Source organism: Narcine bancroftii, chromosome 10 (genome assembly GCF_036971445.1).
Source record: "Narcine bancroftii isolate sNarBan1 chromosome 10, sNarBan1.hap1, whole genome shotgun sequence".
Classification (NCBI taxonomy): domain Eukaryota; kingdom Metazoa; phylum Chordata; class Chondrichthyes; order Torpediniformes; family Narcinidae; genus Narcine; species Narcine bancroftii.
This window is the reverse complement of record NC_091478.1, coordinates 75,523,475-75,811,832: the sequence shown is the minus strand read 5'-3', so window position 1 is coordinate 75,811,832 and position 288,358 is coordinate 75,523,475. Positions and strand designations below refer to the sequence as shown.

Genomic DNA, 288,358 nt, shown 5'->3' with positions numbered 1-288,358 from the left:
TAGAGGTGCTGATGTGCTTTCTTCAAGATGACATTTGTGTGTTAGGTCCAGGATGGACCTCCGCAATAGTGACTTCCAGGAATTTAAATTTGTTCACTCTCTCCACTTCTGATTACTGGATCATATACCTCTGGTTTTCCCTTCCTGATGTCTACAATCAGCTCCTTGATGTTGGTGACATTGAGTGTGAGGTTGTTGTTAGTTCATCATTCAGCCATGTTTTCAGTCTCCCTCAATACTGACTCATTTCCCCTTTTTATACAACCCACTACCGTGCTATCTTCAGCGAATTTATAGATGTTGTTGTACCGAGCCACTCAGTCATAGGTGTGAAGTGAGTAGAGCAGGGGGCTAAGAACACAGCCCTATGGTGCTCTGGTACTGATGGAGATTGTGGAGGAGATGTTCTTACCAATCCTCCATGATTGTGGTCTAGAGGTGAGGATATCCAGGATCTAGTTACACAGTGGAGTATTAAAGCCCAGGTCTTAAAGTTTGCTGATCAGTTTTGAGGGGAAGACGGAATTGAATGCCAAACTATAGTTGATAAAGAGCATCCTGATGAATGCATCTTTACTGTCCAGGTGTTCCAGGGCTTTATGTACAGCCAGTGAGATGGCATCTGCCATAAACCTGTTGTCATGGTAGGCAAATTGGAATGGTTCTATGTCACCACTCAGACAGGAGCTGATATGCTTCAACACTAGCCTGTCAAAACTCGGAGGTTGTTTAGGCAGGTTACCACACTCTTCTTGGGCACAGGTATTATTGGGATGTGTTTGAGACAGGTGGGTACTACACCCTGCCTGAGTGAGATGCTGAAGTTATCCCTGAATACATAGGCAAGTTGTTCAGCACAGGTTTACAGTATTTGGCTGGGTGTTCCATCTGGACCAGATGCTTTTCTTGAATTCACTGTCCTAAAGGCAGTCCACACGTCATCCTCAGATAATGACAGTAGAGGATCATCAGAGAATATGGGGGGTGTGCTGTCGTTCTTCCTTGACTGTTGGTCAATTCTGGTGCAGAAGGTATTGAGTTTATCTGGGAGTGAAGTTATAGTTTTGTGCCATAAATCATCTGAAGTGCTCCCTTGAACCCCGCCCCTCCCCCCCCCCCCCCCATTGATTTAAATCCACATGATGATGCTGAACCGAGGCTCTATCATTAAGGGAACAAATTTAACTTGCGTTTATTTGTTCACATTTAGTGTGTCGATATTATTAATGGGATTGTGCACAGGTGAAGCTTGCATTGCCCTTTCAGTAACTCTCCACCTTCTTTGGTTATTCTTGATGAGTCCATCTTGATTTGTGGTCATTTATACCATGGCAGCAAGTCTCTGCTTGGAAATCTGATGCTGCTTTTTATTTCTTATTTCCAAAGGCTTTTGACCATATTCTGGCAGCTGTCGAAGATGTTGTAGGTCACCATGGTTACCATTATTGGAGAGACAAGTGAGTAAAAAGACAAGCAGACACATCTACATTAATTTCCATTCAATTAGGAAATTGCATTCAAGTAAGGAAGGCTAACTGTATGAAACTTTTTAATGATAAATTATTCTTTCAGGGAGTTCTCTTGTAATTCTGTAATGCCTTTGATTCAATATTTTCACCATAACGTCATTATTTCTCTGTTAGACTTTTTCAGTTACTTGTTGCTGTGATACCCACATTGAAAGTGTTTGTAAAGATTTCTGATTGTTTATTTCTATTTCTCATTTATGAAAGAAAAGAAAATTAAAAATGATAGCTAAAGTAGTGCTACTAAATATTTGTTAATAATACAGCTAATGTCTTAAGAAATAAGCTATATTAAAACAGCCTGTTTGTTTGTTTGTTATTAGAAACTGTCTATTCAGGAATAATTTTATTAGAAAATGTGTTGTTGAGTCGAGGAAAACTATCTTTAATCAATGATTGAATTTTAACATGAGCAACTGGCACTTAGCAACAGCACCAAAAACATTTTTACAACCTGTCCACATACTTCCCACTCTGCCATTACTCTCAAACCAGGGGCCCATCCTGTTTCCGTTAGATGTCTACAGGAGCATACCAGAGTCAGCATGAGGCATATCAAAAGGTGAGGTGTCAACTTGCTAAATATCAAAACCGTCATGCTACCAAGCAAAATGAAGTGATCCCAAACCAACAAACTAGTCCAAAGCTCTGTCACATCTTGTTCTGGATGGAGAGGAACAGTTATTTAACTGACGAGAAGAGGAGCCTCCAGGAATATCCCAATTCTCAATCGCAGTGAGTCCCAGAATACTGCCAAAAGCAAGATAATGAGAAATGAACGATCTGTCTTGGTTTTCACCTGCGATTCCCACTAAGGGCGCCAGGGTTAGAGTAGCGGTTAGATCAATACTGTTATTGTGTCAGCAATCAGGACCGAGGGTCGAATCCTGTGCTGTCTGTAAGAAGTTTGTATGTTCTCACTGTGTTTGTCTGTTCTCCCTGGGGGCTTTGGTTTCCTCCCACCCTGGGGTTGTAGGTCAATTGGGAGTAATTGGGCAGCAGGGGCTTGTAGACTGAAAGGGCCTGTTATCATGCTGTATGTCTAAAATTAAAAAAAATTGCAGAGCCAGTGTTCAACCAATTCAAATCACTCGGCGTGACATTAAGAAACAGGCAGGAGCTGTGACTAGAACAAAGGCTGAGTGAGCTTCTATTTGTTGTACTGACAACCTACTCTCTAGTTATACTAGTGCAGTCACTGGAATCTTCACAGGAATGTAGAAGAGCACCCAGGAATGTCCAATTCACAAAAGGCAGGACAAAGCCAAAACAGTTTGCTCTCAATCATCAGAAAAATGTTGGAAGATGTCATCAAGAAGGTTATCAAATGGCACTTACTCACCAACTATCTACTCACTGTGCCCATTTTGGCATTTAAACAAGGAAGTCTGAAGATGCTGGGGTCAAGTGGACCACGCAAATGTGATGGAGAAACTTAGCAGGTCATGCAGCATCTACAGACTAACCAACTTTTCAAGCCTGATCCCTTCATTAGGTTTAACCAAAAACAGGCAAGCACGTGAAATAAAAGGTGAGGGGGGAGGGGTAGAGGAGAGGAGGGAGGCGGAGGCAGGCAAAGGAGTGTAGGTGAACTGGTAAGTAGATGAATACAGCATGGTGTTACAAGTCCAGAGGACTCCAAAACCCAGCAGCAATAGATATGCACCACGACAAAGGGTTACTTAAACAAAAGTTGCTTTTAATTATCTTTGAACATGAAAATAGAATCAAACTTTAACTTATCTCTATTGACTCATTTAACCTACTTAACCCCCTTCTAATTCTAAGCGCATGTGTGTGTAATGTGTGTGTAAGTTCAGCAAAGTTCTTTGGTACACAGTCCAATCTCACTGGGTTGCAGGCAATTCTTGTACTGTGCACAGAAGTTAACATGAATGAAGTTCACCAGGCTTTGGTGCTTAACGGGTAAATGGTTACCACTCAGAAGGGTTCTTGTTGGTTTTCAGAAAGAGAGTTTTTCTTGTTCCAGGACATCCACAACTGATTCCTTTTTAATCAGTCACCTCAGTGCCTTGCTGATGAAACTTGCCCCCTTCAGGGTTCTCCAGATGATAACCTCTTTCTTTCAGTCACCACAGAGTTCCTTTCTGTTTCTCCTATTCCAAGGGAAACACCGGATAGCCAGTCCTCTCCTTTGACCAGGCCGTCTTCCAGAGCTTGCCAGCTTGTCCCTCTGGAACCAATGTCTGTGTCTCTCTCCTCTCTCTCTCTCTCTCTCTCTCACTCCCTCCAACTCTGAGCAAAGCCTGTATCTTTCTCCTCTCTGCCTGCAAAGAACAAATAGAAGCTCACGCAGCCTTTGTTCTAGTCACAGCTCCTGCCTGTTTCTTAATGTCACGCCGAGTGATTTGAATTGGTTGAACACTGGCTCTGCAATTTTTTTTAATTTTAGACATACAGCATGATAACAGGCCCTTTCAGTCTACAACAGGCAGTAGCAGCTTTGTTTTCCAGACAAAGCTGCTACTGCCTGTTGTTCCATTTGTTGCCTTTTCCAAATAACAGTCCATCTGGGTCTCTGAGCTCTCTTGCAAAAGCTCCTGCAAAAATTCTGTTTTAAAGTGTTTGTGTGTGACCTGCTCTAACAAACCTTTTCCAATTAATCTCCCAAACACCTCTATACACTCTATCACAATGGGACCAGGCCATTTTGGCCCATGAGTCCGTCACACCCAATTTACCCCCAATTAAAATGGAGATCTGCATTCAAAATTTTGAAAAATAGTTATAGGAATAGCGAATTTCCAGGTTATCTTCTAACAAAACTATAGATTTTGGACTTGTTCATATTTGTTTGGATGGTAACAAAGGTGACCTTGCTATTCAAGAAATTGAAAACATGTTTTTAAAAAAATGCCTAAAATGAAATGTCAAAATACAGGGTATTAAGGATTTTGAAGGGAAGTAATGTTTTAAGTACAGTCTGCACTGGGGTATTTTGCGGATGTGACTAGTAGAATAAATAAGCAGGATCCAGTGGGCTTTTGGAAAGCTTGTATTTTCATCCCTCAGAGGAAATTAGTCAATGTGATTAGAGCAACAGAATATGGGCCATATGCTGATTTTCCTCTATTAATCCGAATTAAATAATTTAAGAAATGCTCAAGCTTATTAGTGAGCAGAGGCTGTTTCTGATTTTCTAGTGCAAGCATCATCTCAATAAACCCTGATTTCTGTCTGTTAATTCATCAGCTGACCTCATCAGTATTGCTGTGCACAGAGCATCTGTTTAATATCATGAGGATACTCATACCTAAGCTACTCAATACTCCAGTATTTTAGTGAGTCTAACAGTAGTTCATGGGCAAACGCCTATCGTCACAATTGCTCCACAGCAGCTGTAATCTCACTGGCTCTCCTGTCAGCTCTGGATCACCTTGAAAACAGCAACTCATGCATACGGCTGCTCTCCATCAACTGCAGCTTGGCCTTCAATACCATAATTCCCTCAGGAAGCTACAAACTCTAGGCCTCTGTACCCATCTCTGCAACTGGATCCTTGACTTTCTCATCGGAACACCAGTCAGTATGAATTGGAAACAGCGTCTCCTCCTCAATGATTATCAACACAGGCACACCCCAAGGATGCATGCTTAGCCCACTGCTGTGCTCATCATACACCCATGACTGTGTGGCCAGACACAATTTCAATGCCATCTGCAAGTTTGCCGATGTCGGCAGAATCACCAACAGCAAGGAGGTGGTTTACAGGAGGGAGAAGGATCAGCTCTTTGAACAACAACAACTCGATGTTGGCAAAACCAAGGAGATAATTGTGGACTTCAGGAGGAAGTCAGGGGAGCAAGACTCAGTCCTCCATTGATGGCTCAGTAGAGGAGAAGGTCAAGAACTTCAAATTCCTGGGTGTCAACATCTCCAAGTATCTGTCCTGGAGCCTCCATATTGATGCAATCACAAAGCAGGCTCGCCAGTGACTATACTTTGTGAGGTGTCTGAGGAGATTTGGTATGTCACTAAAAACTCTCAAATCTTCCACAGGTGTACCGCAAAGAGTATTCTGGCTGGTTACATCGCTGTCTGGTATGGAGGCACCAACTCTCAGGACAAGAATAAACTCGAGGGTCGTTAACTCAGCCTGTGACATCACAGGCACCAGACATCTACATGAGGTGGTGTCTTAAAAGAAGTAGCCTCGATCTTCAAAGACCCCTCACCACCCTCTTCACTCTGCTACCACCGGGAAAAAGGTGCAGGAGCCTAAAGGCAAACACTCAGTGGCACAAGGACAGCTTCTTCCCCGCTGCCCTCAGATTTCTGAATAATCGATGGCCTCACTTTTCATGCTCTACTATTTTAATTTTTTTAATATTCTTGTTGTAAGATGGTTTATAATATGAAGGTTTGCACTGTGATGCTGCCACAGAACACTGAATTTCGTGACTTGTTCATGACAATAAATTCTAATTCTGAATGACTATTCTACCTTACAACAGTAGATGGCGCTGAAAAGCTTCTTGACCATGAAAGAGGATAATGATGGTAATCAGCTTTAACTCATAAGTGGACATTTTATTTTCTATATTACATTAACATTTTCCAATTGAACTATAAATGAAGTACATTTTTGTGCCTTTCTATTTTATTTGCATTTCCAGCTGAATTTGTTTTTTTTTTAATTATTATTTCAAGTTCAAGTTTATTGACACATATACCAAGAGGCAGTGAGAATGTTTGTTTGGTGAGCATGTCACATGGACATCCCATACGTAGTACAATGAGTAAGACATATTGCAGAAGTACAAAGTTACAGAGAGATAAGTTGGTACCGAGCAAACGCAGCATATTTCTACTCATAATCAGTTCATTCAGGTGCATGAGGCATTTAAGTGTGTGGAGCATTTAATGGAATTTAAATGTTTCCCCTCACTAAAAAAAGTATGAACCAATTTGATTGTGTTTGGACAAGTGTTAAATATTGGGGTGAAAGGAAAATATAAATCTCTGGTTTCTTCCAGTCTGTTGGAAGTCTGTGTCAGTAAAATATGATCACAATTACTTTTCAATATTAAATTATGATTGGATGTGAATTGTATGATTTGTAAATGGTTTAATTTGTGGTCAGCCTAATATTAGAGATTGGTGTGAAGGCAGATTCAAGTGTCTGATATTATCACAAGGTGGAAAAATGGCCACGTATGTCTTCTTCAGCAAAAGCATATCCCACTAATTACTGTCCAGTCATTCTACTGTCAGTGATCAACAATGGGTTCTGCTCACAGTGTCATGAACAGTGCGATCAGATGGTACTTAATCTACCATAATATACTGCCTGTTGTTGGCACTACTTTCATCCAGATCTAATCCCAGATGTAAATTCTTGTGTTTAAGTGAGATTGACTGCCTTTGATTTCAAGACTTGATTTGATTGACTATCGCCTCAAGGCATTTGGTAAAATTGCAATCAGTGGGCATCAAGGAAATACTTCAGCAGCTGGTCATACCTTGTACAGAGGAAGATGGTGGTGTGGTTGGTGTAGATCAATAATCCCAGCTCTGGAACCACCACAGGAGTTCTTCAGGCAAGGTTCCTTAGCCCAAACATGCTCAGTGCCTTTAGCAATGACCTTCTTCCCTTCACAAGGTCAGATGTGAGGGTGATCACTGACAATTGCATAATGTTCAAATTCATTTGCAACTCATCAAAAAAATGAAGTAGCCCATACCTGCATTGCAGCAAGATGCACGGCATTCAGGCGTGGGCTGATCAGGGGCAAGCAACGTGTATGCAGGTGAGGTGGCAATCAGTGACCATCTCCAACAAGGTGGAGGATAACCACTTCGCTGCTCGTCACTTCCCTGGCCAAGTGCAGCTCCATCAATGGTCAAGAAACTTGATATGAAGCATTTGATTGGTACCCATTCCACCATCCTGACAAACATTTCCTCTACCAGCAGTGCTTCCCAGCTGTAGGGTACACCATAAATGGAATGCATTGCTTTTATTCAGCTACTCTAACAGCTCCTCCCCAACTAGTGACTGCGGCCATGTAGAAGGAAAAGGAATTGCAGGAAGATTTAGAACGTTGGAAAGAATTATCGCTAGCTTTGATAGGGAGGGCAAATTGCATTAAAATGCATGTCTTCCCAAGGATACAATACTTATTTCAATCATTGCCAATTCCCTTAACAGAGAAATTCTTTAATGAACTAAAGAAAATAATAAGGAAATTCTTGTGGAAAGGGGGGAAACTGAGGGTAACTTTAGATAAATTAACAGAGAGGTATAACCAAGGTGGTTTGCAGTTACCAAACTTTAAAAATTATTGTAGAGCCGCACAATTAAGGTATTTATCAGATTTTTACCAGACAAGGGAAAAACCAGACCGGACTAAGATAGAACTAGATAAAATAGGGGAGAAGGTACCGGAACATATACTTTATAAGTGGGATGAAATATAAAAGCTCACCATTTACTTAATACATGGAAGAAGATCCACATAGAAAGGAAAAAGAACAATTACCAAATACCAAAATTATTATTGATGCAAAATCCACTAATCCCTTTTACAATAGATAACCTTTCCTTTAGAGAATGGGAGAGAAAAGGAATCAAAAGAATAGAAAATTATTTTTTGAGAAACAATTTATTAACATTTGAACAGTTGAAGTACAAATATGGAATAACTCATGGTACAATGTTTGCATACCATCATTTGAAAGCTTATTTAAAGGATAAATTGGGAAACAGATTGAGATTACCTGAAGGAAGCAGCTTTGAATATGTGATTACAGGCACAATGATAATTAAAAGATTTATAACAAATATGTACATTAAGCTGCAAGATAAGGAAAATGATGAAATAAACTATAAACCTAAACAGAAGTGGGAAAAGGATTTAAACATAAAGATAAAAAATGAAGCATGGGAAAAGTTATGTTCTGGAACTATGAAGAATACAATAAACACAAGTGGCGCATGATACAGTATAATTGGTTACACAGGGTATATATCACTCCTCAAAAATTAAAAAAATGGGATTCAACATTATCAGATAGGTGTTTTTGATGTAAGAAGGAAATGGAATCAACAGTACATGCAATTTGGGCATTTACGAAAGTGAATACATTTTGGGAAGAACTAAATCAGATATTAAATAAAATTGCAAAAATTAACATACCAAAAATCCAGAGATCTTTCTTTTAAGTAACATAAGAGGTAAAAAAGTAGGCCTCAAATTGGATAAAGCGCAAAAAAAATGTATAATGTCAACTTGGAAAATGGAAGAGAGCATGAGTATACACCAATGGCACATGGAAATTAATAAATGTATTCCATTGGAAAAATTAACATATTTAAAAAACGAAGTCACAATGTTTGAACAAATTTGGGAACCATACATGGAACATAGCAGAGAGAGCTTGTCAAGGACCTCCATCACCTAAAATGAAAATGATAAGAAGACAAAACGACTAGATTCAGTGTGTAACAAATAGATGATGCATTTTCCTTTTTTATTTTCCTTTGTTTGAAGATATTTTTTTATGGTTTTATTGTATATGTTGATTATTAATGGGTTTTGGAGGGGGGTGCGAAGAGGGGAGGAAGGGAAAGGGGGGAAAAAGGGAGAAAATGCCACTGTGTAAATTTAATGAGAAACGTTTGTACATATTTTGGTTGATATGGTTCATAGTGTGAAAAATAAAAAATTATATAAAAAAAAACAAATATTTATCCATCTCTTTCTGAAAATTTCTGTTGAACCTGTTCCTCTGTCCCATACAAGCAGGTTAATTCCAAATAATCCTAACATTACATGAGAAAAAAAGTCATTTCCATCTCCATTTCATTCATTTGCAAATTACCTTCAATATATATCCAATGTATAGCACCACAAGGCTGCATACTTAGCCCCCTGCTCTACTCACGTTACATCTACGACTGTGTGGCTCGGTACAACCATAACACTATCTACAAATTCACTGATGATACCACGGTTGTGGGTTGTAGAAAAGGGGTGAAGATTCAGCAGACAGGAGGGAGATTGAAAACGTGGCCGAATGGTGCACCAACAACAACCTTGCACTCAATATCACCAAAACCAAGGAGCTGATTGTTGACTTCAGGAAGGAAAAACCAGAGATGTATTATCCAATGATCATTGGGGGATCAGAGGTGGAGAGGGTGAGCAAATGTAAGTACTTGGGAGTCACTATCTCGAAGGAACTTTCCTGGACCCAACACACCAATGGCATTGTGAAGAAAGCATGTCAGCACCTCTACTTCCTCAGGAGTTTGCGGACGTTTGGTATGACTCCGGAAATCCTGGCAAATTTCTACAGATGTGTAGTGGAAAATGTGTTGACCGGCTGCATCACAGTCTGAGGACACCAATACCCCTGAGCGTAAAGCCCTGCAAAAGATGGTGGACACAGCTCAGGACATCACAGGCAAAACCTTCCCCACTATGGAGAACACCTACAAGGAAATCTGCCATCAGAGGGCAGCAGCAATGATCAAAGACCCATACCACCCAGCACACACTCTGTTCTCATTGCTGCCATCAGGAAAGAGGTCTAGGTGCCACAAGACTCACACCACTAGGTTCAGGAACAGTTGCTGCCCCTCCACCATCAGACTCCTCAACAACAAACTCAATCAGGGACTCATTTAAGGACAAGTAAAACACAAAGGTACTCAGATGTCATGGTGAAGTAAAAATACAATGCTGGAGAAACTCAGCTTTATAAAGCAAAAATAAAGATACATAACCAACTTTTCAGGCTTGAGACCTTTATGAAGGTAAAGAAAAATGTCAGCAGGCGCCCAAACAAAATGGTAAGGGGGGAGGGGTAGGGGGATGAGCACGGTCCCAAAAGCAGGATAAGGGAGGGAGGGCACACCAGCAAGCAGGGGGATGGGTGAATGGCTCTGTGAATGGAGAACTGGAGGAAAGAAGTCAGAGGGAAAGGGAAGGGAGGGGGAATGAAGAGTAAGCCATCAGAAACCGGATATGTCGATGTTTATGGCATCCTGCTGGAGAGTGCCCAGACGGAATATTCTGTGTTGTTCCTCCAATTTAAGGGTTGACCACCTGGTCTATCTCCAGCAACATTCTCTTGCCTTCTTTGTCTCCATCTTAGGAGATAAGATTTCCACTGACATTTCCGTACCTTGATGAAGGGCTCAAGCTGGAAACATTGGATATACATCTTTAACTTTGCACATAAAGTACATTGTTTGACCTACTGAGTTTTTCCAGCATCGTGTTTTTACTCGTTTAAGGACTCTTGCTTTTGCATTTTATTGATTATTTTCTCTCTGTATTGCACAATTTGTTTACATTTCTTTCTTTGTTTACATGTGTATGTTGTGTACAGTTTTTTTTGCACTACCGATAAGTAGAAATTCTGCCTGGCCCGCAAGTAAAAGAATCTCAGGGTTGTATATGATGTCATGTATGTACTCTGATAATAAAGCTGAAATCTAGTTACTAAGTTGTCTGTCAGTCTAAACAGTTTCTCTGTAAATATTCTCTCACAGCCCTTCTTCATAAAGTTTATTGCAGAGGCATGCTGTTAACAGGCCCAATCACTTGATCATCACTTTGTTATTTCTGGCATCTTGCTCTGTGATCAGTTCCTGTACGGTGGGTGGGATGCCGGTATTTATCACCCATCCTTAACTTCATCCTTAACTGTTCCTTCTTGAATTACTTTAGTTCTGGTGAAGTTTTCCTTACATTGTAACTAAATGCATATCAAAAATATCTGAAGGTTTGTAAAGCACTTTGGGAGGACCTGATATCATAGTTGCTTTAGGTAAATGAAAATAAATTAAAACAGCATCTACACTTTGATATGAAGGAATGTTTATTTAAATACCACTGGGCCTACCAGGCGATGGATCAGCATTTTTGGTGCACAAGAGAGTTTCGGTGAAGGAATTTTGAAGTTGGATATAGTGTGCCCCAGATAATGAATGTGGGTTGCCTGAGTTGAATTTCAAAATCAGCGTCAATGCTCCAAACTTTGTTAATTTTCCACTCCATTAGGAATTGTTTTAAAGCGAACATAAGAAAATATTGCAAATATGCTCCTAAGTTGAGTTTAAGTCATGATAGAGATGTTGTCAGATAAATAAACACGTGGATAAAAAGGAGTTTATGTAATAAGCTGCATGTTTTGGTAAGTGTCCCTGTTCTCACTATTATCCACACCAGACTGAGCAGCTGGGATGGAGGCTGGTGTAAACTACTTCACACTCACACCTAAAGAAGGTGCACTTATCATTTGACCAAGTCAAGAAAACTGGCATATTGCAGCATCTTCAATTTTAAATTTGTTTCTGATTTATTGTAAATCATGAAATGTTTAATTGCTGTTGAGTTAAGCACAACTTAACATATTCCTATCCTCAAGATTACTGCAGATTCCTCTTGACCTTGCTGCATACAGCAGTTCAAGTGTGTGAAGTAAATGTAAATGAATAGGAAGGGAAAGCAAAAGGTTCAATTATTTCATCAATTATTTTATCAATAGCTAGATGAAATATAACTCTATAACAATTCTTAGAGCTGTTTGGAAATAAAGGAATTGAATGACTCCAGCCATTCTGGCTATTTTTACATGTCTAATTGGACTCATTTCTTTCAAAGGATGTCAGAGGTGGGTAAGGGCAGGGGACTTCAGGGCAACTTGAAAGTCAGATTGGAGCTACTTGGCTTCAGGAAAATGTGAAGTGTGTGGTAGCCTGATCCAGTGGCGTACTTTGACCCGGCCCTCTGCCGTTCTCTATCCGGCTTCCCTTTAAGGCTGTACTCAAGCACAAGTAGCCATGACTCCATTTTTCTCTTCCAACAGCATTTCTTTGGGTGACCACTGCATCCATTATTCTTGCAGGTGGGAACACTTCGACAAGAAGTACCTGAGGCAGATGCTGATGCGAAAGTCGGCCTATAAGATCAAGGATGATATTTGGGATGTTTACCACAAGTTGAATCTCCGTGATGCCATCAGCTTTGCTGACCAGGTTTGGAAAAATATAGTAATGGCCCTGATAATTATAAACAAAACATCTGCTAGGAATTATTTGGCCTGGAGCACTCTCAGGTGAGAGTGGAGGATTAAGTCCCTCCAATATTGATATGGAATTTATGATGCAGAAATAGACCACTGGTCCATAGAGTTCTTGTTGTCTTTGTGTTCAGCAAAAGTTTTGTTCAGCAAAAGTTCAGAATCAGAATTTATTGTCATGAAGATGTCACGAAATTTGTTGTTTTGTGGCAGTGTCACAGTGCAAAGATTCATATAAACCACCTACTTCCAAAAATAAATAAAAATATTACTCGAAAAGTCAAAGTAAGGCAGCGTCTTAGGTTCATTGATCATTCAGGAATCTGATGGCAGCGGGGAAGAAGCTGTCCTTGTGCCATTGAGTGCTCATCTTTAGCTGTACCTTTTTCCCAATGGTAGCAGAGTGAAGAGGGCATGGTCTGGGTGGTGGGGTCCTTGAGGATAGAAGCTGCTTTTTAAAGTTATCACCTTTTGTAGATGTCCTCGATGGAGTGATGTTGCAGGCCCAATTAACAACCCTCTGGATTTTATTCTTGTCCTGAGATTTGGCACCTCCATACCAAACAGTGATGCAACCAGCCAGGATGCTCTCCACAGCACACACCTGTAGAAGTTTTCAGTTTACGGTGACATAGTGAGTCTCCGCAGACACCTCACAAAGTATAGCCGCTGAGGAGCCTTCTTTGTGATTGCATCGACATGGAGGTTCCAGGACAGATCCTAGGTGATGTTGAACCCAGGAATTTGAAGTTCTTGACCCTCTCCACTACTGAGCCATCGATGAGGACTGGGTTGTGTCCTGACTTCCTCCTGATTTTTTTCTGCACCTCCTGTTTATTGCTAATGTGTTCATCGCAAGTGTCCAGCAATGTGTTAATGCTATTTAACACCAGCCTCTCCATGTACTTAGGACATCCACATCTAATCATTCTCTGTAGAAGGAATGACCAACATGTTTGCAGAATACATTTAAACTCCACCCTGGCCTGTCAGAGCAAGCACAAAATCGAGGTCAATGCCTCTTCTTTAAAGGGGCTACAACCAGGAGGTTTTCATAGCATGTTGTTGTCATCTGCTCTGCCGTGCTTCTTCAGGAAGCACATTGGGTAAGTTCTCTCAACTCAAGAGGAACAATGGGGAAGGAGGGGCTTTTCCCCATGCAGACCAGACCTGATTTTGCTTGTTTTATTCATCATAGTGAAAGCACGAAGGCAGAGTCAGAGACATGAGATCTACAATCCAGTTCATAATATAACACTGATGAGTAATGTGCAGGGGATAGCTTAGTTTTTGGTCCAAAGTCAATTGCAATAAAATCCCTGTTATCCAGAATTCAAGCAAACAGCAATCTCAAGCAACAGTAAAAAAAAATCATGGTAAATAAATAGGTAAAAAATACTGAAGTTTAAAATCAGCATGTTTTGCCTTTAGTTCTCCATTCACACAACACAGCCTCAAGCATCTGGAAAAATTCACATCTGGCATCTACCAATCCCCATAGGTGCCAGATACCAGAGGTTTTACTGCATACAGTATTCAGTTCCACTCATAACTCTTCAGCAAACAAAGCAGCCTGTGTTCCTGCAGGCATCAAAACCTGGAAAGCATTCAGGGAAGGTCAATGCCACACGAGAGTCAGAGAGTGGCCATGTCCTTCGAGAATTTCTCGCCATTGCACAATAAACATAACACCAAATCCCCCAGCTTCAATGTTCTAAGAACATTGGTTCAGTTTATTGTTTAGTCAATCACATAAATACCCCAACCACCAAAACTTTTGTCGATTTGGCAGCTCATTCACTTCCTGACAGTCAAAGCTTTTTCATTATTGATGAGACCCAGGTGAAGGATGTAATGAAATCTTTTCCACTTGCCTGGAAGAATCCAGGTCTAATAACTCTCAAAAAGCATAATACCATCTCGTCAAAACTGAATGCTCAATTGGGACCCCCATCCACCTGAATTCTTTTTTTTAAAATTTTTTATTTTTCACACCATAAATCACGTTAGCCATGATATACACTTTTTCTTTTTCACACATATACAGTGACTTTTTCTCCCCCCCCCTCCCTCCTCCCAAGCCACCCCCCCACCCCCCCCCCCCCTCATCCATTTTAGGTATACAATCTAGGTTGCATTAAGCCAGTCAGACAATGTTGTCATTCAACAAAAATACACCAGAAATTCTACTGAGTCCACCTGAATTCTTTATCACTTGTCCAAACTGGCAGTTACGAGGTAGAAGTAAAAAACGAAAGTCTGCAGACACCATGGTTGAAGTAAAAACACAAAGCTGGAGAAACTCAGCAGGTCAATCAGTGTCCTTTATGTAGCAAAGATAAAGATACATAACCAACATTTCAGGCTTGAGACCTTCATCAAGGTATGGAAAAATGTAGGCAGGTCCCCTACCAACATCTTGCTCATACCTTGATGAAGGACTCAAGCCCAAAACATCGGTTATGTACCTTTATCTGTGCCTTATAAAGTACACTGTTTGACAAACTGAGATTCACCAGCATTGTGTTTTTACAGTTATGAGGCAGGAGGGTTTAGTATTTTTTTTGGAAGGAATATATAGGTTGGCACAATATCAAGAGCCAAAAGACCTGTACTCTGCTGTGTTCTAATTGAAGGAGTGAGTTTTGACAATCATGACATGAGCTCTAGAGGGAGACATTTCCCACAGAATGAAACCACATCTGCGAGCTGTTTCTGGCTCCCTTGCTGATCAACTTTGGCCCCATCATCAATGAACCATTTCAAACACAGTAGACAAAGAAAATCTTTGATGTAGTAAAGGGTTGGGTTTGGTCAGCTTTACTAGGAATTCATTACCTGCTCTAGGCCAAAATAAACTTTTAGCAGACAAACTTACCTAATTTGATTTCTTTCTGAGACAACATAGCAATAATCTATGAAAAGAGAAATGTTCACATGAGGCAAATTCACATGAGATAGAATCTGAAAATTCAAAGCACGTTTCCATGCAAAGTATGATCCAAAAGTAGAGTTTTCAGTAATGTCTTTGAAGTGGGTTCCACAGGCACAGCTGTCTAATGTCTCCTGGCTTTCCTGAATTGACTGAAAAGACCTACTAATTATTGTAGGAATGGTTTGTCGTATCTAACAAAAATTAAATTGCATCCATACACACGTCCAATCCATTCTCTTGGTGGGATAATTAAGCTATAGGATCAAGGATCACTTTTGTTCCTTGTTGATTAAGTTTATTTTCCACACTTATTAGACAATGGTCACATGACTACAAGTGCATCTAGCAATTGTGAGTGGAAATGGAATGTTAGCTTTAATTGCAAGACAATTTGAGTACAAGTGCAGAAAGGAAGTCTTATGCAGTGCTTTGGTCAGACTGCACCTGGAGTATGTTACCCTGTTTTAGTCTTCTTATCTAGAAAGGATGTACTTGTCAAAGAGGGAGTGCAGCAGTCCAGCATTAGTAGCTTTGCCATAAGAAGCGATTGCATAGATTAGGCCTACATTCTCCATAAAGGATAAGTGGTGTGGCAAAGTCCAGCGGACTTGCACATTGCATGGCAATAGAGGCAGGTCCATCCTTCGCATCACCTGAGACAGGTAGAACTCAGAAGCTGGACGATCTGGCGGGACTGATAGCAGACTGGCCAGCTCCTCCAGACTCCTGATGGAGATGGTAAAGGATGCACAGCTGTGTAACACCTTCAGCAGCCCTGCAGGTGGAACACAGCTGCAGTCCACCTGGTCAAGATCGGATGGCTCAACCTGGTCCTGGATACATTTTGTCTTCACGTCAAAGGCATCATAGTCAAAATCATCAACGTTATGGAGGAAGTCTAGAAGGTAGACAGGCGAACTTGGAGGCTGAACATAAAGTTGCAGACACCAGGGAATGTAAGGGAACGAAAGAAGGAGTACGCTGGTTGGAGAACCATGAAACCTTTCTTTGACTCGCCAATTAACTAGTGGAAAGTGACCAAGGAGAACATCAATGTGTTTTTTAATCAAGAGGAGACCAAAACAGGTCAGCCTGAAACCTGTTGGTCCTTCTGTACATGTAAATGTTAGTTAGGGAATGCTGTCAACTGGCACATTCCAGGCTGTGGGAATACATGCTGAGGGATGCTTGGTGCAGCCAAGATGAGGGCACCATTGGGAAGGACCACAGTCAGGAGTCCGCGCATTATTGGGCATTGAGGGGCTGAGACCGAATGCAAGCGCCTCGAAAAAGAGAGGGGTGTGTAATGACAAGGGACCACAGTGGGGGCAATGGTGTAAATAGAAATAAGTGTAACAATGTACAGTGATGGAAATGTTTGCATACAAAAATAAGAGTGTGATGAAGCTTCCAACAGTTTTCCTTTTATAAATAATGTATTGTGAATTGAATCTATTTTTGTTTTAAAATGGATTAGGGCTGCATTCTTTGAGTGTAGAAGATTGAAAGGAGATCTTATTATTGAACCTTAGATAAATCTTACAAAGTTCAACTCACTGGGTGTAGGGAGGACCTGTCCCCTTGCGGCAGAGTCTAAAACCACGGGTCACAATCTCAGAATGAGGGATAGATTGTTTCCAAGTGAGATGAGCAGAGATCTCTTAAAGAAGAAGGAATGCTGCATTTTGACAAAATCTTGTTGGCTGAGTTCATTCAGAACAGACATTTATTATTTTCTGGATATTAGAGGTACAGTTGGATATGGGGATAGGGCCAAAAAATGATGAATGACAAAACTGACTCAACTCCTGCTGCTAGAACTTTTTATGATGTATTATCAGGACAGTTGTTCCCAAATGTGAACCATGCATTTGATCATTAGTGTCTATGATCCGCACTGCCCAGTGACACCTGTTTCTTACACTGTCACTTCAGATTCTGGTTTATTGTCCGAGTACATGCATGACATCACATACAACCCTGAGATTCTTTCTCCTGCAGGTGAGGCAGAATTACCACTTATTGGTAGTGCAAAATAAAACTGTACACATGCAAACAAATAAAGAAATGTAAACAAACGTGCAAGACTGAGAGATAAAAAAACAATAAAGTACAAAAGTAAGTGTCCTTATCTAAGAACCTGATTGAGTTTGTTGTTGAGGAGTCTGATGATGGAGGGGTAGCAGCTGTTCCTGAACCTGGTGGTGCTAGTCTTGGGTTACCTATATCTCTTTCCTAATGGCAGCAGCCAGGGAACAGTGCATGTACCGTGTGGTGTGGATCCTTGATGATTGCTGCTGATGTTCTCAATGGTGGGGAGAGTTTTGCCTGCATGTCTTGGGCCTTATTCAGGGCTTTATGCTGAAGGATATTGGTGACCCCATACCGAGGCAGCCAGTCAGCACACTTTCCACATAGGTGTATCTAGCCACATGCCCTGGCTGCCTCTTGAAGGGGGGTACAACTGTCCTCGCCTCGCTGGCCCAATATCATCTCCCGAGCCCAACTGACAAAAGAACTTTGAGGTATGGGCGACAGAAGATCTTTAATGAGACATTTGGTTTTCTGATGGAAATCAAGCCAGTATTAGACAAGTTGAACTGATTTGTAAACGGGCGATCCAAAGAGACCTACAAAACTTATCAACTCATCTCATTGTAAAGCTAATTCTTGCCTTGAATCAACAAGCTGTGTGGAGGGATCCTCTGTGATTGTGCAGCTCTTCACGTGCTTTGTGAAGCACATTAATTTGTACACATTTGTTAGAAATAGAAGTACCTTAACAGAAATTGCTCGAGACAAAAATTGAGAACAAAGAACATTCATTTTACAACAATGCAAAGTTGGGTGCTTCCCCTTACCCTGGGAATACACACATACACTGGGGCTCACCCAACTTTTATACAGTGAATTTCAGTATAGAAATACCCTCCCCCTTACATTCTTCTGCCTCCTGGATGGGTTTGGCATTAGGCAATCCTTCCTGCCTAAGTGCAGTTTCTATGAACTTGGAGGACCCAGGGGTATCCTGTAGGTGTCTCATCATGTAATTATCATCACAACCTTGCCCTTGTCCCCATTCACACCTTTCAGACTCTCAGAGCTACAGTCTCTTCATATGCAGAGTTCGCTAATCCTGTCTAGGTTTACTAATTAAATATGCATAACTTGATAAATCTGTGTAAGGCTTACAAATTATATATGTAGAACTTGGTACTTCTGTCTAGGGCTAGGAGACCCTTATCTCACCCAGACTACCTCTACTTCCTACATTCTATTATTCCTTGCCTCTCCTTTTCTTATTAATACGGTGGGCTCACTGATCCTGTCGAAAGGACTAGAAGGTTCTTATCTTACATAGGTTGACTCTGCTTCCTGCATCCTAATTTCCATGCTTAGCCTGTTCATACTGGTTTAATTCATCACTCCATGTGTCTGTACTAGTTTTCCCATCTTTCATATTTTCATGTCAAGTTTACTCATCTCTCACACATTTGTAAATACAATTGTCATCACGTTCGTCTATTTTATAAAATAAAATGTTTCTTTAGTTTGGCAAGAGAGCAACTGAATACATGACTATTCTTAAAAGGCTATTAATGGCAGATTGTCTCAAAAAGCCAATGTCCAGGGTTAAACAGCAAATCTACTTATTGCCTGCTAGACTTCATTTATTGCTGCTACTCAAAAGCAGAATATTAAAGAAGAGGGCAGGTCAAACCTGTTGTGAACAGAATTTGCCTGACTTTAGTTAATTAAAGTTGTAAGTTAAGGGTGCTGTGGCAATGTTCAGTTCATATTAAGTTAATTTATATCATGGCATAGTTTTAATTTTTTTGACAAATATATTGTTTTACCTTCCTCTCCCTCCCTCGGCCCCCTCTCTGAACCCCATTTCTCCCCCTAACTCCACCCTCTCCCTTCCCTGCCTCCTTCCCCTCTTCCTGTCCCCCACTTGTACCCATCTCCCATCCTCACCACCTCCTTGCCCCCCTCACTTTTCCCCCCACCGAACTCCCCTTCCCCCTCTCCCCCACTCATAGCATGAGAGACCAGCAGGAATCCCACCCTCTCTCCATCTACTTGACAGACCCCTGGGAAGGGGGGTGGGAATGGAATCCCAGATACCATGTCTCCCGGGCCAGACACGGGGTCACTCCTGTTCCTGGACTGGGAGCACACAAGACAGTAGCCCCGGAAAGTTTTCTGGAAGTGCGGAGCTCCCACTTAAGTGGACAGGAGTGCGCCCAGAGCCCAAGCGAGTGATGCAGAGCCAAAGCCGCCCAGAGACAGCATGTCGGTAAGGCGAGACCTACCCGGGCGTGTCCCCACCGCTGACTGCTCTCCTTGAATTCCGCAAAAGATGGATTAAATATTGACTTAGCATTGGCTGCGATCCAGGCAAATAACACGAGCCAGTGCTGTACTCCACATCCAACAGCCCAGTGCCCAGAATGTGCTGCACCTTCAAGTTGCCCTGTGTAACCAAATACAGTGGTTAGGTCAGCTATGAAATTAATCAGTCGACACTGATTTATATTACTACTCCCAGTGGCTCAGAGCAAGAGTCATCACCGATTGCAGATTCTGCCATGAAAAGAAAAGAATATGTATGGGGGTGAGGAATAACCAGAAAAAAAGTCTACCAGTTCGTTCGGCTGCAAAACTTGAAGCATAAAACTACTTTCAAGCCTGTCTTCCATGAGAATGACAATTCCTGAAAATGTAAATAGCTTTAAATAATGTAGTATAAACGCAACACTGGAGAAACTCAGCAGGTCAAACAATGTACTTTACATAGTAAAGATAAAGATACATGACCAACCTTTCAGGCTTGAGGCGTTCATCAAGGTGACCATCAAATAACGTAGTTAGTGTGTGCACATGCTTTTACCCAATGATTTAAGTACAATTATTTTGTTGGTTGGTTCGCCATACAGTGACAAAACCTGGCCATTACAAACAGATAGATGCCAACCATGGTATGTGGTGGACAAGAAGGGTCTTGGGAAAAGTCAAACGCCTGTGAAGTTCTCATAATTAAATTGTTGTGTATCGTAATGATACAAATGCAGTTTTAAATGCCTGAGTCACTGAATTTTTCAGACTGATTTTGGGACGAATTGGTAGGTGGTGGCTGTTCATACAGTCAGTGTCAAAACTCAAGCTTGATATGGGAGTAGATGGCACAGCCTTCTAACAGGGATGTGTTGCCGATGAAAAAATAGATGCAGCAATGCTCTGAGCAAAGAGTAGGCCTTTTTATAGTTTTTCTAAAAAAAAAAGCAAATGTAAAGGTGGATATTCTCCGTCTTCACTTAACTTACCTTTGTTGAAAGCTCTGAGGGCAGATTCAGGAGGTGAACTCTCATCAGTCTAAGGGTCCTCCTTTGTGAAGGCTGCGAAGGAGTGGGCTGATGACATTGCAATGATGTCATCAGCCTGTGATCCAGGAGTGGAATTTTTAAAATCCCTTATGCCGTAATATAGCTAATTACGTGGCACAGGAGATCTGCCTGAGTCCTAAAACTCCTTGAACAGATCTCCACCAGAGCTCTTACTTGCTCTTCGGTCGACATTTTGGGTATAGGCTGTTTTCCCTTCTTGGCGCGTATGGATGGTGTCACAGTGACAGGCGGCGCTACTGCACCACTCGCTCTGCCTCCCTGAGCTCTGGAAGACAGCTCCCGACACTGTTCAGTAAGAAAACAATGCTAGGTCAGCATTATAGGCCTTCTAAAAAAAGGTAAATTCAACTTTTTTTCTTTTCGTTCAAGGTGACGTTGCACCATAAAAAAGCCTAGTGAGAAGAACTTAGGCATATGAATAATGACAAATATCTAAAATTTAAATTAAATTAAATTAAATGTAGACATACAGCACTGTAACAGGCCCTTCTATCCCATGAGCCGGAACCCCTAAATACCCCAGTTAACCTACAACCCCCATTCGTTTTGAAAGGTGGGAGTGAAGGATTAGGGTAAGTTTTCATGGGGGTGGAGGGGTGTGGCACAATTTCAGTGGTCGCCATAGGCACTATTTTCCCTAGAAACACCACTGGATGTGTCAGAACATTGTACCATTTGACACATTCCAAAAATTTGAGTTTGCAATCCTTGCTGCCATTTGGATAGGATCAAGATCCCTTCTGGTCTCCTAGATGCATTTAAAACCCCACCACTCTACTTGGAAGAAAAATAATTAACTATGATATCTTAAACAATATTTATCACTCAAACAACACCAAAGCTGAATATCTTGTTATGGCCATAATGATCTGTGTGGAAGCTTGATACACACATATCAGCAGCTGTGTTTTTTCTACATTACAATTGTGACAACAGATGCACTTAATTAGCTGTAAAGGATGTGTTGAGGTCATGAAAGATTCTATGTTGATTCTTTCTGTATAGTGGATGAGACTCAGGGATTCAACAGTGGTGTCCCCTGTGAGCTGAAGTTGATTGCCTTATATGTTCCAAAGATAGGCCATAAAACGCGAGAGATTAAGGCAGGGACAAACCATTAAAAATGTTTTATGCCAGAGAACTATGAATATACAGAACAGTTATGATGCCAATTAAAATTCCAATCCTACTAATACCCCTGTTGCATTTACAAGATATCATTTGACTCACAGTAGAGACCACAGTGAATATTTTGACCCACAGACCTTCAATGCAGTATTAATACATTCACTGATTGTCATAGAATTCAATGTTTTTCCTTCCACATTTGGGAATGTTTCTAATGCCAATATTTGAACATAATTTTACTTATGATGATCTCATCAAATGACTGAGATGATTATCCCATGCCTCATCACAGACTTAATGAAAGATGAGCTTTCTACAGTTGCAAGGGGGCATATAGTTTTCAAGTCACTTGTAAATCAAATTTCTCTTGATCTTTTTTTCTCTCTGGGGGTGGTATGAGCTCACTTTGTTTAACTTCACTAACAATTGAAGGTCTGAGGTCCATTGTTATCGCAGGTGTGTATTGCCACTGTATCCACAGTTTCTAGCATTCACTGCTTGCACAGACAGATATAAGAGTTGATTTCATATAGCTGTGCTTACCTCAAGCCTGAGTTCATGCAGACAACTCGGCAGCCTTTGGGCTATGGGCTACGCCTCAAACATTTTCTGTTGAGCAGTCGGCAAACAAAGCTGTTAAAAGTTGTTTCATGTCCACACAGTGTGTGTGTGCACTCACGCAAACTGTGCAGGAATAGTTAATTATCCACAACCCATGCTCTGTTCTGTGAAATAGAAACAGGAGAGGGCCATTCAATCCCTTCCAACTGTTCTGCCATTTGAAACAATTGTGGCTGATCTTTTACCTCAGTGTCTTATTCTTGCTGTACCCTTGACTCCCTTATATATATTTGTTTTTAATTTTTTAAAAATTAGACTTACAGCACGGTAACAGGTCATTTCAGCCCACGAACCCATGCTGCCCAATTTACTCCCAATTAAAGAGTTGTTTTGCGAGCAGAGTTACATGTTATTTCTAGCATTTGTAGAGCCATAAAGAGCATAATTTGCAGAGTATATAAATGCAAGCACGGTTGTGGGGTTCATTCAGGAGCCTGATGGTTGCAAGGAAGAAACTGTCTTTAAGCCTGTTAGTGTGTTCTTTCTCCCCAATGGGAGAGCGCCTGGGGTGTGGTGGGCTCTTCATTATGCTTCCCACCTTTCCTAGGCAGCGGGAGATGTAAATGGAGTCCATAGAGGAGAGGGAAGTTTGGCTTGTGTTCTGAGCTTGAACAGTGAACAGAGCAGCTCCGGCAGCATGCTGTGAACTATCCAGCTTGTGTGCTTTTGATGTTGCAATTGTAGAAGTTATTAAGGGAGGGTATGGGGGTCACATTCTAAACATCCTTAGTCTTCTGAGAAAGTAGAGGTGTCGATGCATTTTCTTAACTGTCAGATCAGTGAAGTTGTTTATTCCTAAGAACTCAAGGGAAGGCAGAACCTCCCAGGCTTTTCACACCGTGTCCAAATTCCCTATAATTTGTCCTCCCTGGCAATTTATGGGGTCCTACCCCCAGCAATGATGTAGTGAGGGAAGCATTATGCACTCACAGGAAGTCCTATCAAAAGTCAAAAGACTGTGTGTGGGACACACACACACACACCCACACACACACACACACACACACACACACACACACTGACAAGCTTAAATGCTGAAATGACCACATGATGATGCAACATAAAGGCGTTGATGTCACGTTGCTTTCCCTGCTCTGCCTTTTTCTGATTCAGACCTCAGGGAGAGAGTGGCCTGGGGAAATTACCCAAGTTCACGGCCCTACCTAAGGTTCTTGGGAGGGCCTGGAATTGCCATTTTGCACAGCAGTGTGAAAAGGACTAATGATTATCCCCTTTTTCTTATTGACATTAAAAAAACGAAGTTTTCTTGACACCATGCCACTAGATTTCAATCTATTTCCTGTATTCCATCTCATCGTTATTTGATACCTAGCCCACTACAGTGGTGTTTTTGACAAATCTAAAAGAGTTGAAATGGTATTTAGCTGGACAGTCATGGGTATAGAGGGATTACAGTAGGGGAGTGAGTGGCTTCAGGTGAAGAAACTCCATCTCATTCCAGTCCTAAATGGGTAACTCTCACTTTGACCCTGTGAACTTTGATTTTAGGCACCCGAGCTGAACAAATATCATCCCTTCTCAAGATTCCAGCATCTGTCCCTACCATCCTTGAATCTACTGCATTGACCCCTGTAAGAAGTTTGTTCATGCCAATGAGAAAACCCATATGTCTCAATGGGACTTTTATATTCTTTCATATCAGATTTCACAGTACTACGTTACTCAGTTACATTCACTTCTGCTGGGGTCGAGGAATTCATCATAAGGGAGTTTATCCAGTATATATGGCATATAATAAAACTGGAAATCATTGCAGTCACGTCTCAGCTAAGTCCTCCCTGACACCTATTTGTACTTAACTTTGCATCTGGATTTGAAGATCTGCCGGCGGTTTTCACTCGAGTCCAGGGCACTGAGGGGAATTGTGGGACTATGAAGCTGTGTCTCGGATGAAATGAATGCCTCAATACAAATATAAAGATGGCCCATTAGGCTGCAGCTCAAACTTGCTAGTGTGCAGGAGCACCGAGTCCGGTACAGCTGTGACCTGATCGATGTTCAGTATCTGATATCACACTTAAAGGCCTGCTTACATAAAAGGAGGTCTAATTTTCTAGTGATCACACAGTCTCTTCTATCACTTTGGGGATACTACAGTGATTTCTTGATGCTTCAGAAACCTGTCCTTTTTTTTGAATATTTTATTTATAATTTTCCACTCATTATCAACAATATCAACATTATTTACATTTGGTATTGTTAATTCCATATAATCTTCTCATGGTTTAAGTATTTCTTTTTATCTCCTCCCCCCAAACATTGAACACTTAACACGCAACTAATTATACATACAGTAACTAAAACACATACAACAAAAGGTATGAAACTTATATTTGGGGATTTATGGATTTGTTGCATCACAGCAGCCAGCACACAGGCTGCTTACCTTTTTCCACAACTCTCCCTGGTTAGAATAGGATGGACCCTATCCACCCCCTCACCAATGGAGGGGCAAATTAGGAGGGCAGGGCAGGGTGGCGAGGTACGGCGGTCCACCCTATAATGGCTCCCCTTTGTAGTTCAAGTAAGGCTGCCAGACCATCAAAAAAGTACTGTATTGCTTCCTTAGGTTGTAAGTAATTTTCTCCAGGGGACCCAGCTCTGCATTTCTGTGTTCCAATGTTCAATATTCAGGCAGGAGTCGGACTTCCAAGCAACTGCTATGCATTTCCTGGCCACCTCCAATGCGATCATGACAAATTGGATTTGGAATTTTGACAGCTTAATTTAAGCCTTACGTTCATTATATTTCCCAACAGGAAAAACTTTGGATCCTGTGGGAATTCTTTACCTATGTTTATTTTTTCCAGGCCCAATTCCACACAAAAGCACATGTCCAGGTTGCATACACAAAAGTCCCTGTCTCAATGTCACATATAAAACATTGATCTGATAATTCAGGTTTAGATCTGTTCAGTTTTTGCTGAGTCAGGTACAGCTGGAGCAGAAAATTGTATTGCACGTTGATGACTGCAGTCATGCTGATCCGACACAAATCAGTCCAGCACCATTCATCAATCATTATTCCTAAATCTGACTCCCACCTCTGCCTCGACTTGCCAAGGCCTGATTTGGGACCTTCCATTTGGAGCAAGAAATACATTACTGAAATGCACTTCTGCGTGCTCCCCCTTCGAATCATGGCCTCTATGACACTGCACACTGGTAGGGCCATAGCTGGACCTAATTTGTCCTGTAGAAAAGATCTTATCTGAAGATAGCAGTGAAACATCTTATTTGATAAGTTATACTTTCTCCTAAGTTGCTCAAACAACATTAGCCACGCCTGCTTGTAACTGTCCTCTATGTACCTGATGCCATACGATGCCAAGTGTCCAGGATCTTGTACCCACCATCAATGGTATTAATCTATTTGGAGTCGGGGGGTGTTTTTGGAAACAGCCAAACTTTGGTTCCTACATATTGGTTAATTTTGTTCCACATGAGGATTATTTGTTTTAAAATGGGGCTGCCTTTTTTTTTCTGATAGCAATTTAGCATCCCATTTATAAATAAAATCCTCTGCTACCTGCTCTCCTATTATGTTCAAGTCAATTTGTGCCCAGGATGGTACACCTTCCCCCTTGAAGAGGGAGGCAATGTATCTTGACTGCGCTGAGTAATAATATATTTTAAAGTCTGGCATTCACAATCCACCCAGACTATAATCCCAGGTCAATTTTTCCATAGAGACCCTAGCTATCTTTCCTTTGTGCAGGAATCTCCTCACTCCCGCAAGTAAATTCTTGAAGAATTCCCAGGGCAATGCCACAGCCAGTGTCTGAAAGAGGTACTGGAGCCCTGGCAACACATACATCTTTTACAATTAACCCTGCCCACTAGGGTAATAGGCAAGGACATCCATCTATTTAAATCTTTCTGGATTTTCCCAAGCAAGGGACAATAATTTAACTTGTATAAATTACTCTTTATTATCTATTCTAACTCCTAAATATTTGATCCTATTTTGCGGTCACTTTAGTTGACTATTTTCTTGACATTGACTGTAATCCCCCTTCGTATTTGGCATGATTTTGCATTTATCCCAATTGATCTCCCCATAGTTCTCCAGAGTGGAGAGCAACTTGGGCAATGAGTTTGCTGGGTCTGTCAGATATATCAGAACATCAACAGCAAATAAATTGATTTTATGCTCTTCCTGGCCTTTCCTGAATCCTTTAATGTCTGGATCCTGGTGAATGATCTTGACTAATGGCTCCATGGCTAGTACAAACGGAGCTGGAGGTAGCAGGTCACCCTGCCTACTTGGTCTCGTCAAAGGGAAGGCTGGGAAAATTTGTCCATTGGTCACAACTTTATCCTTGGGTGCATGGTTGACCGCCCTTATCCAATTTATAAAAGTCGACCTTAGCCCCAAATTTCCCAGCACTTTAAATAAAAAGTCCCACTCCAATTTGTCAAATATCTTTTCTGCAACCAGAGCCACAGCTAAGCCCCTTTCATCCCTGTTTTGTGCCAGATGCGTAACACTCAACAATCTGCCAATGTTATCTGCCACTTGTCTCTTCTGCACAAAGCTCACTTGGTCCTTATTTATTAGCTTTGGCAAATGTTCTGCCAATCTATTTGCCAGAGCTTTGGCCAGTATTTTTAAATCTGTGTTTAACAGAGAAAAAGGTCTATAAGAAGATGGCATTTGTGGATATGGTGCGCTGTCGGTCAGAAGCAAACACACAAAACCAAAGACTGTACAACAGGCTTTATTCGACGTAAACTTCCACAGAGCCAACTGTGAGATTGTGTTGCTGTGAGCTCTGAGAGTGAAAGGGCCGGCTCAGGCTTATATCCCGGAGGGTTATTGATACCTGACTGGGTGGGGCTTGGTCCATTCAGGTCGGCTGATTGACAGCGGCCAGGTGTTGTCTTGCCCCCATGCTCTTCTGCAGGTACAGAGGTTGCCCCTGGAGTAGGCCAGTGGTGTACCACCACAATGGATTCTTGTCTTTTTTAAGTATTGTCGTAATCATTGCTGTCGATAAAGCTACCTGTATACTGTATCCTACTTGTCTGGCATTTCTGTTGTTAATAATAGGGGTAAATGGTCGGAGAGGAGCCTTGCAGTGTACTCAGCCTCCATGATCCTACCCTCTATATGGGCTGAAGCCAGAAAAAATCTATTCTAGAATAGAAGGAACAGTCCCTCTCCCAGGAATGGTTCGGCCTCCATACATATATCAGATTCAGTTCCTTCAATGGTAGCCCTCGCCACTTTCGTTTTAGTTATTTTTTTAGTCAATTTATCTAAGACAGAGTCCAGACAAAAGTTTAAGTCCCCCTCAACCAAAATGTTCTCCCTTTCCTCTGCCAATTTTAGGAAGGCATCCTGTATAATTTTTTTGTTGTCAGAGTTGGGGGCATAAATGTTCACTAAGGTCAGGGTTCTGAATATATCTGACAGTGTACCATTACAAATCTCCCTGCTTTATCTGTGGCCACATGCTGCACTCTCACCGGAACTTTTTTTGCCTATCAAGATTTCCACCCTCCCCCCCCCCTTGCCTTTGAGCTGAATGAGGAGGCAATTACCTGACCCCTCTTTACTCATCCCCTCTTTAGCTTTTGGTGCTCCTGCTCCATCAGATGCCTTTCCTGGAGAAAGGCCAGATCTGCCCCCATTTTTCTAATATGTGCCAAGACTCTCGGAAATCTGTTCTTGATGTTGGGGTGAAAGAAATAGAATTGGAAAAATACGTACATTGGTCTGTTCTGAGAGTTTAAACCCTTATTGCACCAAAGGTTAATGAATGTGAATGAATATCACATAAATTACAGGAAGTCATGTCCAAAAGCATGAATTCTGAAATAGTGGATCATTCCTCCTGCCGTGGTTAAGCAGAACATTCTAAATTAAGTCTTGATGAATACTTGAGCCAACATGTCAAAATCACACGTTTTATGAATTAAACACATGGCCCTTTATTCAAAAATTACTTATTTCCCAATGCATTCTCTCATAAGGTTGTTATGTTTTTGCCCCATTATTGAGATTTTGAAACCTTATCCCTCAGATTTTACTCTTTGAAAGCCTGTATGGCCATGACACATTGATGACCTTTAGTGTTCACAGATGGTGATGTCATTCACGGGAAGTAATTCAGTTGTAATTCAGTATTATCCAACAATGGGCGGTAGCTCAGAGTGACTGATAGCGCTGGGAAGTAAAGGCAGGAAAAGCTTTGTGCTCTTTTCAGAATGGTGATCAACAAAGATCTTAATCAACATTTAAAACATGTACATGTATATATTTCATAAAGGATAGATTGTATTAACTTATTGCCTTTTACTCCAAGAGCACAGATAAATATTTGATCTGCTTCTATTTACAGTGTCACCCTAGTGTATATTGGATTTGCCAGTTAGAGGATTGCTGTAGATTCTTAATTCAATAGCATTTGAACTGTTTCATACTTAGAAATTAGGCAAGTTAGTGAAGTTTTTCACTAGTTATTTAAAATCTTCTTTATTCACCGACACTTCCATTTTCTCCAGTATTTGGTGTTTTGTTAAATGCGTTCTTCCTTTCACAATATAACAGAAGATCCATATTATCTGAACAATTGTGAGCTGAAAAAAAAACAACTTCCTCTAACCCGTAGTGCACAAAACCTGCAAATCTGACTTGTGGAGTCCCCAAGGAGACTGATTATAACAGATTCCAGAAAGCCATGTGTCACCTTTCTTGCTGAATAAATATTAAGTAACTTGTTTTCCTTCAGTCTTCATACTCTGTACATTTCACCCATGCCCACGGTTTGCTTCAATACTTTATGTCCCGAGTCACTGATTTATCATTCCCAAAACCCAAAATTTGATTGTCCAAGTTTTCTGTAGTCCTTGGATTTTGTTTATTTTCTGTAATCTGCTGTGCCATACTGTTAGTAGCTTCTGCCCAAGCTCGGAAATCTATCTTAATTTATTTCTCTCTACGGTTAAGAAGATTCTTAAAGTTTGATCAAACTTTTGGTGACTTGAGTACCAATCTCCTATTCAACTCATTATCAAACTTTGCTTGATTATGTTCCTGTGAAGCATCCAAAAACAGTTATAAATTATGTATTTCTGTGCTCAGACTGTCAAGAATGATTCATTATTACATGGAAAGAGGCCATTCAGCCCATCATACTTTAGTACCATCTACTGGGCCTTTCCATTTATTCCTGCACATTTTTTTCCCCATCTTATTAAAATAACCACTTGAAAGCCACAGTGGAAGTTGTATCCATCACCTCTGTAGACAGTGCATTCCAGATTCTTTCAGAATCAGAATTTATTGTCAATTGTCTTTCAGCTTATATCGCCCTTAACGTCCTTCCCCTTGATCTTTAGTTCTCCATCCTTCATTACAAGGAACAATCTCACACTACCTCTTTGTCTCCGCCCCTCATCTCTACTTCTGTTAAATCTTTCCTAAACATCTTCTCCAGAGAAAACTGTTCTGACCCCTCTAATCTAGCCTTCCAATTGTAGCCCCTCATGCCAGGAATGACATTATATTTCAAAGTCTTGCTGTTGGAGGCCTGATCCTTTAATACCTTCCACACCTCTGTGAAATACTTTTGCCTGAATTCTCTTCTTAATTAGACGGGAGAAAGGATTATGGTTGCTTGGTTTGGACAATGTGCCCTTCTGCCCCTTTCCACCTCACCCCACTGGTAACTTTTATTAATTTTCTTTTGATGATGGCATTTATAACCTTGCTGAGAACCAGTTCATCCTTTGAAAATTGAATGAACTACAACATTGTGAATTTTGTTATTTGGGGTCAACATTTAACTGCCAAACCATTTAGACCACCCATATTGAAACATAAAATAACTGAATTAAAACTGTACAGCATATGGATAAACATAGGGTGGGTTTGTGTAGACAGGTGACGGGATTCAGTCATATCCCATAGGTTATAAACTATGAGTCATCAAACCGCACATGTCTCTCAGAGTAATTTGTGCAACTCCTGAATCCTGTCAACCACATGAACTTTTATTGAAAATTTTCAGTTGACCACAGATGGAGAAAATCCCTACTGAAGAAAGAGTGACAGAAAACTGGCTCATTTCAGCTGAATTCAGACTTTTTTTTGGAGACATATGAGACTGTAGATGCTGGAATCTGGAGCAAAAAAATACCCAAACTGCTGAAGGAACTCAAGTCAAAGATGTTTCAATCAAAGGTAGACTTTATTCACAATAAATATTTACAAAATGAAAATGCTCAAAGTCTCTCTCCAACCTGTCCACACATTTCCATCACTGTACAATGTTACCAACACTCTCTGTTCACACCATTACCACCACTGTGGCACCTTGTTGTTACTCCCCCCTCTTGTTTCAGGGACTTCCTCTCCTCTCAGACTCAGTCCCTCAGCCTCCCAATAACAGGACTCTAGACTGTGTCCTTCTCCACAGCGACCTTGTGTTGGCTGTGCCAAGCCTCAGTGCATCCCTCGGTAAATAATCCTACAGACTGGAATGTGCCAGTTGGCAGCATTCCTTCACCAACATTTCCATGTGCAGAAAGACAAACAAATTTAAGGCAGACCAAAGTGCATCTCTCACCGAGTTGTTGGTCTTCTAGCAGTTCTAGATGTCTGAATCCAAGTGTGTCCATGGGAACAGCCCATAGATCAGAGGTCCTCTGTCATACTGCTGTTGGGGATGAACCTTCTCCACACACTCTTAGCAAATTTGCATTCTGCAAAGAGGTGGGTCACGGTCTCCACTCCAATGCATTCATCTTGGGGACAATGTGCATTGTGAGTAATGTTCCTGTGGTACTGGAAGGATCTGACCAGCAGGCACCTCTCACCCCCAGCCACACCAATTCCAGCTCTTGTTTGTGAGTGCTAACAATGAGGCATTTCACCAGATGACCTGGACAGTCTGCTCAGGGAACCACCTCACTATGTCCATCAAGTCCTCATCTCTCTGTTTCTGCAGGGCGTTTCTTGGTGACCGCTGCCTGATGGACTTGTAATCAAAAGGAATTGGTCTGGAAAATCTTTTCCATGAAAGATAGGTGGTGTGGCAAAGTCCAGCTGACTGGGACATTGCATGGCATTGGGGCCAGAGCCATCCTTCACAACATCTGGGACAGGTTGAACCTCAGCACAGAGTGGAACTTGGTGTCTTCAGACTTTGGTTCCATGCATAGCCTCATGCAGCCACATGCGAAGGTGGTCATCAGATGAGGGCCACGTTGGGTACGTTCTGGCCCCCATTGTACATGGTGACCCTTCAGACACTTTCTATCTTGGATCTCTTTATGAACCAGAAAACTGCTCTGGTATCTGCCAGGGCAGAGGTGCAGAGGGATGGGTTACTCTGTACTACATACAGAAGTACCAAGAGCACCTCTCATCTGATGACCAGGTTCTTCTCTGTTATTGAGAGGGAGTGTTGTGCCTGCACACCCAATTTATGGTGGACCTTTGCAATCCACTCCAACCAATTTTTGATGCATGCCTCAGGTCCTCCTAACTAGATCCCCAGTACTTTCAGGTAGTCAGATCCGTCTGTGGACCAGTCGGGCTAGTTACTAAAGAGCATTGCCTCGCTCTTCTTCCAGTTCACCTGGTGCAAATGCTTTCAGGTGGAGACGCCACATCAGGACTGGATATTTAAGGGGGAATTGCCAGTATAAAGAAATATTGGGGGGGGGGGGGAAGGGGGTGGGAGAGGGAGAGGAGACAGGAATTCGGAAGTGATAGATGGATCCTGGAGAGGTTGATGGGCAGATGGAGCTAGCTGTGGGAGGGAAGAGTGGAGGTAGGACAAAAACCAGGAGGTGACAAATGGAGAAAACAAAAAACTGTTAGATCATGAAAACTGATAAGAAATTGTGATAAATTGTTGTGAGTGAGAAAACAGATTCAGTGGGTCTCAAAAGAAAGGACTCTGAACACAGTCTAGTAGTCTATAATTTTAATTACAGATGCACATGGAAAAATTGTAATGGGAATAAAACACACATGTGCACAATTTATAGAGGATGACCATGGGAAAATTATAACAGATAAAATTATACACACACACACACACACACACACACACACACACACATTCTCACTCTGAACTAGGTACATACAATCAAGTAAAGCAATTTGATATCCACTACCCCTTGACTCATTGCAGGTACTACTCTGTGTTACTAAGGACACTATCTAAAACATTCCCAACCCTATAACAGTGTACATCTTACCAACGATTTCTCCAGCACCATTCCACGAAACTCGGCCTGGAGTGAAGCAGGGTGATCTCTCAAAGAGGGCAAAGAGAAAGAACCAAACACACATGGCACCCTTAATAGTGCTTGGGGGTGCAGCCCAGGTAATTTACAGGGACCTAAGGTCATATACAAAGGTACTTAAAGGGGTCAATGATGCGGTGCACACTGATGGGTGTGGTGGGGCCAAACATGGATTGACAGGTGGTGTGTCTTCCGACCAGGTAGTGGGCAGTGCTGTCACGTGACAGCCACAACCCTCCACAATACATGAGTGGAAGCAGATAAGGGAGGAATGATGTTCAGGTGGGGACAGTAGATAGAGGTGAAAAGGTGTGGATGATGGATGATAAAATGTTCTTCTTGTTTGACAAGCCAAGAAACAAAATTCTGGGAGAGTTTATTACCATGAGCCTTTACTTTTAGCTGAAGTCGCAGTTGATGGGTAAAGAAGGTAAAGATGTAGCATGAATGTACCCTAATTAGAATTCAATCATTTTAAACATAGAAAGGAAATGGATAAAAAAATCAGCAACTGGAGCTGTTACGTTTGACACTTACAGAATTCATAGATATTTTATTCTGATAATTTCCAAATAAACATTCTGCTTCTCCAAATCTCCACAACTACCTTCTGTTACTCATTAACTTAGCAGTGTCACCCACATTTTTCATTTATTTTCTTCTGGTGTCTATAATTTGGAGGATTGTGTGCAGAAATGATATCAATAAGGTAGAAAGAGTGCAGAGAAGATTTACTAGGATGTTGCCTAGACTTCAGGAACTGAGTTACAGGGAAAGGTTAAACAGGTTAGGAGTTTATTCCCTGGAGCGTAGAAGAATGAGGGGAATAGAGAGAGTAAATGTAGGTCGGCTTTTTCCACTGAGGGTAGGTGAGATACAAACCAGAGGACATGGGTTAAGTTTAGGGGGAACTTCTTCACCCAGAGAGTGGTGGGTGTGTAAAATGAGCTGCTAGCTGAAGTGGTGAATGCAGGCTCAATTTCAACATTTAAGAAGAATTTGGACAGGTACATGGATTCAAGGAATATGGAAGACCATGGAATGGGTGCAAGTCAGTGGGATGAGGCAGAAAAATGGTTCGGCGCGGATTAGGAAGGCTGTAATGTTCTATGGTTCTATAAGGTCATAGTTCTTTCTTTGTGTTCTCTCCTTTCTGCCTTGAACAGGAGCCTCCAGGACAAATTGGTCTAAATTCCAGTCAAGGGAATAATGTCAACCATGTGATGCTGACAGAGAAATTACATTGGGCTCACAAGGGTGCCAAATTCACAATTGGTGTGGTTCAACCCAGATATGGTGGAAAATGTGATTTAGATTGATTTAAGTCAAATTTCCATTACACAAAACAAGAAAAACAATTCAGTTTTTAAGTATTTCTGTTGTATTTACTATTTTTCAATCAAATATAGAAAAAGGCATTGTTTGTGCCACACAAATTAACATTGTTAATTTTGATCTCATTGATTTCACATGTTACATACTTACTTATAGAAAAATAACAAGTATTGGCGGTTAGCTGCCATTTTATATGTATAAACATCCTCAGTGCATTCAAGCAACGAGGACACAATGTCACTACTGATCCATTGCTCAAGTTCACTGAGGTAAATTGGCCTCACTTTACAAAAATGTAAGCAAGCGCCCATGTCCGAGAGCCAGGAATATGCAAAGATGAGCTAAACTGGATGTCTGAAAGAAAATCATGAATGGATGGATGGGGGTGAGGGGGGTGGCGGTGGTGATGGGTGCAGTGTGACAATGTTAACATAGCAGTTAGCATAACACTATTACAGCGCTAGTGACCCAGTTCAAATCCAGCATTGTCTGTACATTCTCCCCGTGAGTACGTGGGCTTTCTCCAGGTTTTCCGGAAAAGTGGGGTTGTAGGTTATTGGGCCAATATGCTATTGGGCCAAAATTGGCTTCTACTGTGTTGTACATAAAATTTAAAATTAAAATTTGTGCTCGGGCACTCAGGCAAAGCACTTGTGTTTCTAGCAAGAACAGGATGTACTAGGTGTTTGAAATTCTGTTCCATTGATATCAACAGAACCAAAATTCAGAAGCAAGGCACATTTAGGCTGAGTGACTGAGAAAGTCTATTTTCTTCTATCTGGGAGGTAGATTTGCTCAAAACTAAGTGCTGGGTTAATCTACAGCTGTTGCTCTTATAAAGTCCAAGTTCATGTTTGTTTATTGTGATTTATACCAGTGATAATGTTTTGTGAGCATTCTTGCAACATCCCATACATCGTACAGCAAGTAAGTAACAGAACAGAATGCAGTTACAGAAAGAAATCAATTCGTTCAGAGCATAGGTAACATAATTTTACTGTTAAATATTACTGTTTATCCACCAAATAATTAACAGAGAACTGGAGAGAGGAAATGTTGCCATTCAGGAAGATTTCGGTAAGGTGTTGGATGTAAACACATAGAGACCAAGTTTTATTAACAAACCAGATAGCAATTCAATCAAACTCAATAACTGTAGGTGGAATTGTTTAGGGATGTGAGAGTGGACTTCAAATGCCCAAGAAGGGAGACCTGCAAAGTAGAATAATTGGACAATGAGAGAGGTAGGAGCTGAGAAAAGAAAATGGAAGTCCATAAGTCTGGTGGGGTAGCTGATTGTCCAGATCTTGAAAAACACACCAAAATGCTGGAGGAACTCAGCCCAGTGTTTTAGCATCCATAGGAGACCAAGATATATTGCCGACATTTCAGGCCTGAGCCCTTCTTCAAGGAATAAGCAAAGAATGGCCAGATCTTTAAACCTTGTCAAATATGATTACAGCCCTCTTGAAAATCATGTTTCTTAACATTCAGTCACCAGCAGTTCAAATGAAAAGTTATTTTCTGTTTTAAATTTTAATGGGTGTTTTTCTTCAGTCTGAAACAAAGGTATATTTTACTCTGAGACAAGTGTAACACTGTACTCCATGACAAGTTTTAAAAGTATATTTCCAAAATACATTTTTAATATTAGTTGTCGAGTGGATTTTGGGCTTCTTCAAATAATTTTATTCAAGTCTAACTTCTGAAAGATCATGTATTTTAAGTTAACTGCATACATCCTTGCCTACCTTCCACAAGAGAGCCAGTTGTTAGCACATTGAAAACCTTATTGTTTGAAGATGATTGTCAGCACCGCCCTGGGGAATGGGATCTTTCAAAGCTGTGATCAGCATAATTTTTTGTCATTGTAAATAATAAGGCTGTGCTGGTTTAGCCCATCTGCGAACAACAGTGTAAGGTAAAGTGATACTCTGCAGCTAGACACCTTTAATCCCCAATCATTTCTTAACAACTGACAACTCCTCTCAGTATTTTTTTATTTTAATGTAAATTACTTACAATAAAAAATCATTTTAATGGCATTTGAAGTAGTCCAACTGCTGAACTCTAGAAGTAGAGTCCTATTTTATTTTCTTTGCTAAAATTAGTTCTTTGGAAAATCCTGGAATGAAGCCATTTCCATGTTATTTATATTATCACTGAATACACCTTTATGGTAGAAATAAATATCATATCTACATGATATAGCTCAATATCTTCAAGAAACAATTGCAAGAATGGCATGTTATGATAATAGATAATTATACAGTTTCTTTGTATGAAAATTCTTGGATCTAATAGTCACACTCTTATATTGAAACATTGTACCACACAACATATCATGAGTTATCAGGGCTAATATGGTGCTTTTTTGTACAGCTGAGGGTAGTCAGAATGATATTGACTGCTCACAGTTCCGATGCATTATTGACAAAATTTAACATGGCAGGGAGGTGGGACATACACAGAAGACAGCAGATGCTGGAATCCAAAGCCAAACACAATCTGCTGGACAAACTCAGCAGGTCAAATTCAAAGTTCAGATTTATTACTTACATGACATCACATACATCTCTGAGATTCTTTTTCCTGTGAGCAAGGCAGGATCACTGGGAGAAAGAGAATGGTCAACATTGGAGGCCGGAACCATTCATCAGGACTTGGAGAGGCTGTTAAAAATGAGTACTGAGATTGAGCCCAAGGATGAAAGGAAAAGATAAGTGAAGATGTTGCAAAATGTCTTTCACTCTCCTTTACAAATTGTATTTTTTTCCCTTTATTATAATTGTATTTTTTCCCTTTATTATATTGCCCTGAATTATGGCATTTACCATTTGCTCATTGCTGTTCCAAGTGATGTCACTACCATAGCTCAATACTAGTTCAGACAATATGAAAAAAAATTAAGAGTATGGTATGCTGGTAACTGGCTATGAAGAGTGAAAATATGATTATTATTCTTTTGTATTTTCTTTCACAATTTTATGACCTGAACTACATGATAAGTGTCTAAGAAACATGCACATTTAAAGCAACAATAAAATAACACATCTGGTAGAGTGTGGTCAATAGTCCTGCTGCCAGTCACAATTATTGTGAGAGGTAAAGAGGCAAGTAAGAAAATTAGGCTCCAGAAGAGAACAGAGATATGAAACTGGAGCCGTGGCATATATCCATGACACACATGCTCTAATGGGTAATGCTATTAGCAGATGTTGGCTGAATCTCAGTATAATGTTAAGCTGATGGAAACATGAAACGTCTGCCTTTATATGATGCCTTGCCACATCTGAAAAGCGCTTTACATCCAGTTAATTATGCTGAAGGGCAGTGACCATTGTGATGCTTTTATTTTAAGTTCATGAATAGCAGGCAGGATTTGTATAAGGAACTGGAACGTTAAGCTTTTATGTTTATCTTACCTCCTCCCACAATGTATATACATACACATACTAATCAAATAGAATTCTACACTATTCAGAGCTGCTTTGAAAGTACAATTAGACCCCAATCAGATTCAATGTAAAATTAATCTTGATATATATCGTCTCTTTGCATTGTCAATAATTTAGGCATTAATTAGTAAACATACACAGCCATACAATGAAACAGGAACTTTAACATGCAGATGTATAATTAAGTTGTTTTACTCATGCTCTGGTCTTTACATGATAACTCTGTTCTAGAAAATGTTCTAAAAACAACTTATGTGCTCCTTTGCCTGTGCATCCTGCCCCACAGAATAAATCAGCTTTCATCTGCTGGGAACTCACATGCTTGGACTCAGCAAACGGAGTCAGGCAGCACTGGGAGGGTGTCTGAAAATTCTCCTTCTGTTTTCTGGGAGAGGTCCAGGAAGTCTGGGCAAGCTGCAGGCTTCAGCTGAATTGGTTGAAACCAGGGATATGGAAACTGTTGAAGTGGTAGAGAGCATTCAAAGTGGTATGGATGGAAATGGGAAAGGACAAGACTAGGGAAATAAGGATAGAATCTGCGAGAAAGAAATATGTTCAGTGGGGCTAGAGATATAGCCCTCAGCAAATGTTGTAGTGCCATCTATTTCTCAAACAACCCAATCTTTCCCCTTCTCATAACCCTCCATTTTTCTTACATACAAGTACATACACTACTGAATATAGAAGCCTTTTCAATGTCCCTGTAGTACCAGCCTTCAACACCACCCCCTGTTATCCTTTCCAGGTACTCACCACTCCCTGCAAAACAGCTTAGCCCTAAACTTTCCTCCACTCACCTTAAATAGATGTCCTCAAGTATTGGCTATTGCCACCCTGGCAAAAAAAGTTTTGGCTGTCAATGCCCTCTATGCCTCTCATAATCTTAAACACCTCTGAAAAAAACCTCCTTTTATTCTCCATCATTACAAAAAGAAAAGCCAGAGCTCGTTCATCCTTTCCATTTAAGACATGCTCTTCAATCCAGGCAACTTCCTTGTAAATCTCCTCTGCGCCCTCTCCAAAGCATCTACATTCTTCCTGAAATGAGATGACGAAAACAGAACATAATACTCCAAGTGTGGTCTAACCAGAGCTTTATAGATCTGCAACATTTCCTTGTGGTTCTTGAACTCAACACCCAACTAACAAAGGCCAATACAACATACTGTTTCTTGACCACTCTCTCAACTTGCGCATCAACTTTGAGGGATCTATGGACTTGGACCACAAGATCCCTCTGTTCTTCCACACTACTAAGAATTCTACCATTATCCATGTACTCGGCATTCAGGTTTGATCTCCAAAAATATATCGCATCACATTTTTCCATATTGTCCATCTGCCACTTCTCCACCCTACTCTGCATCCTGTCTAAATCCTGTAATAACCTATAACAAGCTTCTACACTAGCCATAGAACCTCCAACCTTTATGTTATCTGCAAACTTACTCATCCATCCAGTTCTTCTTCCAAGTCATTTGTAAAAATCACAAAGGGCAGTAGTCCATGAACAGATCCCTGCGAAACACACTAGTCTCTGACCTCCAGGCCAAATACATTCCATCTACTACCAACCTCTTGCCTTTTGCAGCCACATTAACATGGATCCCATGCCTCATGACTTTCTGGATGAGTTTACCATCAGGAACCTTGTCAAATGCCTTACTAAAACTCATATACACCACATTTCACTGCTCTACTTTCATTAATTTGTTTTCTCACCTCCTTTAAAATGCATTTAGGCTCTCAGGCACAACTTGCCACTCACAAAGCCATGCTGTCTATCCTTAATAAGACTATGCTTCTCCAAAAAATCAAAAATCCTAACACCAAGAATTCTGTCTAACAGTTTGCCCACCACTGAGATAGGGCTCACTGGTCTATAATTTCCAGGATTCTCCCTATTACTTTTCTTAAACAAGGAAACCACATTTTCCATTCTCCAGTCCTCTCATGCCACACCTGTGGGCAGGATGAGATAAAGACCCATCATCAATGCCCTAGAAATCTCTTCCTGCATTTCTGATAGAAACCTGGGATATACCTTGTCTGGTCTTGGGTCATCTGTCCTAATGTTTTTCAGAAGCTCCAACACTACCTCTTTCTTAACCTCAACATGCTCCAACACATTAGCCTCTTCTGCACTGACTTCATATTTATTAAGGTTCCTGCCATGCATTCTTCTGCTATCCTCACTGGTGTGTGTGTCAGGCAGAAATCCAGAGATTACAACCCATGAAGTCCTGCTTTTTAGCTTCCTTCCTATCTCCCCATAATGATACTTCAGGAGCTCATTCCTTTTCTTTTAGTTGTTGGTACCTGTTTGTGCCGTGGCTTCTGGCAGCTCACTTTCCCTCTCAAGAATGCACTGACCTTGGCATCTGGGAGGCAACATACCATCTGGGAGTCAATCACCTCTATTCAATTTCCTGCCTGTTCCCCTAACCATTCAGTCCCCTATCAATGTCATTCTCTTCTACTCATTGCCCTCCTCTCCCCTCCCCCACCTTCCTTTCTGAGCCACAGAGCCAGATGGTGCTGGAGACCAAGCTTCTGTGACTTTTCCCCGGTAACTCATTTGCTCCCCCTCACCCCTCCCAAAAGTATCCAAAGCAGTATACATGAGGGAAACAGGCACATGGGTACCTTAGACTGCCTGTTCTCTTTCCCTCTCCTGACAAGAATCCAACTGCCTGATTTCTATCTCTCCCCCCCCCCTCCCACCTCCTGTATGAACCAGAGTTCATCCAACTCCATTACACTAACACAATCTGTAAGAAATTGCAGCAAGGTGAAGCATTAGGGACACTGGAGGTCTCCTTAATTTCCCACATCCTGCAAGTAGAGCATACCACTGCCCCAACTACCGTTCCAACTGCTCAATTTATACAATAAGAAAAAATAGAGACTTTATCTGACTTCACCTTAGTCATTGGTCACTGTAGCCTTGCAAAGCAACGATCTGTCCTGTTTGTGTTTTTTGACAGAAGGTAGAGTGGGCTGTGTGATGCTACAGGGTTGGAAAACGAGGAATCGAAGATATCCTGTGAAAATGAGATCCACAACTACATGGGGGACAATGGTCTGATGTTTGGTTGTCATGTTGTGGAAAAAAGAGAGATGTGAGGGTGTGCTGAGAAGATGACATTCTTAGAGATCAGGGTGCAGCCAGTTCAGAGTAGCTAGGTTAAAGTGATAGAAGGGTGTAGAAAAATTTGAAGTGGTCAAGATCCATCAGGTATTGGATATCGTAATTCATGATGTGACACTCTAATGAGGGAAAATTTCTAATCTTGGATATAAAGTAAATTGGGTTAAAAGTGAGATATTACCTATATCTGATGAGGATTATTCAGATTGTATGCAAATTACTAAATTTAAATGGTCAGAGAAGATTAAATACTTAGGTGTAATTATTGATAAGGAGTTGAAGAATTTGTATGGTTTAAATTATTTACCTTTGTTAAACAAGATTAAGTCTGACTTAAATCAATGGAAGGATCTACCATTGACATTAATTGGTCAAGAAAATTGTATTAAAATGAATATATATCCACGTATTTAGTATTTGTTTCAATCAATTCCGAGTCTGGTACCAGGGAAATTTTAAAAAGAATTAAATAAAATGATACGTTCTTGGTTTGACCATCACTCAGAATCTCATCAGAAACAACAAGTGTGCAGAAATACAAGATCCAAACGGGATCTGTTTCCACCTGCATTGAATTCGTCCATCATTATTGAATGAAGATCTACCGGGACCAATGCCTGAAGAGGGTGCACAAAATCAGTGAACCGGTGCTGACTCGAAAGGCCAACATGGCCTGTTTCTGCTCCGTAAATTGTTATATGGTTATATGGATAGAGCAAAGTAAAGAATAGTGACGACAACTTCCCAAGTTGGTGAAAACTGGTACTGGGATTTCATTGTTATTTACAGGGTACAATTTTCAGAAAGGTGAGCACAGGTCACTTGCCTAAAATTTTGCCTGAAAAGGCTAGTATACTGTACCTCAAAGGAGAACAGATTTGTTTCTTTTCTTTCCTCACACCCTCTCTCAAATGTTTGACGGGTATGTAGTGTTCCATTATAAGCTCAGCTAAATTCTTCATATGGCTGAACACTGAATTATTTTAATTCATAGAAAGTGTAATTAAAGACTAAATCTATAGTGGATGTTCAAACATAACATTTTCCTAACAGTTCCTGAATTAGGAACAAGAACTATAAATGATTTATTTGCTCCTTCAATAATACATAAAAACAACAAATGCTTGAACTGTTCAACAGATCAGGCAGCATGTGTGGAGAGAGAAACAAGAATTAATGTTTCAGGTTAAAGACCTTTCATTAGAACTTTTATACTATTTATTCCTCTTCCCAGTTCAAACCCTGGTCTTTTTATTCATGATGATTTCAAAATTCCAGTTGAATAAGACCCAAAATCAAATTTTTCTGCTCTGATCCATACAAATTCTTTTCAACAAGTCTTTATTTTGAACTATTTGCTTTCTGTCTGTGGATAAGTGCGCTGTCTGTTAGAGAAGTGAGCGATTCAAATTGGGAAGGTAATACTAAGGTTGCCTCCTGATATTCAAAGGGTGCAAATTATTTCCTTATTTTTAACTTTGAGAGGAGTAAATATATTTTGCAGCTTTTCATATTAAGTGTAACTTTTTTTTTAAAGGGAGGACACATGTCATCAGGAAAATTCTCATTTGCATCTATGCCAAGTAGAACATCATTCTCTGAAACATCCGTAACAAACCTCCTGTGAGTACCAGTCATGATGTTTGCATGAATTTCTTTAATTCAGAGCTGGAGCCATGTCTGCACGGGGACAGTTTAGGCATTCAGTCTTTAGCCTGAAACATATTTCTATCTTTGGCCACGGCAGGCAAAAGGAGGGTGATATAAACATCCTCAGTCAGTATTTGAGATGAGGTTGCCAACAAAGGTTATATAATGGGTCAGATTTTCTCTAAGACTTATTTATATTTAGGAAAATTTCTGCACAGAAAATACATTGACACATTTTTTATTCTCAGGTTTATTTGAGGGCATACTAAAAGCATATAGAATATTAAATATGTGGTGCAGCATTGACCAGAACTTAAGAATCAGAATCAGAATTTATTGTCAGGAACAAGTCATGAAATTCGGTGTTCGATGGGGTTTGTTGTTCATGTGATGCTGCGATTGAGTTACTTATGTCTGTTACAAGCAATATCAACACAGAGACAGGGTCTAATGCTTCATTATAAAAATAAGAATTTATTTATTGCTATCAGATTTATTGATTTTTTTTCCATCATGACCATGTAAAGTGTTGGCTTGTGATTCAGAGCTGAAGGCATTAAGAAAACTGCCTGATTCTGCAGTGTTATTTTTCCATAACTTGGTGTAAACAGGTTTAATGCATTGCTGATCCTGCTGGTGATCAGCACATCTGCACCTTCAACATTTGTTGCACATTCCAGATTTGTGGTTTCTGAAATGGAAACTGGAAATTAATACCAATAGATAGGATGTGTACATGGTGTTTGTTAATGTCTCAATACTGATTTGAGCAGCTAACCTTTAATGGAAGGAAGGAAGAATAGATTTCACTATCTTTTGTCCTGTTTTTCATTCAAGTCACTCTTAGACCTGCCTTTGGTGCAGTAATATTTTTGTCATTGCAAACTGAACCAAATATAAAATGGAGAAATAACTATTGCGTGGAGGACATATATCATTTTGTGCCTTTTTATTTCTTAAATGTTTTATTACATCTATAATTTCAGCATTCTCCTTAGGTTGAGAAATAGGGAACAAAGGGTTGGGATAAACGGGTCATTTTCTGGATGGCAGGATGTGACGAGTGGGGTCCCACAGGGGTCGGTGTTGGGCCCTCAGTTGTTTATCATTTATGTAAATGATTTGGATGAGGGGATTAATAACTACATACGCAGATTCGCAGATGACACTAAACTGGGTGGTCGTGTAAAGAGTGAGGAGGATGTCAGGAAATTGCAAGGGGACTTGGACAGTTTAGGGGAGTGGGTGGAAAGATGGCAGATGAAGTTTAATGTGAGTAAATGCGAGGTTGTCCATTTTGGAGGCAGAAACAAGAGAGCAGAATATTATTAAAATGGTGTTAAGCTAGGGAGTGGGGTAATGCAAAGGGATCTGGGCCTACTTGTTCACCAGTCATTGAAAACTAGCATGCAGGTTCAGCAAGCGGTAAAGAAGGTGAATGGTATGTTGGCTTTCATAAAGTGGGGATTGGAGTATAGGAGTAGAGAACCCCTCCTGCAGTTGTACAGGGCCCTGGTGAGACCTTACCTGGAGTATTGAGTGCAGTTCTGGTCCCCATATTTAAGAAAGGACATACTTGCTATAGAGGGAGTTTACAAGGTTAGTTCCCGGGATGGCAGGATTATCATACGCGGATAGGTTAGGAAGACTTGGATTATATGCAAGTTTAGAAGGATGAGGGGAGATATGATTGAGGTATTTAGGATTATCAAAGGGCATGACAGGGTGAAATCAGAGCACATGTTCCCAATGATGGGTGAGACTAGGACTAGAGGGCATAGTTTAAGAATACAGAGAAGGCCATTTAACACAGAAATGAGGAGAATTTTTTTTACCCAGAGAGTTGTGGGTCTGTGGAATGCATTGCCACAGAGTGTAGTGGAGGCGGATTCATTGGATAGATTTAAGAGAGAGTTGGATAAGCCTCTTGTGGGTAGGTGTAGAGCTCGTCGAAAGAACCAAAGACTTGTTGATCCAAACCAAGGCTTTTATTAGCAAAAGACCGGAGCTCTTCACAGGTGGCCGACCAGTCCGGAATGATCCGACCTGGCTAGGGACACAACCCTTTAAGGCCCAAACAATAGGTGTGGCTTAGCTCTCAGCCAATCGCTGTAAGCACAGTCTAGATACAGTAACTATATACACTATGTACATTGGTGATAGATCTGTACTATCACAGTAGGGAAGTTAAGGGAAGTATGGGGATAAGGCTGGGATTGGTTATTGAAAAGGAAAGATCAGCTATGATCTGATAAATGGTGGTTCTGGCTCAAAGGGCTAATTGGCCTTATCCAGCACCTATTGTCTATTGTCTAAAGAAGTTGATTTGCCTCCTTTCGAGTTGAGAGAAGTTAAAGATGCCTGTGCCTGATTTCATTTCATTTGAAATGATCGTTCGACACAGACAATTTGAAACAGTGGACCTCCTTATAGAATGTTTAAATTGGATTATTTAAAATTATTATAATAAATTACTTTGCATTACGTAATGTCCATTTTATTCTATCCGCAGTTTTTTTTTGCTTCTGCTTCCTCCAGGCTATTTTTGAACTCTGACTTTCATTCATGAAGTTGTTGGTAGAGTTAAGAATCCCTAGTCAACTGGGCTACAAAATATATTTAAAAAGTGACAATATATTTCAATAAAAGGATATTTGGAATTTATTTTTGTGCATTCATTTTGTTTGTTTTAATATATCAGGAGGGAAAGTGGCAGTGCAGTGTGTCTAGACTTGCAAGTAATTGACACAGTTAGGAGTGGCAGAGATCGGGAAGACACAGTGATGCACCATGTCTTAAGAGAGAACCTCTACAAGCCAAGGAGAAGGGTAAGGCATATTTATATCGTACTGAGAAACAGATACATCTAACCCAAATATAGTAGAATGGATCGGGTCTGAACCATGGTCAGTTAGCTGGTTGCACCAGAGCATGATGAGGGTGCACAATCGGCCTAAACATCCCAAAAAGACGAGGAGAAAAATGATTTAAAATTTGTTCTTGTCATAACTCTGTGTTAGGCCATGCTGAACATGTATTGAAAATTATTTTTTTCTTTCACATACGAATACAATGTGCAACTGTGTAAATGTGTCCAAATATATCAACTCAAATGTCATATTGTTGAAATTTAAGACTCGAATTCTTTAATCTGCTGATAGCGTGACTCAGACGAATGCCAATGTTTTTAGCCATTTTTAAAGGTTTACCCTTTTGTTTATGAGATAAAATGAAAGGAAATGTATCTCATTATATGAACCCAGAGTGTGTGAAAAAGCTGGACATACAGATTCAATTACTGACTACAGTTGATGCACTTTGACAGTTATTAACTTCTTATACTGTCGGCACTCTGTGTGTGTGATTTTATTATGATTGATGTCTGCTCCATGCTGCACCAGTACCAGGGAAATTACAGTCGGCATTTCGTTGCTCAAGGCGATCAAGAAAGGCAAGAAAGAGAAGTTTTCCAACGAAACATGAGAAGTCGTCTTGAGTCATTCAAATCCACCAAACACAATGTCTACCCTTCAAAGAACAAATGTAGACATAAAAAAGAGCACAAATGTCAGAAAAAGGCAAGTTGTATTTATATTTTAAGGCCATGGTACGTTTTCACCGTTTGTTGTTACCGGAAAAATAATCCACATGAAAGGGGTTTGACTTTAAAATTTTCCTGCTCCACAGACATATTTGCTTTCAGTGATAAGTTGAATCCTGTATAAGAGTGCTTCAGGCAGAAAAAAAATTGTGAAAGCCCCTTCTACATCAGATTCCATTTTAGTTCAATGTTGTTGGAGCCATATATTCAAGACATTCTCCTCCTCCGTACCTGCATTATATATCAATAGCAAAAGTGCACTCTGTGAAGGTCTAATCAACTTTTGGGTGTATATTTATAATTCAATTCATATTTTATAATCCAAAAATAGTCAATTGGCAACTTTCTATATACAAAAGCAAAGCAGCCACCAAGTATCTTTTACAAACTTTAGAAGACTTTGTTTATGTTTTCAGTCCACTTACTTCTGATCAAAGTCTTTGAGCAGAATGGGGCCAGACATAGAAAATTTTAGTCATGCATTGCCTGAGAGAAAATAATGTTAACCTTTCACCCCTTTTAATTTTGTGAACAATGGTCAACTCTATCAAGGCAGACTAATTCCTCTTTTTAACTCATTTTGTGCCATCATTGAAGAAAATTTGTAGCATAGTGGTTAGCGCGACACTATTACAGCGCCAGTGATCCAGTCCGGCACTGTCTGTAAGGAGTTTGTACGTTCTCCCCATGACTGCGTGGGTTTTCCCCGGGGGTCTACTTTCCTCCCACTGTTTGAATACATACCAGGGGTGTAGGACAATATGCTGTATGTCTAAATTTTTAAAAATCTCAAATAACTCACTGATGGGGAACTTGTACAATCACTTGGATTTACATACCATCTGATACTGATTTCAGTGGAGACTAAAAATGGGCAGGACTTAAAAATTATTCATTTTATAGTTGATGACTTAGGCTAAAGATGTCTATAAGTCTTAATTCTGGTGTTTTCCTTTATACTTGGGCAATTGACTACATTTATATTGCATCTGAATGACTTGTATTCCCTCTGAAATGTGCATGGTAAGTCTGGCACTCTATTCCTTCTCCACTTTACTTGTGCTTTGTGCCATTGGAAGCTTTGGCTAATGGTCCTGGAATTTGATGGACACATTCAGCACTAACCTCTTTCACCACAGAATGTGCAACACCTCACATGAACAGATGTAACATCAATGTGAAATTGGGTTCTTTTAACCAAAGTGCGTATAAATTACAAAAATGAATAGCCTTATGCTCCCAATTTTAATGGTAAGTAGTTGAGTTTTAAAAAATCAACAATCTGCCTAATTTTGTGTTCATGCTGAATTTATTGTGTGCTTTTATGTGGTTTTCAACAGAGAAATGCTGAAGGTGCTAATGGCCAAGTACCTAACGATAAGTTGCGGCAAAATGTGAACTGGCATGACACAAGTAAGTCAGAGATTAATTAATTTATTCACAATTTAAAAGGACATTTGTTCCCTACTCATGATCTTTTTGTTTTGTGAAATTCAAGATATTATATGTTGAAATTTTTTTCTAAAAAATTCTCATGATGAGATTAGATGATCAATCAATTCACCTTCATTAAATGGCACCAATGAACAGGGAGGTGACCATGAATTAGAATATATCCATATATTCAGTGCACTCCATAATGTTTGGGGGAAAAAGACACTTTTTTCCTTTATTTGCATCTGTGCTCCACAGTTTTACATTTATAATCAAACATTTCACATGTAATTAAAGTGCACATTCCAGACTTTATTCAAGGTTATTTGTATACATTTTACAGGACCATTTAAAAATTACAGCACTTTTTATACATAGTTCCCTAATTTCAGGGCACCCTAATGTCTGGGACATTTGGCTTCACATATATTTGTGAGTATTCAGGTATGTCTAAATTGCTTCATTGGTGCAGGTATAAAAGAGCTAGGCTTGCTTCTAAGCTTTTGACCACCTCTGGAGTCTGTAGATCCCATTTTTCAACGCGAGGACCTGAGTTTTGCCAATAAAGTCAAGGAACCATTATGAGGCTGAAAAACAAGAATAAAACAATAAGAGACATCGCCCAAACGTTAGGATTACCAAAATCAACAGTTTGAAAGAAGAAAAAACGTACTAATGAGCTGAGTAATCACAAATGGATTGGTGGGCCAAGGAAGACCACCAGTGCTGATGACAGAAGAATTCTCATCAAAATGAAGAAAAATCCCCGAATGTATGTGATCAGAAACACTCTTCAGGAGGTAGTTGTGGATTTGTCAATGATAATGTGCTTAAATTGGAATGATACAGAGAAGATTAACATGGTCCCTGCATAAGGATGATACTATGCTCAGAAGACTTCATAAACAGAAATACAGAGGCTGCACTGGAAGATGCAAACCACTAGTTAGCCCAGAAAGGATGGCCAGATTACAGTTTGTCAAGAAATATTTGAAAAAGCCTGCAAAATTCTGGAAAAAGGCTGTGTGGACAGACGAGATCAAGATTTTCCTGTATCAGAGTGATGGCAAGAGCAAAGTGTGGAGGTGTAAACCTCCAAGATCCAAAGCATTCCACCTTTGCTATGGTTTGCATCTGGCAGTCTAGCCTCTAAATTTCTGTTCATGAAGTCTTTTCTGGTATCCTGCGCCAGTCCTCATCTTCCCTGGAATGGCTAATCATGGGTGCTGCCAATCGTGGGCACTGCCATCTTGGAAGCAGACCCCGCGGTAGCAGAATTTTTAAATAAAACCATTGTCAGTTCCATTAATATGCTGTTTAAGGCCTGTGCAGAGCTGATGGAAGTCACACTGGCGGTTGGATCTTGCAGGAGCACTGTGTCTCTGCTCCCTGTTCTCTGTCGATCTGTACCAACAGCACTGTAGTTACGGCAGCTCCAGCAAGACTGCCATTTTTTCAGTACAGGTATGTGCCGCTTAACGTCCACGATATGCTCTGAGAAATTGGGCGTTACACAAAGTGGATGTTGAGCGAACACCATATTATATACCTAGCAAAAATATATGGGATACTGTAGTGTACCTGAAAGCTTTTTATTTGTCAGTGTGGGGATCGACATCGGGGCTGTGGTGAGAGAGAGGGGCAGTGGGTTCAATGTGGGAACTGGCACAGGGTTGTGGGCAGAGAGCAGGGCAGTGAGACAAGTGTGGGGATTGTTACTGAGCTGTAGGCAGAGAGTAGGGCAGTGGGATCAGTTTGGGGACTGACACGGGGCTTTCGGGAGAGAGAGTGGGGCAGTGGGATCAGTGTGGAGACCAACATTGGGCTGTGGGGAGAACACAGGGCAATGGGATCAGTGTGGGGACTGATACGGAGCTGTGGGGAGAGCGTGGGGCATTCGGATCAGTTTGGGTATATAGTTTCCTATAGTTTTGATCACTTTTTCGAAATTGCTGCGGATTTGCTTGCAGTAACTGAATAATTATGGAACCACGGATGTATATGCCATCTTTCATTGCCTGAACAGACATTTAGCGGCACATACCTGTATTCCAGATGTGCTCTCATTTGTGCCCTGTAAAGATGTAATAAAACTTACCTACTCCATGCCCTTCACAGTAGAAGTCAATAGTGCATTAGACTTTTCAATGACCTGATGCACCATATTGCGCTTCATTTACTAAGATACACAAATCTCTACATATCACAGAACTTTGTAGACTCATTTTATTTAAATAATTTTCTTTTTTTAAAATTAATCCTTCCAAAGTGGATATCCCCATATTTTCCACCATGAAACTGCATCTGCTAACTTCTTTCCCACTCACTTAACCTGTCTCTATTTCTCTTAAATGACTTTGAGCCCCCTTACAACTTTCCAACGCACCTATTTTATATCAACTCCTACACACTCAGTCACTTTTCCAAAACATCAATATTGATTGCTCAACTTATAGATATTTCGCTGTTATGAAGTACTATAAAAACATGATGTGGTAAAAGAAAAGGATATTAGCCAGAAGATGAAGGATGTCGGATCAAATATGACAGTAGGGGAACATTAAAAAAATGATCAGTCCAATATATAAGAACATAAGAAACAGGAGCAAGAATTGGCCATCTGGCCTGTCAAGCCTACTCCACCATTCAATAAGATCATGGCTAATCAGGCCATGGGTTTAGGTCACCAACCTGCCATTTTCTCTTACCCATTAATTACCCTACTATGCAAAAGTCCATCTAACTATGTCTTAAATATATTTAATGAGACACCCTCTACTGCTTTCTTGTCAGAAAATTCCATAGATTCACCACCATTTAGGAGAAGCACTTCTTCCTCATGTCCATCTTAAATCTACCACCCTTCCCCCCACCCCCCCCCCCCCCGCCACAAATTTTGAGTCTATGTTCACTGGTTCTAGTCTCATCTACCATTGGAAACAACTTTTCTGCCTCTCATATCCATCCCTTTGATAGCTTTCTGTTTCTATAAGATCTCCTCTCATTCTTCTGAACTTCAGTGAATATATTCAATTTGTCCTCATAGGCTAAGCTCTTCATCTCTGGAATCAACCTGGTGATCCTCCAATGCACCGCTTCCAAAGCCAGTACATCCTTTCTAAAGTAAGGAGACCAGAACTGCATGCAGTATTCCAGGTGCGGCCTCACCAGTACCCTGTACAGTTGTAGCAGAATCTCCCTGCTTAAACTCAATACCTCCAGCTTGGGAAATGTGAATTTAGATTTTGAGTTATGAATCTTAATATCATTAAGGTGTCAGCAACTATAGATGTTTGAAAATATAGCAATGTCAATGTAGCCAAAATGATCATTATCAGGCATACTTTCACCTCAGAGTTTGTTCTTGATTAGTACCATCAAATGCGCAATATAGATGTCAATGGAATTGAATACCAAAATTAAAGACCAAAGCTCATTTGCAACTAAATTACGAGTAATTGAGGTTGAATGCCTTTCCCCCACTTCCTTTCAAATAGTGTTTTGAATATTGGACAGATTGAAACCCATCATTCAACACTCAGATTAACATTACCAAAAGTGGAAAAGACTATTATAGGAAGGACACTCATTTTGGCTTACAATAGAACTAATGATTTCTTTCTATTGGCTTTAGTTCCGGTTTTTGTAGAAGTTGATTCAGAAGATGAGGAAAAGGAGCACACTGTGAAGGTAAAAGAGCAGGAGAATGATGAAGGCATTACATTCATGGCACGCACAGTGGATGGGAACTTAGAAGAAAGAAAAATTTCAGGTACTGAATGGACTTATAAACCAAATTAGACCCAGCCCTGATATTTACAAGCAGGATCTGAGAAAGACCAGAATGGGTGAAGAATTCACCAAAGTTGGGTCTGGAGATCTTGGCAAATTATCTTTTTTTTTACATGCTTTCTTTTCCCCCAGCAAGCAACCAAGAGACACCCTAGATGGTGGCTGCTAGGCAGCTGATAACTGTCATAAAGGGAAAGTCATCCTGCAAGTCGTTGGTGGTGAGAAGAGAGAGTGGCCTTTGGGGCTGTTAAGAAGAAACAGTGAGGCTGTAATGATCAAAGCAGTCTTATGGCCCACAGAAGCTGCTGGAAATGTTACATATTTTGTGGAAGTGGCATTTCCTGCAAACTTTTCCCCACAGCATCTCCTAAGAACTGGGAAATCCATGCAGTAGGAATGAACTTTAAACCAAGTTTCCAATTGCATTGTGTAAGAGCCCAATAAAAATGCACGTCTCAAGAGTAAGACATTAAGACAGTATGTTTACCACTTCCAAATGAAATATAGCAGACTCAACCTCAACTGGTTAGAGTCACATTCTCCAAAACTCCAGTTGTTGTGGCCCTTTAATAAGGGAGTGATACCATGAACAATTTCTGATGGTGATAAATTAAAATCTGCCAAACATAGGAACAGGGAGATTCGTGTAATTTGTCTTTGCTGAGAAGGTGTTCATAACAAAAAGAGAAAATGTTGGAGCAATATTAAAGGGAAAATAAGAAAGCAAAGAGAGAGTAAAAATACCACCAGCAGACAATATCAAAGTTTGAAATACTCTAATTTCTTACATGTATAAAGAGCAAGATGCAGTAAGTACCAAAAACAGTAGCAAAATGTGTAAAGGTAGACAATGAATACTTTACAACTGTCTTTCGGAAATATAAATATCTTGTTGTAGTTAAAGAGGAAGAGTATGAGGTATTGGATGGGATAAACATAACAAAATAGGAAGTTTTAAGGGATTTAGCTCCTTTAGAAGTAGACAGACTTCCAGCCTTAATATATTCCAGGATGTTAAAAGGAGCAAAGGAGAAAATTACAGAGGATCTCTGTGATTTTCAATCATCCCTGATGACAGAAGAGTGGACATTATACCATTGTAAAAATGAGAAAAAGAGATGAACAAAGTAATCCAGGCCAGATAGTTTAACTTCTGTGGTGGGAAGGTTATTAGAATAATTTGTTAGGAACAAAATAAAACTTATTTCGGAAAGATATAGGTTAACCAAAGACGTACAGAATGGATTTGTTAAATGAAAGTTGCATCGTAATACATGGAATTAATTTTTTGATGAAGTAGCAAAAAAGAATAATGAGGATAATTTGTCCAAAATAATCTCTTAAATTTTAACTAGAAGTTTTGGCAAAGTCCAAGAGGGCAGGTTGGTCAAAAGCCGAAAGGCACATGGCATCTAAGGGAGAGCGGTAAATTGGATCCAGAACTGACTTAATTGTAGGAAACAAGTATGACAGGTTTAGGTTTTTTGTGACCGGATGGCTGTTATAATTCGAGTTCCACAAGGCCTGGTGCTTTATCCCTTGCTGGATGTTCTGCAGATATTACTGATTTAGACTTAAGTGCAAGAATTGTGATAAACATGTTTACAATAAAACAAAAATGGCAATGTCTGACGGGAGGAAAAGTTCAAATTGGAGGATTATTACATGACAATAAAAGAACTTTGAATCATTTGAAACCTAGAAAATCTAGTCATTTGGTAAAGAGGAGGAACTTGTTTTCCTTGGCAAAATGGACAACAAGCAGAGGGCTTTGTCAGCAAGGTTTGTGTGAGATGAAGATTTTTGTTCTCATTTTCTGAAAGGATAATAAACTCCATCACTTTCATTGAGTATGGGCTTGATTACTTGAAGGATTCTGGCCTGCAGGGTAACTGCTGAAACGCTGAATGGGTGGGATTAAGGAGACTAGCTGTTTTTTGATGAGCATAAGACACAATCGAATGAATGCACTACCTCTGTGTCATACATTTTCTGTGATGCTGTGAGTACTAAATTACATCAAAAAGGCAATCCTTTGCCTTCAGGGAGTCAGAGGCAATCACACTAAATGACTCAAATGATGTATTAATTTATCCATCAGAATTTTTGGCGTAATCAACAAGATGGTGTAATGAACCTTGTGGGGTGGGATTGGAGAGATTTCTATTTGTGCCAGATGTTCCAATATAAATCTGTTACTTCCGAAAGCAGTTACAATTTCTGATAAACCATAACTATTTTCACCAGGATCCCATTCAGAATGAATACATCTGCCTCAGCCCAGTGCTCCACTCCCTAATGTGAAAATAGTGATTTTTATTTCTAACTCAGCCACACTTGAGAGATCAGTTGACTTTTGTAAGTCTTCATTTGTAGAGTTGATCCACATGGTGCATACAGGTAACTTGGAAAGTTTAAGGCAGAATTTCCTGCCCTATAGCAATTATGTTTCTTCATTAAATTGTAATTTTGCTATAAGCTATAATTAAACACCATATTCCCATCTGCAGCAATATAAAGTTCAAAATGTTGGTGACAGCAACAAATAACCATCTCAAAGTCTGATGATTCACCCATGTTCAACAATGTGCAAAGAAGACTGAAGTATCAGTCACAAGGTGCAATTAAAACACTTCAGTTTTGAACTTAAATGCTGCCTGTGGGGTTAATTCTGTGAGCAGAGACTAAGTTGTAATTGATTTTTTTTTTACAAATCTCTTGGATTTATACGAGTGCAGTGGCCAAGAAATTGCACTCTGTATTTCTATTGATTCATCACTGTATGTGCTTCCAATATTCCCCTCAGATCATGAGGTCAAGTCACAAATATAACTTTTACATTGTGGCTATTTAGTTAGAATTCTGGCACATAGAGGGTGAGCAGATCATTCCTCATGTCGAAACTACAATCCAAACCCAAAGCACATTTCTTGGCATACCCCCAACCTTCAACCTGAACCATTTAAAGGGATCATTGATTTTGTATACTGTGTTGGCCATCGGTTCAAAGGATGGTTGTGTGAGAAGTGTGGAATTTGATATTGTCAGAACAAGTGAGTTCCAAGACTCTTCAGAGACGGTGATCATTGACTTTTGGTCTCCGTGATTGTTACTGCACCTATGTCCTCCTTTGAATATAGTGGCCCTTTCTCCGAATCTTAAATAAAAGGAAAGGGGAACCTTCCAGAGATGGATGTGGAGGATCCTGAGCAGGGTGTTCAATTTACAACATCATCTCATGCTGGTCATCTAGGCCTTCTATCATCCTACCACCAAACCAGACCAGCATGGTGACAAGGACCTTCTTTTGTCCTGATAGAATGGATAATTTGAATTTCAACAAGGCTAGTCTCAATAAAAATAGCCATGGAACGACTGAATAGTCATGAAAAACTCATGTAAGGAAGTATGTGATTCCAGATCGTAGGTGCTTTGTCAATACTGGCATTGTCAGTGATGTTCACCTCCTGAGAACAAATAAATAAATGAAACTGTTGTGCAACAAAGGAGGCAGCTTTACAAACAAAGATAGGATTCTCCATCAGTATCCAGAGATGCCACCCTCAACACAATAATGTTATGGAGTTGGCCACCAGATACAGGGTGATGCTTTGGTCTCCAAATGGAGTCAACCAGGACTTCCCATGCCAGTGGGATGGGCTTCTGATCTGCTCATAAACCCATAGGCATGGTTGGAATTGGTGCCAGCACCCTCTGTGCAACCTCACACAGGCCTGACAGCCACTGTGCATTGAAAAGCCAAGGACTGAAGTTATGGGAAATGCACAGTAAAAACACAAAATGTTGGAAATACACAGAAAATGGAGGGAGGGAATGAGTACTTCTCATGTGTCCTTTTGAGTGGTAGCTGCCTCCTTCATTGTAATTTTGCTACATTGTGCTTTCTTGCATTTATTCATCACAGGAGGTAGAAATTGCACTCCAGGTTGGCTATATGTCAGACTGGCTGTTGATTTGAAGGGCTGAGACCTCTCGAGAGTGCGGTAAATTTTAGATTATGAGTGGAGCCCTCAGGTATATTGGCACAAAATTTTGGAAACTGGTCCAGTAACTTACACCAACTGACCAGCTGGGGGTTCTTGGCTGCTGAAGGGGAGAAGATATAAGGGGAGGGTCATAACGAAGAGAGAGGAAGCTATTAAGACCTGCATTAGAAAAGAAGGAATGGGTGTGAGCATTTCATCTTCTGCAATACCTCTGCTGCTTTTGAAGACCACAGACCATGGTGGATACTAAAATAATCAGCTAGATAATTTAAGAAATGCTCATACTCTGATCTGAGGGGAGTGAGCTGTTGAACCCATGCTCATCACCCATCAGTTAGATGTTACTGGTGCTAGTTAGGTAATGCCTTCTCCAGTCTGTTGCAGTTGAGCAACTGGCAGTGTGTGAAAGCTGGGCAATATGAACGTGAGATTTGAAGGAAACCTAAGCATGTAGAATTGGTGAAATGGGTGGGGTTATGATATCTGAATGTTAGGTCCCAGATTTAATAGATGGAGATTGATGGGAGGCAGGTGATGCCGGTGTATTGAATGTTAGATCGGTGGTTTAGCTTTTAGAAAATGGGAACTGGTTATGTTTACACAATCCATGACTATATTTGTGAATGCTACTCCATGCACATGTTTGAATCGTTGTTCCTGGTATTGACCTTACCAACACCTCTTCCTCTCATCACTTAACCATGTCTCCAGAGAGCAACTTAGTCTTGTGTAGTCAGAGGACTTTTCTTTCCAAGACCTCCAGAACTACAACTGAAGGTAAGGTTTCCCCCTCTCTCCTGTGATCTGCCATGGCTTCCAGAAAGTTTCCAAATGTATCAAATGACTTGCCCCATCAGTTGTAGCCACATTGTACCTCTATTTTTGGATATGAAGGTGTAGCTTTAATCATTTTTGCAAGTCATTTGCTGGTAGCACATATTTAATTTGACCACTTGGCTGCATGCAAAGATAATGAATCTAACTAAATCTTGATTATGAGTTTGTGTAAGTTATGTGCCATATCAAAAAGGCACAGGTTAATCAAGCTTCCTTATTCCACTTCTTGGCCATCAATTAAATTTTTTTTGTTTTAAATCAAACATTAGGTTTCGCATTTTCTTTTCTGGTGTTAAACTCCATTGAGGATAATTCAAATCTTGTTTTAGTTACTAGCCAAATCAGTGATGGCACAGAATCGGAGATTTGCAAGAAGGATCCACCTTGGAAATTTCAAAATGATGAACCCATCCTTTCTCAGCTAGTGCGGCCGGGTTACGATCATCTCCACGAGATCAGAACTAATTCAGCAGACTCGCAATTGTCCACTGAAGCAAACGACCAACAACAAACAAATCAACAGTAAATAATGCAATTATCGATTCCATTATCTCTACCTTCTTTCTTTTCCTCAGTTTGGGATACTTACACTTTCCTTTGAGAACTCTTAAGATACAAGATGCATTAGTCTAAGCCAATATTAATGTATAAAAATCAGAAAATCTTTGCATTTCTTTGCTAATTTTTAAGTAGGCTATTGAAGGAAAATGTAATTTAATTCGGAGAGAAATTGAATCTGATATTGCACACACAGATTCCTCAAAAATCCTGCTTGTGATATAGAACTGTAAATGAAGATATTTTTACTAAATTGAAAACCTCTCTGGACTTACTAATAGTTTGTACACTGGTCTCGTGAGAAAGTATGCACTTATTGTGCTTTTAAAAACAGCCTTATTTAAAAACTATTTTGAACATGTAAAGGTTTAATAATGTACAAGCTACAGTAATGATGATATGTATAATGACAAAGTAAATTATTTTGGGGTGTGATTTGCCACAAAAAAATGGGTAAAATTGCTAGTTGGTGTGAGATCCTTTGCAAGATAGTCCCAGATTCCTTGTTGAAGTTGCAGAAATATAATGAAAGTCCAGTACAAAATTGTAATGTAAAAGTGCAAAAGTAATCACATGGAAATATCGCAATACATAAATAAATGCAACCACATAGAGTGCACTATTTGCAAATATTTTTTATTTCCCTGGAGTCTATTGCAGCCTCAAAGGGAAAAATAATCTACAGAGATCCTCATGGTAATGAATGAGATCAATGTCACACAACAGCAGGTACCTTTCTTGAATGACACAGCTGAGGCAGAGGATAGTACTAATGGAAATAAGAGGAATGAACAGATCTAACAGGGTGTATAAAAGTGCAAGCAGGAGTTAGTGGACTTGTCAGGAAGATTCCCACAGAGGCAACACAAGGGAGGGAAAGAAGAATGGAGTATGCCATCATGGATTAAGGCAATAAGAGTGGGAAGGTGACAGACTGAAACAAAAAATGTGAACTGAGGGATAATGGGAGCCAGAGTGAGCCAAGGAATGAAATGTGATAGCGTGGAGAAAGAGTGAATTTAGAGGTGAAAGGTAGGAGTGTGGCCTGAGTGGTGAGGTAAACCAGAGTGAACCAAGTATTGAAGGGTTCTAGTTTGTGGCTTAAGAGCACCTGGAGAATAAATCTATCTAACTGTATGAACCAAACCAGTTCCTTTAAGACAATTTATAATAATATTCAGTAACTACTTGCAGGGTATATTCCTCATGTGAGGCAATTTCTTTTCAAGAATATTAGAAATAAAAATCTTCAGAACTTTGGAAGCATACAATATTTTGCAGCAGTTCATGGTTTGAGTTAGGACATTTGTATGAGCAAGTGCATTCCCATATCAGAAGTTTATACTCATGTTGTTTTTAATCAGTTTCTTGAAGCGGTTGGTGATCAGCTTCTGTGTTTAGAGCATGTGTGGATCGCAAAAGCTGCTGATGCCAACCATCTCTGCTGATTTACTTTAGTCTGTGTTCGGTGTGGAGTATTTAATCGGGAATGCTAAATACAATGCACTGCTTAGTATGTGAATGAAACAGTGTCAGCTATGAGTGATAAAAAGGCTTTTATTTTAAAAAGTTGTCATAGTGAGTTGAGTTTTGAGAATAAATTGGAGAATTTGGAATGATGAATACATGAAGGAATGAAACAGCTCCTCAGCATCATGGAGTGACGTGAAGTGATGGCCAGATTATAGATGAACAAGCAACATGATTGCCACTAACTTTATTCTTTATTAATTCATTCATTGTGTGTAAAAGTACTTAAGATAATTCAGAGTGATTTGTGTTTAAATTATGGATGCAACATTTTGCAGAGGGCAACTTGCTTGTTCAATGGATACAACATTTATAAAATAATGACTGCAGTTTTTAATTTACTGCTTTTGAAATTCGAGCAAAGTGCAAGCGAAAGTTGTGATTCCCTGACCTTAAAATGATCCTTGTAACATTCCTTGTTAGAGAGTCGAACTATGTGTGTAGTTTATGAGAAATCTGATGATGGAACGTTCTGACTGTCAGTGTGGTGGCATTTTGTAACAGGTGGAATACATTTCAGCTCAACCTTTTGATTGCAGCAAGTGCAATGGGATAGCAAGCAACCAGGCTCCTGTATGATGGGCTCTATTGTTTTAAGCTATTTAACAATGAAAAGGAATCAGAAGATTGGCTGGAACGAGAAGAGGGTGAAATAATAATGACTAATAAAGACAAAGAACAGAAAAATGTATTTAGAGTGGGGGCAGAAAGAGACAATGGAAAAAAAAATCTTAAAAAGCACTAGCAATACTGCCTGCAGAAAAGAGACTCAGTAGTTCCACTGCTCTCGTTCAAGGAGAGGCAAGCATTGCAGAAACATTAATCTTCATATTAAAATGGTTTGCAAATCATTAAATACTAGCCTTAATTTCTATGGATTGTTTATTGGGTAAGTATTGCGCGAGTACAACAATACTCTGATCTTATGAGAAAGTTTGGGGTAATCTGCTGTTTAAGTAATAGTAAACTGGTGCAAATAGCCCAGCAATTTCTGGCAGATTTGTAACTTCCCCTCTCCATAAATTGATGGATGGTTTATTCATAAATATAAAAGTAAGGATGTAATGCTGAGGTGTTGATCAGACTACACTTGGAGAATCGTAAGCAAATTTGAGCTAATTTTTAAGCAAGAATATGATGCAAGGAATGAAAAAATTAATTTATGAGGAGGGTTTGGTGACTCTGGGCCTGTATCCACCAGTGTTTAGAAGAGTGTGAGGGGATCTCATTGAAACATGACAAATATTGAAAGGCCTGGATGTTTCCAATAGTGAGTGAATCTATGTCAGGAGGGTACAGACTCAGAGTAAAAGGACGTCCTTTTTGAACAGAGATGAGGAGACATTTCTTCAGAGGGTGGTAAATCTGTGGAATGTGTTGCCACATACCTCTGTGGAGGCCAAGTCATTGGGCATACTTAAATTGTAAGTTAATAGCTTCTCGAACAGTAAGATTGTCAAAGGTTACAGCGAGAATGCAGGGAAATAGGGTTGAGAGAAAAATTATATAAATGACAGAGCAGACTCGATGTGCTGCATGGCCTAATTCTGCTCCTTCATGTTGTATTTTATCATTAAGAGCACAGGATCATTAAAGATTCTTATTATTGAAATAATTACTGAAGAAGCTTTGAATTAACTATTTTCAGGTATATTTTCTGACTATTCTTAGTACTGGTAACAACTTATTCTCTTACAATCTTGCAGCATGATAATGGTCTCTCCAGAGTCTGGCTTGCTAAATTTTAACTTGCTTCAAGTTGTCTTGAACTCTACAACTGTTAATTTTCATCTTACTTGCACCTTGTATTGCTTTCACTCTCATGTTATGCATTTATTTCAAGTTTATAGTAAACAACTGTTTTGAAAATATATTCTTTAGGATACTTATCCATACCTTTTTAAATGTTCTTAAAATGCACTGTTTTAAACTTGCACATCTCAGGTAATTCTGAATATCTTCAAAGCCCAAGCATTATTCCATTATCTCCTACTTCTGCTGAGAAAGAGCTTCCCTGGAAAGGAGACGCAAGCAATCTTGCAGCCTGTGTGTCTTCAGAAACGACCAAGATTGTGCCAGTCGACTTAAAATATGCCTGGGAGCACAGCATGTCATCGCTTGAGAGTTTGGACTCACCCACTCTGTCTGAAGTAATGTTTCAGCCAAGGTCCTTGAACTTTATGCTGGAACAACACACGTCTTCAGCTGCTCTGCCAAGGCAATGCGTCCATTTCCAGTTTCCTGATGATTTTACGGCTGGTGAAAGGAGTGCTGATGAGGACACCACTGAGTTGATTCAGCAGCAGGAGCTGCAGCCACTTATGTCAGCTGATGGTGATAGCAAACCAGTTCTGTCAGCTGGGTTTCTAAGTTCCAAATGGTCTGCATCATTCCACAGACCTTCCTATGTCTCAGCACTGAAATCTTTGGTTACCTCAACACAATACACCACTAAACAATCTGAGAAGTCTGGGAATAAACAGACAGAACTTTAATTTTGTTTCATGCAAGAAAGGTGAATATAAGTAGATGATGACATTTTTGGTGTCATAAATCAGTGAATATGTGCTTTGATGTACTGGAGAATCTTCAGCCAATTTGAGCCTATTAATTATGTAGAAATGTTAGAAAATTAATATATTGTATTATATTTATGTGATCAAAGTTTGTAAGAAAATGAAAATATTCGATCTTCAGATTTGAATGCTGCCTGGAGGTTTCCTTCACATGGTTAACCAGGATGCAGAATAGTTCACAGTTCTGCTTGACTCCTTTCGGGACCATGGTGTGTAGAGGGAGGAGGTTTATATAACGGACTGTCAAGGAATGAGACAGATAGAAAAGAGCTACTAATTTACAGTGGAAGGATGTGGAAGATTGTTTTTTGCCCATCAGACCTCGGTACAAGGAGATTGGTTTGATTTATGTTTTGGATGAAAACCTGTGTAAAATTGAAAAAGTGAGGAGATTGTTCTTAGAAAGTATGGAATTGTTCTTCTGTTGGCCCATTTTGGTAATGAACAGTATGGAAGTAAATAATGAGTCTGCACCACAAAAAGGTATTGGTTCCTTTTAATGGTTGAATGTAATGAAACTTCTAATTCCCTTATAAACTGAGCATAGCATAATACCAGAGTTCTACCTATTTAATAGATACTGAAGAAGAAATTTATTGACAGTGGGAAAACAACAACGTAGGTTGGTGCCCAAAAATAGCAAATGGAATTCAATCCAAGGAAATCTGAGGTAATGCATTTTTAAAGGCAAGAGTATGTACCATAAATCCATAGAAAGATCATCATTCTGAAATAAGTAAAACATGAAAGTTTGCAACACTGTGGTTGAAGTAAAAACACAATGCTGGAGACACTGAGCAGGTCAAACAATGTCCTTTTTATAGCATAGATAAAGATATGTAACTGACATTTCAAGCTTGAACCCTTCATCAAGATATAAGCAAAATGTAGGCAGGTATGTGAAGATAAAGATAAACCAACGTTTCGGGCTTGAGCCCTCATCAAGGTATGGTAAAATGTCGGCAGGCATCTAACAGGAAGGGCTCGAGTCTGAAAGATTGGTTATGCATCTTTATCTTTGCTGCATAAAGGACACCGTTTGACCAGCTGAGTTTCTCCAGCATCGTTTTTATCATTCTGAAATAGTTAATTGGTCTTCCTCTGTATGGAATTTGCATGACCTACATCTCACACTTGTGTGTATTTTATTCAGATTTTCAACATCTGCAGCATTTTGCTTCAGGATACAACTATTATTTGATTTATAAAAAGCAAACATTCCTGGAAAATGCTTTATTAATCAAGATTAAATCAATTGGAAAGGCTGATTAAAATATGTTATGGATATTTTGATACCTTTCTAAGAATGGAAAGTGGTGTGCTGTGGGTTATACATATATATATTTTTTAAAACACATAGGTTTGTAAATTAATGAAATGTACCACAAAGAGTTAACAGCATTACAGGGAAAATCATAAATTAAGTATTTGTACCCTAAGGAATATCTGTACTAAGAATTGTAAAAGAACAGAGTGAATGCCCATAAATCCATGAAGATAGATATAATGATCAAAATGGCACATAGGATGCCTGCTTTTATTGGCTGTGGTACTGAACATGTGTGTGCAGTTAATGCTGAAGTTGTATAAAATACCCAGTCTGCCCCGCCATTCGTATCATGGCTGATGCAATTTTCCTTTCAACTCCAGCTTTCTCCCCATAAGCTTTGATCCCCTTACTAATCAAGAAGCTATCAAGCTTTGCTTTAAATCTGCCCAATAACAGCCTCCACAGCCATCTGTGGCAATGAACTCCACATGTTCACTAATTTCTGGCTGAAGAAATTTCTCTACTCTGTTCTAAAGTGACATCATAAACATTTTTAATTCACAGCTGACTTTATGTGAACATGCCACATAGATGGATGAAGCTGAATTTGATCACTATAAGGTATGAGGTTCTTTCTTTTTTCCGCCAACCATTCATCCCAGCATTCTGTTGACCTCCTAGGCATCACCATCTGAAAATGTTTATGAAATATTGTTTTCACATTCACCAGGGAGAGATTGAAAAGAGATCTAAATGTGAAAAGAAGAGAAAATGAATAATTATTGATCGTGTCCCTGAAGAAAGGGCAAGATGTTATATGAAGTTAAATGTCTATAGTTAGACAGCTGAGGATTCAAAGAAGTTTTAGAATTCAGACTGCTATTTGTCCTGCAGGATGAGAAGATGTGAGGAATATTGTACAGGGCCCTGGTGAGACCTCACCTGGAATATTGCATCCAGTTCTGGTCCCCAAATTTGAGGAAGGACATACTTGCTATAGAGGGAGTGCAGCGCAGATTTACAAGGTTAGTTCCCGGGATGGCAGGATTGATATATGCTGAAAGGTTAGAAAGACTGGGCTTATATGCGATGGAGTTTAGAAGGATGAGGGGAGACATGATTGAGACATGTTCCCAATGTTGGGAGAGACTAGGACTAGAGGGCATAGTTTAAGAATACAGGGAAGGCCCTTTAAGACAGATATGAGGAGAAATTGTTTTACCCAGACAAGTGTGGATCTGTGGAATGCTTTGCCGCAGAGGGTGGTAGGGGCAGATTCGCTGGATATGTTCAAAAGTAAGTTAGATAAGGCTCTTGTGGGCAGGGGAGTTGAGGGTTATGGGGATAAGGCTGGGAATAGGTACCGATAGTGAATGATCAGCCACGATTTGAAAAATGGCGGTGCTGGCTCGACGGGCCAATTGGCCTACTCCAGCACCTACTGTCTATTGCCTATAATTAGGCTGAGGTGGTAGGATTCATCTGCATTTTGAGAAACATGTAAATCTGTTATCTCCTGATTTGGTAAGTTGCTTGTGGCATTATTTCCAAGAATGTGGGATGACATTTTTCGATCACTTCTGTAGCAATTTCCAATCATGACCTCCTTTAAAGTTCTCTCCCCACCCCACCACAGTAAGGTAAATTAGCCAGAGCAGCCTGGCTCTATATTCTCTGTACCTTCTGATGTGTAGCCAATTCCAGAATGGCCTGCCTTGTATATCCCTTTAACTAGAGGTGACAAGATAGTAATTGGTGAACAAATAATACATTAATGGAATCAAGTTAAACAGCTAATAATAAATCTATGGGTTTCAGATTCCTATGCTGCCAATCCCCTTGCTTCGAATGAACTGGCAAATTAAAATTAAGGTTCATGGCTGTAAAAAAAATCTTTTGTTCTGTGCATGAACTTGCATTCAGACACATAGAGACTGCTCCTGTGTTTCACCAGATGTGCTGCTCAAGTGTGCCATTAGGGATATCCCCTGCCTTCAAGCAGCTAGGCAATAAAACTGCTTTGAAATATGAAAACATCTGGATGAATTGCTGCAGAAAGAAGTAATTGAGGGAATCATGCCCAGGTATGCAGAAATATCTTCTTGTGGTTGCAGACAAAAATCTAGAATTTAATTCAGTGAGTAAAATTTACTTTGTTTATGAATATTGATATAAAAATCTGTGCCTTCATTTTAGAAGAAATTCTCTGTAATTTTCTCTGAAACTGAATGTGTTTAACAGCAACATTGGTATTTATTGAATCCATGCATTATTTATTTAACTATATTGATAAAATTTCAAGTATATGCCGTGCTTAAATATTGGTAAATTTGGTTTATTTATTCATTTACATAGAATATACAGTATAGTTTATTGACAATTTATTAATAATGTGATATTTATTACCTTTGGTCTGTCTAAAGAAGGAAAATACAGTTATGTTAATTTACAGTAAATTAAACATTGATAATAGTCATTTTTGAACTTCCTTTGTTCACATGAACATAAGAAACTGAAGCGAGTAGGTTGATTGCAACCTTGATCCATCTTCACCATTGGACATGATTATTGCTCTCAATAATCTTCCTGCTCTGTGCCCATATCCCTTGGAGTTTTCACCATTCTATCTCCAAGTGCTCTGTTGTAGAGAATTCCAGATATTAACTACCATTTGAGAGAAGAAATTCTTTCTCATCATTTTAAATAGAGAGTAATTATTGTCAAACAAGGTGTCCTAATGCTGGACTCTCCTACTTAGGGAAACATTCCCTTTCAATATGATAGCTTCTCATTCTTCGATATCTCAAATTGCTTAATCTTTCTTTATATATCAGCCACTTCATCCCAAGAAACAAGTGGCTCAGAACTGCCTCCAATGTAAGCACATCCTTTCTTAAACCGAGGCTAGATTATCTACATAGTATTCCAAATTCAGGTTTATCAGCATCAAAGGGCCCTTACTTTTCTATTTCATGGTCCTTGCAATATCAGCCTTCCTAATTATTTGTTGGCCAACAATTCAATTAGCTTCCTAATTATCTGTTTATTATATTATTGTGTTTTGTGTACTGGGCCCCTCTGATCCCAATGTATATCAACAGTGTGTAGTCTCACTTCATGTACATATACAGTAAAACTCCAATAATTTATCATTGATTAGTTTGGAAATCCTGGACTCGCTGTTTGTCCGGAATGTGAGCTGGGATCTAGAGTGCAAGCCAAGTGGATGGGCAAAGACAGTACTTGTACATCACCTGTTCCCTTTAACCTCATTGAGTAAATTGAAAGAAACATGTTAGTATATCATATAAAAATTGAAATAGTGTTCAGGGTTTAACGAGAGCAATGTTGATACATTGGAAAACCTGCTAGATTGGCAGAATCTCAAGGGTGATGGTTGACACATCATGATTGCAGTTTTACTGTAAAATGTGTTTACATTTCTTCTTTCCAAAGTTACTGGCCCTCACATTTTCCCACATTTTATCCCATCTGTAAACTGCTCACCCATTCACTCAATTTATCTTTATCCTTCTGTGATTTCAGGTTCTTTGTTTCAATCTTTTTAACTTGCTAACCATCTATTTTATCATTATCAGCAAATTTGCTGCCCTCCACTCACTCTCTTCTTCCTGCTCATCAATATAGATTAGAACTAGTTGCAGTCCAGGCAATGGTCTGTGAGGTGGAAATGGTCCCAGTGTGAAGATGATCCATTTCTTGTTTTTATTAGTTAACCACGTTTTCATCCTTGCCAACAAATTACCCTCCAACCCTGTGTGCTCTTATCGAGTGTGGTAACCTTTAAATAGCACCTTATTAAATTCTACATTGAAAGTGTAGTTTACTGCCAACTACAATTTATAGTTTTCTTCATAATGGGTCTTATGGTGGAAGAGAAACAAGGCAGAAAACCGACCCTGCCATGACCTGATCCATATTCTTCTAGGATGTAATACAGAATTCTAGGGGAATATTGATCATCATCCAGAGCCTATGACTGCTCTGCTACAAAGGTCATTTGTGGTATAACCTACAGGCTACAGTTTCAACATAGTGGGTTAATAGTCAAAAAACCTAGAAGCTCTTGAGCTCGTCTGCTCCCATTGTTTTTATTTTTGGCTTTAAATTGGACTGAGATCATTTTTGAGTTCTGGATGGAAAGAGATTAGCCCTCTGCATCCCTGTGGTCTCCTATGTCTGGGTCAGTGGCAATAAAAGCAGGAAGTGGAAAAATTGATCCTGTTTGTCTGAAGCTCAGAGGTTTGGCTCACACATGAATATTTTATCAGACTTCCAAAATCCTTGCAGGAACTCCAGTGGTGTATCTAGGGATACGCCTATGACAAGCACTGAAATTGCACCCCCACCCCCACTTCAGTAAACCTTATTTACTTCAACCCTTCACCCTGCAACCATCCCTTGCCTTTCCATGCCATCCCCTCCACCTTCCCTACCTGAACTCACTGCTGTAGAACCCTAATATAGTCATATCTAATGTTGTGTTGGATATATTGAGATATTGGAAAACAATCTATACCTTAAAAAACACAACAGTTGTTTCAATTAAAAATAACCCTCTGCCTACTTCAAAGGCCAGCATTAGATGAAAGAAAGCAGCGAGTGGTGTTCCCTGGGCTGGAGTGGAGTGGCCAAAGTTAAATGTGTTGAGTGGCTGTCACTGTCCCTGCTGGTGCCCTGTCTTACATTCGCTGGAAAGGTAACTCTCAGCGCTGAGCACCCGGTGGGAGAGAAGCAGGAAGATGCTGAAACCCACACTCAAACATCCTTCAGTGCACACCCTCTTCAGCTCTGTCTCCAAGACAAACAGCTCAGCTTCACTCACTCCGGCTGAGACAGGAAGGCACCAGGTAGGCCTGCCAACTGTCAAAATTTAAAAAAAACACGAGGAATAACTGGAGAAGCAAGTTAGTGCGGCTGCCTCCCTCCGGTTGTCAGCTCACGTCCAGACTGAGAGAGCCATCGTCTGGGAATTGCAGTCACCATTCACACAGTAGTATCCCCGTGGGCTGATGGACACACACCCCTTCTTCCTTTCTCCCTTCCTCTCAGCACTGGCCACCAACAGCTCCATCCAAGGGAGAAGAGAGGCATTCATCTGGTCTCATAATTCCCAGTGATTCTTTTTCTTGTGTGATAGCTGCTTTATAGTAAAAGTACTAACTCCAATTATTCTCTTGCTGGTCTGAAAAGTATTCTGTTTGAAATAAATGAGATAAAAAGTGTTGAGGGAGTCGGGCTTGGGACAGGAGTGGGGGTGGGGAGGTGAATAATTTCCAGGCTCTGCCGGTGCATGCGCGCCACAAAGTTCTAACTTTCAGCCACTTGCTTGTCGAGCTCACTGTGTACACTGCGTAGAACTTATTTTTTTACATCATTGTTAAAGGAGGATTGGTGCTTAAGCCCTCATGCCTCAGAGAATGCTCGGTGCTGGATTTAATTGGAAGCCTCAGCAGAACGTGTGCAGGATTCGGTGGGTGAACTGGCACCTCCGAGGCACAGATGGGTCAAGGGAACTGACATTCAGCAGCAGAGGGTGTAAACAAAGCCTACATTCATGCTCACTCCTGCTCCTAAATAGCACATATGAGCTTGTTTTTAAACTCTTATGAGGATTGGTGGGCAAGGACAGTGGCGCCCCCCCTTCAAGTGGCACCCAAGGCACGTCCCCTGGCTGCCATACCCTAGATACGCCTATGAAGCACTCATTGTCCAGAAACTCTACAAATTATTCCATGACATTGAGAATGAGTTTATCCTTTCAGCAGAGATAAGATACTGTGTTGGAACGGAAGTTGAATGGAATTGAACTATTAACTACACTAATAATACTAGTTAATAATTGAATGCTAAACAAGAATTCCAGATAAAAGTATTAAATCTACTCTTCAACTGAATTTAATGGGCTCATTCTTAATACTGACTTCAGATGCAGTCTCAGATCATTGCCAATTTACTACAGGTTGTTATGGAGGAATTAGGTGTATGAAGATTACAAAGTTCTTTCTGAATTAGTTCCAGATACAGTTCTGCCATTTTTACTACAAAACAATGTAACCATAGATCTTCTTAAAGAATATTTCTTTCGGCTGTAATCACAAAATTGTCTCTGAATAGAATCTTTGGATTGTAAAAACACTTACTGGCAATAAAAATGAATTTAATTATATTTTGGTTCCTGTAGAGATCAACATCCAAATATTATTTAACTGCAGATAGCAATTTTAATTAGTGCAAGCAAATTTTAAAATTGTCATATTCAATAAGAAATGGTATATTGTCTCAGCTAATCTAACCTTAATTATGAGATGTATGGGGGGGCATGGCCATGTGAAGGACTTAGGACAGACCATGAAAAGTATCAAAAAGACGATTAAAATCTCAAAATCAAGAATTTTTTTCACCAAAAATGGATTAAGCAAGTACCAAGAGATCAAGGCAGCAAAAAACAAAAGTGGAGGAAGTTTATACTCAGCCAGGAACATCAAGCGAAAGCCTGAAAGGGAGTAGCGTAAGAGTGGCCTTGAAACTGGTGGACCCCGGCAGAGCTGGGGAATTGGAACAAGAACTAAACATTATCCTTGAGAAAATGGATGATTTGGGTAATTGATTTGCAGGTGTCGAAACTATAATGAGAGTCATGTCTGAGAGGATGACTGAAATTAAAGAAATCATTGAAAATTTAATGCAAAGAATGACCCAAGTAGAAATGGAATTGGTAAATACCCAAGACAAGCTAAAAGCTATTGAAAAAGATACGAAGAAATGGGAGGTGGTCAGACAAGGCCCGGCTGAGTCCTTGATAGAATTACAGTACAACTCCAATTATCCAAAATTGGATTTTCCAAAATCCTCAGTTATCTGATTTTTTTTTTAATTGTATAAATGAGGATATTGGAAACATCAGAAATCCTCATTTATCCAAAATTTTTCAGAGCGAACTTAATGGGGACATTGGGCTCCTGGCGGCAGCAGTAGTGGATTTCAGGCTTCTGGGCAGAAGCAGGGCCCTTGGACTCCAGGTGTGAGTGGGACCTCGGTGGGGAATTGTCAGTGATCAGTAGTGGCCAGTATTTTTTTTGTGAGAATTAAACATTTAATTCTTTAAAAACTTACCTTGTTGTTTATTGTTGTTTAAACACTGTTACGAGTGATTTGCTGTTGATACTGGGCTGTTTTTAAAAAATGACCAGTTCTCTGAAAAAAGCATTTTATCTGAATAGGCCTGGTCTCTACTGTTTCGAGCCCAGAGGACCCAAAAACACAGCAGCAATAGATATTCACTAAGACATATGGTTACTTAAACAAAAGTTTCTTTTAATTATCCTTAAACATGAAAACAGAATCACACTTTAACCTATCACTATTGACTTAATTAACCCAACTTAACCCCCTTCTAATTCTAAGTGCACGTATATGTAATGTGTGTGTAAGTTCAGAAAAGTTATTTGATTCACAGTCCAATCTCACTTCTCACTCCTCCAAGTTCACTGGTATCAGGCAATTCTTATACTGTGCACAGAATTTAACATTTATGAATTTCACCAGGATTTGGTGCTTGAAAGGTAAATGGTTACCACTCAGGAAGGTTCTTGTCAGTTTTCAGAGAAAAATTTGTTGCTCAGTGTCTTGCTGAAGAAACTTGTCCCATCAGGGTTTTCCAGATGATAACCTCTTTCTTTCAGGTCATCACAGAGTTCCTTTTCTGTTTCCCTTATCTCAGATAAAACACCATACAGCCAGCCATCTCCTCTTGTAAGGACCACAAAGGCTTTGAACTAAGAACTCACAATCCATCTTCAAAATGGGGTTTTCCCACAAGCTTGCCAGCTTGTCCTGTTCCAGTCCCAGTTGCTGCTGCTGAACTGTAGAACTGTATTCTCCCCCTCTCTTTCACTCACTCAGAGAAAACCACATAACCCTTTTAGAACAGCAAACTGCATTCTGACAAACTATGGCACCGGACCCAGTCTTCCCGAGTTTGCTCATCTGTTGCTTTCCAAAGCAGTAATCCATTACCCCACAGCATGTCCAATTAACATCTACTTGTGAAGTCCATCAGCAAAGCAGTTACCATTGTCTTTACAAAGGCACTGGGAGCCTGGACAGTCTGGCTTGAGCCAAGCTCTTGCATTTTAAATGAGATCAGTGTCAAGTGTTTGTATTTGTTTCTGACCTACACTAAAAAAAACCCCACAATTTATCTCCTTTTAAAACATACCTATATATAATAAAAAAATTAACATAATCCATCACAGCAGGATATTACCAAAATATTAATAAGGATAACAGGGGTGGCCTTCATGGGTGACCTGTTGCTTTATCTTTTGGGTAACTTTATTGAAATAAGCAATAAATTAACTAAATTCCAAATTTCATTTATTAAAATAGCCTTAGCAGTGTGTAAGAAATGTATTGCAATTACTTGGAAATCCGACTCTCCTCTACATACAGCACGATGAACTAAAGAGATGAATAGTTGCATACCTGTAGAAAAATTACATATAACTTAAAGAACAAATATGACATATTTGTATCATATAGGGGCCCAATTATAACTACAATAATAAAAAGGACAATAACTGATGCTGCTATAGTATAAATACTAGTGACTTCTCCATAGAGAATTTTTTTCATGGTTAACATAAATGTGAGCCCAGATGGTGTGTGGAAAAATAAAGGGAGTGGGAGGGGTTGCTTTTTTTGTATATTTTGTAAGAAAAAGTTTTACACACACACACACACACACACACACACACACACACTTTGATATTGGAGAGCTTTCTATGAAAAAAAAAACAAAAAAAATATTTTTAAAAAATTATGAGATGTATTTGATTTCCATTTTTGTAAACGGAAACTCACCCATAAAAACACCAGTATATTTTGCATTAATAGAATAAATATTTGTATGTCTGCAGATCAGCCCCAGTTATAAAACCTGTCCTTTTGATTACTTTGGTTATGCAAGTTCTTTGGCTGAAAGGAAAATTTGTAGTTCTGTGTAACTTTTCATAGATGTGAGCTTTCTCTGTGGAGGTAAAGGTTAAACAAGCCCAGGATACTTAAACTGAGTAGATTAATATTTATTAGTGATTTAACTATCCAGCAAATTGCAGATGGTAAATCTCATGCATCTCAGTTCTGTGACTTTTACCTAACCCAATTTTATTTTTCAACTCCTCCCCACCAGCCCACCAGTCATTGAGTCAGGGAGCATGGACCAGGCCCTTCAAGTCAAATTGTCTATTCTTACCAAGTTGGCATTGTGGTATTTGGTCTGTATACTTGAGAATTCTTTCAATCCATATATGCGCACAAGTGTCCTTCTCAAGGGAAAGTAGGGTTGGGAAATAAATACATTTTTAAAAGGTAGCCTGGATATGTGAAACCTGAATTCATCTGAAGCCTGAGATAAAATTTGCAGCAAAGTGATGCAGGAGGGAAAGCCATTATTTCACAGCTCCAACAACCAAGGTTCAAACCTGATATTTGTGTGCTATTTGCAGTTTCACTCAATGACGGCATGAGTTTCCTAGGGTGCTCCAGTTTCCTCTCACATCATATGCCAAAGACACCTAATGTAGATCAGTGAAAAGAAAATCAATGAAAAGTTGATGGGCATGTAGAGAAAATGGATTACAGGGAAATAAGTTTGTGAATAGAATTGTGGTCATTGCTCTAGAACAGGTGTAGCTGAATGGCCTCCTTCTAAATGTTACATGAAAAATAAGACTTAAAACCTCCTAATTGTGCCTGATGTACATACAGACAAATCCAGTGGGATTTTCCAAGTCAGAAATTCATTGTTTTGCTGACAGTATTACTCTCTCAATCATTTCACCTTGTTCTATCAAACTAACAAATTCTTATGCAAAACATAGTAAAAGCCCAGGTTTATAAATAACTGATGTGAAATGCAGTGAATCACTTGCACTATACCAAGAAATCAATGATGTCATATCACATGGTGTATATCCCTGGGTCCTGGAAAGTAATTTGCAATGACAGCCTTCCTCTTAGGATGTACCATTTCATCACCATCACTGCCAAATTCACGCAACACTGTGAAAAGTTAAGCCATCTGATTAAGTCCAAAAATAACAGCTGAGACAATATTTCAATCTGATTCACATATTTGCTTCAGGATACTTCATAGATCCGAAGAACTTTTTAATTATCCCTTGTAAATTGCTCTGAGGTATCTTGCACTAAATTTCATTGCATATACATTATTACATTCCTATTTCACGGTTACTTTTAAAATCATCCTATCTCTTGCAATACAGTTGACATTCAGATATTGAATTTCTTTTTAGACATACAGCATGGTAACAGGCCCTTTCAGCCCACGAGCCCATGCCGCTGAATTACACCCAATTAACCAACACCCCCGGTCCATTTTTTTTAAAGGTGGAAGACAACTAGATCACTCAGAAGAAATCTACGCAAACACAGGGAGAACGTACAAACTCCTGACTGACAGCACGGGATTCAAACCCCAGTCCTGATTGCTGGTGCTGTAACAGCATTGCGCTAACTGTATTGCTACCCATGCCTCCCCAATTATCAATTAATATAAACTTTTAATTTAATTCACTTGACACAAGACATCAATGTCCAGACAAAACATGAAAAGATATTCCACATCCATTTTCTCCAGGCCCTTGTCCAACTCCCCTAACTTTCCCATTGATGATGTTTCCTTTTTGGACTAGATGTTATACAGATATTCTAGTTTGAACAATAATAGAGCAGTCTGTAAAAGCAGCAAACATACCACAAAGTCAAATACACTCCCCATCCCAATAGATCTCTGTTATGAATTTATGACAAGCCTGTAGATTGGATTGTGTGACACATGACCCCTGGAGCAGAGGCAGAATATAATGTGTAATATTGCACTGCTTTCATCACAGGACAATAAATTGAATCGTGAATCCTCCTGGGTAGTTTGGCATGAATGTTGGGTTTTCCAAGTTTAGGTAAACCTACCCCAATCCAATTTCATCTGTCCTTTGGACAGGGCATTTCGAGATAAGATGTAAACAAATGTAACACATTTTCTGGCATCAGAGTTCCAGCCAACATTTCCCCATGTACAGTGCCCATGTCTAGATGGAACATGGATTTTAAGGCATTTAAGTCATGGCTTATGTTTTTCTCTCTCACTACAATAATTAACAAACCGAATAGCTCAGTACAGAAATGAAAATTGGAGTACTCACAAGGAAATCAATATTTGATCACTGCTGCCAGACTCATTTTTTTATGCTGCATTTTGTCCACAGTTCTCACCTTAATGATCACATTGTTGAACTTGTACTTTAAAATAACTTGTGGATTATCAGGCCAGCCCACAACGTGGAGGGTACCCAGATGCACAAGAGAACATTATGTCTTCTCCCCGTTTTCAAGCTTTCTCACCTCCATGCCATTTTTTTTAATGTTAGTGCACAGTGTAAGCCATGGAGACTGTTTGGCTTGGAAGTAAACACAGCTATGAACCTGGCAAGCAGCTGCCACCCAGCATCATACAGGTGAAGTTTTAATATATGCTTCAGGGGAAAACCAAGCCTACTTATTTTAAGCTGCTTTTCACCAATTTCCTGTTTTTTGTAAGACCATAGACCCATAGTCTAATTAAATGCTGGTTGTGTATCTATTTTAATGCATTAAATAAGGGTAAACTTCAACATTCAGTCGTGTATGTCTTATAATTCCGGTCAATAACCTTGTTTAAAAAAGGTCATGGGGAGAATCCATGGAAATATAGACCAGTGTGCCTTACATCAGTAGTGGACAAACTGTTGGAGAGGATTCATAAGGACAGGATTTACGAGCATTTCGAGAAGAACAATATTCTCAAGGATAGTCACCATGGCTTTGTGAGGGGTAGGGTGCCTCACAAACCAAACTGAGTATTCTGAGGAGGTAACAAAAGATATTGATAAAGATAGGATGGTAGATGTGGTGTCTTTAGATTTTAGTAAGGCATTTGATGATTTCCCCATAGAAGATTTGTTCAGAAAGTCAAGAGGCATGGGATCCATGGAACCTTGGCTGTGTGGATTCAGAATTGGCTTGCCTATAGAAAGCAGAGAGTAATGAAGGTGTATGGGATGCATTCTGCCTGGAGGACAGTGGCTAGTGAAGTTCTGCAGGGATCTGTTCTAGGACCCCTGCACCTTGTGATTTTTATAAATGTCCTGGACGAAGATATAAATGGATGGGTTAGTAAATCTGCGGGTGATACGAGGGTTGGAGGAGTTATGAATAGTATTGAAGGTTGTCATAGGTTACAACAGGATATAGGTAGGATGTAGAGTTGGATGGAAAAGTGGGAGATGGAGTTCAATCTGGCTAAGTGTAGGGTGATGCATTTTGGAAGGTCAAACTTGAAGACAATACATAGTTAATGGGAGGATACTTTATAGTGTGGAAGAACAGGGATGTTGGGGTCCAAATCCATAACTCTGTCAAATCACAAACAGGTTGATAAGATAGTTAAGAAGAAGTCCTTTAGTATATTAGGGTTCATTAGTCAAGGGATTGAGTTTGGCAGTCATGAGGTAATATTGCAGCTCTAGTAATCTCTGGTGAGAGCACACAGAATATTGAGGTGTTTGGGAGATAAATTGGGAAAGGTTTGTTAGAGAAGATCACATCACTAAAACACAAAATTTTTGCAAGAATGCTCAGACTCATGATGGACTGCAAAAGGCAACAAATGTAACAACAGACAGTTAAGCACCAAAGCCTGGTGAACTTTATTAATGTTAACTTTTGAGCACAGTACAAGAATTGTCTGCCACCAGTGAGATTGGACTGTGAACCAAAGAACTTTGCTGACTTACACAAACATTACACACGTGTGCGCTTAGCATTTGAGGGGGGTTAAGTAGGTTAAGTGAGTTAATAGAGGTAAATTAAAGTTTGATTCTATTTTCATGTTTAAAGTTATTTAAAAGCAACATTTATTTAAGTAACCCTTTGTCGTGGTGCTTATCTATTGCTGCTGGGTTTTGGGATCCTCTGGACCCATAATAGAGGTCAGTTCTGGTTACCAAATTATAGAAAAGATATGGAATTATGGAATGGGTGCAGAGGAGATTTACCAGGATGCTTCCTGGATTGGAAAATGTCTTATGAGGCAAGATTAGCAGAGCTGCGGCTTTTTTCCCTGGAGCAAAGAAGGATAAGAGGTGGGGTGGCCATTTTCAAATGACCAAAATAGGGAGGACATGCAGGGTCTCACCGGTGGAGGGAGGGGGTGCGGGTGCCTTACCTGCCATGAACCTTTGTGTACTGCTGTCACACCCCCCTCCCAATTATCATAGTTATAAAACAGTGTCATATTACATGAAATATTTTTGCCTGCTGCAAGGTAGACAGATTTACCATCGGCAGGAATTGCCTAAGCGCAATGAGAGAGAGAGAGAAGCAAAAGAGAGTCCCCCCCCCCCCAAGTCACCAAGCACCTGTAGATTCATCTCCAGCACTTCTGCAGTCCCCACACAGAGTCCAGTCCAAACCTCCAACACAGTCAGTAACACTCTAGTGCCCTCGGCACCTCCTCGCATCCCGGTTCTGATACCTAGTACCCCTTAACCCAGTTTGAGCCAGACTCCAGCAGTCCGCAGCCTAGCATGAGTCTCCCAACAGCAGTCTCCAGCAGCCCACAGCTTTCTCACCTCAAATCGCCAACAGCCCGCCGCATGCATTGATTCCTCAGCTGCAGAGCCCCCTCACTGGTCTGCCGCTGTGGGTGGCGCTGCCGGAGCTACTGCGATGGCAGTACTGCTGCTGGTGAGACCTGCGGGGACAAGGAATGGAGGTGCAGTGCTCCCATGGGGTTCAGCTGTCTAGTTGAATACTGTCGACTCCGCATGGGTTTATTCGAGATCTGTGCCCAAGATGGCGGTGCCTATTAATCGACAACAGCCACTAAGGGCTGCAGACTCTGAGGAAGCAGAGGACTTGAGCAGGGCACCAGAGGACAGGAAGATCACCCTCCCATCTGAGAGGAAGAAGAAGAAGAGACAATTCGCATGATCTGCAAATACTGATAAAAAGTCTTGTTTTTATAACAAGTGTTTCTCTTTAAGCATTTCAAAAGTTTCTGAAACATTAGGGACATTTAAGAGACTCTTAGACAGGCACGTGGATGGATATAAAATAGAAGGTGACAGGGTAGGGAGGGCTTAGTTTTAATTTGGTATGTATATGTGGGTCAGCACACCATCGAGGGCTGAAGGGTCTGTACCGTGCTAGATTATTCAATGTTACTAATAAGTATTCCCAAGTTTAAGACGCAGTTTGCCAAAATGGAGAACATGTGTGGATAATATGAGTTTAGTGTCACGATGTGTGGGAGTCGAGGACAGATGCAGTGGGGTGGATACGGGTTGACGTCGCGATGTGTGGGAGTCGGGGACAGATGCAGCGGGGTGGATACGGGTTGACGTCGCGATGTGTGGGAGTCGGGGACAGATGGTGCGGGGTGGATACGGGTTGACGTCGCGATGTGTGGGAGTCGGGGACAGATGCAGCGGGGTGGATACGGGTTGACGTCGCGATGTGTGGGAGTCAGGGACAGATGGTGCGGGGTGGATACGGGTTGACGTCGCGATGTGTGGGAGTCGAGGACAGATGCAGCGGGGTGGATACGGCTTGACGTCGCGATGTGTGGGAGTCGAGGACAGATGCAGCGGGGTGGATACGGCTTGACGTCGCGATGTGTGGGAGTCGAGGACAGATGCAGCGGGGTGGATACGGCTTGACGTCGCGATGTGTGGGAGTCGAGGACAGATGCAGCGGGGTGGATACGGCTTGACGTCGCGATGTGTGGGAGTCGGGGACAGATGGAGCGGGGTGGATACGGGTTGACGTCGCGATGTGTGGGAGTCGGGGACAGATGGAGCAGGGTGGATGGGAGTCGAGGACAGATGCAGCGGGGTGGATACGGGTTGACGTCGCGATGTGTGGGAGTCGAGGACAGATGCAGCGGGGTGGATACGGCTTGACGTCGCGATGTGTGGGAGTCGAGGACAGATGCAGCGGGGTGGATACGGGTTGACATCGCGATGTGTGGGAGTCGGGGACAGATGGAGCGGGGTGGATACGGCTTGACGTCGCGATGTGTGGGAGTCGAGGACAGATGGAGCGGGATGGATACGGCTTGACGTCGCGATGTGTGGGAGTCGGGGACAGATGGAGCGGGGTGGATACGGCTTGACGTTGCGATGTGTGGGAGTCGGGGACAGATGGAGCGGGGTGGATACGGGTTGACGTCGCGATGTGTGGGAGTCGGGGACAGATGCAGCGGGGTGGATACGGGTTGACGTCGCGATGTGTGGGAGTCGGGGACAGATGCAGCGGGGTGGATACGGGTTGACGTCGCGATGTGTGGGAGTCGGGGACAGATGGAGCGGGGTGGATACGGGTTGATGTCGCGATGTGTGGGAGTCGGGGACAGATGCAGCGGGGTGGATACGGGTTGACGTCGCGATGTGTGGGAGTCGGGGACAGATGGAGCGGGGTGGATACGGGTTGACGTCGCGATGTGTGGGAGTCGGGGACAGATGCAGCGGGGTGGATACGGGTTGACGTCGCGATGTGTGGGAGTCGGGGACAGATGGAGCGGGGTGGATACGGGTTGACGTCGCGATGTGTGGATGTCGGGGACAGATGCAGCGGGGTGGATACGGCTTGACGTCGCGATGTGTGGGAGTCGAGGACAGATGGAGCGGGGTGGATACGGGTTGACGTCGCGATGTGTGGGAGTCGGGGACAGATGCAGCGGGGTGGATACGGCTTGACGTCGCGATGTGTGGGAGTCGAGGACAGATGGAGCGGGGTGGATACGGGTTGACGTCGCGATGTGTGGGAGTCGGGGACAGATGCAGCGGGGTGGATACGGGTTGACGTCGCGATGTGTGGGAGTCGGGGACAGATGCAGCGGGGTGGATACGGGTTGACGTCGCGATGTGTGGGAGTCGGGGACAGATGCAGCGGGGTGGATACGGCTTGACGTCGCGATGTGTGGGAGTCGAGGACAGATGGAGCGGGGTGGATACGGGTTGACGTCGCGATGTGTGGGAGTCGGGGACAGATGCAGCGGGGTGGATACGGGTTGACGTCGCGATGTGTGGGAGTCGGGGACTGATGGAGCGGGGTGGATACGGCTTGACGTCGCGATGTGTGGGAGTCGAGGACAGATGGAGCGGGGTGGATACGGCTTGACGTCGCGATGTGTGGGAGTCGGGGACAGATTGAGCGGGGTGGATACGGGTTGACGTCGCGATGTGTGGGAGTCGGGGACAGATGCAGCGGGGTGGATACGGGTTGACGTCGCGATGTGTGGGAGTCGGGGACAGATGCAGCGGGGTGGATACGGGTTGACGTCGCGATGTGTGGGAGTCGGGGACAGATGCAGCGGGGTGGATACGGCTTGACGTCGCGATGTGTGGGAGTCGAGGACAGATGGAGCGGGGTGGATACGGGTTGACGTCGCGATGTGTGGGAGTCGGGGACAGATGCAGCGGGGTGGATACGGCTTGACGTCGCGATGTGTGGGAGTCGAGGACAGATGGAGCGGGGTGGATACGGGTTGACGTCGCGATGTGTGGGAGTCGGGGACAGATGCAGCGGGGTGGATACGGGTTGACGTCGCGATGTGTGGGAGTCGGGGACAGATGCAGCGGGGTGGATACGGGTTGACGTCGCGATGTGTGGGAGTCGGGGACAGATGCAGCGGGGTGGATACGGCTTGACGTCGCGATGTGTGGGAGTCGAGGACAGATGGAGCGGGGTGGATACGGGTTGACGTCGCGATGTGTGGGAGTCGGGGACAGATGCAGCGGGGTGGATACGGGTTGACGTCGCGATGTGTGGGAGTCGGGGACTGATGGAGCGGGGTGGATACGGCTTGACGTCGCGATGTGTGGGAGTCGAGGACAGATGGAGCGGGGTGGATACGGCTTGACGTCGCGATGTGTGGGAGTCGGGGTCAGATGGAGCGGGGTGGATACGGGTTGACGTCGCGATGTGTGGGAGTCGGGGACAGATGGAGCGGGGTGGATACGGGTTGACGTCGCGATGTGTGGGAGTCGGGGACAGATGCAGCGGGGTGGATACGGGTTGACGTCGCGATGTGTGGGAGTCGAGGACAGATGGAGCGGGGTGGATACGGGTTGACGTCGCGATGTGTGGGAGTCGGGGACAGATGCAGCGGGTGGATACGGGTTGACGTCGCGATGTGTGGGAGTCGGGGACAGATGCAGCGGGGTGGATACGGGTTGACGTCGCGATGTGTGGGAGTCGGGGACAGATGGAGCGGGGTGGATACGGGTTGACGTCGCGATGTGTGGGAGTCGGGGACAGATGCAGCGGGGTGGATACGGGTTGACGTCGCGATGTGTGGGAGTCGGGGACAGATGGAGCGGGGTGGATACGGGTTGACGTCGCGATGTGTGGGAGTCGGGGACAGATGCAGCGGGGTGGATACGGGTTGACGTCGCGATGTGTGGGAGTCGGGGACAGATGCAGCGGGGTGGATACGGGTTGACGTCGCGATGTGTGGGAGTCGGGGACAGATGGAGCGGGGTGGATACGGGTTGACCTCGCGATGTGTGGGAGTCGGGGACAGATGCAGCGGGTTGGATACGGGTTGACGTCGCGATGTGTGGGAGTCGGGGACAGATGGAGCGGGGTGGATACGGGTTGACGTCGCGATGTGTGGGAGTCGGGGACAGATGCAGCGGGGTGGATACGGGTTGACGTCGCGATGTGTGGGAGTCGGGGACAGATGGAGCGGGGTGGATACGGGTTGACGTCGCGATGTGTGGGAGTCGGGGACAGATGCAGCGGGGTGGATACGGCTTGACGTCGCGATGTGTGGGAGTCGAGGACAGATGGAGCGGGGTGGATACGGGTTGACGTCGCGATGTGTGGGAGTCGGGGACAGATGCAGCGGTGTGGATACGGCTTGACGTCGCGATGTGTGGGAGTCGAGGACAGATGGAGCGGGGTGGATACGTGTTGACGTCGCGATGTGTGGGAGTCGGGGACAGATGCAGCGGGGTGGATACGGGTTGACGTCGCGATGTGTGGGAGTCGGGGACAGATGCAGCGGGGTGGATACGGGTTGACGTCGCGATGTGTGGGAGTCGTGGACAGATGGAGCGGGGTGGATACGGGTTGACGTCGCGATGTGTGGGAGTCGGGGACAGATGCAGCGGGGTGGATACGGGTTGACGTCGCGATGTGTGGGAGTTGGGGACAGATGGAGCGGGGTGGATACGGGTTGACGTCGCGATGTGTGGGAGTCGGGGACAGATGCAGCGGGGTGGATACGGGTTGACGTCGCGATGTGTGGGAGTCGGGGACAGATGGAGCGGGGTGGATACGGGTTGACGTCGCGATGTGTGGATGTCGGGGACAGATGCAGCGGGGTGGATACGGCTTGACGTCGCGATGTGTGGGAGTCGAGGACAGATGGAGCGGGGTGGATACGGGTTGACGTCGCGATGTGTGGGAGTCGGGGACAGATGCAGCGGGGTGGATACGGCTTGACGTCGCGATGTGTGGGAGTCGAGGACAGATGGAGCGGGGTGGATACGGGTTGACGTCGCGATGTGTGGGAGTCGGGGACAGATGCAGCGGGGTGGATACGGGTTGACGTCGCGATGTGTGGGAGTCGGGGACAGATGCAGCGGGGTGGATACGGGTTGACGTCGCGATGTGTGGGAGTCGGGGACAGATGCAGCGGGGTGGATACGGCTTGACGTCGCGATGTGTGGGAGTCGAGGACAGATGGAGCGGGGTGGATACGGGTTGACGTCGCGATGTGTGGGAGTCGGGGACAGATGCAGCGGGGTGGATACGGGTTGACGTCGCGATGTGTGGGAGTCGGGGACTGATGGAGCGGGGTGGATACGGCTTGACGTCGCGATGTGTGGGAGTCGAGGACAGATGGAGCGGGGTGGATACGGCTTGACGTCGCGATGTGTGGGAGTCGGGGACAGATGGAGCGGGGTGGATACGGGTTGACGTCGCGATGTGTGGGAGTCGGGGACAGATGCAGCGGGGTGGATACGGGTTGACGTCGCGATGTGTGGGAGTCGGGGACAGATGCAGCGGGGTGGATACGGGTTGACGTCGCGATGTGTGGGAGTCGGGGACAGATGCAGCGGGGTGGATACGGCTTGACGTCGCGATGTGTGGGAGTCGAGGACAGATGGAGCGGGGTGGATACGGGTTGACGTCGCGATGTGTGGGAGTCGGGGACAGATGCAGCGGGGTGGATACGGCTTGACGTCGCGATGTGTGGGAGTCGAGGACAGATGGAGCGGGGTGGATACGGGTTGACGTCGCGATGTGTGGGAGTCGGGGACAGATGCAGCGGGGTGGATACGGGTTGACGTCGCGATGTGTGGGAGTCGGGGACAGATGCAGCGGGGTGGATACGGGTTGACGTCGCGATGTGTGGGAGTCGGGGACAGATGCAGCGGGGTGGATACGGGTTGACGTCGCGATGTGTGGGAGTCGGGGACAGATGCAGCGGGGTGGATACGGGTTGACGTCGCGATGTGTGGGAGTCGGGGACAGATGCAGCGGGGTGGATACGGCTTGACGTCGCGATGTGTGGGAGTCGAGGACAGATGGAGCGGGGTGGATACGGGTTGACGTCGCGATGTGTGGGAGTCGGGGACAGATGCAGCGGGGTGGATACGGGTTGACGTCGCGATGTGTGGGAGTCGGGGACTGATGGAGCGGGGTGGATACGGCTTGACGTCGCGATGTGTGGGAGTCGAGGACAGATGGAGCGGGGTGGATACGGCTTGACGTCGCGATGTGTGGGAGTCGGGGTCAGATGGAGCGGGGTGGATACGGGTTGACGTCGCGATGTGTGGGAGTCGGGGACAGATGGAGCGGGGTGGATACGGGTTGACGTCGCGATGTGTGGGAGTCGGGGACAGATGCAGCGGGGTGGATACGGGTTGACGTCGCGATGTGTGGGAGTCGAGGACAGATGGAGCGGGGTGGATACGGGTTGACGTCGCGATGTGTGGGAGTCGGGGACAGATGCAGCGGGTGGATACGGGTTGACGTCGCGATGTGTGGGAGTCGGGGACAGATGCAGCGGGGTGGATACGGGTTGACGTCGCGATGTGTGGGAGTCGGGGACAGATGGAGCGGGGTGGATACGGGTTGACGTCGCGATGTGTGGGAGTCGGGGACAGATGCAGCGGGGTGGATACGGGTTGACGTCGCGATGTGTGGGAGTCGGGGACAGATGGAGCGGGGTGGATACGGGTTGACGTCGCGATGTGTGGGAGTCGGGGACAGATGCAGCGGGGTGGATACGGGTTGACGTCGCGATGTGTGGGAGTCGGGGACAGATGCAGCGGGGTGGATACGGGTTGACGTCGCGATGTGTGGGAGTCGGGGACAGATGGAGCGGGGTGGATACGGGTTGACCTCGCGATGTGTGGGAGTCGGGGACAGATGCAGCGGGTTGGATACGGGTTGACGTCGCGATGTGTGGGAGTCGGGGACAGATGGAGCGGGGTGGATACGGGTTGACGTCGCGATGTGTGGGAGTCGGGGACAGATGCAGCGGGGTGGATACGGGTTGACGTCGCGATGTGTGGGAGTCGGGGACAGATGGAGCGGGGTGGATACGGGTTGACGTCGCGATGTGTGGGAGTCGGGGACAGATGCAGCGGGGTGGATACGGCTTGACGTCGCGATGTGTGGGAGTCGAGGACAGATGGAGCAGGGTGGATACGGGTTGACGTCGCGATGTGTGGGAGTCGGGGACAGATGCAGCGGTGTGGATACGGCTTGACGTCGCGATGTGTGGGAGTCGAGGACAGATGGAGCGGGGTGGATACGTGTTGACGTCGCGATGTGTGGGAGTCGGGGACAGATGCAGCGGGGTGGATACGGGTTGACGTCGCGATGTGTGGGAGTCGGGGACAGATGCAGCGGGGTGGATACGGGTTGACGTCGCGATGTGTGGGAGTCGTGGACAGATGGAGCGGGGTGGATACGGGTTGACGTCGCGATGTGTGGGAGTCGGGGACAGATGCAGCGGGGTGGATACGGGTTGACGTCGCGATGTGTGGGAGTTGGGGACAGATGGAGCGGGGTGGATACGGGTTGACGTCGCGATGTGTGGGAGTCGGGGACAGATGCAGCGGGGTGGATACGGGTTGACGTCGCGATGTGTGGGAGTCGGGGACAGATGGAGCGGGGTGGATACGGGTTGACGTCGCGATGTGTGGATGTCGGGGACAGATGCAGCGGGGTGGATACGGCTTGACGTCGCGATGTGTGGGAGTCGAGGACAGATGGAGCGGGGTGGATACGGGTTGACGTCGCGATGTGTGGGAGTCGGGGACAGATGCAGCGGGGTGGATACGGCTTGACGTCGCGATGTGTGGGAGTCGAGGACAGATGGAGCGGGGTGGATACGGGTTGACGTCGCGATGTGTGGGAGTCGGGGACAGATGCAGCGGGGTGGATACGGGTTGACGTCGCGATGTGTGGGAGTCGGGGACAGATGCAGCGGGGTGGATACGGGTTGACGTCGCGATGTGTGGGAGTCGGGGACAGATGCAGCGGGGTGGATACGGGTTGACGTCGCGATGTGTGGGAGTCGGGGACAGATGGAGCGGGGTGGATACGGGTTGACGTCGCGATGTGTGGGAGTCGGGGACAGATGCAGCGGGGTGGATACGGGTTGACGTCGCGATGTGTGGGAGTCGGGGACAGATGGAGCGGGGTGGATACGGGTTGACGTCGCGATGTGTGGGAGTCGGGGACAGATGCAGCGGGGTGGATACGGCTTGACGTCGCGATGTGTGGGAGTCGAGGACAGATGGAGCGGGGTGGATACGGGTTGACGTCGCGATGTGTGGGAGTCGGGGACAGATGCAGCGGTGTGGATACGGCTTGACGTCGCGATGTGTGGGAGTCGAGGACAGATGGAGCGGGGTGGATACGTGTTGACGTCGCGATGTGTGGGAGTCGGGGACAGATGCAGCGGGGTGGATACGGGTTGACGTCGCGATGTGTGGGAGTCGGGGACAGATGCAGCGGGGTGGATACGGGTTGACGTCGCGATGTGTGGGAGTCGTGGACAGATGGAGCGGGGTGGATACGGGTTGACGTCGCGATGTGTGGGAGTCGGGGACAGATGCAGCGGGGTGGATACGGGTTGACGTCGCGATGTGTGGGAGTTGGGGACAGATGGAGCGGGGTGGATACGGGTTGACGTCGCGATGTGTGGGAGTCGGGGACAGATGCAGCGGGGTGGATACGGGTTGACGTCGCGATGTGTGGGAGTCGGGGACAGATGGAGCGGGGTGGATACGGGTTGACGTCGCGATGTGTGGATGTCGGGGACAGATGCAGCGGGGTGGATACGGCTTGACGTCGCGATGTGTGGGAGTCGAGGACAGATGGAGCGGGGTGGATACGGGTTGACGTCGCGATGTGTGGGAGTCGGGGACAGATGCAGCGGGGTGGATACGGCTTGACGTCGCGATGTGTGGGAGTCGAGGACAGATGGAGCGGGGTGGATACGGGTTGACGTCGCGATGTGTGGGAGTCGGGGACAGATGCAGCGGGGTGGATACGGGTTGACGTCGCGATGTGTGGGAGTCGGGGACAGATGCAGCGGGGTGGATACGGGTTGACGTCGCGATGTGTGGGAGTCGGGGACAGATGCAGCGGGGTGGATACGGCTTGACGTCGCGATGTGTGGGAGTCGAGGACAGATGGAGCGGGGTGGATACGGGTTGACGTCGCGATGTGTGGGAGTCGGGGACAGATGCAGCGGGGTGGATACGGGTTGACGTCGCGATGTGTGGGAGTCGGGGACTGATGGAGCGGGGTGGATACGGCTTGACGTCGCGATGTGTGGGAGTCGAGGACAGATGGAGCGGGGTGGATACGGCTTGACGTCGCGATGTGTGGGAGTCGGGGACAGATGGAGCGGGGTGGATACGGGTTGACGTCGCGATGTGTGGGAGTCGGGGACAGATGCAGCGGGGTGGATACGGGTTGACGTCGCGATGTGTGGGAGTCGGGGACAGATGCAGCGGGGTGGATACGGGTTGACGTCGCGATGTGTGGGAGTCGGGGACAGATGCAGCGGGGTGGATACGGCTTGACGTCGCGATGTGTGGGAGTCGAGGACAGATGGAGCGGGGTGGATACGGGTTGACGTCGCGATGTGTGGGAGTCGGGGACAGATGCAGCGGGGTGGATACGGCTTGACGTCGCGATGTGTGGGAGTCGAGGACAGATGGAGCGGGGTGGATACGGGTTGACGTCGCGATGTGTGGGAGTCGGGGACAGATGCAGCGGGGTGGATACGGGTTGACGTCGCGATGTGTGGGAGTCGGGGACAGATGCAGCGGGGTGGATACGGGTTGACGTCGCGATGTGTGGGAGTCGGGGACAGATGCAGCGGGGTGGATACGGGTTGACGTCGCGATGTGTGGGAGTCGGGGACAGATGCAGCGGGGTGGATACGGGTTGACGTCGCGATGTGTGGGAGTCGGGGACAGATGCAGCGGGGTGGATACGGCTTGACGTCGCGATGTGTGGGAGTCGAGGACAGATGGAGCGGGGTGGATACGGGTTGACGTCGCGATGTGTGGGAGTCGGGGACAGATGCAGCGGGGTGGATACGGGTTGACGTCGCGATGTGTGGGAGTCGGGGACTGATGGAGCGGGGTGGATACGGCTTGACGTCGCGATGTGTGGGAGTCGAGGACAGATGGAGCGGGGTGGATACGGCTTGACGTCGCGATGTGTGGGAGTCGGGGTCAGATGGAGCGGGGTGGATACGGGTTGACGTCGCGATGTGTGGGAGTCGGGGACAGATGGAGCGGGGTGGATACGGGTTGACGTCGCGATGTGTGGGAGTCGGGGACAGATGCAGCGGGGTGGATACGGGTTGACGTCGCGATGTGTGGGAGTCGAGGACAGATGGAGCGGGGTGGATACGGGTTGACGTCGCGATGTGTGGGAGTCGGGGACAGATGCAGCGGGTGGATACGGGTTGACGTCGCGATGTGTGGGAGTCGGGGACAGATGCAGCGGGGTGGATACGGGTTGACGTCGCGATGTGTGGGAGTCGGGGACAGATGGAGCGGGGTGGATACGGGTTGACGTCGCGATGTGTGGGAGTCGGGGACAGATGCAGCGGGGTGGATACGGGTTGACGTCGCGATGTGTGGGAGTCGGGGACAGATGGAGCGGGGTGGATACGGGTTGACGTCGCGATGTGTGGGAGTCGGGGACAGATGCAGCGGGGTGGATACGGGTTGACGTCGCGATGTGTGGGAGTCGGGGACAGATGCAGCGGGGTGGATACGGGTTGACGTCGCGATGTGTGGGAGTCGGGGACAGATGGAGCGGGGTGGATACGGGTTGACCTCGCGATGTGTGGGAGTCGGGGACAGATGCAGCGGGTTGGATACGGGTTGACGTCGCGATGTGTGGGAGTCGGGGACAGATGGAGCGGGGTGGATACGGGTTGACGTCGCGATGTGTGGGAGTCGGGGACAGATGCAGCGGGGTGGATACGGGTTGACGTCGCGATGTGTGGGAGTCGGGGACAGATGGAGCGGGGTGGATACGGGTTGACGTCGCGATGTGTGGGAGTCGGGGACAGATGCAGCGGGGTGGATACGGCTTGACGTCGCGATGTGTGGGAGTCGAGGACAGATGGAGCAGGGTGGATACGGGTTGACGTCGCGATGTGTGGGAGTCGGGGACAGATGCAGCGGTGTGGATACGGCTTGACGTCGCGATGTGTGGGAGTCGAGGACAGATGGAGCGGGGTGGATACGTGTTGACGTCGCGATGTGTGGGAGTCGGGGACAGATGCAGCGGGGTGGATACGGGTTGACGTCGCGATGTGTGGGAGTCGGGGACAGATGCAGCGGGGTGGATACGGGTTGACGTCGCGATGTGTGGGAGTCGTGGACAGATGGAGCGGGGTGGATACGGGTTGACGTCGCGATGTGTGGGAGTCGGGGACAGATGCAGCGGGGTGGATACGGGTTGACGTCGCGATGTGTGGGAGTTGGGGACAGATGGAGCGGGGTGGATACGGGTTGACGTCGCGATGTGTGGGAGTCGGGGACAGATGCAGCGGGGTGGATACGGGTTGACGTCGCGATGTGTGGGAGTCGGGGACAGATGGAGCGGGGTGGATACGGGTTGACGTCGCGATGTGTGGATGTCGGGGACAGATGCAGCGGGGTGGATACGGCTTGACGTCGCGATGTGTGGGAGTCGAGGACAGATGGAGCGGGGTGGATACGGGTTGACGTCGCGATGTGTGGGAGTCGGGGACAGATGCAGCGGGGTGGATACGGCTTGACGTCGCGATGTGTGGGAGTCGAGGACAGATGGAGCGGGGTGGATACGGGTTGACGTCGCGATGTGTGGGAGTCGGGGACAGATGCAGCGGGGTGGATACGGGTTGACGTCGCGATGTGTGGGAGTCGGGGACAGATGCAGCGGGGTGGATACGGGTTGACGTCGCGATGTGTGGGAGTCGGGGACAGATGCAGCGGGGTGGATACGGCTTGACGTCGCGATGTGTGGGAGTCGAGGACAGATGGAGCGGGGTGGATACGGGTTGACGTCGTGATGTGTGGGAGTCGGGGACAGATGCAGCGGGGTGGATACGGGTTGACGTCGCGATGTGTGGGAGTCGGGGACTGATGGAGCGGGGTGGATACGGCTTGACGTCGCGATGTGTGGGAGTCGAGGACAGATGGAGCGGGGTGGATACGGCTTGACGTCGCGATGTGTGGGAGTCGGGGACAGATGGAGCGGGGTGGATACGGGTTGACGTCGCGATGTGTGGGAGTCGGGGACAGATGCAGCGGGGTGGATACGGGTTGACGTCGCGATGTGTGGGAGTCGGGGACAGATGCAGCGGGGTGGATACGGGTTGACGTCGCGATGTGTGGGAGTCGGGGACAGATGCAGCGGGGTGGATACGGCTTGACGTCGCGATGTGTGGGAGTCGAGGACAGATGGAGCGGGGTGGATACGGGTTGACGTCGCGATGTGTGGGAGTCGGGGACAGATGCAGCGGGGTGGATACGGCTTGACGTCGCGATGTGTGGGAGTCGAGGACAGATGGAGCGGGGTGGATACGGGTTGACGTCGCGATGTGTGGGAGTCGGGGACAGATGCAGCGGGGTGGATACGGGTTGACGTCGCGATGTGTGGGAGTCGGGGACAGATGCAGCGGGGTGGATACGGGTTGACGTCGCGATGTGTGGGAGTCGGGGACAGATGCAGCGGGGTGGATACGGCTTGACGTCGCGATGTGTGGGAGTCGAGGACAGATGGAGCGGGGTGGATACAGGTTGACGTCGCGATGTGTGGGAGTCGGGGACAGATGCAGCGGGGTGAATACGGCTTGACGTCGCGATGTGTGGGAGTCGGGGACTGATGGAGCGGGGTGAATACGGCTTGACGTCGCGATGTGTGGGAGTCGAGGACAGATGGAGCGGGGTGGATACGGCTTGACGTCGCGATGTGTGGGAGTCGGGGACAGATGGAGCGGGGTGGATACGGGTTGACGTCGCGATGTGTGGGAGTCGGGGACAGATGCAGCGGGGTGGATACGGGTTGACGTCGCGATGTGTGGGAGTCGGGGACAGATGCAGCGGGGTGGATACGGGTTGACGTTGCGATGTGTGGGAGTCGAGGACAGATGGAGCGGGGTGGATACGGGTTGACGTCGCGATGTGTGGGAGTCGGGGACAGATGCAGCGGGGTGGATACGGGTTGACGTCGCGATGTGTGGGAGTCGGGGACTGATGGAGCGGGGTGGATACGGCTTGACGTCGCGATGTGTGGGAGTCGAGGACAGATGGAGCGGGGTGGATACGGCTTGACGTCGCGATGTGTGGGAGTCGGGGTCAGATGGAGCGGGGTGGATACGGGTTGACGTCGCGATGTGTGGGAGTCGGGGACAGATGCAGCGGGGTGGATACGGGTTGACGTCGCGATGTGTGGGAGTCGGGGACAGATGCAGCGGGGTGGATACGGGTTGACGTCGCGATGTGTGGGAGTCGAGGACAGATGGAGCGGGGTGGATACGGGTTGACGTCGCGATGTGTGGGAGTCGGGGACAGATGCAGCGGGGTGGATACGGGTTGACGTCGCGATGTGTGGGAGTCGGGGACAGATGCAGCGGGGTGGATACGGGTTGACGTCGCGATGTGTGGGAGTCGGGGACAGATGGAGCGGGGTGGATACGGGTTGACGTTGCGATGTGTGGGAGTCGGGGACAGATGCAGCGGGGTGGATACGGGTTGACGTCGCGATGTGTGGGAGTCGGGGACAGATGGAGCGGGGTGGATACGGGTTGACGTCGCGATGTGTGGGAGTCGGGGACAGATGCAGCGGGGTGGATACGGGTTGACGTCGCGATGTGTGGGAGTCGGGGAAAGATGGAGCGGGGTGGATACGGGTTGACGTCGCGATGTGTGGATGTCGGGGACAGATGCAGCGGGGTGGATACGGCTTGACGTCGCGATGTGTGGGAGTCGAGGACAGATGGAGCGGGGTGGATACGGGTTGACGTCGCGATGTGTGGGAGTCGGGGACAGATGCAGCGGGGTGGATACGGCTTGACGTCGCGATGTGTGGGAGTCGAGGACAGATGGAGCGGGGTGGATACGGGTTGACGTCGCGATGTGTGGGAGTCGGGGACAGATGCAGCGGGGTGGATACGGGTTGACGTCGCGATGTGTGGGAGTCGGGGACAGATGCAGCGGGGTGGATACGGGTTGACGTCGCGATGTGTGGGAGTCGGGGACAGATGCAGCGGGGTGGATACGGCTTGACGTCGCGATGTGTGGGAGTCGAGGACAGATGGAGCGGGGTGGATACGGGTTGACGTCGCGATGTGTGGGAGTCGGGGACAGATGCAGCGGGGTGGATACGGGTTGACGTCGCGATGTGTGGGAGTCGGGGACAGATGGAGCGGGGTGGATACGGGTTGACGTCGCGATGTGTGGGAGTCGGGGACAGATGCAGCGGGGTGGATACGGGTTGACGTCGCGATGTGTGGGAGTCGGGGACAGATGGAGCGGGGTGGATACGGGTTGACGTCGCGATGTGTGGGAGTCGAGGACAGATGGAGCGGGGTGGATACGGGTTGACGTCGCGATGTGTGGGAGTCGGGGACAGATGCAGCGGGGTGGATACGGCTTGACGTCGCGATGTGTGGGAGTCGAGGACAGATGGAGCGGGGTGGATACGGGTTGACGTCGCGATGTGTGGGAGTCGGGGACAGATGGAGCGGGGTGGATACGGGTTGACGTCGCGATGTGTGGGAGTCGGGGACAGATGCAGCGGGGTGGATACGGCTTGACGTCGCGATGTGTGGGAGTCGAGGACAGATGGAGCGGGGTGGATACGGGTTGACGTCGCGATGTGTGGGAGTCGGGGACAGATGCAGCGGGGTGGATACGGGTTGACGTCGCGATGTGTGGGAGTCGGGGACAGATGCAGCGGGGTGGATACGGGTTGACGTCGCGATGTGTGGGAGTCGGGGACAGATGGAGCGGGGTGGATACGGGTTGACGTCGCGATGTGTGGGAGTCGGGGACAGATGCAGCGGGGTGGATACGGGTTGACGTCGCGATGTGTGGGAGTCGGGGACAGATGGAGCGGGGTGGATACGGGTTGACGTCGCGATGTGTGGGAGTCGGGGACAGATGCAGCGGGGTGGATACGGCTTGACGTCGCGATGTGTGGGAGTCGAGGACAGATGGAGCGGGGTGGATACGGGTTGACGTCGCGATGTGTGGGAGTCGGGGACAGATGCAGCGGGGTGGATACGGGTTGACGTCGCGATGTGTGGGAGTCGGGGACTGATGGAGCGGGGTGGATACGGGTTGACGTCGCGATGTGTGGGAGTCGAGGACAGATGGAGCGGGGTGGATACGGGTTGACGTCGCGATGTGTGGGAGTCGGGGACAGATGGAGCGGGGTGGATACGGGTTGACGTCGCGATGTGTGGGAGTCGGGGACAGATGCAGCGGGGTGGATACGGGTTGACGTCGCGATGTGTGGGAGTCGGGGACAGATGCAGCGGGGTGGATACGGGTTGACGTCGCGATGTGTGGGAGTCGGGGACAGATGCAGCGGGGTGGATACGGCTTGACGTCGCGATGTGTGGGAGTCGAGGACAGATGGAGCGGGGTGGATACGGGTTGACGTCGCGATGTGTGGGAGTCGGGGACAGATGGAGCGGGGTGGATACGGGTTGACGTCGCGATGTGTGGGAGTCGGGGACAGATGCAGCGGGGTGGATACGGGTTGACGTCGCGATGTGTGGGAGTCGGGGACAGATGCAGCGGGGTGGATACGGCTTGACGTCGCGATGTGTGGGAGTCGAGGACAGATGGAGCGGGGTGGATACGGGTTGACGTCGCGATGTGTGGGAGTCGGGGACAGATGCAGCGGGGTGGATACGGGTTGACATCGCGATGTGTGGGAGTCGGGGACAGATGCAGCGGGGTGGATACGGGTTGACGTCGCGATGTGTGGGAGTCGGGGACAGATGGAGCGGGGTAGATACGGGTTGACGTCGCGATGTGTGGGAGTCGGGGACAGATGCAGCGGGGTGGATACGGGTTGACGTCGCGATGTGTGGGAGTCGGGGACAGATGGAGCGGGGTGGATACGGGTTGACGTCGCGATGTGTGGGAGTCGGGGACAGATGCAGCGGGGTGGATACGGGTTGACGTCGCGATGTGTGGGAGTCGGGGACAGATGGAGCGGGGTGGATACGGGTTGACGTCGCGATGTGTGGGAGTCGAGGACAGATGGAGCGGGGTGGATACGGGTTGACGTCGCGATGTGTGGGAGTCGGGGACAGATGCAGCGGGGTGGATACGGCTTGACGTCGCGATGTGTGGGAGTCGAGGACAGATGGAGCGGGGTGGATACGGGTTGACGTCGCGATGTGTGGGAGTCGGGGACAGATGCAGCGGGGTGGATACGGGTTGACGTCGCGATGTGTGGGAGTCGGGGACAGATGCAGCGGGGTGGATACGGGTTGACGTCGCGATGTGTGGGAGTCGGGGACAGATGCAGCGGGGTGGATACGGCTTGACGTCGCGATGTGTGGGAGTCGAGGACAGATGGAGCGGGGTGGATACGGGTTGACGTCGCGATGTGTGGGAGTCGGGGACAGATGCAGCGGGGTGGATACGGGTTGACGTCGCGATGTGTGGGAGTCGGGGACTGATGGAGCGGGGTGAATACGGCTTGACGTCGCGATGTGTGGGAGTCGAGGACAGATGGAGCGGGGTGGATACGGCTTGACGTCGCGATGTGTGGGAGTCGGGGACAGATGGAGCGGGGTGGATACGGGTTGACGTCGCGATGTGTGGGAGTCGGGGACAGATGCAGCGGGGTGGATACGGGTTGACGTCGCGATGTGTGGGAGTCGGGGACAGATGGAGCGGGGTGGATACGGGTTGACGTCGCGATGTGTGGGAGTCGAGGACAGATGGAGCGGGGTGGATACGGGTTGACGTCGCGATGTGTGGGAGTCGAGGACAGATGGAGCGGGGTGGATACGGGTTGACGTCGCGATGTGTGGGAGTCGGGGACAGATGCAGCGGGGTGGATACGGGTTGACGTCGCGATGTGTGGGAGTCGGGGACAGATGCAGCGGGGTGGATACGGGTTGACGTCGCGATGTGTGGGAGTCGGGGACAGATGGAGCGGGGTGGGTACGGGTTGACGTCGCGATGTGTGGGAGTCGAGGACAGATGGAGCGGGGTGGATACGGGTTGACGTCGCGATGTGTGGGAGTCGGGGACAGATGGAGCGGGGTGGATACGGGTTGACGTCGCGATGTGTGGGAGTCGAGGACAGATGGAGCGGGGTGGATACGGGTTGACGTCGCGATGTGTGGGAGTCGGGGACAGATGCAGCGGGGTGGATACGGGTTGACGTCGCGATGTGTGGGAGTCGGGGACAGATGCAGCGGGGTGGATACGGGTTGACGTCGCGATGTGTGGGAGTCGAGGACAGATGGAGCGGGGTGGATACGGGTTGACGTCGCGATGTGTGGGAGTCGGGGACAGATGGAGCGGGGTGGATACGGGTTGACATCGCGATGTGTGGGAGTCGGGGACAGATGGAGCGACGCTGTAGCACACGGGGACCACACGCCCACACCGACAGCAGGATGTTCCCGCGATGCGCCATGGAACAGCATTAATGATGATCCCCAACCCGCCTCATGAAAAACACACCCAGACCTGCCTTCGCATCAGATGCCCCGCCCCGCGCCACCATGGCAACCATTCCCGCCTTCTCGCCACGTGCCAGGTGAGCGGCGGAAATGACGTCGGCGGGGCTTCGGGCCGGGTCGATGGTGTCGTCGCCGTCGTCAAGGTGGGTCGTTTGCTTCCTCCTCGGTCATTGCTGTTGTGAAATGAGAGGGTGCCCTCCCTCCATCGGCGGATGCTCGTCCTCTGTGGGTATTCGCTGGGTCGGCGCCCTCCTCGGTGGGTAGGTGACCGTTCTTGGTCGGGACCTGTCCTCGCTTCGTGGGTGCCCGGCCTCAATAGGCCCCCATCACCCCCGCCCGACTTTGGCCACTTCACCCACCCGCATCAGAAGACCTCAAATCCCGCTCTCCTGCACCTTCAGTCCAATTTTGCTGAGAAACAGCGCCCGAGGCTGCTCCCATTGCCCCTGGCATCCATACGGTGGACCTTTGTCACCAAACTGCGTGTATGGCATCAACCCCATGGGCCGGTCTGCCCAGTGCTAACTGGGTGGGCTAACTGACTGTTTCTGCTACATTTAGGCTTTTGTTCTGGATATGATTCAGTAATCTGGCTCAGAACACATTTTTAAAATGAGAGAAGCAGAGTTGATAGCTAAGCTTTTTGAGTATAACAGTTTTCAAGGCCTAATTTCTTTTTTTTTGGAGAATTTTTTAATTAATTATGATAAATCATGCACTACAAACAAGCAAAACATAATACATACCTGATATTTTTACCCCTTACAATTTCATTTCCATCCAAGACTGCTGGGATGGCAACACCACTGTGAAGTGCTTTCTGGGATTTTTACTAAAGGCATTGGGAAAGTTGTGGAGACAGACCCTTCTCTTGAGGTTTTTTTCTTTCATAAGGAAGGATGGCATTGAGCATATTAAAAAGGAAGGTAGCTGTTGTGGAACCTGAAGTTGCAAGTCTTCAACTTTCTGTATCTTCAAATTTATTGTCATCTGACTGTACATCTAGAACCTTATGAATCAGCATTTCTCTGGACCATGGTGTGCATACAGTGCATAATAATTACATATATATAAACTGTATTAAGATGAATATTTTCCATGGAGTTCAATATTTTTCCAGTCAATTTCTATTTCAATTCCACAAAAAATTTTAAAGACTTGAATACAAGTATTGTGGAAATGGAAAATGGCGAGGGTTTTTTTTGAATAATTGATTTGGAAGTTTGAATTGGGTGGTTTACAACTTCCCCGTTTTAAAAATTATTATAAGGCAACTCAATTGAGATTTATCAATGCACTGTTTGGCATAAATAAGATTCTTTCTTGGGATAATATAGGAGAAATTAATATGCAGAATTTTGTTTACAAGTGGAATTCAAAATTATTGGTGAGAAGTAGAGATACACCTGTTTGGAAACATTTGATTGAATTATTGAATAAAATTTATTATGAAATAGGTGCAAAATATTTAATTTCATGAAAAATGCCTTTATTTCAAAATAGACATTCCATTTTCTATGGATAGTCAATTTCTGAGGAGTTGAATGCGAATAGGTGTTGAGAGAATAGAAGATTGTTTTGAAGTTGGAAGATTTATTACTTTTGAACAATGAAGAATAAATTTAATGTGCCAAATAATACTTTTTTCTTGTCAAGTTAAGGCTTTTTTGACTGATAAGATAGGTCCTAGTTTGACGTTACCTACTCAGAATGAATTGGAATTATTGATTTGTAATAGTAATGTGAATAAATGTATCTCTGTAAAGTATAACTTAATTCAAAAGTAAGCCCCTAAAATAGAGGTACATAAATCGAGATTAAGATGAGAAGCAGATTTGAATAGACAAATGAAAAAGATTAGATGCAGCTATGTAGAGATAATATGACAAAGGTTATTAATGTTAGATTTAGGTTGGTTCAGTTATACTTAGCTGCTCAAATTTTTTTTTTAAATTGAACCCAATACTATCAGATTTATGTTTTAGATGTGGTCAAGAAATTGGATCATTTCTGCATTCTACTTGCGTATTCTGCACTTCACGTCTGGCTATACTAAGATATATGGTGGAGGATGGAGTCATTGGCCCCGATCCAGACTGTATGCACCCCCTCCTGGAATTCTCACTGTCCCAAAAATGCCTGGGGTTCTTTTTGTATTGTGCTCAATGAGTCTCCAATTATACGGACAAGGCCTACGACTGAGTGAAGACCATCACGTTTCCCCCCATTGGCAAAGGCCTTTGAGAGGATTAAAGATAAGATTGCCTTGGCAGCGAAGCATGCCGTTGATGAATCCATCCCTTTCCAGGTGGAGAGTGCTGCCTCTGACTTGCCCTGGCTGCCACAGTGAACCAAGCAGGAAGGCCTGTGGCATTCTTTTCCCGGACCTTCCAGGGCCCTGAACTGAGGCACTCAGCCATTGAGAAGAAGGTCCAGGCCATAGTGGAAGCTGTGCACCACTGGTATTTTGCAGGCAGACTGTTCACCCAGCTGACAAACCAGAGAGGCATCTCATTTATGTTTAATAATAAAACAGGAGGGAAGATCAAAAACAACAGGATCACGAGATAGAGAATTGAACTGTCCACCTATAATTACGAGATCTTGTACTGGCCTGGAAAGGTCAATGAGCCACCCGATGCCTTGTCCCAGGGTACCTGCATCAGTGTGCAGGTAAATTGCCTCCAAGCTCTCCACAGTCGTCTTTGCCACCCCGGGGTCACGAGGCTCTGTGAGGGCTCACAACTCCCCAATTCAATTGAGGATATCTGGGAGCTAACCCATAGCTGCTCAGTCTGTGCGGAGTGATAGCCGCACTTCTACCTGTTAGAAAAGCTCAACTGATCAAGGCCACTCGCCCCTTCGAATGTCTCAGTATGGACTTCAAGGGCCCCTTTCCCTCCATGAATCGGAATGTGTACTAAATTAATATCGTGGATGATGACTCATGCTTCCCATTTGCTATTACCTGTTCGACGCTCAAGGTAATTAAAGCCCTCTGCAACCTCTTTACCTGTTTGGATACCCAAATTACATTCATAATGATCAGGGTCCTCACTTATTAGTGAGGAGTTGCACCAATATTTCCTGACCAAGGGCATAGCCACAAGCATGACCACCAGCTATCCCTGCAGGAGTGGGGAGGTAGAAAGGGAAAATGCCACGATTTGGAGGGCAATCCTCTTGGATCTCATCAAAAGGGATGACCATCTCCCAGTGGCAAGAGGTCCTTCCAGAAGCATCACATGCCACCAGGACCCTACTATGTACAGCTACAAATGCCGCACCAGATGAAAAGCTGTTCTCCTTCCCCAGGAGGTTGGCATTGGGAACCACATTGCCAGTCTGGCTGACAACCCCAGGGATGTTTGGAACCACAGGTCAGATCTGCTGGTCAAGGACGTGCTCCTGTGTGAAACCCCAATACTTCCATGTGTAGTACCAGGATGTGCAGGAAGACACGGTATCCATCCAGGAGTTGGCTCATGCAGGAGACCCATCAACGGAGGTATATACAGGAGCCCCCACCATCGACCAGCTGGTCCCTTGTATCTTGCCAATAAACAAGTACTCGGACCCACCACCACCAACCTCCCAGGCCTCATCCTTAACTGAACCTCCAAATCAATTTGGACTAACATAGTTCAGCCCCTGGACATTCAGCCCACTCTACAGATCACTGGCCCACAGGAGCTATTAACTATCCAACCGGCGCTGAGGCGATCACAGAGGTGAACAAAGCCACTGGACCTACTGAATCTGTGAGCTGTAAAAGACTACATGACTTGTATTGATAGACTCTGTCTCACTTCACACTGCTGGACTCTATCTAAAAAGAAGGGGTGAATATGCTGGAGCATGGCATTGCATGCATAATATTACAATACCGTACATGTTGGCCCACCTTTGACCCTGTAACTCCTCTCCGTAAGATTCACCAATAAAGGCTGAGTCACCTTAGCCTCTCACCTTCATACCAGCCTTGAAACCAGGCCAGCAGCAAGTGAAGACATGCCTATTGTTTCACGTTATTAAAGCTGTTAATCACTTGCTTAGATTCTGCTTGTGGTTATTCATTGTGCATCATGTAATTTTCCCCCTCCTGTTGAAATAGAGTACATAGACCTTTTCAAACTTACAGCATGACAACAGCCCTTCCAGCTCATGAGCCCATGCTGCTCAATTACACCCAATTGACCTACAACTCCTGTACATTTTGAAAGGTGGGAGGAAACTGGAGCACCCAGAGGGAACCCATGAAAACACAGGAAGAACATACAGACAGAGACAGGTCACTGGTACAATAACAACATTGTGTTAACCACTACAGTAAGCATGCCACACTTGTACGACAATATGCAGGCTTTCTGTAATTAAAAGCTTGAACAACAGTAATTAAGTACAGCTATAATGCCCAAACCTATCAAAGTGAGCTTGGTTTTAATTCTGAAAAATATTCTTTTGCAGAAGCTCTTTTGTCAGTAAGTCACACCAACCAGTTTCTTTATTTATAGCAAGCTTGTTTCCTTTGTAGTTTTGAAAATGGGCAAAGGAGGAGAAATGTGATGAGATTCTGAACTGTAATATGTGCTAACCTGATATTCTGAGAAGGATTCACAACAGCAAAGATGCATTGAAATTATTACAAGGATTTGAAAGGAATAAATAGTTTAGCTGACTGCTTTATGACATCATCTGAATATCCTATGCAACACAATGGTTGGTAAATCAGATCTCATCCTGTATCCAATTTCATGGATCATCTTGTGTATACAGTTACAAGATAATTTTTAATCAGGAGGTTATTCAACCAAAATTCATTCATCTAGTAGCAATCCATAGTCTCTTCATTGCAGAATTAAATTCTTCAAGAAATAATTCCAAGTTGTTGTCTCTCTTTATCTGTGGTTTTTATTCCATATGTTAATAATTGTACAAATGAGGAATTTTATTTTTTGATCAACTAGTTTGTAAAAAGTTTATAAAATGAAAAGTCCAATGTGCACCTGATTTTCCTGATACTTGTATGATATAATGATGTTGATCAATCTCTATCATCAAGTCTCTTTCAGACCCAGATGAAGTCAGGGAAAACTGACAAAAGAAACAAATTTCATTTGCTTTCAACCATATGTATATAAACTTGTATCTTGGTAAATCAGTTTTACTACCTCCATAAAACAAAGAATAGAAGAGCACAAGAATAAATCCTTTGGCTTATGGTGCCAAATTAAACCAATTTCACAGCTTAGACATGATCTAAATCCCTTAATTCATTGCCTGTTTAAATGCCTCGTAATCTTTGCTATTGTATTTGTTTTCATCACTTCCCTTGGAAGAGTGTTCCAGGCACCATTACAAAAAAAACTCACCTCGTAAACCTCTTTTAAATCCCTTAAACCTATGTCCTTTAGTATTTAACAGCTCCACCCTGGGGAAAAAACTGATGATCTACCCTCTATATTACTTCTATAAGATTGCCCATCAGCCTCTGACACTCTAGAAAACCAATCCATTTATCCTCATTTTCTTTGTTTCCAATACGCTAATCAAGGCAATATCCTGACTTCTGTACTTTCTGCAGACCTCCCACATCCCTCCTGTGATGCACACAATATTCTAAATGTGGCCTACTCAAAGAGTTACACAGCTGCAACATTCCTAACTTTTATACTCAATTTCCTGACTAATGAAAGTAAGCATGCTGTGCATTTTCCCTTCCCCACTATTCTCTTGTGTTGCCCATTTGAGTAATTATGAATTTGCACTTCAAAATTCCTCTCTCTGCTCCCAAGGATTTGTGCATTTCTCTAACCTGCCTGTGGCATTTGATCTCCCAAAATTCAATGGCTCACACTTGTCAGGATTAAACTTATCTCACTGTTTCTCTACCTAAATTTCAAACTGATATACCCCCTGATCTATCTTTGTAACAACCTTTGTCAACTAGCCACAACTCCACCAATTTTAATGTTGTCCCCAACTTATTAATCAGCAAAGATTCAGATGAAGGTGTAGAGCAGGGGTGTCAAATTCAAATTCACAGAGGGCCAAAATTAAAAACATGGGCCAAACTAAATATTTATTGAAAATTTTCAACAACATCTGCATGTTTTCTCTTCTTTCAACATATGTAATGTTAAACTTTTTCTTATTAAAATAAATGTTTAATAATAGTTTTGGTTAAACTCTTTCCAGAAGAAGCATTAACAAATGAGAATTAAAATATTCAATAAATAATATTTCTCTATAGCCTTTAAGCTCCTTTTAAATGTATTTTTTTTCACAAGCCAACAAGTCAAAAAAAATAACAACTTGCTTTAATGAAAATCCAATCTTTCAACTATGAACAGTCCAAAGTTATCCAAAGAAAATACACTGTGATTTACTCTGATGCACCTGGGTCTAAACCAGATACTTGGCATCTCTTCTTAGATGCAAGTTCATCAAACTCTGGGGTCAGAGTTTGCCTCCCACCTGTCTTGAAAGGTCCTGTTTTCTGTCTTTCGTTTGGCCATTTTCCGTAAGGGGTTTATTACATGTGAGTTGGGCGACAGGTCGCAGATGCTAATGAAAGTAAACAGAGGAGGTGGGGGCGATTATCGAGCTGACGGGCTGGCACCAATGCATTTGCAAAGCATTCTGGGATTTGTAGTATTAGCTGTGTATGCGCTATACTGGCGCGGCGGCCAGCGAGCTAGCTCTAATACATATTTAATATGATCTTGCGGGCCAAATATAATTATATCATGGGCAAAATTTGGCCCGCGGGCCTGAGTTTGATATGTGTGGTGTAGAGGGCTATCTCTCGCTGTACATACATTTACTGTATTCTCTAAAAGTCCCAGCACTGATCACAAACCTCCACCCCTCCATAACTACTCATTGTTTTCTACAGCCAAGCCAAATTTGAATCCAATCCATCAAGTCACCTTGAATGCCATGTACCTTCATCCTCTGGATTTGACTAAGCTGAGGACCGTTGTTGAATGCTTGTAGACAACATGTGCCCTACCTTCATCAATCATCTTTGTCACCTTTATCCTCATGCTCATCCAGATCTGTTCCATTGACTGATTAATTGTTAATGGAAATATTGTCCAATTTTGAATTCACTTAGCCATTTCTTTGTATTGCAAGGGCAAAAGTCATTCTACAGCTATTATAATCCCTAAAGCATTATTTCTGTGCTACTTATTTTAAATTGAGATAATTGCTGTGGCTCTTTCTTATAACCATATAACAATTGCAGTACGGAATTGTCCCTCTAGTTAATACCGAGTTAAGTGATCTCCTCTTGTCCCACTTACCTGCACCATGCCCATCACCCTCCAATCCCCTCACATCTGTGCACTTATCCAACTTTTTCTTAAATGACAAAATTGACCTTGCTGCACCCACCTCTTCCAGAAGGTCATTACACTCAGCCACCACTCTCTGAATGAAGAAGCTTCCTCTCATGTTACTTCTAAACTTTTGCCCCAACCCTTAACTTGTGTGTCCTCGTTCCAATCTCACCTACCCTCTAATACATATGATTAACCTGGAAAGAATGCCCTGTGTAGTTGCAAATTGGATTGAAACTTCATTTTCATAGCATCATCTTTTTAACAATTTTTTTTCCTCATAGTTTCCATCCTCTGGCATTAAACTTTGCAACTGGATCCTATTTTTGTAAAAGTTTTTCCTTCAGTTTAAAATGCACCAGATTTCTTGAACAAAAAGTCCCCCAGGTTTCAATTGTGTAACATAAATGAATTGTTGGTGTTCTCCCTTATTAGCCACCTACACTCCATTCTGAAGTAGAGGTTTTAAAGTTTCTGGGATTTTAGAGATTTTATAGTCTCTGTGAACTGCTTCTTTAGATGCAAGAATATAAGAATGGGAGAACGATTAGGGCAGGTAGCATTTTGAGCCAGTTTCAGTTCATCAAGACCATGGTTGATCTTCAGCCTCCGTGCCTTTTTGCTGGACTATCACTATAATCGTTGAACCTTGAGTAATAGTCGCCATCATCTCTACTTTTTTTATTCCCCTTCACTCCTGCCTTTTCCACTTTTGTCTTGATTACCTTTGTTTCTTTAACTTGTGTGTCCTCGTTCTTTGTTTCTTTAAATCAATTTGTTCATGTTGGGGTCTCTTTTCTCAGTACATGTTTTAATCGTTTCCCTTCTCACTTTCAATGATTTTTATTTCTGTTTCCCTCTCAGGCTCTGTTATTCTTCTCTCTTTTTCACTTTCTCCTTCCCTTTAAGAACAATAGAAATAGGAGCAGGAGTCGGCCATCCAGCCTGTTGAGCCTGCTCCGCCATTCAATGAGATCATGGCTGATCTGATAATAGACTCATCTCCACCTACCTGCCCTTTCCCTATATCCCTTAATTCCCTTACTATATAAAAATCTATACAACTTTGTTTTAATTACATTTACTGAGATAACCTTCACTGCTTCAATGGGCAGTGAATTCCACAGATTCACCACTCTCTGGGTAAAGTAGTTCTTCTTCATCTCTGATGAGGACATTGAATTCCAATTAGAGTAGTAAGTGAGGGGTACTTAGATTTTGGAGGTCATTGAAGTTCAGTTACAATAGAAAGTGAGGGGAACTTAGATTTTGGTCATTGAAGTCCTGTTAGAGTAGTAAGTTAGGGTTACTTAGAATTTGGAGGTCTGTTAAGTCCCATTAGAGTTGTAAGAGAGGGGTACTTCGATTTTGGAGATCATTGAAGTTCAGTAAGAAAAGTAAGTGAGAGTAATGAAATCTTGGAGGTCATCAAAGTCCAGTTAGAGTCGTGAGTGAGGGTTACATAGATTTTGGAGGTCATTGAAGTCTAGTTAGAGTAGTAAGTGAGGGGCATTTTATTTTGGAGGTTATTGAATTCCTGTTAGTGTAGTAAATGAGGGATCCTACTACCTTGGATCCTGAGGCAATGTTTTTCTTACTCTGGATCCTGGACTTCCTAACAGAAAGACCACAGTCTGTCTGGGTCGGTAGTAGAATATCAAGCACCATCACGCTGAGCTCTGGTGTACCTCAGGGCTGTGTGCTCAGTCTTTTCCTGGTCTTGCTACTGACCCATGACTGCATCGCAAGATCTAGCTCCCAACAGTGTCATCAAGTTTGCAGTTGACACAACTGTAGATGGCCTCATCAGCAACAACAATGAGTCGCACTACAGAGAAGAGGTGGAAAATCTTGTGAACTGGTGCGAGAATAACACCCTGAGTCTCAACATGGACAGGACAAAGGAGAAGATTGTGGTCTTCAGGAGGACCAGGAACAAGCACTCTCCTCTACACATCAACAACTCAAGAGTGTAGAGAGTACCAAGTTCCTTTGATTCTTTGTAAATGGAAATATTGTCCAATTTTGAATTCACTTATCCATTTCTTTGTATTAAAAGCGCAAAAGTCAGTCTACAGCTATTATAATTCCTAATGCATTATTTCTGTGCTACATATTTTAAGTGGAGACAATTGCTGTGGTTCTTCATTAATATATTTCTAATATGTGTGATTAACCTGGAAAGTTGGATAGTTCCTTGGTGCTAACTAACTAACAGGCTATCATGGACACACTGAACTAGTGACCTATCATGGATACACATCACCTCACTTGTCAGGAAGGAACAATAGCGACTGCACTTCCTAAGAAGATAGAAGTGGGCAAGGCTACTAGCCACCATTGTGCTTTTACAGGAGCTCCTTTGAGAGGGTATTGACTGGTTGCATCACTGTGTGGTACAGTTTCTACAGAGAAATGGTTCGGAGTTCAATCCACAGGACCATAAGAGAGGCAGAGAGCATCACTGGAGCCTCTCTTCTTCCTGCACCCCCCCCCCCCCAACTATCAATGTGATCTACTTGGATCTTGGTTTGAAGAGAGCCCACAAAATCAATGAGGATCTCTTCCACCCTGCACGCAAAATCTTTCAGCTGCTCCCGTCGGGGAAGAGATACAGGCTATCAGAGCCAGCACCACCAGGCTGAAGAACAGCTTCTTCCCACAGGCAGTGAGAATGCTGAACAACCAAAGGAACTGGTCACACTGACCATCCGAGACTCTCATTTGAACAAAACAAGATTTATTTATTGTTATGGATATAATACTTGTCTTGCGTATGTATTATTTGTCTGTATATATGTTATACCTGGTTGTATGTCTACAAGTTTTTGCACCGAGGAATGGAGAACATGGTTTTGTTGGGTTGTATTTGTACAATCAGATGATAATAAACTAGACTTGGCTTGAATTTATTTATCTCCAACTGTTAGCCTAATAAGTGAGGGATCCTACTACCTTGGATCTTGAGGCAATGTTTTTCTTACTCTGGATCCTGGACTTCCTAACAGAAAGACTACAGTCTGTCTAGGTCGGTAGCAGAATATCAAGCACCATCACGCTGAGCTATTTTTCCCCAACTGTTTCTTCAAATTTTCTCCATCTGTTCCTTTATATTTATTGTATTACTCAAGTAAATGGTACAATGAGCAATCAAACACAATCCTATAAGATTTATTACATTGTTTCACAGTCCAGTTCAATGTTTGCCCATGAAAATGGCAGCAAATGAGCCATCATCTGATTGTGCTTGGATTCTATCCTGTCTGCTGGTCTAGTTATTTTTACTGCACATGCAGTATCAGTTCGATCTACTCCCTATGCTGGCACTCATCCTCCATTTAGGAGAAGCTGTCACACTCCACTCTGCAATGTTAACAAATGTCCCTTTTCCACTGGCATCCCAGTTAATTGGCTGTGCAGTGTCCTGGGATAGGAAGCCATTTGTGCCGTTTCCACTGGGCTACTCTTAACCAGAGCATAATTTATCCCCGGGGATCAGATACAGGCGACTTTCTGCTGTCCCTTTTCCACTGGTTTTATCAGCATGCCAGCATCAGCTGACACTGGGAATATGAGTCAGGGTTGAGATAGTTAGTCCCCAGTGTGAAATGAGGTCATTTGACTGTTTTCTTTTTCCACTTGGCTCTTTTCCAGTTAATTCCTGGAATAAGATGCCAGTGAAAAAGGGGCTAAAGTTTCCTTTCATTAATTATTCCGGGTTATTCCAGGAATAATTAATGATAATTAAGTGGGAGCTAAATCACAACAATCACTTTGAGGCAAATTGGTTTTTGCTAACATTTATTTCTAAAGTGTTCAAAAGCATATCATGTGAACCTGATTTCAACACTTTAAAGATGATTAAGGGTAATCTGCCAGTTTTTATTTAGACTCTTATAGTATTCATTCTTGTCATTACTGTCACCATTTTTTTTTCAATGCTCTTTTTCCAAGATTTTTGATGATACAAAACTAGATTTAGTGTGTAGTAAAGCATGAAAATCGATAAACACCGTGGTTGAAGTAAAAACACATAATGCTAGAGAAACTTGGCAGGTCAAACAGTCTCCTTTTTATAGGAAAGTAAAAATACTAAAAGAACATTTTGGGCTTTCATCAAGGTATGGAAATATGTTGGCTGGCGTCCGAGCAAAAGAGTAAGGGGAGAGGTCTGGTCACAAAGGCAGGAGGTGATAGGTGGAGAAGGGAGGAAGGAGACAGCAGCAATCAAGGGGAGGAGGGATAGTTAGCTGAAGAGAGGGAGGAGAACTGGAAAGGGGAAGGGAAGTAGGCAGTGGGAAGAATTTACTGTATCCACTGCTCCCTTTGTGGCCATCTCTACATCGGAGAGACTGGGTGCAGATTGGGAGATTGCTTCACTGAGCACCTTTGCTCTGTCTCTTACATAGACAAAGACCTCCCAGTAGCCACCCATTTCAGTTATGTGTCACACTTCTATACACATGTCTGTCCATGGCCTTGTATAAGACCTCTTGCAAATTGGAGGAGGAACACCTGATTTTCTGTCTGGACACTCTCCAACCAGATGGCATTAACATCAACTTTTCCGGTTTCTGCTAACCTGCTCTCCTCTTTCCCCCTCTGTGGTGGTACATCGCCAGCCTACTGCAGGGGGCAACCTTTGTACCTGCAGGAGAGTAAGGGGGACAGGACTACACCTGGCCGGCTGTCAATCAGTCGACCTGAATGGATCAAGCCCTACCCATTTGGGTGTCAATCACCCTCCGGGATATAAGCCTGCGCCGGCCTCCGAAGTCTCTCTCAGAGTTACTGCAGCTACAGCCAGCCTGGCTCCGTGGAAGTCTTTGTGGATTAAAGCCTGTTGTACAGTCTTTACCTTGTATGTGTCTGATTCTGTCTAACAGCGCACCACACCCTCCCACCTTCCTTTCCTCTTTCCAGTTCTCCTTCCTCCCTTTCACCTCCTTTCACCTTGCCATTACCTCCTCCCCTTGAACGCTGCTGTCCCCTCCCTCCCTTCTCCATCTATCACCTCCTGCCTTTGTGACCACACCTCCCCCTTACTCTTGCTCAGACAGCTGTATCTTGATGAAGGGCTCAAGCCCGAAGCGCCGCTTATGTATTTTTTTTTTACCTTTGCTATATAAAGGACACTGTTTGACCTGAATTTCTCCAGCATTATGTGTTTTTAGATTTAGTGTATGTCATAAAGAAGATGTAAAGAGATTTGAAGAGGATGTAGAAAGCTAAGTGAATAGTTAAGGACATGATGGATGGAATATAATGTAGAACAAATGAGAGATCATCCACTTTGGTACATAAAATAGGAAAGAAAAATATTGTTAAAATGGTGACAAAGAAATGTTGATGTTCAAAGAACCTGTAGTCAAGTTGTTGTAACCTAACATCCATATACAGCAAGCTTGTAGGAGGGCTAATAGTATGTCTACTTCAACTTTGAAAGGATCCTATTGAAATTATGTCGTTCTTAGAAGAGGGCACACTTGGATTATTGTGCATAGTTTCAATCTTACCCAAAAATGGTAACATTTCTCATTGAGTGAATGTAACCAAGATTCATTAGACTAATTTATGGAATGGTATGGAATTCTCAAACTACAGGGGAATCACGCTGCTCTCCATTGCAGGCAAAATCTTCGCTAGGATTCTCCTAAATAGAATAATGCCTAGTGTCGCCGAGAATGTTCTCCCAGAATCACAGTGCGACTTTCGCGCAAACAGAGGAACTACTGACATGGTCTTTGCCCTCAGACAGCTCCAAGAAAAGTGCAGAGAACAAAACAAAGGACTCTACATCACCTTTGTTGACCTCACCAAAGCTTCGACACCGTGAGCAGGAATGGGCTTTGGCAAATACTAGAGCGCATCGGATGCCCCCCAAAGTTCCTCAACATGGTTATTCAACTGCACGAAAACCAACAAGGTCGGGTCAGATACAGCAATGAGCTCTCTGAACCCTTCTCCATTAACAATGACGTGAAGCACCAACCCTCTTTTCAATTTTCTTCAGCATGATGCTGAACCAAGCCATGAAAGACCTCAACAATGAAGACGCTGTTTACATCCGGTACCGCACGGATGGCAGTCTCTTCATTTTGAGGCGCCTGCAAGTTCACACCAAGACACAAGAGCAACTTATCCGTGAACTACTCTTTGCAGACGATGCTGCTTTAGTTGCCCATTCAGAGCCAGCTCTTCAGCGCGTGACGTCCTGTTTTGCGGAAACTGCCAAAATGTCTGGCCTGGAAGTCAGCCTGAAGAAAACTGAGGTCCTCCATCAGCCAGCTCCCCACCATGACTACCAGCCCCCCCACATCTCCATCGGGCACACAAAACTCAAAACGGTCAACCAGTTTACCTATCTCGGCTGCTCCATTTCATCAGATGCAAGGATCGACAACGAGATAGACAACAGACTCGCCAAGGCAAATAGCGCCTTTGGAAGACTACACAAAAGAGTCTGGAAAAACAACCAACTTAAAAACCTCACAAAGATAAGCGTATACAGAGCCGTTGTCATACCCACACTCCTGTTCGGATCCGAATCATGTGTCCTCTACCGGCATCACCTGGTAAACTGCTTTGATAAAGGTCTTCACAAGTAGGTATTAATTGGACATGCTGTGGAATAATGGATTATTGTTTTGGAAAGCAACAGATGAAGGACTCAGACGATTGGGTCCAAAGCCACAGTCTGTCTGAATGCAGTTTGATATTCGAGGAGGGTCATGTGGTTTTCTCTGGGAGAGAGAGAGACACAGAGAATTCTGTTCTACAGTTCATCAGCAGCTCCAGCTGGGACTGGAGCATGGCAAGCTTGTTTGAAACCCCATTTTGAAGATGGGTTGTGAGTTCTTAGTTCAGCCTGTTCAAAGCCTTTGTGGTCCATACAAGAGGAGGTGGTTGGCTGTATAATGTTTCACTTGAAATAAGGTAAACAAAGAGGAACTCTGTGGTGACCTGGAGGAAAGAAGTTATCATCTAGAAAACCCCGATGGAGCAAATTTCTTCAGCAAAACACTGAAGTGATTGATCGGAAGGAATCAGTTTGTGTTCAATGAACAACAAATCTCTCTCTGAAAACCGACAACTGAGCAGTAACCATTTACCTTTCAAGCACCAAAGCCTGGTGATGATTTATAAATGTTAAATTCTGTGCTTAGTATAAGAATTGCTTGATACTGGTGAACTTGGAGGAGTGAGAAGTGAGATTGGACTGTGAATCAAAGAACTTTTCTGAATTTACACACACATTACATACATGTGTGCTTAGAATTAGAAGGGGGTTAAGTTAATAGTAATAAGTTAGAGTAAGATCCTATTTTCAAGTTTAAAGATAATTAAAAGCAATGGGCTCATCACAGGACCCAATGGGCGTAATACAAAAAGAACCCCAGGCACCTTTTCAAGTCCTTGAGGTTTTAGGGCAGTGGGAGTCCAGTAGGGGGTGCATACAGTCTGGATTAGGGGCAATGATGCCATCCTCCACCACATATCCTAATATCACCAGACATGAAGTGCAGAACATGCATTATTTCTGGTTATATGTCAAGTTCAGGTCTTTTGCCGTGGTGAGGAATTTCCACAGGTTCGCATCGTGTTCCTTCTGGTTATGGCCTCAGATGGTGATGTTGACCAAATATGGAAATGTTTCTTTCAGTTTATAGTAGTTGTTCTCAACCTTTTTCTTTCTTCTCACTTACCACTTTAAGTATTTCCTATGCCATTGGTGCTCTGTGATTAGGAAGGGATTGCTTAAGGAGGTATGTGAGTGGGTTGAGAATCACTGCTCTGGACCTAATTGTTACTGAAATAGTTTGCTTGAGAAAAATTGTCATTGTGTGTAACGAGTCAATTAGGTACGATATAAACATTGGTTTGGAAATGTTCGCTTTCCACCTACATACCACCTTAAGCAATCTCTCACAGAGCACCTATATCATAGGAAATACTTAAAGTGGTATCTGAGTGGAAAGAAAAAGGTTGAGAACCACTGGTTTATAGTCGTCCACCATGTGGTCCATCTCCCTCCGGAACATGGATAGTCCATTTATGAGGCCGAATAGGATCCGAAGGAAATGGTAGAGGTGGCATCTGCCTCAAACATTGTATAGGGGCAGTTCTCCGAGCAGGTCAGAAATTGATGATACACAGACTTGAGGTTGATGGTGGAGAAGACCAGGTACTGGACATTCTCAGGCGTCAAAAAAGGTGAACCAGTTGATGGTCTGGCTGTAATCGATGACCATCTGGTGTTTCTCCCTACTCTTAATCACCATCACTTGTGCTCTACCAGGGCTGATGCTGGTCCCTTCATCTAGCAGTTGCTTTACTTCTGCTTTTATAAATTTTCTATCCCTGGGGCTGTATTGCCTACTTTTTGTGGCGACCGGTTTGCAGTTAGGGGTGAAATTTTCGAACGGTGAGGGGGAGGCTGGGCACGGGGGGTGAAGGGACTTGGAATGTGGCGAGATTGCAGATCTAAATGGAATTCTGGTGTCTGATTGGCTGTGTTCAGAGAGATGGGCGGGCTATCCAGGAATTGGTTGTTTCAGACCATGAGGGGAGGATGGGACCCATCAAACTGCATCAGTAAGCTCTTTAGCTGGCATTGGAGTCCAGCCCCAGTATGACTGGCATGCAGAGATGGGGTATGATGAGAAGTTTGAAGTTTTTAATACTTCGTGCCCTTCACATTTAGGGTCACCGTGCAGCACCCATGGATTTCAGTGGAGTGGGATTTTGACGCCAATGATACTTTACACTTTGCAGGGGACACTGTGAGGGAATGGCGTCGTACAGTGCCTGGGTGTATCAAACTTTCAGTCCTCCCCATGTCGAATAGGCAGTCCGTGATGCCTATCATGGATCACGCCAGTTGGTGTGGCCTGTTCTGGACCAGACCAATTGAGGCCAGAGTTAGTTCATTCTCCAGGTCGCTGGTGCTGTAATGTGGCAGCACCACCACCAAGATGGCCACCCTAGAGATCTTGAAGATAGCCACCCCCATGGATTGCACGCGGCAGGGTCTGGAAGTAACGTCGACCCACGTCGTCTTCTTTTCCCGCCTTTTGGCTCTGCAGCTGGAAATTACACTGGAAGTTAGTCATTCCAAGATGGCGATGAGGGTTATGGCTGGCTCTCAGTGCTGCTAGAGGAAGGTTCGAGCAGGTCGTGCTTTGGGCTGGACAGTTCTTTGAAGGTTACTTAGACTGGCCACAGTAATTGCACTCCATAGGCTCAGTGGCGGCAGCAGCTGTTAGGGATCCAGAGTCGCAAAATGGCGGTGCCTATGCTTCCCACCTGGTGGCTGTGATGCTTATGGAGTAAGCCTCTGCATTTTTTGGTCCTTTCACGATCGCGCCAGATGCATAACTTCCTGTAGGGTCCTATTGCCCTCCAGGCATCTCTCAGATATGGTTTGAATGAAAATTGGCCACTAACCCATCGCGGATGAGTTCTTCTTAGTTGTCGGCAGCCGTCACATCTCCACACCCACATGCTTGTCCAAATTCCCACATGGCCCTCACAAAGTCATCAAGAAACTCACTGGAAGTCTGGTGTTGGGTGACCAGAAGATAACGACTGTTCATGGAGTTCATGCAGGCACTGTACTGATGCCACAATAGGACCATGACATTGTCGTAATTGTCTCAATCATGGGTTTTTTGATAAGCTTGGTGGCCGACCGATGAGTAGATTGCACTTATCTATGTTGTTTGTGATCTGTTTGCACTTCATGTAAGCATTCAGGCAGTGTGGCCACATGTCGAACTTGACGGAGGCCTCTGGTTCCCTGGAATCGGTCTCCAGCTTCTCTGCACAAATCGCCTTGTCCATGGCAGATTAGTCAGGTTATTAAATAGATACACAATCAATAACCACAAGCAGACTCAAAGTGAGTGATTAATGGCTTTAATAACCTGAAATGACAGGCATGTCTTCATATACTGCTGGCCTGGTTCCAAGGCTGGTATGAAAGGAAGAGACTAGGGTGACACTGCCTTTATCGGGGAATCTTACGGGGAGGAGTTACAGGGTCAGAGTCAGGCCAACCTATACAACATGGTAATGTTATGAATGCCATGCTGTGTTCCACCACAGCCCCCCTGCTCCCAGACACAATCCCCCCATCCTCACCTACCACCCCACCACCAGACACATTTTTCCTCCTTCTCCCCTCTCGGCCATCTGCATGGACCACTTCCTCCACGATTCTCTCGTGCACTCATCCCTCCCTACCCATCGTACCCCAGGTACTTTCCCCTGTGCCTGCAGGAGGTGCAACTCTTGCACCCACATCTCCTCCCTCACCACAGTCTGGGGCCCCCAAACAGGTGTTTCAAGTGAAGCAAAACCACTTGTACATCCAGAGGACTTATTTAATGCATCCGCTGCATCCTTTGTGGCACTCTCTACATCAGAGAGACCGGTGGCAGACTGGGAGATTGCTTCGCTCAGCACCTCCAATCCGTTTGCAACCCCAGTGACTTCCCAGTGGCCAACCACTTCAATTCCAAGTCACACTCTCCCACTTACATGTCTGTTCATGGTCTTATGTACAATCCCACCCAAAACTTCGGTTATGTATTTTTACCTTTGTTACATAAAAGACACTGACCTGCTGAGCTTTCCAGCATTGTGTGTTTTTTACTTCAACCATAGTGTCTACAGAATTTTGTGATTTACATTAAAAAATTTAAATTAGTTTAATAGTTTGTTTTTTATTTAACTTTGCAGTTGATGAAATTGAAAGGATGGATGTAGCTAATCCATGCATGGTTTGTGCAAACAGTAGTTATATTACACTGTGGCTTAGAGAAGTAGAGGCCACATTCAAAGGAGCTGCAAATGTAAGTTTATTCATATGTTTCATGCAGAGTGGCAAAAATCCATGAAAAATTAATAATATCCTAACTGTCTAGTTAGTGGCTCCCAACCTTTTGAGCAAGCATTTGAGATATATGGTATATTCTGAAATTATTTTATGAAGGTTTGGAGATTTATAGAGTTAATAGTACTACTTAATAAAGACATTGCACACAGTATTTCAACTGCTAAAGTGGTAACTTCATGCTTTTGAGCACATTTGCTACATTTATGAAGATGAACCCAGAACAATGTATTTCCTTACACTGTCTATGTAACTGAAAATAGAATTTGCAAATTTCAAAATTGTAATTCTTCAAGTGTTTGGTCTTTCCTACACCAATATTGTCCGAATATCCTTAAATATTTGGCAGGTCAAAATAGAAGTTGTGTTTTGCATTTTTTTTAAGAACACAGCATTCATTTGGAGTGGGGAGTACCCTGCACACATGGCTGCTGGTTTGTTTCAAGTAGCCACAACCTTACATTCTCATTTTTAAAATCTCACTATATTCCTGCAGCTCCCGGCCCTCAAATGAATGGATGGCAGATGATTGAGTAAAAAATATCAGAATGATGAAAGTTGATGAAGCTGTTTTTAAGAAGTACAAAATATAACTCAGTGTTAGCTCATTGTTCTTTTAGCTATATTTTCTGCCCATCTAGTGATTCCATCGAAGAATAGCGCTGCTTGCCTTCCAAAAGTAGCCCTTCTTAAATCATGCAAAATAGAAGTTGGAGTAGGCCTGCAATGCAATTTAACAAGATCTTAGATAATTTTGTACCTGATCTTACTGCCCAATATACCTTTACTTCTATTAATGAGAAACCAGTTATGTTATGAGTGAGCATTCTGTGTCTACCTTGTATGGATCCCCTTTGACAACTTCCTACTGAAGCCTCAGTGCTGTGCGGATTTGTAGTTTTGAGAAGGGTGTAGAGAGGACAGAGGAATAGATTAAGCTAAAGCCACAAATCTGATAGTAAAAACAGCTAAAGCATGTTCCTGTATATTCAGAAGCAGTGATTTATTGCATATACAAAGGAAACTTTTTTAAAATTTAAAAATGAAAACAATTACCAAAGCAATGACACAGCACTCTCTATAAGGAGGAAGTGGTTCTCTCTGTGTCTGCATGGATTTCCTCTAGGTGCTTTGATTTCTTCCCACTGTTCAGAACATGGAGTTGGTAGGTGAATTGGTTTATTCAGGCAGCATGGGCCAGAAGGGCCTGTAACTGTGCTGCATGTGTAAATTAAATTTTAAATAAAATCATTTAATTAGTAGATTGTTGGTATTCTGTTCACTGTGTGATTAAAGGTAATTAGATGTTTAAAATTTCTTGATGTGTATGAATTAATGTCGGAATACAAAGCTGGTCATTTGAGTTTGGGAGAATATGATGCAACTCGTGGAAGGAAAAAAGTGTTTTGGGGACGAGCTAGAACTTTGGATAAAGAGGGATGCTAAATGACTCGCTCGTGCCCGAATGTCCTTTTTCATTGGTTATTCCTACCTGTGTTCCTGGACAAAAATTATTGTAAATTACTGAAGATTCTAGATTAATTCTGGAAGATTTGCAATCTATTTCACATTTGTAGATTATGGGTGTTGGAAGACTGTGGGAATATGAAGGTTGCAAAGTCTTAGCTGAATTTTAGAGCAGCAAATGGGATGAGACTATTACAAACATTGCTTCCCATGATTAAGATTGGCTAACTTTGCTCAATAATCAGAGATGCTAAATCTTGGAGATGTATCATTTGATTTTGGAGTACAGTGATTTATTTGATGCTCAATTATTTGGCATGTGGGAAGAAGGGAATATACAGTCAGCTTTGATCATGATAATCTAAAGGATCATCAAAGTTGGTTTCAGTTAACAGTTCACATGGATGCAGTTGATTTTCTAATTTTGCAAACTAATAAATGATAAAAGATCAATAAAAAGATTGAACCTTTTAAAAAGAATCTGAATATGTCACAAATGCTCTGCAAATATTAAACTGCAAACACTATTTTTGCAATGTAGTAGAAATTGTCAAAGTACAAATGTAGAGGTTTACAATTTTCCCCTATTTAAAGTGGTCTGCTGATTTTTTTTTGGATTTTTTTTTACATTATTGGCAGATAGTTGCATATTCTGTGTGATTCAGACTTTTAAATGGATGATAATGGGATGTGGTTTATTTTTATGTTACTTAACTTGATACGGTATTGTTAATATGGTACATAAGTATTCAATGATTATGCACAAATATTCAAGAACCAAAAATTAATTACATTCTGACCACCACATGGGAATAATTTATTTTATAAAAAAAAATCTTTGCATTATCTTTAATTTTGTATTTGGGGGGTGGGGGAGGGGGGGAAAGACCTGTAACTATACTTGTAACAGCATCTTCATTGTTGGGGTCTTTCATGGCTTGGTTCAGCATCATGCTGAAGAAGATTGAAAAGAGGGTTGGTGCGAGAACACAGCCTTGCTTCACGCCATTGTTAATGGAGAAGGGTTCAGAGAGCTCATTGCTGTATCTGACCCGACCTTGTTGGTTTTCGTGCAGTTGGATAATCATGTTGAGGAACTTTGGAGGACATCCGATGCGCTCTAGTATTTGCCAAAGCCCTTTCCTGCAAGCTCACACCAAGACACAAGAGAAACTTGTCCGTGAACTACTCTTTGCAGACGATGCCGCTTTAGTTGCCCATTCAGAGCCAGCTCTTCAGCACTTGACGTCCTGTTTTGCGGAAACTGCCAAAATGTTTGGCCTGGAAGTCAGCCTGAAGAAAACTGAGGTCCTCCATCAGCCAGCTCCCCACCATGACTACCAGCCCCCCCACATCTCCATCGGGCACACAAAACTCAAAATGGTCAACCAGTTCACCTATCTCGGCTGCACCATTTCATCAGATGCAAGGATCGACAATGAGATAGACAACAGACTCGCCAAGGCAAATAGCGCCTTTGGAAGACTACACAAAAGAGTCTGGAAAAACAACCAACTGAAAAACCTCACAAAGATAAGCGTATACAGAGCTGTTGTCATACCCACACTCCTGTTCGGCTCCGAATCATGGGTCCTCTACCGGCATCACCTACGGCTCCTAGAATGCTTCCACCAGCGTTGTCTCCGCTCCATCCTCAACATCCATTGGAGCGCTTTCATCCCTAACGTCGAAGTACTCGAGATGGCAGAGGTCGACAGCATCGAGTCCACGCTGCTGAAGATCCAGCTGCGCTGGATGGGTCACGTCTCCAGAATGGAGGACCATCACCTTCCCAAGATCGTGTTATATGGCGAGCTCTCCACTGGCCACCGTGACAGAGGTGCACCAAAGAAAAGGTACAAGGACTGCCTAAAGAAATCTCTTGGTGCCTGCCACATTGACCACCGCCAGTGGGCTGATCTCGCCTCAAACCGTGCATCTTGGCGCCTCACAGTTTGGCGGGCAGCAACCTCCTTTGAAGAAGACCGCAGAGCCCACCTCACTGACAAAAGGCAAAGGAGGAAAAACCCAACACCCAACCCCAACCAACCAATTTTCCCCTGCAGCCGCTGCAACCGTGTCTGCCTGTCCCACATCGGACTTGTCAGCCACAAACGAGCCTGCAGCTGACGTGGTCTTTTACCCCCCATCCATAAATCTTCGTCCGCGAAGCCAAGCCAAAGAATACTTGTAAAAGATATGTGTTCACAATAAATATTTCATAGCTCTCGTAAGGATTTTGGAGCTGTCGTAGGGAAAGAGAAATGTATAAATTTAATAATGCATTGATGGTTGCATCTTTAGACTTGTATTTTTCTGGAGTAATTCCCATACTAATGACAAATGTCAGCCATTTTGACGAATGGAGATGCAGGCGTAAAACATATCTGCAGAGTAAGACTAAAGATGTAACTTGTGGGGTTTTACCTGTTTGCTGAATTTTGTAATTGGTTTTACATGTTTACTGAACCATCAGAATGTTCCAAAATTCATTATTGGTTGGGCTGGTGGAAATTCTGCAGGTGCAGTGGGAAATTGTGCTGAAAGAGTGATCACAGTATGACTGAATTCCTCATACAATGGATGCAATAGTACAATCTATAACCTGTGTATTATACTAAACAAGGAAGACTGCTTGAAATGAGGGAGGAATTGACCAAAGTAGACTGGGTGCACAGGTTTTATGATGGGACAGTAGAAGACTTTAAAAGAGATTTTTCACAGTGCTCAACAAAACTTTATTCCAGTTAAAAACAAGAACAAGAAGGTTAAGGAGAGCCAGGCTTGGTTACAAAGGATATATGGAGGGCTATGGACTGGGTGCAGATCAGTGGGACTAGGCAAAAAAAAAGGTTCAGCACTGAGTAGAAGGGCTGAAAGGGCCTGTTTATCTATGGTTCTATATAAATTAACAGCTCATGCAGACAAACTGCAAGATTGGGAAAAGAATTCCTAAGCAAGCAATAAAGAAAGGAAAGTTAGATATGAAAGTAAACAATCACAAAATATATAAAAAAACACAGTAAACATTTTTTAACCACCACAATCCTTGTGCTGATGATGTATCTGCAAGGGAAAGATTTTTTGACCAAGTCACAGTAAAGCAATTACCTAAGTTATAATTGATTGTGATTTATAAAGGACTTTGAAAGTGATGTTTTTATATTCCTTGCTGTTTTTATCTGTAGTGGAATAAGTCACAGGTAGGAACAGGTTAAGATCAAGTTAGTGAGTAGTTGGTATGTCTTGTCACATCACTACAATAGTCTGAAAGGGGAGGAGTTAAACTAAGTCCAATAGCCTCTGATTAACTTAACTATTTTGTTTGGAAGTGGGAAGCAATTTTAGAGTTTGCTAAGATTTAACCCTTGGAGTTAATTGGGAGACAAAAAGTTATCTAAGAAGTAAAAACACAAAAATGCTGAATGAACTCAGCAGGTGTCGCAGCATCCACAGAAGGGAAAAATATATAACCAAGGTTTCGGGCCTGAGCCCTTAAGATGTTCAAGTTATGAGCAAAAAGCAGGCAGGTGCCTGAATAAAAGGGATGGGGGAGGGAGAAAGAAAGGGAATGGGGAGGAGCACAGGCCAACAGGCAAAAAGCAACAATTGGACATGGATAGGACAGGAGAGGAAAGGTGAGAATTGATTGGGAGAGGGGAAGTGGCTCTGTGCATGCAGAGCTGGAGGGAAAGAGAGAGAGAGAGAGAGCTATAGGAAAAGAGACATAGGGGAAGGGGAGAGATGGTAGTTTGTGTAGGGGGGAGGGGGTGGTGTGTCTAAGGGAAACCACAGAAATCAATGTTAATGCCATTTGGTTGGGGGTTACCCAGAGAGAAAATGAGGTGTTGTTCCTCCTCCAATTTCTGGTAGTCTCAGTCTGGCGGTGCCATGGACTGAGACCATGGACAGGGATGTCAGTATTGGAAATGGGGTGAGGAATTGAAATGGGTTGTCATGGGAGATCCCCTATTGCAGTGGTCAGAGTCGAGGTGCTCAACAAGGTGATCTCTGTGATGCCATAGATGACCCCTGCGGATCCACATGTTGCTTCATTTGTAAGAATGTTCTTTAAGATCCAGATTAAAATATTCTTGATATTTAAGGATTCAATTCTGTTAATGGTCTTGTGATATGCTACTTGAGTATAGAAAATGGAGACTGCTAAATTCATAAAGAAATTGACATTACAAGTACTAGCCTTTTACTATCAATAGGAAAATGCACGTATTTTTATAAGAAACATTTTGTACAATATTCTGTGCATTAGATTTAAAAGGTGTGTTTTAAAAATAATATTTTGCTGGAAACATAAAATGCATTCTCTACTTTTACACAAAATAATGGAATTTAGAAAATTACAAGTATACTTGATTTGGAACAAAGATGTTCATTTTTGGAAAGGGGATAAAATCGTATCTTGATCTGTTGCGAATTATTAAAGTGAGCAGATGCTGTGATTTAAAAAAAAATCAAAATGCTGCCAATGCTAGAAATGTAAAATAAATGTAGTGCAGGAACAGGTACCAATCAGGCAGCATCTATGAATTTTTTTTATCGGAAAAAAGTGAAAAAATACCCTTGTTTGGGTTACATAAATGCATTTTCACATGGAATACAATATGTGTACTAAATCTGAATGCTGAAAAAAGCAGTCTGTTCTGCTTATTGTTGAGAGGATTAGAATAATTGCCATCTAGCTGAACTAAGCTATTCTATAAACCAAGCCCTACATTAGAATGCCATTGTAAATGCTCATGTTGCTTGATATTTTTCCCTTCAGAAAAAAGGAGTTTAATTCCATTTCTGTATGACTTGATCTACCTACCTGCAATGAAGCAAAAAATATCATTGTATGCTTCTGTTTGTAATATTTTTGCAGTCCTAAAACTATTCAGATGAAAGGGTCAAGATAATGCAGTAGAACTAACAACATAATCTTCAAAAATGTTGGTTGATTTGATTCAAAGAGCATGTTATTCCACTGCGTTGCTTAACTTGAATCAAATGAAGCCAAAGTGGGATTAAAAAATTCATTTTCCCTGTTATGCTGAAGCAGTGGAGCAGATTTATTTGTGCATAACAACCTTGTGAGTTTGAATGGTTGTGGTTGATTACTACATTTGGTTAAAGTTTGTGGTATGTTTGTTAAGCCATAATAAAAGCACTTCTTCAGCTGGAAATGAATATGTATTTTGTTAATATTTTCAGACCATCAACAAAACATAATTAAGTGGTAGTTACTGTAAATTAGAAATGTACTGATTATACCCTGAATAATGCTGCATTAATTTGGGTTTCTTTAAAACGAGCAATAAATACAGTACAACTCCGATTATTTGAAATCGATTCTCTGAAACAAATCAGAAATCCTCTTTTGTCCAAAATTTTTTCAGAGCCAAACTGACCGGGGGCATCGGTATCTCGGTGACAGGCAGCAGCAGACCTTAGGCTCCTTGGGCTCTCGGCACAAGTGGGGCTTTGGTGGGGTGGTATCGGTGATCTGCGGTGGCTGACATTTTTTGATGAGAATTAAATATTTTAATGGTTAAAAAGCCTTATCTTGTTGTTTGTTGTTGTTTAAACATTGTTACAAGTGATTTGCTGGTGCTACTGGGCTGTTTTAGAAAATTACTAATTCTTTGAAAAAACGTTTATCCAAAATAGGCCCGGTCCCAACCGTTTGGATAATCAGAGTTAATATTGTAGAAGAAAGTTTTATTAGCATGTTTTTCCATCTTAAAAATAACAAATATATTTTGTATTTGACAATCACTATAATATACTTAAATTAGTTTGCATATCATCCAGTGTTCTTTTTGAAAGGGATAGTTTTATGAAGACATGCCTTCTTCACCATCTTGTTGATTTGAGACATCACACTCATTGAACTATGTATCTATCCCTAAGTCTCTGCTGTTGAACAGCGCTGTCCAGGGCACTGCCATTCACTGTGTGATTCATGCCTTGGATTAACCTATCAAAGTTCACCTCACACTTGTCAGAGATAAAATTCCAGATGAATCATGGTAATTTATATGTTTAAACTGAAGTACGGGGGAGCTCTCTGTGTGGGAAAAAAAGCGACCTCTTGTACTTCTAACCACCTTTAAAACTATGTCTCCTCACGTTTGCCATTTCAGCCTTGGTGGGGAGGAGAAAGCCTCTGGCCATCCACAAGATCAATGCCTTTCTTCATCACTCATCCTCCGACACTCCAAGAAAAGACTAAGTTCACTTGATGTGACTGGTGATTATTGAGGCATAGTAATTCATTTACAGGATTTGTAAGCAGAGGGTCTGGATGTTGATTTGGAGACACTATTTTAAATTATATCTTGCCATGTGTAGAATTTAAATGTGACTAATTATGTTGATCTGGAATTTAATTTTTTTTCAGCAATGTCCTTGAAACTAATTGAAAATAATTGATTCATTATTTTTACCTTCCTCCACTTTTTATCTGAAATACCATGTCTTCCTACATGAATCGGAGGATAGGAAAAATTTAAGTGCTCGCTTAACCTGTGGAGTATTTGGAAGGAAGCAGGTGAATTGAATGCGAAGTTCAGGAAATGTCAGTTCATGGCCTTCATGAATTTAATCAAACTATTTCTTGCTCAAAATTGGTGAATGATGTCAGAAAATTGAGAATATTATTACTTCTTCTGGGGCATTAATTTAAGAAACTATCAATAAAAGTTTTGGCCACTTTGTTCCTTTCTTCTTTGTCGGTAATGTTAAAATGGAATTCTGTCCTTGCCACACACTTCCATGTGTCTGAACATCAGTGAGTTGAAATACAGTGTCTGCTAAGATCTGTTAGTGCTAATTTAACAATGTTGGATAGGATCAATTAAAATTTTGATTTTAGTGTTCTAATTTTCCACAGTCGTTTTCATGTTTATAGTTGATTCAGCATATATTGGCTTCATAGCATTTCTTGCTCAAAGAGAGGAGGGATAATAACTCTAAACATCCCCTCTGCTGGAACAGATTCATATCACTGCTCAGGTAGGAGCTGATAAGCTTCAACACCAGCCTCTAAAAACTATTCATCACTGTGGATGCAAGTGCCACTTGTCATGTTGGGTTCAAACACACTTGTAATAAAAACTATCTTGAGCCTGGAGTTGCATTCATAACATGCCTTTGGTGAACAACTATATACATAAGTATTGCCTGCTGCTCCCAAACTCACCAGATGCATAACTCTTCCGGATGTTGAAGTCCCGCCCTGTGACGCCATAGGCTCGCTCAATGTCCCGCCAGTAGTGTTACACCACATTTCCCCTTACTTTGCATTCGAAGCTCCCTTTTCTGTGGCTTCGCTCTTGTTTCAGTTACCTTTATGCATTCAGGTACAAATACACATAAAACATTTGCAATACACAAGTCCTTCTTGACTCTGGGCATTTTACAGATTCTACAGATTCAATCCTTGTGGTCTCTCCTCGGCCTAACCGCATTCTTATTATGCCAGCTGAACTCTGGACCTGCCTTTGCAGGAGTGTCCATTTCTGGCTGGAGCTCTTATTGCTTTTCACCTTGAGACTCTGGTATGGGCATGAGATGTTGGTGATTCCGTCTTAGTGTCCCTTGTGATCGGCTAACCATGTGCAACTCTAGGTTGTGGTGCACGAAAGTTACTGAACCTTGCTGAATTGCAACAGAGATCATCTCCGAGTACCAGCTTTTCCAGGCCGCTCATTCTATGTCTCTTGTTACATCTGTACACCTCCCTCTTCTTGTTCTGGAGTTGCAGCAGGTCTGGGAGTTCTGGCTGCAACCTCTCTAGAAGGGTCAGTAGAGTTGTGCAAAGGCAATGTCCCATTAGCAACTGGGCTGGACTCTAGCCATTGCTCAGCAGGGTGGCTCTTTGCACCAATACTGAGCAGTAAGGGTCTTTTGCCTTCTTGTGCAGGTTCTTCACTATTTGTACTGCTCACTCTGCCTCACCATGGCTTTGTGGATACTTAGGGCTATTGGTCACATGCTTGAACCCATAATCTGCTGTAAAGGCTTTCATGTTTTGTCCAGAGAATTGTGGACCGTTGTTGCTTACTAATGTTTCTGGAATGCTAGGCCGTGCAAACATCGTTTTTAAGTGAACATTTACATCGGTAGCTTGTGTTGGGCTGAGTTGTACTATTTCTGTGAATCTCAAGAAATAGCCCACCACTAATAAATAAGCATTCTCTCCAAGAGTGAACAAGTCCGGCCAAGTTTTTGCCATGGCCTGTCAGGGAATTTACTTGGCAACAGTGGTTCTCACTTCACTTTGCCCATGAGCGGCAATGGGACCCTTTGAGGTACTTTAAGTGAAAATGGTTTCACATCAGGCTTGAGTTTAATGGGGGGCGTGGCAATATGGCGTAGGGAGCGTCGTGCCTTCCCGGTCTCCCCCAGGCAGTTATATAAATACCCGTTTTAAGAATATTTCTTTTCTGTTAAAAGTCTTTGTTTTGTTTATCAATTGTTTTTAGTTTAAAATGGCAACAACGATTAAGGAAAATAGAGTTCAAATACAGAACAAAACTACACTCTCCGACTTTGGAAGAAACTCGGCCTACTTGCCCAGACAGAACCACGGAGTCAAGGCTGGAATCTTCTTAAGAACGGAGCTCATTAATTGGACTGTCGGATAAGCTGGCCTTGGACACCCCTCTGAAAGATGGTGATGAATATTGATTTGAAATGTTTTATGAAGATAAATTGCAGTAATTGGCATTGGTTGCTCGTGAGTTTTAAAAATCCAGATAACATTAAAGTTTATTAGTGATTTTTTTTGGATGGAATATCGGAAGGATGAACTTATTATCTATAAATACGGAACAAAATTACATTCTTTGACTTTGGAAGAAATTTGACCTATTTGCCCAGACAGAGCCGGAGTTGGTGCTGGAATTTTCTCAAGAACAGAACTTATTAAAGTTGATTTCGGACTCCTTTTTGAAAGATGGCGACGAATGTTGATTTGAAGTATTTGAAATATTTTCTGAAGATAAATATATATATGGAACTCCTTGACCTGCAATAAGGTTTATCAGTGATTTTTTTTGGATGGAATATTGGAAAAGTGAATTTATTATCTGTGAGTATGCATACATTGCAAACAGATTTTAATAGTTTTGAAAAGGTTTTTTTTAAACTAAACAACAAGATCAGTTTAATATTGAGAAAATTGGAAAAAACGGAAACTTTATTAAATTTGGAAACTCAGTAGAAAGAAACTATGAACAAGATTGATGATTTATAAAATTAAAGTTGAAGGAGCAATGTCCAAGAAGAGTTAAAAATTTTGAATAAGTTTTTCTTGAAAATAAACAATAATTTCAACTTAACATTGAGAAGATTGACAAAGTGGAAAATTTGATATTAAATTGGAAAACATAGAAGAAAGAACTTATGAATAACATTGATGCTTTGGAAGATCAAGACCGAAGGAATTATGTTCAAGAAAATTTTAAAAGATTTGAAAAAACTTTTTTTGAAAGTAAGCTACAAATTCAACTTGAGACTGAGAAGAATGGAAGATTTGGTCTTGAACTGGGATGGTCAGAGGTGTTTTAATTCAGTGGATGAAATTCAGGAAGACTTGAAAAAAAAATTTTAAAAAAAGCTTTTATTGATTGTAAACAATGTTTAACTCAGTGTTGGGAGGGTGGAAAGGGTGCAAAATTTAATATCAAGTTTGGATTTTCAAAAAAAAAGAGTTTATGAATAAGATTGGTTAAATTGATGGACCGGGGTTTTATGGATATAAGAAATGATGATTTTTCGGTTTCTACGTGTATTTTGTCTGCCTGGGGGGGGAGGGGGTGGTACTCCTGCTCCCGAAAGTCATAGGCCACTTGTGGTTTATACCACACCCATTTGGGTTTTTGGGAATTAACCACCACAAGATGGTTTCCTAAGGGGTTAGGGGAGGTGGGGGGGGGGGTGAAAATTAGAAAATTATTTAGTATCTATTATGTAATATTATACTAAGTCAATTTGAAATGAATGTATGGAGATACTATAAATAAATTTCAAAAAAAAATGTATTAAAAATAAAGGCTTGAGTTTAATGGCATACAGCTTCTGTACTAGCTCAAGTCCATCACAAAGTTTGGGGTATGCCTTTCTGACCATCTCTTGGTCTAGGTCGTCCACTCTGGCCACTAGGCTTAAGTCTCACTGAAGCTGGTCTGCCCCGTAGCGCCACTTGTAAGTCTCTCACCATGAACATTTCTTCTGTGGTGCTTCTCTCTGTATGAGAGTGTTTCTTTCGCCAATACCAGGACCAAAAATTTCACTCCTGCCCCCGCCCCCCCCCCCCCGAATGTAAAGTGGCTTCTGTCCTTTTCCTAGCTCGGTATCTCCGGGTATAATTCTTTTGAACACTTACTCGGGAATGGCTGTAACATCGGCCCCTGTGTTGATTTTGCAGGTCACTTTGTTGCCTCCTATGTTAATGTCGGCCATCCTTGCCAGATGCTATTTCTCCATGGAACATTCCATCCATATCTTCTGCTACTTCATTCACCATGCGTGTTGACCTACAGACTTTTCCATAGTGACCTCGTTTGCCACAGTTGTGGCATTCTGCATTCCTGGCTGGGAATTGAAATACTAAGTGGAATGGTAGTTTTCTGCACATGGGGCATGTCTTGCACTCTACTTTGCTCTGCGTCATTGTCTTTTTGCTGTCCTGGCATCTGCCCTTTGCCTCTAAACTTCTGCTGTCTTCCTCTCTTAAGTTGCACTATGTCCACTGCCAGTTTGCTTGCACACATTTCTTGCAAGTGGGTTTCCTGCTGCTTTATTGCCTCTGACTGTCTAGCCATTGTGAATGCTTTCATGAGGATGAGGTCTTTGTCAAGTTGCATCCTCCCCAACAGTGACAAATCTCTTAGACCCACTACTAATCTGTCCCTTAAACAAGGCTGGAATGAACGCGTCTACTGTTTCTGCGGGCTGCTTCACTCTCTTGTTAAATTTTGCCCATTCGTAAATTACATTCTTCTTAGGCACAAAATAATGATTGAACTCTCTTCGTACCTCATCGTACTGCTGCCACTGTTAAGTCTAGGCCCCGAAGCGTGTCGTCAGCCTTGTTCCCCCATGCAGTATATTCACCTGGTCCTCTCATTCTGACAAGTAGAGGATCATCAGGGGACATGGGAGTGTGTGGTGGTTCTTGTTCTTCTGGTCAGATCTGGCGTAAATGGCATTGAGTTAATCTGGGAGTGAAGCAGCTATCTCCTACTTAATTTGGTTTTGTCGAATGCTATGTTACTTAGGCCCTGTCACAGCTGTCTGGTATCCTTCATTGTTTCCAATCATGTCTGGAATCTCCACTTCGCTTGGAAGATGGCTTTTCATAGATCGTATCTTCTCCTTGTGTAGTGTTCTGGATTTCTAGACTTAAATGCTTGTGATCTGGCTCTCAGCAGGTTCTGGATTACATTGTTCATCCAGGGCTTTTGGTGGTGGCATTCAAAATTATGTAGGCTTTTTCCACTGAGGTTGGGTGGGATGTAAGTCAGAGGTTAGGGGTGAAAGGGATGGTTAATGGGAACATTACGGGGAACATCTTCACACAGAGAATGGTTGGAGTGTGGACAAGCTGACAGCTGAAGTAATGAATGCAAGTTCAGTTTTTACATTTTGAAAAATTTTGGATAGATGTATGGATGGGAGGGTTCTGGAGGGATATGGACTGGGTGTAGGACAGTGAGACTCAGCAGAGTAATAATTTGGTACCGACTCGAAGGGCCTGTTTCTGTAATGTTCTATGGTTCTTTTCATGATATAAAATTTCACTCCTCTCTATGTGTCATCATTTATTACTTAGTGTTTGTTTGATTGTACAAAATTACCACAAGTGTGTGTGTTTTTTTTTTACAACTGCTATCATCCCGTGCAATGACAAAATGGATAGAAAATTAATTTATGGATATATATTGTTCAGAAATTACTTTTATAATGAGAGCCTTGTATAGTGGCATGAAACTTATTGAAAATGTTGCACTTTCGTGGGTCTATGTACTTGAACAAGGGGAGAAAGTTATTCTCTTTAGCAGTTTGAATCTATGATGTTATTTTTATTTTCAGAACATCGTCAATTTATTTTTAAATTTTTTTTATTTACAAACTATTCTTGTGGCAAAAGCTTGGCCTTTTGATTAGAGTTGAACAAGTAATGGATGTAGGAGAAAATAGCAGTTGAAAGTTGCTTAGGAGTACTTGCTCCTCTGTTCATTTTTAAGGTTTACAATTGATAAACACTAGTTAGTCATCACCATTCAAAATAGCAAAACAACTGTGGCTTTGTTTTTAAATTTAAAAAAATTATTACACCCACAAGAGAAATGCCATTATCTTTCCTGACCTATGCTTATTTCAAGAAGAATGTGGAAAGTCATAAAAATTGTCCTTTGTTTTATAAATCTCTGCATTTAAACTTAAACATTTTATGATGTGTGTTTTGCATCAGGGGAAAAAAATATAGGTTTTGTGTGATTGTAGTGGCCACAGGAAATTAACTCATCTGTATGCATAATTAAGGAAATGGGGGTATTTGAAGGGGTTGCTTGCAGCTGTAGAGATCTTTTCTGCCTATTGACCCAGTGTTTTGTGAGAAAATAACTTATTTTTTTCGTCTGTTTCAATTTGGTTTTCTATGAAATGCAGAATTACTTGTTAGCATGTATTATTACCATGCAGTTTGCATATTATATTTTCATAAGTTGTGGTAGCCATTTTAAAGTATTGTTTACTTTAAAGTATGTTGGTTAAGTTAAGTAATGAAACAAAATTAAATTAATTTTTGTAAACTATTTTAAAACAATTTACCACTCTGTTTTTAATGATGTGAAATGGTAGTTATTCTGCAGTGGTTGTTGGTTGTCAGAATTCCCTTGCTTGGTCCCCATCTGGCCATGTGTGTCATGAGTTAGAATTGCTGGCAACCTTGAAAGGGTGGTAAAAAGGCTGGATCACAGCTGCATGCTTAAAGTGTTCTGTGTATCACACTTTTACCAACTTTTACAGGGATCAAAATTGTTAAGGATCTATCCCACTGCTAAGAAGGAAGAAAGGAAATGTCACATTGGAAAAACACCACAGGAAAATATGAAATGTCTTGAAAATGGTATGAATTTCACTTCTTTTGTATCTCGGTATTTTCATTTCTCGTGAAAGTATTATGGATGTGACAGTACTTAGTCTCTGTCAATCTGGACACAATTTTGGATCCAGTAGAGTTGTACTTTTGTCAATGGCAAAAGAGTGATTGTGTCAAAATGTTGCTGTGAGCATTTAATATAATGTTTGATGCATTTTTTCTGAAGTTCTTGCATTTTTAGAAGTGTCAAATTTTTGTGATAATTGTATTGAACCTGGGAAAAATATGTACGTGGACTATTGAATTGTGGCTTAACTTTATGCACTCAAAAGACTTGAAAAGTTGCTGTTCACAGCAGCAGTGAAGAACGTTGCATTGTGAAGAGAAGGAATTGTATGTTTCTTTGATTTTTTTTGTGCATTAAGTCTGAAAATAGATTTGTTTGTTGTTAATATTTTGGCCTTCATGACTTGAATGGACATTCCATCCAGATAAGAACAATAAAAGAATAAACATGGCAATGGCTTTTTGGAAAGTTTGTGATGCTCTGAATCCTTGTGCAGGCATTAATGGTTGGCGGTATTCTTTATTTTTATCTGAGTTTTATATAATTTGGAAATTAGATGTTTTGGTAATTAAGAAATGAAACGTTTTTAATGCTCCTGTCTATTTGCAGACTGATAAATGGCCCTTTGCTGGCATTTATTTTTCCATTTAGAAGAACAAACTTGTTTGGAAATTAGACAGAGTGGATGGAGTTTCACCATGACATGGAATTCAACTAAATTTATATTTATTTATGAACAAGGGTGCACATTTTTGGTGTCAGGCTGTCAGAAGATGAACTGAGTCCTTTATTTGATGTAGGAAGGAACAGCATTATGATAGAAAATTGTTTCATTTGTGTTTACACTCTGATTTTGTTGTCTGGTATCCATAAAGAATTCCATCTTGAACTTGGAACTCAGTTGGAGGGGTTTTGAAAATGTAAGAATAATGAAAACTGATAGGTTTTATACCATCTGTTATTAAATGTTAGGAGGGAATACTTTTAAACCACCATAATTAAAATACTTTGGAAGCTTTATTTGGCTGTAATTTTTGAATGAAGAAAAAATATACTGCCATCTCTTGATAATAGATGAGAGAAGGAATATTTTATATCATTATTTTGTCTCAAACTATAAACACAGCAGTGCTTCATGTTGGTCAATATATCTCACAGATGCCATGTGGTGAATTTTATGCTCAGCTTTACATTGTCAGTAATTAAAGGAAATTAATTTTTGAAAGATCCTCTCACTTGTAAATAGTGTTTTGCTGGATCTGATCTTCATGGGTGACATTCTCAGGAAAGTTGTAGGTTCAAGTTCCATTCTGGAGACCTTAGTATAATGTTTAGGCTAGATTGAAAAAAAATTGTAATGTCAGGGTTAATTTTTTTTAATGGAGCATTGAACTGCAATATCATAAAAACTCCAGTATCTGTCACCTATGGGGATTGGTAGATGCCAGATAAGTGAATTTTCTGGTTGCTTGAGATTGCATGCTGCATGATTGATGAACTAACCACTAGGGGGCACCATTTCAAGCATTTAACTATTTTTTTTACATATTTTGTTTCCATTACTTTTATTGCCGGTTGCTTTAAGTTGCTCAAAGGTTGAATTCTGGATATAATTAAACCCTATTGCACTCTGAACCAGTCTTTCAGTTCTCTGGAGTGTTTGGACCAAGCTTGTGGCATACCCTGAAGTTGAATGGATCCAGCAAAATTCAAACACCGCATTGGTGAGCAGATTATTGTTCGTGTGGCACATTGTGGATTTCACCATTCATCTCTGTATATGTTTGAGAATAAACTTCTTTTCTTTGGCTGGCCTTGAATAGCCTTGCATTTTGTAGATGTAGCATTGCAAATGTTCTTAACATTCCCTATCATTTTTGGAATGAGCGTTGTCATAATTGAATACAGGAGGCAGCAGCTCATACCTGAATGGATATGCTGGACTACAAGCCTTTTATCTGATTATTGAATTGCATGTTGTTTTGGCTGTTTAGTCTCTCTGTAGTTCAGTTGTATTTAGACATTTTGGGACTGTTTTTGGTATGCCTGATGCTTCTTCTAGCATAGCCTACTGCACTTCTTAAAACCAGGCTTGATGAAGTGTATGTCAGGGCTTAAAATGACAAATTGTGATGGAATAAAGGTCTGCTTCTGATGACCCACAACTTACTAGATGCAAAGTTTTGAGCTGTTAAATCCATTCTGGATATATTCTATTTCACATAGTGGATGGGTTATACAACATGATAATGTTAAAGCGATGGTGTGCTCGAAGGTGAGACCTTTTTCCAAAAAGATTATGCTTTGGTCATTTCCAACCAGAGATGTTGTGAGCAGATATATAAGTGGTAGATATATCTGGTCCTGGTAGTTTGGTGAGACTGAGATCAAGTATGTTTATCTTTTGTTTTACTCACCACCTAGCAGAAACCATTACATACTGTGCTCCATTTGCCATGTTATTTCCCACTCAACTTGAATAAATCTCCTTAAAGCCTCTTGTCATTATCGTCAATACTCGTGTATTGAGTATCTTGGATACCTTACAATTTATTGCATCAACTATATCACTGAAATAGAACAGTTAGGGCTCCAGCATGAGTCTCGACTATTTGCAGTCCACCAACCTAAGAAGGCCAATGTGTTTCTATTTTTTTTTCTTTTTGTGACTATATTTCCCCCATTTCTATGTTTGTTCATCAACCTCCCTTTGGCAAGCAAATCAAAGGACTTCTGAAAATCCAAATACACAGGTTTCCCCTTAATTCACTCAGTCACATTTCAAAGAAATCCAGCAGATGGCTCAAACATGTAATTTCATGTTGGCTCTGCTCACTCCTATTACGATTTTCCAAATGTCTTCCTTCACATATTTTGTAACAGATTCCAGCATTTTTCCTGCTATTGAGACATTTCTGCTTTCTTCAATGGTAATGTCATATTTACTATTCTTTAAGCTGCAGTAAGCTTTAGGGAATTTATAAAGTTTTGGAAGGTGATGAGAGTATCCACTCTAGAGTATTTACTCTTACAAATATCTCTTTCTTTCTTTCTTTGGCTTGGCTTCGCGGACGAAGATTTATGGAGGGGGTAAATGTCCACGTCAGCTGCAGGCTCGTTTGTGGCTGACAAGTCCGATGCGGGACAGGCAGACACGGTTGCAGCGGTTGCAGGGGAAATTTGGTTGGTTGGGGTTGGGTGTTGGGTTTTTCCTCCTTTGCCTTTTGTAAGTGAGGTGGGCTCTGCGGTCTTCTTCAAAGGAGGTTGCTGCCCGCCAAACTGTGAGGCGCCAAGATGCACGGTTTGAGGCGATATCAGCCCACTGGCAGTGGTCAATGTGGCAGGCACCAAGAGATTTCTTTAGGCAGTCCTTGTACCTTTTCTTTGGTGCACCTCTGTCACGGTGGCCAGTGGAGAGCTCGCCATATAACACGATCTAGGGAAGGCGATGGTCCTCCATTCTGGAGACGTGACCCACCCAGTGCAGCTGGATCTTCAGTAGCGTGGACTCGATGCTGTCGACCTCTGCCATCTCGAGTACTTCGACGTTAGGGATGAAAGCGCTCCAATGAATGTTGAGGATGGAGCGAAGACAACGCTGATGGAAGCGTTCTAGGAGCCGTAGGTGATGCCGGTAGAGGACCCATGATTCGGAGCCGAACAGGAGTGTGGGTATGACTGACATGGTCTTTGCCCTCAGACAGCTCCAAGAAAAGTGCAGAGAACAAAACAAAGGACTCTACATCACCTTTGTTGACCTCACCAAAGCCTTCGACACCGTGAGCAGGAAAGAGCTTTGGCAAATACTAGAGCGCATTGGATGCCCCCCAAAGTTCCTCAACATGATTATCCAACTGCACGAAAACCAACAAGGTCGGGTCAGATACAGCAATGAGCTCTCTGAACCCTTCTCCATTAACAATGGCGTGAAGCAAGGCTGTGTTCTCGCACCAACCCTCTTTTCAATCTTCTTCAGCATGATGCTGAACCAAGCCATGAAAGACCTCAACAATGAAGACGCTGTTTACATCCGGTACCGCACGGATGGCAGTCTCTTCAATCTGAGGCGCCTGCATGCTCACACCAAGATACAAGAGAAACTTGTCCGTGAACTACTCTTTGCAGATGATGCCGCTTTAGTTGCCCATTCAGAGCCAGCTCTTCAGCGCTTGACGTCCTGTTTTGCGGAAACTGCCAAAATGTTTGGCCTGGAAGTCAGCCTGAAGAAAACTGAGGTCCTCCATCAGCCAGCTCCCCACCATGACTACCAACCCCCCCACATCTCCATCGGGCACACAAAACTCAAAACGGTCAACCAGTTTACCTATCTCGGCTGCTCCATTTCATCAGATGCAAGGATCGACAACAAGATAGACAACAGACTCACCAAGGCAAATACCGCCTTTGGAAGACTACACAAAAGAGTCTGGAAAAACAACCAACACAAATATCTAAGATATTAGATATATCAGTTTTCAGGTCGTTAACTTTTCTAGTTGTATTTCTTCACTATTATTTATTTTGCAGTATAACTGATTCATCAGCTGAGAAAGTATATGGTAATCATAAGGAGGTTTCCTTGTACTCTTTTTGACCTGATGCCAAAGTCTTAATGTGATCTAGAGCCATTATTGAGAATGTTCAGGGTATACCTTCTCATTTGTATACACTGCCTCTGGTGGATGTGCACTGCTGGCAGACAGAATTTCCACAGACGTTAATGATGAGTGAGATTGCTTTCCCATAAGAAATAGATGCAAGGAGAAATTTACAAGGATAATTGGATGGGTTGCACCTGAACTTGAGGGCAACCAATCTTCTGGCAGGAAGGTTTGCTTAAAAAAGATGAAATATTTGAATATAAAAGTGTCACCACTGTAGCTGACAAGTGAAGCCCCATTCCCCTGCTTTCTCCCTGTAACCCTTGATGCCTTGACTAATCAAATATCTGTCAATCTCTGCCTTAAATATACCCAATAACCTCACTCCACAGCCTCAATGGTCCACTAACTCATGACCCTCTAAAGAAATATTTCCATATTTCTGTTTTAAATGGACACCCTTTCATCCTGAAATTATGCCCTCTTGTCCAAGATTCCCCTATCATGGGAAATATCCACGCCACATCTATTCTATCCAAACCTTTCAGCATTCAAAATGCCTCGATTGATCCCTCATCCTTCTGTACTCCAACAAGGGCAATCCAGGAGCCAACAATCATTCCTCGTATGCCAATTCTTTCATTCCTGGTCTCATTTAAGTTAATCTCATCTGAACCCTCTCCAACGCCAGCATATCTTTTCTCAAATAAGGCACCCAAAACTGTACACTGTACTCTGAATGAGGTCTCACTAGTGCTTTATAGAGTCTCAACATTGCATTTGGCTTTTTCACCATTGACTCAACCTGGAGGTCAATCATTAGGGTATCCTGCACAAGGACTCCCTAGTCCCTTTGTACCTTGGAATTTTGAATTTTCTCCCCATCTAAGTATTAGTTTACCTGTCTATTTCTTCCACCAAAGTACACTTTTCAATGTATTTCATCTGCTATATCTTTGTCCATTCTCCTAATCTATCCAAGTCTCAGTATTCTCAGCACCACCACCCCACCACCTATTTTGGTATCATCTACAAATGTAGCTATAAAGCCATCTATTCCATAATCAAAATCATTGAAATACAACGTAAAAAGAAGTGACCCCAACACCGACCCCTGTGGAACACCACTGGTAACCGGTAGCTAGCCAGAATAGGATCCCTTCATTCCTACTCTCTGTTTCCTGCCAATCAACCAGTGCTCTACCTATACTAGTATCCTTCCTGTAATTCTATGTGTAATTCTATCTGGTTTAGCAGCCTTGTATGTGGCACCTTTGATGCACCATCAATAACTCCAAATGACCAGAAGTTACATAAAACTGATAGACTTTTATTAGCAATAGAATGGAGGCACTGTGGTGAAACCACTTGTGTATGTAAATACCTTGACCTTGTATGTTTGACCCCGCTCTCACTGGCTGGCTCATGACTCCTCCCCTTTATTCCCCATAAAGGCTGTCATGCCACTCCCCAGTCCCCAATTTGAGTCCAGGTCAGTGTGAGCCAGCAACTCTAGATGCTGTCCATCTCTAGCTAATAAGTGCCTTCAGTTCCAGTACTTGAGTCTTTTGGTTAACTGATTGTGCCTCAATTTTATTAGCTAGATTTTTGCTTCCTCGGAACATGGACAAGTATCTGAAATTGGATTGCCTAGAAATCGATCCAAGAGAACCAGAAGCAGCTGACAAATTTGCTCTCTGGCATCACTGCCTCTGCAGAACCGATCCAGGACGACGAAGAGAGCTCCATCTACTATTCTCACACATAGGGCATTGGGTCTACCGGATGGTCCGGGACTGCCAAACCTATGGTGACACCATGGAGATCCAAAAAGACCAGTAAAAGGTACGGGTGAATGATGTCTATGCGCGGCACATACTCTACTTACGCAGGTAGCCACCCGGGGAGACATTCAACGACTTTGTCAGGCCCTTGTAGGAGCTTGTAAAGGGTTGTAACTGCCAAGCTGTGAGTGCAGAACAGCATGCAGAGCTACTAATGAGAGATGCCTGTGTAGCGGGTGCCTGCTCCAACTACGTGAGGCAAAGGCTACTTGAACAGAAATAATTGAGCCTACCTCAAATCATCAAGCTAGCAAATACTCTAGAAGTGGACATCCACAATGCTGAATCGTTCTCCAGTGAGGATGTTGCCACCTTGTGGGGAACATGGCAGGATCGCAAACCCCCTCACGTTCCAACCTGACTTCTGTCAGCGACCTCCCAATGTGTTATTTCTGTGGGCAGGGCAAGCACCCAAGGAAACACTGCCCTGCCAAGGATGCCACCTGCACTTACTGCCAGATAAAGGATAAAGGGACACTTTGTGAAGGTCTGTAAGTCTAAGCAAAGCAATAAGCCCAGCAGCCATGCTTGTGAACAGGGACTTCCACTTCCGTGGAACGGGGTCGCATGCGCACTACGGAGACCACCCACCACTATGATCCCACTTCCGTCTTCTCCCTTGAACACTTCCAGCGATGATGTCACCTCTGCTTTCTCCTCCTCCTCCTAGCGAGCGACCACAGGGCCTTGTGCGAGCCACGGAGGCCACCATCATGACCGTCATCTTGTCAAACGACCAGAAGACAACGAAACCCCTTGGATGACGAGCTGTCCCTGGATCAACACCGACCGCATCAATCTCCAAGGCCATGATGAGCGTCCAGGTAAACGGCCACCCCACCTCGTGCCTCTTTGACAGTGGAAGCACCAAGAGCTTCATTCATCCTAACACTGGAAGTGCAATACTCCCTGGAAGTGCAGCCCATGAAATTCAGCGTATCCCTAGCCTCACAAACCAAATCGGCAAAAGAGCATGGGAGCTGCACAGTAACCCTGACGGTCCAAGGCATAGTATACGTTGATTTTATGCTCCTGGTACTGCCACCAGAGGAATGTCAGTCACAATGCAAAGGAGGCCGCCAGACAGACTGAACTTATGAGGGCCCTCCATGCTATCAGTCCCATCATCTTGAGGTTCGACTTTCAATGTAACTTAAAGATTGTCACTATGGAGTTTGATGGGCTCCACCTCCCCTCACTGTCTGTAATGAGCAATTTGTGAACCATCCACTACCCCATTCCCAGGTGGTCGAACAGCAGCCCCAAGCCAGATCACCACGACCTTGACAACATTACTATCTGTGGCCATGATCAGCAGGACCATGACAAGAACCTTCAGAAATTTCTCCACCACGTGAAGCACCTTAACCTGATGTATAACACAGGGAAGTGTGTCTTCAGTACACGTCACCTGGATATACTAGGCTGCGTTGTGGATAATGGAGTCATCAGCTGTGACCCTGACCGCATGTGCCCACTGTTAGAACTTCCCCCTCCCTCACTGCCTCAAAGCTCTAAAAAAGTGCCTGGGGATTTTCTCTTACTATGCCCAATGGATCCTCATCTATGCAGAGAAGGCCCATCCCCTTATCAGGGCCACTGTTTTCCTCCTGTCGGCAGAAGCCTGCGAGGTATTTGACCAAATCAAAGCTAACGTTGCAAAGGCCAAATGCACACAGTAGACGAATCCACCCCATTTGAGAGAGTGATGCATCGGACTTTGCCCTGGCCACCACACTTAACCAAGCAGGCAGGCAGGCCCGTAGTGTTTTCTTCATGCACCCTCCAGGGCCCTGAGATCTGGCACTCCTCCATCGAGAAGGAAGCTCAGGCTATTTTTGAAGCAGTATGGCACTGGAGGCATTACCTCGCCGGTCAGCACTTTACCCTGCTGACTGACCAACGGGCAGTTGCCTTCATGTTTAACAACCAGCAGCAGGGCAAAATCCTGAGGTGGAGAATCGAGCTCTCCACCTACAATTATGACATATACTGTATTGTCTCAGTAAGCTCAATGAACCTCCTGATACCCTGGGTCGGGGGAAATGTGCCAGTGCACACATGGACTGACTGAACGATGGCCTCTGCCACCCCAGGATCACCTGTTTTTTTTCATTTCATCAAGGCCCGTAACCTCCCCTATTCCATTGACGACATCAGGATGCTGATCAAAAATTGCTGGGTCTGCACGTTGTGCAAACTGCGCTTCTACCAGCCTGACAGGTTACTCTATCATCGATGAGTACTCACTATCCCCCGCCCGGACATGACCGCAGCCACTATCATAAAGGCTCTGAACAACCTGTTCACCATTTTCAGATACCCCTGCTACATCCACAGTGACGGGTCATCCTTCATGAACAACGAGCTGCACCAATTTCTGCTATCCAAGGGCATTGCCTCTAGCCATACCACAAGCTATAATCCCAAAGGGAACAGCAAGGTGGAGCAGGAGAATGGCAGAGTCTGGAAGGCAGTACTACTGGCCAAGGGTGCATAAAGTCCAAGGACCTCCCTATCCCCCACTTGCAAGAAGTCCTCCCAGAGGCCCTCCATGCTATCAGTCCCTCCTGGGTACAGCCATCAACAAGACACCTCATGAGAGACTCTTTATATTCCTGATCAGCGTCAGGAATGACCCTCCCTATATGGCTGATGTTCCCTGGGCCAGTACTATCGTGGAAACAAATAGGTACCCATAAGTCTGATCCACTAATCAAGAGGTTCCAGCTGCTCCACGCCAACCCACAATATGCCTACATGGCATTCCTGGATGGACGCAAGGACACAGTATGCATCCAGCATCCAGGACCTGGCATGCTCCGGAGCATCTGGACCACCCCCCCTCCCCCTCCAGCCAATAATCAGGTACCCCCCCAGCTCTCTGGGGCCTTAGATCCCTACTCGCATCTCCTCGGCCAACCTGCCAACCGGTACACATGCACCCACCCCCCCCGGCTCAGCCAAGCACCCCGGCTGGGCCGACCGAGAAGGAGCAGCCACAACCGACGGGGGGAAATCACACCACCAGAGGAACGTCAGTCACAATGCAAAGGAGGCCGCCAGACAGACTGAACTTAAGAGGGCACCTGACTGCACCACACCCCCACCGGGACTTCTTTTAAAAAAAGTTGGGATGAATCCGGTTGAAGTATGTAAATACTTTGACCTAATATGTTTGACCCTGCTCTCACTGCCCGGCTCATGACTCTTCCTTTTAATTCCCAATAAAGGCTGTCATGCCATAACTCTGCCCCCAGTTCAATTGCAGGTCAGTGTGAGCCAGCAACTCTAGATGCTGTCCATCTCTAGCTAATAAAAGTCTTTAGTTCCAGTACTTCAGTCGTTTGGTTAATTGATTGTACATCAGGCATGACCATGCTGGTTGACTGTACTGAACTGGGGAGGGGGCTGTGAGACAGTCTTCTTTATTTAGGAGTCTGTGGGAGGAGCCACAGGTATAGTCATTCAAAGGGCATGTCCAGACAGCTAAAATAATAATACAAAATACCATAAATACAAAAATCTGGAGGAATTTTTCAAGGTTGGAGTCATGATCCTGCAGGTCATGGCCACAAATGGTGATGTTGACTAGATACAGGAATGTGGCCTGCAGCTCATACTGGTCTACCATTTGATTTATCTCTCGCTGGAAGATCAAGACCCCATTGGTGACACCAAAGGGAATCCTCAGGAAATGGTTGAGGCAGCCATCTGCCTCAAAAGCAGTATGTTGGCGGACCTCTGGGTGGATGGGAAGCTGGTGGTATGCTGACTTCGGATCAATAGTGGAGAATACCCAATATTGAGTGATTTGGTTTACCATTTTGAATTAGGGAAGAGGGTACGCATTCAGCTGTGTATGTCTCTTAATGGTCTGACTGTAGTCAATGACCATTCTGTTTTTCTTGCCGTTCTTCACCACCACCACTGGCTCTCCAGGGACTGGTACTGGCATCAATGATCCCCGTATTGAGCAGCTGCTGCTCCTCCGACCTATAAAGGCTCTGTCCCCGGCACTGAACAGCCTACCTTTGGTGGCATTAGGTTTACAGTCAGGGGTGAGGTTAGTGAACAATGGTGTGCGGGTGATCTTGAGAGTTGAGAGTCCGCAGATCGTGCACCATGTCAATCTTTGGGTTGCTGGTTGGAAACTGGGGGAAGAGGCCAGGGATATTTTGCAGAGCCGTGGGCAGTTTAAAAACGGCTGGTTACAGACAGTTGGGGGAGGGGGGGGCCATCATACTCCATTGTCACATGTTTAAGGTGGCATTGAAAGTCCAGCCCCAGTAGCACGGCAGCGCAGAGCTATGACATCACCAGGAGTTTAAAGTCTTAAAGTCAAAGTCACAAGATCCTGCGCTGGAGAGTCAAGCTGGCAACCTATAGCTACGACATCCAGTACCGCCCCGGGAAGTTCAATGACTCCCTAAATGCCCTCTCTCGGACCTGTGGGTCTATGCACGACGGCAGGCTGCAGGTATTGCATGAGTCCCTCTGCCATCCAGGCGTCACCAGGTTGTACCACTTCATTAAGTCCCGGAACCTGCCATATACCATCAGGGATGTCAGGGACGTGACCGAGGCCTGTCGGGTCTGCGCGGAGTGTAAACCCAGTTTCTTCTGCCCACCCCAGGCCCATGTTGTAAAGGCCACTCGGCCCTTCGAGCGTCTCAACATGGACTTCAAGGGGCCCCTGCCTTCCTTGAACTGAAACGTCTACTTCTTCTTGGTCGTGGATGAGTACTCACGCTTCCCTTTCACTATCCATTGCCTGGACACCTCCACGGCCACCGTCATCAGGGCCTTGGGGCAGATCTTCACTATGTTTGGCTACCCCACTTTCATCCACAGAGACCGGGGGTCTAGTTTCATGAATGACGAGTTGCGCCAGTACCTGACGGTGAGGGGCATCGTGACTAGCCACACGACGAGTTATAACCCGAGAAGCAAGTGGAACGCGAAAACGGGGTGGTCTGTAAGGCAGTCCTCCTGGCTCTCAAGTTGAAAGGGTGGGCCGTTGAGTACTGGCAGGATGTCCTGCCCGAGGCACTCCATGCCATTCAGTCGCTGCTATGTACGGCTACCAACAAGACCCCTCAAGAACATCTGTTCACATTCCCCAGGAAGTCGGCGACTGGAATGTCCCTCCCAGCATGGTTCACGTCCCCGGGACCGGTGCTCCTGCGTAAACACGTACAGATACACAAGGCTGAACCCCTGGTCGAGCAGGTCTTCCTCCTACATGCGAACCACAACTACGCCTATGTTAGGTTCGGCGGTGGCAGGGCGGACACAGTCTCAACCAGGGGCCTGGCACTAGCAACCCCACCCACCACTCCACGGCATCCTTCAGCCCAGGACGAAGCTGACCGGTCATACATCCCCGTCCCCAGGCAGCTATGGGGTGCGCAGGACCTCCTTGACTACCAGAGGCCCGCTTTGGACTTGGGGGACGAACCTTGCCCCCCCACCCATCCAATATAACTCGACCCTGGCCCCCTTGCCCACCCCTCCACGTGGCACGACACCAGTCACACAGACCCCTGCCGTCAGCCTCCCCCAACTTCCCCTCCGACCAGGAGCCAGTCCTACAACGGTCACGGAGACCCCAGTGACCGCAGGATTGTCTCAATCTGTAAATATTGTATTTTGTATAATGGGTACGATTCTTTGTTACGGCCCCCCCCCCCCCCTGCTTCCCGGGACAATTTTAAAGAAGTGGGTGAATGTGGTGGTACACCACTGGCCTACTCCAGAGGGAAACCTCTGTACCTGCAGGAGTAAGGAGACAGGACAACACCTGGCCAGCTGTCAATCAGTCAGCCTGAAGGGATCAAGCCTCATGTGGTTGGATGTCAATCACCCTCATGGATATAAGCCTGCTCTGGCCTCCTGAGGCCTCACTCAGAGTTGCTGCAGCTACAGCCAGCCTGGCTCTGTGGAAGTCTTTGTGGATTAAAGCCTGTTGTACAGTCTTTGTACAAAGTGCAGGAACACTTTGAAGCAACACAGCCAGAGTTTGAAGTTGTTGGAGGCTTCCAGCAAATGTGGGTCGATTTTCAACTTCTCTGTTTTAGGGTTTGCTCCATTATCAAAATTTATTGCTAATAAAATTGATGCATTATCAATAACTCCAAAAGACTAGAAGTTGTGTAAAACTGATAGGCTTTTATTATCAATAGAATGGAGGAACATCCATGCTGAACTATACTGAACTGGGGAAGGGGCTAACGGGCAGCCACCTTTATTTAGGAGTCTGTGGGAGAAGCCACAAGTACAGTCAGCCAAGGGACGTGTCTCGGCAGCTAAACATACATACAGTGGTTTACCACAACCTTGTCAGAGACCTTTTAAAAATCCAAAAACGACATTCACTGCAACTCCCCTGTTCTATCCTACTTGTGATCTCTTAAAGAAATTGCAATAAATTTGTCATGCATTATTTTCCTTTCAGGAAACCATGTGGTCTTGGGCCTATCTTTTCATGCATATCCAGGTATTTGGTAATCTCCTCCTTCACAATTGACTCCCAACAGCTTCCTAACCACTAATGTCAGGCTAATAGATCTATAATTTCCGTTCTGCTCCCTTGCTTCCTTCTTAAACAGCAGAATGGCATTCGCGATCCTCTAGTCCATTGGAACCATGCCAGACTATATTGATTTCTGGAAGATCATTACCAATGCCTCCACAATCTCTGCATCCAGGTCCTTCAGAACCTGAGGGTACATTCCATCCTGTCTAGGAGACTTATCTACCCTTAGATAATTTAGCTTCCCAAGTACCTTTTCTCTCATGAACTTGACTGCACTCACTTCTGTTCTGAGTAAATCACGAGGATCCAATATGCTATTAATGTCTTCCACAGTGAAGACTGACCCAAAATATTCATTTCATTCCTCTGCCATTAAGTTGTCTCCCATCACAATTTCTCAAATGTTGCTTTATTTTGGTTCTGGTTCTACTTTGGTCAATTTTTTACTCGTAATATATTTTTTGAAAAGCTTTTAGAATCCTCTTTGATATTACTTCCTAACCTCCTTTCATAATTTATCTTTTCCTTCATGATCACCTTCTTTATTATTTCCTTCAAATTTTTAAGTTTCCCAGTCCTCCATCTTTCCATTTATTTTTCTTTCCTTCTATGCCCTTCTCTTTTGCTTTTACTTTAACTTCCCTCGTCAGCCACAATTGACTCATTTTTCATTGTCAATTTTCATTCTTTTTTGGAATGTGCACTTTCCTTTTTTCTTGCATAAACTCCAACCTTTGGTGATCTGCTATCTTCCCCATTAATGTGGTTTTTTTTTTGATCGACTTTGGCCATTTCTTATCTTAGGCAACTAATTTCCTTTATACCCCTGAAATTTCACAGCACCCAATCCAGTACAGCCTATCCCTGGTGGGGTTATCCCCAAGCTGCTCCAAAATGCTACATTCTTAATGGAGTAAAGACTAATGCCCATGATGGCGCAAAAATGAATGTTAGAAGGGGGCACAGTGCTAAGCTCATAAACTTGCTCAGCAGGGGGTTGGGGGTTGCTGTTACCATCATCCACCCCTCCAATGTAAGTGCCGAGAGTGCTGCTTTTATGGCATCCAGCTTCATTAGCTGCTAGTGGTGCTTGACGCTCACTGGTGGCGCTTGACGCTCACTGGTGGCGCTTGACGCTCACTGGTGGCGCTTGACGCTCACTGGTGGCGCTTGACGCTCACTGGTGGCGCTTGACGCTCACTGGTGGCGCTTGACGCTCACTGGTGGCGCTTGACGCTCACTGGTGGCGCTTGACCCTCACTGGTGGCGCTTGACGCTCACTGGTGGCGCTTGACGCTCACTGGTGGCGCTTGACCCTCACTGGTGGCGCTTGACCCTCACTGGTGGCGCTTGACCCTCACTGGTGGCGCTTGACCCTCACTGGTGGCGCTTGACCCTCACTGGTGGCGCTTGACCCGCACTGGTGGCGCTTGACCCGCACTGGTGGCGCTTGACCCGCACTGGTGGCGCTTGACGCGCACTGGTGGCGCTTGACGCGCACTGGTGGCGCTGGAGGGGGTGGGGGCAGGTCTGGCGAGCAAAGGCCATGACCATATTGGAGGGGCACAGCACCTCACCTTGGGGGGAGGGGCAATGTCTGTGGATGCAGGCCAAGTTTACAACTCTCTGTGGTGTTTCTTGTCCTGTGCACTGGCACCTACGTACCAGACTATAATGCCATCAGTCAGAATGCTCTCGACAGTATACCTGTATAAATTTGAGAGTCTTGGGTGATGTATCGAATCTCCTCAAATTCCTAATGAAATGTAGCCCCTGGAGAGCTTTCCTCACGATTGCATCAACATGATGGCCCCAGGATAAGTCTTCAGAGATATCGATACTCAGGAATTTGAAGTTCCTTGCCTCTCCACTGCTGACCCCTCAATGTGGACTGGTTTATGTTCTTCTGTTTTCCCCTTCCTGAAGTCCCTAATCATTTTCTTAGTTTTGCTAACGTTGAGTGTAAGGTTTTTGTGACACCACTCAACTAGCTGATGTATCCCACTCCTCCAAGTTTCCTCATTGAAATCTGTGGTTCTGCTGACAACCGTGGTGTCATCGGCAGATTTGTTGATGGCATTTGAATTGTGCCTGGCCACAGAGTCTTGGGTGTAGAGAGGGTAGAGCAGTGGGCTAAGCACTCTTCCTTGTGGTGCACTTGTGTTGATTGTCAGTGAGGAGGAGATGTTACCAATCAACACTAACTGTCATCTTCCGATGGGGAAGTCAAGGATCCAGATGCAAATGGAGGTGCAGAGGCCCAGGTTTTGAAGTTTGCTGACCAGTATTGAGAGGATGATGGAGTTGAAAGCTGAACTGTAATTGAAAAATACCCTGATGTAGGTGTTGCTGTTTTCCAGGTGATCCATGGCTGATTGGAGAGCTAGTGAGATTGTATCTGCTGTGGAACCATTGTGGCTGTAGACAAATTGCAGGGGTTCCAGGTCTTTACTTAGGTACGAGCTAATTCTGTCCATGACCAACCTCTCATCAGGGTCAACATGTTATAGGAGGGCATTAGCAATTTTGAGAAGAGCTACCTGTCGTTAGCTCCATCCACCCCTCTGATAAGGGACACGTGGTTGCTCTTTTTATTGCATCAAGCATCACTAGACACAATTGACACTTGACGCATGCTAGTGATGCAGCTGGGGGTGGGTGGGTGGAGAGTCACTAGCATGTGTCAACCTAACACGGGAGGGAGTGGGTTTGGTCTGACGGCCAGGGGGTGGGGGTGGGGAACAGCACCTTGTTTGGGGGGGACAATACCCATAGATGTCCCCCTTTGGTGCGACCCTCTCTCAAAGCATTTCTTCACAGCAGATGTGAGTGTTACTGGGCAATAGTCATTGAGGCAGTTCACCTGCTCTTGGGCACTGGCTTGACTGATGTCCTTTTGAAGCATGTGAGAACCTCTGACTGCAGCATTGAGAGATTGAAAACTCCAGCTGGTTGGTTGGCACAGATTTTCAATTTCCTGCCAGGTCCGCCATCAGGGCCTGACACCTTGTAAGGGTTTGGCCTTATGTTGGTCTCTGAAACCGATGTCACAAGGTCACCAGCTTCTGCAGAGATTCTCACTGGTAAAGTTGAATTCTCCTTTTCAAAGTGACCATAAAGGATGGTGCCATTTCATTGGTTGGACAATATGTGCCTTAAAAATGTTATGCAGGTACCTTCGGTCCTTACTGTTCATTGCAACATTCATTGGGAGCACTTAATGGCTAAAAACCTAAGAGAACATTTAAATGCTTCTCTTTCAATTCTCATAAAGACCGTAAACTTCATTAAATCACATCCCCTTCAAGACCATATATGCCGGGAGCTGTGTGGGGAAAAAATGCCAAACATTTCCAGATGTTGCTCCTGCATTCTGAGGTGAGGTGGATGGCCCAAGGAAACTCTCTTTGTTGTTTTATTACCCTCTAGGACATGATTGTTTCCTTTCTTTCTCACAACGGCCATGGAGGAAAAACTCATTGATGCAAAGGTTGACATATTTTATCTTGTAGATATCTTTGACAAATTGAATTTATTGAATGAGACCTTGCAGTCTAAACACAAGAACTTAGTTGATAGTAAGGAAAAGCTCAAATTCTATTGGAGCAACATTAGATCTGGAATTTTTGCAATTTCCAAATTTGAACACGAGCCTAGCGTCTCTGAAGGATGATGATATTACTTTTTGTGAAAATTCTAAAGCAAGTACACATATATCTGCAGGAAAAAAATTAATGACCTGTTAAATCTGAATATCTTGTATTTGATAACAGATCAATGTGATGAACAACCCACTGATGTTGATGCAAAAATTCAAGAGAGTTTGATTGCTCTTCAGAGTGATACAATTTAAAAAAAGAATTTTTTGGGTTCAAAAGATCTGCTGAATATATTTCCAAAATTGGGAAAATGCCAAAATATTTTAATTGCCTTTCCCTCAACATTCTTAGTTGAATGTTGATTCAGCAAGGTAGTTTTATTAAAAAAAATTCCCGGGTCAGACTTCATATCACAACAAGAGGTATCCTTCAAATATCACTTATCCAATTTGGAGCCTGACATCAAAAACTTGCTGAAGAACATCAAGTTCACTAAAATGTTCATTTTTAAATAATTATTTTTTAAAGTTCTTTTGACTAAATATTCACATCCTCGAGTTTATGCTTACGGTTCCCTAATGACTCACTGTGTACAAGTCCTTCAACTTTGTTTATTGTCATCAACCCGACGAAACAGCGTATCTCTGCTCACACACATAGATGCTCGGTACACCATAAAAAACAAATATTATAAAAATAATTTGCAGATTTGTGGGATTGTTCAACAGTCACATCATCCACAGCATGACAGTCCTGGTTTTTTATGCTTCTATACCACTTCCTTGAAGTTAGTGTCTCAATGACACTGTAGGCTGGACGGTAAGAGTCCTCAGTGATTCTCTGAGCCCTCTTTAAGCACTGCTCCCTGATATCTCGGCAGTGGAGAGTACCAAGTTCCTTGGAGTCAACATTACATCACTTGTGAGGAAGGCACAATTGCACTTCCTGAGAAGACTTAAGAGGGCAAGGCTACTAGCCACCATTATCAACTCTAGCTGCAGGGGCTCTAACAAAAATGTCTTGGCCAGTTGCATGACAGTGTGGAATGGTTGGTGTAAAGCATTGGATCAGAGGAGGTTTCATAGGATTATAAGATGTTAGAGAGGATCACTCCCCCCCCCCCCCCTCCTCATCTCATCCCAATCAATGTGATCTACTGGGATCATGGTATAAAGACTGGAAAACACTGTTTCATCAGGTTACAATCAAACTTGAACTTATATTGTCGATAGAGGGAAGGAAGATCCCAGTCAGTGATCTTCTCAGCAGTTTTTGTCACATTCTGTACTGACATCCAATCTGATGCTTTGCATCTACCTTACCACACTATGATATAGCCAGCCAGGACACTCTATTGTGCTCATGTAGAATATTGTTAGAACAATACCTGGTAGCCCTTGCCCTCCTCAACCTCCTTGGGAAGTGTAGACGCTGTTGATGACTATTGAGGAGGTGTTGTGGGCCCAGGTTAGATTGTCCTTTAAATGGATGCATGTGAAATTTGTGCTTCCCACTCTCTCTATGACAGTCATTGTTAGGATGTGGGGAATAGTCCACAGTCAACTCCTTTGTCTTGTCCACATTGAGACTCAGGTTGTTGCTCTTGCACTACTGTACAAGCCTTTCAACATCTGCCCTGAAAACCGATTCATCATTGTTGTCAATGAGGCCAACTTCTGTTGTGTCATCCACCAATGTGATAATTCTGCTGAAGCTGAACCAGGTAATACAGACACAAGCTAGCACCATGAACAGTAGCAGGCTGAGCTCTCAACCCTGAGATACTCCAGTCCTCAGTGTGATGCGGCTTAAGTTTTTGCTACAGATTGGTCTTTCAATCAAGAAAGGGCTGAAGGCCTCCTGATGCGATTGGAGGTTTGGAGTTGGAGTTCAGGTTGTCAACAAATCAAACGGGTCAGTGTGGCTGCAGGGGCTACAAGAGCACTGCAGGAAAATTTGTGGATACCCACTAAATTTAAAGGGACTCTCTTTTACTTCTCTTTCTTTTTTACTGTTGCTGCCAGGCAACACTAATGGCAACTCTTTGCCTTATGGCAGGCAGAAAGCAATTTCATGTAATATTACATTCTGTTCTATGACATGACAATAAAGGGATCTGAAGTCTGGGATCCAGTTGCAGAGAGGAACTCTGATCCCCTGCCATTTATGGTACAATTGTGTTGGAACACCAAACTGAAATTAATGAACAACAGCCTGGCATATGAACCATCCTTCTTCAGGGTGAGGACAGAGTGGAAATTCAGGGCTATTACATCGTCTGTGGATCAGTTTGGTCATTAGACAAACTGGAATGGGTCCATTGTCACTGGTAGGTGCATTTTGATGCACGCCATTAACAGTCGTTCAAAGCACTTCATGATCGTGGAAGTCAGTGCCACTGGATAGTAGTCATTTAATCCAGATACTGTTGTTTCTTAGGTACCAGGTTAATGTATACTGCCTTGAATCCTGTGGGGACAGTGGACTGTTGGAGTGAGATAATGAGCATATCCATTTAGACCTCAGTCAGCTGGTCCACACAGCCCTCAGCACCTGACTGTAATGTTATCTGCTCCTGCTGCTTTATGTGGGTTCACCCTGGAGAGGATATTCCTCACCTCAGTTGAGGCTAAGTATTGCACTCGAAGATTCATTTCTTAATTGTTTGTAATATGTATGCTCATGTTTTCTTCTTTCCTACATATTCAATAAGTGATTTTCTATTTGTCTCTTTTTTTCTGGAATCATAAAGCCACAATGTTATTGCTCAGAGTTGTTTTCACCAGACAGAAACATCAGTATTTCTTGTTTTTTATGTAGTCAGTCGAAGTATGGAAGAAACCAACTAAACTTGACTGTTTCACAGGCAAGGGGCCCATAAACTTTGAGCAGAGTCCTAAGGAGACCATAACTAAAAAAATGGTTAAGAATGGCTGCCCTTGAGAATAGTGGGTATTCTATATGCCAATATTCTATGGCAAAATGGCCATCTTTGGAACCAGTCTGATAAATTACTCTCCCTCTGGCAAGTGGATCCATTCTTTGATAGGTGACAAAAACTCTCCACAGTAGTCAAGGTGCAGCTTTACCAGGCTCTATGCAATTGTACAAAGATTTACTTTTGTGTTTCAATCCTCCCATTTGTAAACATTAACATATTACCAATTGCTTGTTATACCTGAAATTTGGCTTTTTTTGTGTGGCTTGTGTACAAGGCCATCAGGAGCACTTTGTACAGCAACACCACCGAATCTCTCACCATTTAAAAAAAACTCTGCTTAAAGCCTCTTTGTATCTTAGCGCAACGTAGTTACAGCACCACTGACCTGAGTGAATCTGACGCTGTCTGTAAGGAGTTTATACATTCTCCCTGTGTCTGCGTGAGTTTCCTCTGGGTGCTCCAGTTTCCTCCCACCTCTCAAAATGTACAGGGGTTGTAGGTTAATTGGGTGTAATTGGGCAGAACGGGCTTGTGGGCTGAAAGGGCCTGTTACCTTAACGTTCACTAAATTAAATTTAAAAAAAAATTATTTTGTGTTAAAATCCCACCTCTAAATTGGATACAACTGTCATTCATTCTCAATGCAACTCATCTGCAATATTATGTGAGAGGTTGTACGTAAGGCGGTGAACATTGGTACTGGCTTAATGTTTCTAGGTTTTTTGGAATGAATGGTTTACAATTAAAACACAAGGAATCAATTATACCTTTTCAAATTGGCAGATTAACACTTGTAGCATGCTCTGGGAATCAATAGATTACCTTTTCATATTTTCCATTAATGATTGGGATGGAAATGTAATGTATGTTTGCAGTACTGTATATCATATGATGAAGTGACAAATAATGAGCAAAAATCCATGGGCAAGAATGTGCCAAATCAAATGTAGTCAAGGACTACGTGAGATTTTACACTTTATTCAAAAGAATAGAGAGCAAAGTTTTCTTTTAATCAAGTATTGAGAAGCTAGCAAATATTTGTTTATTAGTTGATCCATTTATAAAGGGTTCAGAAATTAAACTTGTAGGTTAATTTAACAATTTGGAAACATCTAGGTATTTTGAAACATTATATGTGGGGAGGGATGCAATAGTAGGGAAGTCTTGCTAAGATTGTACTGGGATTTGATGAAACCACATTTGGAACACTGTAATTTTGGTCTCTATACCTGAAAAAAAGGATGTATTAATTTTTATTTGGTGCAGAAACGATTTTCAGGATTAATTCTTTAGTTTATGAATATAGCTTTAAAGAGTAATTGAAGAAACTGGACTGGTGGTGCCCTTGAAATCCATAAGATTTTGTGTGAGAGACAGATTTGTTGCCAATTAAATATCGAGATATTAACTTTACCTTTTAACTATATTTATTAGTCACAATAAGTTCAAACAACTCAAATATTTCTCTATGTAGTACAAACTCATTAATTCAGAATCCTCACTAAATCTTTAAATCTTTTGCTAGCTTCACAATATCCAAAACCCATTAATTATATCGGCTATTACCTGCTCCAGAAGAACCTGGCCGGGGTCTGATGTTGTAGGGGTTAAAATATGTTTCATGCTTGCCATTTGTATGGTTGTGCTTTTTGTTTTAACATTTTTATGCTGTCTTTGAGCAACATCTTTGCTTCAGGATCGTAATTAGTTTTCTCTGCTGCTTGGGAGATAAGATTTTTAGTTTCTTTTTTCCTCCAAAATGGATGGTTAAAAACTTTTTCCGACATTTTCTATTGACCCTTTAACAACTTGTAGCAACATTTAACAACATAATAATGTTAACAATGTTTAACAAACTTTGGAAAACTCAATTTAACTCTAGTATGAATTCGCTTGAACGATTCATAGTCGAGGATGCACAAAAAAGATTTGTTAAGATAGCTCTAGCCGTAGCAAAAAAATGTATTATGTCAACCTGGAAAATGGAAGATAATCTGAAAATACAACAATGGTATATAGAAATGAATAAATGTATTCCATTAGAAAAAATTACATATAGTTTAAGAAATAATATTGAAATATTCGAACAAATATGGGAGCCTTACATTAAATACAATAGCGAAACCTACCGGGGACAATCATTACCTAAGTTGATGGAAGGAGAAGGAAAGAAAAGAATGGACTCAGTAGAATTTCTGGTGTATTTTTGTTGAATGACAACATTGTCTGACTGGTTTAATGTAACCTAGATTGTATACCTAAAATGGATGGGAGGGGGGGGGGGTGGGGGGGTGGCTTGGGAGGAGGGGGGGGGAGAAAAAGTCTCTGTATATGTGTGAAAAAGAAAAAGTGTGTATCGTGGCTAATGTGATTTATGGTGTGAAAAATAAAAAATAAAAAAAAAAAACGATTCATAGTCAACAAAATTCTTTTACCAGGTGTTCATTCTTTTATCTGAGATCCTTGGGACCAGACACTTCTCAGCATTCAGAGTATTCCAGATTATGGAAATAAAATGGTGGCGGTACAGATTTGTGCAACACATAAGACCTTTCTATGGAATACGCCACATTGAAGCCAGCTCTGCATTTCCCAGAGCAGTTCTAGCTGCATGGGGGATTATGGGTAACAAAGATGGCCACTGATCCTGCATTAAAACAAAAAGAGGCTCACCCTGCTGGGCTCCATCATGCTCTTGTCTGCCTCTTTCCAGCCTGGTTTGGCTGCCATTGGGCTGCTTCCTATCATCTGGGTCCTCTGCACCAGCTTTGCTACTGGGCAGCTTCCCATCACCTGCTCCTCCCTCGGGCCTGCCTCTTGCTGCCACTCGACCTCAGCCACTCCCCATCATCCCCTCGGCTTCTCTCCCTCCAGCACCACCTTCTCCTCAGTGCTTGCTCACCTCTCCTCCCTCCCTGGCCATGAGCTCAGTACCCGGGTCCCTTCACCCTCTACCCCGGCGGCTCAGCGGGTTCCAACTCTCTTTGCCCCTGTGGGCCTCCACACTCTTTGAGCCTCATTCTCTCCCCTCTCGCCTGCCTAAGTTGCGCTGCTGCTTTCTCCTCACTCATCCACTCGAGCAGTGTTCTCTCCTCAGTCTCTCCTCGCTCGCCTGCCTGAGTCACACTGCTGCTCCCTCCTTGCTCCCTGCCTGAGCTGCGTTCTCTCCTCGCTCTCTCAAGAACACTGAAGGAACATGCAGTTTTAAAAAAAGTTTGGTTTTCAGGATCACAGATAAAGGGATAAGGACCTGTATAATAGAAAGTAGTCACTACAGAGGTGAAATTGTGGCCTTGGTGTTAACTTATAAGCAATACTCAGTTAAACAGTGGGATAGCATGATGTCTTGTTGACTTAATTTCAAACTCACAAACTGAAATATAAAATATAGAAGAAAATTGCTCAACATTAATTCACAAAAGTTTTTAAACTGTTGTTTATGGTGATTAGAACAATGGGTATTTTTGCAGGGGTTTTGTTTTTGAAGACAAGATATTAATTATATTGTGGAAATTGTTTTAATCAGCCTTTCACTCCTGTGAAAAAATCTGCAGAATGGTTCAATACTGCACTGAAATGGTACTGTGCAATCTGTACGGTTTGATTACAAAGTGATTCATTTCATTGACTAACTGCTTGACCTCTTGGCAATTAATGCAGGAAACTATGGCAACTAATTAATTTAATGCTAATAATTAAATAAAAATTATAATTCAAACAAAGCAAAAGCTGCTGTCAGTAAGCATAATTAACAAGCTACCAGATTGTTGGAAATGTCCAAATGGTTCACGAATTTACTCAGATGTTGTGATCATTCTTAACTGCCTGTTTAGTTCTGGGGAAATTTGGGATGGACAATAAATGAAGACATCCACATCTCATGAACAAAGAAAGGAAAAATCTGACATTTTTACACGAATAGTCATGCTTCCACCAATGATCCATAATATACTTGAGATTATAATTTCATTCAAATCAATTACCATCACATTCAAACTTCTTCCATGAAGCATAGTAAATGATGGAAGCTTTTTAACTTCTTTAGTCAGTTACTTCATTGTTTTGTGATTGGATTTGATGCAAGTATTTGGACAGCTATACCTGCTTATCTGAAATAGAAAACCTTATTGGAAAACTCTTTAAACATGGAAGGTATTGCAGTCCATTCTCAGACCTGAATAACAGTAGATAATTATTTGAGCTCTCATTTACTTAGTGCAATATCAAGAATTTCCAGAGCACAAGCTATGCATTGGGTTGCATGGCAAGAACAAGGTTCTTTATTTTCTCAGATTTTACTATTAACATTTTTTGCCAGTTGAGCATTCAACAGAAAAGATGATGTGTCTGCTCTTTCCCATAAAATTATTAATTTTCTATCAAAAGTATTTACTGATGTCTATTAACAGTGTTTTTGCATTTTAAATGCATGATAATGAAGAAAGGAGTTAAACCATCTGACAAAAACATTATTAGGAATTCCGATCAGAACAAATTATAAGGCAAATTTTATTTATGAATGACCTTTTATGCTCATTTTGTATCCCTTGTTCAGTCCATTTTTATTGTGGGATACACAGTGATATAGGATAAGTAACACTTGTTTTCATTGAAAGTAGTTAACTTGCCAGAATACTTAAAGATTCATAAGAATCACATTTTGTGTAAGTTGCAAGGGGAGATACGGTCTATAGTGACTGAATAATTATGCTCTTTTTGGCAGGATTCTGAATCCTTGGATACTTGTATCCAGAATACTCTTTCAACACTCTATCCCCCCTTTGAGGCCACAGCATCCACTGTTCTCTGTCAGGTTTTTGATGTAGTGGAGAAAACGTACTGTGGTGATGGATTGTGCTACCTTATTGATTTCCTTGTTCCTGCTAAACACATTCTGCAGTGCATTCAGCAGGATGCTTGTGTAAGTAAATGTTTGAGATCAGTTGGAGGTAATTTATAAAGATTTTTTTGATTTGGTAGGCTGTGACTTGATATAAAATGAACAAGGTACTCTCATGTAAACTGTTGTGATGGTTACAATGAATGTCTTCATTTAAAATTTAAAACATGGTTGTCAAAGCTTTTGTGTAGTTTTGCATTCCATACAGGCAGCTCACAAAAAGTTGCAAAGTTCCAGCACCATTTTGGATCCACAAAATAATTATTAGGAAACTAGCATCTAACTTTTACATTAACGGAATAATCATATCAATTTAAAATTTAAATCTAAAATAACAGTAGCTTCTTGATGGGAAACTGGTATGACAGTTTGCTTCTCTAAACTTGCCCATCTACTTTGAAGGAAAAGAAAATTTTAATTTTAAAAAAAGATTAAACATGAGCTCCCATTTAAAAAAAAAAATGACAGACTGATTAACTGTCTTGTAATAACAATTAGTGACCAAAAACTGATTCATCTACTATTTCTTCTGCCTACAACGTTATCCCACCTGCAGTAACATCTTCCCCCTCTCCGCTTTCCACAGGGATTGCTGCTTCTGGGATTCCCTCGTCCAGTCATCCCTTAGCACTAATTGCCCCCTTTGTACCTGCCCCCATAAACACAAGAAAACCTGCATTTGCGCCCACGCCACCTCCCTCGCCAGCATTCAAAGCTCCAATTAGTCCTTCCAAATAAAGCAACACTTGACTTGTGAATGCGCAGGGGTCATCTACTGCATCCAGTGTTCCCATTTTAGTCTCCTCTGCATTGTTTGTCCATGGCCTTGTGCACTGCCAAACTGAAGCCACCCACAAATTGGAGGAACAACACCTAATACTTCGTCTGGGCATTCTCCAATCAGGTGTTATTAACATCAATTTCTCTAACTTTCTGTTAGGGCCCTCCCCTTCCCCCTCTGTCCCTCTCTCCCCTTTCCTCCAGCTCACCAGCCCCTTCCCTCTCCATTCAGAGAGCAATCACCTCAGCTTTTATCTCTTCTATCCTCCCACCTATGACCTCTTGCCTGTTGACCTCTGCTTTCCTCCTCACCTCTATGCTCTCCCCTTTTTATTCCTGCCTGCTTTTTAGTCATACCTTGAAGAAGGGCTCAGGCCTGAAGTTTTGCATCCTTTAGATGCTGTTTTAACCTGCTGAGTTTCTGCAGCACATTTATATATTGCACTACCTGTACAATCACAATTTCTGTAGACTTTCCTGTTTAACTATTCATCTAAAAAGTGGAACTTTTAATTATAAACCTATGTTAAAATGACTAATATAGCAGTGTTTTCATTCTCTTCAAAACTTAAACTTTGAGAAAGTAAGCTATTGTAATAGTTTAAATCTTCCATGACATAGATGTTATTTTGGGTATTGATAGAAATTCCAAACATGTGGTTGGGAAGCACATTAAATCTTTGATTTTTTTATTAAATCAGTCTTAATGAAATGAAAAAAACACGTGTGAGTATACTTTTTTTGATATTCTAGATCTTGCATTTATGATCTTCATATGCCAGCATGTCTTTGAATGCAAGAACTAAAAAAAAATTTGTTCCATAAGATATTGTGAATATGGTTTATAGAGTTCAACAATAAAAAGTTTGACTGATCACTTGATTGTTACATCAAATGCATATTAGTGCATTTGTGCTGTTTAGATAGTGCGTAATCTTAAATAACACTTGCAGGACATCTTGAGAAATGCTCAAGTTGTTAAGATAATGAAATAAAGACAATATATTTTAACTTTTAAGATAAAATCTAACCAGATAGGATTGCATTTATTTTGTTTTAATTTGCTAAACATGTTCGTAATAAAGTATGTTTTATTAAATAATGTTTAAATTACAATATTATGTTCTCAGTGCCACAGTTGAAGGTGGCCTTGTAACAGATTATGAAGGTTGTGGGTTCAAAGCTCACTGAAGATTTGAACACAAAAGCTAGGCTGTTTCTCAGCACAGTACTAATGCTCCATCAGAAGTATTCAAATGTCAAATTGAAGATTCAGGTGGAGATTGATCAGAGTGCAGTAGAAAGATAAAATACGTTAATTTGAATAAAACCTGGATACTTAATAATTTGCATCACTTGTTAAACAAATATCAGAGCAGGCATGAATGCTGATATGAAAGTTCTGGTGATGGGGCAATCTCCCAATGAGTCGATGAATATTATTTACCTGGATTTTCAGAAGGCCTATGACAGGGTGCTGCACAGGAGCTGCTAAACAAGACATGGGCACATGGAATTAGAGGAAATGTATTAGGATGGATAGAAGTTTGGCAAACTGGCAAAAGGCAATGAGAGTAAAAGGGGCCTTTTTCCGGCTGCCTGATGGTGACTTGAGATGTTTCCTAGGAGTCAGTGTTGGGTCTGCGACATTTCATGTTATGTGTTAATGATTTGTATGACAGAATTGATACAAAGTTAGGTCAAGGGGCAAGGATTGTCGAAGATGCAGTGAACCTGCAGATGGACAGATTGGGAGAGTGGCAGATGAAATACAATGTGTATAGTCGCGAAATTTGGTAGAAGGAGTAAAAACGTAGTCTGTTTTCTAAATGGGGAGAAAATTTGGAAAGTGGTGGTCCAAAGGGATTCCCTAAATGTTAACTTGCAGGTTGAGCTAGTTGTAAGGAAGGCAAATACAGAGTTAGAATTTGAAAGGACTAGAATGTAAAACCAAGGGGGTAATGCTGAGGTTTTATTAGGGATGGTTGAAATCACATTTGGAGTATTGTGAAGTAAAACACCAAAGTCTGCAGGCTCTGTGGTTGATGTAAAAACACAATGCTGGAGAAACTCAGCAGGTCAAACAGTGGACTTTATATAACCAACCTTTTGGACTTGAGCCGTTCATCAAGGTATGACAAAATTTGGGCAGGCACCTGAACAAAATGGTGGGGGGATAGGGCAAGGAGAGGAGCATGATCCCACAGGCAGGAAATAATGGGTGGATAAGGGAGGGAAGGCACACCAGCAAAAGGGAAAGGGGATGGCTCCATAAATGGAGAGGGAAGGGAGTGGAGAGCTATAGGAAAGGAGATGGAGGGATGGAGAAGAGAGATGGACCAAGTTATTTTGAGATTGGGTGGAAGTTGACAGCAAAGTGGATAAAGTTGACAAGTTCATCACAGATGCATGAGGCAGCACTGATGTAGTCCTCAATATAGCAGAGGAAGAGTTGAGGAGTCTTGCCAGTTGTAGGCTTGCAGCATGGATTTTTCCACAAAGCTGACAAACCGGCAGACCTAGGTGGGATCCATGTGGGTACACATGGTTACTCCTTTGATTTGGAGAAAGTGGGAATGAGAGAAAAGGGTTATTAAGAGTGAGAACAAGAAGGCAGGTGGAGGAGGGTAATGGTGGAGAGTGACTGTTAAGATATCTTGTCAAAAAAGAAACAAATGGCTTTGAGTCCTCTGTATGGGGATGGAGGTGTAAAGGGATTGGACGTCCATAGTAAAAATGATGCGGTCAAGTTCAGGGATGTGAAAATAATTGAAGAGAAGGAGGGCATGTGAGATATTGCAAATGTAGATGGAGAGGGATTGGAACAGGGGAGACAAAATGGAGTCAAGGTAAGACGATACTAGTTCAGTAGAGTAGAGTCATGTGGAAACACTGGGTCTACCTGGATAATTGGGTTTGTGTAACTTGGATAAGAGGTAGAACCAAACAATGGGGGATGGGATAGAATGAGGTTGGAGGCAGTGGGAGAGAGGTGACCAGAGGGGATAAGGTTAGAGATAGTATTGGAGATGGTGGCTTGATGTTCTGTAGTGAGGTCCTGTGGAAGAGGAGGTGACTGAAAGCTGTGGCCTGGCCTCAGCAAGGTAGAGATCAGTGTGCCAAACCACACTGGCACCACCCTTGTCTGTGGGTTTGATACTGAGGTTGGGATTGTTGTGGAGAGAGTGGAGACCAGTGCGTTCAGATGAGGTAAGATTAGAATAAGAGAGGGGAGTGGTGAAGTTCAGGTGGTTGATGTCTCAGCAGCAATTGGAAATAAAAAGATACAGAACAGGTAGCTGGCCAACACGAGGTGTCCAAAAGGAGGAAGAAAGCTAAAGCTTAAAGCAAGAGGAGAGGTCTTGGCTGGTGGGGGGTGGGGGGGTGGGGTGTGGAGAGTCACAGTCAGGGAAGTAGGCTTCTTGGAGACTGAAGCGACAGAAGAAGTATTTGGCTTTGTGGAACTCATTTAGGTGTGGGTGGAGGGGGATGAAGGTATTGTCTCTACTGAGGACAGAGCATTCCATCTTAGAGAGGGGAAGATCAGAGAGATAGTAAAGACTAGGCAGGGTTCAGAGAGGGAGTGGGTGTGGTAGAGGGTGTTGGGGGGTGGTGCTCAGTCATGTTTGTAAGGGACTAAATACGTAGCCCTGGGGTTCCCCTGTCTTGATGGCTAATGTGGGTAAGGTGATGTTGTCGATCTGCACTGATATGGATCTGTAGATGAGGAAATAGAGGATCCAATTATAGAGAGATGGAGAGAGTTCTGGTCCTGTGGTTTGGTCATGAATCTTGTTGGTATGAAGGTGTTGAACACTGAGTTGTAGTCAGTGAACAACATCCTGACATAGATGTTCCTGTGGTCTAGGTAATCTTAACACAGATGGAGGGCCATCGAGATGGTATCTGCCTTTGATCCAGTATGATGATTGGTGAATTAGGTCCAGATCCTTCTGAGATGATCCACTTGTTGATTTTAGACAATCTTAAAGTACATTTAGAAACCGACCCAGTATCTTTTTTGATATGCTAATAAACTAAATGTAGGACTTTAGACCTGTAAATTATAATGCATTATACTTCTTTTACTCCCCCAAAAGAGTAAAAACATACTTAATTCTCCTCCAAATGAATAAATAATCATATGTTGAATGAATGTTAGGTCCAATCAGGTGTAAAAACTATTGGCAAATAAATTACTTTTGCAATTTAAATGTACTGTATATGCCAGTGCATAGGATGATCTGAAAATTAAAAATGTCAGGGTCATCTTGTACACTGTCTAAAATCCACACCTTGACAGCGAAGTCTCAATACCGCTGCCACCTTCCCCCTCCGCATCCAATTCTGATCCCACCAGCTCTGACTCAAGTGTTCCAGTCAGGTCCTTGGTGCACCTTCCTCGCACTGACAACCTGGTTCACCTTCATGCAAATAGCAACATTGAAAAGAATTAATCCGACAAGGGGCACTGCTAGTTCAGTGGAGCAAACCTTCATATGTCCAACCAAATCTCAGTGTTCCCTCATGGGGTCCATTTGGCCAGTCCGACTGCCTTACAAATTTTAAATGGTGGTTTATTTTAAAATAAGCTATATAATTAAAAGCTTTATTGAATAATTTGATATTAAAATATTGTGACAAGATCACTCCTTTGGTCAGTGGGTTAGGCACTTCCTTATCTAACAAGGGGCAGAGAGAATCTTCCATTAAACTTTAGTTTACTTATCAGACCTTGTCAAGATTTGGCCACTGTTACAAGTCAGCAGTTAGCTTGGAGTTTCAGGAAAGAGCTGATCCTAAGTGGGATCCAAAATTGATGAATCACTCTAAGGGAGCATGACATTTTTGTTTCTGTTTGAAATACCAAAACCCGATGGATTCAAGAATGCTAAAGGTGGAGGCAAATATTTGGTTAAGCTGAACAGTAACTTTACAAACATTCTTGGTGTAAAATGAGAATTATTTGTAAATGATATGGTTTTAAAGTTATGCATGTTAAGTATAAGGAGAAGTAGTAAAATTGTCTAAAAACTATATTCCATGTTCTATGAATTTCAAGAATTACTAATTTTGTACCAACTTTTGCTTTCAATATTTGCATTGATCATTTTTGTCCTGTTTCCACACTACTCCACAAAAGTGAGCCTATTGTATTCATGCTTTAAATTAACTTAACCTTAATTTTGTATGGTTTCAAATTAACTTACAGCTGTTACTTTCCATGAATGTACTTTGGTCATGAACTGTTGATTGTGAATTAGATGTTTTAGCTCCAAGATTCAACCTTTTAAACAGGAATCTTCCATGTCTAACAGTTTCAATATTATGGATTACTATTCCGTTATGAAGGCTGGCCTCTATGCATCTCTGAAAAAATAGTGGTACAGCTTTCTTCACTTGACTGGAAAACTCTACAACCTGGTGATTTCTACCTTCAAGTTGTTCCCCGCTTGAAAAGGACGCCACGTATCATATTAAAATGTCTTTCAACAAATGGGTACAACATTGAGGAAATATTAATTCCAGAAGTCTCTTATACATCTATCTTCACTATGGACTGGTTGGACAATATTAACAAGGGGCGAATGGGAACAGCTTTGCAAAATTGCTTGTTATGTACTGACAGCACTGTGTTTCGAGTACCTTGGGAAAAGGTGGTAAATCCAGAATTTATTGATAAACCAAAAATGATAGGAACCACATCATCAGGAAACTGGATTGGACATCAAGACGTCCTTGCCAGCAATCCCAACAATATACACATAAGCAATTACAGTGGAGTAGTAGAAAACTCTTCTGAAACAAATCAAGACCTATTTACAAAAGAGAATGAACTAAAGACCCAGCAAATTAATCCGACAAGGGTTTTACATCATCCCTTAAGTAATGTGGCAAATTATTTTGCTAATTCAGCAGAAACTTCAAGAGAATTTGAAGGAGAATATGTAGAAATCAATCAAATTTCTCTTCATATAAGTGATTTGTCATCACACACAAACAGTTCACGTTCAAAATTTGAAAATGCATCAAGAATGAATGGAACATCAGATGTGACCCCTTCAGAACCCTTGAGTATCAGCACTTGTAACAAGGAACCAGTTAGTTTAAATTACATGGAGTCATCTTCAAATGTAACTTTGCCAAATCTATATAATTTTCTTCTTGATGACAATATGGCACTTGAGCATCAGTCACATGCAGACAGTATGGAAAAGAGATTGCCAGTTCATAATAAAACTTATAATATTGGTCAAAACAAAGAATCACAAAAATTAGAGCCGTCTTCACCAATGGAAGCTGATCTTCACCGACACGAAAAGCCACAGGAGTTTAGATTTTGCTGTGGAGGTATGGAAAATAAATTAAACAGTAGATCTTTAGAACCATTGTTCTGTAACCAGACATGTCCTAAAGGTTTGCATTATGGACAAGTTCATGATTCTTCTGAAGATTTATTTGCTAAACCATGCAATCAAAATAAAATTAATATGAAAATATGCAAAGCTATTTGTGGAGAGAATAAAGTGCATAAAAAAATAAAAACTATCCCTGAAGCAGATGCAATGGAAAATATCCACTGTAATTACCCACAAGTTGAAGAAGAGGTTGGCCTGTCAACACTATTTATTGATTCAGATGAACTTTTAAATCCATTGATTGATTGTAATGTAGCTAACACTGGAGAACTTTTAAATTTTGGTATTATTACACCATCTATGTACAAGCAATCCTCAGCTAAAAGCTTACAGCAGAAAAAGACACTGACCCAGCAAACTGACAATTCTGAGCATGTAGAGTTTAATAATCAAAATATTGCACAAAAAGTACAATTTACTAAAATTACAACTCAGTCAACAGAATATATCAATTTATTTGCTGGTTCACAATTAGGTGGCCACAGAATCACCTCTGAAGGTAATAGCGACTCTAATTTATTTGAAGACATTACACTTGTTGAAAATACAGATTCTTCAAAAGATAACAGAAAACAAAATCCGATGAAAGCTGATAAAGATGTTGAATCTACGATTCCCCAGCAGGTTGATGGTAAAGACATTAGATTAATAAATGAAGGACAAATGTATACTTTTGCTAACCAGGAGCAGTCATATTTATCAGAGCACTTTGAATGTACAGAAACACGTGGATCTGATTGTATGACACTTTTAGAGAATGATTGTGTACGTCAGACTGAAGAAAATATAGAATTGAACACGTGTTCTATTAAAAAAGAAAGATCAAGTCAGCAGTTTCAAGTTGATACATTTCATCCGACTTCTGAATATGTGGAACATGGAAATGTAAATTACTTGCAAAATGAATTCTGCAAACAAAAACACATTGACACTGAAAATTTGAATTTGACAGAAAGTTGTAATATAATGTTACTTAAAGAAGAACAACCACAAGAGAGTAGAAGTCTCTCAATACAAGCTGTGGAAATTGAGACCACAGTACAGAATACTTCAGAATTTAAGCATGAAAAGGAAGGTGAATGTAAGCAATGCTCTACTGTTGAAGAATATTGGTCAAACATGGTAACAATTGAGTCAAACGTTGCTCATTCACATGTGGTGGGAATCGAAGAACACAAATTGACTTCCATAAATGAAGACAAAAATAAAAAATTGCCCTTTGCTGAAAAAACCCCCAGGAAAGATTCAATCAAACACTGTTCTCCACCAGAAAAGGAGGATGACAAAGAACAAAGAGACTGTCCAATTGTGAATAAACTGGAAGGTAGGATTTCTCTGATATTATGTCTTCTAGGTATTTTTTATTGTTTTTCCCAGAACAAGTGATCACAGAATGAGCGAATATAGTTCAAAAACAATATCCCATTTTAGTTTTGGTTAAGTGGGTGAAGAATTAGAAACGCATCTGCTACAGAACCAAGAATAGAATGATTTAATGTTATAGCAAAAGGAAGTTTGCAAAGAAACTGCATTAGATAAAAGTATGCAAAAAGGAGATGCTTGGAAAGGCTTTGATCAAAAAAAAGATAATCAGCTGGTGTTGGAAACGTTTTCAAAAGTTCTTAATCTGAAACAAATGTCTTTGATTCTTTGAGAGCAAAATGCTGTTTAATTTATATTGATGGTCTAGAATATTTTATTTAATATTCCATATATGCTAAAACTATTATAATACTACAGATAGCAAAAAAGGAACAAATTGATTGCATCCATGATGGTTTTTACCCCACCCCAAAAAATATCCTCCCTCCCACCCAACCACCCCCTCAAAGAAAAAAAATAAAACTCTATAGGTATATATAAAAAAAAAATAGAAATCTTTAAATTGCAGAGAGAGAGATCGTCCAATACAACTTATCTCTTTGGCTTGGCTTCGCGGACGAAGATTTAAGGAGGGGGTAAAAGTCCACGTCAGCTGCAGGCTCGTTTGTGGCTGACAAGTCCGATGCGGGACAGGCAGACACGGTTGCAGCGGCTGCAGGGGAAAATTGCTTGGTTGGGGTTGGGTGTTGGGTTTTTCCTCCTTTGCCTTTTGTCAGTGAGGTGGGCTCTGCGGTCTTCTTCAAAGTAGGTTGCTGCCCGCCAAACTGTGAGGCGCCAAGATGCACGGTTTGAGGCGATATCAGCCCACTGGCGGTGGTCAATGTGGCAGGCAACAAGAGATTTCTTTAGGCAGTCCTTGTACCTTTTCTTTGGTGCACCTCTGTCACGGTGGCCAGTGGAGAGCTCGCCATATAACACGATCTTGGGAAGGCGATGGTCCTCCATTCTGGAGACGTGACCCATCCAGCGCAGCTGGATCTTCAGCAGCGTGGACTCGATGCTGTCGACCTCTGCCATCTCGAGTACTTCGACGTTAAGGATGAAAGCGCTCCAATGGATGTTGAGGATGGAGCGGAGACAACGCTGGTGGAAGCGTTCTAGGAGCCGTAGGTGATGCCGGTAGAGGACCCATGATTCGGAGCCGAACAGGAGTGTGGGTATGACAATGGCTCTGTATACGCTTATCTTTGTGAGGTTTTTCAGTTGGTTGTTTTTCCAGACTCTTTTGTGTAGTCTTCCAAAGGCGCTATTTGCCTTGGCGAGTCTGTTGTCTATCTCATTGTCGTTCCTTGCATCTGATGAAATGGTGCAGCCAAGATAGGTAAACTGGTTGACCGTTTTGAGTTTTGTGTGCCCGATGGAGATGTGGGGGGGCTGGTAGTCATGGTGGGGAGCTGGCTGATGGAGGACCTCAGTTTTCTTCAGGCTGACTTCCAGGCCAAACATTTTGGCAGTTTCCGCAAAGCAGGACGTCAAGCGCTGAAGAGCTGGCTCTGAATGGGCAACTAAAGCGGCATCGTCTGCAAAGAGTAGTTCTATCCTAACTTAAACATACAAACATACAAAGGAGAATCTCACAGGGTTAGAGGGGGATAGGAAGGAAATATCATTACAAATTCACTCCAATTATTTGAGTGTACAGCCACCAATTTTGTAAAACCATTTATTTATTAAAAACAAGTATTTATTTCCTAAATTATAAGTAATATTCTTATAAAGGAATACATCTTTGTATTTCAGCATGCCACTCTGGCATAGTTAAAGATATATCTGATATCCCAGTAATTGCAATACATTTTCTTGCTACCGTTAATGCTAATATAACAAATTTCAATTGATCAATTTAGGACGTATCTTCAATATTTCCTAATTAAAAATAAATTGGGATAGTGGAAAAGCAATTTTGGTACCTTGTTCCAGAAAGTTACATAAAACTGCCCAAAAAGGTATCACATTGGGACAAGACCACATTGAATGTACAAAAGATCCTATAATTTCACCACACCTAAAACATTGGTCTGATTTCAATCTATTCAACTTCTGAGGTGTAAGATATAATTGATGTAAAATAGTTGTATTGAACAAATCTATTGAACATTGATAGTATTAGCCATACAATCCCAATGTAAATTTTCCCACATTTATTGATCTATTATAATATTCAAATCTGTTTCCCATCTCTGATAGATCTACGTAATCCTAGTTTAAGAGTTTCTGTTTGTAACAGTGACTATATCAAAGGAGTAATTTTTTTTAACAATCCCACTCCTAATAAGAAGTTCCACCTCAGTACAACTAGACAGAAAAATGGTTGGTCCTTGCTTATCCCTCAAATATGCTCTTAACTGAAAATAGCAAAAAAGAGTATTATGTGGTATAACATTTATTTCTCAATTGCTCAAATGACATTGTAATGAGCCCAAAGGACCCCAAAACCCAGCAGCATAGGCATGTACCAAGACCAGTAGTTATTTAAAGAAAATTTGTTTTTAATTATCTTTAAACATGAAAAGAGAATCAAACTTTAACTTATCTCTATTAACTAACCCAACTTAACCCCCTTCTAATTCTAAGCGCACGTGTATGCGATGTATGTGTAAATATAAGAAAAAGTTATTTGGTTCACAGTTCAATCTCACTTCTCATTCTTCCAAGTTCTCTGGTTGCAGGCAATTCTTTAGTGTGCACAGAATTTAACATGTCTAAAGTTCACCAGGCTTTGGTGCTCGAAAGGTAAATGTTTACCACTCAGGAAGGTTCTCATAGGGTTTACAGAGAGAGATTTGTTGTTCCAGGATTTCCACAACTGAGGTACCACCATTAGTCACCTCAATGTCTTGCTGATGAAACCTGCCATCAGGATTCTCCAGATGATTACCTCTTTCTTTCAGGTTACGACAGAGTTCCTTTCTGTTCCACTTATTCCAAGAGAAACATCAGACAAATAGTACTTCCAGACATCTGCCACTCTGGAGTTTGTTTCAGTTCCAACAAGCTTCTCCTAGCTTGTTTCAGCTGTCTGTCTGACTCTCTCCCCAACTGCCAGAAAGCCCATGTGACTCTCTCACTTGCAAAATCCCTGACCTCTTCCAGCAAACAGTAGGAGTTAGTCTTCTTTGTCAAGCTATTGTCTTTAAGTAAACAAAAACCCAGGAGTGACCTCTCTATGGACTCTGTCAAAACCAAAGAGCTTTTAACAACCAGAACATCTCCTGCTTGTTGCTTTAATAACGTAATTTCAATTAGCACCTACTTGTGAAATGTGCACAGCATTCTCCATGGTTTCTGCAAATTCACTGAATATGAATTCTTCAATATTTCAAATAAGATCTGTGTTAAAGTGTGTGTATATATGTAACCTACTCTAATTTTACCAAATTATCTCCCAAATACATCTACAAATATTCTATCACAACATTAATTGACCTCTTTCATAACAGTCTTCAACATTAATTATCCCTTTACAGTACCATATATTCAAGAACTGATTATCTCTTGAAAAAGCTAAAAGAGGGTTAATCAATTACACTTTGTGATTATAGACTCACCACCAGTATGATTTATTTTATTGCTTCAATAATGGTGTCTCTTTATCAGCAACCAGCAATTTCGATTTCCTCTTGTATATAAATTCTAATGTTTTTTTCTCTCCTATTTTATTCAGTTCTATATTGGTTTTTATTTAAAAAAAAAGAAGCAAGAAATTTAATCTGCGCTGCTTGATAATAATTTCTAAAATTAGGAAGCTGTAAACCTTCCATTTTGCATTACCACATTAGTTTCTCTATAGAAACCCTTGCCATTTACCTTTCCAAAGAAATTTCCTTACTTTTTATTTAATTCTTTTTTTTTTCAAACTTTATTTAAAGATTAAAAAAACCCATAACATACAATCCAATAATCAAAAATTGATTTTACAAGATAAATCCCAAACCCACCCTCCTACCCCTTCAGCCAACTCTCTTAAGGGGAGCCAAAAATATAAATGATATATACAATAAAAAAATTATAAATGTTGAAAACAATTCAAAGTATATCTAAATGCATATATTTCAAATACAGAGACCATTTTTTTAACAAAAAGAGAATAATTATGTAAATTATAAGTAATTTTTTCCATAACAATACAAGCTTTCAATTCATTATACCAATGTAGTATATTAATCTCTGTATTATCTCTCCAAGTATTCACAACACATTTACGTGCTACTGATAACACCAAATGTAGAAAAGCAATTTAAATTTTATCCAAACCTAATCCCCTCAATGAAATCAAATTACCCAACAAAATTATTGTTGGATCTAATGGTAATATAAAGTTATACAATTTTTCCAAATCTACTTTAATTCCTTGCCAAAATGGTTGAACTTTGAAGAAGTCCAGACAGCATATAGAAAAGTTCCAATACATGAATCACATCTGAAACATAAATCTGAATTGCTAAACCCATATTTTTTCAGTTTCTCTGGAGTCAAATATAATTGATGTAAAAAATTATAAACATTTGTCAATTTGATTACTTTTCTAACACCTTAAATAAAAAATCCCACTCAACCCTATCAAAAGCCTTTTCTGCATCTAGTGCAACCACCATAGGATGATTAGGCTGCTTTTGGTATGCATTGACCAAAGTAATTAATCGAAGAATATTATCAGATGCATTTCTATTCTTAATAAAACCTGTTTGATCAGTATGTATCAATACTGAATGTTTAATGGGTTGGGAGGGGGAGGGAAGGGAGGGGGGAAAAGGGGAGAAAATGACTGTATATTCAATAGCAAGTCTATTAGCTAGTACCTTGGCTATAATTTTATAATCTACATTTAATAAAGAAATAGATCTATATGAAGACACTTTTAATAGATCTCTATCTTTTTTGGAATAACAGTTATTAAAGCACTTGAACAAGATTCAGGCAACTTCTATTCTTCAGTAACTTGTTTTAACACATCTCCAAATACACTAGATTTGATACATCATATGATACATCATAAAAAATTTTATAAAATTCCACAAGAAATCCATCATCCCCTGGGGACTTTCCATTTGGCATTTCCTGTATAGCTTCCTTAATTTCAAAATCTGTAAACGGAGATTCCAATTCCTGGATATCTTTCTCATCTAATACCGGTAACCTCAATTTAGATAAATAAGATTCAATAGAACCATTATCCCGCTTCCCCTCAGAAGTATATAATTTTTGATAAAATGAATAAAACTGGTCATTAAGTTCCTGAGGCATATAGGTAATTATTGAATTATTTTTAATGGCATTAATAGTCTGAGATGGCTGTTCAGCTTCCATATCCTTCTGAAAGTCTTTCTCTAACTCAGCAATCTGATTTTCCAACATTAAACTTTCTGCCATATATTGTTTCTTAACTTGCATAGAATAACTAATAACCTGTCCTATACTACAAAATGACTATCCACAGAATTAATACTCTTAGTCAAAAATAAAGAGATATGCTTTTTAACAAAAGTAACAAACTCTGGTTTTTTCAATTACATTGCATTAAACCTCCATCTATATGATGAATATACTACTTCTGAACTAGCACAAGAAAAAAATAATAATGTATAGTCAGATAGAACTCTACTTTTATATTCAGCTTGCAATACTCTACCATGTAGGTGTGCTGATACCAAAAAACAATCAATCCTAGAAAACGAATAATGTCGTGATGAATAAAAAGAAAAATCTTTCTCTGTAGGATTAACCTTTCTCCAAATATCTACCAGATTTAAATCCTTCATCAACACTCTGATCTGTATTGCTGTCTTTGATTTCCTTATACTCTTCGGGTTTCTATCCAATAAAGGTTCCAAAACACAATTAAAAGCTCCCCCAACTAAAATATTTTCATCAGCTTGAGTTAACAATAAAAAAGCTTCTGAAATAAACCGCTTATCATCTACATTAGGTGCATAAAGATTAAGCAAAGTCCAGGATTCAGCAAAGATTTTACAATTCACCCGTAAAACTCTACCTACAATTCCCTCTGAAGATTCCAATTCAAATAATAAATTTTTATGAATCAAAATCGCCACCCCTCTTACCTTAGAATTAAAAGAAGAAAAAAACACATGTCCAACCCAATCTCTTTTCAATTTCAAATGTTCCTTGTCAAATGTTCAAATGTTTTTCTTGTAAAAAGACAATATCAATTTTCTTTTTTTTAATATAAGCCAATACCCTCTTTCGCTTAATTGGATTATTTAATCCCTGAACATTATAAATTGCAAAATTCAAAGTAGACAATTTTACTAACTACTAATATATTTACACTCTATAAAATAATATTCCCCTTTATAATTCTTCAAAAACACTAAAAAGAACACAAGACCCACCCCTCAATAAACAAAAAAAAATTATTTTTTTTAAAAAAACCAAAAAGAAAACACCCAAAAGGTAGTAACACCCTAAAAATCTGGATGTGGAAAACCCACTAGTGGTAGATGACAGTCAAAGCTTTCAGTGTCATCCACCCCCACCTCCCAGCCAGATACATATTCATTATGTAATTAAAAACAATCAAATAAAGTAAATATATTCAACCCAATGATTCCAAGCCCAATGATTGTTCTGGATCTTCAATGTCAAGAAGACTTCATGTCAACTCTTCTTTCCATTCTTACCATTCTTTCCATTCCCAATCCCATTTCCATTTCCGTTTACCCTCCTCTTAGTAGACAATGATAAAGACAGCCCATTTCTTCACAATTCTGGCAATTAATTAGCAAACATCAAGGCATCGTGATCATTCTCAAATGAAGCACAAAAAAGATTTATTATGTATAATGTCAACCTGGAAATCAGAAGAGAAGCTGAGAGTACAGCAATGGTACATAGAAATGAATAAATGTATTCCATTGGAAAAAATAACATATAATTTAAAAAATAAAGTCACATTATTCGAACAAATTTGGGAATCATACGTGGAACACAACAGAGAGGGCCTACCGCGGACCTCCACCCCCTAAAATGATAGAATGAGAAGAAGACGAAATGAACTGACCCAGTGTGTAAAAGTAGATGACACAAATTTTTTGTTTATTTTCATTGTGTGATGACATTGTTTATTGTATTGTATATGTTGAATGTTTAATGGGTTGGGAGGGGGAGGGAGGGAGGGGGGAAAAGGGGAGAAAATGACTGTATATTCAAGAGGGAAATGTTTGTGTGTATTTTGGTTAATATGGTTCATAGTGTGAAAAATAAAAAAATTGAGATTGGAAGTTTCCATAAAAAACCTTCAAAACTGCAGGATAACGAAAAGCAAACTTATAGCCCTTTCACCCTAAAACATCTTTAACCGAATTAAATTGCCGTCGTCTTCTAATAACCTCTTGACTCAAATTGGCATAAAAAAACACTCTATAGTTTTGAATCATCAACAGGGATTGACTCTGCTGTACTTTCTGTACCGCCATTTGTAAAATAATTTCTCTATCTTGATACTTCAAACAACGAATCAAGACTGCCCTCGGTGTTTGGCCAGGAAGTGTATTTTTCCTCAACGCTCTATGGGCCCGATCCAGTTCCAGGCCTTCAGGAAAAAACTCTTTACCCAATACCTCGGGGGGATCCAATGTTTAAAAATTTTTATTGGGTAAGAACCTTCAAAGTCCTCTGGAAGACCAACTATTTTCACATTATTTCTCCAGCTTTGATTCTCCAATGAATCAATCTTCTTCAATAAATCCCTTCTTTGAATCCCCCAATCTACAAAAGAACCTTTCCACTTTTTCCATTTTTTCTTTATTGCATTCCACTTGATTTTGACATTCAGAAAAAGCTGTTTCAATTTAAAAAAAATTATCTTGTACAATATCAACAGATTTTATACACCTGTAATATCTCTCTTAACTACAGTCATTTCTTGTTTCATAGTTGACATTTCTTCACACAAAGTATTCATTTTTATTTTCACATCCATAAATCCTTTATTTGAGTTGACATTTGTTTTGACATATTATCCACTTGAAAAGCAATCCCTTCCAAAACAATGAATACAGATTTCATAGCCACTTTTTGAGGACTACCTTCTATAAGTACAGGCTCCTCCTCCTGGGCAAATTCCAATAAGGTAAGTTCCTCTTCACCTTCAGTCACCATAGGTCTTCTGACTCCCTCACAGCTCGAACTTTTTTCAAAAGGACCGGGGATGCTCCGTGCATGCCCGGCAGAACCATCGGACAAGCGCTTTCCCGGGCCACCCAGCATTGTTGCGGGCCCCCTTGTCAGTTGGGCTGCCCGTGCGCACGGCTTCACGTGCACGCAGGTCGGCTATGACTGAACTCACCGAAGTGCCAGTGCCATCTTGTGACTGCAGGATCGGCGCCAAAATCAAACTTGAAAGGGCAGGAATCCTCTGGGGTTTGGAGAATCCCAACAACGACTCCGTGGATTCAGCTGTGCAGGTAGGCCTCAGGTCGTCTATACTTTCATATGGTAATTTCTTCTGAAGTTGAAATTTAGATTTCTTCATATTAGTAGCCATGATGAATCACTGTTATTCAAAAAGCTATAAATACTATTTTAAACCAGTTTTATACTTTTTAAAGTCAGATATTTAATCATCCAACTGGGGAAAGGTGGAACACACGTCTTTCTTCTATGCCCCTTGTTTATTTAATTCTTGAAAAAAAATTTGAGGTATTAATATTGGTACCATCTGAAAAAGATATTGTAGACTGATAAAAAGATAGATAATTCAATTTATATAAATTCTTCAAATTACTATCCATATGTATTCCTAAATATTTATTACCTTCTTTTAATCATTTAAACTGCATATCTCTCTGACATTGAATATAATTAACTACTATCTATGGCATAATTTCACTTTTATTCCTTTTTAGTCATTTAAACTGCATATCTCTCTGACATTGAATATAATTAACTACTATCTATGGCATAATTTCACTTTTATTCCAATTAATTTTATAACCTGAAACTTTTCTATATTCTTCCAATTGGGAATACAGTCTTCGTAAAGATGACTCCGGGTCAATCAAATATATTAAAACATCATCTGCAAATAAACTAATTTTATGTTCCTCCTGGCGTACCCTAAAGCCCTTAATTTTTAAATCAGACCAAATTATCTGGTTAAGAGGTTCTTTAGCTAAAATAAATAAGGCTAGTGACAAAGGACAACCTTGTCTACTTGATCTAGTTAATTTAAATGGCATAGACACATGTCTATTTATTACTACTTTAGCTTTAGTGCTATTATATAATGTTCAAATCCAATTTATAAAATTTGATCCAAATCCAAGATTTTCTAAAACCTTAAATAAAAAATGCCACTTTAATCTATCAAACACCTTTTCTGCATCTAAAGTCACTGCAACATTCAAATCTCCCTTTTTTTGGACTAGATTCATTATACTAAGCAGTTTAGTTACATTTTCTGAAGATTGTCTTTTTTTTAACAAATCCTGTCTGATCCATATTAATTAATTTACTTAACAAGTTACTCATTCTATTTGCCAAATTTTTTGCTACTATTTTCTAATACACACATTTATAGGATTTTTTTTATTATGGTCTATGGTGTTGGGATGTGTCAGATTATACAAGAAGACCTAGATTCCCTTTTTATTAAATATTTGTGCAATACAATTTCTTTTCTTGACAACTTCTCCTTCTCCTGATCCAGGGTGTAGTCATGGATACACAAATATACACCAGCTATGCCTGATTTTTTTTTATTGGATATATGAAACAGTCCTCATTCCACTCCTATTCTGGACTTCCAATCTACTTCCTCTGCTGCATCAACAACTGCATTGGTGTACTTAACTTCACTGCCAATTTCCCCTTCCATCCTTAAATGTACCTGGGGTGTTTCTGATGCTTCTTTCCCCTTCCTAGACCTCTCTGTCCCCAGAATGGAAGTTAGCCACATACAACTGTAACAAACCCACTGACTCTTATAACTACATGGATTATACCTCTTCTCACTGTTTCTTGTAAAGAAGAAATCCCTTTCTCCCAATACTCTGCCTCTTCTGCCTTCTTTCTTCGAATGGATGCTTTCCCTTGTACTGTCATTGATAAAGCATGTACCCATATTGCAAACATTTCTGTTACTTCTTATCTCACTCCAGTTCCTCCAGGAAGAACAAATGTAAATCCCTTTGGTCTGCACCCTGCTGGCCTCCACTTCCAACAAATTATCCTCCAATGCTTAAAAGCAATCAACCACAACTTTCCCTCTCCATTCATATTGCTTTTTGCCCAGATGAATCTCTCCAGTACTTCCTAGTCTGCTCTTCCCTCCCTACCCATTTTCCTACCCCTTAAGAACTTCCCACTGTCATCACAGAAGATTCTTCCTGCCTCCATCACATCTGCTCCCAGGATGAGGTCTTCTATTACGAACATCCAAAATGTCCTCTTTCTGAAAAGAAATGTGGTTTTTCCTCTACCTCTATGAACTCAACTCTTACCCACATCTCCTGTACTTCCCATATATCTGCCCTGGCATGCTCTCTGGAATGCAACAAAGACAGGATTCCCCTTGTTTTCACCTACCACCCCACCAGCCTCCTTATCCAATATATTATCCTCCACAATTTCCACCATCTGCAACATGATCCCACCACCAGACACATCTTCCCCTCCTATCCCCTTTCCACTTAATGCAGGGACTGCTTCCTCCAATTAACCACCCCCTTGGTATCTGCTGTGACTGCAAGAAATGCTATATTTGCACTCACACCTCCTCCCTCACTACCATTTGGAGCCCCATATAGTGCTTCTAAGAGAAGCAACACTTGCTTGTGAATCTGCAGGGGTCATCTCTCTCTCTCTCTCTCTCTCTCTCTCTCTCTCTCTCTCTCTCTCTCTCTCTCTCTCTCTCCTCTCTCACTATTTTTCAGTCAGTCTGTTGTAAAACCACAATGCTGGAGAAAGGAAGTCAAGCAACATCCTTATATTGGAAAGATAAAAATAAATAACCAATGTTTCGGGCTTGAGCCCTTCCTCTCTTTAGAACTATAGAACACTACAGCATAGAAACAGGCCCCTTCTGCCTTTCTAGTCTGTGCCTTTTACAGGAGCTAACCTAGGTTTATTTTAAAATATGTTAATAAAATTAATAGTTTTACTGGGTAACCTGGCATTAAAATATTGTAACAGAATCACCCCACTGGTAAGTGCCAGACTTGGGGTTGTCAAACAAAGGAAATAGCTCAAAACCTGTGTTTTAGGTGGAAAATCTGGGGGTCAACCAATATATAGTCATCCTATATGCTGGCATATACGGTATTTTCTTTGAAAGGCTTCGTGTAATAGACACACATTTCTCAAGGAATTAATCCAATTTTAATTTTTCTTGTTTTCTAGGAATTGACTCAATAGTAAATGAGACATTGGACACAGTAAATAGAAGTGTAGGAGAAGATCATCTCAGCCTAACAGATGAACAACCAAAAATCTCATTAATTGCACAGTGCATTATGAACAAGGAAGAACTGCTGCCAGTTGAACAACAAGAGACCTCATCCCCTCCACATCTAAAATCTAATCTACCAATACTGTCTCATGAAATCAACTTTAATGTTCTGATGTCTGGTGTGGCATACCTGAGTGGTAGGTACTTAATAATATTTGTAAACTGATTAGAAGCAGAGTCTTAAACCAAATTTATGCACTTGGTATATGAATATAAGTATATTTTGTGTATCAGTATATTGATAACATATGTCCATTGTTCAAAGTTCTGTCTGGAGTTTTATTTTCTGCTTGTCACTAATACCTCAGCTATTTTACTTTCACTTTTACCATTGAGATTCTTATTGACTTTGTTATATTGATTAACTTTTGGAAAGCAATAGCAATGTAGTTGATTTTCATGCTATTTGGCTTTCCAAAGAATGCACTCAGCTGACTCCGCTGCCTATTGCCCTTGTGGTTTTCTCCTTTAGATGTCTTGCTCTTCATAGATGCTGCTTGCTTACCCAAGCAAATAGGTTTCCTTCAGCAAACAAAGAATTAATTACTGGACGAATTCAGCAGGCTCAATAACATCCATGGATTGAAATGGTCGGTCTGCATTTTGAGTCAGGTCCTTACATTAAAGGCTATGATAAAAAGTTTAAATTTTATATATATATATATATATATATATATATATATAAATGGGGAAATAAGCTAGGGTGGGCCCATAGGGAGATAGGATATGGGACTTCAGTTTGTTCTTTGTCTTAGTAGGAAGACCAAATTTAAGAATATCGGATCACACTTAACCATTAATTTAAGTATCTCCATTGCACTGAAATATGTATGATGATTGTGTAATGCACTGTAATTCTTTGGAGCAAAATAAATTGGGATGATTATCAGGCCCTTTGTTTCCTGGTTAAGAAATTTTAAATAATTTTTATTTTATTTCAGGCACCCGAGATAAGTCTGGGCGTGCAGTGGTGGTAGTAACCACAAGGAACACAATCTGGCTGAACCCACATTGCAATGTCCCTGAACTTGTGCGTCTCCTTACCTACTTGTACAGTATTCCCAGGTATTCAAACTTTTTTTGCATTTCTCTGCAATAGTTGAATTTAGGGTGATGATTTGTACAATCTCTTTGTTATGTCGTTGTACTGCACAGTGACTGAAAAATATGAAGGGAAGGGATGGAGGCTCATTTGGAGATACAGCAGAAAAATGTATAAACAGTAAAAGATGCAATAATATTGTGGAACATTGATTCCATCTAACAAGGACATTTTGGCTATCCACTAATTTTGACAAATTTTGATTGGACCTACAGATATTGCATTTTAGCCAATATGCTGTGATTAATTGCTTGCTCTCTAGTAAAGCTTTGTTTTTTTGAAAGAAGATTATCATTAAATTAATGACATTGCTTTTCTACTTGAAGTTTTCTGAGAAATTAATTGTATATCTATTTTTATTCATTAATTTTATACTTATTTGGTCTGTCTCAAAATTGTGAACATTATAAAAATAACAGAAACTTTGTCAAAATGTAATCTTTTAATATAGTAAAACAGTTATATTATTTTATTTACCATTTTTGTTGCACTTTGCAGGCAAGACATCCAGAAGGCAGGATTAACGATTCTGGTGGATGCACGTCGTTGTTCTCCTGTGCCAGCATTATTTAAAGCTTTCAATGTTCTGCAGGTGATGGATTTTAAACCAGGAATTTGTTCATTGAAGACTTGGTGAAAGAGTTGAATATATTAAAAGTATACAATTTCAAAATCCAAGACTAATTTTCTTTGTTCTCGTTTATAAGTCATAGATTGAAAATTTTCTCACAAGAATATCCCAAGCAATTTATAAATAATATGAATTGATCATGGTATTTAATTATTCCAAATTTGTGGCACTTTGATTTGTAATATTACTCAATGCTACAGCACAAATAATTTTGCATTGTTCAAGCTTTGTATTGAGATGTGCATGATCCAAAAGACTATTGTTTGCATTCATAATGCCTAATAAAGAATTTTAAGTTCTTGCCTTTTGTGAATCATGCACAAGAACTCCCCGTCCTTCTGTACAACTACTTGCTGCAATCTCAACATTTAAATAATAACCCAATCTTCTATTTTTCCTTCCAAAGTTAATGATCTCTCATTTAGCAATATTCTACCCCATCTGCCCACTCACTTAACCTATCTATGTCTCTCTGCAAGCCCTCTGTATTCTCTGCATAATTTACTTTTCCATTCAATTTAGTGTCATCAGCAAACTTAGATATGCTACATTGTTCCCTTCTTCCAAATCAGTGAAGCATACTGTGAACGGTGCAGGCCCTTGCTGTACTCTTCTTGCTAACCAAAGAAGCACCCATTTATTTCAACTCTCTGCCTTCTATCGGTTAACCAATCCTCCATCTATGCTAATATGCTATGCCCAAACCCCTGCATCTTTAATTTATGGATGTCTTTTATGCAGCACCTTATCAAATGCATCCATCTGTTCCCCTCTATGCACTGCACTTGTTATATCCTCAAAGAACTCCGGTCATTTTGGCAAACAGGACTGGCCCTTCCTCAATCAGCATTTGCTAGATGGAACAAATTATCTTGTTATTTCTTCCTTGGTGATAGCTTCAAACATTTTACCCGACTACATGCATTAAGATAACCGTCTTACAAGTGTAGCATTCCACCAGGACTAGTTGACTCGTCTCTCTTTAGACCCATGGGTTTGATCAACACTGTCTTTAGTGAGACCGGTTGCATCTAGGTCTACATCTCCCATGACATCTCTCTTTGGCACATTAGACATGTCTTCCACTGTCAAGACTGACACAAAATAGTAATTTTGTAACAAAAATTTATATTTTAACTTTCTGATGGTTTGGTAGTAAGTAAACTTAATATCGTATTAATGAGTCAGCTAAGCAATGAAGCTCCAAGGTGCTATTCATGCTTTGTACTGTGTCTTGTGAGAGAAAATGTGAGTTCATGCAAGGCCATTTTAAATAATTGCTGCTGAAAGCCATTTTATGTTGTCAGAAATTTGAATATTTGTTTGTCATTGGGCGGACAAATAGTTTTGCTGCATCTCAGAACCTCCTCAATGTCCAACATTCTTAACATCAATGAAATCTATATTTTGAAAGGTGGAAACTTGCCTGCTCTTCAATAATACGAAGAATGCAGAAAATCTATTGAAACAAAAGCACATTTTCCAAAGATAATTAGTTGAGAATTGAGGTTAATTTACCTTTCCGTTGCAGTATAAATGTCAGTGTTGCAGGTAAATCAGAACTCACTTACTCGACTCCTGCGCGTATTCTCTTTAAAACACTGACCCTCGCGCACACGTCATGATGTTATGTTGTCTCATGCCGGTTCGCTAAACTTCTGGGAGTTGTAGTCTATCTATAGCACCATTGCATCCCCCCCTTCCCAGCAGAACCGGCACTATCGCCTGGTAGTTTTTTGGGAAGTTGACCCCTCCGCCGGACTGTTGGCTGTTGAATAGGGGCAAGTTTAAGCCTGTCAATTGTGAATGACAGAGGCTGCCTGGCAATGTCCAAGATGCAGGTTGACCTCGTTTGTCTTATCACGCTGAATGTTCCTTCATACGGCGCCTGCACACGTCACCCATGTTTTCCTCTACATACGAACACATATTCAGTCCTTCAGTTCGTATGGTACAAAAGAAGCATATTTGCCATGTGATGATGGTAGTACAGGGGATAATTTGCCTACTGTATCCTTTAGTCTGCTCAGCAGCTCTTTGGGATCTTCATCTTTACTGGATCTGTGTGGAACAAATTCCTTTGTTGTGCCATATACAAGTTCCACAGATGAAATGTGAAGATCCTTTTTTGGAAGTTATCCTAATGCCGAGCAACACCCATGGTAATTTATCTGCCCAGTTGGGACCGTCCAAATGGGCCGATAAGGCTGATTTAAGGTGACGATGGATCGTTCAACAATCCAGTTGGACAGTGGGTGACAGGCGCTTGTATGATGAAGCTGAAGAACAAAGATGTAAATTGAGGTCTTCTATCAGAAGTGATGTGTGCTGGTAGGCCAAAGTGAGGCACCCAGGAATTAAGGAAGGCTCGTGCACAAGAGTCCATAGAAACATCCACCAGGGGGACTGCCTCGGGCCATCTCATAAATCTATTGATCACTGTGAAGAGATAGCATTAGACTTATGAAACTGGAATTGATCTCACATGGACATGGTCTAACCGGTGAGTTACCGGTGAGAAGGGCTGTAGTGGTGCTTTCGTATGCCGATGGATTTTGACTTTTTGACATGCTCCACAAGATCTAGCCATTTGCGTGGCATCTTTCTTCAGAGAGTGCCAAACAATCTGTCTGATACCAGATAAATGGTAGATCTGATGGATGGATGAGAAAGACCATGGACAGAATCAAAAATGTGATGTCTCCACGAAGCTGGAACAACTGGCCATGGATGTCCTGTTAACACGTTGCAAAAGAGCAGCTAGCCATCGACATCGATTGGCACATCCTTCCATTGTAGGTTGGTTACCGAGGTGCGATATAACTCCATCTCACCTCCTTGAGCTTGGGCAGTGGCAAGAGCCACATAGTCAATGTCGTGGTCCATAGCTGATACCTTGAGCACAACTGAGCGGGAAATTGCATCAGTCTCTACATTTTCTTTTCCAGAAATGTGCGTTGTTTTGGTAGAGAATTCCGAAATGAAGGATGCCCCAGAAATTCTATGGACTGTTGTCCAAAAACACATTTATTTGGGTTGATGGGCAGTCCAAATTCTTGCAGATGTCCAAAGAGTGTACGCAGATGTTCTATGTGCTCTTCTTTAGTTTTGCTGATGACTAATATGTTGTTTAGTTAAATGAAGACATTGGCCATGCCATGCTTTATTCATCCATAACTCACTGAAAGGTCTGAGCTGCTTTTTTTTTTAACCCAAAAGGCTTACGTAAAAATTCATACAGTCCGAAAAGAGTAATCTGTTTTAGGGATGTCGTCTGGTTCCACTAGCACCTGGTGATATCTGCACTCTAAGTCCACTTTTGAAAATATTTTTGTCCCATGCAGATTCACTGAAAAATCTTTAATATGGGGAATAGAGTAGTAATCCGGTATACTGGAGTTGTTGAGCCATCTATAATCTTCATTCGGTCTCCGCCCTCTGGTGCATTTTTGGACTAAATGTAATGGAGATACTCATGGGCTGTAGGACCTGCGAATTATCCCCAGCTCTTCCATTCTGTGGAATTCTTGTTTAGCTAATTTCAGTTTCTCTGGAGGCAAGTGATGTGCCTTAGCATAAATAGGAAGACCCTTGGTAGAAATATGATGAGTTTCGCCATGTTTTGCGGTGGGGGTCAAAAATTGCGTTGTAATTTCGGGAAACTTCTACAAGTCTGGAGAACTTATCAACAGTCTTACGCAGGGCTTGAAGGCATAGCGCAGTAACATGCAATTCTGCCAGGAAAATAGTTTAAAAGGTGGTACTATTCACCAGTTGACTCCCTTTTAAATCCACAATGAACGAATGAGCTCAAAGAAAATTGGCCTCAACTCGTGGTGACATTGCTGCTATAATAAAAGGTCCAGTGTAAATGTTCCACTCGAACTGAACATTCATCTTTTTGGTGCCATATGTGGGTATGTTGGAACTATTGACCGCAGAAAGTTGGAGGTTAGGGGTAGGATAACGTGTAACGAAACCAGTTGGTGGAAAAACAGTAGCTTCTGATCCTGTGTCCACCAAAAATTTACTTTGGGATAGCTGATCCAAAACATATACAAGGCTCGTAGATTTTCAGACAACCGTCGCAGCCATTAATGACGGTTGGCTAGGGTGTTTCCCAAGAATACACAGGGTGGCAGGCACCTACGTGCATTGCTGGTGGTAAAAACACCTGATAGAAGTGTTAACAGGCTGTCTGCCTGACTTGAGATGTTGCTTCATTATAGGAGCTGGTGAATTGAGAACTGGGAAGTAGTGTCAACAATGGAGGGGCTGTGTGCAGACAGCTGTGATGCAGTGACATTGTCCAAAGACCTTTTGGCGTGTTTTTTTTTGCCATCCACAGGATGTCTGCCTCTGCAGCTACTGCCCTGGGATCTTTGAAAGAACTCTATGATAATATGAGTCTAATGTCTTCTGGGATCCTCTCCAGGAAGAGCTGTTTGAATAACTTATCTGGCTGTTGGCTGGATGCCAGGCAGAGCATGTCGTCCATTAGTTCGGATTGGGCATGGTCACCCACCTCCTCCATGTCTCTGCGGGACATGCCGTAAATTTTCTGCAGAAGTGCTTTCAGAGTGTGCTCTTCAGGCTTCGGTGGAATGTGCAGGACTTCACCAACTTGCTTGGCAGTGGCTTGGTCCAAGGCACTGACGAGGTGATAATAGCGACTCCCATCCACCTTGACCTTCCTAAGGTGAATTTGTGCCTCAGCCTGTTGAAACCACAGCTTTTGTTTCGCTGTTCAGCAGGATGTTAGCTTTACAGCAACAGTGGTAGTATCCATATGGTCCAAAAGCTCGTTTTGGACCCGTTGGGGTCACCAATGGTAGCTACTGAAAACGCACTGGTGGCTGACTGGGAAATAATGACACACAAAGTTGCAGGTAAATCAGAACTCCTTTACTCGAGTCATGCATGTATTCTTTTTAAAACACTGACCTACACGCACCACGTTATGATGTCCCATGCCGGTTCACTTGACTTCTGGGAGTTGTAGTCTATCTACAAGCGCGGCTACACGAGTAAAATATCTGAACGTTGGCGTATCCTTTATACAAACTCTTGGATAAACTTTGAATTTTCTTACTACATGCTTAAATTTAAGTTAAATTTCTCGTATTACTTTACAGTTCAAAATAATGCTCTTTGCATTAAAGTAAACCTGATTGCATCTCATCCAGTAGAAAATAACAGGATACTTCTCTCTCTTTGTATTCAGAGGTTTGGAATTAATTCTAAACTATAGTCAATTCAATGTATTAGGCTTAATAATTGTTTTTCAAATGTTTTAAATATATTTGTAAAATATTATTCAATGCTTTACATTATTATTGAAACAAGTTGAAAGCTATTTTTATAATTCCTTTCTGCCATTATACATCAAAATGTTGGATAACAATTGTCTACAGGAAAGTGTATTAATTTAGTGTCTTTGATGTCACTTTCAGGGTGCTATAAAGTACTGTATAGCCAGTAAAGTTCTTTGTAGTCTCTGTGGTAGGAACACCTGAGTGGCCGAAGGTGACTAATGGTGTTCCACAGGGGCTTGTTTTAGGTTCACTACTTTTCACATTGTATGTAAATGATTTAGATGACAGAATTGTTAGCTTTGTGGCCAAATTTGCAAATGATGTAAAGATAGGTGGAAGGACAAATAGTATTGAAGAAGCAGGGAGTCTGCAGAGGGACTTGAATACAATAATTGTCCATCTGACAAAGCAAACAAGGTCTCTTTGATAATGTTTCATTGCACTGAAGACACCACTTACACCAAGCTACTTGTTTGTATTCCACAGGAGTGTAGACCTGAATTTTTGATTATTATAATCCTTTATAAATGTTTTTGTATGAAGCATTGAGACAATCAATATGATACAGAGTAGCTACATAACATTGAATGTGTTTCATATTTCTTCACAGGACAGAATTCCTAACTCAATCCATATTGTTTTGCTACTAGTTGAAAGAGACCTTGCATTCCGTTTTGAGAAACCAGCATCCATCCAGGTATAAATATTATTAAGCATGTCCATCTATAAATAACCTTTTGATTTAATTTGATTTACACTCCAAAGTAAAATGCATCCATAATTATGTGTCAACCCTAGAGCAAATCGTATTGTGTAGTGTGGGGTGAAAAGAGGAATCTTGGAATGCAGTCGATTAAAATGAGCAGGACAGATTAATGAGATGATTAAAAAAATGTCATACAGAATGTGTTCTTTTATTATCCAAGATGCAGAAGATGCGACCAGGGATTTCTTGCTAGAGTTGTATACAATACTAGCTTCCTTTGGAACAGAGGAAACTAAATTGAAGACTATAATATTATGATAGGCATAGATAGAATAAAGCAGGAGTACCTATTTCACCTGGTAAAGAGGTCCTAAACCAGGGGAGCAAATAATTGATACAAATTTTAGAGAGAATTTTTTTCCATGCTAGAGCCAGAAACCTTCAATACACATAAAAAATAGTTAATCATGTGTGTACCTGTACTGACAATAACCACACCAGCAGTGCGAGTATAAGACAGCTTTAATAAACTAATATGTACACGAAGAGGCCTTTGTCTCTCTGCAAGACAAACCTGGAAGGCTAGACTGTAGCTCTGGACTGCTTTATATACAAGGATGACCCCTGGTGACCTAGAGGTGTAATTACATCTCACCACAGTACCAACTAAATTGGCGTGCTGTGTGCTAAATTTTCTGTTCTATGACAGTAAGGTTAAAAACATATTTTGTCCCCTGTTTAACTCATCAATAGTTTGAATTCAAGGGTTTATTTAAAGGGGAAATGCATATATTTGGGGGTGTGGGGGGGGGGGGAATAAAAGATTTCATATTATTTGTATTAAAAAAAATGTTAAATCATCAATCTTTAATATTGAGAAATTCTATTAAGGCCCTAATCTTTTCCTGAGAAATGCAATGATTCGGTTTCTATAACATGAATTGCTTTCTTTTCAAAGTTAAAAAGGGCTGCTAATATACTGTGGCCTGCTTAATTAACTTCTCTCCACTCCCCAAATTTGGTGATAAAACGTTTACAATCTGTGTGCACTTCTTTATTCTCTGCTGACAAAGAAATCAGAGCACAGTAAGACTCCATTCATCTGACATCCCAGACTAGCAGGTTTTCCTGACTATTGAATCTTCTTTCCATTAAAACCCTAGCACATTTATAATTTTTAAAAAAGTTGTTAATGGCATAATAAACCTTCCAGTGAGCCAAGTAATTTTAAAGGGTGTTCATGAACCAGGACCCTGGTGGGTTGGAAATTCAAGATCCAGAATCCAACTGAATTGAAATGGAGCATGGGAATCAAAGTAGATGAGTTGAAATTGAGCAGGGGAAATCTTATCTGTCCACTACTTTTTATAGGATCATCACAACTCTAATTGCTGAATGTGTAAGTAGGTCGTCAGGTTCCTGACACTCCCCCATCACCCCACCCCCATATCAGCTCCAGGCACTTCTTCTCCTGTCATTCACTCCTGCAGCTTCCCACGAAGCTCTTCCTTGGACATAGGAAGGCTAAAGAAGTTGAAAACAGAGAGTGAAAGGGAAATAATCAAATTAACCGATGGATTGAGACTGACATATTAAATATTTGCTTCTAAGCGTTGATTAGGGAAAGCCCCTAGCAGACAAATTAACATCTTGAAAATCCTCTAAGCCATATATCTTCAGTACAAAAATCCACATCAATAGCCAAACCCCAAATATCTGTCATCCAGGCAGGCACCACAAAAATTCTCTTAAATCAATCACTATGGCATGAAACCTGTCCACAAGCGCTTGCTTCTCATGCAATATCCCTCCTCAATCTCTTAAATCAATCACTATGGCATGAAACCTGTCCACAAGCGCTTGCTTCTCATGCAATATCCCTCCTGCACCACAATGATTGATAAACAAAATACTAAAAACAATTGTATCAAGCATTTCACGAAACAACGCAACATCATTTCACTGTAATTTAACATATCTGGAATGTCCCAAATTTTATACTAAAATTATTTTGTAAATTCTAATTCTATTTAAGTATACCTCATTCTTTTCTGTCAAGGTCTTTTTTTTACATATATATAAAATGAGATCAGAATTAATGATTACTCTTTTGTGTTAACAAACTCCCACACCACCATATAAATGGATACTTAAAAATGGTTAATCCTTTTTCACCTTTGTGGATTAACTTTTTTGCAATATTCCCTGAGCTTTGGCATAGCTATAGACAAGGATAAATGCAGACCAAATGGTAAAGTGTTTAATTGGGGGACAGGTTAATTACGATGGGATGAGGCAGGAACTAAGGAGAGTAAATTGGGAACATATATTCTCAGGCGAAAGCACAGAAATAATGTGGAAGATGACCATTTGCGCAGGGTTTGGGATAGGTTTCTCCCACTGAGACAAGGAAAAGTTGGGAGGAAAAGGGAACTGTGGTTGACCAAAGAGGTGAAACAGTGAGTTAAGAGGAAGAAAGAAGCATACATTAGGTTGAGGGAACAAAAAAATTGGAAGGTCTTGTGGTGATTCACCACTAGCCTACTGGGGCGATCTCTGTAGCTGCAGGGAGATCATTGGACGACAGACCACACCTGGCCGGCTGTCAATCAGCCGACCTGAATAGACCTAATTCCACCCAGCCAGCTGTCAATCAACCGCCCGGGATATGATCCTGAGCCAGCCCCTCCCGAACCAGTCACTCGAGAGCCATCAATACAGCTACCACTGTATCAGAGACTTTTAACTGAATAAAGCCTGTTGTACAGTCTTTCTCGAGTTTTGTGTCTGCTTCCTGCTGCTGCAGTGCGTCACAGGCCTTAGGAAGGAATGAACTTAAGAAAGGACTTGAGAGAGCTAAAAGGGGGCATGAGAAGGTATTGGCATATAGGATTAAGGAAAACCCTAAGGGGTTTTATGCGTATGTGAAGAACAGGAGGCTGACGAGAGTAAAGGTAGGGATGTGTAAGGATAATGTGCCTAGAGATGGACCAGGTTGAGGAGCTCCTAAATGACTACTTTGCTTCAGTATTCACCAGAGAAAAGGACCATCATCAAGGGGAGGTCAGAAAAGAACAAGCTTATGTGCTGGACCATGTTGAGGTGAAGAAAGAGGAAATGCTGTATATTCTTAAAAATATTAGGATTGATAAGTCCCTTAGAATGGATGAAATACACCTCAAGTTGCTGTGGGGAGGGAAGAGGTTGCTGGGGCATTTGACAATGATCTTTGCGTCCTCCTTGGCCACGGGAGGTGCCAGAAGATTGGAGAATGATAAATGTGGTTCTTTTGTTTAAAAAATGTAATAGGAAGAACCTTGGGAATTCTAGACCTCTGAGTCTTATATTAGTGGTAGGCAAATGATTGGAGAGGATTCTTAAAGTCAGAATTTAAGAGCATTTAGAGAAGTAAAGTCTTCTCAGGGACAGTCAGCATGGTTTTGTGAAGGGAAGGTTATGCCTCATGAACCTAATTGAATTTTTTGAGGAGGTAACAAAAGAGATTGATGAGGGTAGGGGGTGTAGATGTGGTGTATAAGGATTTTAGTAAGGCATTTGATAAGTTCCCCTATTGGTGACGTTCAGAAAGTCATGAGGCATGGAATCCATGGAACCTTGGCTGTGTGGATTCAGAATTGGCTTGCTCGTAGAAAGCAGAGATGGTAGTAAATGGAAGGTGTTCTGCCTAGAGGACAGTGACCAATGGAGTTCTGCAGTGATCTGTTTTGGGACCCTTGGTCTTTGATTGTTATTAATAACCTGGTTTGGAAGTAGATGGATGGGTCAAAGTTTGTGGATAATACGAAGGTTGGAGGTTTTACATTTTTAAAATTTAAATCTTTAAATTTTAAAATTTTAATTTAGACATACAGGATGGTAACAGGCCCTTTCATCCCACAAGTCTGTGCTGCTCAGTACACCCAATTAAACTACACCCCCCCCCCCCCCAGAACATTTTGAACAGTGGGAGGAAACCTAAGCCCCTGGGGAATACCGACAAACACGGAGATTGTACAAATTCTTTACGGACAGTGCTGGAGTCGAAGCCTGGTCCCGATCGCTGGCACTGTAAAAGTGCTGAGCTAACTACTACATCAACCTTTCAACCTGAAGGTCCCTCTGTGGTTCCACACTGTTAAGTATCTACCATTGTGTTGTGGATACTATTGTAAGTTACAACAGGATATAGATAGGATGCAGAGTTGGGTGGAAAAGTGGCAGATGGAGTTCAATCTGAATAAGTCTGAGGTGATGCATTTTGGAAGGTCAAACTTGAAGGCTGAGTACATGGTCAATGATAGGATACTTAACAATGTGTGACAACAGAGGGACCTTAGGTTCCAAATCCATAGATCTCTCAAAGTGACCGTGCAGGTTAATAGGTCAGATAAGAAGGCCTATGGTACTCTGGGTTTCATTAGTCGAGGGATTAAGTTCAGGAGTCATAAAGTAATGTTGCAGCTCTATGAATCTTTGATGAGACCACACTTAGAATATTGTGTTTAGTTCTGATCACTTCATTACAGGAAAGATGTGGAAACTATGGAGAAGGTGCAGAAGAGATTTACCAGGATGTTGCCTGGATTGGAAAATATGTTGTATGGCAGATCTAAGGCTTTTCTCTTTGGAATGAAGAAGGATGAGAGGTGACTTAATAGATGTCTACAAGATTATGAGAGCCGTAGATAAAGTAGACAGCCAAAACCTTTTATACTAGGCCAGGAAAGAAAAATAGAGGGTTATGAGGCAGGGAGGGGTTTTGGGTTTTTTTTGGTAGGTCTATATAGGTCAACACAACATTGTGGGCCGAAGGGTCTGTACTGTGCTATAATATTCTGTTTGTTCAAAAAATTTGCTTGTCGCCTGAAGCCATTGATATTAACTAAAAAATTGTCATTTTTGTTTGTGTCCTTCATTAATCGTGTATTCTCACTTCTTTTCCCCTTGTGTGGACGATACCAGACCTTCCCTCAATCCACCCATTAGCTAGTAACATACAAAATGAGAATCCACAGCATTACTCATATATTTGAAACGTGCTCTTAAACACCAAACTATTATATTGTCTTGTGAGCTTCACTTTAATAGTTCTAAACAAGATAAGTACTATGTTTCAACTCTACAAATTGTGCTGTTAAAACTCTTCTAGCAAATCATGTTAAAAATAATTCAAAAGAACATAGCAAATGCATTCAAATGAAGCATTGGATAATGACTTAAAATTACTATATTTACAGAAAACCTCCATTAATCCACTATTCCAACAATTTAGATATTCCAATGGTTCGGCAACTGGCTCATCAGGTCATAGTTGCTATCTCATTATGCTCACTGGAGTTTCTCTTTAAATCAGTGGAATTAAGTCAGTCATAAAATTTAGGAATCACACACATGGTTTTGGGACAGTTTCTTCCTGATCTGGAACTTGATCAATATAAGCATTAAGTTGAATAAACAGTGGAATTTAAGATCTAAGTACTAGGGGCAGCATGGTTGGTGCAGCAGTTAGCGCAAATCCTTTACAGCACCAACGATCAGGACCTGGGTTAAAATCCCGTGCTGTCTGTAAGGAGTTTTTATGTTCTACCCGTGTCTGGGTGGGTTTTCCCCCACCAGTTTCCTCCCACCATTTGAAACCTACCAGGGTTGTAGATTAATTGAGTGTAATTGGGCGGCATGGGCTCTTGGGCCAAAATGGCCTGTTACCACACTGTATGTCTAAATTTTAAAAAAATTAAATTTTAATTTTAAAAATGTAAATACTTTTAGGTTTACTTATCTTATTCACACAAACACAACAATTTTAATATGGGTTGATTGGCGTCTTAAGATTCAAGGTTCCTTTATTGTCATATACATAGAGCAAAGTTTGTTTACTATTGTTTTCTTGAAAAGGCTCACAGGTGTCACTCGCCCAGCACCCCTACCAAGAAGAGAAAGAAAAGTAAAAGAGAGTCCATTTAGAGGCATTGAATCTCCTCTGGTGACACTGTCTCCTGGGCTCCCATAACCGTAGCTACATGGCCTCCCATCTCGTTCAGCAGTGAACCAGAATTCCAAGCACCCAAGTCACCCTTATTTGCACTGGTTCTGAAGTCCCCAATGCGATATGGAAGCTTCTCAGTACATAAGGCCCTTCGGGAACCCTGAGCTCTAATAGCACCCTCACAAATCCTGGTCCCAGTACTTGGTTCGCATGAGTCACTCTCCAACAGCATACATTCCTTTGTGATGCCTTCAGCCACCGAGACCTGCGCTGGTCCTTGGATGTGCTCTCCTGACTGCAAGGTCTTCTCCCAGGTCTTTCTCGCGGCGCAATAGATGTTCTTCCACTCTGGTGTCCTGCACTGGTCTGCTGCTCCCCTGGAACCCGCAACCCTCATGGTCTGACCTGTCAACCATGGGTGCCACCATCTTGGGCATGGACCTCTGATGGTTCTCTGATGTAATAAAAATGTGATCAGCCTGTTCTATAGGGGGTTTAAGCATCTACAGGGCTTTTGGGTATAACAACCAAGGAGTAGAGCACTGGAGGACTGACCTCTGCTTCTCCAGTGTTCACATAAGTGGTAGAGTTATCCTTGGCGCAGTTGCAGCAGCACCACCATCTGGTGTAGTGGGTGAACTTCAAATTTAACAATCTTTAGGGTCATTTCTATCAATTACACGATTAGAATTGTCTAGCTACTTTCAGTTGTGTTGCTAAATGAAATCTCAAATATTTTGTTTGCAGCTTGAACTACTTACTTCATTGAAGTCACTACACAAATTCATTGAAAGCAATCAGCTGACACCAGAGTTTGATGGAACTTTCCCCTACAGTCACAGTAACTGGATGTGCTTTCGCATGGTGAGTCCCTGTTGAATACATTATTTGATGCAAGTTAGATACTGGATCCAAAACGCTAAAAGAGGTCAGAATATGATATGTACAAAGCAGGAACTGCCAAGATGAGAGAAAAGAACAGTTGTCTGCTGTTTAGCACATAAATAATCAGTGCTGTCTGGTCATTGCTGATAGTTGAGCAAAGAAGAAAGAGTAAAATAAATGTTTCATTCAAATTAAGATAATTACAAAAGAATAAACTGCAATTTAAGTTTTTAATATACAACTGTTGTGTAGGTAGGGAAAAATACGGTGGATTCAAAGAATAGCAGGTCTGGACGCAGGCTGAATACAGAAATAATCTTTATTGAAACATCCGTAAGGGGATCGCAACAGGGCTAACAGATGCAAGTACTCTCAGTCACCACAACCCACGCAACTTGTCACATTGGACTTAACGCTACTACAAGCACAGTACAACCCAGTCAGTTCAGACTTATACTACTGCAAGCTAGCAACTGCATATAGAGACTTACCACAGCCAAGGATTATAATACACATTGAACAATTCTTTACAAATATGATCAGATTAGCATTCTAGTGATTTTTTTTTAAACTACAAAATGGATATTAAGGCAGAATTATTGATAATTAACAAACATTATTTCTCGTTATGCTCACTTAATTTGGTAGCATTTTTGTGGGAACTTGTGGAAACACCTGACAGTATTCTCTGTAGTAGGGCATAGTGCATCTCAAGGAGCATAATGTAGTGTTTTCCAAAAGTAAGTTGAAAAATTCTTAATGCTTCCCAACGTATGGGGGAAAAGATTAAATATTAACAAGCCATAATATACTTTAAACATTCTTGAAACGATTTTAGAATATTTTTATTGCAGTAATCTATGAGAAAGTTTTTTAATGTTATCCACAATAATTTGAAACTCTTGCTGTTCCAATTCTAATCATACTAAAGGAATAATAATCAGTGCATTTCCAAGGACCTGCCACAGAATTCTTTTGTGAGTTTTGAACTTTCCTGCCGGTGGTTCAGAGCTCAACCTGCTGGTCAGCTGTGAACTACTGGTAACAACTTGCCAATTTCTGTATTGCTATACCTTTGACAGGATCCTGATTTTGGAAATGTGATTAAAAATTATTACATAGTGTCTTAAGCAGTGGTTCTCAACCTTTTTCTTTCCACTTACATATCACTTTAAGTAATCCCTATGCCATAGACACTCTGTGATTAGTAAGGGATTACTTAAGGTGGTATGTGGGTGGGAAAAAAAGTTGGAAAATCAGTGTTTTAATCATACCTAATTGACTCGTTTATCTGCATGGTTTCATAAATTCAAAGGAAATGAGCCAATGACAATTTTTCTCAAGCAAAATATTTCCGTAACAGTTGGGTTTAGAGCAGTGGTTCTCAACCTTTTTTTTCCATTCACGTATCGCCTTAAGCAATCCCTTACTAATCACAGAGCACCGATGGCATAGGGAATACTTAAAGTGGTATGTGAGTGGAAAGAAAAGGATTGAGAATCATGTCTAAAATTTTCCTTCAAAGAGAACATAAATTTTGTGGATTAATTTTTATAATTGGAATCCCTGGTGGAAAACTTGATTTTGTTACATGTTCCATACAAGTTCTGTGATAAAATATTTGATAATATGTGATAAAGATTTTCACTAATCTTGTACATTTCTAACGCATTCACAGCATGATCTGAATTGAGAAACATTTTAGTCCAAGCATTTTGTGATATGCATTTACCTGCTGTTAGGTCTGCTTTGTTCAAGAATGAGTGAGTCAGACACCAGACTGAGTCGAAATCAAGGTTCTTTATTACCTGATTGTAATACTTACAACTAACAGTGTTAGTTGGAGAAGGCGCATTCTCCTGATATCAGCAAGTGGTGTTTTTTTATACCTCAGGACACATACTCAGTAAGTTATCATACCATTACACTGTCCAATGAATAAGCTGTTGCTACCCTTCACTGTTAGTCTGCTGCTCATCAGCTTGTTAGTGCCAAGCTTATCTTGAGTGTACAAGGTCACATCTGCATTCTGTTACTCCTTAGTACTGGGTGACTCCTTCTCTGGTCCCATCTCATGATGTTTTTACCTTACACTGCACAGTTTTAAGCTCTCAAACTTCCACAAATTTGGAAGTCACTTGTTTAATCTGACATGCACTGACCAGGATATTGATTAGAATGTTGCTACCTCTATGTTTATGCACATGATTTAAGTATGCTAAGCGTCATAGCAGATGTGAAACTTCATATGACACAGAATTGACAATAGCATTGCTAAGTTAGAAATGTGTGTTCTGAAGCATATTGGGGGAGAAAAGCATTCATGCTCAAGTTCACATTTAGAACACACCAACTTGTACTCTGACTGGTGTTTTTGTTGGTAATTGATGGAAATTGTTTAGTAATGGAAGCTAGGACATTGGGCTGAAAGTCTGTTCTGACTGGACTCGAATGTTGATATTTATCAGACAACATATTCTACGCTGAAGAGAATATGTTCCTTACTTGAAAAAAATCCAAGTTTGTAGCCAGCATCTCCCATGTTCCCCAGCATTTTGCATAATCCTCTTTACCAATCATTTCATGTCCATTGGCTTCCTTCTGCATGTAAGTAAAATTATAATTGGATTTGTCATTGTGTCGCACAGCTATGAGGTACAGAAACAGGCAATTTCCTTTCCAATGCTATTAAAATTAGCCTTGCTCCAATTTAGGATGTTTAAATTCAAGTTTAAGTTTATTATCATTCAGTTGTATAAGTACAACTTGACGAAACAGCATTCTTTGTTCCTCAGTGTAAAAACATGCAAGTACATATATTGACATAGCAAACATCTTTATAAGCGATTTATATTTAATGCATATATAAAAATAAATAAATATTGTTAAATTAAAAAGTAGCGTTTCAGACGGTTTGTATGAGGAGCTCTTCAGTTGTTTGGCATTCTCACTGCCCATGGGAAGAAGCTGTTTCTCAGCCTGATGGTTCTGGGTCTGATGCTTCTGTATCTCTTTCCCAATGGGAGTAGCTGAAAGATGTGTACAGGATTCAAGGGGTCCTCAATAATTTTGCTTGCCTCTTCAGAAAACGATCCTGGTAGATCACGTTTATTGGAGGGGGGGTGGGGGGGTAGGGAGTCCCCCACGATCTTGTGGTCCTATTGATTGACCTCCAATCCACCTCTCTGATGTAATCGTACCACACTATGTTGCAGCCAGCCAGAACGCTCTCGATAGAGCTCCTACATAAAGTTGACAGGAAGGTGGCCAGAAGCCTTGCCTCCTTAAGTCTTCTCAGAAAATGCAGTGTCTGTTGCACCTTCCTGACAAGTGAGGAGAAATGTGTCCATGATAGGTCTTTAGTTAAGTGGACTCCAAGGAACTTGGTGCTCTCCACTCTTTTCACTACAGAGTTGTTGATATGTAGTGGAGGTTAGTCATTCCTGGTCTTCCTGAAGTCCATGATCATCTCCTTCACTTTGCCCACGTTGAGACTTCAGTTGTTACTCTCACACCATATCAGGATATTTTCTATCTCTTCTCTGTCGTGAGACTCATTGTTGTTGCTGATAAGGTCAAGTACTGTCTTGATGACTTTTGGAGCTAGATTTGACAATGCATTCATGGGTCAGTATCATGAACAGGAGTCGGCTGAGCACACAGGTGTGAGGTGCGGCAATGCTCGGCATGGTGGTGCATTTGCAATAAAGATCCACATTTCATTAGCCTTGTATTACCTGGATGCTAATTTTTTTTGTATTTATGTACTTGGTCTCCATATCCCAATGTATTGCAAAATTTTGTAATACCATAGAATCATTAAGCATTACAGCACAAAAACAGACCCTTCCACCCTTCTAGTCAGTGCTGAACTTTTATTCTGCCTAGTCCCACTGACTTGCACCCACAGCATAGGCCTCCATGCTTCTCCCATCCATGTACCTGTCCAAAATTTAAAAAATATCTGCCAGAGCCCCTACAATTTCTAAACTGGCCTCCCTCAAGGTCTGAGGGAATTCCTTGTCAGGCCCTGGGGATTTATCCACCCTTATTTGTTTTAAGACAGCAAACACTTCCTCCTCTTTAATCTGTATAGTTTCAATGAGCTCACTGCTTGTTTTCCTTGCTTCTGATCTTCAAGAGGACCAAGTTTGTCCCTTACTATTCTTTAGCTCTTAATATACCTATAGAAGCCCTTATAATTTTCTTCACCTTGTCTGCCAAACAACCTCATATCTTTTAGCCCTCATGATTTTCTTAAGTTTTTTTCTTACTTTTTATACCACTTGAATACATGCAGCCCCTGGGTTAAAAATAAGTTTAGTTACTCAGGTCTGCCTTTAATTCGGATTTGAATATAATTAAAAATAGGTACATAGTCCTTATTTAGCATCAGTCAAATGTTTACCCTTATTTGCATATAAAACGTTCCAATACACTAAAATATCTTAAACATAATAATACAGTACATAATAATAAAAGTACAAGCAGTCCTTGGGTTGAAAATGCCCGATTTATGAAAAACTGATACTTACATAATGAGAAGCTGACCAGAAGTAGAATACCGTGAACTTCGGGTTTGAGCGTGGTTATGCTGTAGGATACTCTAGCACGATGTTGCTGTCACCCAGCATCATGAGAGAGTAGCATACCGCATTTTGCAGGAACATTCAAAAGGGGGCAGAGAGTGAATGAGTGGAAGGGAGAGCAAAAGGGAGGAGTGAAGCACTGCCATTGCCCAGAATCATGAGAGAGTAGCCATCTCTCTATCATTTTCTTCTGTGAGTGTTAACTTTTAATCATGATCTTATGACCATTTATAGTTACAGTACAACTCTGATATCCAAAATAGTCGGGACTGGGCCTATGTCAAATAAACATTTTTTATGGATAACTGGTCTTTTTTTTAAAAAAACAGCCCAGAGGCAACAGCAGATCATTTGTAAAAGTGTTTAAACAACAACAAACAACAAGGGAAAGCTTTTTAAGCTTTAAAATGTTTATTATTTCTCACCATAAAATGCTGGCCGCTGCTGATCACTGACACCTCCCCACTGAGGCCCCACTCCTGCCCGGGAGGCCGCTCTCCTTGACGGTACTGGGACAAGGGATTCTTCCAACTGCTTGAAGCTGGGAGACAGTGGCAGAAAGGGAGGTAGAGTTGGAAAGAAGGTCAATAGGGGAATGTAAAGAAGGAATAGAAAGAGAGAGAGGGGAGAGATTTACCTGAATTAGATCATCATTCTAATTTCATGTCAAGAGGATTATTTTTTTCAACCTGTAAGGTCAGTTCAATTCCCAAAATTTTTTTAGATATATGAGGATTTCTGATGTTTCCGATATCCTCATTCATCCAAAACTTTTATAAAAATTTTGGATAAATGAGGATTTCGGAGAATCTGTACTTTTATTATTACACACAGTACTTTATTACCTGTATTATTATGTACTGCATTATTACGTACTGTATTATGTTTAAGATGTTTCAGTGTATTGGGAAGTGTTCTACATGCATATAAATATAAAATATCTACTATATACAAAGATAAACATTTGACTAACTGACACTAAATAAGGACCATGTGTACCTGTTCGGACACGTACAAATTTGAATTAAAGACAGACCGAGCTAACAGAACTAGTTTTTAACCAAAGGGCTGCCTGTAACTACATAAGTTAACACTCACAGGAGAAGATGATGGAGAGATGCCCTCTCTCTCGTGACGCTGGGCAATGGCGGTGCCCCAACCCCGCATCTTCACTCCTTCTGATCTCTCCGCCTGGCTCCTTTGCTTGCTGCCCCCTCCTTCCATCCCTCTCATTCACTCTCCCCTTCAATCCTGCTCGGTCACTCCCTGCTGGGTGGTGGCAGAATCACTTGAGGGTATCCTTCAGCATAACCATGCTAAAACCGGAAGTTCACGGCATTCTACTGTGACAGAGTATATAGTTAGGTTTTTGGGAAATAAATTGGGAAAGGTTTATTAGAGTAGATTACATACAAACATTTTAAAACAAATCTTATTTGAAATACTAATGCTAGATATATCGGCTCCACAGTTTTTGCAATAGCTTTGAAAAATGCTCAAGAGACTTCACTAATGGATTGTTGTTTACAAAAGGCAACCGATAAAAGATCTTGTTGGAGCCGTAGATTATCTGGAAGAGAACTTGTTGATCTATGAGGGTCATGTGGTTTTGCAAGCAGAGAGAGTCAAACAGGCTCTTTCTCACAGAGATAGAGACAGAGATCATTCTACAGTGTTACAGCCAGCAAGAGCAGCTGGAACTGGAACAGGACAAGCTGGCAAGCTTGTGGAAAGCCGCAATTTGGAAGATGGCCTGGTCAAAGCCCTTGTGGTTCATGCAAGAGGAGAGGACTGGCTGTCTAATGTTTCTCTTATTCCAAGTGAACTCTGTGGTGACCTGAAAGAAAGAGGTTATCATCTGGAGGACCTTGAGGGGGCAAGTTTTGTCAGCAAGACACTGGAGTGGCTGATTAAAAAGGAATCAGTTGTGGATGTCATCATACAGCAAATCTCTCTCTGTAAACCAACAAGAACCTTCCTGAGTGGTAACCATTTACCATTCAAGCACCAAAGCCTGGTGAACTTTATAAATATTAAATTCTGTGCACAGTATAAGAATTTCCTGCACCCAGTGAATTTGGAGGAATGAGAAGTGAGATTGGACTGTGAAACAAATAACTTTTCTGAGCTTACACACACGTTACATACACGAGCACTTAGAATTAGAAGGGGGTTAAGTTAGGTTAATTAAGTCAATGGTGATATGTCAAAGTGTGATTCTGTTTTCATGTTTAAAGATAATTAAAAGCAACTTTTGTTTAAGTTACCATTTGTCTTGGTGAATATCTAATGCTGCTGGGTTTTGGGGTCCTCTGGGCTCGTAACACTACTTCCAGTCAACAATTTCCTAGCCTGCCTGTCCTGATTTTGATGCTCCTGTACCTCCTTCCTGATGGTAGCAGTTGGAAAGATTCTGTGTGATGGATGGTAGAGTTTATAGATAATTTTTTGAACCCTGCAGCACAGGAGATCCAAAATGAATATTTTGTTTCAGTATTCACCAGAGAGAGGGACCTTGGTCAATGTGATGTCAGTATAGAACAAGCTTGTGTGCTGGAATATCTTGAGGTTAAGAAAGTGTAAGTTTTGGATCTTCTTAAAAACATTAGGAATGTTAAGTTCCAGAGATATACCCCAGATTACTACAGGAAGTGAGGAAAGAGATTGCTGAGATTTTAGCAATGATCTTTGCATCCTCCCTGGACACAGGTGAGGTACCAGAGGTTTGGAAATGGCAAATTTGGTTCCCTTGTTTAAAAAGGATAATGGGGAGAATCCTGGGAATTATAGACCAGATAATCTTGCATCAGTAGTGAGCAAACTATTGGAGAGGATTAGAAGTTTTTGAGAATGTAACAAAAGAAATTGATGAAGGGAGGATGGTAAATGTGGTGTTTATAGATTTTAGTAAGGTATTCGACAAGGTCCCCCATGGTAGACTCATTCAGAATGTCATAAAGCATGGATCCATGCAATCTTAGCTGCATGGAATCAAAATTGGCTTAGTTGCAGAAAGAAAGAATAGTAGTAGATGGAATATATTCTGCTAGAGTTCTGCAGGGATCATATCTGGGACCCCTGCTCTTTGTGATTTTTATAAATGACCTGGATGAAGAAGTAGAAGGATGGGTTAGTAAGTTTTCAGATGACACTAAGAGGGGAGGTGTGGTGGACAGTGTAGAAGGTTGTTGTAGGTTACCACAGGATATAGACATGATGGGTGGAAAAGTGGCAGATGGACTTCAATCTGGATAAGTCTGAGATGATGCATTTTGGAAGGTCAAACCTGAAGTTAATGGCAGGATTTTCCACAGTGTGGAAGAACAGATAGACCTTGTTGCTTCTACTTCCTCAGGAATTTGCGGAGGTTTGGTATGACATCAGAAACCTTGGCAAACTTCTACAGATGTGTAGTGGAAAGTATTCTAACCGCCTGCATCACTGAGCTATGGGGGCAACAATACCCCTGAGCAGAAAGCCCTGCAAAGGGTAGTGGACACAGCCCAGACCATCAGGCAAAACCCTCCCAACCAATGAGAAAATCTACATTGAACACTGCCATCGGAGAGCAGCAGTAATCATCTACACCACCCAGGACATGCTCTGTTCTCACTGCTGCCATCTGGAAAGAGGTATAGGTTCCACAAGACTCAAGGAACAGTTGCTACCCTTTCATCATCAGACTTCTAAACAACAAACTCAATCTGTGACTCATTTAAGGTCTCTTACCTTGCTCATTATTTATTAATAAATACATTTTTCTGTATTACACAGTCAGTTTATTTACATTTCTTTATTTGTATACATTTCTCTTATCTATACGTATTATTTTCTTGAGTACAGTTTGCGATACTGAAAAGTAGAAATTCTGCCTGGCCCACAGAAAAAAGAATCTCAGGGTTGTATGTGATGTCATGTATGTACTCTGACAATACATCTGAACTATAGATCTCTCAAGGTTGCTGTGTAGCTTGATAGGGTAGTTAAGATATGTTGGCCTTCAAAAATCAAGGATTGAGTTCAAGAGTCACGAAGTAACATTGAAGCTCTATAAAACGAGTTTTCTCAATGGGAGCCATATGGCCCCCTGGGGGCCACAGCACATTTAAGGAGGGCCATTGGCTGAAAACCTTTATAAGGGGAGGGGCATGGAAACTGAGTCGATTAAACATTTTTGGCAGAAGGAAAGGACTTTGCTGCTCGTTTTTGCTGTAGAGCTGCCAATCCACGCAAGATTGTTTTCAAGCTTGGAGGCATTTTGAGACAGCCTAGAATGACTTAGATAAATGTAGAAAATTAAACCACATTTTCAGAGCTTTCCTTGCTTCAACATGATTATGTTTGACTGACATGGAACCAGCTTTGGCTATGAATTGCCTTCCACATCATTTTCCTTTTTTGTTCTATTGTCTTCAATCCCTGGAAGTAAGTGTGCAGGCTGAAAAGTTTTGCTCCATTTATCTCACGTCTGCAAGTGCTCTAATTTTGCTTCAGATTTCATGACTGGTAATGAATGCATGTCTCCTTCTACTAGCTTTTATTGAAGAAGGTCTGTATTGTTCGTTATTTCCCATAAAATTTAAGCCAACTTCTGAGCTAACCTTTATAAGAAGTGCTTTTGTTTTGTAATAGTTATTTTTTGTGACTTTCAGAAAAAAATTTATTCATGACTTTTTTGGCAAAAATGAAGTGTCATCAATATTCATTTGGAATACTTATTGTAAAAAGCCCTTCTCTGACTATTTTTTATTTGTTTGAATACTTTTTCAACAAAACCACGAGGACAAGCAAGCTGAAACATTTCGAGATTGTACATAAACTTAAATCCTTGGATTACTTCAAAACCATTGGATAATTTCTAGAGAAAGCCTACGCTCAAACAGATGATTACTGAACTATCACAGAAATTAGAAAAGGGTCTTCTTGAATCATTCAATATAAGTGAAATAATCGCTAAAAGTAGAAATGCTCATAATGACACAGAGTCACTTATTTTGGCTTCAAGGGTCCATAATAATATCTGACGTCATAAACTTAAATGCCAAAGAAACTATTCAGGCAATTCCATTGGGAAATTCCACTGTTTCTAGAAGAATTGATGAGATGGCAGGGGATGTTGAAAAACAATTAGTCATTCCATTATAATCCAAGAAATTCTCTTTTAAATTTGATGAACTAACTCTGCTAGAGAACAACACTCTTCTCATGGTTTTTGCCAGATTCTGGGATGGAAACGAGCTGATGGAAGAGATATTGTTAGGCAGAAGGATTAAAACCGATACCAAGGGACTGAATATTTTTGAAGAAGTTAATTATATAAACAAGAACAGTATTCCATTTAAAAGCATAGTTGCATGTGGAACTGATGGTGTTGCTTTCATGGTTCATCACACACCTGAAAAATGTTATACCTTCAGTCTTTTCTGTTCATTGCATCATTCAAATGTAAATCTTGGTGGCTAAAAACCTAGGAGGATATTTAAATGCTTGATTTCAATTGTGATAAAGACTGTAAGATATCTGCCAGATATCTTTGAAAATTCAATTTATTGAACAAGACCTTGCAGTTTAAACACAATAACCTCATTGATAGTAAGGAAGCCATTGTCTCTTTCCTTAAAAAGCTCTGTCTAGTCAAACAATATCAGACATTGGGAATTTTTACTCTTTCCAAATCTGAACACGAATGGAGAGGCACTGAAGGACAATGACATTACTGTTTTATGTCAAACACCTAAAGCAAATACACATAGATCTGCAGGAAAAATTTAATGGTGTGTTAAACCTCAATATCCTGTCTTTGATATTAGATCCATTTGAGGAACAACCCACCAATGTTGAGGCAGAAATTCAAGAGAGTTTGATTGATCTTTAGAATGATATAATTACACACTGTAAGATCTGCTGAATATATTTCCAAACCTGTGAGAAAAGGCCAAAGTATTTTTCACTACCTTTCCCTCATATACTTTGTTGAATGTGCATTCAGCAAGGTAGTTTCCTTTGACAAAATCCAGGAACAGATTTGATACCACAAGAGATAATTTTCAACTATTCAATTTGAACCCTGACATTAAAAACTTTGCACAGGAACATCAAGCTCAAGGATCTCACTAAAATGTCGATTTTATAAGAATTATTATTTAATGTTATTTTTATAAAGTTTTCACATCCTTGAATTTATGCTAAAGTTACCCCAATGTCTTACTGTGTGCAAACCATTATGCTCTAAGAATCTTTTGTTCAACAAAAATGATTTCCCATTTGTCTGTTCTGGAATTACAAGCCACGCCTGTTATGTTCAGAGTAAAAGCCGTTTACTTTTCACTTCACTTAAATTATTTTTATGTAGTCAATAGGAGAGAAGTACTGAAGAAACCAACTAAAATTGATTGCTTTATGGGGAATGGGGTCCAGAAACTTTGAGCAGAGTCCTAAAGGGGCCGTGGCCATAAAAAAGGTTGAGAATGGCTAGACTAGACACACTTGGAATATTGTGTCCATTCTGGTCGCCTCATTAAAGGATGTCAAAGCTAAGGAGAAGGTGCAGAGGAGATTTTCCAGGTTGTTGCCTGGATTTGAGAATGTCTAATGAGGCAAGGTTAACAGAGTTGGGGCTTTTCACTTTGGAGCAAAGAAAGATGCATGGTGACTTAACAGAGGTCTGCAAAATTATGCAAGGTATAGAAAGGGCAGACAGCCAGCACCTTTTTCCCCGGGCATGAGTAGCAAACATTAAAGGACATTTGCACAAGGAAAGTTGGGGGGGGGGGAGACATCAGGGTTAAATTTTTTTTTCACACAGCGTAGTGGGTGTTGGCACTGCATTGCCATGGTTAGTGGTGGAGGGTGGAACAATGGGGGCTTTGAAAAGTCTCTAAGACAATCACATTGATGCAAGAATCATAGAGGGTTATGGCTGTGAGGAAAGAAAAGTTTAGCTGTGTTGAGTAGATTTTTAAAGAGTCCTCCATAATGTTTGGGACAAAGACACAGTTTTATTTCCTTTATTTGCCCAAGCTCATTTTAAATTTATAATCAAACAATTCACAAGTGATTAAAGTGCACATTAAAAATGTTATTAAATGGTGTTTGTGTACCTTGTGGTTTGAACATGTAGAAATTACAGCACTTTTTATACATAGTTCCCCCATTTCAAGGCACAATAATGTTTGGGACATTTGGCTTCACAGGTGTTTGTGATTAGGTATGTTTAATTGCTTCATTGGTGCAGGTATAATAGAGCTTGGCATGCTTCTAAGCTGTTGATCACCTTTGGAGTCTTTAGTTGCCATTTTTCAACATGAGAACCAGAGTTGTGCCAATCAACATCAAAGAAGCCATTATGAAGGTGAAAACCAAGAATAAAACAGTAAGAGACATTGCCCAAACCTCAGGATTACCAAAATCAACAGTTTGGAACATCATTAAGAAGAAAGAGTGTACTGGTGAGCACAGTACAGGTATTCCCCAACTCACAACCTATGCGACTTACGACCAAAAAAAGGGTGTCAACTTTTACACAGGTCAAGCTTTTGACTTTGTAAGTACAGGTAAAGTACCTTGTTCTTTCAAGGTTCGGGAGCTGGGATGGCTGGGACCAGGTGATAAGCCTGTGTTTGGGGCGTCACGAGATAGTATGCACGGGCAGACAGGGTGTCAGGAGTTAGTAAACATGGACGGCTGGGGAAAGTATCTGCGATCGGGAGTTAGTACGCATGTCCAGCCAGTGCAAGGATCTGTGGTTTAGACCTCGGCTAGGCAGCTGGCCGGCTGAGGTGAGGCTGGACTTGATGGCCACCATGTTGTATTTCTGACTTGCATCCACTTCATGATACAGCTGGTCAGTTAGAGCAGAACTACCTGTAATCACAAAGGCACTGGTAGGTCAAGGAAGACCTCCACTGCTCGTAACAGAAGAATTCTCATCATAATGAAGAAAAATCTCCAAACACCTGCCCAACAGATCAGAAGCACTCTTCGGGAGGCAGGTGTGGATAAATGACTACAGTCTGAAGAAGACAATGAGCAGAAATACAGAGGCTACACTACAAGATGCAAACCACTAGTTAGCCACAGAGACTGGATGACCAGATTACAGTTTTCCAAGAAGTATTGAAAAGAGCCTTCAGAATCATGGAAAAGTGTCTTGTGGACAGATGAGACCAAGATTAACCTGTATCAGAGTGATGACAAGAGCAATATGGAGGTGTAAAGGAACTATCCAAGATCCAAAGCATTCCACCTCATCTGTGAAACATGGTGGTGGGGACATTATGGCCTGAGCATGTATGGCTGCCATAGGTACTGGTGCTCTTATCTTCATTGGTGATGTAACTGCTGATGGCAGTAGCAAAATGAATTCTGAACTGGTTAGAAATATCTACTCAAGTTCAGGCAAATGCCTCCAAACTCATTGGATGGCGCTTCATCCAACAGCAAGGAAATGATCCCAAACATACTGTTAAAGCAACAAAGGAGTTTTTCAAAGCTTAAAAACTGGAAATTTCTTGAAAGGCCAAGTCAAGCACCTGACCTAAATCCATATGCTGAAGCAAAGCTGAAGGGGACAAGACCCTGGAACAAGCAGGAGCTGAAGGTGGCTGCAGTAGAGGTCTGGCAGAACATCACCAGAGAAGATACTCAGCACCTGGTGATGTCTATGATTGCAGACTTCAAGCCGTCATTGCATGCAAAGGATATGTAACAAAGTTCAGCAAAGTACTAAACATGACTACTTTAATATACTATGTTCCAAATATTACAGTGCCCTGAAGTGAGGGGCCTCTGCATAAAAAGGTTCTCCCATATTTACGATGGTCTAACTTTTGATGGTTCGAATCTGTACTTTCAATTTCAAACTGTTCCCCGTGCTTGTGTCCTGTTCGATCACTTAACACCTATGACTGTGTAGCTTGGTACGACAATAACACCATTTACAAATTTGCTAACGGTACCAGGGTAATGGGTTGGATAAAGGAAGGAGATAAGTCAACATACAGGATGGAGACTGAAAACTTGGCTGAATGGTACACCAACAACAACTTTGCACTCAATGTCACCAAAACTAAGGAGTTGATTGTTGACTTCAGGACAGGAAAGCCAGAGGTATACAATCCAGTGATCATTGGGAGATCAGAGGTGGAGAGGGTGAGCAAATTTTAAGTTCTTGGGAGCCACTATCTCAGAGGATCTTTCCTGGACCCAGCACACCTATGGCATTGTGAAGAAAGCATATCAGCACCCCTACTTCCTCAAGAGTTTGTGGAGGTTTGATATGACACCAAAAACACTGGCAAATTTCTACAGAAGTGTGATGACCAGCTGCATCACGGTCTGGTAAAGCCCTCCAAAAGGTAGTGGACTCAGCCCATGACATCACAGGCAAAACCCTTCCCACTACAGGGAACGCTGCCATCGGAGTGCAGCAGCAATCATCAAAGACCCACACCACCCAGCACACACACTTTTCTCACTGCTGCCATCAGGAAAGAGGTATAGGTGCCACAAGACTCACACCACCAGGTTCAGGAACAGCTGCTACCCCTCCACCATCAGACTCCTCAATGACAAACTCAACCAGAGACTCATTTAAGGATTCTTACTTGTGCCCTTTATTCATTTTCTTTTTGTCTCTCTGTATTGCACAGTCAGATTGTTTACATTCGTTATCTGTTTATAGTTATTTTATTTGATTACGTGTTTATGCTGTGTACAGTTTATTTTTGCACTACCTGGATATCCTGTTACGCCTGCAGGAAAAAAGAACCTAGGTTTTATGGGATGTCTGAACCTGTAATGTAATATCCAGAATGCTACAGCATACTTTCTCACGATGCTGACTCAACCACACTCAGTTTTTTTTTGTGTGGAATAAAGATATTCAAAATTTTATTATTAAAAAATGGTAAGTGCAGTATTTTTTGACATGATGGGTTTGTTGGAACGTAACCCCTTGTAAGTTGAGGAGCACCTGTAATTTCTACATGGTCAAACCAAATTGTACACAAATACCCTTTAATAAAATCAAATGTGAATTAGTTGACTCCAAATTTAAAACTGTGGAGCCCAAGGGCAAATAAAGGGAAAAAAATCTTTGTCCTAAACATAACAGAGGGCACTGTATGTCGGCTCAACATTGTCAGCCAAAGGACTTGTTCTATGCTCTGTTTAAACATCAGTTAAATACGTATGAATTTTGTGACTTTGTGAACATGTTCTTGCATTTTGGTTCCTGATATCGTCATATTCCCTTTTTTCCTGCTCTGTTTCATTGGTTAATCAAGTGGGATTCATGGCCACCAGGAAGAGCCTTCTTTATTATTTGACTGCAGAACAGTTACTGAATATTGGGGTGCCAATTCTCAACTATGAAAACCTGAAGAATGCTTTAGTTGAGCCACTGTTTCTCTCCTTTTAGAGCTTCAATTTCACTAATTGAGCATTGCTGAAATCTAGACAAGCGTGGAGTTTCTGCACATTGGGTCAAATCAGCATTGTTATCCCACCCAATGTTTTTGGCACTGAACAATTTTACTGCACTTATGATTTACAGCAGTGCCTGTTCAGTATGGAAAACCTGCAGACTTCCCATCTGGAAATTCATACCGTGTCTCTGAAAAACATTGCCAAGTATCAAAATATTTCTTGGTGTAAAATTCAGCCATTAAGAATTTTAAAATATTGATAATACCAGTGAAACATTATTAAATGTATCAAAAATAATGCAGTTTATTTGGAACTAGATTGTTGGTAATATATATGACAATTTTCTTTGCCTATTTTATCTTCAGAATGTTACCTGGAAAATATTCGATGTGTGTAGAAATTGTCTTTTAAATTCTTTTCAACATATTTGTGTCCTGACAGAAATTGGAGCAGCTTATGCAGGGATGCAAAGATGCAAATAGTTTCATACAGAGAAATGTTCTGAGCCTGAAATCAAGTAAACTACCAGAAACTACTGAGGTAATTGTTAATGTTTTTTCTAAAGCATTTTAATAATTTTCATTTATAGTAACCACAGGTTTTCAAACAGAAAATCCAACAAGGCCCTGTGATACCCCCCAATGAAGAATGGCATTTTGATAAAATCAGTATAATTTGCTCGATTTAGTCATTAAATGCTTAATTTCTTTAAAATAATCAATTATTTGATTAATGATCAAATGTTGTATGGCTGATTTTTTTTTAAATGTATTCTTTTTTTTAAAATCTGGTGACAAGGACCATATTTATTGTCCAGCTGTAGTTAGGAATGAAGATGGTAAGCCATTTCCCTGGACTGCTGCAGTCCTTCTGGTGAGTGCGGTTGAGTAGGGAGTTCCATCATTGAGACTCAGCAACAATGATAAAATGGTGATATATTTTCAAGATAGGATTCCCTGCAATTTGAAGGGGAATTTAGAATGGATATGTTCCCTTGCACCAGAAGCCTTTGCCATTCCTGGTTGCATTTGTCACCAGTTTGAAAGGTGCTGTTGATGTATCCTATGCAAACAACTACAGGTCAATTTTTATATGGTAAACACTATAGTCACTCTGCACCAAGAGCAGAGGGATGAATAGGGATGATGGTGGCCAGGGTATCAATCAAAGGCTGAAGAAAATGTCCAAATCTTTACATGCATATTTCTGTCCCAATGTTTCATCTTCCGATCAGTGAGTTGCTTGATATTAAAATAGAAAATGCTTGGGCATCATCTGTGGAGTGACAAACATAATTAACAGAACTGTTTTTCTATCTCCACAGATGTTGTTAAACCTATTGGCTATTATAGCACTTACTATTTTAATAGTTTAGCAACTGAAAGTTTTTGCTTTTCAGTTAGTGGCTTTATATTAACAGATATCCCACCAGAGTACATTGTGAACATCTAAAGTGATAAAAGATCAGAAGTGAACATGGATGATCCATGCAGAATTTGCATGCTTGCAAACTGCAAATTGTACTATACGCCTCGTCAGATGTGATCAAAATGAGCCAAGTTGCTTCCATTTTGAATTGAACTGTATGAAAAGGAAAGCTTTTGAAGCTGATTAATTATTTGTCTTTTCAATATCAATCAAGTTCAACAGTTGAAGGGCAATGGAGGTCAGGTGATTCAAACATCATGATAAAATTGAGGGATTGTAGCAAAGGGGTCATTGTTAGAGTGAGCTGAGTCAGAGTGGAAAGGCTTTGGCTCAAGGAGCGTTGGTGAATAGGGGCTGAGGTAGGGTAGTTGTAAGAAAGGTTCCTTTTCAAGGAACAAAAAGGATTCAGCAGGTAAGGACAGGTTTTAAATATGTTTTTTCCCCACTAGTCATAAACAGTGAGAATGGCACCCAAGCCAGGGGAATGCTCCTGTTGGAGAATGTGGTTCGTCAAGGAAGCCAGCACTATCTCGATGACTTAATCTACGAGAAGTGTATCCACTGCAGCTCCTGACAAGCTGAGTTAAGGAATTGGAGTTGTATGAACTCAGGATCATTAAGAAGGCAGAGGAAATGATAGACAAGAGGGACACACTGAGGAGACGGGAGGAGGGTAGATGCATGACAGGAGATGGAAAGGGACCAGGATCTAGAATGTGTGGATTGAATGTTTTTTTTGGGCAAGGATGAGTGAAGTGGAAGACCTTCAAAGGTGACATTTTGAGAATACAAAGTTTGTATGTTCTTGTCAGGATTAAAGACAAGGTTAGCAGGCATAAGGAACCTTGGTTTTCAAGGGACATTGAACCAGCAATAAATCAGTTCTCTTTAAATGAAGAATAATTTTGGGGAGCAGGCATCTATTACTTTGTGGTCATGGCTCATTTTATGTTGGGATTGTATTGTTACAAGATCCAACCAGCAACCACAAAGAAGGCATATCACACAGGGGTAAAGATGAACAATTACTTTATTAACAAACAATTCACCTTCAAACTTTCATTCAAAATCCCCCCCCCCCTTTTATAACAATGCCCACTGGTTACTATGCAAATTTCTATAACAATGTAAAACTAATAAATTCCCCAGCCTAAATATAACACATGTAATAAACTCAAAGTTATATTTCCAACCAGCCCACAGAAAAACTTAGAGACAAAACAAATGCAAAACACACAAGACTCACAAAACTTTGATCTCAACCAAAGCAAAGATCATAAACAAAGTTCAGTTTGTTTGGTAAACTGAAGCCAAAAGATCGTGTGTGTGTGTGTGTGTGTGTGTGTGTGTGTGTGTGTGTGTGTGTGTGTGTGTGTGTGTGTGTGTGTGTGTGTGTGTGAGACAGAGAGAGAGAACAAAATTCGAAGTCTGGCTGCCTTCGGAATGTTCATCCCTTTTAAAATGCCCAACATTCTAAACTATCTTCCAGACAATGACTCATGTTTTGGGCTGTCTTCTACTTCACATCCACACCCAGTGGTGGTTTGTCTTCCAAGTCCAGAAACTTTTAGATCATTTTCTGCACATGCCCAGTCCGTCTCCCACTCTCTCAGCAGTCCATCTTCACCTTGGCTCTTAAAGGCAAACTGTCACTTTTTAACATAAAAGCACACAGCACATAGGTCAATACACAACAGAACTCTGTAGCAGTATAAAGAATGTTAGTGCACATACTCGGATTTTTTTCAAGGCGAGCTCTACTGTAAATGACTTGATTATAATTCCCCCAGTGCTGGTCAAGAAGCAACAAACTCTAGGCCTCTGTACTCCACTCTGCAACTGGATCCTTGACTTTCTCATTGGAAGACTACAGTCGGTATGAATTGGAAACAAAGTCTCCTACTCACTGATCATCAATACAGGTGCACCCAAAGGATGCATGCTTAGCCCACTGCTCTACTCATGATACACCCATGACGGCACAATTCCAATGCCATCTACAAGTTTGCTGAGGACATCACAGTTGTCGGCAGAATGACAAACAGCAATGAGGAAGCATACAGTAGGGGAGATAGATCAGCTCGTTGAATGGTGTAACAACAACAACCTTGTGCTCACTGGCAGCAAAACCAAGGAAATAATTGTAGACTTCAGGAGGAAGTCAGGGGAACACGACCCAATCCTCATTGAGGGCTCAGTAGTGGAGAGGGTCAAGAACCTCAAATTCCTGGATGTCCTCATCTCCCAGGATCTAACCTGTGGTTTCTAAATTGTTTTTTTTTTTTAATTTTTTATTTCTCACACTATAAACCATATCGATCAAGATACATACATTTTCCTTCTTAAATATATACAGTGTCGTTTTCTCCCCCCCTTCCCTCCTCCCCTCCCTCCCTCCCTACCTCCCCTCCCATTTATTTAAAGTTCAGAATATAAGATACATTAAACCCGTCAAACAATGTTGTCACTCAATAAAAATAAACAAGAAATTCCACTGAGTCAGTTCTTTTCATTCTACCATTTTAGGTGGTAGATGTCCACGGTAGGTTTTCTCTATTATGTTTCATGTATGGCTCCCATATTTGTTCAAATATTGTAATGTTATTTCTTAAATTATATGTTATTTTTTCTAATGGAATACATTTATTCATTTCAATATACCATTGTTGTATTCTCAAGTTATCTTCTAATTTCCAGGCTGACATAATGCATTTTTTTGCTACAGCTAGGGCTATCATAACAAATCTTTTTTGTGCACCATCCAAATCGAGTCCAAATTCTTTGTTTTTTATGTTACTTAGGAGGAAGATCTCTGGGTTTTTTAGTATATTGCTTTTTGTGATTTTATTTAATATCTGGTTTAGATCTTCCCAAAATTTTTTCACTTTCTCACATGTCCAAATTGCATGAATTGTTGTTCCCATTTCCTTTTTACAGCGAAAACATCTGTCAGATACTGTTGGGTCCCATTTATTTAACTTTTGAGGTGTAATGTATAGCCTGTGTATCCAGTTATATTGTATCATATGTAACCTCGTGTTTATTGTATTTCTCATAGTTCCTGAGCATAACTTTCCCATGTTTCATTCTTTATCTTTATGTTTAGATCTTGTCCCCATCTTTGTTTAGTTTTACCATTTGTTTCCTCATTCTCCTTTTCTTGTAGTTTAATATACATGTTTGTTGCAAATTTTTTGATTATCATTGTGTTTGTAATCACATATTCAAAATTACTTCCCTCTGGTAACCTCAGACTGCTTCCCAATTTGTCCTTCAAGTAGGATTTCAGTTGGTAGTATGCCAACACTGTGAGTTATATTATATTTATCCTTTATTTGTTCAAAGGATAATAATTTATTTCCCGAAAAACAATTTTCTATTCTTTTGATCCCTTTTTTCTCCCATTCTCTAAATGAAAGGTTATCTATTGTAAAAGGGGTTAGCTGATTTTGCGTCAGTATTAGTTTTGGCAGTTGGTAATTTGTTTTATTCCTTTCTACATGAATCTTCTTCCAAATGTTGAGCAGATGATGCAATACTGGAGAATTCCTACGTTGTACCATAAATTTGGAATTGTTGAATCATGAAGCAATACAGTACATGGAAATGGGTGAAAACTCCATTTTTTACACTGAGCAAAAATAAGAGTGTGGTCATATACATTCTTCCATATTTTATTATAAAATAGTCAAATGACTGATAATGCGATAAAGCTGATAACTAAGTAATTTGTAAAAAACTGAAATTTTATCAATTTACAGACAAATCATTGGTGCAGAAATGAAGGCAGATGCATTTCCTGTAGAGCTTTTGGAATAGTAAAATAATAATTACTCATGTTCCCCTATTCTCATGGTTCAGAATCAGAATTAGAATTTATTGTCATGAACAAGCACAAAATTTTTTGTTTTGTGACAGCCTCAGAATTCAAATATTCATATAAACCACCTTACAAAAATAAATAAAAATAATGCACAAAATGTCAAAGTAAGGTAATGTCTTTAGTTCATTGATCAGATTCTACAGGTGTACTGTGGAGAGCATTCTGGCTGGTTGCATCACTGCCTGGTATGGAGGTGCCAAATCTCAGGACAAGAATAAACTCCAGAGGGTTGTTAACTCGGCCTGTGACATCACAAGCACCAGACTTCATTCCATCGAGGAGAAAAACATGTCTTAAAATACCCCCACCAAGGCCATGCCCTCTTCACTCTGTTACCATTGGGGGAACAAGTACAGGAGCCTAAAGACCAGTACTCAGTGGCACAAGGACAGCTTCTTCCCCACTGCCATCAGCTTCCTGAATAACCAATGAACCAAAGAGACTGCCTTACTTTTCATGCACTTTCATTGTTATTTTATTTTTTATAGTAATGTCATAAGACGGTTATAATGTGAACGGTTATAATGTTACGTTGACGCTGCCACAAAGCACGGAATTTCATGACTTGTTCATGACAGTAAATCCTGATTCTGCTTTTTCTGCATGTTTGTAAATAAATTTTGTCCGGTGTAAAGTTCCACTTTTACAAGCTTATTGCTTTTAAATATATTTAGAGTATTGGTGGCATTCCTGAGCACTCTTTTTTGTCTTTTAAAAGACGTTATACTATATTTCGTTAGGTGTAAAACATAAATGACACAAAAAACCTTTTCCAAGTTTTATTCCAGAACCAAACTCTAAAATCACTTTTTACATATATTTCAAACCTTCAGTATCCAAAATAAATCATCACATTATTATTACTGCTCTGAAAATAGAGAGCTTTTTGCTGTCAGCCTAAAAACAACTGATTTCTGATTCTTCCGAAGATGCATGTATCACCATTGATGAGTGTATTGCCAATTAGATATTTTGCAACCTATCAGCATAATTTAAATTTGTTCACAGGAGGCCAGTGTTCTTCTGCAACAATATAAGCAATTAATGAAGAATGTGCTGGCAGATGCAAGTTTGGTTAAGTTGGAACTTGAAGGAGGAATGATCCTTGCCAGACTGAGAAAAGAAGAGTCGTATCTCCATGGAACGGGAATGTTCAGGTAACTTTAGGAGTTTCAGTATCCTCAATCCACTGGCTAGATGTGTAGAGATCACAGGGAGAGAAACTTACAGCCTTGCATAAGGCACAACTACATGAGATAAAAATAGTCACGCTGGAGATTTTGAAGTTAGCAATAATGCATGTTTGCAAAATTTCTAAACTGCTATACTTTTTCCAGACTGCGTAACACGATAGAAAGAAGAAAGAATATAAAATTACATTAAAACTTCCATGACTTTAATAAAATGTAAAATTCTCAGTCGAAAAATATTTTTGACTTGCCCATCATATTGTTGCAAACAAAAAATTCAAGTTTATTGTGATCTGATTAAACATGTACAACCCAATGGCATATTGCACCCCACATACTAGGACACATGAATGATATTCATATTCAAAACTATCAGGAACAGGACTTTTATTGTGTTTTCTATAGTTTTGGTATGCTTGATAGTGTTTTGAAGAAGAAGTTCCTTCTCTAAATTTTCTCATCCCTATTGGATACAAAGTTAAAGGCTTCATCCATATAATTTTGAATTTAGGCACACAGCACGGTAACAGGCCATTTCGGCCCACAAGCCCGTACCACCCAATTGACCTACAACCCCTGGTACATTTTGAAAGGTGAGAATAAACTGGAGCCCCCAGAGGAAACCCATGAAGACAATGGGAGAACATAGAAACTCCCTACAGGCAGCGCAGTATTTGAACTCATGTCCTGATCACTGGCGCTGTAACAGCGTTGTGGTAACTGCTATGCTAACCGTGCTGCAATATGTTTTGGGTAAATTTGGGCATAAAACTTCATGTTGTTTAAGCATAAAATGATATTAAATAATGTATTTAATTCTATTTTTGAGTTCTGTGACAAAATTAAAGAGAAATTTTAGGTTGATGGCTGCACAATTGCTCAGTGGTGGGTTTCCATTTCCAATTCCCAATCAGTAATGTCAGATGGTTAGAAAAAAGGGGTGGGAGAAAGTAGAATCAGTCATCTCCAATATTAATGTGGAAACTGGTGTACTTTTGTGCTATAAAGGAATAATATATAGAAGAGAATTAGGATGACGCCAAGGATAGATCCATGGGAGGTTTGAGACATAATGATTCAAAGGCAGTTACAGTTAAGACTTCTCTCTAGCTGTCCATCTTCATTGATTTGTTACATTGATTATCTATCTTCCACACTTGAATGACCAGAAAATTCCTGCTGCTAAACATTGGGAAGATTGATAGTCAATGGCCATAATTTTGTGGCACAGTAAAATACTGATCTTCCAGCATATTCATGACTCAAGAGGCACCATCTTTTTTTTTAAAACAAATAATGTAATTATACATATTTCAATTAATTCAGTAAATTGAAAGGGAATGAAAAAAGCAGGTCCTTATTGAGTTATATAAGAATGTGGAAGCAGTCTCAGTGTGTTTGGATGGAGCAGGGGACCCAGGGTCCTAGCGTGTTTTAATAGTGTTGTTAGAGTAGAAACCAGGGCCTTAATAAGTTGAAAAGAACAATGGAAAATAGGGCTTTGGTGTATTGGAAACATAACCTAATGAGCTGGATGCTAAACCATCAGGATTTCCAAATGATCCGTTAGCAAATTATTGGAGTTTTACTGTAGTATGAAAGATAAAGCTAATACCATTAGCTCAGTCACTCATAGTATCTTCAGAAGTAAATTATGAAAATCTGTAGACACCATGGTTGAAGTAAAAACACAAAATGCTAGAGAAACTCAGCTGGTCAAACAGTGTCCTTTATGTAGCAAAGGTAAAAATAAAAATACAGTCATAAATCAAATATCCTTTGCTACATAAAGGACACTGTTTGACCAGCTGAGTTTCTCCAGCATTATGTGTTTATATTATCTTAAAGAATTTCATGTTCATCTTCAAATATACAATATATTTTCAAACCCAAAGAAATGTTGGGATAGTCATGTTTTTGTACTCGTGTCTAGAGTGTGTGATTGTATGTCACTTATTGCTACGTTTGAAGCTTCTTCCACTAAAGTGAATGAAAATTAGTAGATTTGTGAATTTTGAACTACTCCTACTGTAAAATGATTTAAAATTTTGCTCTTCACTACAAGAAGATTTCATTGTATATTTAAGCCACAATTACTTCACGGTAAAATATTTTTGATCTGAGTATACAATACATGTGTATGATAATTACCAAAATATTTAAAACTGCAAAAAGAATTTTAATTTAAAAGATCAATAAATTATTAGGTCATTGAGCATTCTTTCATTCACTACAAAATCTGGCTGGATAATATTATTCTCTGGAAATTTAGGCTGAGCCAGTCCAGTTACAACTTTCACCTAGTTTGCAACTCTATATCTGTAACTTTACTGTGATTGTCTACTTCCACCTTAAATTTAAATTTAGCCATATAGCACAGTAACAGGCGCATTCAGCCCACGAGCCCATTACACCCAATTAACTTACAACTCAGCTACATTTTGAACGGTGTGAGAAAATCAGATTTCCCAGAGGAAACCCACATGGGGAGAACTTCCTACAGCGCTGGATTCAAACCCGGATCACTGGTGCTGTAAGAACATTTCGCTAACTTTTCCAGTCATTTTTTTATGACAGTGTTCTTGTTTACTGAAGACTTGAAGGCTCTCTCCACCCAGCCTTTGTAAATGCTCTTGTCAGACTTTTGATTCCATTAATGATGATACAACAAAATGACATTTGAAAATTACTAAACTATCTCCATAAGTAGCTGAAAAGATATTGAACTTAATCCAACTTTGCCCCTGCCTTACACATCTGATGTTGAAAAATCTCATCCATACTTTTGCATCATTTAACTATGCCAATGCTCTCATGATCAGCCCACCACATTCCACTCTGCATGAACTTAAGATGATTCAAAACATTATGCCACTTTCCATTATCCTTTTCAATATGTCACATCCATTGTCATATATTTCTGATTTTTTTTTTAGGACTTAAGTTTTTACATTTCCATTCTTGTTTTTAAATCCTTTCATGGCTTCTCTGGCCTCCATATTTTGACATTTTTTCCCCAAATCTGCATGTTTTCATGGTCTCAGCACTTAAACATTTCTGGCCTTTAGTACAATATTGATGCTCATTACTCTTTGTTTTCAGTTATCCAGACCTTGAGCTCAAAAATTTCCCATCCCTTCACATCTCCATGTCTCTCTCTTTATCCTGTAAGGGCATTTTGTTGTCCAAACCTTTGGTTGTTAAATCGTCTCCTTTTTTGCATGGTGTGAAATATTTGACTAATAATCATTTATTTGAAGCATCTTGCTGCTTTGGAGTATATGAGATATATATAAATCTAGGTTGCTTTGACCACTCTGTGTGAAGTGTTTATATCTTCTAAATGATAGATGAATTGAGTAGTACAGCCCTGAAATAATCCTAGTGAGAGCAAATACGACTAGTGTGGGTACACAACTTGGTTGGTATAGACATAGTGTCTGTTTCTGTGCTGTAAGTTTTTGCAACTAACTTGTTTCTTCCAAATAAATTGACAATCTACACTAATCCCATTTGCCTACTTTTGGCTCACATTCCTTTAAATATTTCCTATTCATGAACCTGGCCAAATATCTTTTAAATGTTGTAATTGTTCCTCCCTCTACCAATCTCCTCAGTTAGCTCATTCATATGCCCACCACCCTTTGAGTGAAAAAAATTATACCTCGGGTCCTTTTAAATCTTTTCCCCCTGACCTTTAATCCCTCTAGTTTAAGACTCCCTCTAGTTTAAGACCATCTACCCTATATTTGTGTTTCATAATTTTATAAACCTCAAAAATGTCACCCCTTGGCCTCTTTCATTTCAATAAAATAGCCATAGCTTATGCAGTTTCCTCATACGACTCAAGGCCTCCAATCCAGGCAGTTGTGAATCCTTTTTACACCCTCTGCTTAATCATATCCCTCCTATAGCGTGGTGACCAGAATTGTACACAATATTCCAAATAATTAAGGAGCTTTATGCAGTGAACTGGAATTCACTGTCTATGTATTGTTCAGATGGCTGGCTCCTCCCCTGGCTCCACCCTCACCTACCCCAATATAAATCCTGGCTTTCCCACCTTACCTCCGGTTCACCTGAGGACTATTGTGCCCACTGGCCATTGATTGTAAGCTATTAAAAGCGTGTTTGTACTCCTCACTTGTCTCTGAGTGCATTCAGTCGCTTTACAATTTTAATAGCTTAACTTTGAAATGGGATGGAAGCACTCTTGAAGCCAAGCATGCTCCAGATTGACCCTCTGTCCCTTGAGGCCCCAGAGGAATTCATCTACTGGTTGGAGTGCTTTCAGTCCTACCTGATGGCCACACAAGACATCTTCAACTCAGATGGTGGACTGAGATCGGTACTTCTCTCTCGAGTCGATTCCAAACGGTTTGCTGTCATCAGAGTCTGTTACCTACGAGTCAGCCAAAGAAGGCTGCATGAGGCCCCAGAGTGATGTGCTGGCGAGACACTGACTCTCACAACATCAGCAGCATCTGGGTGAGTCGTTGGATGATTATATTCTTGAACTGTTGGCCCTGACCAGAAAATGCCATTACAAAGCGGCCAAGGCCCAGGTGAGAGAGGAAGAACAAATCCGGTTCACCCTTGTGGCAGGAGTGAGGTCGAGGTTTGTGAGGCAGAGACTGCTGGGAGTTGGGGAAGAAAGACTTGGCCAGCACCCTGGAGCTGGCAAAAACCCTCGAGCAGGCCCAACTGGAAGTTGATGACTGCATATGCAAAAGCAGCGCCCTTTCAGAGGACCATGTCATTGGAGTGCCTGTGAACCCCGCAGCCCCAGCGCCGAACTCTGCAGCTGTGGACAGGCACAGCACCCCCATGCTCGATGCCCTGTGAAGGACTCCATGTGCGCAGAATGTGGTATGCGAGGGCACTGGTGAAGGTCTGCCAAGGTAAAGGGAACCCAAAGGGGTGACTGTGTGTGCCACCCCTGAATCACTGTTCGACCCGTGCCCGAGTCCCAAAGGACTGGCCTCTGCCTCTTCCTTCTGCTTGCCGCCAGCATCTTGCTGTGCCTCGTGGCAGGACCCGCCACTGGAAGTGAAGCATTGCGGGAAGCTACAGTGGCCATCTTGCCATGCCTCGAGGTCGGCGCCACCTAGTCCATCGTTGGATCAAGATGGAGGGCGGCCAACTTGCCGCACCTTGTGGTAGATGCCATCTTGTCTGCCCGTGGGCCAAGAGGAGAGTGTCAACATCAGCAAGGGGAACGATGGGGTTTCTGGAGCACTGGCATTGGTCCTCCTGGATCACGCAGTACCTCACCAATTGAATAACTTGATGATGGAGTTGAGAGTAAATGAACATTTGACTGATTGCTTAGTAGACACTGTCTCAATCAGAGACCTGGTACCCACTAGAACTGAGGGCCCAATGCCTCAAGTGTGCCAGGAACTACTGAGTACCTACCCTACTCAGGGTCTCGGAGGACGCTGCTCGGGAAGTGAACCAATTCACTCCATGACCTGAGCCGTAGCCCTCAAGACCCACTGACCCTGTACCACAGGGGATCCAGAAAGTTTAGGAAGCCCAAAGTCCTCCAGGACTGAGGCACTCGACCAGAATTACCAGACCCCCGACAGACTTAACTTGGAAGGGATGATTGCAATGCACTGGAATTCAGTTTCTATGCACTGTTCAGATGGCTGGCTCCTCTCCTGGCTCTACCTTCACCTATCCCAATATAAATCTTGGCTTTCCCGCCTCACCTCAGATTCACCTGAGGACTATTGTGCCTACTGGCCATTGATTGTAAACTATTAAAAGCCTATTTGTACTCCTCATCTGTCTCTGAGTGCATTCAGTTGCATTTCACTTTACTAATGATTTTTCTTGCTTCATAAAGAATATTTACTATCATGTATAATTTTGGTTATTTAATGTGGTGCTCCACCTGCCTGTTGCCCCTCGGATGGTAGCTAGTTGTATGACTAGCCGCAGTGCCTCGCCCTACCAGGTAATGGAGCAGCTCCTCACTCATGAAGCCGAACCCCTGATCACTGTGGATGAATGCCGGGTATCTGAACATGGTGAATATCTGCGTCATTGCCCTGATAATTGTGGCTGTGGAGGTGTCAAGGCAAGGGATAGCAAAGGGAAAACGGGAGTATTTATCTACGGCCGCGAGGAAGTAGACGTTCTTGTTCATGGAAGGCAAGGAGCCCCTGAAGTTGATGCTAAGCTGTTCGAAGGATCGAGTGGCCTTGACAACGTGGGCCTGTGCCGGGCGGAAGAAGCACAGTTTGCACTCCACGCAGACCCTGCATGACTCGGTCATGGACCTGACTTCTTAGACGGTGAAGGGGAGGTTCCGGGACTTGATGAAATGGTACAGGCATGTAATGCCTGGGTGACAAAGGGTGTCATGCTGCATCTGCAGTTGGTCGGACTGCACAGTGGCGCAGGTTTGGGTGTCGGGGAAGTCGTTGAACTTTTTCGGTCTGTACTGGATGTCGTAGCTGAACGTGGCCAGCTCGACTTTCCAGCGCATGACCTTATTTTTGATCTTGCCCTCATGGGTGGTGCTGAACATGAAAGCCACTACGCGTTGGTTGGTGAGGAGGGTGAACCTCCTGCCTGCCAGGTAGTGGCACCAGTGGCAGACCGCTTCCACGATCGCCTGGGCCTCCTTTTCAATGGCGGAGTGCCTGAGCTCGGAACTGTGGGGGGTCCTGGAGAAGAAGGCCACTGGTCGCCCCCCCACCCCCCCTGGTTGAAGGTGGCTGCGAGGGCAACATCAAAGGCATCGCACTCCACCTGGAATGGGGAGTCCTTGTCCACGGCATGCATTTTGGCATCAGCAATGTCCTGCCTGATGTGAGCGAAAGCTGCTTGTGCTTTGGGAGGGAGAGGAAAGCTGGTGGCTTGGGCCAGTGGGCGGACATTGTCCGAAAAATGAGAAACCCACTGGGAGTAATAGGAGAAAAGCCCAAAGCACCTGCGGAGGGCCTTGAGTGTGTGGGGGAGAGGCAGTTCCATTAGTGGACACATGCGTTCTGGGTCAGACCAATAACACCATGTTCCACGATGTACCCTAGGATGGTGAGGTGGGTGGTGCTGAACATGTTGTAAGTGAGGTTCAGCTCCTCAGCCATTCGTAAAAATCTCTCCAGGTTGTCATCGTAGCCCTGCTGGTCGTGTCCACAGATGATGACATTGTCCAAATATGGGAAGGTTGCTTTTAGGTTGTGCCGGTCTACCGTCTGGTCCATCTCCCGCTGGAAAACAGAGACCCTGTTAGTGACCCCAAATGGGACCTGGCGGAACTGGTAGAGGTGCCAGTCTCCCTCAAAGGTGGTATATGGTTTATCCCAGGTGTGGATAGGGAGCTGGTGGTAGGCTGACTTTAGGTCAATTGTTGAGAAGACCTTATAGTGGGCTATCTCAATGACCATGCCAGCTATTTGGGGTAGGGGTAGGCATCCAGTTGAGTGTACCGGTTTATGGTCTGACTATAATCGATGACCATCCTCAGTTTGCTACCCCCTTTTACCACTTGGACTTGGGCTCTCCAGGTACTGATGCTGAGCTCTATGATACCCACCGCCAGAATCCACCTCACTTCTGCCTTAATGAAGGCCCTGTCGGCCGCGCAAAAGCGCCTGCTCTTGGCAGCTACGGGCTTCCAATCAGACGTAAGGTAGTTGAAGAGGGCAGCAGAGGTTACCCGTAGTGTGGAGAGGCCGCAGGTGGATTGGGGGCAGTGGCTGGGCTGTATGCTATGGTATGTGAGCAGGGGGAGGGGCCCGCCGGAGGCAAGGGTAATGCTTTGGAGGTGGCACTGGAAGTCCAGCCCTAAGAGGACTGGGGCACAGAGCTGGGGCTAACTAGGAGCATAACCAGGAGCCTGAGAACCATTACTGTCAATTCCACTGAGCAGTAAGATGGAGCGGTCCTGGGCAGCAAAAGCGATGGAAAAATTTGTGGGATAGATTTTGAGCTTTAGTGTCCGAGCCATTTGGATGCACAAAGCTCTCAGTACTACCGCTATTGAATAGGCATTTTGTTGCCTTCCCATTGACAGGGATGTCCTTCATTGAGCGCCCGTGTCCATGGGGAATGTCCAGTCTCTTCAATCTGAGGCACCTGCAAGCTCACACCAAGACACAAGAGCAACTTGTCCATGAACTACTCTTTGCAGACGATGCCGCTTTAGTTGCCCATTCAGAGCCAGCTCTTCAGCACTTGACGTCCTGTTTTGCGGAAACTGCCAAAATGTTTGGCCTGGAAGTCAGCCTGAAGAAAACTGAGGTCCTCCATCAGCCAGCTCCCCACCATGACTACCAGCCCCCCCACATCTCCATCGGGCACACAAAACTCAGAACGGTCAACCAGTTTACCTATCTCGGCTGCACCATTTCATCAGATGCAAGGATCGACAACGAGATAGACAACAGACTCGCCAAGGCAAATAGCGCCTTTGGAAGACTACACAAAAGAGTCTGGAAAAACAACCAACTGAAAAACCTCACAAAGATTAGCGTATACAGAGCTGTTGTCATACCCACACTCCTGTTCGGCTCCGAATCATGGGTCCTTTACTGGCATCACCTACGGCTCCTAGAATGCTTCCACCAGCGTTGTCTCCGCTCCATCCTCAACATTCATTGGAGCGACTTTATCTCCAGCATCGAAGTACTCGAGATGACAGAGGCCAACAGCATCTAATCCACGCTGCTGAAGATCAAACTGCGCTGGGTAGGTCACGTCTCCAGAATGGAGGACCATTGCCTTCCCAAGATCGTGTTATATGGCGAGCTCTCCACTGGCCACTGAAACAGAGGTGCACCAAAGAAGAGGTACAAGGACTGCCTAAAGAAAGCTCTTGGTGCCTGCCACATTGACCACTGCCAGTGGGCTGATATCGCCTCAAACCGTGCATCTTGGTACCTCACAGTTCAGCGGGCAGCAACCTCTTTTGAAGAAGACTGCAGAGCCCACCTCACAGTCAAAAGACTAAGGAAGAAAAACCCAACACCCAACCCCAACCAACCAATTTTCCCCTGCAACCGCTGCAACCGTGTCTGCCTGTCCCGACTTGTCAGCCACAAATGAGCTTGCAGCTGACGTGGACATTACCCCTCCATAAATCTTCATCCGCGAGGCCAAGCCAAAGAAAAGAAGAAAGACGCTAGGACCATCTCAGGGTCCGAGTCACTGCTCCCCGATGGATCCGGCTTCCTTCCAGTGTGTGGGGTGCTTCGGGTGGACAATAGGGTATGCACCCATATTGACCACATCATCCATTCGATGTGCAGTTAGGGTCTGGCTGGCACAAGATGGAGGTGCCTGGTGGATGCACATGGCATCGGTTTGGTCAGGTGACTTGACCGGCAGTGAAGCTGGAGGTGATGTCATCCGAGCGAGTAGAAGTGATGCCTTCATTGCAGGTGGAAGTTGTCTGGAGGAAGATGGTGGGGCCCGGGGCGAGCACACTGCAGCAGTGTGGGTCAGTAGCTGGGCCGGAATTGATGTCAGTGGCGAGAGAAGAAGTGGCAGGGTGAGTAATGGCGTTGACCGGTCATCGCACATGGTGACGTTTGGGAGGGCTCCCAGCTGGTCGTGGAGGGCAGCAGTGCTCCCGACAGGCCTGGAAAGGCGCACCTTAGTGAAGTGGCTTTTCTTCCCGCATTGGGAGCAATACGAGTACCTTGCTGGGCAGGCTTTGCGGGATCGCCTGTCTGACCCACACTAAGACCTGCAGTACATACAGGGGTGAGCTGTGCGGCAGCTGCGATTGTCTCCTCCACGTAGGGTCCTTCAACGATGGTGGTTGTTTGCATCTACCAGGCCGGGGGTTGGGGGAGTCGGGCATCGAAGACCTCTGCATGATGACCTGCAGCCTCCAGGAAGCATCCATCTCCATTGTTTTGGTAAGTGAGGCAATGTTTTCCTCCAGCAGCTTCTGTCGGGCCCTCCTCAAGCGCAATCCTCACATGCAGGCGTCCTGGATCAGTCGCTCCACTTCCCCTTCGGTCACCCTGGTCTCGGCCAGGCACAGGCGGGCTACCTCACGCAGGGCCCCCAGATAGGCATCTGCTGTCTCACCTGGCTGCTGGGGCCTGGGGGCTTGTACATACTCTCCAGGACAGCCATCACAGGTTCGTAATCCATGCAGTTCTTGATGGCCTGGAAAGCTCACGGGCCTAGCTTGGCGTGGAGCACCATGAGCCGTATTGATCACCTCCGCCTGTGTTAGGATGATCGCTTCAATTGCGTGCTTCCAGATCTCGAAGTGTGCCTGGGCATCCAGGTGTGGGGGTCGATCTCCAGGCTCCTGATTGTCAGAAACTTCTCCATGGTCTCTCTTTAAAATTTTACTGGAATAAATTGTGCGCTGAGGAGCAGCAAGCAAGCACAAAACTCAAAAGACTGTATGACAGGCTTTATTCCAGTAAAAGTCTGAACACCATTTCAAGCCTTGGTGGCTCCCCATGTGACTGGCTCAGGAGGGGACAGCTCAGGTTTATGTTCAGGTCAGCTGACTAACAGCCGGCTAGGTGGAGACAGCCCCTTAAGTGGTCTTCCTGCAGGTACAGAGATTGCCCCCGCAGCAGGCTGGTGGTTGTATCACCACATTTAATAATGGGAATTCTTTTGTGAATTGTCATGCTTTGTCATTGTGAACTTAAGTCAAACTGAGGCACTGCATGTGTTTACAGTATATGTGTGAATACAGTATGTTTTTCCTGTCATGGCTTCTCAGAAATTTGGGCATAAACATCAAATGATTAATACTTTGGAGGTTCTTTCAGAGGGAAAAAGATAATTGTTGCTTTATAAATGAATCGATGAGTGGCTCAACAGAAAAGTGGAAAATTTCATGAAATGGTGTGAGTAACAAGTCTCAAGTAAATCACAAAATTCTGTAGACACTGGTTGAAGTAAAAACACAAAATGGTGGAGAAGCTCGGCAGGTCAAACAGGGTTCTTTTCTATAGCAAAGGGAAAGATACAGAACCGATGTTACGGGCTTGAGCCCTTCATCAAAGTATGAGAGAATGCCGGCAAGTGTCCGAAGAAAAGAGTAGGTGGAGGTAAGTGGAGGTGACAAGGCAAGAGATGATAGATGGAGAAAGGAGGGAGAGGACAGCAGCATTGAGGAGGGGTGGGGGATGGTAGAGTTGTGTGGGCGTAAGAACTGGAAGGACCGGTGAAGGGGGGTGGGGAAAGAAAAGGCCAGCAGGTTTAAAGTAAAGCAGTAAAATCAATGTTCATGTGGCTGGTGGTGCCCAGAAGGAAAATAAGGTGCTGTTCCTCCAATCTATGGGTGGTCAGGGTGGGACAGTACATAAGGCCATGGACAGACATGTGAGTAAACCGATCTCCCAATCAGCAATGGAAAAATTGAGAGAAGGGGATGGAATCCTTGCAGGAGGCAGGCTGTGAGGATGTGAGGGTGTCCACGTAGTTGTAGGAGTTGGAAGGTTTGTAGTATATAACAGTGGAAATCTTATCTCTTGAGATGGGGACACAGAGATCCAGGAAGGGGCAGAGAATTATCAGAGATGGACCGGGTGAGTTTGAGATCGCGGTGGAAGTTGGACACTAAGTGGATGAAGCTGACAAGCACCTTGCTGGTGCATAAGGCAACCCCAATGTAGTCGTCTGTATACTGGAGGAAGAGGTGGGGGTCTTGCTGTGTAGGCTTGCAGCATAGATTGCATCACAAAGCCTACAAACAGGCATGTGGGTACCCATGGGTACTCCTTTGATTTGAAGGAAGTGGGATGAGTTGAAGGAGAAGTAATTTAGAGTGAGGAAAAGGAGGGTGGTAGTGGAGTGTGACTGGTGTGACAGAGAATTTAGATGTGGTTTGGGAGGAATTGTTAGAGCGGTTGCGCACACACACATTTTAAAATACAGAATATTTGCAGGACTTTTGCAGAATGCTTTTTGCAGAAGGCAACAAAATAGTGACAGCAGCTTTCCTGGGAACATGTGATCTTTGCAGGCAGAGGAGAACAGTTTTGCTCTCAGAGAGGGAGGGTGGAAAACAGAGAGGAGAGACACAGAAATCAGTTCCTGAAGAACAAGCTGGGAAACTTTGGAAGGCTGCTTGATCAACGGAGAAGACTGGCGGTGTGAAAGGTGACCTGAAAGAAAGGGGATCATCTAGAGAACCCTGAAAGGGGCAAGTTTCATCAGCAAGACTGATTGAGAAAGAATCTATTGCAGATGTCCTGGGAAAGGAATCTCTCTCTGAAAACCAGCAAGAACCCTCCTGAGTGGTAACCATTTGCCTGTTAAGCACCAAAGACTGGTGAACTTTGTTAATGCTAACTTCTGTGCACAATACAAGAATTGCCTGCAACCAGTGAGATTGGACTGTGATCCAAAGAACTTTTCTAATCTTAAATATACATTGCACACACACCTGCGCTTAGTATTAGAGGGGGGAATTAAGTAGTTAGGTTAAGTAATAAGTTAAAGTTTAATTCTGTTTTCTTGTTCACATATAATTAAAAATTACTTTTGTTTAAATAACTCTCTGTTGTGGTGAATATCTAATGCTGCTGGTTTTTTGGGTCCTCTGGACTCCGTAACAGTGGTCAGGTCTTTGGTCCAGGAAGAAGCAAAGTCTTTCAGACCTTTAGCGTAGGGGATAGAGGTATAAAGGGATTAGACATCCATCGTAAAGATGAGGTGGTCCGGTTTGGGGAATCTGAAGATATTGAGGAGTTGGAGGGCATGTGAGGTGTGGTGGATGTAGGTGAGGAGGGATTGAACCAGGGGAGAAAGGATAGAATCAAGGAAGGATGAAACTAGTTCAGTGGGACAGGAGCAGGCAGAAATTTATCTTGGGTAGGATGTAGAAACAAGCAGAGTGGGGGTGGGAGAGAATTAGGTCCTCAAAGTGGACAAGATCAAGAATCTCAATGTGGACGAGACAAAGGAGATGATCGTGGACTTCAAGAGGACCAGGAAAGACCACCCTCCACTGCATATCACATCAATCTGTAGTTGAGAGTTGCAAGCACTAAGTTCCTTGGAGCTCACTTAACTAGTGACCTAGTTAAGAGGGTGGCACAGTTAGCACAGCGGTTAGCGCAGTACTGTTAAAGTGCCAGCCATTGGGACTGGGGTTCAAATCCTGCACTGTGTGTAAGGAGTTTATACATTCTCCCCATGTCCACGTGGAATTTCCTAGGGGGCTCAGGTTTCCACACACTCTTTAAAAATGTACTAGGGGTTGTAGGTTAATTGGTTGTAATTGGGCAGCACAGGTTTCTGAGTTGAAAGAGCTTGTTACCATGTTGTATGTCTACATTTTTTAAATTAAAATAAAATTGTGGACACAACAACTCCTCCCTTGTCAGGAAGGTGCCACATCGACTACACATCCTGAGAAGACTGAAACAGTCTTCATTATGTTAACTTTCTTCAGGAGCGCTATCCAGAGCATCTTGATTTGCTGCATCACAGTGTGGTACAGGTTGGATGCTGCAGAGAAATGGATTGGAGATCAATCCACAGGACCTTAAGAGTGGCAGAGAGGACCAATGGAGTTTTCCTCCCCCTATTGAGGACCCCTTCCACCAGCATCTTTCAGCTGCACCTAAGGGGGAAGAGATAATAGGAGTATCAGAACCAGCTCCACCAGGCTTGAGGAACAGTTTCTTCTCATAGGTAGTGAGAATGCAAAATGAACAAAGGAACTGCTCACACTAACCATCCAAGGCTCTTCATATTCGTGAAACTATTTATTTGTGTTGATGAATTCTTGTCCTGCATATGTATTTTTGTCTGAATGTGTGTTATCTCTGGTTGTATGTGTTTTGCACCAAACAGGATTGGGACCAGATTGTATGTCAGAGAGGTCAGGGACTGACCTTTCAACATGGTGGGGTGGGGGGAGGGGTGGTGGTGTGCTAGCAGGAGCCTATCTATAATTGAGGCCATCCCACTAATCTGGGATAGCAAGATGCTCTTTTTATTGCATCAGGCATCACTACGGATGCTTGATGCATGCTAGTGTCGTGGCCAGGGGCAGATGGATAGTCGTTAGCATGCATCAACTTAGTTGCTACTGATGTGGAAGGGATAAGTCTGATGGCCAGGGATGGCTACAACCATATGGTGGGGGGGGAGGGGGGAGTAATGCCTGCGGATGCTGCCTTGGCGCTGACCCTGGCACCAAAGACTGGAGAGTGCTGCTTCATTGGGTTGCACTTGTACAATTATATGACAATAAACTTGTAAAAACACACAGAAATGTTGTAGGATCTCAGCTGGCCTTTCTTCATCTATAGGGGACAATATATTGCCCATGTTTTGCGCTTCAGCCCTTCTTTAAGAAATAAGCAGAATGAGCCAAAAAAACCAGGACATCTCAGAATACAGACCATGCCAGCTGGGGGAGGGGTCCAGACCAACCAAAGGTGATAATTGGATATGATAAAGGGAGAGGTCAGATTTGAATATACCTGTGTGAAAGGAGGCAGGAAAATGGGGAGAGGCAGCTGGGGAAAGGCAACAGGGGAAGAAGTGAGTTGGGGGGAGGGTGTAAACAAAAGCCAGAGAAGTCCATATTAATGCCATCTGGTTGGATGGTGCCCATTCAAAAATGGGTAGCCAATGGAGATTCACGCTATTGTGGAAGACGAGCTGAGCTTCTCAACGAAGTGATCTCCCAGTCTGCGATCAGTCTCTCTGATGTAGAGGAGTCCACAACGAGAGCACTGGATGACCCCTGCAGATTTTCAAGTGAAATATTGCTTCACTTGGAAGGAATATTTGGGGCCCCGAATGGTGGTGAGGAGGAGGTGTGGGCTTAAGTGGAGCATCTTCAAAGGGATGATTGGTGGGGAGGGAGGAGTGGACAAGGGAGTCGTGGAGGAAGTGATCCCTGTGGAGAGGAGAATATGTGTCTAGTGGTGGGATTACGTAATGGGTGGCAGAAATGGTAGAGGTTGTGTTGGATATGGAGGCTAGTAGGCTGGCAGGTGAGGGCAATAGAAATCCTTTCCTTGCCAGGGGGCCAGGGTCAATAAACTTGAAAAGAAAACGTCTTACCATTTTTTTAAAATCTTACCAAATTAGGGTTTGCAAGCATTACCAATCACATAGAGAACATTCTTATTTCAAGATTGATAATATATCAATATTTTCATTCATCTTTCAAGAATACTTGTGAAGAGTGCTTTCTGTGACAAAGAATTTTCAGTCTCCTTTGTTGTGACCAACCTGAACCAGTTGTTGCTGCATTTCTGACAGAGCATGCGGGAAGTAAACATGCACTGTTATCAAGATTGCTTTATTTACTAGAGAGTTATTTGGTCAATCTCTGTACCCAGTCTCCATCTCCCATCCTTATCTATACTCTCTCCATCCACATATTTACTCAGTCATCTGGGTGAGTAGAGCTTTAAGGGTTTGGATGTGCAGCTAGAGGAGCCTTGGTGAAATAGTTTTACCATTTTTTTTTCAGTATGTTACCATTAATGGTAGGTCTGCAGCATGTGAGCGAGCACAGCGAAGAGACTGAGACAACAAGCTGTGAGCTCCAGTATCTCAACTGGTTTTATTTGAATCTTGCGCTGTAGCATTTAAGCCCCATTTCAGTCCCGCCACTCACATCCCAACACTTGCATCCTGATAACGCAAGCGCGTATGCGACCTTCCGTCCTGGACTGGGAGAGACGTTCCCGCTCTGCCATCTTTGGTGCGGCTGCCCTGCCGACAATTGTCAAGCAAGGCTGGTTAGCCGCTACAAGAATGTGCATCGCCACACAACCCCCCCACCACCAGAACTGGCACCAATACCCTTCGCATGCGTCATGGGAGATGCATGCTGTTTTGGTGGCTGACCTCTACACACTGGTGGGGGAGACTGTACTGGCTGGGACAAGTCCACGTGCTGGTTTTAAACAATCCAGCATGAATACCTCGTCCTTGCCCCCAATGTCAAGGGTGAACATTGAAGTATTTCTGTGTAGCACTCTGTATGGGCCTTCATAAGGTCGTTGAAAGGAAGTCCTGTGTGTGCCCCTGCATACAAAGACATTCGGTGAATAGTCAACTGGCAGGGCGGTTGACTGTCGCAATGGCAGGGGTGGTGCCTGTTTGTCATGCAGCTGCTCAAGGACGAGGGCGGTGTCGGCATCATGCTTGGTTGCTGCAGGGAGGAATTGTCCACTGCACTGGTCTCTCCATAGACTAGTTTGGCCGAGGAAGTCATTCTTGAGCGCTGTGCGAATGCCCAGGAGAACCAGGGTAGCTCCTACACCCAGTTGGATTTATCGAGGCGAGCCATCTGCGTCAATTTGAGGTGGCAGTGGAAATGCTCAACTAGTCCATTGGCTTGAGGGTGGCAAGCTGTGGTATGGTGCAGCTGAGTGCCCAGGAGCTTGGAGAGTTGTTTCTATAGGGCAGAGATGAATGGTTCACCTCGGTTGGTCGTAACCTCCACCGGGACACCAAAGTGGGAGTCCCAGTTGGAGAAGAAAGCCCTGGTGCATGTTTCTGTGGAGGCGTCCAGGATGGGTATGGCCTCTGACCAGCGAGTATATCTGACAATCACTGTGAGTAGGTAGCAGGATCTCCGGGAGACAGACAGGAATCTGACTCTATCTAGATGGGCATGTTGGAATCTTTGGGCTTGACTGTCAAAGTGTTGGAGTTGGTGCTTGGTGTGCTGCTGGATCTTGGACGTCTGGAGTCTGTACATTTCTTTGCCAACTCTGTGACTTGTTTACGTAGGGCATGCCAAACAAATTTTGTGGATACTAGCCACACTATTGTGCGGATGGATGGGTGTGATAAGCCATGGATTAAGTAGAAAACCATTCTCCATTGGGTGGGGATAAGAGGGCGGGGCTGGCAGAGGAGCGTGGTACCGTCAGTGTCAAGCGGGAGGTCTTGGAGCTGCAACCCCGTGATTGCTGTCCTGAAGCTAAGTATCTTGGGGTCGTTCTATTGTGCCATAGCCAGATCATGGTAGGCGATGCCCTGTGACAGAGCATTGACTGCAGGCTTGGAAAGTGCATCGGCAACAATGTGCTTTCCAGAGAGATGTTGGATAGCAGTGGTGAATTCAGAGACGTAGGATGTGTCTCTGTTATCGGGCAGTTCACAGGTCAGAGGAATTTGCGAAGGCATAAGTAAGTGGCTTGTGGTCAGTGTAGATAGTGAACGGGCGCCCTTCTAGGAAGTAATAGAAGTGACAGACATGCAGGTAGAGGGCAAGTAGTTCTCTGTCAAATGCGCTCTGCTTCAATTTGGGCGGTCTCAGGTGTTGACTGAAGAAAGCAAGGGGTTGCCATGAGTCATCAGTTTTCTGTTCAGGACAACGCCCATGACCGTGTTGGACGCATAAACGGTGAGGGCTGTCAGTACGTCCATCCGTGAGTGTACTAGCATTGTAGTGTGGGGAAGAGCTTCTTTAGTCCGTTCAAATGCACTCCGTGCCTCCTCTGCCCATTCAAGCTCCTTCGATGAACCCATCATTAATGTGAAGAGAAAGTGCATAATCTTGGCTACTTCAGGGTTGAACCTGTTGTAGAAATTCACCATTCCCATGAATTCCTGAAGGCCCTTCAGTGATGTTGGTCTGGCAAACTGCCAGATGGCATCAAATTTGTCTGGTAAAGGGGTGGCACCGACTGGGGAGATATTGTGGCCCAAAAAGTCTATTTCCTTAAGGCCAAACTGGCACTTCTCTGGATTAAGGGTGAGGCTGAACTGTGTGAGGTGAGTGAACAGCTGAAAAAGGTGCATCATGTGTTCTGCAGGCAAACTGCTGGCTACCAGGATGTCATTGAGGTAGATGAAAAGGAAAGGCAAGTCTCTCTTGATTGCGTCCATGAGGCGCTAAAAGGTCTGTGCCATATTTTTCAAACCAAACATAATGCGTAGGAACTCAGAGGCTAAATGGGGTGATGATAGCGGTCTTTTGGATGTCGTCTGGGTGTACGGGAATCTGATGGTATCCCTGGATTAGGTCAACTTTGGAGAAAAGCTTTGCACCGTGAAGATTCACTGTGAAATCCTGGATATGGGGAATTGGGTAGCGGTCTGGTGTCGTTGAGATGTCTGTAATTGCCACAGGGCCTCCAGCTGCCATTGGTCTAAGGCACCGTGGACTATTGGAATGATGGATGATGCCCAGCTCCTCCATGCGCCTAAACTCTTCTTTGGCAAGGTTAAGTTTGTGTGGGGCCAGGCGGCGGGCATATGAATGCAATGGTGGACCAGTGATAGCAATATGGTGTTGGATTCCATTTTTGGACATGGCTGCTGTGAACTGTGAGTGCAGAATGGAGGGAAAGTCTGCAAGGAGTTGGCTGTACTGGCCATGTTTGGTCTCCACAGAAGCGAGCTGGGTGGATGGTTCGTTTGATCTGCCAAGGGGCACTGTGTGGAAAGTCTGAGCATGGACTAGTCATGCTCTGGAGGTTGACGAGTAGGGAGTGGGCCTGGAGGAAATCTGCACCAAGCAGGATTTTGTCCACCAAAGCGAGGGCAAAGGACCATTGGTATGAGCTGTCGCTGAAATGTACAGGAAGTTTCAGATGGTGGTGTTATTGGCAGCCCGGAAGGAAGGACCATGAGATTTCATGAGCATCTCAAGTGCCGTAGGGAGTATGATGCTAATCTCTACCCCCGTGTTCACAAGGAAGTTGTGGTCTGAGATACTGTCCCAGACATGGAGAAAGCTATTTGGTCGACCAGCCAGCATAGCCACTAATGGCGGCTGGCCACATTGTTTTCTGGGAATGAACATGGCTGACGGCATCTGTGGGCGGATGTCCCCCAATGTTGATGATAGAAACACCATTTGGGATCAGGCCTCTCTATCCTCTGATGGGGTGGGGCCTGCTCACGTGGTAAACTAGACTTGGACGTTGTCTTCGGAGGTGGCCGCGAAACATGGTTGATGGAGTCTATGGCCTCACGTTTCGAATGGTAGAGAACATCCGTATGCGCTGCAACTTTGTGTGGGTTGCTGAAGTCCGCATCGGCCAAGAGGAGCCTGATATCCTCAGGCATCTGCTCAATGAATGTTTGCTCTTGTACCCTTCATGCGCCAGCATGAGCATCTCATCCATGAGGGCAGAGGGGGTCCTGTCGTCTAGGCCATCCAAGTGCTGGAGCACGGCTGCTCGCTCACAACGTGAGAGAACGTATGTGCTAAAGAGGAGGTTTTTCAAAGCCATGTATTTACCTTCCTCCAGCGGCACTTGAATGAGTTCATCGATTCATTGGGTGGGGGGAGGGATGGCCAGGCGAATTAATGACGTATAAATGTCTCGTCACATCAGAGGTTATCTATTTGATCTGGAACTGGGCCTTCGCTTGCCCGAACAAAGTGTGGGGCCTTTTCATCCAGAAAGTTGGCAGCTTCAATGAGATGACACCTACAGTTACTTGTTCCATTGTTTTGAGTCTTAAGGATGTGGAGACTCGTCGGGGGTCACCAATGTAGTGTGTTGCACAGCGAAGAGATTGAAACAACAGCCTGTGAGCTCTGGTATCACAACTGCTTTTATTTGAATCTCGCACTGCAGCCTTTAAGTCCCATCTCAGTCCCACCCCTCACGTCCCGACGCTTGCGACCCGATGATGCAAGCATGTACGTGACCTTCCGGCCTGGACCAGAAGAGACAGTCCCACAATGCCATCCTTTCCGCAGTTGTCCCGCCTACCGACCGTGACAAGCAGGGCCAGTTCGCTGCTACAAGAATGTGCATCACCACAGGTCCACCATTTAGTGCACATCTTTCATTTCCCTTGAAGAGTCACATTCTTGAATAGTTGTAATCCTTCTCAGAAAGGGATACTTAAAATGTGGTTCGATGTAGTGTGTTGGCATAGTGGTAATGAAGGAATGGGGAATTATAGTTCAAGACAGCATGGTGTGGACTTTGCAGAAGAATCTGCAGGTGGTCATGTTCCCACATGCCTGCTGCTATTTGCTCTCTCTGTGGTCAAGATGGTGGGTTTGGGTTGGTTTGGATACTGTGCACAGCTACCATAGTGCCTCAGTGATGGATGTTGTCATTGTTTAAGGTAATGGCTCTGATGCCAAATGTGTGGGATGCTTTATTTTTGATCGATTCATCTGCATGATTTTAAAGTGGATAACATTCAATCACATTCTTGCTTTTGGCTTGAAGATGATGAAAAGACATCAGAGGGTCAGAAATTTAGCTAATCACTTTTGAATTCCCAGCTCTGACCTTCTGTTGCAGGCATAGTTTTTGTTCAGATGACTCAGATAAGTCCTCTTAGATGTTAGAACAAAATAACCATTCTAATTTAATGGGTATTATCAGATTATTTTTAAAAATGACTGATTCTGAATGGCAAAAATGATTTATTCATGCCTTTCACTTTATGCCAGAATTTAAAATGTGTTTTTCCCACCATATTTTGTTCATGAGTGTATTAATCTAATATTAAACAATGTGCTTCAGTGGATTTTGTTGTAATTAATAATTGACTAGGTTCATTAAAGTTTATCATTATGGCTATGAATAAGGCTTTAGAGTTGCTTTGAAGTACCCAGCTGCAAAATTTGGGGGGTGGGGGAAGAAGGGGAAGGGGAGGGAGGTGGAAATCTGTTGCCCTCCTTCAGTTTATCATCTTCATATGAACTGTTTCCCCTCAGGATTGTGTTAAATTATTAGTTTATAGCAATTTATGCACTTATTGTAATTTGAATATTTAATTTATCAAAATTTCAGTGATAAAAACATTTGAAAATCAAATCAAGAAATAATGAGCATATAAAAGTAGTTTTATTTTAGTGAAATTGAGTTGACTTGGAGCAAAGTTACAAAATTGTTTCACTGCCCATAGCTTGTTTGTTTTTAATTTTTATTCAGTTTTCTCTTTCCCTATTCTGACTTCTCATGCAATACATGAGAAGGTGGGGGGTGGGGGGTGGAATGGCTGTATCTGCTCATAGCATAGCCTTGTTGACTCCATGTGTTCTCACGATAATGATGTTTAACCAATTCATTGCACCTGACCAAGTAATTTTCCTCATTTCCCATGGAAAAGCAACTTTCATTCAATCCTTCAGATAGAGGCTTTCATTTCCCATTGTATATTCCAGACAACATGTTACTTCAGGATATAAAATTAATTTGTTCCTTTTTTTCTATGGTTTTGAGATAAATTGCTAGTACTCCTATGAATTAGCAATTTTAGCCAACTTTTTTGTTTGTTTTTGACAGACATTTCTGAGCCTTTTGTTCTGTTGGTTGAATGTTTAATGCAAACTAGCGGTTTGGCACTAAATTTCACACATGACTCTGCCACTTACTTGGGATTACCAGTAACGGGACTGTTCTTGTTTCCATTTAGACTGATTTTCTCAGATCTGTTAAGTGTTTGATGCTGGCACAATATGAATGGGGTCTGGGCCATCTCATGAGTTGAGTAGTAACCTCGCAAAGGGTTCTGATTACATCCTCCAAAAACATATGGGATTGGGAGGTTAATTGGGTGTAATAATGCAGTATGCTTTCAATGGCTGGAATTATCTTTAAATAAATAAATTTAATGAAACATTTTATTCTGAAATAAAACCAGACAGCTCTGTATTTAAGCATTATTGTGTAAGGAATTTGTGGTGTTATTACTGTGTGAAAAGAGGGAAAGAAAGAAAAGTGAAACTTTTCTCTGCAGGAAGTCAAGATTTTAATGCTCCTCATTATTTTCTTACAGAGATACACTTGAAACTGTAACAGAATTGTACAATAAAGTGGATGAGGGAATCCATCACCTGGTTATGTTATCTAATACACGCATTCAGGAACTTGAATTTCTGATGGAGTTCAAAAAACATGAAGGAGAGTTTCAGGAGGTGAGATATCCAAAAATGAGGTTCTAGGACAGTATTTCATGCGAATTCGGCATCAATTCATATCGGAGTCTTTTGTGGAAGTTGAAGTGATGGGGCACATTCTTAAATATTCAAGATGTTTTGGATAATGAAAAAGTAATATGAAATGAAATAGCATCTGGAGTCTGCTTTTCTATTTGGTTGCAAGCTGATGTTACCTTAACTATTTTTCCTTCGTATCACTACTTTCCTTCTAAATATTTTTATTGATTTTCAGAAATAAGCATGCATATACAAAACATTTATTGAATACATAATATTAATGACAAAATAGATAACTCACCAAATTATAAAACACATATAATGCAACCGTAATACAAATTACATCCAAAAAGAATTATTTTTCTTCACATACAGAGTGATTCCAAATCCCATCCCCTAACCCAAGGTGTATGACTAAAAAAATTTTACTTCGTTCATGAAGTAACTACCTACTTAAACATTTGCGTTGGCCATGGTGCTCTAATTATCCCAGCAACCACAGCGTTTTGATGGGAAAAAGTTATAAATTTCTGTTACTCTTTGTGGAAAAAGTGTTTCCTTGTTTTGCTTTTGAATTGCCAATATGTCATTAATGATTATGTCTCCTTGTTTTTGATTTATATCCAGAACAACTGTTTTTCATTTTAGCATTTTGAATGCAGCACGCAGATCACTCTAGCATCTTTTACATGCAGCCAAAAATCAAATTTTACCTATTCAAGCTTTCTTCCTAATTTGTTTGATTCTGGTGAACCTACAGTATGACCAATATATTGTTCCTGAAATGCAATCCTAAACACCAAACAAATGGCAAGAGAGATTCCGACTATAGCTTCGTGGAATTGAAGTATAGCATTAATAAATATATATTCCTCTTAAAGGGACAAAAGGACAATATTTCAAGAGACATCAAGTAGAGAAGTTAGGAAGTCTTATTACAACTGCATAGTATTTGGTAATATTACACCAGGAATACTGCTTACAGTTATTTTCCTCATTTGATAAAGGATATACTTACTATTGAGGCAGTACATAAAACATTGATAGATTAGCTTCTAGATAAAGGCATTATTTTACAGTGAAAGACCAAATTGGGTTCTACCGTTTGAAGATTAGAAGAATGAGAGCTTATTTCTCATTATTTTTTTAAATCTCAGTTTTCTGTTTCTTTAGACAGCCTCACACTTAATTATATTAAACAGAAATGTTTTAATTTTTATCTACTCCCTTTTACTTTTGTTCTTCTTTGTCTTTCTGCTCTTATCTTCATTAGTTACTATTTTTCCAATCAATATTATCTGCAGACTTGAAATTACATCTCACTATCCTTTCATTCAAATCAGCAATAGAAAGGGTGAACAATTTAGGTTCCATGACAGATCCCAGGAAACATGACTTCTGTGACCATTTCAGCTATTACGCTCTTAACCTTTCCCAATCCTGGTCTTTTCTGCCCCAAATTATTATTAACTGCAAATTATTATTAACTGCAACTTGAATTGCAGCTGACTGGCTTTTAGCTCTCCATCTACCTGCAACTATTATTTAAATGAACTGGAGAGCAATTTTCAGTATAAATTGGTACACTACTCTTTTACAAGAAGCACAATAAATGGAAACTTGTGGAGAGGGAGTTATTTCTGTTTTCAAATAATTTGTTATAGATGAGAAACACCTAAAAATCCCAAAGTCAGTGCATTTCAATACATCACAGATTTTGTAAGTCAAACATTTTGCATTTCCTTTTTGAGTGAAGACTTTCTGATTTTCTGGTTTTCTCCTTGTTTTTTTCTGAATTTAACTTTTCTAATGAAGTTACTCCCTTGTTTCTGCCCTGTCAATACTGTTGGAATTAATTAGTGGTTTTGAGAGCATTCATCATTTTAAAATGTACAACATTGTAAAAGAAAACTAATAGCACTAAGTTTAATATTGGTACTGCAGCATTTACAATTAATTATTGATTCAGTATGATAAAAATAATAAATTTGATTTAATGTCCCTTGTAATTTATGAGTTGAAAAAAATCCAGGCCATACTTTATTGTCTTTTCTACTTATGCTTATTGAATGCAGCTGTTTATTTATCCCTTCTGTGGGCTTTCTCTAATTCCTTTGTCAGGTGAGTCGCTGGATTGAGGAGGTTGGAGAGAAGCAACTAGAGAGGAGTGATCAATTGGAGGATTCACTGGATTTATTGCAAGGCACGCAGGAAGAGTTCAAGAGCTTTTACAATATTGCTCAGGTACATGCAAGTTTTTTTTGACTGGCTAATATATTTATTGTGTTATTCACCTAAATGATTTGTTTGTCAGGATAAATGAAATATTTAATTTATTTTGAATAAGATTGTTCTCATATTTTCATAAGATGCAGAAGAAAGCCAATTCCACTTACCAAGATTCTGATGGCTTCGGTAATTCCCATCAGTCAAATGTACACTTTTTTTGTAAAACATGAAAGTCTGAGACACCGTGGTTGAAGTCAAGACACAATGCTGGAGACACTCAGCAGGTCAAACAGTCTCCTTTACATAGCAAAGATAAAGATACATAACCATATTTTCTGGCTTGATCCCTCTTATACGTCCAACAAATTCCCCAATTCTTTCTCCCCTCACCTTATGTTAGGGAAATTTACTGTAACCAATTAACCTCCAGCATGTCTTTGGGATGTGGGAGGAAACCTGCAAACTCCACATAGATATCATCAGAGGTCAGAATTGACCTGAGCTGTTTCTGCCATAAGAGTTGAATCTTGTAACGTTACTGGATGATGGAGGATTGACACGTGTTTGTGAAAATGTACACATCTTGCAAGCCTCCCTGAGTAAATAAGTATCAACATTTTATGTTGTTCTCACTTCCTCTGGCAGCTTGTTCCATTACCCACAGCCCCTGTGTGAAAATGTGACCCCTTGTATCTTTACCCATATATTTGATCTGTTTGGATCAATGGAAATATCAATGAGTATTAAAGTAAATTCTACAGATCAGTTTCATATTTCTTCAATTTCAGAATCCTGAAAGTAAACCTTTTGGTAAAATCTTTGGTTCCTTTCTCATAATTAAAAAAATTGACTTCTGTTCATTCCTCTGACTACATCCTTCACTTCAATTGTAATAAGGTTCAAAGTATCAGTGAATCAAAATACATCTTCTGTGCAATACTGTACAATTAACTTGGCATTTCTTTACAAGTATTTGTATAAAATTGTTATTGTACATGCTGTGATGGTTAAAACAAGGCATTGATATAGTGGAATGGTTGCTAAATAATGAAATGAGCTCTTATTATAATTAAAACAAAGATTATGATTCTCAGGAACATGTTGATCATTCTATTTGATTCATTTTGGACAAATGTCCTACTTTCATTGTTAGGGGCATTGTAGGAAGGGTGGGGATCTCCTGAAGAAGCTCGAGCAGTGGCATGATGTTGAGTGGTCAGAATTGCACGTTCTCGAAGCCACGTTGCAGGGATACAAAAAGCAGTTTGGAGAATTTGTAAAAAACTTGGATGAAAGGAAACTGAAGATTGACAAGACATTATCGTTATATAAATTTTTTGACAAGGTGGGTAAAAGGGTGCTTCCTTGTTTCTTTCAGTGATTATAGAAAACAATATTTATGTAATAAACTGGGCATAAGTAATTATTCAATAAGCTATTAAAGTTGAGCAATGATTGATCAGTGTTATAGATAAATACCTGTTCAAATTTTATCCATATATTTGACATCGAACAATCAAATTTTTGAATTTGTGGAATAGTCTTTTATTTTCAATATCTGTTATACCTATCAATTTTTGTATCTTGTGAGACAGCTAAGGCAACAGAGGGCTGGAAGGGGAAAGAAATTAAAATTAATATATATATTTTATTCCCATATAAAATAAATAATATATTGTGTGTAGGATCTATATAATCCAATATATTGTTCTGTTGTCAAACCTGCAAACCAAACTTAATCATACTTCCATAATTTTCATTGAATCGTACAGATTTAAAGTGCATTTTTCAATAGGTAAAAAAAACCCACAAGATTTAATAGCAATTAATGCTGGTACATTGTCCCAATCAGGCTTAAGGAAGATTAATTTGTTTCAATAAAGAAATAATAGATAAAGGACTTAGAAAGTTGCATCAAAGAATAAGAAAAATTTAGTCAGATTCAAAATTCAAGATTTCATTTATTGTCATGCACAAGATTCACAACCTGTCCTTTGTTTGCCATGTGAAGGCACTTAAAGGTGCAACTAGTCCAGCACCACTATCGAGACAAAAAAAAGAGAAGCAAAAGAGAGTCTCTTCAGAAACATTGGGTATTTGTGGATCCCGCCTCCTCTTTCAATGCAGCCACCTCCTGTAACCTCTGTAGCTGCATGGCCTCCTGTCCAGTCCAGCAGTGAAGCTGAGCCAAAAGCATCCAAGTCATCCTCGAGGTATTGGTTCTGAAATCCGAAGTGATAAGGAAGCCATCAGCACCTGTAGCCTTTCAGGAGCTCTGCTCACTAATGGCATCCTCGCAAATCTAGATCTCAGTGCCTGACTCCCAGAGGTCGGTCACCAGCAGACGTTGGCTGGTATGATACCCAAAGCTGCAGAGCTGCAAATTGGCTCCTGGTTTCCTACTCTAGAGTCTGTGCAAGGGTTCTCCTTCTCCATGGTCGGGGTTGTGTTATTCTTCTGCTCTGTTTCCTTGCGCTGATTCACTGATTCCTCTAAGTCTGCTGCCTTCAAGGACTGGTCTGCCATACAAGGCTACCATGTTGGATCCTGACTTCCAAGGCTGTCGTAAAAAAAAACTCTGCAGGCCTTCTACAGGAAATTTACAGGGAATACAGATTTAAGGACTTACAAGGTACATGGGCAATATGAGGAAGAACTTTTTAAAATAGTGAGTGGCAATGACTTGGAACTTGTTGCCTCTGAGTGTAGTGATTGGTTTTACAAGGAAAATGTTTAGATGTTTGAAAGAAATAAACTTCCAAGCCTGCAGATAGAGTAGTGGAAGAACGGGCCTGATTAAATTGCTCTCCAGGAAGTCGGCAAGAATCCATTGCCTTCCTGTGCTGTGATGACTGTCAAACTGGTTCAAAGCTAAAATGAAATAACTGCTGAATCCACTTTGCTTTGAAGTATTGAGTGGAATTTTTCATCTACTGTCCATCATCAGCTTCAAAAAATTAAGCTGAGGCAATAATTAATTGATACTTAAATGTTACCTTGCAACTCTGCATTGTTTTTCCACCTGTTTGGCTACTGTAGAGCATTATTGAGAGAGCAGCCGGGCAACTCCTGACTTGCTGACCAGATTACTTGTAGGTAGAAGAATGACTTAGCATAACTTAACACCTTTCATCTTTTCCATCACAGAAATACAGTGCAGCTGTTTCTTGTCTCCCTGGAAACCTGGGGTGAGATTTGAACTCTCAGTGCCCTGTTACTTCATACGTTATTTGTTCACATGAATTGTTTTTGTGCTCTAGATCAGTATTATGTTCCCAATAAAAGATTTAAAAAATTGAGCATGTTTTCATCCCAATAAATCTTGATTATTTTTAAAGTATAATCACTATTAGGTAAATTAGTAGATAGTTAGCAGATACAAAGAGATAACAGTGGGTTTAAACTAGATTTGTAGGGAGAGGGGGACCAGAGTGCCAGAACAGATAGAGGAGTGAGAAGGGAAAAGATAATGTTAAAATTGCATGCACCATTAGAAGTCAACAGGTTGAATGTGGTAGAAATGTTCGCAGGTGCATCTATTTCAATGCCAGGAATAGAGTGCCAGCTTAGAGTGTGGAATTATGACATTGTGGCCATTAGTGAAACTTGATTGCAGTAAGAACAGGACTAGCACGTCAATGTTCCTGGCTTCCTTTGCTTTAGAGTGATAGATCGGGGGATGAAAGAGGGAGGAGTGGCATTGCTTGTCAGGGAAAATATCACAGTAGTGCTTAGGTAGGACAGTCCAGAGGACTCGTCTACTGAGGCTATATGGGTGGAGCTGAGGAATGGAAAAGGTATGACCACACTCATGGCGTTGTATTATAAACTACCCAAGAGTCAGCGACAATTGGAGGACCATATTTATAGAGAGATTTATAGACAGTTGCAGAAAACATAAAGTTGTGATAGAAGGAGATGTTCATTTTCCATATATTGACTGGAACTCCCATACTGTAAAAGGGCTGGATGGCTTGGATTTTATCAAATATGTTCAGGAAAGTTTTCTAAACCAATATGCAGAGGTACCAACAAGAGAGGGTGCAATACTTGATTTCCTATTAGGGAACGAAACAGAACAGGTGACAGAGGTATAGGTAAGGGAAAATTATGGGACCAATAATGCCATTAGTTTCACATTAATTATGGAGAAGGATGGGTATGGGCCTCAGGTTGAGATTCTAAATTGGAGAAAGCCTAAATTTGAGGAAATGAGAAAGGATCTAGAATGTGTGGATTGGGATAAGTTGTTTTCAGTAAGGATGTAGGTGGTAAGTTGAGGACCTTCAAGGATGAAATTTTGAGAGTACAGAGTCTTGTATGTTCTTATCAGGATCAAAGGCAAGATTAGAAGGTATAGGGAATCTTGGTTTTCAAAGGGTATTGGGGATCTGGTTCAGGAGATAGGTATGTAACAGGCATAGGCAGTGTGAAGTACTTGAGGAGTATTAAAAAAATGCAAGAAAAATCTCAAAATAAATCAGGAAGGCTAAAAGAAGACATGAGGTTGCTTTGGCAGACAATGTGAAGGAAAATCCTAAGGATCTGTACAGATGTATTAAGAGCAAAAGAATAGAAAGGGACAAAATTGGTCCCCTTGAAGGTCAGAGTGGTCGGATTTGTATGGAGCCGCAAGAGATGGGAGAGATCTTAAATGTTTTTTTTCTCCATATTCACTTAGGAAACTGGCATAGAGTTGTGGGAAGTAAGGAAAACAGCAGTGAGGTCTTAGAACCTATACAGATTAAAGAGGAGGAAGTGGTTGCTGTCTTAAAGCAATTAAGGGTAGATAAATCCCCAGGACACAGCAAAATATTCCCTTGGAGTTTGAGGCAGGCTAGTGTAGAAATCACAGGGGTGCTGACAGAAATATTTAAAATGCCCTTAGGCATGGGTGTGGTGCCAGAAGATTGGAGGGTAGCTCACTTTATTCCATTGTTTAAAAAAGGCTCCAAAAGTAATCCTGGAAATTTTAGGCCAGTGAGCCTGACGCCAGTAGTAGGTAAATCATTGGAAGGTGTTCTAAGAGATCGGATATACAATAATTTAGATAGCCATGGACTTATTAGGGTTTATGCATGGTAGATAGTGTTTATCAAGTTTTTCGAGGAGATTATCAGGAAAGTAGACTAAGGAAAGGTTGTGAATGTTATCTACGTGGCCTTTGACAAGGTCACACATGGAAGGTTAGTTAGGAAGGTTCAAATGCTAGGTATTCATGGTGAAATAGTGAACTGGATTTTACAGTAGTTGGACGGGAGAACCCAGAGAGTAGTAGGATCGGTGCTGGTGCCATTGTTTGTCATCTATATCAATGATTTGGATGATAATGTGGAAAATTTGATTAGTAAATTTGCTGATGACAGTAAGATTGGAAGTGTGGACAGCAGAAAAAGGCTTTCAAAGGTTGCAGAGGGATCTTGACCAGCTGATAAAGTTGGTTGAAAAATGGCAGGTGGAATTTAATGTAGACAAGTGTGAGGTGTTGCATTTTGGCAAGGCCAATTTTCATTGCCTAACTACAGGAAGGATATCAATAAGATAGAGTGAGTGCAGAGAAGATTTACTAAGATATTACCCAGACTTCAGGGACTGTTACAAGGAAAGATTAAACAGGTTAGGACTTTATTCCCTAGAGCATAGAAGAATGAGAGGTGATTTGATAGAGGTGTTTAAAATTCTGAGGGGGATAGACAGAGTAAATGTAGATAAGCTTTTTCCATTGAGAGTAGGTGAGATTCAAGCAAGAGGACATGGATTAAGGGTGAAAGGGGAACATGAGGGGGAACATCTTCACTTAGAGAGTGGTGGGAGAGGGGAATGAGCTTCCAAATGAAGTGGTAGATTTTAACATTTAAGGGAAATTTGGATGGAAGTGGTATGGAGGGCTATGGACTGAGTGCAGGTCACTGGGACAAGGCATGAAAAAGTGGTTTGGCATGGAGTAGAGGTGCTGAAGTGGCCTGTTTCTTCTTGTAAAAGCACATTCCCAGCTGAATCATTGGATGAGAAACGAGAACTTGCATTGAGTGCTTTGAATAATGCATGGCATCTATCACATTCACTTTAAATTTGTATTAAAGAAATCAATTTAAACTCACTTCATGAGACAGCATCTTTTGCATTACAGAACTTTGTCAGTACAAACAGAAATAAGGCTTAAACCCATGACCTAATTCAAATATGAGAACACTGTGCTATGCCAAGCTGACCCTTAAAATGGCACAATTTATATGGTATTATTGTTTCATTCTGATAGTTTACCAACCATAACATTACTTAAAGCATATTCAAATAATTATGAGGTAGACTTTCAAACAGCTACTCTGATATGACACAGACATTATAAATTAGGTGGTTGTTGTAAAATTGTTCATTTAGCCTTTATAAACTTTTCAGATGATGTACAATGCTCAGTATATTTATATGTCTCTTTCAGTTTGCCCTTGGGCTATCAAATAGCCATATTCAAGAATCTGAGAGTGAGATAAGTAGCAAGCAATTGAGGGCAGGGAACTGGGCTCTGAAGGCAAGGGTCTCGTATCAGCTCCAAAGTTCAAGGTGTTCATGCAAAAGTTCTCCAAATATTCAGTGACTCACTGAAGCAATTGTGAAAGTTTCTTTTGAAAATATAAATTTTCCATAAATGTACATGTTAGTATAAAGAAATGTGGCAAATTGTTCAAATTAGGTTCAAAATAGTTTTAATCTGTAATTGTTTTAAGTGTACAATTTAAAGTGGAGCAAGTGACTAATGTTAATTGTTTTTAATATCTGTCAGTGTGTTAAATGGTCCAGGCTTTTGGATAGCAAGATGGAGGATTGACCATCACACACTCTAGTTCACCACCTGCTCTGAGACCTATCTGATAAGAAGCCTGCTTTTTGGAACTTCCTTGACATGAGTGTAGGTGAAGGAGCAACGAGTGTGATGGCGAAACAATCACTGAGGAAAGTCAGGTGCAACTGTTGCACACTCCAAATATGGATTATGGGTAGAATTTGGTGCACCAGTCTTTCACATCAAATTTATAATCTCACTGTAACTGATTATTATACAACATTCTGTTGTATTGTTCATATGGTATTTCAGTCTTGACTGGAATTTATCAAGGAATTTAATGCAATATTCGCCAATAAATGGACATGCTGTACTTCATTCCCAGTTCTCTTTGGTACTGTCTATCTAATGGATCTCTGGCAAAATTCTCAATAAAGGTAAATAGACCTCTTTAATTGTGCAAGGTAATTAAATAGTTCCACAGATGTTTACTGACTTTATTCAAATAATGTTTAATTTCTGGGCATGTACATTGTCTCTGGCTATTCTGGGAGTGGTGAACCACTTTGTTGTCAGATCCCTACCCTCTAGATCAGCATTTACATGATGCAGTTCTTGCACTAGTAACTGCACCCACAGAGCCAGCTTTAAACTTTCAAATAGACCCTGCACAACGTTGTCTTCATGACTTTAATTGATCATGCAGTTGATCCTGTCAGTTAAAATGAATGGACATATATTCCAGCCTAAGTGCTGGAAAATTGTGTGAATTTAGCACTTTTCGGTTAGATTCCATTTGGAGTTTAGAAGTTGCTTGCCATGAGCTGAGAGGTACTTTATGAGCTCTGCATTTGTGCATGGTTGCCTGAAAATCTCAAAGTTCTTATAGAGATAAATGTAGACAGTTCCATACAAGTATTTGTATCTACAACTGATTTGACAAAGCTTGTCTCAAGAATATTAAAAAAAATCAAAACCTCAAACCGTGGCATCCTGAGCCAATAGTTCAGCAATTCAATTCGCTCAGTTACTTGGTGATTACTTTCAAAGCTAAACAGTAAATGGAGCTTCCATCTAAAAGCTTGAATGAGGATATTTTATTGTGCATCCTGAGTTGGACATTGAATCTAAATATTGCTTTGTTGTTTGTGGGTAGTGTAATGGTTGAAGGCCAGAGTGCGGTAATGGTTGTGGATACAGAAGGAATGTGTTGTGTCTCACTGAGTTTGTTCTACCAAGATGTAAACAGATGTATTCCAAAATTGGAGTTAAAATAATTCTCTTTGTAATTTATCACCTGTGATAACTTCACATGGTTTGAAGTTGTAGTGTAATTTAGAAAATTAGGTAAATCATACCCAGAAAAAAATGTCTGCATCTAGCTTCCCAGTAAAAAAGACTGGGATTCAATCCAACATATCTTCTTTCCAGGAAGTTCTTCAGGATTGAAGGTGGCTTCCACTCCAGTCTGAGGTGACTGATGAGGTCTGTGTAAGACATGCAGGTGGTGGTTAGCCAGGCAGGTGAATTGGTAGTTTGAAAGGAAACCCACTTATTTAATCATTTTTGCTGGGTTTATTTGTACTTCTTTCTCAGAATCATCATGGGCCAGATTCTCTGGTGGGGATGCTACATTTTTCAAGGAGGCTTTATGGAGCTCTGTAATAGAAATGTAAACATTTGACCCATTGCTAAAACTATATCTAAGATGCAGCTAGCTACTTAATTTGAATAACACAACTTTTTTTTTGTTTTCATATAATCTTTTTCAGGCAGGAACATTATATTAATAATATTAATTTTCACAAAATTGTGGTTGGGAATTACTGTTTGAATAATTAGGAATTGCTTGGCAGTAATAAGGGGAAACATTGTCAATTGTAAACCAATCTGTTAATTATTACATGTGCTTATATCTGACTGCAAATTCACAGGAGCTCTCCAAAATAAATGATTATCTTAAATCTCTGTCACAACCTCCAGACAGAATATTTTCCATCCACCTCTACCCCCTCCTTTCTATAGGCAACAAATTCTGAATATACACAGCCAATGTTCAATGGATCTCATGACTTACTGAATGAGTCTACCTTGAGGAACCATGTCAGATCCCTTACTAAAATACATATACACCACATCTACCACCCTACCTTCATCAATTTCTTTTGTTACTTACTCAATTAGGCTCATGAGGTATGTCCTACCCCTCATAAAGTTGAGAAGACTATACTTCTCCAAATGCCTGTAAATCCTGTCCCTAAGAATTCTCTCCAATCGTTTGACCACCACTGTCCTTAAGTCTCACTGGTCTATAATTCCCAAGATTCTCCCTATTACCTTTTTTAAACAAGGGGACAACATTTGCCATTCTCAATCCTCTAGTACCTCTCCTGTGACCAAGGAGGATGCAAAAACCCCATCAATCTCTTCCCTCACTTCCTGCAGTCTCTTGGGGTGTATCTCATCTGGTTCCAGCGACACCAATCCTGAAGTTTTTAAAAAGATCTCGCATTTCCTCCTCCTTAACCTCAATATGTTCCAGCATGTAAAGCCTGGTCTATACTTACTTCACATTGACCAAGGTCCCTTTCCTTTATAAACACTGAAGCAAAATGTTCATTTAGGGCTTCCCCTGGCTTCTCAGCTTCCAGGCACATGCTGCTTCCTTTATCCTTAAGCGGCCCTACCTTAACTCTTGCCATCCTTCACATACGCAATAGAACACTGTAGGGCTTTCCTTAATCATACGTGCCAAGGCCTTGTTGTGCCTCCTTCTTGCTCTCCTAAGTCCTTTCTGGCTACCATATAATTCTCATTAGCCTGTCCAGTCTTTTGTTTCCTAAATCTAATAAATGCTTCTTCCTCTTAATTAGCTCTCTCACCTCTTTTGTCAATCACGGTACCCTTAACCTAACGTCTTTTCCCTGTTTCAGTAGGAGAAACCTATCTGGAACCCTGCGTAAGTGGTCCGTAAACATTCTTTACGTTACTTCTGTTTTTCTCCTGAGAACATCTGTTCCCAATTTACTCTATCCACTTTCTTCCTAATCCCATTGGAATTAGCCCTTCTCCAATTAAACACTTTACCATTTGGTCTACTCCTATCTTTGTCTATAGCTGTGCTAAAGGTCAGGGAGTTGTGGTCACTTTCACCAAAATACTCCCATACTGAGAGCTCTATCATCTGACCAGGTTCATTACTCAGTACTAGATCCAGTATAGCCTCTCCTCTCATCACCTGATCCACATACTGTGTCAGGAATCTTTCTTGGACACATCTGACCATTTCTGCCCTATTGTAGTAAGAAGGTGCTAGTTAATATTTGGGAAATTAAAGTATCCTGTAACAATAACTGTGTTATTTCTGCACCATTCCAAAATCTGCGTACTTATCTGCTCCTCAATTTCCCAATAGCTAGTTGGGGGCTGACAGATGACTGCCAATACAATGATTGCTCCTTTCCTGTTTCTGACCCACTCCCACCGACACAGTAGGTAATCCCTCCACTCTGTCCTTCCTTTCTGCAGCTGTGATATTATTCCTAATTAACAATGCTACTCCCCCCCCTCCTCATTCTATCCCTTTTAAAACACCTAACCCTGGTACCTGCATCAACCAGTCCTGCTCTTGGATCTGCCAAGTCTCTGCAACAACCACAACATTGTACTTTCACGCACTGATCCATGCTCTAAGTTCATATTCCTTATTCCTAATACTCTTTGCATTGAAATCAACACATTTCAAATCCCCCATTTGACTACATTTATCAGAATCAGAATTTATTGTAATAAGTCATGAGATTCGGTGTTTTGCGCCAGCATCGTAGAGCAAACATTCATATTATATCTATCTTACGACATTATTTTTTTAACAATAATAGGGCACAAAAAGTAAGGCGGTGTCTTTAGTTCATTGATTATTCATAAATCTGATGGCGGCGGGGAAGAAGCTGTCCATGTGCCAGTGAGAGCTCGTCTTTAGGCTCCTGTACCTTCTCCCCGAAGATAGCAGAGTGAAAAAGGTGTGGCCTGGGAGGTGGGGTGTTTGAGCATAGAGGTTGCTTTTTTTTTAAAGACACTGTCTCATGTAGATGTCCTTGATGGAGTGAAGTCTGGGACCTGTTAACAACCCTCTGGAGTTTATTCTAGTCCTGAGAATTGGTGCCTCCATACCAACCAGAATGCTTTCCACGGTACACCTGTAGAAGTTTACGAGAGTCTTCAGTGAAATACCGAACTGCTTTCCTCCACTGCCTGTCCTTCCTTTCAAAACCCACAATACATTACATCAACTTTTCCACATCTGCTCAGTTCAGTGAAAGATTAAACAGTCAGCTGAAACTTATTTTCCAAATATACACATATACAGGTTTCATCTGTGGACTCTATTTCAAGTTTGGAATGACCTTCATTTGAGTGGAGAAGTAAAGGCTAACTAGTTTCCATTAATCCTGTATGTTAACTTTACTTATAGCAGTGCAGTAAGGAAGATTGTGAAGAGGGTCTGCGCATTGACATTGCCTTGCTTGACTCCATTCTGCACTAGGCTTGGATCTCTGGTGAATCCATTGGTTGGAATTATAACCTGCTTGACAGGCAGCAGTCATGGAAGAAGAATACACTTGTGAGTTGTGTACAAGTAGTTACACTTCACACCAAATCATTGATACTTCTGAAATTTCCAACAACTCATCCTGTAGAAGGACATGAATCCATGACACAAAGCTACCCCCACACAGATTTCATTTGATAGGAATCCATTTAAAAGACCAAATTCGGTCACAATGGTGCATGTAACTTTGTTAAAGAACATGTAGTAGAGCTGTGGATTTGAATTCCAGGCCGAAACATTCTTCATCGCCGACATCTGTTACATTTGTGCCATTCTGATTAAATAACTTGCAATTAATTTTGACCTCTAACCACATTGATAGATAAATCAATAGTCAGTTTAAATAGCAGATGGCACTTAGTGACTGAAATGAATGAATCAGGGTTATACTTCTCAAAATCAGTATCAAAGATATTGTGCTGTAAATTCAGGCATATTTAGTCCATTAAAACTGAATATAAAGAAGGATTTTTACCAAATAGATGAATAGAACATTGTATGCTTTTATATGTGGCTCTCAAACTTTGCAGAATATTAAAAAAATACTGCTTTCCTTTTCCGTCTAGGCAACACATCACCTCCTAAATCTTCTGAAGGATAAGACATTTTTTATCCCTCCTCCCTCTCCCCCCCGCATCCAATATTATCTACAACATCATTTTATTTTGTTTGAATCAAAACATTGATCTTGAATATCATTTAAATTTGTGTTAAAATGCATGTTGAATGTTAAATAATTGGTGACTTCACTCGGCTGCAGCCAGTTAAATTCCCTTGGCTTACTTGTGTTTCAAGTTACTTTATTCTGCAATTTTGTGGTGTGGAGGTAGAAAACTCTTCCACTCCTCCCCTCTCCCTTTTCTATTAGTCACTGAAGGAGGGCCATCTGGTATTTAAACATTTGCCTATGAATGCAGCAGGACTCATAGGGAGCTAAGTTAGCACATTTGTTGGGTGCCATCATCTCTGTGACTGAGCTAAGGATGATGGCATACACAGCAGAAGGAATCTCATAGAATCCAGGATTGAAATTAGTTTGTAAATCTATGGAGGTTGGATCATGTTTATTTGAAATTTTTTATACATTGAGGCGTTATAACACAGCAAACTATTGACAGTAGGTAACCGTGGTTTGCAGCAGGTTAGATTATATTTTTTAATGGAAATGTGACTGCAATTTATAGGGTAACTGTTGTTTGCTGTTGGTGCTTTACAAAATGTTTGATCACTATTCTCCCTACTTGTGAACTTTTGTTGAGTAGAATATCTACTTTGTCTGCAGTATTTTTAAAAATTGTTTTTGTTTTAAATAGCCTATCTAAAAAAAATACAAAATTAGGAATGTACATTGTATGTGTATTTCAAACCTGCTTTCATGATTGTTTTTAAAAGAGCCTTTGTATTGAGACTTTTGCCTTCAATGGTAAAACAGAAATTTTCTTTAGAAATTACATTTGGTAAAGAGACTTTTTGATCTTTGCAATATTGATGAAAAGAGACAGTAAAATGTTTCTATGATGCTTGGTGCTGAGAAACTCTGTTCAGATTCAGACTGTGTTTTGTCTTGTGGATGAATGCACGTCAATGGGGCCCCCCCGACTGATGTCATTTAAGTATCTCAGAAATTGGTCATTTGCAAAATGGGAAAGAATTTTAAAACAGAATTGGGAATAGGACAATGTAAAAAGAATGTATTTACATATTTTAGGTGAGTAGCTCAGATGATTTGAATTTTTATCCTGTTTAAGATGTTTGCACTTAATACATTCACATTCTCAATCTTACTTAATTTTGCATTTTATGCAGTGTTCTTTACCTCACTTCAAGATGTCTGAATACTCATTTCTGGCATATTGTGTACATCCATTTATGTTAGTTATACGAAGGCCTGATAGACTGCATTTTTCATTTATTTTAATTCACAAAGAACAAAATGACATTTTAACAAAATCTATGCTCATGAAATGCTTAATGTGAGTGTAGCAAGGATTCCTGGTTTAAATATTAAGCTACTCATTCCTGACAGATAAGACACCATGATAGGAGCCTAAATGAGGTCAACATTTACATCTGTAATCTATAGCTTTGTAGCAGAGATCTTTGTCCAAATGAATTTGATTATATTAGAGACACATTTTATTACGATAGGATAGCTGGGCTAAAATGAAGTTGGAAAAGGGGGAGGGTTGAGTCACTATTTATTTTCTTTGTTTGCAATTCCATTCTTTGAATGCAAATATCACAAATCCATCTGTGGGAGTTACTCGTGAATACTGAGTACTGGATCTGTGAGCTTTAAAAGTAGTTCAGTGCAGATCTTTGCAGTTGTTTCCACTGTTGACAAATCTATCATTATTTAGTTTGGAAAATATTTTCAAAAGTTATCATAAATGTAACTAGAAAATAATTCATAGTTTTTATTTAAATTACATTAGATGTTTTTCGTTTGTTTCTCTACTGCCAGAGTGCTACCCATTGATCAAAAGACAGTGTTTCATTATTTATTGAATAATTACAACCTTTGCCTCTAGTGTTTATCTTCCCCTCTTAGCCAGTGATTTTCTCTTGAGACACACAGGAGACTACAGATACTGGAATCTGAAGCTAAACACAAGCTGCAACTCAGTGGGTCAAACAGCATTCGTCAGAGAAAGAGATTGATCAAGGTTTTGAACCAAAATCCTTTTTATCACCAATCGATATCATTATCAAAACTTCACCAAGCCTTGATAAAGGTTTCCAGCTCAAAACATCAATGAATCTTTTTCTCCCACTGAAGATCTGCTTGACCCAAAGCTCCAGCAGATTATTAAGTCTTTTTTCTCTTACTGTGTTAGGTTCTTCCCCCTTGCCATTCCATTTGCCAGATGGATCATCCAAATGCTTTGCAAATCAATGTTTAATTTCTGATTTCTGAGCTGAAGATTGTAAAGTTGTGTCTTCCTTCCTATTTCAAGTGAACAAGCATCAAAAAACTCAACTTGTTCCAGTTGTACCATTTCATGGTTGATTCCATTACCAGGAAACTGAAATTAATACTTGCATGCTTTTATTTACCACTTGTTTTAAGCAATCACTATTTCAAACCTGACATTCTGAAGTTACATCATATGTGAATTGTAATGTGATGACTGCTTCCTCAAATCATGCTCGCTGTTTTTCATTTATTTCCAACCAAATAGGTGGTTAAATATTTTAGTTTGCAGACAAAAATTTTCTATCCTCAGATTCTTTAAGAAAACGATTTACAGAGAAGTTGCATAAAAATTAAATTAATTATAAATAGTCCAATTCCATTTTCAGTTGTAAAAAAAAATGACCTGCATGTTTTACAAGTTTTGAAATTGTGAGTGTGTTCACCAGTTCACACAAGTTTAAACAGGTTAAATATAGTTCTCTGCAATGCTAATTTTCAGCATTAAGTTACCTATATAATATGTGGATTATTTGCAGGCTGTCTTTCCAATATGCTAAAATATAATGAAGGATTGGAAGTCTATTGAAACTTTATTTATCTGACACTTTTCATATGTTCTGATCATTTTGGACTCTTCAACGCCAACACTTCACCCTTAAAGTACAGTCACTGTTGCTAGGAAACAACAGCCAAGAATAAGGCCCCACAAATGCCAATGTAATAAATTGCCAGTTGATTTTTGAATTAATGCACTTTTTAAAAAAAACCTATTGAAATCAGTTCCCAGGGAAAGCTGATGGACTCACCCCTACGTTGTATAATCCTATGGAATCCATGATGTTTACTTAGGTAATGTCTCCTTGTAAGGTGTATTTGTCAAACCAGGTCACATGATTTCTCTCTCTCCCCCCTCCCCTTTCTCCTTTCTGCCTCCTCCCCCCTCCCCTTTCTCCTTTCTGCCTCCTCCCCCCTCCCCTTTCTCCTTTCTGCCTCCTCCCCCCCCCCCCCATAGGATGTAGCTATAGAGATGGTGGTTTGTGTTTTCTTGCTTCTCACTTTCCATTTTACCCTTTTGAAGATGGATTTCTAAAATGTAATTGTATTTGTAATTTAGCTTAGGTTTTGAATTAACCATACATCAGCATACATTTATAAATTGTCCTTTCCAAAATTATATATCTGACTGCCTTTACAGTCCAAAACATGCCTCATGGAGATTGAAGGAATATCAAGGTTTTGTGGGCAAAAGGTTAGGAGGCTAGCCAAAGGTGTATTTGTGTAACTTTGGAAATAACTAAGCTATGAATGTGGATGCCAATGGCAAATAGTCTGAGATAAGAATAAATTATGACACAGCTCTCTTGGTTGAGAGCTAGATTATCATTTACATAATTTTTTTAAAGTTGATGGCTGTTATAAGCCGTGTTGGTTCAAATATTACAAGCAATGTTGAAACTTGTAAATTTCTGTCTTCAACATTTTGTAATAAGTGGCAGCTGTAATTAATTTTCCGATGATATCTAATGGTTTCAAAACTGTACTGTAAAATACTCTCAACAGGTCAGGCAACCTTTGTGGAGAGAGAAACAAGGTTATATTTCTGCACAATCCAGATTTATTTTTATTAAACATTAAACATCACTTTAACTCTCTCATTTCTCTGTGAAGAAATATTGAAGGAACAAGACCTAAATTAAAACTGTCAATACATCTATTGGAATTTGTTAAAATTGCATTTGCAGTGGCAAGGAAATGTATTGCAGTTATTTGGAGATCAGATACGCATTTGGACACGGCAAAAAATTCAGAGTTATATTCCTTTGGGAAAAAAGTTACATATAATTTGAGGAATAAATATGCAATATTTTTACCAATCTAGTGCCAAATCAGATATTAGGTTTAAATCTGTAATGTTGCTTTTCCTGTGTCTCTGGACCTGCGAGAATCTCCTCTGAATCGTATTAAAGGCCTCTGTTGAAAGGTGTGTGGGTGAGACTACAGTCCAGCAAGTTTCTTCTCTCTTTTATTTTACATAACTAACTTTTGTCTTCTGAATTAACTATTTTGAGGGTGGAGGAGATATACCATCATGTATGTGATTTCTAATTTGTTTTCTTTTTGAAATTTGTATTATATTAATCTTTGATTACTACATGTATGGAGAAATTTTTAAATAAAATATTTTTTAAAAAGAGAGAATAACAAGTAAACCTCACCGATGATTTGTTCAGTTAGAACTTCAATTTATTTTATGATGGACTTAAATACAGTTCTCTGTGCTTTATTGATGACTTCTGTTTAGTGGAGCTTCGTGACGAATCTTTAGAGAGAAATGAGAGAAATGAAGAAATATTGGTGATGTTTAACGTTGCTGTGGCTTGGTTTTTTATCGTACCGGAAAATAAGTGGAAAGCAGGAAAAGCTAGTTACATAGGAGGGATTCGTACATAAAGAGATGCATCATCAGTTCCTAAAATAATTTGTCTCCATTCTTTATTAACATTCAATAAAGAACATGTATTTCTTCCTCAGACACTTCAGAATTTTTTGTGCTGATCAAGTTGAGATTTCTTTTGGCTTCTGTGATCAACATTAAGCATTCGTGGGTCAGATGCAAAATTAATTTCTCATTTCTGTTAACAATGTGATTTAATCCTAAAAGCACTGTACCAATTTAATGTTGCCTCTTCCCATACTAGGTTTACAATGTTATAATTAATGTAATATACAAAACTGTATTAGATTTTGTGATGTGGGCATGCATCCTTTGAGAATTGCATTGAGACTCTGCTGGCTACAAGATTGAAGTACGAAATGAGTTTGCAATAAAAAGGGATCATTCATCATACAAACAAAACAAATAGATCATGTCATTTGTTTCCTAAATATAAAATACGTGGAATATATTAAGTTCATTAGAACATGATTCCACTCTGTTATGCAATTGGAATAGTTTCCATATCAACATGCATTAGGAGGTTTACGCTTGGATTAGCTAGTGATGTGCATTAAACATTACAGAAATTGTATTTGTTGAAATATGCTGGTTTGTAAGATGCCTTTAGGCTTTTATATCACTTATGTCAGTTCTATATTTGACCAAAAAGATCCCAAAATTAGCACTGACGTGGGGTTTCATTGCTGCTTGGATCTTATCCTGGAGCTCCTTATTCAGCAGTATATCTTCACCAGAAGCAGTGCAGCAGTTCATGAAAGCCCTCAGCACTACCACGTTGAGGTGAATGGTATCTACGTCCTCCGGAAAGTAAATAAATAAAACGTTTTGCAGAATGTCTAGTGCAAAGTAAATTGTACATCACAAATGGGTTTAGTTTGTTTTTGGAGAAAGTCATGATTTAAGTCTCATAAAATCGATTGAAATTTATTTGTAAAGATAAAACCATTTTTTTCCATCTTGGTGAATATATCACGATAATAAGTTATTAGTTTAAGTATGTTTATTTGTACTCAACAGAATGGACATTATATATTGTGTAAATATATATTAAAATAAAAGTATACCCTACTCAAAGCTGTTTTTTTCCAAGAGAATTCCATGGAAAATGTACATGGTGACTTCAAGAGTGTGATATTTTTACAACAGTTATTTGTTCAATTTATTTCTGTTAATTTTCTATTTTTTGTCAATTCTGCTGCCAATAATTTCATTCATTTTTTAAAAAAGTCACGAACATACCTCGTGTAAGAGCCTGTTACTATTTTGTGCAGACAGGTTGCCTTTTTATTATTGGGTTGACTGTTAATTTCATGTCTTTATTACAGGCTTATGAATGGACTCTAGAGGGCATGCGGCGCCTTGCGTGTATCAGTATGGATGACTGCTATTCGCCAGAACGCTGTGGAGCTGTTGCAAAATATCTGGAAAATCATCATTCTCAGGATCCTGAAATCCCAGGTGCAAAGTTTCAAGAGATGAAAGAATTAGCTCGTGAATTAAAAAATGAAAAAGGAATGAAGCAGTGGGAGTTTGCTTGGTCCAAATGCCAAGAGACAAAGCTCATCTTTGAAAAGAAACTAGAAGCTGCTTTGCAGACAAGAAAGGCTTTGCCATCAGATCATAAGTTTTCTGAATTTGAATGTGTAAGAAATGAGAGTTTGAGGAAGCAGTCAAATGGTAACGAGCAAAAATTACAATGTGAACAAGGTATTGCTGGCTCAAATAGTAGTGTTTATTCTTCAAACAGCGGATCAAATCCTAGTGTGTGGAAGAAAGACACATTTTCACCACCATTATCAGATATTTGTTATGGAACAATAAATAGTGCACCTGAAACGTTTCCCACCAAATATGCCACTCCCTATCACCAAAACATTGATCAAATGAGAGAAAGAGTTTGTACCTCCATTCATTTGTCAACGCCGGAGTCTTGCAAACAATTGCAGGGAACTTTTGCTAATGAAGTTAACTTTTCTCATATAAAGTCAAGATGTTTTTCAGTGCCAGTTTCCCAGAATCTGCATCAGAGAAAAGTACTTCGGAAAGCCCAGAGTTTTGACTATTCACCTAATGATGCTTTCAGTTACAATTCATGTCACAGAACTTCTGTTGAACCTGCAAGGCATGGCAACACTGGAGTGTTCATTAAAGGGCTTGAAGTGAGCAGCACTGAACTTAATGATCGACCTTGTATCCCCAGACAGCAACCTTTGTTCATTTGGACTGAAAACCAAGCAGAAGGCTACAGGAGTTGTATTTCTTTACCAGAACCCAAGGCTAAGGTTAGGTGGGTATAAATACATCCAGAAGTAATTTAAATAATTTACCTGAGAAGTGTGCTTATGAGAGGAACATGGCAAGAAAGTTTCCTTTAAATGAAACATAATATTGTGGTGACAAGAAAAGTTTGTGGAAACTTCATCTTTTCTTAACATTTGCCATAGTTTACCAGTAACAGTTAAATATTCACAGTTGCTTTGTACAGAAATATTTTTGTATTTACCTTTATTCATTGTACTCATCCTCCCTTTTAAAACAAAAGCAGTTTTCTCAAAGATTATGATTCCTTCATGCCTGTGAGAGAGATGTTTTAAAGGAAAACCCTGCTGGAAAAATACACTTTGAAAATCTTATTTTTTATATGGTAAGCTCTGATATTTTAAACAAAAAAAAATTTCTTGAGGCTGACGGATGATCTTATGGAGGTTAATAAAATCATAAGGGGCACGGATAAAGTGAATGCTCATTTTTTTTTCCCCAGAGTAGATGATTCTAAAACTAGAGGGCATAGGTTTAAGGTGAGGGGAAGAGGTTTAAGAGGGACCTGAGTGGCAATGTTTTGGCTCAGAGAGTAATATGCATCTACTAGAGGAACCATTGGAAGAGGGTACCATTACAGCAATTAAAGATATTTGGACAGATGTCACAAGGTATAGGAGCAGAAGAAGGCCCATTGGCCAGAGTCTGATGCACCATTCTATCATGACCTGATCCATCCACCCACTCCCCGGCTTTCTCATTAACCTTGATACCCTGACTAATCAAGTATCTGCCTTAAATACACCCAACGACCTTGCTTCCACAACCACCTGTGACAAGTTCCATCTGACTAAAGAAATTTTTCTACATCTGTTTTAAATTGATGCTCTTTTATCCTGAAGTTGTCCTCTTGTCCTAGAATCCCCTGCCATGGGAAATATTGCCACATCTACTCTGTCTAGGCCCTTCAGCATTCAAAATGCCTTCACTAAGTCTCCCTTCATTTTTCAGTAGTCAAATGAGGACAGTCCAAGAGCCAAAAATTGTTTCTTATATGCTAACCCTTTCATTCCTGATATTCTAGTAAATCTTCTCTGAACTCTCTCCAATACTAGCATGTCTTTTCTCAAATTAGGCACCCAAAACTACACAGTAATCCAAGTGAGGTTTCACCAGTGCTTTATGGAGTCTCAAGATTACATCCCTGCTTTTATATGGTATTCCTCAAGAAATGAATGCCAACATTGCATTCACAGTCTTCACCACCTAGTCAAACTGGAGGTCAAGCTTTAGGGTATTCTGCCCAAGGACTTCAAGTCCCTTTGCAACTCAGAATTTTGAATTTTCTCTCCATCTAAATCATAATCTGTCTATGTATTTCTTCTATCAAAGTGCATGATTATACACTTTCCAACATTGTATTTCACCTATAACCATATAGCAATTACAATACGGAAACAGGCCATACCGGCCCTTCTAGTCCGCACCTCTCTCATTCTCTTAATCTGGCCAAGACTCTCTGTAGTTTTTCGGTATCCTCAGCACCATCTGCCCCACCACCTACTCTGGTATCATCTGCAAATTTAGCCACAAAGCCATCTATTCCGTTATTCAAATGAATTGTATGCCACATAAAAAGAAGTGGCTCCAACACCAATACCTGTGGAACACCACTGGTAACCAGCAGCCAACCAGAATATGAACCCTTTATTCCTACTCTCTGTTTCCTGCCAATCAGCCAATGCTCCCCCCATGCTAGTATCCTTCTTGTAATTCCATGGGCTCTCATCTGGTTTCACAGCCTTGTGTGTGGCATCTTATTGAAGGCCTTTTGAAAGTCTAAATACACAACGTTCCCTGCATCTCCCCTGTCTATTCCTGCTTGTGATCTTTTCAAAAAATGTCCATATGTTTGTCAGGCATGATTTTCAAGCACCTCCATGTATTCAGTAACCTCATCCTTCACAATTGACTCCAACAGCTTCCCAACCACCAATGTCAGGCTCATACGTCTATAATTTCCTTTCTACTGCCTCACTCCCTTCTTAAACTGCAGAGTGACATATGCGGTCTCCAGTCCACGGGAACCATGACAGACTGCATTGACTCCTGGAAGATCATTACCAATGCCTCCACAATCTCTACAGCTACCTCCTTCAGAACCCAAGGATGTATTCCATCTGGTCCTGGAGACTTATCTACCCTTAGACCCATTTAGCATCCCAAGTACCTTGTCTCTCATGAACTTGACTGCACTCGCTTTTCTTCCAGGTAAGTCATGAGAGTCTGGTATGCTGCTAATGTCTTCTATAATGAAGACTGATCCAAAATATTCATTCCGTTCCTCTGACATCATGTCTCCATTACAATTTCTCCACTATTGTTTTCTATTGGTCCTCTTTGATATTACTTGCTAACCTCCTTTCATAATTAATATTTTGCTTCCTGATCACCTTCTCTAAGTTTTTGAAAATGTCCCAGTCCTCCATTTTCCCACTTATGTTTCCTTGTCTGCTCTCTCTTTAATTTTTACTTTAACTTCCCTCTTATTTTCCATTCACAAACTTCTAATTGGTGTGTGCCTGTTCTGCACTTTCCTTATTTCTCACAGAAACTCCAGCCATTGCTAATCTGCTGTCTTCCCCATTATTGTGTTTTTCCAATTGACTTTAGCCAGTTCCTCTCTCACGCGACTGTAATTCCCTTTACTTCATTGAAATACTGACACATTGGATTTTAGGCTCTGTTTTTTTTAATTTCAAAGTGAACTCCATCATATTGTGATTACTGCCTCCTCAGGTTCCTTTACTTTAAGCTCTCTATCACCTCTAGTTCATTGCTCAGCACTAAATCTAGAACAGCCAATTCCCTGGTGGGCTTGTTAACAAGCTGCTCCAAAAAGCCATATAGTAGGCATTCTACTAACTCTCTCCTGACATCCTGTACAAACTTGACTTTCCCAATCTAATTTCATGTTAAAATCCCCCATGATTATTGTAACATTGTCTTTCTGATGTTGTTACGAGCCTAGATGACCCCAAAACCCAGAACCAATAGATATTCACCAAGACAAAAGGTTACTTGAAAAAATATTGCTTTTAATTATCTTTAAAGTTGAAAACAGATTCACACTTTAACTTATCACTATTGACTTAACTAACCTAACTTAACTCCCTTCTAATTCTAAGCACACGTGTATGTACTGTGTGTGTAAGTTCAGAAAAGTTCTTTGATTCACAGTCCAATTTCACTTCCCATTCCTCCAAGTTAACTGGTTGGAGGCAATTTTTATACTGTGCACAGAATTTAACATTTATAAAGTTCACCAGGCTTTGGTGTTTGAAAGATGAATGGTTACCACTCAGGAAGGTTCTTGTCAGTTTTCAGAGAGAGATTTGTTGTTTCAGGACACCCACAACTGATGTACTTCCATCAGCCACTTCAGTGTCTTGCTGATGAAACTTGCCCCCTCAGGGTTCTCCAGCTTATAACCTCTTTCTTTCAGGTTACTACAAAGTTCCTTTTTGTTTCTCTTAATCTAAGTGAAACATCAGACAGCCAGTCCTCTCCTCTTGCATGAACCACAAGGGCTTTGACCAGACTGAACTGAGCACTCACAACCCGTCTTCCAAATGGGGTTTTCCACAAGCTTGCCAGCTTGTCCTGTTCCAGTTCCAGTTGCTGCTGCTGACTGTAAAACTATAGAACTGATGTGTCATACACACACACACACACACACACACACACACACACACACACACACACACACACACAGAAAGCCTGTTTGACTCCCTCTGCTTGCAAAACCACATGGCCCTCTTAGAACAGCAAATATCCCTCCAGACAGAATGCAGCTCCAACAAGCTCTTTGCTCTGTTGTAAACAACAATCCATTGGTGGAGTCTATTGGGCACGCCAAAGCTTTTGCAAAGGCTTTGAGGCCCTGACATGTCTAGCATTAGCAGAGCTCCAGTATTTTAAATAAGATCTGTTTTAAAGTGTTTGTATGTTACCTACACTAACAAACCCTTCCCCAATTTATCTCCCAAAAACATATCTATATTCTGTCACAATGTGCCTTATTTATATCCAGTTTTATTTTGTAATCCACATCCTGGCTGCTGTTTGGAGGCCTGTATATTACCATTTGTGTCCTTTTGCCTTTTCTGTTCTTTAACTCAAGTCATAAAGATTCTACCTCTTTTCTGATCCTATGTCCTATGATTTAAAAATGTTGCTTACCAGCAGACTCATGCAAGCCCTCTACCTCCCTGCCTATCCTTGCAATACACCGTATATCCTTGGACATTCAGCTCCCAATGACATCCATCTTTCAGCCATGACTCAGTAATAGCCACAGCATTGTACTCTCTAACCTGTAACTGTACAGCAAGATCATCCACCTTGTTTCTAATGCTGGGTAGGAAGAGCTTTGAAGGATATAGTTACAGATGCACAGAAGTCAGGAAAAATGTAGATTTACAACTTGGTCAACATAGATGGGTTGTGCTAAAGGGTTTGTTCTGCTGTATGTCTCTTCTCATAATTTCTAAACCTGATTAGTGAGTGTCAGTCATTCATTAAAGCATCAAATGGTTGTAATGGCCAATATTTTGATAAGTAGGCATATGTGTAACTTGAAGCAGGGTTGGGATTGGAGGCAAAAATGCAACTATTTATTATTTTGTAACATTCTGCACCTCGGGCCGACACAGAAAATGGCCGTCGAACGCAGCAGCTGGCAAAGCATTGTGCGGGCTGAAACACCCGTTTCCGTAGGCGTTGGCAGAGTGGTGAAACTGTCCGATCATCGCCCAGGCATCCGAGGTAACTAATCGGCAGCCAGCCCGCTCAAGCCATGCCTCGGTGGTGATGCAGCTGAGCTGACTATAAGAGACCTCCAAATAAACTCAGTGTCGAATACATTCTACTGTTGTGTGTGTCTGTCTTCTCCTGTGGATTCGAGCTACAGCCTTAGAGCTATAAACTAGCTGTAGCCATAGCAACCTCGCTACATCATCTCATTTCTTTGGCGACTGTAGTCTGTTGTACTCATTAATGATCTGCTTGAAGCTGATAACTTTGTACTCTGTAGTGTCACTGAATAAATTGCAATCACCATCAAGTAGTTAATTTTGTACTTTTCAAAGGGTTTTCATATTCCTTTTAGTAATTTTATGATAATTGTTCACAGGATTGAATAATCCAAAATATACAATGTGCAATTCTCTGAGAACTATGCAAGTGAATCTGTCTTTAAAATGGGAAGTGACGCAACACAGCTCTGTGCTAATTTAAAATTGCTCTTGTAGATTAATCTGATGTCTTTTCCCTTGATTTAAACATGAAAATTGATCACTTGATTTTCCAGAGATTTATGAATTTAAAATCTATTCAGTCCTTGCATATCAAATTCATTGTGAAAACAAATCTTAAGTAGCAAATGATTTTTTAAAAATTAGACATACAGCATGGTAACAGGCTCTTTCAGCCCACGAGTCCATGCTGTCCAATTAACCTACACCCTGGTACGTTTTTTGAAGGCTAAGGGAAATCTGGGGACCCTGGGGAAAACTCACACAGACACAGGGAGAACGTACAAACTCCTTACACACAGCATGGGATTCAAATCCTAGTCCCGATCATTGGTGCTGTAAGAGAGTTGCACTAAATGCTACGCTAACCGTGCCACCCAAAATTACGTCAGGAGTGAGATTCGAATCCACATATCCGAGAGAGACTGTGACCTGATTACAGCGCCTTAGACTGTTCAGCCATCCTGACCCAGTACCCATGATGAAGAGCTTGAAAACTCTTGAGAGATTTTCTAACAGAGTGCAAGGTATAATTGGGAAATTGAATTCTTAGCGGGAAACCTTTTGGTTTTTGCAACCAATTCACAAGGCTGGTGGCAATAAATGAGAGAATTATGATATTTCTGTCTCACACTAAAATGTGATTCATGATCAGTTGAAGTGCTCAAGGGCCAAGAAAAAGTGAAAATTGCTCTGAAGTTAATACATCAAAACAGTTATTTTGCTAAATTCAGGTGCAACTATTAAACTCTGTTTAAGTCTCATATTACAATTTATAGAACTTAGCTTTGAAGATTTTTAAAGAGTCAAATAAGTACAGATCTGGAAATCTGAAATAAAATTAGAAAATGCTGGAAGCCCTCAGGCATAATCTGTGAAAAGAGAAGCAGGATTAATTTTTCATGTCAAAAGCTCCATCAGAACTGATGTTAGGTTTATACCTACTTCTGTGTCATTCTTATTTCAAAGCAATGGGTTTGCCTCACTCTTAGGAAGAGCCATATTTATAGTTATTTACATTTTTTAAATGGAAATCTTTAACAATTTTAAAAATAAGTATACACAATACAGCAATACAGGTTTGCTAACTGGAATAAAAACAGTGCTACAAATCCTCAGCAAGTCAAGGAGCATCTGTGGAAAGAGAAATTGAGTTAACATTTCAAGTCAATGCTCTGTATCATTAAGCACTTTTAAAATTCAAGACTATTTTATTGTCATGCAATAAAACAGATGTCATATTAAACAAAATTTCATTTTGTCTGCCACTAGGCAGAAAAAGATTCACCATCAGCAGAAATTGCCTGAGAAATTGCAGTTAGAGAAAGAGAAGGAAACAGAATCCCTTCAGAGTCACAGATTGACTGTGTATACACCTCCAGTGCTCTCACAGCCTCTGCAAACCACACAGACTTCAATCCAAATAATCGACAACCCAAGCTCCAGATCAAAACTTCTAAAGATTAGGAAGACCAGCACTCATGCCCTTCGACAGCCTCCCGTATACATGGAACTCCTTCAGCCAGTCTCGAGCAGTCCGCAGCCTTGCATGAGTCTTTTGACCACAAGTAGCCAGCAGCCCACAGCTAGTGGGTTTCTCGCCTCCAGTGGCCAACAGTCCACTGCCTGTGTATTCTTCAGCTGTAGAGCCCCTCACTGGTCTGCTGCCATGAAAACCTTCCCATAGGGTTGTCTCCTCTGCTTCTCATTCTCAAATTGGGGGTGGGGGGGGTGGGTGGGTGGTGGCGGGTGCTCTCCCATTCTCTCATGTTCTGTCATTTCATGAGGCTCATGAAATTTTGGGTAAAATTAACACTTAAGTTCCATTTCTGAAGTGCCCATTGTTGCCTGTTAGCTGCTTTGAATAATTATACCCAGCATAATGGATGTATCATGAAAAATAAATCTAGATGCTGGAAAGCTAAGATAAGAACAGTAAATACTGGAAATTACTCAGTAGGTCAAGGAGCATCTATGGGAAAGAAATGTATGTTTAGTTCATTTTATAATAGATGTTATGTTGACCAGCTTTTGATTCATAATTCCACAAACTTTAAAGAATGATTTGCTTCATTTGTGTGAGTAATGTTTTGTATATTTTTCAGTGTAAGTTTACAAACAATAAAAAACATTTAAAAGTACTAAGCTGCAAGAAATGTCTGAATGCCGCCCAGACTAGTCATCACTTCTACTGAATCGGGGAAAAGTATAGCACCGTGGGATGATGTTGCCATCTTGAGTTTGCACCAATTCTTTTTTATAGGGCATCCAATTATTCTCCTGTTACCACAGTCATGTAATTTTTTTTTCATTTATCCATTTACCTTTTAAACTCCTATTAAAACACATTCTGCCACCAGGTTTGGAAATGTACTTTAAATTTTAACCATTTACATTTTTTAAAGTTTCTCCGCTTGCTGCCTCTTTCATTTTATGGTTACTTTAATTTTGGATCTTCTGAGCATCAACTGTGTGGCACTGGAGCTTTCCTTAATTTATTGCACCTTTTCTTGTGTCAGGTTAAATTTGAACGTCATGTTTCACTGTCTATGATCTATTTTATAACCTGAATTCAAACTGAACAATTGATCTATTCAGGTTAAGTAAAGAAAAATCACTGTGAGGTGTTCGCTTCACCACTTTATTTTCAATTAATTAAATTTGGGTTGAACAGAGACTGCATTGCAAACAAATTTATGCAAACAAACCTTTATCGACCAGAAGATATTCTTAAGCAAAACTCAATACACAATTCTGCATGCAGGCAATTGCATTAAAAGGATTGACTGAATTGAAATTGGATTGTCACTTTTTTATAAAAAAATGCCAAAGAAGAAAATTATAATTCTTCTCCTTTCACTTATGCCCAAAATAGTTTGAATATTTAGCTAGCTAAACCTATTGTTTATCTACTGCTAATATTTGTGAGATGTACAAATTTCTCAAATGTAAAATATTGAGTGCTGCTCTTTGTGAAACACTTCATCGTGGTCAAATGTTACCTTTTGCTCATTACAGTAAACTGAGGCACATCATTGATGAGATGGTCACAACAGAACGAGAGTATGTAAAATCTCTCAGGTACATCATTGATAATTACTACCCAGAGATGGAGCGTTTTGACCTTCCTCAGGATCTGCGAGGGAAACGCAGTGTTATCTTTGGAAACCTAGAGAAGCTTTACAACTTCCACAGCCAGTATTTCCTGAAAGAACTGGAAAGTTGTACTAACCATCCATTACGTGCTAGCCACTGCTTCCTCAGACATGTAAGTAAATATTTGTATTCAGTTTACAGATTATCACAAGAAAACTGGTTATTTCAGTGAACTGGATTTGAATCTCCCACTGTAAGTAGCTTGTACATTCTTCCCATGTTCACATGGGTTTCCTCTGGGTTCTCTGGTTTCCTCCTACATTCCAGGCATATGGAGTCAACTGGTTAATTGGGCAATGAGTATATTTGAGTGGCTCAGACTCTTTTTTGGAGGTGAGAGGTGGAAGGGCTTGTCACCATGTTGTATCTCTACGTTAAAATGCTCGAAATGGTGATGCATGATGTTGGGTACGTTCAGATGCAAGATTAGAAATCAGGCTGGCTTATTTTGACATTGCAATGTTGTCCATTGTCCTGGAGTTAGTTGTTGCAAAATTGATTAATGAAGGACTCGAGCCCGAAATGTTGATTATATATCTTTATCTTTGCTATCCAAAGTACACTGTCTGACCTGCTGACTTTCTCTAGCATTGTGTTTTTACTTCAATCATAGTGTCTGCAGACTTTCGTGTTTTACTCTGGTTCAAAGATATGTATGAAAGAGCAAAATTTTCAAGATTAAAGGTTGAAATTGAAATACAAAGTTTCTCAGAGAAAAAAGTTGGAGCATACTAATTTTATCCCGCCGTTCTTGCCCACTGCAAAATTGTTCAGTCTCATTATTGTGTATCTTATGTGATCGAGTACAAGTTGGAAGGAAAATGACAATACTGTGCAATCAGCTGCTCGGGTTGTGGAAGGAACTAAAAGTTAAATCTTGTGCTTTTGAGACAAGGATAGCTCTTCGGGTAGAAAATTAAGTGATCTGATTTTGATCTGGTCCAGTTTGATGTTTTAGTAACATCATTGATGTTAATTCTGTCTTGGAGTAATTAAATAGACATGGATTAATTATAAAACCTTTAGTATTAACTGACTACCTTCTAAACTCACCATTTTAATTCCTATCTGGGTTTGATAATCTAAGATGTTTAGAAGCCCATTTTTGTTCTCGTACTCCTTGTGAGGAACTGTGTGGGAATTAGTCACAGAGAGGTGTTTTAGTGTGATAATAGTTTAAGAATTTTCTCTTAGCAAAGATCCTCACAATGAGTGTCAGATTGCTAAATTTGCTTTATGTTTGAAATTGCAGTTAGCAACTTCATCTTTGAGCATCAAGCCAGTTCTCTCCACTCATTATTATTATAAACATGAGTGGAGATGAGTCCCTTAGGAACCAGTTTTGCCTTTAGTTTTAATGCCTGGACTTCTGACTACATTTACTACCACTGGTTATTAAGTTATAGAATGCAAGTTGTGGAAAAGAACGAAGAGAAATAAATATTTGAACAGCTCCCCTAACTCTCTCAGTGAGGTCTGAAAAGTAATAATGGTCCTATTAATGTGTTGCCTGAAGAATGGAAATTAATTAGATTGATATATTTCCATCATAAATAATTTTCAGATAGAATGATTTTTACTTATTGAGTACTGTACAAGAATCATCTTGGCCTTTTCAGTAGGGCAAAACTTTATTTGAAAAGCGGTGTGCAACATCCAGGCACAGTTTACAAAAATCCAGTGAGTAGCAGTCCTTGTGCTTCTGCTGCTCTCACCTCAGCTGGGTTCCCAGGGAAACTGGAAAACAAAGTCTCGGCATTCAGCCCAAAGTCACAGTAAATTAGATGAGAACGTGATTGTGTAATTAACCACCGTCAATATTAACCAAAAATATAGGGGAAAAGTTGGATGTCCATTTTGTTTGGAATATAAACAGAATTAGGAAACTAGTGCAAAGAGCAAGTGAAAGATCTGAATTAATTTTCATAAAAACAAATAGATGCTTCAATTCTTTTAAAAATCTTTGCATTGCTGTTAATTTTCCAAAATGATTTCACCAACAATGTCACGATCATGAGATTAATCCAAATCTACAGCAAATGAAGCAATTTGAAACTGTTTAATAGAATTTGCTGCATAATTAAACATTTCTTCATTAATTTTTCCTTTATTTCTAAATTTTAAAAAATTCAGTGATTTAACAATGTATTTTGTTCTGCATCTCAGTGAAAGCAGCAGAATTAATTTGTATTATTCTAATTTTTATACAGTACAGGTTGAGTGCCCCTTATCCAAAAGGCTTGGGACCAGACGTTTTTCAGTTTTTGGGTTTTTTCGGATTTTCAAACTTTGGAACAAAGTAGCACAGTAGCATCAGCAGAATACCTGTATCAGCCACAACGATAAACAAATGCAGGCTTTTTGAGCACCGCCACAAGTGGAAAATTCACATGAAATAATGTTTAGTACTGTACTTACAAAAAAAGTCCTCCTCCCCGCCACCAGTCCCCAGCGCCTCCCCACCGCCAGTCCCCGCTCCCGCCCAGGAGCCCAAGGTGACTTCTTCTATGCAGATGGCACAGCAGCCGATGTTGAGAATGGAGTTACTGTCACCAATTTCGGCTGCAGCTGATGCTGAAGACTTGGACCCAGCACCATTTGGCATTTTCCCAGCCAGAAGCAAAGATTTAGGTTTTTTTTTTACAGTTATTGTATTGAAACTGGCGCCAACAGAGCGTCAGAGCCCCACAAGGTGTTGAATTTTTTTGAACCACTTGTGAAGTCACAAAATTCAGTTTTTGGATCTTTTCGGTTTTTGAATCTTTGGATAAGGGGTTTTCGACCTGTATTTGATGGGGAATTATAAGAAATGATAGAAACACAAATGCAATGAAATATAATGTAATATTTAATTAATCCATTTACAGCAAGACCAGTTTGGCATGTATGCCTTGTACAGCAAGAACAAACCCAAATCTGATGCTCTGCTCGCCATTCACGGGAATACTTTTTTCAAGGTAAGCTCCTTATACTGCATGAACAATAATTCAGTGTCAGGAAAATCATTGCAAACTGATAATACTGAGGAGTTTTAATTTTAAAAATTAAATCTCAATGAGATGCTTATGTCATTAAAATTGGATTATTTGCTGTTTACACAGCGTCAGAATTTATTTAACCCTTGGCAAAGAAGCCATTCATAAAGAGCAATCCTGCTGTTTCCCACCACCTTGCACTGGGTCTGTTGTCCTGCAGATCATAGCTCTTCAACCACACTACAAACATTGTTTATGTGGTGGTGAGAGTTTATACCTCCACCATTCTCTCAGGAAGTGAGCTCTAGACCCCATTACAGTAAATTTAAATTTACTTTTTTTTTAAATTAAAATTTTTAAAGTTAGACGTAAGCAAGATAACAGGCTACTTCAGCCCATGAGTCCATGTTGCCCAGTTTATACCCCATTACCCCTGGTACATTTTTGAAAGGTGAAAGGAAAGGTGAGCTCCTGGGGAAAGCCCACACAGACATGGGACAGTGTGGGTTTAGACAGTGCTAGATTCGAACCCCGGTCCTGATCACTGGTGCTTCAAAAGTGTTGCGCTAACCACTACGCCAACCACGCTGCCCAAATATATATATATATATATATATATATGCGTACTCAATATATCTAACTAGGGTTGTATAGAGTTCTAGCGAAATTTCCTTGTTCTTGCATGTTCTGCTTAATCTCTGGGATCCTCTGGGATCAGTTGAAGACTACCATACTGCAATCCACTGAAGAGGTACTGGGCTTCTCCTCCAGGAAAAACAAGGACTGGTTTGACGAAAACAGCCAGGAAATCCAGGAGCTGCTGGCAAAGAAGCGAGCTGCCCACCAGGCTCACCTTACAAAGCCGTCCTGTCCAGAGAAGAAACAAGCCTTCCGTCGCGCATGCAGCCATCTTCAGCGCAAACTCCGGGAGATCCAAAATGAGTGGTGGACTAGCCTCGCCAAACGAACACAGCTCAGCGCGGACATTGGCGACTTCAGGGGTTTCTACGAGGCTCTAAAGGCTGTGTACGGCCCCTCACCCCAAGTCCAAAGCCCGCTGCGCAGCTCAGACGGCAAAGTCCTCCTCAGCGACAAGATCTCCATCCTCAACCGATGGTCAGAACACTTCCAATCTCTTTTCAGTGCCAACCGCTCAGTCCAAGATTCCGCCCTGCTCCAGCTCCCTCAACAGCCCCTAAGGCTAGAGCTGGATGAGGTTCCCACCCTGGATGAGACATATAAGGCAATCGAACAACTGAAAAGTGGCAAAGCAGCAGGTATGGATGGAATCCCCCCAGAAGTCTGGAAGGCTGGCGGCAAAACTCTGCATGCCAAACTGCATGAGTTTTTCAAGCTTTGTTGGGACCAAGGTAAACTGCCTCAGGATCTTCGTGATGCCACCATCATCACCCTGTACAAAAACAAAGGCGAGAAATCAGACTGCTCAAACTACAGGGGAATCACGTTGCTCTCCATTGCAGGCAAAATCTTCGCTAGGATTCTACTAAATAGAATAATACCTAGTGTCGCCGAGAATATTCTCCCAGAATCACAGTGCGGCTTTCGCGCAAACAGAGGAACCACTGACATGGTCTTTGCCCTCAGACAGCTCCAAGAAAAGTGCAGAGAACAAAACAAAGGACTCTACATCACCTTTGTTGACCTCACCAAAGCCTTCGACACCGTGAGCAGGAAAGGGCTTTGGCAAATACTAGAGCGCATCGGATGTCCCCCAAAGTTCCTCAATATGATTATCCAACTGCACGAAAACCAACAAGGTCGGGTCAGATACAGCAATGAGCTCTCTGAACCCTTCTCCATTAACAATGGCGTGAAGCAAGGCTGTGTTCTCGCACCAACCCTCTTTTCAATCTTCTTCAGCATGATGCTGAACCAAGCCATGAAAGACCCCAACAATGAAGACGCTGTTTACATCCGGTACCGCACGGATGGCAGTCTCTTCAATCTGAGGCGCCTGCAAGCTCACACCAAGACACAAGAGAAACTTGTCCGTGAACTACTCTTTGCAGATGATGCCGCTTTAGTTGCCCATTCAGAGCCAGCTCTTCAGCGCTTGACGTCCTGCTTTGTGGAAACTGCCAAAATGTTTGGCCTGGAAGTCAGCCTGAAGAAAACTGAGGTCCTCCATCAGCCAGCTCCCCACCATGACTACCAGCCCCCCCACATCTCCATCGGGCACACAAAACTCAAAACGGTCAACCAGTTTACCTATCTCGGCTGCACCATTTCATCAGATGCAAGGATCGACAATGAGATAGACAACAGACTCGCCAAGGCAAATAGCGCCTTTGGAAGACTACACAAAAGAGTCTTGAAAAACAACCAACTGAAAAACCTCACAAAGATAAGCGTATACAGAGCCGTTGTCATACCCACACTCCTGTTCGGCTCCGAATCATGGGTCCTCTACCGGCACCACCTACGGCTCCTAGAACGCTTCCACCAGCGTTGTTTCCGCTCCATCCTCAACATCCATTGGAGCGCTTACACCCCTAACGTCGAAGTACTCGAGATGGCAGAGGTCGACAGCATCGAGTCCACGCTGCTGAAGATCCAGCTGCGCTGGATGGGTCACATCTCCAGAATGGAGGACCATCGCCTTCCCAAGATCGTATTATATGGCGAGCTCTCCACTGGCCACCGTGACAGAGGTGCACCAAAGAAAAGGTACAAGGACTTCCTAAAGAAATCTCTTGGTGCCTGCCACATTGACCACCGCCAGTGGGCTGATAACGCCTCAAACCGTGCATCTTGGCGCCTCACAGTTTGGCGGGCAGCAACCTCCTTTGAAGAAGACCGCAGAGCCCACCTCACTGACAAAAGGCAAAGGAGGAAAAACCCAACACCCAACCCCAACCAACCAATTTTCCCTTGCAACCGCTGCAATCGTGTCTGCCTGTCCCGCATCGGACTTGTCAGCCACAAACGAGCCTGCAGCTGACGTGGACTTTTTACCCCCTCCATAAATCTTCGTCCGCGAAGCCAAGCCAAAGAATACACCACAAATGTCTTTTCAATCACCTTGTTGACTTGTCATGCTGCCTTGAAGCACATGTGTACTTCAGCTCCAAACTCCCTTTGTTTCTCCACTCATTATCCATCTATCTCTTCTTCTTGTGGCTCTCCATGCCATAGGATGATGATGGTTCCTTTCAGTCAGTTTGTGAAGTTTGATATGAGGATACCCTACTCCTCAGAAAGGAACAGCATGTGCATGAATAGATTTAGGTGAGTAGGGGGTTGCAAAGTTCCAGACCCATCCTCTCAACATCCCCTCCCAGATCCAGAGGCATGGTGGGGTCCAAGTTCTGTTGAAATGAATGGCCAGACCAATTTCATTTGTTGCATTTTAGTGCAGTCCACCAGATTATCTACATCTTCTTGTAGTTTAAAGCTTTCACCTTAGCTGTCAACTGCATGGCCAGTTTTTGTACCATCTGCACACTACATTTAAGACTAAAGAGTTAATATTGCAACAAAAAGCTATGTAATTCCACTGATAGCATCCTTCCAGCTACAGAAACCCCTATCAATCTTCACTCTTTGCTTGACACTGTTGATCCAAATTACTGGTCTCCCTTAAATCCATGGACCTCAACATTTTTGTAAAAAAAAAACCTGCCAAGCAGGACGTTGTAAAAAGCCATACTAAACCTAAATGTATCAAAAGTTAAATTAGCATAGAGTTTTAGTCTGTGGGTATATTAATACATCTAAACTGGGCTTATGAAATATGCAAGGAGGTAGCTTGAGTACACCTCGTTGAGCTCAAGTTTGTAGAGGGCACAAAGTTCAGTCATTGCCTCTACGTAAGTAGTGCAGCCTTTTATTTCATGGAAGGCTCTCTGACCGACCCTTGCTTGTAAGACTTTCAGCCTTTTGTTGTCAGAGACCACAAAGTCAGCAGTGGCCTCTAGGAAGGTGTTGAAGCAGCTGATCCACTGTTTGTAGTACTCAGAAGTCCCTGGTAATTGGGGGTCCACTTCTAGGTGATCAGGGCACAGCAGTTACCGGAGAGACGTTTGTGTTTTTTAAATTGATAGGTTCTATCAATAACCACAAAGTTGAGAGCAGGGGAATGATAGGCTTTAATAAACACAAGACTTTGGCTGGCCTGGATCCAGGTACAGGAATGCCGGAAAGGTGGGGGCTGTGGGGGGAGGGGGGGTTGGAGATCGACCTTTATGGCCAGGTCATAAGGGGAGGAGACATAGGAGATGTCACTAGTGAATGGGCCAGTCTCACACATACAACAGGAAGGGAATAATCTTCAAGGAAAAAACATATCACTACACCTACAACCCCCGGTATGTTTTGGAGGATTGGAGGAAACAAGAGCCCTGGGGAAAACCCACACAAACATGGGATAGCATACAAAGTCCTTACATTCATCAGAGGATTCAAACCCCGGCCCTGATCGCTGGCACTGTAGCAGCGTTGCGCTAATCATGCCACTCTTTTTTTTGTTGAAGATCCAGAGACTTTTTGTTTGCCCTGATTTATCAAAAGCATAAGCAGATTATGCTTTTGAGTATGAGTAGCCCCATGTGCTACTCAAGTCTGTTTTACCATTCAATTTGATCATGGTAGCTACAACTGCTCTTCTATGCCAGTTGTAACTCAATTCCCAAGTCTTTCAAATATTTGTCCATCTTCATTTTAAATGTATCTGATAATCTGGCCTCCACCATCCTCAGGAACTGAGAAATCCAGAGATTCACTGTCCTCTGAGAGATGTTTCAATTGTGGCTATTCTCTTTATTCATGCTCTCCTAGAGGTGAAAACATTTCATCATTTACCTTGTTAAGCACCCCTGAGTCTCCTCTGTTTAAAGTTGCCATTTTTCATTTTTATGAATTTCAAGGAATACAGATACAAGCTGTCATGGGTTTCTTTATAGGACAACCCCTCATCCCAAAAATTAGCTGGGTGATTCTCCTTTAGACTGCCTCTAAAGCTAGTTAAACTGGAAAGACTGAAGATGCTGGGATTGAGTGCAATACACAAAAGTGCTGGAGCTTTTCTTTGTACTTCAAAGCTCCTCTATCTGTTTTATACAAATTGACTAAATTGTGTACATGTTCCAGTTGTGGCTCACTAACACCTTGTACAACTGTGACAAAGCCTCCATATTCTTAAACTCAACCCTTTTGCAATAAAGGCAGTTGCCGCCATAGCTGCAGTACTTCATTGTATCAGCAGAATCAGGCTTATTGAGGCTGTTCTGCCATTCAAATGTATTTTCTTTCTCTACCCCCATTTTCTTCCTTCTCATCCCCATTGACAGCCCTTATGACATGTTAATTTTCTGCATTTTTAAAATCCATTTTCTGCGTTTTTGAATGATTTCCACATTGAGGAGCTCAGATCAGGGCCCATCGGTCTTCTCATTGCTACCTTCAAGCAGAAGTGAAGCGCACCTCGAGCTCCCGGCGGCAGCAGCGAGAACAATGGGGATCCGGCAGGAGTGGGGCCTCAATGGGAAGGTGTCAGTGATTGGCGTCGTCCAACATTTTTTTGAAAGTCAGAAACAAGGTGGAATAAAGCAGCAAAGTGTTCATTGTAACCGAGCACAAGGTGGAATAAAGCAGCGAGCACACCATGAAGATAACAAAAAGGAAAATAATAAAAATGTTATTAGTATACAGTAACATATTCACATTATTTTGTAATGTCCATTTTTACTTTGAAATGTAATAAAAGAGGCTTGAAATGGGTAATTTTGTGTGTAAATTTTTAAAAATTTTAAAAATGGGTGTACTGTCCCCCAAACTCCCCACAAGAAGCGCTTGTGCCCCCTTGACCCCCACTGTATGCCTCACACAAGCGCTTGACTTTTTTTTACCGCCCTCATGCGTGCCCTTACTAATCAAGAACATATCATCCTTTGCTTTTTATATACCCAATGACATGGCCTTTACAGGCTGTTTGTCTGTGGCAGCAAATTACACAGATTCACCACCCATTGGTTGAATAAACTTCTCTGCTCCAAAGGGATGCCCTTTTATTCGGAGGCTCTGCCCTGTGGTCCCGGATTCACTCACAACTGGAAACATCCTCTCCATGCCCAGTCTATCCAGCACTTCAATATTTGTTCTACTTGTTGTACCTGCCTGCTAACATTTTATCATTCATGAACTAGAAGAACTAGATCCTTTGAACGTTACTCGTTTGCTCTTCCTTTCCATTTGTATACCCCATGTCAGTTGATTAATTTTATTGGTGCTGGATCTTGCACTTTCTTTCACCAGCTCTTCTTGCCAGATTTTTTCCCAGCCACTCAATCTGTCTATAGCCCATGAGAATCATGTTTTTGATGCACCTTGTCACTTAGCAGTCCCATCCTTTTCAGAAACATTTTCATCCTGAACCCCTTGAATGCCTCCACTTTAGTAATTATTTACCTCATAATAACTATTTTCTGATTTTGTTAATTCATGTACTAGCCTAGTAAATTCCTTTAGCTAAGAATGCTTACTGCTGTCTTGCCTTTCTCTTTTTCATCATTATGCTGTATCATTTACTGAATTATAAAGGTAAAGGTTCCATTATTGTCACGTAATACTATATTTAGAATGTAACGTGCATGAAATTCTTTAACTTTGTCTACCGTAAGGAAGACAGAGTCGTCACTTTGTCCAGCACCCCTCACGGAAATGAGGCCCCAGCAAGGAATAACCTCACAACCCCTTTCACAAGATCAGTGCTCTCACCACTGAGCTATCACTATTGTAAAAGTTCATTAATACTCCTTCCACTTGCCCATCTTCTCTTCCTCCAACTAGATCCAGAATTGCTACTTTTTATTTTTTCCAAAATATACCTTTTTCACAATAAATTATTTTTGAAAAATAAAATGCTCAAAGTCTCTTCACACGGTTTGTGTCATTTCCATACATTCCCATCACTGTACTTTGTTACATTTGCTCTCTATTTATACCATTATCACTGTGGCAGCTTGTTGTTACTCTTCCCTCTGATAGGTTTTCCTTGTCTTAGGATTCTAGACTGTGGTCCTTCCCCATGGTGCCCTCAGGTTAGCTGCATCAAGCCTCAGCACACCCCTTAACACATACTCCTGCAGCTAGTCGGAATGTGCCAGTTGGCAGCATTCACTCACTGGCATCTCCGTGTGCTGAAAGATCAACATGTTTCGGGCAGACCATTGGGCAAGAGTCTGCCTTATATGGGATTTTGTTTTGAACTGGAGCCCTCGATTATACACCTTATACATTTTATACTGAGTGTATTCTTATTCAGGTGATTGATTGCTTTTCTGTGTCTGAAATTTTATTTGAAATTGCATCTGCCTCCTTTGGACTTTTTTACTTCAAATCATACAGCCTCACCCTGCCTAATGATTCAAATTCAAAAATCTTTCAAACACATTATTTTATTAAAACAATGCTGCCTCTTTTAAAACATTTTTTTTCTTTTTCATCGAAAACTCTTGTAACCAAAAACTTTAAACTATCACCTCTTGCTTTTCTTTAAACTCTTGTTTGTTCAGCAGACCTTGATGGTTTTATTGTATTGCCCTTGAAATATTAATTTGCTTTTCACATCTGAGCACTGTTGTTCACTGCAGTTTTTATATTACTTTAGCAGAAGCACCTACAACTGGGTGATAAGATGAACCTGGCTTCCTACCTGCTGAAACCCATCCAACGAATGAGCAAGTATGCCCTGCTCCTGAAGGACTTGATCAAGGAATGCAGTGAGGTTCAGGAACAGGAGCTGAGCAATCTCCGAGCAGCGGAAGAAATGGTTAAATTGCAGCTTCAACATGGCAATGATTTGTTGGCAATGGATGCTATAAGGAATTGTGATGTAAGCCAAACACTGACTTCCATATTTTGTAAATATAAATAAATTGTGCCTGTTTAGATTTAACTGGGCATGCAATAAATGTTCAGATTTTAAAAAAGACAATTCACCTAGAAGTCAGAACAATCTAGAGAAAGTAGTAGTACAGAATGATTGGCCAGAGTAAATAAAATTTAGGGATTATTTTAAGATTTTCACAAAACAGCATGATGTGTGTAGAAAATTATGGATATGTGATGTAAGGAACATTGAACCAGAACTTCTGTTTCGGAGTTATGATATACCATATACACCGTGTAAAAAGTCAACCCCCCTCCTTTTTTTGGCCCCGATGCCCTGGCCACGGACTCTTGCAGAGGCCACGGCCGTCCACCTGGCACGCATCTGAGCTCCTGATGCCCCAAATATGGACTTAACCACTGATTCCCGCCACCCAACCAACCTCTTGATACTCCGGCCACCTGCCCATCCCAGCTCCTGATGTCCTGACAGTGGACCTTCACCCCGGCCTCCTGCCCATCGGAGCTCCCAGGACCCTGACTGCCCACCCATCTGAGCTCCTGACACCCCAACCGTGGATTTTCACCTTAGCCCCGGCCGCCTGCCCTCCCGCCCATTTGAGTTCCTGATGCCCTGAACGACACGGTTAAAAGTATGTGTTATAGTCGACCCCATAAATTTTACCCTAAAAAGTGGTCCACAAAATTTGACTATTACAAGGGTATATGCAATACTTGGTAAGTGAAAACTTGATTCACTTTTATGAATTTGACCTTCAAACTTGCCTGGTCATGACACTACACTGGTGAGCCCAGGCATGGTGACTCCTATCATGTTGGAGGAAGGGGGTGTAAAAAAAAATTCCTTGTTCCTTCTTGACTGTCTCTGAATGTCCCTGTCATAATACAAAAGAATGTGGTGCATAAGCCCAAACTTAAAGATCATTGTAGTTTAGAAAACAATGTTCAACATGTTTACAAGCTAATTAAGTGCAAGTCTGAAAAAGCATCTTAATATTTGTGCTGTGGTGGAACCTGTTCCATAACTAGCCAAGTGAGCCTAGAGTTCTCCCATAGTCATCAGTGTTCCTCAGTGTGAGAATATGTCATTGTTGTATCATGGAGGAAGCAAACGGGAAATTTGCAACCTGCAACTTGACTTGAATGAAGGCATGGGAGACACGGGCAGTTCTCATATCACTAACAGGTCTCTATTGCTGTTTCATCCCCATGGTAAAGTAATACCATGTCCCTTCTCTGGACATATAAAATCTGGAAAGCTCCAAAATCCGGCAAGTGGGGAAGGAGACGGCAGTGAGTCGGGCAGACGAGGGGGAGAGACCGGCAGCGCAAGTTGGGTGGGCGAGGGGGGTGACCAACAGCGCGAGTCAGGCGGGCAAAGGTGGGAGGGAGACTGGCAGCGCAAGTCAGGTGGGCATGGGGGGGGGGAGATGGCAGCGCGAGGCGGGCGGGCGGGGTGGGGGGAGATGACAGGGTGATTGGAAGGGAGTGGCTAAGGCACCACAATTCGGGTGGGCTTAAATCTGGCTTTCTGAACTCCGGAAAAATCTAAAATTCGGAACACACTGTCCTCCAAGGGTTCCGGATAAAGGATTGTGTACCTGTAGCTATAATTTGATTTTTTTAATACTTTTGTAAATAATGGACTTAAAACTTAAATATAAACAATTTAATCATGATCTCTTTTATTGCATTTATTGGGACCACCACAACAGGGAATATTCATGGAAAGCTACACTCGAGATACCATGTTTTCTGGATCTTTGACATGTGCATCATTTACTGATGTTTAATGTTGCTGAATCTGGACATCCCTGTAGTATGTATTTGATGACATTGTTCTTAACTGATCTGCTGTGAGAATGGAAGCAATATGTTTTGAGCAGATAGCCAATGGTTGAATAGTTCCTTCCACCAAGTATACTCATTTAGCTAAAAATGTAATTGGAAGCAAATACACTATGGACATGGAAAAACTGATATCAGTTCTCTTTTATTGCATTAGCTCTTTTTTCAAAATGATAATTTTCTACTGTAAAGATTTTCTGCATATTGGGGATTTAAAAAAAATCTTTTGTCCATTATGGCAAAGGTATAACCTCCTCCCAGGAAGGGACCTACAAGCAAACAATCTAAGGGAGAGTATTTTTGCTGCAGAGTCCTTCAATCAACATTTTTGACAAAACCCACAGTACATTACCATGTGACTTGCACATACTGATTCATGACATTGGTGTCAGCAAGAAAGCAGACTGCAAAGGGAAGAAAACCTATTCAGATCCAGCAGTTTTGTAATAGGTTGAATCCCATGCTTGGATGGTTTGTAGGCTATTTGTTTACAATTTCCTTTTGTTCATGGCTTCTTTATTTTACCATGTATGGTATTAATACCCTTATTTCCAAGTGTTAGTCTGAGTATAGACAGGTTTCAGTCGATGCCTTCACAAATTTAGATGGAACTCTCTTTAACAACCTGATTTTGTATCAAATCCATTTGATACTAGGCAGGCAATTGAATATAGATGATCAAAATAAACAATGTCAGGAAATAAAGAGAACTACTTAAAGGCAAATGTTCATTTAGTCACTAAGATTTTTTTAATGATTACAAGATATATGATGATAAAAGCAATTTGTTTAAATTGTATTAAATCAGGTGAACTTGAAGGAACAGGGACAGTTGGTTCGCCAAGATGAGTTCACTATCTGGTCGGGGCGCAAGAAGTATCTACGACATGTTTTTCTATTTGAAGATCTTATTCTTTTCAGCAAACCTAAACGGATTGATGGTGGATTTGATGTCTATATCTATAAACATTCCTTCAAAGTAAGAAAATAATGCATAATATGATAAATTAGTGTGTCATATCTTGATAGCTTTTACAAAGAAGGTTGTAAGCTGCCACATAAACCATGTTTGATAACAATTGGAATTTTTTCTGTTTTTTTTTGAAGAGTTATGAATGTAGGTAATAAACAATAAATGCAAAATCCAACTAAATGATTAAAGTTTGAACTGTAGCATAATGGTACATTAAAGAATTAAATTAGTCATTGAGAAATTTTCCATTAAGTAAACCATATTCAATTAATTTGTATAAATTGATTGTTCCACTTGAGTTAGTAAATAGCTAGTGTTTTGTTTGTAGACGGCAGATATTGGTTTGACTGAAACGAGTGGTGAAAGTGCAATACGGTTTGAAATATGGTTTCGTCGTCGGAAATCCAGTGATACATATGTTCTTCAGGCAAGTTCACAAGATGTTAAACAGGCCTGGACAAAAGATATAACAAGCATTTTATGGCAACAAGCAACTAGAAATAAAGGTAATACATTTAGAAGCCTTTGTTATTATATGCCTCAGTGAAAGGTCTTTCAATATGTAAATTTTTGTTTGTTAACCAGATATTCAGATACTGTACTTAACTAAATAAAATGAGATGGTTGGAGAGGAAATGGGGACAATAATTTGGTCAGTGATCAGTGTTTGAGGAGGAAATGAACTTTTCATTAGTCAAATTGTAAACTTGTATTTGTGGATGTGTGCAGGCACCTGGTAAATGTGGAAGCAGGAGAGTAAATGAATAGGAATTTGGGAAACCTTGCCTTGAGGCAAAGCCAACCCACAATATTTGGAAAATAAGAGGCAGATAACTCACTGATAACTCTATCAAATGTGCAGTCCAGACTCAGGTTGTTATCTAATGCAATCCACTTTTTTTTCCCCAGATTTACATCCCTTAGCTGGATGGTGTACTTACTGAAATCTGTTCATCGTGCAGTGTCATATTCAGTTCGTTGACATTTGATGCCAATATTCAGAGCTACTTGTACCTCATCAAAAAGTTTTGCTAAATAATGGTCCACTAAATTTCTTACACACAAGTCACTATTATATAAACTGGGATTGATTTGAAAGGAGAGAAAGCCACATGTTGCTCTTGTGCTCCAAGTTAAATTGCTATAAAGTTTCATATTGTGTTATTTTGAAAGTTATGGGGGGGGTGGGGGTGGAAAGGATACTGTATGACCTGCCTCACCATTAGCATGGGTTATTAGAATAATCTGTTTATTAGAGCCGATGTGGATTTCTGTGGCTTTTCTGCATAATCTGTTTTCTATTCAATCTTATCTAATAAACATCTGTTTCAGAGGTTCGAATGCAGGAAATGGTGTCAATGGGAATTGGTAACAAACCATTCTTGGACATCAAACCAAGTGAGGCTGCAATTAATGATCGAGCCATTGATTATATTATGAAAAGCAGAGGTAGGCTCTCCAGATATGTTTTGGTGATATGGTTGCATAATCATGAAATACCACAGTTTGAAAATAGAGCTCGATTAATTGCCTCTCAATCTGGATGCTGTGACTCTATAAATATTTTAAGTGGCTCTATTATATAAAACAGAACACTACAGCACTGTACAGGCCCTTTGGCCCTCGATGTTGTGCCGACCCCTATATCCCTTTTTATAAAAAAATGTACTAAACCCTTCCTACCCTGTAACCCTCTATTTTTCTTCCATCCATTTGCCTGTCTAGGAGTCTCTTAAATGCCCTTAATGTTTCAGCCTCCACCACCATCCCTGCCTGACAAGGCATTCCAGGTACCCACAACTCTCTGTGTGGTAAAGCACTGTTTGTACATTTATCTGTCTTGGCATGCCCATTGGCTGATTATACCTGTGGCCCTTCCCAAAGACTCCTGAATAAAGGTGACTGTTCCACAGCTCAGGACAGTCGACCATCATGGACGTGACTCCATTCTATTGTGACTAAAAGCCTATCAGTTTATATAACTTCAGTCTTTTGGAGTTATTGATGGTGCATCAATTTTATTCACAATAAATTTTGACAATGGAGCAAATCCTGAAGCCGGAGAAGTTGGAAATCGACCCTCAATCACCTGAAGCCTCCACCCACTTCGAATTCTCAGGCATCATCTGCCATCATTTGCCCTGGTATACTCAATGATCAGAGACACCGCATCATATCTGGAGGCGATGGACATTTTGAAGGGCCAATACCTGAAGAAGGTACATTAGGTCTATGCGAGACACCTGACCACTCAAAAACAGAGACCTGGGGAATTGAGTGCTGAACTCTCAGTCGGGCCAGTGTCTGGAAAGCTGTGATGGCCGCGGAGAACATGAGGACCTGATTAGAGACGCATACATCACAGGCATCATGTCCAAATACATCCTCCAGAGACTTCTGAAGCAAGGTGAGCTCAGTATGAGGAGGGCGGTCGAACTGTCAGGCAGGCTGGAGGTGGCTCTCTAGAATATGTAATATGCCGAGTCAGCCCAAGTGGTGGTGACAATGTATGGGGAGAAAAACAGGATGGTCATTGACTACAGACAAACTATTAACAGATACACATACCCTCTTCCCCACATATCTGATATGGTAAACCAAATCACACAATAACGGGTTTTCTCCACCATCGATCTAAAGTCAGCTTATCACCAGCTTCCCATCTGCCTGGAGGACCACCAATACACTCTTCCCTTTCCTGAGGGTTCCCTTTGGCATCACCAATGAGATTTTGATCTTCCAGTGGGAGATAGACCGAATGGTAAATCAGTATGAGCTCCAGGCCACATTCCCACATCTGGACGACGTCACTATTTGCAGCCACGACCTGCAGGACCATGATGTCAAACTTCCATAATTTCCTGCAGTCAAACTCTTTAAACTCGCATATAATAAGGCTAAATGTGTATTTTGCACAACTTGCCTTGCTATCCTTGGCTGCGTAGTAGAGAACTGAGTCATTGGCCTGGCCCCGATTGCATGTGCCCACTTTTCAAACTCCCCCTCCCCCATTAGCCTCAAATCCCTGAAATGGCACCTGGGCTTCTTTTTCTACTATGCCTAGTGGGTCCCCAATTATGTGGACAAGGCTCGGCCCCTCGTTAAATCTACCTCCTTTCACCGGCACCAGAGGCCCTTGCAGCTTTCAGCTGCGTCAAAGCAGACATTGCCAAGGCTATGATGCACGCAGTGGATGAATCCATCCCATTCCAGGTGGACTTCACCCAGGCAGCCATGCTTAACCAGATAGGCAGACCCGTTGCTTTCTTTTCGAGCACCCTCCAGGGCCCCGAAATTCGACATTCTTCTGTCGAGAAGGAGGCCAAAGCCATTGTCGAGGCAGTACGGTACTGGAGACACTACCTTGCCGGCAAAAGCTTTACTTTGCTGGCTGACCAAGATGCAGTTGCTTTCTTGTTCAACAATCAGCAACAAATTAAAATCAAAAATGACAGGATATTGAGGTGGAGAATTGAACTTTCCACCTATAATTATGATATCTTGCACTGGCCTGGGAAACTCAATAAGCCTCCAGATGCTCTATTCTGCGGAACGTGTGCCAGTGTACAAATAGACCGATTGCAAGCCTTCCACAGCGATCTATTCCACCTCGGAGTCACCAAGTTCTTCCACTTTATTGAAGCCCGCAATCTGCCTTCCTCCATTGAAGAGATCAGGACTATGACCAGAAACTGCCAGATTTGTGCGGAGTACAAACTACGCTTCTATCGACCAGACACAGCGCACCTGGTAAAAGCTACCCGCCCCTTTGAACACCTGATAATTGATTTCATAGGACCCCTCTCCTCCTCTGACTGCAGCGTGTACTTCCTCAACATCATTGATGAGTACTCGCATTTCCCATTCACCATCCTCTGCTCCGACATGACAACTGCCACAGTCATCAAGGCCCAATCTCTTCACTATGTCTGGGTACCCCTGCTATAACCATAGCCACCAGGGGTCCTCTTTTATGAGTGACGAACTGCATCAGTACCTGCTGGCCAGAGGCATCACCAAGAGCAGGACGACCTGTTACAACCTCTGAGGGAACAGGCAGGTGGAAAGAAGAATGTGGTCTAGAGGCCTTCCAGTCTCCCACTGGCAAGATGTCTTGCTAGAGGCACTCCACTCAAAAGAATATTTTCCTTCCCCTGGAAGTCTGCAACAGGGATCACGCTGCTGGCTTGGATGACGTCCCCAAAAATGCATCACCTCACACTTATCCAGATTGAACTCCATCTGCTGCTTTTATGCCCAACTCTGCATTCTGTCTATATCCTTTTGTAACCTTCGACAACCTTCAGCTCCATCCACAACTCCTCCCACCTTTGTGTCTTTTGCACATTTACTGACCCAGAACAGATCCCTGTGGTACTCCACTAGTCACTGATCTCCAGGAAGAATACTTTCCTTCCACTACTACTTTCTGCTTTGTACCTGCAAGCCAATTTTTTTTTTATTCACACAGCCAAGGTTCCATGGAGCCTCAAGACTTTCTGAATAAGTCTCTCATGGGGACCTTGTCAAATGCCTAACTAAAATCTATGTAGACCACATCTACAGCCTTACTGTCATCAATTTCTTTTGTTACCTTCTCAAAAAAATCTATTAGACTCATGAGGCACAACCTTCCCTTCACCAAGGTATGCTAACTATCCTTGAGTTGACTGTACTTCTCCAAATATTCATAGGTCCTATCCTTAAGAATCCTCTCCATAGTTTGCACACCACTGAGATAAGACTCAGCAATCTATAATTCCCAGAATTCTCCCTATTACCTTTTTTAGACACTTGCCATTCTCCAATCCTCTGGCACCTCCCTTGCAGCTAGAGAGGACTCAGAGATCATAGCTACCTCCCAGGCAATCTCTTCCCTCACTTCCTACAGCAACCTGGGGGATATACCCCAGGTTTATCCTTTGGCAGTCCCACCTCCATTCTCTTCATCCTTCTGTTCTTCACATGTGCTTAGAACACCTTGGGATTCTCCTTAATCCTACATGTCAAGGCCTTCTCATGCCCTCTTTGAATTCTCCTAAGTTCTTTCTTAAGCTTTCCTGGCTACTATATAATTCTCATGAGCTCTTACTGTTTTCTGCTTCCTATATCTTGTATATGCTTCCATCTTGCTCTAGACTAGCTGCCTCACCTATTTCGTCAACTATGGTTCACTTTTCCTACCATATTTTCCTTGTCCCAGTGGAACAAATTTATCAACGTGGTCCCTAAACTTCCTCCACATTATTTCTTTTTCTCTTGAACATGTTTCCAATTTACTCTCGCTGGTTTCTGCCTCATCCCACTGTAATTATCCCTTCCCCAGTTGAGTACTTTCCCATTTTGTTTGTTTTTATCCTTTTCCATAGCTATGCTAAAGTTCAGGGAGTTGTGTTCACTCTCACCAAAATGTTCCGCCACTGAGAGGTCCGCCACCTGACCAGGTTCATTACCCAGAATTATATCCAGTGTGGCCTCTCATTTCATCAGCTGGCCCACGTACTGTGTCAGAAATCCTTCTTGACACTCCTGGTAAATTAAGTCCCATCTATTTCTCTTGCAGTAAGTTGAAATCAACCATAACTACAGCCTTGCAGTTCCTGCACCATTCAAAATCTGCCTGCTTATCTGTTCATCAGTGTCCCGAGGGCTATTTGGGGGCCTATAGACTACTCCCAGCCTATTTCTGACTTCCACTCAGTGGACACTCCCTCTGCTGCCTTCTCCATTTCTATAGCCGTGATACTATCCCTGACTAAAAAAATGTTATTTCCACCCCCACTTACCTTCCATCCTATTCCTTTTAAAACACCTAAACTCCGGTTCCTGCATCAGCCAATCCTGCCCTTCCTCCAGCCAAGTCTTTGTAATAGCCACAATATCATTGTTCCACATACTTATCCATGCTCCAAGTTCATCCCCTTTATTCCTAATACTCCTAGCATTGAAATAGACACATTCCAAACCCCCTCACTGGCTACCTTTATGATTTGACCCCTGCCTGTACTTCCTCACAAACTCAGAACACATCGCATCATGCTTTTGAACTTCTGCCCTATCCACTGCACTCACATTCGCGTTTATTCTGGCAAAGAAATGCATTTGGTTAAACCTGATATCTCTTATATACATTCTTATACATCCAAAATAGTACTGTTTATCAGGTTCTTGTATTTCAGTAAAAATTTCAAATGAGGCATTGTTTTTAAAAGTAATGAAAATGTGATTTGTAATATGCTAATCACTCATTTTCCATTAGACCATAACTTAGAAAAGTGTATTTTTTACAGGAGCTCGAACCAGGGCTTCGATTGCAGTGTCATTATTTGACCACACAAACCCATTTAGAAGGCAACAGAATATTTCAAGTAAAGGCAGGCCTTCAGCTGGTGGCCCATCCTCATCTTCATTTTTAGGACCTCTTAACCTTCATATGTACACCAACCAGGCATTGCTGTCAAGTGTGAACAACATAATGGCCAGTGGAAGACAACTTGATGCCAACATCTACCCTGAGGAGGATGAAACAAGCAGCCAACCTTCCATGAGTAAGTACTCCCATTTTGTCTTCTGCTCTTGAGTAACCTCTCATGGCCAAAATCAACTTGTTTCTATTTCAGTTCTCTGTGATGTAAGATGACTGAATATTCTATGCTGGATTTGCTTGCTCTGCTAGAGGTGGGACACCTGCTGAGAAGGTGGATGGATAAATTAGGATGTCATGCACTTCTTTTCTCATTGTGGCCCCCATGCAGTTCCATTGTCAAGAATCAAAGTTCTTATTGCCTTTCAGGAAGCTCCTCACTTTTCAGGGCTGATAGGCCAGGGATATCAGTGAGTCCATTCAGATGGTGCATTTTCAAGGAGATCTTGTGCTCATTCTTAAAATGTTTTCCCCATCTTTTCCTTTTTAAATATTTTATTGAGTTTAATATATAAATGTACAAGCAAAATTTTAAAGAAAACACAACAAATCACCTCATATGCAAGTACAAAAAATGGATGGAGCTACATTAGACATTAACCATGTTAATCCAAATAAAAAGAAAAAATACCCCAAAAAACCTAATCTAATCGACCCCCTCCCTCCAATCAAGGTTACCTTTGTAAAAAAAGGGAAATCGTGGATCTGATAGTGACCTCCAGACATCGGACAGAGAATCTCCGGAACATTCAAAATTCTTAATTCTTCCAATGGTGATAATATTCTATGAATGGGCCCCAATCTTTACAAATGGAAACTCCCCACCATTTTAGGAATCTTTTGCCATGATGGAATTTCTTGTAAATTACTGAATGTCATCACTCATTTATTCTGGTTAAATCAAGATAATTATTGGGAATATTGGTTTTAATTGAAAGCAATTGCCACATTCCCTCCTGTTGTTTTTTATGTTTATTCATGAAACATCAATTACTTGAATATATAAGTTATTTGGCCTCAAGTTCTTAAAAATTCCACACAAAATTATAGAATTGCCCTATGCGTACTTTTCATAATTTGCTTTGGTTTATTTTACGGCTGAAATAATTGATGGAGTGCAAACCAAATTTCCATTTTACATGTTTCCAAGATTTAAAATTTAATTTACTGCTGTTTTACTTCAAGGATATTTTGTGTCAACTCATTTCTGCTGTATGTTTAGTTTAAAATTGCTAATTGTAAAGCTGTAAGTTATCTTTCCTTTTATTTCAGGTGCACTTGTTTCATTCCGTAATGCATTTGTGCCAAGTTTTGTCCCTCCAAATGAGAGCTGCAAAATTGGCTGTAAATGTTCATGTGATTTTAACCAAACCATAGGCATGGCCAATCAGGTCCTGGCAGAAGCACAGCAATTTATGGGCAAGTTCTGCCCCTTTAACCCCAGCAGCAGCATTTGCTCTGGCTACCCTAGAGGAGAAGGAGGCTGTTTCTCTGAAAGAGACTTTAATTGAGATGTGTCCCTAAAAGTTCTGGAGTGGATCCAGTGAATTTTGGAAATGCAATGTGAAATACTTGTTGATAACTGAAGGACTCTTTAGATGGCCAGGATTTGGGAGGTCCACTTTATGTCAGACATGTATTGGACAGTGTCAGCTCTTTATAAAGGCACGGTGCCCATAATAGCTAGATGGCAGCAGCATGAATTTGGCTGCCACAATAGGGTGATACTGAGGAAGTGCAGTTGAATTTACATCAGGGACCACATCTTCAGTGACACCCTGCTGATGATATGTGGCCTATTTTGTGGGGATTAAACTGGGTGGCTGCTTGTATCCTCCAGCTTGTGCCACTGCCTGTTGTATTAAACTACTGCAAGAAAGAGAAAAACTGATCATTCTGTGATTGCAGAATGCATGGGTGATATAATTCTAGATGAATAGGTTAATGATGTCTGTGGCAATCTTTGTAGTTGTAAAAGGGACAAGTGGTGAAATATCAAAATTGAAGACAGGATAAACAAGAGAATTGCTTAGGTAGAGAACCAAGTGGATATGATGGGCTAAAAGGCCTGCTATGCTGTAATCATTTTGGTTGTACAAATAGTACAGTAGAGTAAGTGAATGATGAGGAATTAGAGAATAGAGCAGTAAGGAAATGAGGTTAATTATGTAATATACCTTTTGAGGATGAACTAATTCACTTTGACAACCCACATCATATTTCCTGCACTGCCTTTGTGTTTAAATATTTTACATTTTGTTTACAACATGGTAGAAGTCGATTCTAGCCATTTAAACCCATACCACCCAAATTCACCAACAACCACATGTTGTGATGGGTGGGAGGAAACCACACAGACACGGGAAGATCGTACAAACTCTTATAGACTGCCAGATCTGAACCTGGGTCGCTGCACTAGGCCATGTTCTTGGAATAACCATCTTACTATTGAGATGTTGATTTTTTTTGGTAATCATCACTAATCTTGCTCCTTTTCATTATCTTTGTGAAGTTCGATGGAGTATTTTCTCATCATAAAGGCAGTAGATAGTTATACATTTAAAAAAAATTCTTATTTATATTCTCCTGAAGAAGGCCTCAGGCCTGAAACATCAACTACCTTTTGTTTCTTATGGATGCTGCGAGACCTGCTAAGTGTCTCCAGCACTTTTCTATATATTTCACAGATACTCTTAATATTTTTATAATGATTCAGAATTACTAAACATTGCAAGGGAAAATTATATCAAACTAGCTTGCGGAAACATAATCTCACAAAATGTATTTTTTTCATGATCATATCTGCATATGAATGTTAGTTGCCAAAATAAATGTTGAAAGTGCATTTTGTCATGTTATCATTAATAAAGGAGTCAGGAAAAATATCATTAATGCATCGTGGCTTTGGATGAGAGTTTTGATTGCTTACTTGACAAATAATTTATTTTTGTGAAAACCATATTCTTAAGACATTTCAGAAAATTTTTCTTTCAGTTGCTATGTCATCTTTGGTTTTAATGAATGTTGTTCTGGTTCTATTTAAGCAACTGAAAGCTCAGAGTCGTCTTCCCACTGCATATCTCGTAGTGGCTCAAGTGGGTCTGATAGTGGCTGTGTCTCCAGTCTCCTTCCTGAAAACTTATCTGAAGAGACTTCTGAAATATCTGCCTCGTATTCTTTCCAGGAGTTTAAACACAACTATTGTTCCCCTTCTCCAAAGGAAAACAAGCCTAGATTCTCAAATTTCCAATATATTTCAGTGGTATGTATGTATTATATATACACATTCTTGGTTTATACACCTATGTAGTTATGCCTATTGAAGTTTCAAATGGCCTCTAAAAATTGAATGAAATTTGGACAAATGCAGAAAATGCTTGGTAGATCAGATCCAGTGCAGCGAAAAGAGCAAGAAAAATAAGAAGGGACTGTCAAAGGCTGATTAAATGAACAATTGTGCAAAGAGTTGCTGTTGGGGCAAATGAGGAATCTGAAATGACAACAGGAGTGATTTTTAAGCAAATGCTTATTGAAGAAGTGTTTATGATTTTAACTTCCTAGTTAAAAGTGGAGGTTTTCTTGCTTGTTTCAGTTAATTTTCGTAAGAACGAAACCAGGAGACTAAGAGTGGGCCACTGGCACAATTAAAATGACAAGTAGCTCAGAATCGATGTTAACAGACCAAACTGAGAATTCAGCAAAATAATCATTACCTGGTTTGACCAGTGAAGAAGGAAGCATACAGTGAGCACTGTGTACTAATTTAAAGTATCAGAAAATTTGCTGTTACAGCTGAAGGGAAGTGCATCTTGAGGAATGGACTAGGATTTCATCTTGTGTAAAATCAAATTGGTCTTCTCAAAGAGTAGATAGCAGTAGGGGTGGGAAAGGAAACAAGATGGTATGTCATTGTTACACGAGGAGGAAGTACAAATTCCTCACGGACCCAACTCTATCATTTGTTTCATAACGAGCACCTATGGTCTTGCTCCATCTCATTTAATCATTTGCTACCTTCCATCCCTCTTTCCAATTTGTAATCAGTAGTGGGGGTTAAGTTTGGTACTCATGGAGACAGAGTTGATTTTAACTGTTCTATCACCAATTGATTCTCAATATTTCTAGCAATTGTTGTACTGTATGTTGCTTTTATATTTGGCAAATAAGCTTCTCCATTGATTGATAACACTTGACTATAATAATGAATATAATAATGATGCTGAACCAAGCCATGAAAGACCCCAACAATGAAGACGCTGTTTACATCCGGTACCGCACGGATGGCAGTCTCTTCAATCTGAGGCGCCTGCAAGCTCACACCAAGACACAAGAGAAACTTGTCCGTGAACTACTCTTTGCAGATGATGCCGCTTTAGTTGCCCATTCAGAGCCAGCTCTTCAGCGCTTGACGTCCTGCTTTGCGGAAACTGCCAAAATGTTTGGCCTGGAAGTCAGCCTGAAGAAAACTGAGGTCCTCCATCAGCCAGCTCCCCACCATGACTACCAGCCCCCCCACATCTCCATCGGGCACACAAAACTCAAAACGGTCAACCAGTTTACCTATCTCGGCTGCACCATTTCATCAGATGCAAGGATCGACAATGAGATAGACAACAGACTCGCCAAGGCAAATAGCGCCTTTGGAAGACTACACAAAAGAGTCTGGAAAAACAACCAACTGAAAAACCTCACAAAGATAAGCGTATACAGAGCCGTTGTCATACCCACACTCCTGTTCGGCTCCGAATCATGGGTCCTCTACCGGCACCACCTACGGCTCCTAGAACGCTTCCACCAGCGTTGTCTCCGCTCCATCCTCAACATCCATTGGAGCACTCACACCCCTAACGTCGAGGTACTCGAGATGGCAGAGGTCGACAGCATCGAGTCCACGCTGCTGAAGATCCAGCTGCGCTGGATGGGTCACGTCTCCAGAATGGAGGACCATCGCCTTCCCAAGATCGTATTATATGGCGAGCTCTCCACTGGCCACCGTGACAGAGGTGCACCAAAGAAAAGGTACAAGGACTGCCTAAAGAAATCTCTTGGTGCCTGCCACATTGACCACCGCCAGTGGGCTGATAACGCCTCAAACCGTGCATCTTGGCGCCTCACAGTTTGGCGGGCAGCAGCCTCCTTTGAAGAAGACCGCAGAGCCCACCTCACTGACAAAAGGCAAAGGAGGAAAAACCCAACACCCAACCCCAACCAACCAATTTTCCCTTGCAACCGCTGCAATCGTGTCTGCCTGTCCCGCATCGGACTGGTCAGCCACAAACGAGCCTGCAGCTGACGTGGACTTTTTACCCCCTCCATAAATCTTCGTCCGCGAAGCCAAGCCAAAGAATAATGATTTATCCAGTGTTGTTGGGAATCCATATACTGCAACCTAGGTTTTGTAAATGAAAAGATGCAACAGAGAACAAATCTAGAATTGTAAATAACTTTAAAAAAAAATCAAAGCTTAATTCAAGTAATTTTTGGTGTGACGCTTGAGATTTGAAAATGGTTATGTCACATGAATAGGATTATGGCATCCAGAGTAATCTTTTAGCCTATTATATGAGATAATTTCATTACCTAGATGTACTGTATGTTCAATAAATGCAAAGTAAACAAAAGTTACTCATCTTGTTTGTGGAGAAAGCATAGTAACTATCATGTGTATTTCTGATCTGAAAATGATTCAAATAGTGTCTTTGCCCCCTTGAAGTTCATTTTATATTCTCTTTAGTGTGCTCACTAATTTTTTCTTGATCTTCTCAGCAGAAATCAGATCAAATTAACATTTATCCGTCAACAATGGTGTAAGAAATGTGTTCTTCATCCTGCCTTGTCAAAGTAAGTGAGATTGTTTTCTTCAACCATCTAATGCTCTGTGGTTCAGTCACTAGCCTGGCAATTAGAGGCCTTCACTGTTGTTCTAGAAATGAAGATTAAATATCATATTTGATGGCATATAAGACCTACTTTTTTCCACCAAAAATTGGCTCAAAAATATCCCCTGGGTCGTGTTTGCAAAATTGAAATTGAGCAAGTTGCTGGCTACTTGCCCAGCTTCAACAAGCCTGCTGTGGCTGTCCAGGAAGTGGGCTACCTTCCTTCGGGTGGCCCATGCTTTCTGGAGTTATCGCTCACTTCCCTCGGTGAGAAAGCCAACCACAGCAGTCCCCACCAGCAGTGTGAGGCTGTGCTTTCCATAGTCGGGATCCCCGCCAGCAGCGCGAGAGGTACCCATTCACACTAAAAAATAATATTCCCTGCTGAATTGGGGGGGGTGGGGGTCTTGTACGCCATCAAATAGGTAGAGAGACCAACTGGATTGTTGTTTCAAACAACCCAATTCACTAAAGTTTTTCCAGAGGAGGAATCATTACCAAGTTGGACCTATATGTGACTCGAGATTCACCACTGTGGTTGACTCATAACCCTCTCCTCCGTTCTAGCCCATCAGGGATGAGCAATAGAGACTGACATTGCAAATGTTCACATCCTGTAGAAGAAAAGTAAATTACTTTTTTTTTGTTTTACAACCAACAAAAACCAGGACACTTAAAGGCAAAGTGAAGTATTTGGCTTTGAATTGAGAATGTTTCTCCATCTCTCAATTCCATATTACTAAAACTAGTCCTGAGCTCTGTCCCTATTTCGAAATTCTCCAGTCACCACTTCAAGTTCTCAAAATAACTTTACCGAATATCCCTTAAATTAAGATGAATGGAAGAGAATGAGTACAATTAGTCTTATCCTTTATAATGTCCTTTTTTTGTTGATGTGGTGGATATAATACAAAGAATCCTTGCTCAGATTGAGAAAATGCTTCAAATCTGTTTGTAGATGCTGCTAATTTACAGCAAATCTTTTGGTTGGAAACAAAGTTTATATGTATTCTCCAGAAGAAAGTTTGATGCAATTTGTCTGACTGAGAGCAGCATTGATTAGATGCATTAAGAGCCAGTGTTTGTTCCTCATACCTTTCAGAAAGAGTTTGTAAACTCTAACCATATTGGACTGGTTAGAGTTTTGCCTTTACCTTTCATGGCCCCATAGTTCCAAACACTATACAAGCTTTCAGGCCTTAGCCATCCTTCAATGTGACAAATCCAGAGGCCCTATTCCTGCAAATGGCATTCTTAAGTGTCTGTTTATCGGAAACTTTGTCATGAAATTGGATACATTATCATGCGGATGCTCATTTTGTTTTCCTCGTGTTAGAGATCCCTTCAGGTGAAATCATGGCACTTTCTCCCATGTTGAAATAAATTAGAGCTTTCAGGTGCAACTGTTGGTCACTCCTCTTTTAAACCTATATATGCGACTTTGTGGCATTTGAGTGTATTTAAAGAACTACCACTGGCATCACACCAGGCACTCCTCAACTTGCATCCATGTTCCGTTCTGACCGACCAGTCATATCTCAAAATGGGCATACGTCGGAGATGCACTGTATCCACATTATCATTTGTCAAATACAACGTGGCAGCCACTCTTGCCATAGGCATTTTTTTTCCATAGATAGGCTCCTACTTTCACTGTAAAAGTATAATTTTTATATACTTTTTCAATTGTATAGCCATAAATTGGGAAATACCTGTATCTAAAAATCTGACTGAGCAGCTTCATGGCAGTTCAAAGATTTGTAAGAATATCTTGCCATGAAAAGTCTGCAGTGTAAGTGTTCAGATGAAAGAATTTGATTCACTGATATTTTCAGAAGTCTACTTGGGTCAAGATGCTGACTATATCTAAGAAATATTTTTTGTGTTGCTATGTTCTGTACTCTGTATTTCCTTTAACATTCTAAGTAGAAATGAAAACAATTGGATGTCCTGGTGTTACCTGAAATGGAGGTAGGTCAGATAAATGACCTGAGACCTAATCCAACCTTGTGTTTACAGTTGCATGTATTTTCACCCTTGTTTCTCATCAGCAATTTTCCACGATAAACAACTGCATAATGGACTTTGAAACTCAATTACACTGGGTCTGTTCAACAATATGAATAGGAAATGGAGATAATGTAATACAGTAAATGTGCATAAAATAGCTTAACATCCATTGGTTGCGAGTATGGAGTTCTACTATTCTATAGCAAATTTCTCACCAGCACAAAATTTCATTCTCCCCATCTCCCAGCTCAGATGTTTCTTGTGTTATTTTTGGAATTTGTAAATCTGATACATTCTTAACACATACTTTTCTGTTGGATTTGATAGATCTGTCATGTTCCACCTTTAACTGGAAGATAATTCCTTAAACAACTGGAAACATCTTTCCTGTATACAAGAGTCCAAAATGGAACATGATCTGGTACCCCTTAGAAACTAATGGAAATTGAATACCTTTGAATTTTAGTTTTGCTTCAAGGTGTTTACAGATTTGACAAAAAAATTAACATTAATGCATTACCTTTATTGTGTAAACTTTGGGTACTGTTGGGCATTTCTAGTGTTTTGCAGAAACTGTTTTTATATAACTTAGTGGGATTCTAAAAACTTAGTTATTGAATGTTTTTTTAATAAATGTTAATAATAAAAAATGAAAACTTGGCACTGTTAAACAATTGAATGGGAACTAAGATAGTTTCTGTAATGTTTGCAAGTATTGCACTTAGCCCAAATACTGTTGTTGTTTTGGAACTGGAAGGAAAGGATAAAAACTTTCTTGTAATTACCAGCAAAGCAGGGAAATCTTTAAAGTGCCATTGGTTATTATTACACAATCTGATAAAGATAGCATTGAGCTAATTTACTATGTTATCCAGTTTTGTTGAGAACATACTCTTGTTTATTAAATTTTGAAAATACCTGTGAAATGGCTAATTTTCAGTCATTTTATTCATGTCACATTTAAGTTTTTTTTAAAAATCAGAACAGGTTTAGTCAGTATAAAGGAATAACATTGTGAAATGTTAATTCAGGGAATTAATTGTTTGCCATATTCAGTTGATTTTTAGGAAGTTATATGTATTAATAAACTGAAAGCTATTCACAGCCTATGTGGTTCCACTAGCCTCAAATCTAATTAGAAGTGATGCATTGACTACCTCGTTATCAGTTCAAGACAATCCCTGACATTTTGTAGAAGTTGTCTTCAAACTGTACTCAGCAAAATCCAATAAGAATCCTTTGAAGTAACAAACATACCCATGCAGTTAAAACGAAAAAGAAAATTAAAGAATAGATTGGAAAATACAGTCCTTGTATTTAAAAAAAGCTTTTCAGGTGTATCTAAACAATAATTATGCTTTAGTGCCAGCAATTAGGTTATTTCATAATGTGAATTATATGCAAACACCTTTGTGTACAATTCAGAGGCTGCCAGAGATTTGCTGGACAGCTCCTGGATTTGCCACATTTAATGCAGACATAATTCCTTGCTGTCATTTTCACAGTATACTGAAAATAAATACATTTTCTTTCATTATAATAGGACAATCTTGGCTTTGTACACTTAAAGCTGAACAGCAGCCCTATTTGTAAATAAATGAACAGTAATGAATCTTGATTAAACAGACTCAACCAAATGAAACAGTAACTTGCCATGTGCTGGTACCTAACTGAACCTAATTTCTCTATCTTTCCTTTAACTTTGGAAAACATTGTACCACTGAGAAAGTATTTTTTGCCCCCCCCCCCCTCCCCACCAAAATAGGAGAAATCAGATGTGCTAATAGAGA

The 288,358-nt window shown here is 41.7% G+C and overlaps 2 protein-coding genes, 1 long non-coding RNA gene and 1 pseudogene across 11 annotated transcripts in view; 3 read left to right on the top strand and 1 right to left on the bottom strand.

Annotated features, from left to right (window-relative positions):
• Window positions 1-60,344, top strand: part of slc9a5 (solute carrier family 9 member A5) — a 169,890-nt gene extending 109,546 nt beyond the window's left edge. Inside the window, exons 9-17 of one of the 4 annotated variants that reach the window (XM_069901419.1) lie at window positions 1,387-1,457; window positions 12,408-12,537; window positions 42,442-42,527; window positions 45,256-45,382; window positions 45,956-46,132; window positions 47,496-47,568; window positions 51,224-51,361; window positions 56,555-56,747; window positions 60,258-60,344. In XM_069901419.1, the coding sequence (XP_069757520.1) occupies window positions 1,387-1,457; window positions 12,408-12,537; window positions 42,442-42,527; window positions 45,256-45,382; window positions 45,956-46,132; window positions 47,496-47,568; window positions 51,224-51,361; window positions 56,555-56,747; window positions 60,258-60,261 (999 nt within the window). In that variant the 3' untranslated portion in view covers window positions 60,262-60,344. Of the gene's footprint in view, window positions 1-1,386; window positions 1,458-12,407; window positions 12,538-42,441; window positions 42,528-45,255; window positions 45,383-45,955; window positions 46,133-47,495; window positions 47,569-51,223; window positions 51,362-51,513; window positions 51,932-53,891; window positions 53,995-56,554; window positions 56,888-60,257 lie in introns of those variants that run through there. The other 3 variants (XM_069901420.1, XM_069901423.1, XM_069901422.1) reach the window with 3 other exon arrangements.
• On the top strand, window positions 48,403-48,502 carry LOC138745141 (U6 spliceosomal RNA; annotated as a pseudogene).
• A 4,181-nt stretch (window positions 60,345-64,525) lies between the features above and the next one.
• Window positions 64,526-76,196, bottom strand: LOC138744771 (uncharacterized). Its single transcript, XR_011345757.1, has 2 exons — window positions 75,875-76,196; window positions 64,526-64,797 (listed from the first exon to the last, which is right to left on the bottom strand). It is a non-coding gene; the product is annotated as an uncharacterized lncRNA (long non-coding RNA).
• A 17,380-nt stretch (window positions 76,197-93,576) lies between these two features.
• plekhg4 (pleckstrin homology domain containing, family G (with RhoGef domain) member 4) lies at window positions 93,577-287,494 on the top strand. 6 transcript variants are annotated; one of them, XM_069901416.1, is made up of 25 exons: window positions 93,577-93,656; window positions 126,262-126,361; window positions 150,648-150,845; window positions 156,923-159,347; window positions 170,768-171,013; window positions 171,818-171,941; window positions 172,477-172,570; window positions 178,535-178,621; window positions 185,364-185,480; window positions 200,960-201,058; window positions 206,838-206,986; window positions 228,704-228,842; window positions 230,985-231,107; window positions 232,246-232,437; window positions 249,186-250,147; window positions 258,453-258,702; window positions 261,458-261,547; window positions 269,193-269,417; window positions 272,091-272,261; window positions 272,584-272,761; window positions 273,588-273,704; window positions 278,546-278,803; window positions 281,724-281,941; window positions 284,446-284,520; window positions 286,896-287,494. In XM_069901416.1, the coding sequence occupies exons 2-24, from the start codon at window positions 126,359-126,361 to the stop codon at window positions 284,488-284,490; spliced, it is 6,510 nt and encodes a 2,169-aa protein (XP_069757517.1). In that variant the 5' UTR covers window positions 93,577-93,656; window positions 126,262-126,358; the 3' UTR covers window positions 284,491-284,520; window positions 286,896-287,494. The 6 variants fall into 6 exon arrangements, with proteins under 6 accessions (XP_069757517.1, XP_069757515.1, XP_069757514.1 ...); XM_069901414.1 differs by lacking the exon at window positions 126,262-126,361 and adding an exon at window positions 111,603-111,715 and having other exon boundaries at window positions 93,614-93,656; window positions 269,196-269,417; XM_069901413.1 differs by lacking the exon at window positions 126,262-126,361 and adding an exon at window positions 111,603-111,715 and having other exon boundaries at window positions 93,614-93,656; window positions 284,449-284,520.
• Window positions 287,495-288,358: the final 864 nt, after the last annotated feature.

What these genes read in the sequence shown, in the direction of transcription:
- plekhg4 (XM_069901412.1), top strand. Translation starts at nt 111,620, where the DNA reads ATGGATGTAGCTAATCCATGCATGGTTTGTGCAAACAGTAGTTATATT. An exon ending in CATGGAACGGGAATGTTCAG is followed by an intron (nt 206,987 to 228,703) that starts GTAACTTTAGGA and finishes ATTTTCTTACAG; the next exon opens with AGATACACTTGAAACTGTAA. An exon ending in ATGAAGGAGAGTTTCAGGAG is followed by an intron (nt 228,843 to 230,984) that starts GTGAGATATCCA and finishes TTCCTTTGTCAG; the next exon opens with GTGAGTCGCTGGATTGAGGA.